General features: G+C 46.8%; 2 protein-coding genes across 3 annotated transcripts in view; one reads left to right on the top strand and one right to left on the bottom strand.

Annotated features, from left to right (window-relative positions):
• The first annotated feature begins 104516 nt into the window (after window positions 1-104516).
• Window positions 104517-266856, top strand: LOC119372216 (sodium- and chloride-dependent glycine transporter 2). Of its 2 annotated transcripts, none has more exons than XM_037642695.2 (13): window positions 104517-104569; window positions 236100-236373; window positions 245345-245476; window positions 246629-246798; window positions 248124-248176; window positions 249807-250178; window positions 251963-252090; window positions 252692-252804; window positions 253230-253358; window positions 255974-256073; window positions 262868-262968; window positions 264002-264175; window positions 266044-266856. In XM_037642695.2, exons 1-13 carry the CDS (start codon window positions 104561-104563, stop codon window positions 266242-266244), a joined length of 1956 nt encoding a protein of 651 aa, XP_037498623.2. In that variant the 5' UTR covers window positions 104517-104560; the 3' UTR covers window positions 266245-266856. The 2 variants fall into 2 exon arrangements, with proteins under 2 accessions (XP_037498623.2, XP_037498624.1); XM_037642696.2 differs by lacking the exon at window positions 104517-104569 and adding an exon at window positions 166636-166760.
• Window positions 266857-277221: 10365 nt separating this feature from the next.
• The window catches only part of LOC119406584 (2-Hydroxyacid oxidase 1-like), a 26856-nt gene continuing 15719 nt past the window's right edge, over window positions 277222-288358 (bottom strand). The window contains exons 5-7 of the mRNA XM_037673320.1: window positions 287597-287755; window positions 285003-285072; window positions 277222-277513 (exon numbers count right to left, since the gene is read on the bottom strand). Coding sequence (XP_037529248.1) covers window positions 277425-277513; window positions 285003-285072; window positions 287597-287755 — 318 coding nt within the window. The 3' untranslated portion in view covers window positions 277222-277424. The remainder of the gene's footprint in view (window positions 277514-285002; window positions 285073-287596; window positions 287756-288358) is intronic.

Below are 288358 nucleotides of genomic sequence, written 5' to 3'. Positions count from 1 at the left end.
TTAAAGTTTATTATTATTAGCAAAGTAGCGATGCATAAAATAAAGGAGACGTCTTACAGACTGGGCTCCCATAGTCCAAAGACTATAGGGGTACCCAAGATGAAGGAAGCATGTAAAAGAATATGCAAAGGCAAATGGCAAGACAATGTAGTCTCAATAGAACAATGTTATACAACAGCTATAGCAAAACAACGAACCGATAGAACAGAGTAATAAATTACAACTAAAACAATACAATCACTGCATTGCAATTCTAAAAGGACAACATAGAATGATTTATGACGATAGGAGGTATAATTTAGAAGTTTATTTGAACGTGTACTGGTTAGCTAAAGACTTCATATTCCGAGGAACAGAGTTCCATAATGAAATGGCTTTGAATGATAACGATTTTATGTCGTAGCTAGTGCGAACTCGGTCTTGTAATAAACTTCCTTCTAATGCGAAATGAGTGCGGTTAGTGTTTTTTAGTAAGTCACAGTTGATGAGATCGAATGGTAGACGACGGTTTAATATATTAAAAACGAACAAGTACAATGAAGTTCAAGTAACTTACTAATAGATAGGATATTATATTGTCTAAACAATGAAACAGCGTTAGGACGACCAGGGCTGAAAGTGATAACGCGGATGGCTTTGTTCTGTATGAGCTGCACAGGTAAGATGTACGAATGATATATGTTCGACCACGTAGTTATGCCATTAATAAAATGACTATGAATAAATGAGAAGTATAGCGATAACAAAGCATTAGTGAAGAAATATGGCCTAGCTTTAAATAATGCGCGAATACCAAAAGCCGTCTTTTTCTTTATGTCCATCCAATGTTGGCCAAAATAAGAGTTATGTGTACATGTACTCCAAGTAAAGAAGCAGAATTAGAAGCATTAGGACCACTTGTTAGAGGAGCACAAGTTAATGTTTTTGGAGATCTGAAAATCAGAAAGAGAGTTTTAGAGGGGTTTATAGTTAGGTCATCGTAGTTACACTATAAAACGAAATTTCTGAGTACAGAGCTTAGTTTTGATATTAAAGAACCCCTGACAGCAAAACTTTTGTTTGTGAATTTTTTACTGCAATTTGTAGCTTTATGTCTGGTAATCCCAAAGTTGAATCGTAACTAATTCTAGCGTATGTTATTTGTGACCATTTCAGCGTCACTTCAAAACGCCCGCCTAAAAAGCATAAGAAACTAGCGCCCCATGAGGGGGAGTGCCAAAGATCACGTGCACACAAGTTGTGGTGACGTTAAAGCGAAGTTTTCAAATCGGGCCCCCGCGCGGCGGTAGAGATTGAAAGTATGTGGGTGCCTCGGTATGGGTTAAACCTGCTAAGCGCGTGTCCCCTCAGGAAAACTACCTATAAAGCAGCCCGACTACAGAGCGAGAGGGGTGAGGAACAATAGGCCTCGCCGGGTACCAGTCATGGTATTGTGTGCGCCCCGAAAACCTTCTGTGACGTCCACAATACTTGCTCTACTCGTGGAACGTCACGCAGGGCCTCGACCTACGTCATACCCGGATGTCGCGAGGTGCAGCCAACTCAAATGAGCACTCATGCTTAATTTAAAACCAAATTAAGATATCTTAAAGGCAACTATCGCCACTAATAATCGCTCAGAAGTGCCCCCGTGTACAGGAAAGTCAAACAACACAAACATCTCGAGGTTTCAATTTTGGTGTCACGGGTCATTTAAAGATAGAACAGTTTTGGCCTTACATGATGCTGTGGTGTCGTCAGTATAGAACAGGCAATGTGCAGAACATATGACATCAGGGAGATCATTTATATAAATAATGAATAGGATGGGACCAAGAATGAACCCCTGCGGAACACCTTGCTTAGTAATCCTAATGCTAGAGTAAGAGCCACCAGTAAAGGCCACGTTTTGTCGACTAAATAGTTAACTCTTCAGAAAGTTTAAAGGCGGTTCGGTGATACCATAATAACCTAGCTTATTGAAAAGAATGGAGTGATTGAGCCAGTCGAAGGCTTTAGTGAAATAAAAAAATACGGAAACCGAGAAGTTACCACTATCAATGGAATGTTTGGAAACATTGGAATGTTGGACATTGGAACATTGGAATGTTTGGAAACATTGGAATGTTTGGAAACAATGGAAAGAAAGCAGAGCATGGTTAGTGGAGCTTCCATCATGAAAACCCAACCGGGAAGGCTTTATAACAATAAATTTCGAAAAGAAAGCATTAAGACGCTTTACAAACAGATTTTCAATTAGTTTACCTAATGATGAAAGAATAGATATAGGCCTATAATTTTTAATAGCATCTTTATCTCCTTTCTTAAAAATTGGTATGATTTTTGCACGTTTTAATGAGTCAGCAAAAGAACCTTTAGAAAAAATGAGATTGATTTTAGGGGTAATGGCTGAGAAATAAATGAGCAACCATCTTTAAATGATGTGCACAAATGTTATCCAGACAGGGAGAAGTAGTTTTAAGTATACGAACAGCTGATACTATTTCTGCTGATGTGATTTTTGTACAATACGCTGCCATTTCACCACGTGACTCTATTCATAAGGCCTTTGTCTTCAGAAAATTTGTTTTGTAGCATATTTCTATTTCTTCGTGCAATTCGTCTTCCGTGGCAGAAGAAAGCAGCGATAGTTTTCTCATTGAGTTGGTATACTAATGCTTAGCACTGAAAAACATTCGACAATTTCGTCGGTATGCATATGAACGCACACCGCATGGACAAAAACCTATTAACGTTGCACTTGAGATGACTACGTACCGAGGTGGTCGAAAATTTTCGAGCTACACTGCCATAGCATTGCATGGGATAGCAGCCTGCGAACTCCCCCCCCCCCCTCTACATTATTAAGGTAACCTGCCTGCGTTTAGATCAAAAAAGTCACAGTTTCGCCGCAAGGACGAAGCAATGAATGCGATAGCAAGAGATTGGAACGCAACACGAAGAACGAGGAGAAGCTCGATACTTGCAGCGCCTGTCACAGTTGTTAAGTCTTTGTGCTTGAGCAACGCGCTGCAAGTGTCGCCAATGGAAAATCAGACGCTCTTAGATATTTCTTTTTCTTTTAAACTGCGGCGCGTGGAGTGATCCCCTGCGTTTCTTGCCACGCAGAGGCGTCTGATGCAAGGTGGGCCTAAGGTGTGCCCGGCGTTCTTTGTTTTTTTCTTCCACATCACGAGTGTGTACAGAACAGGGCCATTTTGCGGTGCGCGTCTCAAGGGCAGTTTTCAAAGTGAAAGAAAATTAGGAGCGTTGCGTGATAGAAAGCACGCTCAAGCTGCTCTGAGATTTGCTTTCCATCAGCGGTAAATGGGGTATATAAATAGCGCGCCGTTATTTCGCCGGCGCATCCATGGGGCATGGTTGAGTTCTAATGCAGCGGGCTGGGAAGCGAGGGGTCGATGGTTCGAATCCCCGGTCGGTTGCTTCTGAATTTTAGATGCGAAGCAGCTTTTGCACTGGGCTGTGTCTGTAGTTCCATTGGCGACCACCCCACCTAGCATAGCCATTTGAGCGCGCGCTCGCGCCACGGAGAAGTGTTCTTCCTCTTGTTCTTCGACCGCCTTGATGATACGCGCTGTGCACTTTAAGGGCCCGGGCTGCCGTATGCTGTCCTAGCATGGCGTAACGCAGACAAAACAATGTGTGCTGGCACGCGCTAGCACGTTCGGGCCTGCGTAAGGGGCTGGGTAAAACGCTGTGGCTTGTCCCCCTTACACTCTCCCAGCAATCATGTGATGGCCTCGGGGAACGAGATGCTGCAGAGGCGCGATGAACGAACGCGTTGTATCCTAGTCAGGAAGCGCTGGCATGCGCTAGCGCGTTCGCGCCTGTGTAATAGGCTGGGTAAGACGCTGGGTAAGACGCGGTCGCCTCTCCGCCTTACACTCTCTCAACATTCACGTGATGGCGTCGGGGAACGAGATTCTGCAGACGCGCGATGAACCCGCGTGGCGTGCTCCAACAAGAGTTCGGGATGAGTAACAGCAACAGAAACTACAGTGAATCGATGGTGTGCTCCACTTTCAATGACGCATTAACATCGGGCTAGGTGCCCGTGATGAACGGAACTTTAGGCCGACCCATGCGCTGCTTCGCGTCCCCACATGGTTCCCTTTAATGGAAGAGAGAGAGAGAGAAATAAACATTTATGGAGATGTAATTTTTAGGGCCACTTTGTCGTGCGCGTCCCGCGGGCAGTTTTCAATTTAAAAGATCATTAGGAGCGTTGCGTCTCCAAGTGTCGACAATGGAGAATCGGACGCTCTTAGATATTTCTTGTATATATGCTTCATCAATGTGTATATAGTTCATTAAAATTATAAATTATTAAAACCTTTTCTATATATGTATATAACAACGTGTGTGACGTAGTGATGCAGAACTATCGGCAAATTGACTATCGATAGTATCGATAGTTTCTTTGAAACTATCGATAGTGCAATCGGTAGTACCATCGTTATTATTACTATAGCGATATTACTGCCACGCGTGTTCATTGCTTTGTTTTGAAGTATTCGGGTTTCACCCACAAAGACTGTTAGCAACGTTTGACGCAGACCGCGCCGTAATCTTTGAGAAGCTTCACAATTGCTTGAGATCATTCTGTTGAGATTACGCGCCGGACGCGAATAGTCAAGTTTATTCGAGAGCTTACGCGAGCACCAGCGATAACGCTGGAAGGTTTGATGACTGATGTATAAAGGACAACGCGTTCCATCGATGATCAGATTACTCAACAGCTGACGACTGCTCCCGCCGCTATCCGTGCGCAGCATGTATCGCTTGTATTTTGACTTTTGATTTTATGGGCACAAGTTCGCCCAAATAAAGATTTGCTTATTTCCCAGTCTTGCTGCAGCATTTTTCGCCGTCACAACCAGGTGGCAATACTATCGATGATGGTGCGAATAATGATGCGGTTGCTGGCCGGCTATATTGCCAAAATAGTTGCGATAGCCTACTACTAGCTTCGCCTAATTTATGAGCATTTTGTGGCAGAGAAATTAATTATTTCTGCAGTGAAAATGGCGGAAAATATCCAGCAATAAATTCGTATCCAAAAGCAACTAGTTACACCTTACAATTAACTTCCTGATTCTTTTCTTATGTTGAAATCTTAAAATGCAATATCAATTTGAAGCGGCGCAGTCCCACCAAATGTAACGTCTTCCTATCCGCTACAGCTGAACAGTTTGACTTTATGATCATTAGTCCGCAAAGCACTCTGGTTAAGAACACAAGCATGTCAACTTTCTTGCCCTTCAGCCTGCTCCTCCGGCTCCACTATGTACCACGCGCGCGGGGAACCAAGTTCATTCTGCAGTGAGTCCGCGCTGTTGATTTTATACTATCGATAGTACCATCGAATTTTGTACTGTCGATAGCGCTATCGATAGTATTTTTCACAATCGATAGTTCGATAGTGAGTCAGCTATCGATAGTATCGATAGTGTCATCGATAGTTCTGCATCGCTAGTGTGACGTCTTCATATGATAGTAGAGGACTTGTACGGAAGATTCACGGCTTTTCTCGATCTCCTCCTCGTCGATATGGCGTGATTTTTATATTTCTCTATGGGAGTACTGCGTGCTTTCATGTATTGTAATATGGATAGCGCTGAGACATCCTGTAAAGGCTCCTTCGATGGGAGCACTGCGTCAAGGTAACTGCATGATCACGTACTATTCGCATGGAACCAACGTCTCGTAGGCAATCTCCATAGTAAGAACGTTAGAGCCACCAGAGAAGGCCTGGCAATTAGCATTGTTTAATGAATGCTTTCATGCACGATTATGGAAGCACTGTTGCTGAAGCAGCGTGGAACAGCGCACTCTCAGCGAGGCACATACTTTCTATTCAAGCATGTCCAATGCAAAGGCAATTTATTACATATCTTTAAATTTGCCAGCCATACTGTGTAGCCCTGCCGTTATAGAACCGTATCCTGAAGGCTGGCTGAGCGTGATAATAATTGTCAGTGACAACAAGTGATGCCAATATAAGTCGACGTTTTATTCCCAGATTGAGCCCCCCAAAACCCCTAGATTACACGAGAAATCCCTAGATTTTATTTTTAAAGTGTTTGATGCCGGGGTCCACCAAGACTTCAGTGACGTATTTCCGTCACGGAAATGACGTCGCAAAAATTTACACGATCTGATCGCAAAGAAAAAAAGTTCCGTCAACGGCCATCGAACCCACGACCGCTCGGTCCGCAACGACAGATGCCGGGCACGCTATCCACTGCGCCACGGTCACAGACTCTAGAGTCTTTGCAAACGCGCCTTTTATATCTGCCATTCTCCTGGTCGGCGGGGTGGTGTTGCCCTCTGGCAGCGGTAAAGTAATTTGTCATTACTGTGGCCTCCACGATTACCATCTGCAACGCGATACACGTCCGCCCATTCGGCGTGTTTTCAATAGAAGTTCAATTTTGTCAATGCCTCAACACACCGCGAGGTGGCGGTCTTAGCGCTAGCGTCGTAAAAGCGCCGGCCTCGCTTACAGCATCACGCTAATCCAAACCAAAAATAGCTCTGCGACGCGCGCCTGCCTCACCTGACTGTAACACCGTGTTCCCCGCTCACGCGCTCGCCCCGAGAAAAATCGCGGCCGGGGGGGCGGCACGACGCGCTTTGCGTTTCCCTCTAGTCCGGCCGTTGTGTTCAATCACATTTTAACAGGCCGCGGGATGGAGACCAAGTCCTGCGTCCAATATGCAACGCTCTTCTGGCTATCACACCTCGTTCTCTGATTACGCTTCACCGTTAACTACTACAGCTACCACAAGGTTTTGTTTAATCATTTAACATGGACGTTAGTCGTCGGGATGGAGATGTTCCACCAATCATTAAAGTGGGTGCATCCACGTTAAACTGTGCTATAGCTGCCAGACATCAATATACATTGTGCAAACTTTCTTATATCAGTGTACAGTAAACATTCAGTTACTTCTGTAAGGGCACGCTTTACTTTCGTGTTATTCCGATTCCTATGACGGAGGGATGAACCATCTTTTTTATAAAATTCCCCTTTACCAAAGTCTAAACGCACTTGTCTCTTTCATCCATTTGTTCTAAATCTTGTTGATGGTAAAAAGAGCTGATTATCAGCAAGTGAAACTCACTGTTTAACATTTTCTGCGGAGCAATTGAGGCCGCTGTGGTGGTCTAGTAGCAATGGTGCTCGACCTAGTGATGCAGATATATCGATGGTACTATCGATACTATCGATAGCCGAGTCACTATCGAACTATCGATGGTAAGCGATACTATTGATAGCGCTATCGATAGTAAGTACTATCGATAGTTTAAAATCAACCACGCGAACTCATTGCAGAATGAACTTGGTTCCCTGCGCGCTTGGTACATAGCGGAGCCGGCGGAGCAGGCTGAAGGCTAAGAAAGTTGACATGCTTGTGTTTTTTACCAGAGTGCTTCGCTGACACATGATGATAAAGTCAAACTATTCAGCTGCGGTGGAAAGGAAGCCGTTACATGGGGTGTAACTGCGCGCCTTCAGTTTAATATTGCATTTTATGATTTCAAAAAAAAATATTATGAAGAACTATGTTTGTTAATTCTAAGATGTAACTAGTTGCTCTTAAATAGGAATTTATTGATGGACATATTCCGCCATTTTCATTGCGCAAATAATTTGACTCGCCAAAAATTCGCTCATAAATTAAGCGAAGCTCAGGTAGGCTATCGCGAATATTTTCGCAATTTGGACAGCCAGCAACAGCATCGTTATTCTCACCACTATGGATAGTTTGTCACGTGGTTGTGACGGTGAAGAATGCTGCAGCAAGGCTGGGAAATATGAAGCTCTTTATTGGGTCGAACTTCTGCCCAGAAAATCAAAACGCTGAATACAAGAGAGACACGCTGCGTACTGATAGCGGCGAGAATAGTCGCCGGCCGTCGAGTAATCTGATAATCGGTGGAACCCTTCGTCTTTTATACATCAGTCATCAAACCTTCCAGCGTTATTGATGTTGCTCGCGTAAGCTCTCAAATAAACTTGAATATTCGCGTCTGGTGCGCAATATTAAAATGTCAAACAATCGCGAAGCTTCTGAAACATTGCGGCGCGGTCTGCGTCCAACGCTGCTAACAGCTTGTGGGTGAAACCCAAATAAATCAAAACAAAGCAATAAACACGCGAGGCAGTAATATCTCTAGTAATATTAGCGATGCTACTACCGATTCGACTATCGAAAGTTTCTCGATAGTAGTACTATCGATAGTTCGTTTACACTGTCGATAGTGTCTAAGAAATTATCGATGCTATTGATAGTCAATTTACCGATAGTTCTGCATCACTAGCTTGAAGGCTGATCCCAATGTCACGGGATCGAATTCCGGTCATGCCGGAGGCGTTTCAATGGAGGCAGAATGCTGGTTCGTTTCCTTACGGCACGGTAGAGGCATCCGCTGAGAACCGAAGCCAGGCTAGCAAGTGAAAAGGCGATAAGCACGGGCCCAATTACGCCATCGCATTCTACTCTTACAGGCGGAGCTCCAGCGTCCTCCAAGCTTTTGTGAAGCAATTGCCCATAAATAGTCAACAGATGACGTCAGTTACTAGAGAGGTAGGGTCAGTGACGTAACCTAATGTAATATTCTATCGACATTGCGGTCAAGGGCCGCAGAGTCAATTGCATGGCCGCGCAGCCGGTCAAGTGTGTTTTGCGCGGAAACACTGCGCTACTTAACACTGCCTTCAGGCTGCTGTAGAGAGGGCAGGCGGTCGCATCGCTGACTCGTATTAATTAAGCAGCCAAACGCATTCACTACACTGCCAGTAATTTTCATAGCTCGGGCGACGAGGGACAAGTGATTAGCCGCTCCCGTGCCAGTTGATTGATCTAAACGAAGATTGAAAATCTGTTCGCATGAAATTTAACAGATCTCTGGCGACTGCTCACCAAGAACATCATTTGCAGTGGTTGTACGTTTTGTGCGGCACTAGCTTTGCTGTGTGCGAATCATTGCGTGATGCTAATGACATCAAGAAATGCCCCATTGCTACAGTGATTTAGAAGAGCCGTAGTGGGCTCACTGGCGTCGAATGCGTGACGCCACCGATGGCTCCTCCCGAGCAAGCGTTGTTCACAGACGCTAAGTTGACCTCGACGGTCGTGTCACTTGTTGCGCAGCAATTTCAGCAGCCTTCGTTCTTTCGCATCCCGTGTCCCCTCTATCGCTGCCGCGCACAAGGTGTAGCGACGGTCGTGATCAATCGTCACTGACCACGGCTAACATCAGCGGCTGCACCTCCTTCATTGATGCTGCCGCGCAGACAGCCCACTGCCCCTCTTTGGTACAACTGTGCCTGCCATTGCATCAAATCGCAAAGGTTATGCTTTGAGATGAAGAAAGCAAATCCGAAGTTCGCCCCTTCGACAGATTTGTCTAACTGACTTTGCCTTCATTGAAGTCATAGATGTCAGGGTAGAGGCCGGAAGCAAGCTTGCAACGCTTTTCTTGTGCTTGGACATTGCTGAGTGTTATTAAATTCGAAGCATTTCTTAGCGAACCCTAGGCACTTTGAGCGTTTCTATCTATGTATCTATTCATATATCTAACTGTCTAGCCGCCTACGTCTGCGTGCCCTCGTTATCGCCTCCCTAACTTGGTGTAGAGAAACATTGGCATGAGAGGGTAAGAGGATTGGGCGAATATGACTGCGGTGTCTTGACATGAATAACGTGACAATTCTGTCGCGTACGTCGTCAAACTCTTTCCTCCAGGCACGTGTGGCACATACCCGTTTACCATGCGCCGTGGTGTACGGACATGCACCACCACACCGCAGGTGATTGACTGTTTATATCTACCCAGTCGCGGCGGGAACGACATTGGTAATTTAAATACGAGAGCGTTAAGAAAAACCGACATCAGCAGCGTCGACCCGACGAATGCAAAGAATAAAAATGAGGTACCCAGCAGGAATCGAACCTACGCATTCTGCGTGGCAGTCAGCTATACTACCACACAGCCACGCTAGCTCTAGAAACTGCTTTAGAAAAGCAGCCTATGCAGGCGTAATGCCAGTGCAGGATCAATTGTGGTTGTGGTCCTGGCTAACTTTATAACAAAGCAATAAACACTGCATATGTACTCCTACAATACGGACGTCATATCAGGATAACGTCTGTGGTTTACAGCAACTTTTACAGCAGTTTAATCAACATTAAATTTGTATTCCTATGATTCAGAAAGGTATATTGAAGCCTTGCTCGACCCCGGAGGAATATATTAACAAAGGTCACGTGTGCTATCCACATCAATGCAACGTAAAGTGCATTTCATTTCGATAACACAGACGTCTGTGCTCTAACATGAGTGCTGACATGAGTGCTGACACACAATACAACATGAGTGCCGACACACAATAACAGCTTGGTAGCGCCAGTGGTTATCTCACGGTGTTGCCAGTCTTTGTAGATTTGTAGAATTTTTTAGACACATTGCGCATCATTTTACGAGGAACACGAAATCTGAAATAAGTACAAAGTCCTCGAGAATATTTTTCCCGTTATTTCTTCCTTGTCCGGTCATGAATGTACGAGTTATGTGTGGAAAAATTGCTTCGTGAAAAATACCTTGCCCGTCTACAGCCATTGCAAGTGAGCAACGAAGCGCGGCACTGTGATAGTGGTAGCTGGAACATGATAGACTCCTGAAAAAGCGGCTGTCGCAACACTTGTTTGAATTGCGCTTGGTAGCTTGGGCGCCACTTTGGTTCGAGCAGATGCTTACCGAAGCACCTGCTACCAAAACACCTGCTTGAAGGAATGAGCAGGGGTCATTTGCAGGTTTAAGCAAAAGATATTGCTGACCCCGTTCTACACCTGAAAAAGCAAACCAACCACCAATGTATCGGAGTGCAGAGCAGTATTATAAGGAAGTTATTTTTAACACCGTTAGTGGAAAAAAATTCGGCAGATCCCACGCGCTGTGGGAATCGCTTTCATGCGAAGCAGTCAGCGAGTGCTCTTGTGCTGTATCTAATGGCTTTGAGCCAAGCGTTACGAGGTGGATTGTCGTCTTTTGGTAAGTATAACAGCTGTGTGCACATCTTGGGATTACCAGGCACGTCGAAAACACTGGCGTTTAAAGGGTAACTTATGGTGCGACGTAACGCGATCCCTCACGTTAGAGTACATACGTCCGTATTATCGAAACTAAGTGCACTTTGCGGTTCAATCATGTGAATATCGTACGTAACTTTCGTTCATGTATTCGTGCAGGGTCGAGCAATGTTTTAATATAGCATGCTGAATCATAGGAATACAAATGTAATGTTTATTAGGTGCTATAAAAGCGGAGCCAACACTGGAACCACGGACGTTAATCTGATATGATGCCTGCATCGTAGAAATACATATGTAGTGTTTATTGTTTTCCTGTAAAATTAGATAGACAGCGCTACAACCACAATTGACGTTGCACCGGACATTACGCCAGCATAGGGTGTTTTTCCAAACCAATTTATAGACCTGGCTTGGTTCTGTAGTAGAATACCTGTCTGCCGCGCAGAATGATTGGGTTGGATTCCTGCTGGCATCCTAATTTTTATTCTTTCCATTCGTCGGGTCAACGCTGCCGATGTCGGTTTTTCATAATGCTCTTGCATTTAAATTAAAATGTCTGTTTTCCCCGTTCCTGGGCAGATATAAACTCTCAATCACCTATGGCGCATACCCGTACACCGCGGCTCGTGGTAAACGAGTTTGTGCCACACGTTTTTGGAAAAAAGGGTTTGACGACGTACGCGACAGGATTTTCACGTTATTTATATCATGACCAGACCGTCATATCCGTCAAATCTGCTTACCTTCACATGCCAATTTTGGTTTACACCAAGTTAAGGAGGCGATCGTGAGAGCACCTATACTTAGTCGGTAGATAAATTGATTGAAGATGCGTAGATAGAAACGCGGAAATTGCCAAAGGTTCCCTAAGAAATGCTTCGTATTTATTAACATGGCGGAAACCTTTACCTTTTGCAGAAGTTCTAACCTAACCCATTTCTCATTCGTTTTTGCTGCATAAGACTTCGTCTTGCTAATAAATGACTTATAGATTGGGAACATTCCCAATTAAATTAGCAAGCATTTTCAGCTATTGTATAAATATTGCTGAGATTTTGAGAAAAAACTTGCAGACGCATCATGAACAAAGTGTGAATCAAATTAACTTTGTGCTGGTGTTGCGATGAGACTTCACATTATTACATGCACACATGCGCATTCTTTGCATTGGGTATACATGCAGGAGCTCTAATTTTGTTCAACTGCACAGAAACACACTGTCATTGAAAACCTCTAAAGACAGAGCACAGCTATAACCATCCCACAATGGGCGGTGATTCTTTATTGTATTTGTTTTATGTAAAAAAAGCGTTACAATACTTCGACGATGCGTAAACGTCAAGTCGCAGTGATGTTATAATTACATAGAAATATCTATCCAATAAAAAAAAACATTCCTTCGGAAAAAAACTGTCATATTCGGGGGACGTCCATAAATGTTTATATCCCGCGCCATTTCAATGCTATTGACACAAATTGTCTAATAAGCTTTTGCTTGAATTTTGCTGTGATACATATCGCGACTGACCAATTTTAACAGGGAAGCTTATGAGCCATATCCACTTGGAAGGGGAATATGAGGGCTGCGTATTTTGAGATATGAGCCAGCGAACTTCTGGTAATCTAGAACGCCCATGTATTAACGCGGTAGCGGTAAACAGCTTGTTCCGCAGAAATTCCGGTGTCGGCGTCGTTGTCGGCGTCGTCGGTTGCGAGCGAAAACCATCGTATTGTCCATGGCCGAAAAAACACCAATGATTAAAAAAAAATAATCTTAGGTCAGAGTGAGAAACGAACCCAGGCCGTCTGCGAGGCAAGTATGTGTTCTACAACAGAGCCACTCCATTGCTTGGAACTGCACTGAAATTAACTTTATGCTTCACAAACACACGCGTCCTGTGTACAGGTGTCACATTACAAGATGTAATATCGCAGTGAAACGGGGTACAAGCGTATATTGCCATCGGGCGTCACACTATGTGAATTGCATAATTAGTTGGTGCTTTAAAGCCGGCCACTTTTTACAAAAGGCACACACATCACTGAGCGTATTCCTTTACAAACATGTAGTGGATGCATCGCAACTTCAAAAAAGTATTACACTCGTAATTGGTGCTGGATTACAGCATGCCACCCATTACAAAGGGCATTCACTTTAGTGCACGCATCCTCTTAGACACACGTAGTGGGTACACGGTTGTACACTCTTAATCTAGTTCCAGATAAGTTCCAGCTGGTAAGCGGAACCTTTTTGCGAAAACGTTCAGCTTACGTAGGCGCAGCTAGTATTCCAGATAAAGCTGAGCTATGCGGAACAGTGTTCGGTTGCTTGCACTGGGCCCTACACGCTCCGGCGTCCCATTTACTAGCTGGATCATAGTTCCAGCAGTTAGGCCTGTTTTAATAGCACTATTCCACTCTTTGTAGAACGTACATATATATATATATATATATATATATATATATATATATATATATATATATATATATACACTTTCTATAAAGAGTCGGGAATAGTGCTAACCGTTGTCTATACAAGACCCGCCAATAAGTTACTCATATATTCACTGTGCTTAAAAAGGGCAACATTTTTACGTGCATCTGCAAATAATCATGCTATCAGTGAGTGGTCAACAGCACCAATGAAAGCATTTGTAATGTATTGAGAAATGTTCCAGTGTCATGGTCACGATTCTGCGTAGATGCTACATTGTGCCATAATAAAACAAATCGCAATGTTACACAATCTATGTGAGGCTAAAATTGTGATAGCTTTCGCCCATGCTTCACGCGGGTATGATTCGAAAGGTGAAGCCTATTGCTGAAGGCACTCAACCCTATGAAATACTACTCGCAGAATAACAGTACTACTAACAAGGCCTGCTATTCCGGCTCGCAGTACATCAGTAAGATGGATGGAAAACACTTTTGACTCCTTTATTTTGCAGAAACCTTTCTGCAGCATGGTGAGATGCAAACAAGTATAGCACATACAGGCAATGCAAGGCCAGACTAGAAACTCATGACTAAACCATAGTACACAAGTCGGTGCAATGAACATCGGCACACTTGGAATGAACACGAAACTCGATAAAATAAAAAGTATGAAAAGGATTGGAATGGAGTACTCCCATATATCAGTGACTAGTTGAGCACAATAGAGTAGTGGTCGACCTTCAATGCAGATGAAGAATGTGCACTGGCTACTCCTATTATCCAAGCAAAATAGATAAGGTTGGAAACTTGCGATCTTTGACGGCGCATTATGAATGTGACAACAGCGCAACAAACAAGGTCTGACGAAGAAAACACACTTTCAGAATGATTTTCAACATTGTTTATTAGCGAAGTGAAACACGTGTGTCTGGATTTAAGGCACGCGTCGGTGAGGGTGCAGTTATCAACCGTGTCGATGACTTTACAGTAACAAATCTCTTGTCACGTGTTGATTGTGCCCGAGCAGAGTACACATTTTTATATTGACCGAGATACGCAATCTCTTTTTCCCGTTACGCAACCGATGGGGAGCTTACACACACCAGCCGTCAAACTTTCTGATCTGATACATTTTAAGGATCTCTCGCATTAACTGCGAGCGGTGCTTACCTAACAGCTTGGAACACTCAAAGAGGGGCACGCAGCCGCAGTCACCTTGGAATTCACTGCTGCGACTGCGGCTGCACACCCCTCGGAGCGTTTCAAGCTGTTAGGTAAGCACCGCTCGCAGTTGATGCGAGAGATCCTTAAAATGTATCGCATCAGAAAGTTTGACAGCTGGTGTGTGTAAGCTCCCCATCAGTTGCGCTACTGCAAAAAGAGATTGCATATCTTGATTTTTAAATTGTGTCTCTCCTCAAGCACAATCAACACGTTACAATAGATTTGTTACTGTAAAGTCATCGACACGGTTGATAACAGCACCCTCTCCAATGCGTGCCTTCATTCCATATATGTACATATATATATATATATATATATATATATATATATATATATATATATATATATATGCACTTCGCTTCGCCATTAAACGTTGTTGACTCAGCGCTGTGCGTGTTATATATGTCAGTTCTTGTCTCTTGTGCTGTTCTTGCATTCAGAAAAGAAAAAAGAGTTTGTTTGAGGCTTCATAAAAAAGCAGTCAGTTAGCTGCATATTCAGTTTTCAGCCCGGTCAGCCTTGTGGCTTGTCCTCGTGGGGCAGCTATTCAGCTGCTTCAACGAAGCTTTCAGCGGATGTGACATAAAACATTGCTCAAATGTGTTGTTCTTTAGTAGGATGGTTTCCAACAACCCTAAGGTCTGTCCAAACGCATGCGGATACGAGAGATCAACTATGAAATAAATAGTCAAACACAGAATCAGTCCACGTTCAACAGAGCATCCAGGCATAAGGCGCACAGTCTGTTTCTTGTATACAATTCTTTCTGATCCAGGTTCCATGATAACACACGGCCCTGCAAGAAGCTTGCTGGTATCATGCTGGTCCTAAAAAAGTTTATTGCATCCCAATGTAAAGCCTTATCATATAGCAGTTTTATAACATTTCCACCATAATATAAACAAGCGCACTCTTTTGAGCCACTCTCAAAGGTTGCAGATAAACATTAACCTCCTTAAATAATAAAATATATTCAGTAGCATGTGAATATCTACACTAAAAAACAACAAAACATGTGCAAAAGAAAGCTTATTAGCGGGTTACGTTTTTATTTATTGTTATTCAGGCCAACTTTATACATTTATGACAGCGCACATACATCATAAACCTAATGGACTGCAAATGACCATTTACTTTAAGGTGTTTTGAAGTATATTTAAGCTGTTCTGAATGTCAAACTTATCGGTAGCAAAGCCCCTTTGGTGTGCTCACTGGCATTATATTTTTATTAACCATTGTTCCTAGGAAGGGTTAAGCACCTCAGTGCAATGAAATAATGTCACCTTATTTACGTTTCATCCCAGGTACGCACCATAAATATTAAAGCAAATTCGACTTTTTTAGGACGTAGATAGCTGTCAATATCAACAAAGCTGCTCAGGCTGACCTTTTCCAGCATTCTATGAAGTTCACTTTCCATAGCGTGTAATGATGCCCCAAACCTAATCTCAGCCTCCATTCCAAGCTGAAAAGACAGTACACATGGCACTCAAATGTCACATTCTTTAATCACATAGCTTTTTATAAAATTAATGTTTAAGATACACTCAGTGTATAAGTTTTTGAGTTAAGGTGGTTTGTTCATGGGCACACTGGAAACATACATAAGCTCTTTTTAAATTGGTGAAGCTTCTATGCTTTGTAACAGAAGCCCCATTTTTCAAGAATCTATATGTCGCGAAAAACGGTTACATTCAATCTATGGTTTTTTACTCTTTTGCTTACAGCATAACTGTACCAATCACTGGAATTCAGCCTGCTCTGGTGATGTTTCCTGCCTTTTGCTTTTCATGCACGGTGCTTGCAAAAGTACTATACTAACCATGTATACTCAGTAGCCTGTCCATTGAAAAAAGCATGCTGACAAAGGTGTGAACGCTGCTGTTTTTCTGTAGTGAAATGAAACTTTATTGGAAGAATATTTCGTTCAGCAGCATCTTAAAGGGACACTAAAGAGAAATAATTTATCGGTTTAGATCGGTGAATTGTGCTCTGAGAACTCTAACGTCGTTAATTTCGCCTTCATAGGTTTATTAACAGAGGACAAAATCAAGTTCAAAGTTTCATGTTTAAATTTTGCGCCGTAAACTCCCCGCATGACGTCACGGATTTCAAAGTTTATTTATCGTATTTTGGCGCCATTGGCTCAACAAAATTATCCAAAACTTGGTATGTTAAGTCTATGGCCCCCACTGAGGACAATGTACTTCATTTTTACCGATTAGGAACTACGTAGTCCTTAGTAGGCACTGTCAAAACATGTGACATCACGGCGAACGGTGCGGAAACTTCAAGGTGGCGTCGCCACCCACATTTTGTTTTTGCGTGTTTTCTCGCTTACTAAGCGTCTTCTCGCAGCAAGAATGGTGTTTTTGGTATCGTGAAAGAGTACTTTACTAATATGAGAAAAATCATTTTGCTCTTTAGCGCCCCTTTAAGAAAAAGGCAATCTACAAATGTGAAGGCATACATGCATAATGCTACATGTTTATGCAGATATGCTTACCACAGCTGCATTCAAAAAGTATACAGGGAGCTCCTCAACTGGATTTTGCTGCCGTATTTGAATGGTTGCACGCAGCAACATGTCCATTCTTAAAAGATCAATTCGACCTGGGTCTGTGACAGTTTCTGAAATTGCCTGTGAATCAGTAAGAAATATTGCGTAAGTGCTATGCCACAAATACCCGTGGATTAGGTCACAATATTTATTCAAACAATGGCATCCAAGATGCCTGCCATTATGCATGTGCAGAAACAATGGCATACGTGCAGTGCTGACTTAATATGAAACGAAAAACTTTTTGTGAAAGCAAAAGAAAATGACCGGCAAGACTGGCTTAAAAATTGTGGCCCTCACCCTTAGCTCACGCTGTGCTTCGACGCACGCGATATCAGTTGATTGTTTAGAAGTGTTAGAGCTAAGTGGAAAACGTGGTTTCATTCGCAGTTTCCGAGTCTTTCTTGTGCTGCTGACTGAACGCATGAACTCAATCTGCAAAAGAACATATTAAATACTAACATAAAAAACCCGCTATTTTGTGACAACTTTTTGGAAATGCCATGAAACCAATTATTATCTCATGGTTACATGGCAGAATAGCACTTTCAATATATTCGGTGTTCACTACAGCAAAAGTACTGATACTGTGGCCAACTTATGGCAGCAGAGCACCATGTTGAACAAGATAGAGCTGCAACATTAAATTGACTTTTCACTGTGCTTCATGACAGCTGTTGTGATCACACAGCCACTTCATTTAAAAAACAAAGCAACTAACGCTTCTTGATAACAACGGCCAGGAATTCTTCAACCAAGCTCACCCATCCAAGCTGCAGAACTGCTGAAGTTCCTTTTCTTTCCCATACCATTCGTGGATAGGCTTCATGTACAGCTTCTGCAAACGCACAGTAGTTCCACCTTCTGGCAGCTGGGTTAGAGCTTTCAATCAAGTTGTTCTCACTGAAACAGAATTTGTGTAATGCTCAAAAAGGGCATTTACTATGACTACGCCTCCCAGGACAAGCTATGCAATTTTTACTCACTCAAGAAATTTAATGACTTCATCTCTGAGCTGTGCTGTCATGCGGCGGCGTGCCATAGTAAGCATGTCTTGGCCATGAAGCAGTGGATATAAGTATGTAGAGAAAGAGGGAAGGAAGTTTTTATCCCACTTTCGACAAGGGTCCCTGGTGGTTTCCTGTGCTTGGAATAATACACACAATAAGTGACACAAAATATAACTAATAGTTCATTTTATTTGTTAAATTATATTCATTTTGTTTTAATAGTCAAATAATAGTCAAATATTTAAATAATGGTCATTTTATTTTAAAACAAGACATTTGACAAATAATAACAGTAACGTTTGTCAACAGAAGTATTTTCACAAGCAATAATATATGGATGAATACTACAGGGACAGCTTTTCACTGATCAAGTTTTACTTAGGCTCCAAATGTTTCACTTAAATTAAGAAAGATAAACACAGCAAAGAGTATGATGAAACACTTTCTAAAATTATCAATAACCAAACACACTTTTTGTGCACAGGACTTACATAAATCCACTCAACAATTAAAATAATGAATACTTGCAAGCTGTAGCCGTTAATGAAAGAGCCTAACAATAGCCAAGTGCAATGTTGGTTAAGGATCTGCTGGACAATTGTTACGGCAAGGAAGCATAACACCGAGACAAACAATAAAAAATGCAGTCATGCTTGTACACATACACAGGTCAAGGCAGTAAAACCATTTTTTTAGATGTGACTTTTTCATGGCTTGTCTCCCTCAAAACAAAACAGTTCAAATTTGAGTAAAAAAATTCCATGACCATAACATGGCAAACAAAGAATACCTGCTTCAAAAACTCAACAATATTGATTATTTTCAAAAACCCGGCATCTCCAGAAGCTGCCTCAGTCATCATGATGTCGTTCACTTTAAGAACAACATTGTCGCACATTATTTTTTGCACTGATCGGCCAACGAAACCTTGTGAATAAACTGGCAAGCCTGCGTGAACAAAGGAAGGCGACAAACGGTAAGGTACGCCACTTTGGTCTTCATTTGTGCCATCAAGAAAGCCAATTTTCGGATCACCGTTTCCGTGCCACATTGAATGAGACAAATTAATCTGAAAAAAACTCGCTCACTGAAAACGGAACATTTTTGAAGTTGAAGAGTTTTTCGGACATAGGCAGCGCATTTTTTCCTTCATGTCTCATAGTCCAATGATGGTGACCTGGTCCAAATTTTTTTATCTGGTCCACGATATGAAGCGACATGTGTAGCTTTGGTGTGAAGGCTCGCTCCCCATAACATTTGAGGAACAATTTTTGGTGGTTGACAATCAGTGACTCAAGTGTACCCAATGCATCAATGCTCAAAACTGGTGAAAGTATGAGATGAGTAATCTGACAAACAAGAATCAAGCATTCGTATGTCTGCCCCACGACATCAACAGAAACAATGCTGTTTGAAATAAGTGGGAGGTGCACTAGAAGAATGGCTGTTGCACTTGCTGATGACACAAGCTGTAATGAAGCATCAAACAGGCGTGGGTAATCACTGGTATTGACTGAATGGTGGAATTTGAATGCCTTTAAGGTATCATTTAATTGTCTTCTATTGAATTTATGAAGAGTATGTATTTGGTGACGCAGAAACAAAGAAATTTCTTTTGGCACTATCCCTTCTAGCAGAATGTGCATAGGGTCAAAGAGCACATCCTGTGTCAAAGAGAATCCTCTAACTAGTCCCATCACAGATGGTCCTTTCATACCTGAAGAAGCTGACATCTCCTTCCTCTCAGCCATGTTTTCTGTGCTGAGCAACTGCTGCACCTTGGCTTCAATTTCCCTGTCTGTCCTCAATGGACAATCTGAGTGTAAAAACAACTTCGGGAAATCGCAAGTTCGCGTGTTACAGCGCCGGCACGCATAGCGTACGTTTGGTGAAAAAGATTCCTTAAAGCCCGCTATAGCATTGCTTGCGAGACTGTCACCAAGAAATGCGACCAGGCCCCCTTGTGCCCGTATCTCTTTTTTCCCTCAGTTGAATCAAAATTCCTGTGCATACCAGCTCATTCATGACTTCGACAAAATCCTGAAGCAGTTCAGTTTTGGCGGCTGATGTCTTTAGGTCTGTCGAGTTAGCAACAGCAAGAAGGAAGATAGAGTTCAACTGAGACCTTTTGGAAACTGGAAAGTTTGTGAAGGTAACATAAAACAGTGTAAGTTTTCCACGCGTCCCCCTCTTCATTCCCAAAAGGTTAGCAATTTCTACATCATCAGAGTAAAGCATGACCCCTAACGCATTTTCCTGCTTCAGCTCAGCACGACTCTTAAGCCTCAAGCCATCACAAATATCTCTGAGAAAACCGTCCTCAGAAAAGGAAACTGATCGCTGTAGGTAAGCTGCTGCTTCAGGATGACGGAATAAATTTTTCAAAAGGGCCTTAAATGGTGCATAGTACGCACGACCACCATTCGAAAGAACTGTCTCATTGGGCTTCACGTATATGTCATTCTCTTCGTAGAAACGTTTTCGTGCTTTGTCACTGTTCAAATTGATAACATCAAAGTGAAGCCCTTTTGTATTAAACAATTCTGAAACACATTTTGCAACAGTATTCACTACTGTTTTTGAACACCTGTGTTTGCCCTCAAGCAACCTGCACAAGTCGGACATCCTGTGCTCATCACTAAGTGTACAAATATCTGGTTCTAATGAAGTGTCTTCATTTAAGCTCTCTGCATAACTTTCTCCAGATTCTAACGCGGGTAACTCAGTCAGAACATGAACTTCCTCTGAAACTTGTGTAGGTTCATGGCATTCGTCGTAGTGAGACTTGTAGCGGCTAAGCGCAGAAAAAGTTGCCTTGCAAATGGCACAGCTGTACTTCCTAACACCCGGATGATATTATTTTACATGCTTAGCAAAACGACTGAAGTAGTACGATGAAAAGTTGCAGTGTTTACACAGGTGAGCTACCTGAGCTGTGGAGCTCACATTAGTCGCAGTTCGTTCTGGTGCCGGAGCATCGCTCGTGCGCTCGTCTACTGCTTGACCAACCGAGGAGCCGCTACCACAGTGTGTTGACGCTGGGAGGCTTGTTTCCATGGGATACATGTGATATGGAAATGGTTCCCAGCACTCTGCGTGTTCAAGAAATATAAAAAGAAAATGTTCTAACAATTCATCAAAGCCAAAACGACATTAATTTTCAGTAATAAAATTTATTTTTAAATTAAGCTTACTGACAGAAGCTTGTTAAGCAGTAGATCAAAAACAATGCAATACCTTTCTCGTAGTTGTGATGTCCTCCGTGCTCCATCCGACTGGAATCTAACAGAAGAGTTTATATATATATATATATATATATATATATATATATATATATATATATATGTATATATACATATATATATATATATATGTATATATACATATATATATATATATATATATATATATATATATATATATATATATATATATATATATATATATACATTTTCATTAAAACATCACAACACACACCAAATACATGCCCATCAATACATGAGATGTGACATACGTTATACAATCACAAAGTTCCATTACTACTGTACGCAAATCTACAACCTGTACTCTGTTAGATTTTTGTTGCTGGTGCATACTAAAAAAATTAATACAGATGTTGCAGCGCGCATCTATTTTGATCTCATTAAAAGCAGTAACCTAATCTAAACTGCACCCATAAGGATCAGTTGTATACGACATTTTTAAGTAAGGTAAGCACCTCAAGAAGAATAAAAATTTAACGCCAGTTCCCCGACTGAACAACCTGAGTAAACAGCGGAGCTTGCAAGCGAGAGCCACCACCTGGCAATTGCAGATTGAGTTATTTCTGCAGAAGAACTTAGCAGCCCAAGTTATTTCTTCTTTCATCTTTTTTTTTAAATCTCTTTCAATGGTGCCCTCCCTCTTTCCCTATGCCTAACTTAACTTTCCTATAACTCCTCGTCAGCCTCACTTCGTTTTCCGACGCCTCGCTATGCTATACCGAACATGGTTATGCGATCAGGAGTGGAAGCGGGCTTCAGTCTTTTCTAGCAGGTCAGGGAAAAGTGATAAAGTTGTTTTGGAACAGCTTCAAAAGGTGCGTTTTGGAGCAATGCATGTCAGTTTTGGTCAATTTCTAAGGTCAAACATCATTCCTAATAGAAATCTTTTACTTCGTGAAAACACAAAACATTTCAGTGGTGTTACTTGACATGCAATACTGATTAACCGACCACACTTATCACAAATGGATAATATATGTTCCCGTGATTAAAACATTGCAGCTTACGGAGCAATAGCGAAGTGAAAACAAGAGATAAGCGATGCTACTCGTTAATACCGTCAAATTCCGAGTATGCACTCCCTTTGATTTATGTGCTAATTTCACATTTTCACGTGGTTCTGGGAGCACGCATCCTCCTCTCCTCCCCCCCACCCCATCCTTTCTCCGTACCCGCATCATGTACGCGTCCATGCAACATGGCCTGCTTGAGTCCCGTCCAATCTTGTATTTAGCAGCCCAACCTCTAAGCGCCTGCGGGTGAAATTCGATGCGAAAATTTGATTCTCGGTTCTCCCGCATAATGATCGCACCCTGAACTTAGCTCAAGACACCCATGATAATTTTCAAGGTTCCGTGAGCAAAAGCATTGCCTTCGAGATATGTATTCCAAGATGGTACCTATGACGACGTAGTCACCTAAAGTAAGGCCTCCGAGATCGGCGTTTGTTGCTTAGCTTTTGCGATGGCAAATTATCGGAGGTGCTGCCGTGTCACGCTTCGCGCGGTTTGATCACGTTGCCATCGCGCTTGTTGTGGTTTTGAGCCGTTCTCGCAATGCGCCGTGCCATGACGGTGAGCGAGAAGAGTTATGAGAAAGTCCACAAGGTCTCGTTTTATTTTTTAAAATTTTTTACGGCGCAATATTTGCCGTCATCATCTTGAATTTTCCTGCCGTTCAGGGAAAGCGTCCTCCTCCTACTTCCACTTTGCCGGTAATTTCGACTTGTTAGGGGAGGGGAGGGGTTCTTACTCTCAATTTTACGGTACACCTCAGACGAATGAAGAAAGTGCGTGTTAATAAGACGCCGCAGCTGACATGAGCAACAGAAGACCATATTACCGCAATAATGCGTTTTTATTGAGCAATTAGCGCAATAATGCGTTTTGGAGCGGGATAGCGCAGCAGAAGCTGATTGGCGCAGCACTTCCACTCCTGTGCGGTGATTTACCCTCTCACTTCCTCAAGCAACATCAGTTCTGCTCAAACTTACTTCCCTTTTTCATCACCTTGCTAAACTGTACTACACAGTCACCTTTTTCCTTTTTAACCCTCAATTCCCTTTCCCACCTATACTATGCACGGCTATGCTTTGCCTGGAGGTGCTTGGCACATACTCATTTTCTGTGGCTCATACCCACTTTACCCACTCCCTCATCGTTTCCATCCTCCTCACCATCACTTTCCTTTCCCATCACCTTGATGTATACTATACTATAGATGGCTATGCTATGCATAGAGCTGTCTTGCACATACCCACTTTTTGTGGCGCATACCCGACGAGTTTTCTGCGGACATCAACGGCGTTACCTATAAAACAGCTTTGCTGTAACAAAATATGGCACACATGCAGGGAGACAATGCCGAAGAAGGCACTGAACTAGGTTTAGATTAGATAAAGGCCCATTAAAGAGAACAGTCAAAATTGATGCATACTGCACAGTTAGTTGAAGTTGAATGCACTTTATAGGTTTGCAGCTTTTAATTTTGATAAGATTGCATCAAGTGCAATACGCCTATTTTTAAGAGCGAAGTTCTTTATGCTACGGGAATCCCCGTTAAGGTAATTCATATGCCGCGATTGCAGCGACAAAAATCGCTCCGTTCGCTGTATTCGCTCTGTTCGCAACCGCCGCTAATGGCGGTTTCATTTCATATGGGCTGCGAATGGTTTGTGATTTTCGCTCCGCCAGTGGCGCGGCGAGCAGCGTTGCTTGCTGCCGTCTTTGTGGCACAAACTGCACAATTTTTCAAACGTAATGTAACAATCTGTGCATTATGATATTAAATTTTCACGAACGGTAACGAAGAGCATGTGTGTTGTCATTTGAGAACACTTTCCAATCTAAACTAATTTTAAAGTGCGCAACAACGGCCATCACTAAAAGAAGCACGTCGACACAATTTTCACGGCTCGGCCCGAGTCCTGACCGGCGCTATTTCGACGGGTCCAGACTGAAAACCGCTCCGCCGCTGCAAGCAGAGTGAAAAATTTTGAACATGTTGGTCGTTCACCGTTGACCGCAGCGGCGAGAGCGAACAGCCCGTTTTTTTCGCTGCAAGCGAATTCGCCGCCTGAAAATCGCTGCATTTTGTGTCATGTCAAACGACCTTTTGTCGGAAAGGAAAACTACGATCATCGTGAACCAGCACGTACTCGCTTCGTCCTCTTCTATCTGCTTTGATCCCAGAACACGTGCGCCGATTTTACCGGTGTGGGAAGCAACAACTATCACGTAACCCTAGTCACGTGACGTAGACGTAAGATCTCGTACACTAGTCACGTGACATGTTCCCGCAAAAATCACCTCACAATAAGCACGTGAGATTAATCGCGTAGCACTGGTCACGCGACGGGTTCCCGCCAAAATCACGTAACACTAGTCTAGTGACATGTCCCGCCAAACTTGTCGTTATTGGGAGGGCAGCTTTTTACTCGGCAGTCCAAACGCAAGCTCCGCTGTTGGTTCCAGCCTAGCACCACTAGTTCAAGCTGCGCACGTATTTCTTACAATGTTGTTCTTTAAATGGTTGCACGGCTTTTGCACTGGGGGAACCATACAAAAAAATACTACAAATAGACTTGCTACTTTATTAAAAAGGCGCTGACAAGTGAAAACCACCCTTAGCCTTACTCTCATTCACACCCTTCTTGAACGTGGTTAACTCTCCATGCGCAGCTGGCGAGTGGCCGCAGAGGATGCACCATCCCGGCGGCAGTCTGTCGTAGCTGAGTAGTTCAGCTGTGCGTCGAAATCCTGCACAATCGCAGTCCGAGCATCGCCCTTTTGCGACCCCTGCAATGTCTTCCGACGTCGTCGAGCAGGCCATGGCCTGCAAACATGCAGGGAATGTGCGCGGCAAATACGCTCGTATTAAGTGCTACAAGGACAATATAAAGCAAATTAATTCATCTATATAAGGTAGCTTCGTTAGGAAACCTCTGAAGAGGAACTTAATCTCGTGTTCACGCATGAAGTCGTTTTTAAGTTGTTATGATAGTCTACCATCCTGAGAGCTTTAATAAGCCTTTTCTCCTTTGTCGCAGCCATTAAAAACTTTCTCGGACAAAGGCAGCACAGTAAACCAAATACAGGAGAAATATTTTTCAAGTTACCTGTAAGATAATTAATACATGGAACAGAATTATTGCGGAGTTACATGCGTGCTCTCTTTACACAAACAGGCTCACATTCCTAATCATTCAGGCGAAAGCAAATTCTGCAAGTTTCCGCAACCAATCTTTCTTATGTAACCCTCACTGCCAATGGTATTACTATAGCGAAGGCACGAAATATATTTAAAAAATCACGAAATTTTGAAAGATGAACCAAATACCGCATATCACGCTATGAACTCACAAAATTTTGAAAGATGAACCAAGTACCGCATACCACGCTATGAACTCCGTGATGCGACGCAATAGAAAATTTCAAAAGCAGAATATGCAATCTGGGCCATATTTATGAGTCCCAAAAATACACTCACGGGGCTTGCTTAACATGCGGCTATAGGCGCAGCGCGCGACAACGCATAGTTTTAGCAAAATCGCGTGGTGTGCTACTGTCGTGGCGTCCAATAAAAAGCGCGTTGTCCATCTCGGGAGGCTGCGGCGGGAAACGATTGAAAGGGTCGGCAATCTGCGGCCCGCAGGTCGTAGGCGGGACAGTATGATGCGGCCCCCGGTACGACGCGACGCGAAGACCCCCCCCCCTTCCTCTCCTCCCTTTTCACTTCTTATATGAAAGTCGACATGGTAGTGTTGGCCTCAAATGAGGTTTATGCTGCTAGCGTATGTTTGTAAATTGCAACCTCGTGACATGCGTGCTGAAAATAAACATGATTTTTACTTCAGTTTTGTACATTATTGTAAATTCACCATTTTTCAGGCACGCCCCTCCTTTCTACCTCCCTGCCTTCGACATGCCCCGCCGTGTCGGCTTCGTGCAACTCGGCCCTTCGCCTCAAAAGGTTGCCGACCCCTGCTGTAGTCGGTACCACCACAGTAAGTTCATTATTGCGTTAGCTTTAGTGGGCCATTACATGTTCACGGAAAAAAAAAACTGAATGCTTTAAACACGTATCTAACTTGAGCGGGAAGTAGCGCTACAAAAAATGATTTTCGGTGATTATTCTCAGATGAGTTCGTGGTAGGCTCGAGCGCTTTTTGAAGAGATTGCAGCAGCAGTTGCACCAAACGACACCGCGCCAAACAAAAAACCCGAACCACGCGTCAAACGCTACGCCGAGCACTACGTTGCCGCAGACATTAAAAGAAAACATGTAGTCATGAAGTCTCTGAGCGCGATGCGTACCAGTTCGCTGGAAAGACTGCCCAGGTCAGCCAGGAATGCAAAAAAGGCCAGCGCGCATTCTTCTAGCTCGCTTACGAGCGCTATCCATGGAAGCAACCGATGTCATTCATTGAAACTTCCCTACAAGAACTGTTTAATACAGCAAACCTCTGAGTGAACCGAGTTCACAGCTGCGCACATCTAGCCGGGACATTGTCCCTGCCGGCAATGGCATTCTAAAGTTCGCAATTGCTCACCTGATTTTGCACATGAAAAAACTACATTGAGCTACAAATACGCTATTTACAACTGTCTCTGTGTTCACGCAGCCTGCTACAGCACGCATAAACTTCTTTCATCATGCGGCGGTCGTTGAAAAGTTCAATCCACACAAAAAAATAAGGGCTGAAAGCCAGCGGGCATAATGGCGGGAAGCATGCCGGAGATCCCCATTTATTCTCCGACTCGTCACTAATTTAGAAGCATAATAAACGCTCACCACTCACCTGAAGTGACCGCTGAATGAAACGCCAGGAGCGTAAACAGAAAAACTTGCGAACGATGGTCCAAGAATATCCGGAACAATGTACACAAGCGTGATCATATCTACGACAAAGCACGCACGTTCACCGGCACACAAAACTACAGAAGACGGCGGGGCGGCGGGCTTCTATAGTTCTGCGTCACAGTAAGTGGAACAAGCGAAGCATTTGCGACCGTAGCTCCGTATCCTCCACAACGCTCCGCTAGTAAACGCTTGTCGGCTATAGCGCGCTCTTTTCTCACAAAATGCGCTGGAGAGAGACGCGGCGGCGCTGCAGTCGTTTCTTTTCCAGCGTCAGTCCAGCTCTTGGTGTGCTTTGTTTCGTTGCAGCACTATAGTGGTTTCGTAATCGGATAAAGGGTCCTTGGCATGTTCTTGGGCATCTGAACAAATGCAGAGGAGGTCAGTGAGTGAACAAAGGAAGTGAGAAGGAACAGCAAGGTCTTGTGTCTTGTTTCCGTCTCTCTTGGCGGAGCCGGCACTTCGCGAGTTGCAGTGAATGAGGTGGTGAGCGTTAACTCAAGTTCGCCCTATAACGCTCGCTGCCTGGTGGGGAACCGGAAGAGCCAGAGTAAGGGCCATTTGGTTGTTCATAGTGTGCACTTTATCGCGCTGACAATAGACGAAAGCTACATAGAAGGAACGACACTTGTGTTGTCCCGTGTTGTTCCTTCTACGTAGCTTTCGTCTATTGTCAGCGCGATAAAGTGTACACGGTGAACAGGACGACTTCCAGGCGAGGCAGTTGAGCGGAAACGCTGTAGCCCGCCGCGTTATTCCGCTAGACGCGAAGGCTGTGACCAGCGGTTTCGGGCGCTGCTTCAGTGCTTATACTACACAATTTTGCGAAAAATGTTGTCGCCTGTTTCCCCTGAATATTTTTTATATAACGCTGTCATTCATCTCTTCTCCAAAGGTGGCAGCACGTGATCCGCAGCATGGAGGCACCTACCTTACGCTTGCGCTTGCGCTGAATGTAGTTTAATCTTCGTACGGACGCGCACGTTGCATTTTGTAGCGTTAGGTACACTGGCCGAGCTCGAGCAGTTTCGCTTGCCCGTCCGAGAGCCGTGCTGCGCATGCGCGAGGAGAAGTGGCGTCACACGGCGCACAGCTGGCGCACTAGAGCCGCCGCCGCCGCGCGCGCCTCGCCGATCTGCGCATTCCAGAGGAGTGACGTCATATGCGTGGCAGACATACTGGCGCCGACGTTGGGACCGGGCACGAGACGCTGCCGTCTCTATGGCGCTAACGCCGGCGCTGGGCCGGGCGTTGGGGCCATAGAGACGGCAGCGTGTTACTACACTGACAACCGAGCAGTCTTTGTGGCAGTAGAGAAATAGCGTTGAGCAAAAAATAAATATACATGTGTCACATAATGCGTGCGCCATGTGTGTGTCATTGAAACAATAGTAAGCATGATAACCAAGCTAACCCTAACAACCAGAAGTGCTAAAAATGATCAGCTGAACCTTAGCTCACGCTACGTATATGCTGGCATAGCCTAGCTAAGCCACTACAATTTTTTTGTAGAAGGCACGCCTGCGAAAGGCAGGTTACCTATCAAGGGTTAATTCAGTTTTTTATTTTTATTCGCTTGCATTGCCAGGCGGCAAAACATTCAAAATGACTATAAACACATGCACGAAGGACCGATTCAGGCAGATACGACATAAGCCATTTATCAAAAGTGTAGTTCATGACCCCATTAACTTGGAAACAGTGTCAACTATGTGTCTTGTTGGCTTTTGTATTTAAAGCTTCTGTCTTCTATATAGTGTGAAGGAAAGAGAAAAAAGAACGAGAACTTGTATAACAGTTTACTTAGGTCGGCAGAAATGAGCAGAAATCCATGGTGTTTTGTAGCGTTAGCTACACTTGCCTAGCCAGAGCAGGTTTCGCGGGGGTCATCATGAGCCGTGCTGCGCATGCGCGCGCGACTCGCCGCTGCTGCTCTGCGCATTCGAGAGGGGTGACGTCGTAGCCATGGCGCGCGCAGCTATTAGATGCGAAGTATCTTAAGGCGGAGCTCAATCCGGTGGTGGTGGTGTGCGGCGTGACCACCCTTAATGCGCATGCGCATACCCTCTCCACACACCTCCTCTCCACTCCCCCTCACCATTCCCCCTGTCATCTACCCTCTCCCATTACCGCTCTCCACTCACATTCTCCCCTCCCCCTCTCCGCTCACCCTCTCCACTTTCCCTCTCCACTCCCCTCTCCCATTACCCTCTCCACTACTCCTCTCCCCTCCCCCTTTCCACTCTTCCTCTGAACGCGGGCGAGACATGCCGAAATTTTCTGCGCAACGCCGCGATGAGCTCGGGCGCATGCGCGTTCCCTCCCCTTCTCTCTCCTCTCCTACGCTGCCCCCTCTCGCCCGCCTGTCGACCGCCTTCCCCGCTCGCCATGTGAGAATTAACGGCCAGGCTAGATGGAAGATACGACGCGCGTAGCGTCACTCGTCGCGTTCCACGACGCGAGCTCGGTAGCATGCCCAACGAACGCCAACGAAACGCGATCGTGCAAGCGCTCCGGCTTCGCATCTACTCATGGTCCCCTTTGCGGGAGATGGTATATTCGCCTTCGCTGTGCAGATGCCGTCTGACAGTGCGCTGGTGCCGCTTGATAGCGCCTCTGACTGGCGTTGGCTGGTGGGTAACGCCATGGAGAAGGAGAGCGCAAATGCTGCTCAATGGCGCAGAAGAGCCGAGAAGCTTATGTCATTGGATCCCGATGTAGTTGCCTGGAAATTAGCGCTTCAGCGTAAGAAGAATGAACAGAGGAACGCTAAACGTGCTGCGGAAAGCTAAACGTGCTGCGGAAATCTGGAAAGCTCAGAATAATCAGCTGAACCTTTGCTAACTCTACGTATATCCTGGCATAGCCGAGCTAAGCCACTGCAATTTTTTTTAATTTTTTTGCACACTATTTTCTGTGTACAAGTCGTCGAGCTTAAAAAGGCGAAAGGCGTAGATGTCTCATCCAACGCGAAAATCGACCGGCGTCTGGCGTTGGCGTCCCGTGGCATCGGCGCGAACACAAGTGATGCAAAAAGTCATCACGTGATGACGTCACCATATGACATCACAGATACCCGAAATTCGTGGCTTCATCATGACGTTACTATGACGTCACATGTGATCTGACAGGCTGACGTCATCACATGACATCGTCGCTTGGTCAAAGGTGGGCCGATCATGGAGGCAGTGCAAAACCAGGAAAGGTGCAGAGAGCTTGCGACGCCTACGACCCTGAAGGGAGCGCAGAACCACGCTAGGTGCAGTAAGCCTGCGGTAGGTGGTGGGACTGGTATAATACATTGACTGAGAAGGAAAAAAAAATAGCTGTCGTTTTTCGAGTTGTCTTAGGTCAATGCATAAGGAACCCTGTGATTTTTTCACCGTTGTGCTCAGCAGCAGTTCCCCTGTGTTGGCGTAGAAACTTAAAGCGTTTAAAATGCATCGTTTAAGCTCACATATTACAACATACTGTCCCACGAAGTCATGGCTAACGTTGGATTCTTTAGCAAAAAACCAAAACAGCAGTGCATTTTGCAGCGTTCCGCCGATCGCATAGCACTGCTTGTGCGTCAAAACTCATTTTGTTGAGCCGAAAATGGTTCGGCTGAACCAAGCGACTTCTGGCCGTCAGGAAAGGTGGCTCCAACAGTGCTGCTTGGAAGCATGTGCCAAATCAGTAAAAGTAAGCAAGGGCTCACGCCGTATGAAACGACAAATGACAGTTCACTTGTAATAGAACTTCTACATTTCATAACCCTTTGAACTTATGATTGCATAATCTCGAAGAAAAAAAAATAGAGCGTGAGCGCACATTATTGCTCAATTCTAGAGAACGGTAAAATAATCTTAATGAAGTAAAATATGATCAGCATTACCAGCTGAATAGACAGCATGAAATTGTCAAAACTTAAATAGGTCATCCCGTCGGCAAGAGAGCGAGGTGGCATGCGTTGACCTAGATGTTCGCTCCGGCATGCATTCGCAATGCAGTAACGTCTCCGCGTGTTGCTATTCTTATTAGCCTCCATGAAATGGAAAATTCAGCACTCAGAAATATAGGCTGCGCGGCTATGCATGGGAGATGCTGCCAAGCGCTCAAATTATTAGGCCTATTCATTTGATTTTTCCCTTAAATTTATGAGTTTTGCTGCGAAGTTGAATTTGGCTAGGTGAAACCAAAAGTAGTCCTTCCTGTGGATATATGTACGCAAGAACTGCTAACGTTTATGTGCCACAGAAAGTGGGCAAGCTATAGTCACCACTGGTCCACTGAATATTAGAAAGGGAACACACGGGCGTCAAAGGCCAATTAACATTTCTGGACATACGTAACTAATAATGAAGAAAGGCTTTAACGAGTTGACGGGATTAACGCCGTAATAAACATCGGGGCCGCACGTTTAAGGTTCGCTGGTTAACCATCTCTGCTGAGTACTTGGGTGTGGATCTGCACCACACATATACGTATTCGTAATATATCTTATTATACCCGAAGTATACGTAGGAGTAACATGCGGAATTGCGCATGCGATCTCGGGGCACACCACACTGGCCGACTCGTCACGTGCTCGATTAAAGTCTACACGTATGCGCATTAGGTATATGAATGGAACACAAGATCCAGATACGACGTTGCCTCAGCGTAATAAGTGGAACAAGTGGCAAAGAACGTCATTCGGTAACTGGAACGAATCGTTGCTTTAGGTTAAACATGACTTGTTCCATTTAACTAAGCAAAAACTAAAAGAAGAAAACAGCTAATGTTCCGGATAAAGCGCGTGAATCAACCCAGTTCCACATAAGACCCATGTCTGTTGCGGTTAACTCACCTCGAACACTGTTTTAAGTGGAACCTATGTGGAACAAGATTAAGAGTGTAATAAAAGTGCTGTTGAAGAGGACGGAAACCTTTACCTTTAGTGTAGGTACGTCGCGTGCGTGTGTGAGATCGGGCGACTGAACATAATGACAAGCCAAACAGAGCGCGATGAGCATGGCGCCAGATACCGCGGTCGCGTTTAAATCTTAAAGGCGAAGCTTAAAGGGACACTAAAGAGAATCAATGTATCAGTTTCGAACCATAAATTGTGCGCTGTGAACTCTAATGTCGTTAATTTGACCATCGTACTTTCATTAATACAGGAGAAAATGAAGTTCAAAGCTTCATTTTTAAATTTCGCACCGAAATCTCCCAGCGTGACGTTACGGATTTCAGAGTGTACTAATCATATTTTGGCGCCATTTGCTCAACAAAATTGCCCCAAACTTGGTATGTTAAGTTAATGGCCCCCTCAGAGGACAATGTACTTCATTTTCACCGATTAGGAACTGCGCAGTCCGTATATAGTAGGCGTCGTCAAAACATATGACGTCACGGCGAATGGTGTGGAAACTTCAAGGTGGCGTTGCCACTCACATTTTGTTTTTGCGCGTTTTCTCGCTTAGTAAGTGTCTTGTGGCAGCAAGCGTGGACTTTTTGGTATCGTGAAAGAGTACTTTACTAATATTACAAAAATCATTTTGCTCTTTAGTGTCCCTTTAAGCGTCCCCCAATTTTTTTTTCTTGTAGCACTATTTGGGAACCGATATATCTAAATTGGTCCAGCCCTAAAATTCATTCAAAGTAGACACGCCATGCAAACCCAGCGGCTAAAATTCTTGAAGGGAAATATGCGCCGCAACCCAAGTAATTAAAATGTTAATTATACAACTTCATTTCTGCCGTGGAAACTCGTGACCAGGGGCGGGCTCTCTTACGCTAATGCCGACGGAAAGTTTATAGCGGCTGAGCCAGCTCTACGCAGATTGGTTCGTACAACCATAGGCGTGCGCACGAGGAGGGCGGCCGCCACCTATGCACCATACCTTACTCAGTCGAACATGTTCCTTCACTTCTTAAAGTTCAGTGATATGGCCATGAAGGTTTAGGATGATAATGTCGGCCGAATACCACTGACGTGCATTCGAAAAGCTGTTACTTCCCATTTTACCCCTGGAATGCCGAGTACCAATGGCAGACCGTTAGGGAAGCATGTCATTACTTCATTTTTAAATTTTGTGCCCACTCCAGAGCTTGTTTCCTTTCGCACTCATCCAACAGGGAGGGCGGGGGGTCACTGCAATGACACTGCTCGCCCCCTAAACGGAACCCGGCGCACGCCTATGCATACAGCATTGATAGCACAGTATGGGAGTCTGCTAAATTTTTGTAGGAATGTACCCCGGTGAGCGAAAGTACACGGACCACGGAAGGGCTAGCCGAAATCGCTTTCTACGCCGTCTAGCCGCAAGTAGTCTGCTGTCGAAAGCATTGCATTGACGGAATCGCTGTCGAGAACATTACCCTACGGAATTAGCAATTCTTTGACAGCAGACGGCTCGCCACTAGACGGCGCAGACGGCAAAGGTATACGGACGACAATGGCCCGTATACGTTTGCTCGCATGTGTACACTTCTCATGTCTGTATGCATTTATGCTGTACTCAGCTATTCACGCCTATGTTTTTGCACACCCGCATACTCTTCACTCGCTGGGGCCAGGCTTTGCGCAAACTATGCCGCCGCCACTGAAATGTGCAGTTCATAGAAGCTTCGCTCGAAAAAAGACATTTTACTATTTCTGGTGAGTCCTGACGTGCGACATATAGAACTCCATGGGGAGACATGTTTGCAAACAAAAAAGCGAACTAGATTGGGTACGGTCTCCTCTGCTATGGGACAGCTGCATGCCGCGGCCATAAAACATTGCACAGATCGCTAATTAGTGCGTTTAGAAAATTCTCACTGTCCCTTGTGCATTCGCCGAAGACGACTCGAAGGCGAAAGCCATTTTTTTTTCTTCCCAGATGATTTTATAGATGGCCACCCTCGTCTCTTCGAGAGCAGCTTCCTGCTTTGTTGTGCACTGGCTCCGAAATCGGATGCATTGCAGGTTTTCTGCACATGGTTTTGTAATGCCTCCGAAATCGGCCTGCCTTTGACCAAGCTACGCTCCCATGCGATGACATTATCATGTGATCTCACGTGATGTGATATTATAATGGCATCAGTTTTGATGGTATTTGACGTTATGATAACGCCATGTGGTAACGTCATGAATTGATGAAGTTTTCTGTGCCTCATGTTGATGCCGCCGACTGTCTCTATTCGCTTTTGATGAGGTATCTATGCCTTTCGCGATAAAGCAGTTGGCGATTTAGGGTGCAAACGTACTCTACTACAGCGAAACTTTACTTGAACGAACTTAAAGGGATCCCAGGAGAAAGTTCGTTAGAGGGATAGTATGCTGAACTGAAAGAGCTATGTTGCAACTTGTTATCAGGAGCTAAAGAAAACAACATCTATTGAAATGAAATTTGAAAACGTTTTATTTGCAATGCTGGATATATGATTGTGTATTTCTGCTTATTTATGTAGTAGAACATATTTGTTAGAATGTAGTTAGAATGTCGTAATTTCTTGCTGCACTTGAGCGCTTGGTTCTGCAATGGTCATGAATGGAGTCACTGTGTTCAAGCTCTCGTAAACCTTCTCAGGCACAACACTCTGCTGGGCAGCGATGGACGTCATTTTTTCCAAGGGCATCAGTGCTTTTTAGTTGAAATTTTCGGTGCTTTCTCTACAATGGTTACTTCTTCCCCCTCATCTTCTTCTTCCTGAGGTAGTACCTTCGGTACAATCACTTCTGTTTACGGAGTGGCGCATTCTGAACCCCAGGGTCACAGGTGGCATATTCCTTAAAACACAAAGCGCTCTCTGTACCCAGTACTTCAGAGAAATCATAATAAAAATGAAGGAGAGGCATTGGCTGGCGTCATAAAATATGTTCGCAGAACTTAAAAGCGCTCTGCACTAATTTCGTTTAAGGGAAATGCGTTAGCATTGAGCCCATAGGTCTTCGGCGGGAAATTTAAAAAAGATGGTTGATCCCTCCGTCATAGGAATCGGAATAACACGAAAGTAAAGCGTGCCCTTACAGAAGTAACTGAATATTTACTGTACATTGATATGAGAGAGTTTGCACAATGTATATAGATGTATGGCAGCTGTAGCACCGTTTAACGTGGATGCACCCACTTTGATGATTGGTGGTACATCGCCATCCCGACGACTAACGTCTATGTTAAATGATTAAACAAACCCTTGTGGTAGCTATAGTAGTTAACAGTGAAAGCGTAATCAGAGAACGAGAGTGCCAGAAGAGCGTCGCATATTGGACGCAGAACTTGGTCGCCATCCCGCGGCATGTTAAAATGTGTTTGAACACCACGGCCGCACTAGAGGGAAACGCAAAGCGCGTCGCGCCGCCCCGGTAGCCCGGCCGCGATTTTTCTCGGGGCGAGCGCGTGAGTGGGAAACGCAGTGTTACAGCCATGGTGAGGCAGGCGCGCGTTGCAGAGCTATGTTTGGTGTGGATTGCGTGTTGCTATGAGCGACGCCGACGCTGACGCTGTTCCGACGCTTGGGCAAAGGTCGCCACCTCGCGGTGTGTTAAGGCATTGACAAAATTCAACTTCTATTGAAAACACGCCGAATGGGACGGACGCGTAAACGCGTTGCAGGTGCTAGTCGCGGAGGCCACAACAATGACGAATTACTTTACCTTACCACTCCCAGAGGTCAACACCACCCCGCCGACCGGGAGAGTGGTAGATATAAAAGGCGCGTTGGTGAAGCCTCCAGAGTCTGTGACCGTGGCGCAGTGGATAGCGTGCCCGGCATCTGTTGTTGCGGACCGAGCGGTCGTGGGTTCGATGCCCGTTGACGGTAGGTTTTTTTCTTTGCCATCTGATTGTGTATATTTTTTCGACGTCATTTCCGTGACGGAAATACGTCACTGAAGTCTTGGTGGACCCCGGCATAAAACACTTTCGTGTTAAAAAAAGTTCCTACTACTGAATAGTTCGGTTAAATGACATTCGATGTAGTGGTATTTTACTGTATCCGAAATACTGTAAGCCGTCCTTAATCGAGCAGAAGAGGTGACGCAGTGTGCATGGAGCCGAGCTATCCTTGGAAATCGCGTGAAGTAGGGACATTCCGGGCATATCAGAAGTTCCGGTGATCGGCAGTGTTTAGTTAACTTTTCCATGTAAGATTTGTAAAGCGCTGCTTCCGAAATAGTGTGCCTCAGAACACTTTGAGCGATGCACATTCCTGCTATTCAAGCTTACGTGTATTACATAAGTACCTTTTACCATGAATGTCGTAACTTGCGATTCGTATCGTATAAACCTGGCCTCGTAGAACCGTTGCTAGAAGACAAACCAGTCTCGGCGACGATCTCAGTCTGCGGTAGCCCGGATCAATGCCTCCTCTGAATACAGTAAAACCAGAGTCCTTCAATACATTTACTGGTAATGAAGTTGTGCCGTAACTCTTGGGGGAGCTTTGTGCGCTGCAAGCGGGGGCCGCAGCGCGCCGCTGCGCCCAGTCTGTTGGCATCGGGCAGACGGCGGCGAAGGCGGCTACTGGTGTCCGTTCAAAATATCTTGGCGAGTCAGCGCGCAGTTTTCACCTTATGCCCTGTATTGTGCCAAGTGTGTTGTGCCTGAGGGTCGGTAAGGATGCGACGTACTTGCTGCGTACGCTGGATTCGATTTGGATACAAGGGAAATCATAGGCGTGCGCACAGGGGGGCAGGGGGGGCGGCCCCCCCCCTAATACCTAAGAGGGGGGGCGCAAAATCTGCCCCATATTGTTACGTAAAATGACACGAGGCGTGACTATTTACAAGTGTATTTACACTGATGTGCACAGCATCGATCAAGATGGAGGACAGCACCCACAGCAGACAGACAGGCCAGTCCTCTTTGTCGTCTTCTGTACGCAGAATGTCTGGCTCTTGATGGGTTAGCTGCGTAGCATTACCCCCGGCGGTAAAAGCGCCGTCTCGGTGCGCTTTAACCATGCTCTTCAGAAGGAGGGTGGTATTGTTTTAGCCGACTGACATGCACTACGTCAGTGGGCGTGTTTGCAGGCGGGTTAGTCTCGGAGACGGGAACGATCTCGTAGGTGACGTCCGTTACCTGGCGGACGATACGGTATGGACCCAGGTAGCGGGTTAACAACTTCTCGGATAGGCCAACACGACGAACCGGGCACCACAGGAGAACTAGGGAACCAGGCGATAAACGAACGTCGACATGCCTGCTGTCGTAGAGGGTCTTCTGGGCTGCTTGTGAAGCCGACAGCCTTGAGCGGGCGATCTGACGCGCGTGGTCGGCACTAGCGATAGCATCCCGTGCGTATTCGCTCGGCGGAGATGTAGTAGCCGGAAGTAGGGTGTCCAGTGGTAACGTCGGATCACGGCCATAGAGCATATAAAAAGGTGAGTAACCGGCGGTATCATGACGCGATGAATTGTAAGCGAAGGTCACGTGAGGGAGCGCCAGGTCCCAGTCATGGTGGTCAGATGAGACATACATGGAGAGCATGTCCGTGAGAGTACGATTTAGGCGCTCGGTGAGGCCATTTGTTTGGGGATGGTAGGAAGTGGTCAACTTGCGCTGCGTTGAGGAAGAGCGTAAAAGATCGTCAATGACTCGTGACAAAAATGCGCGGCCACGATCGGTGAGCAGTTGACGAGGAGCGCCATGGTGTAGAATGACGTCGTGGAGCAGAAAGTCGGCAACGTCAGTAGCGGTGCTGGTGGGGAGCGCTCGAGTGATGGCGTACCTGGTCGCATGGTCTATAGCAACGGCGACCCACTTGTTGCCAGAGCTGGACTCAGGAAAAGGGCCGAGAAGGTCTACACCAACACGGAAGAAAGGTTCGGTAGGGATGGAGATCGGGTGAAGGAGTCCAGCAGGGGGTGCGGCATGTCGCTTCCGACGTTGGCAATATATTGACCCCCATAGTCACCTAAGAGGTTGAGGGGGCGCAAAATCTGTCTTGTCCATTGACTTACAAGCGTGGGGGGGGGCGCTGCTATAAACCTTCACCCCCCCCCCCTGATGGAGAACCCTGCGCACGCCTATGAGGCAAATGACGAAAAGGTTTCGGTGTTCTGGCTGCCCGGAGACAACAAACGGTGGGAAATGAGGAAGCGCGCCATACCACGACGAGGAACCGGTGGTTTCACATGTGACTACCCACATGTGCGTGTCTGCGAAAAGCACTTCGATGAGATTTACATTGTTCGGGTGCACCAATGTCTATTCGGAGTTGGTGTTGTGACGTCGCAGCGCGATGTTCCGAAACTTTTGTCGCACGCTGTGACGAGGATTTTCGACGGCCTCCCGGCGTATTTGTCTAATGCAAACACGTCTAAATCTCGCCCGCCCACACACAAAAAAGTAAAAGATAGACACAAGGTATGTGATGTGCATGTGTAACAGAGCAAACATCTGAACTAAATAAAAAAATATTTGCTTGCGTGTGCTGGTAGCATAGGGTTTGAATTCGGTGAAGCAACAAGCAATTCCAAAATGTCGTGCAAAACAAGCCTGGTTCTGACACGCTAAATGTAGATGTAATCGAAACGCAATGAAGACCAAGACGCCTACGAATGCGGGAAAAAAATAATTTAGTGGAAGCAGCAACTGAAGAGCGGAATAAACTCACAGGGTCCCTTAAGCATTCGCCTTAGTCTAATCGAATGGTTAAAGCCATCATCTTTTTTACAGCGAAAGCTGTTATGAGATCATTAAAGCGGCCGTTTTTGGCGGCGTAGTTGTCCGCCGCCGGTGTCCGTAACCACTATCGCTCTAAATAAGCAAAAAAAAAACGAAATGAGAAAAAATTCGAGGATGGAACGAGGTTCGAACCTGGGCCCTCCGCGTGGGAGCCCAATATTCAACCTCTGAGCCATGCAGGTGCTTGAAAGTTCTTTGCAAAAAGGTCCTATACTGGCTTCATCTCGGGAAGGAACCACATTGGCATATGCAATATAGCCTAGTAGAAGAGTAAAAGCAAGCACCAAGCGTCGCACAACGCGAATTCTGTTACCAGGCATCACACAATGCGAATTGCGCAAGGAGTAGGTTGTTAAATGCTCCCAACTCATTACAAAGGGCTCCGCCATATTTCTTCATCGTCATCATGCACAGCATCAACAAAGTACAACATAATGCCTTACAGTCGTTTAGCGGGTACCACGGTTCTCCGCAGAATGACGAAAAATTGCATATTGGCTGCTTCCCTAATTCACAAAAATTATGATGATTTATAGCGTAGTGGGTTCCTCGCAAGTGCACTTGTATTGGTTGCCAAGGAAGCCCATAAGCGCATGATCTATTTCCTCGGGGTCTCAGTAATGTTCTTCACCCCCCCCTCTCTCTCTCTCCCCCACATCAACATATGTTATACAGCATGGCGGGAGAGGGAAATAGCGACCGCGCGTCACCCAATGCAAAGTTCATAAATGGTGGGCCTTTTAAAACTTCCGACCCATAACAAAGGGCTGCGCCATAATTCTTCATCGTCATCAGTCGTCGCGTCAACAAAGTGCACATAATGTCTTACAGGCGTGTAGCTGGTGCCTCGCTTCTCCGCAGAATGTCGAATAATATCTTAGTAGGTGCTTCCGAACTTCACAAAAAACATGGCTGATCCCTCTGTCATAGGAATCGGTATAACACGAAAGTGAAAAGTGTCTTTACTGACGTAGTTGAGCGTTTCTTGTGCATTCTTTCGCCCCAAGGGCGAAGGAATGAATGCTACAGCAACAAATTGTAATGTCACGCGAAGAACGGCAAGCAGCTCGAAACTTGCAACGCGCTGCTCAAGCAGACAGGACGCACGGAACGAACATACACAGGATCAGAGCGAACTGTCACATTTGTAACTTATTTCTGCGTGAGCACCGCGCTCCTTTCGCAAAAGCGGCCCCTGCAGTGGGCCAAGTGACCTTTGTGCTCTCAACGGGATAAGCGCACGCACGAGCGACCACGCCCTCTAGAGGCGAGGGGTCGTGAGTTCGATTCCCGGTGACGGAACTTATTCTTCTCGTTTTTTTCTTTGTCCACTGTTAGCCTTTATATTTTACCAACGTCATATCCGTGTTGGAAATACGTCAGTGGAGCCGTGGTGGACCCCGGCATAAAACACTTTCGTGTTAAAATTGTGATTTATGGCGTAGTGGGTACCTTGCTAGTGTACTTGTATTAGTGGCCCCAAGACAGGTTACAACGGGCTCTAGAAACGCCGCTCTTCCAGCTTTCGCTGTGACTGTGCTGCGGTTTCAGCGCAGGCCTGGCGTTTTTTTCTTCAGTCGATGTATTGATCCTCCCCGCCACCCTCCGAAAGCTGTCTGCACCTAAGGTGGTTTTACACTGCCTCCAGGATAGGAGGCATTGCAAGGTTTCTGCACTTCGTCTGTTTTTTCACTGCCTCCGTGATCTGTCCAATGATAACGGAGGCAATACAAAGCAACGTGATGTCATCATCACGTTGCTTTGTTTGTGATGTCATCATGACGCCACGTTACGTGACGTCTTGATGACGTCACAAATTTTGGCGATGTGTGACGTCACGGTGACGTCATCACGTGATGATGATTTTTTTGCACTACTGGTATTGACCCCGCCGAAGCGACACGCCACCGCCGCCGACCGTCAATTTTTGCGCTCGTTGAGGCATCTAAGGCTTCCGCCTTAAAAACAGTAAAAAGCACTGCGAAATCCACACGGTGCTGCATGAGCGACCGAACTTTAAACGTGAGACGGCGCCATAGTGATAAACCAATGCAAAAGAAAACACAAAAGCGGGAAATAGTTGTATAAAGCATTCCTTGGTACACGTCAATTGCTAAATTCAAAGCACTGATTCCTTCAAACTGACTGTAGGTTCGATATATACGAGACTATTTTAAGATATTTTCGTATACAAACCACAGGTGTATCGACTGAAAGATTTGATATCTGCGTTAAAGAGTTGCAGCCACTGCAATTCAGCGAGGCAATAAGATCCGCCAGAGCCCTTGAAGGACTCTGGATAATCCACAGATTTCCACTAGATGCTTCAACAAAACGGAAGAAACATGCTTTTATAGCATGTACTATATTGCACAGTGGGTACTATATTGCACAGTGGAGGCACCATGCGTTTGTTGTAGACAAATTTCGTGCTCCAAGGCCTCATTCGACGCTAAATACACTGTATTAGAGCTTCCCCGAATGTACCTGAAGAAAAAAATTGGCCGCGTATCTGCGTGCTTTGCTGCAAATGTCGTGTAAAGACGATAGAAGAGGCGCTGTGTGAGATATGGACGCCATCTGGCAATACGTCGGGAAACACGAGTGCTGTGTTGCGTGCTGGTAGTCCCGGCGCAGCAGCAGGCGAAGACCGGCGGTGACCAACGCGACCGGCGGGGACGCCAGCCAGCCCGAAAACGCGGATTGGCGCGAAGCGCTGAAGCAGAGAAACGTCCGCACTCAACGAGTACTCTCCACACACTCTTTTATTTACACGTCGCCTGGGTAAAACAGGAACGCCAGAGCGGCGCCCACAACCGGCAGCCTGAAGGCCGCCCACAACGCTGCTTTTTCATTTTTTAAATATTTTTTTTCACCTTCTTGGCCTTCTCAAAACTAAAGTTTTTCAACACCAACCCATGGCATTCGTACAGTGCAATACAGAACCGAAACCGAAACACAACAATGAGCTCGTGCGAAGGGCACGGAGGAAGGCAAATTTCAGCGCAGTCGCATTTTCAGCTTTGTTGAAACAGCGCTCACTAGACGACGACGAAGTAAAAGAAGGCACAGGCAGCGCCTGTCCTGTGCCTTCTTTTACTTCGTCGTCGTCTAGTGAGCGCTGTTTCAACAAAGATGAACGCATACCAACTCGCCCAAGCTTCCATTCTTATGCATTTTCAGCGCAGCTTAAGAAACTAGGGTCCTTAAAATTACGTATGTATGCATTTTCTATTAAAGGAACACGCCATCTAATACTTACCTAGTGATGTTGCACCTCAGATATGCATGATATTTAATTTTTGATCGACAACGTTCACAAGTATGAACAGCCGTACCAGTTCAAGACGGCTGGCCCTTGGGCAAGTGTTTCAACTTTGGCCGAGTGGCTGAATCGAGGGACGTGCCGACAAACAGAAAGACAGACAGACAGAAAGACAGACCAAAATTTCTGCGTTTAAGTTCCCCAAGAAAGACTATCGTCTTTAATAATGCTCTGAAGTTATAATCAACGTTCACGGGTACATTTAATCACGCTTTTCAGTTCCGATGCGTGCCGTAGAACTGCAGCGCCGGCTCCAATCCGATGTCCCCACACGGGTGAGGGCGTACCTAGCGGCTGCTCCTGTCCCTATATCAAACTTTCGCGGAAGCTTCATGACCAAAAAAAGTATTGAAGCACTCTGGTAAGACCTCGATGATACGATTACGGCTCCTACGAATTTGGGGGTGATACGAATTTGTCTGTGGTCCCAACCAAGGCCAGTGATGTAATGGAGTACGGTTCTTGCGAACCAGTTTTCCCCTCGCGAAGTTTGATACGAAAGTACGCTACCACGCAGGTACGAACAGGTGCTGCCCGCGCTGTCGCGGAAGACGCGACAAAAACGCACGGGCGCGGGGACCCATCGCGGGCATGCGCACCGCGCCGCCAGACTATTAAAATAGGCCATCAGCGGCGCTTCGTAGCCTCCGAGATTGTGCGCACAAATCTTGGAGGTCTTAATGCGCCTTCGCGTTTAGGTTACAGATGGCGCCGCTGGCATCGCGCTTTTTTTCACTCCATTGCGTCTACGTGTGCGCCTGTGCTTAAGGCAGCATCGTTTTGCTGAGTATGCACGCGCCTGCTACGTCGATGCAAGCCATGTCCTCGCAATAAGACGTCCTATGAAATTTGGACGAGGACCTGATGGAGGAAGCGGACAGTCTTGGTGAAGGAGCTAGGCCTCGCGACGTGAACATGCACGAATGTTGTGGACGCGCACGCCTGCCAACTCAGATTTGCACGGGAGACAGTGACAGTGAAAAGAACTTTATTTAATAGTCCTGAGGAGAATGATGAAGGCAGGCCTAGGGCTCCCGATCAAGTACCCCGAAATTTTTAGCAAACCTCCCGATTGTGAGGGCACGGCCGTAAATCTCCCGAAAAATGTCCCCAACATGACCGCAGTAAGACAGCGGATCTCAAATTTTCTGGCATTCATCTATCGCTTGCAAAGTGCTCCTTAAAGGGGCTCTGCAACACCTTTCTTAGTTATATTGGAATAGTCTCATTATTGACGTATGGCTCTTCACGAGTTATTGCCGAAAAAATTTTTCGAATCCGTCAGGTCTAAGTGGTGTTACCAAATTATAGAGATCACGTTCCGCAGCTTTCTCCCTCTACTCAACGCCGCGAGCGCTCGGAAAGCTGCGCGGAGCGTGAAGGGAGCGAGGACGGAGGTGCGAGGAGGCGCCGAAGAGTTACGTCAGCGCCGGCGGCATTTTTTTTCTTCATTTTTGTCTCTCTGGCGTCTCGGCGCAACCACGTGGTCTGTGGCGCCACTTCCGGTCGGCTTGCGTGGTCGTCGTCGAGCGGAGCCGATCCCGCCGTGTATCGCGCGTGCTCGAAAACTGCGAGTCGGATAAGTAATGTTGGGTGTGCACCTCGAACTGCCGTAGTGTTTTGATCGCTCTGCCAACCATGGACGCAAACCTGCGTGCGCGTTTGGAACGAATGACAGCTGAGATGGGTTTCGACCCACACTCCGATACACCGCCTCGTCGCACTGCTCGCGCTTGAATCGTATTCAACACGGCAAACCTGCGTGCACCCTTCTCCCAGTGGCGGTACTTCGATGCTGTTTGCTCTTCGAATGCGGGCGCACTGCGAGTGCGGGCAGACAACAAAGAAGTAAAGACTAGAAGAAAGGATCGTGGGGCATCGGGCCGGCGCGGACCCATCCCCCCGCTGTCTGCAGCTACCGTGAAAATGCGAGTCTGCTTGGTTGCTGTGTCGCGGTTTCTCGGGCACTGAGACTACGGGGAGGATACGCCGAGGTACGGCTCGATGACACATTGAACAGACAGCGAACGGGACTCTCGCCATACAGCGAACACAGGTATCCTAAACTAGCCGGCGCCAGCATTGTTATCGGAGAAATGCTGCACCGCTGCTTCGGTCGGTCGTGAGAATGTGCCGACGATGCGGTTTCCAGCTGACGAGGCAACACTCGAACGGCTGCCACTCTCAACGGCAACCGGCGATGGTCAAAAGCACAGAAATATTCACGATTTCGGCACTGCGCATGGTGAAAAAAACGCAACGACGCAACTACGAGCAGACGAGCTGTCGGTGAGACCGGAAGTGTTAATATTAATGTTTGTTCGGTGTTTTAACGGCATAACACAATATAAACATACATATTATCTACTTATTGAACTCAAAATTAACAACGAAGGTAATAATGAGGGTGTTATCGTGATTATAACATCAGCCAATGGTGGAACTGCCGACAATCGCGTCATATATTGCGGACTAATACATCATTTGTCGAGAGAAGAGGGAGCGATTTTCAGCTGACTTTGAGAATTCATTGTAAATTCCAGGCCGCTCGCTTCGCTATAATATTTGGATCGCGTGTTCTTGGAAGCCTCGACTACCGATTGGCAGTGCTTTTTGACCCTGCTCAAAAATGTTGCAGGGCCCCTTTAAGTGACATTCACCGCAGAACTCAAGTGTCATGCGGCGTGCCCTTTTGCTCTACCGTGCGCGACACGAGCCTTTTGACGCGTAGGACGATGCGTGGCAGTGGTTGTGCCTTAAGAAAATACGGCCGCTCCGGGGAGCGAAGTGGTTTTCATGCTGTCTGTCATGTCAACGCGCAGTAAACGGTTAGATACAGCAGCACGGCACGTAAAAAGAGCCGACTAGTGATCCTTGCCGAGATAAAACGCGCGACCACCCCCTTGTGATACAAGTTCGCAGTGGCTGCCCGAGCGACGCAGCCCCACTGGAATGCCTTTATGCTCCATCATCCGAAGAAAGACCAACGGGGCGTTTTCTCTCTGCTTGAGAATCCATCGAAGGCCGTCTACGGACGCGTGGCGACGCTATCCCGTGCGCCCTTCGTGCGACAGAGATGGCCGGCTGGTTTCAACTCTGCTTCAGCCGCGATTGTCGGCAGCGCTCGCGCGCTTTTACAAGCATGTGAAACATACGACGTTCCATGTAAGACTTACTCGCATGTGAAACATTTCAATCCGGCAAGGGCACAGTTTTACGTGAGAGAAAACTGTTGAGGTTATATGTTCAGGTTATCGTATTACGCTGGTGAACGTAGACACCCAAGCGTACAATTTTCTTTCATGCTGCTGTTGTTGTTCGCAAGTGCTCCACACTCGTGCTGCTCTGCTCCATTATCGAATGCGCCAAAATGGAGCTTGCTTGTTGGCAGGAGTGTTGACATTCACACACGATGAGTCCTCAGTTGTTCATTGCTTTTTTTTTGAGGCTCTAGTAGTCAAATGCTAGCGAACACCTATTGTGACATTTGGCGAGATTATGACTTATAGGTTCCTAATTCAATAACTTCGAATGCATTTATCTTCCCGAGTATCACCATTGAAGTTTAAATTTTAGTTGTAGCAATAGGCGAGCAATAAAATTTTCAAAGTATACTGTCGCATATCCGGATGTGTTTTCAACAGTAAGGCTAACGGGCCTCCAAGATGTACAGTGAACTCTCAGAATTAGTTGTTAAATGCGTAAAATTTAAACATGGCAATAAATTCAAAAGCTTTTGGCACTGTTATAAGAACAAATGGTATCATTTGAGAATATCAGACCAATTATGCTTCAGAAATTAAGATCCAATCAGGAATCATTGGTGAAGGGCACATTATGGAAATAACACCGTTATGGAGGCCATCCTGGAAAGGAACCACGGCGTCAACGGGAACGTAGCAAGTTGCTGGCAGAGTTATGGCGATTTCCCAATGCAAGATGAATGCAGGCAAAACAGTTTGGCGTTATCGCCTTGGACAGTGTTAAAATTTGTCCACGTGATCGTAATTTTTCAACGCACTTTATTGACAAATGTTTAAGTGCTTAGCGCTTTAGGGGCCCGGCTTGTCATCGAACCACTGTATTATGACGCATGGTCACGCAGTGGTCAATACAAGCCTACTAGACAAGGCTAACAATACCCAAACTCGCGCGAAATCAGCACCAAGGTCTAAAATAACATAAACTACTGATATAACCAATAATTATTTGAAATAATTTATTTAAAATTTTGATAAACAGACCGGAAACATATGCCTGAGACCCAAGCCTCGGCAAGGGCGCGATTGCCAAGGAAATGTCTGGGTTGCCCGCGCTACTCACTTCCTCAGATTTCACTGTAGAGGAGCTGTATTAGGCGCAGGACTTAGCACTTGACCAACACCTACATAAGAACGACATTGATTTACAACTACACAAGACATACACAAAAACGGTATTAGCGCTACACAAACCGAGAAATTAGCGCTGGGTTAGAGGAGAATTCACACTACATTACGTGCTTGGTTTAGAGTACTCCTGTCGTGCGCGCAATCGTTTTGTACGAGGTAAAAGTCACACGCGTGAAGCTTTAAGGCATCACCTTTATAGGCATCACGCTGCAAGATGCGACAAATATTGTTCATAAGAATACAAACGAGCACAATTTCGAACAGTTTTGCAAGTTGTCTAACACAGCTAACTGAAAATCCTGATATTGTGGCCATGCTCATGTGAATGGACAATGTAGTGGAGGGCATATACGAAATATTGAACGGAAATGAAATAGCCCTAGCGTTTTATAGAAGAGTTTCGTTTCGAAACCGCCAGATAATCATTTGAGCTCGAATAAATATGAGGGAGGAGATAAATACCTGGAAATTTCTAAACGATCGGTTAGGTGTCTGTGGTTGCAGATGCGGCACTGTATTTGTTTCTCCGAAACAATGAGCAGTGTTGTGATATTGCGCATTCATTCATTCTGTACATACGTGTGGTGACAAGTTGTTCATTCTTTCCACTGTTTACCTCAAACTGCAGCAGAGATAGGTAGGTAAAAAAATTTATTGATTCGTAAAAGGCTAATGTGAAGGGGTGTGGGGGGTGGGTGGATGCAGGACGATGAGCGGCCCTCGGGCGGCTCTAGATGGCCTGACACTTCTGTGCTTAGGCGACCTCTCTGTCCGAGCCCCTGTCCGAAGCTGTAGCTCCGGTTACGAGCTGCGCAGAGCAGGCTTCGATCGCTCCTGGTTTTCTGACTATTGCCATGGAAGCTTGCGTTTGTTCGAGCAATTCATAAGGACGTGATTAAAGTCGGCTCTGGTGCAAGGACACAAGTTGCTGTGGGGCGAGGATTCGTCATTTGTTATAAGGGAGAAAGGGAAAGGAGTCGTGACTGCGGCCGTTTAATGTCTTCGCCACAAAACCTGGTCGCTTCTGGAAACAGATTTGTGTGGTGGGGGATAAGTTAGGCGGGAATTTCTGTAAAACTTTGTTACATCGCGGTAGCTGAGGAGTCCACCCCTAGCACTGCGAAGCGAAGACAGGTTGCATTGGGCCCGCTTGACGAGTGCTCGCGCTTGGGTGTCAGCGGCCGTTTTGCCTAGGTGTCCGCTGTCTGCAGGGACCCAAAGGAGGGTGATGAGGCGATTAATCGGAGGCGATCACTCAAGAATTCTAGCTGCACTTTGAGATTGGTGCAATTCAAATTATGGTCTTAAATTCAGAGCAAATATACTCAGCGGAGGAGCGAACAGTTGCTAAGGTAATTGCTCCCTCCACTGTTTCGAGGGATTCTGTCAACTTTTAAACATGACGCGCTAATGATCAGGTTTTGGAATCCGTTTACAACAGCTATGCTGGACGATCTGCATATTCCGCCGCGTGTACCTCAACTGCCGGAGTACGAGGAGGAAAGCGCTTGTGAAGAGCCATGACACTAGCTTCCCGTCACGCTAATTATGCTCTGGGCGGGCGTTTTTGGGTAGGGGAAGGATGCATAGGTTACTGCTAACAGCAATAGGCGGTGAATGCTGGTATGACCGGGAACATTGATTCCGAGTCGGCGCATGACTACTTAAGCAGTTTCTGTAAGCGACAGCCTTTTATATTGACTTAAGAGGTGCGCTTCTACGAGCTCTCCCAGAGTGTTGTGCACACCTACTGGAAGTAATTTTTCCGTGGCTGTTGATTTAGGGAGATGGAGAGCAGTATTAGAGGTAGTGCGGTTGAGTCTGTTGAGTTGATCGGTCTCCGTGCGTTTGAGCTATCGCTAAAAGATGGAATAGGTGATTCTGCATTGGCAAAAGTCCTGAATAAAGAGACACGTGCCTGCTACCCTCATGCCGCGATGACGATAGCAAATGCGCTTAATTAGGGGAGCTGCATTATGATCCGCAGTGCTTGCTAACGTAATGATCTCAGCGTTGGATCCATTGTCGGAAATATTAAGACCTAAAATTTCGATCTTATTAACCTTTCGAATGGGGGTGCGATCTAGTGTAACTTCAATGTTAATGGTGACCCGTTTTTGTAAGTGGATAACTAGGAGTTTCGGTTTGTCCGCCGAACAGGTGAGGCCAATACTAATGGTGGCAGGAGCCAACTGCAGTTTTGATCCGATTTCGCCATTGTTGCCGGCATTGACGCAGACGGCGATGTCATCTGCGTACAACAAGTGATTGAGGGAACGAAATGTGGCAAGTTCCCGCGCAAATGTGATGAGAGTAACGTTGAAAAGAAACGGGGACAAAACTTCTCCCTGGGACGTTCCCCTGCTAGTGTGAACGAATCGGTTTTGAATGTGCCTATTGTAGGTAGATGGGCCTGTTGGTGCGAAAGGCAGCGACATACCTGTGCGCGCGAGAGCCTGCCTTTAGGTCACTGAGACTGTAAAATCTAGAAGTGACATAGATTATCAAAAACCTTGTTCAGGTCCAACGCGAGGATGACTTTGAGGATGTGTGGGGAGACGAGATTGAGCACATCCTCCTTCAGCTGTAACATGACATCCTGAGCTGAGAGCCCCACACGAAAGCCACACATGGGGGAGGAAAGAGATTTTCTTTCTTCATGTAGTGGTTACAAGAGGTGCTTCCCACCTACAGTCTATTTATAATTAGATGTACAGCTGTAAACAAAACACGTGGTACACTTGCGTAAATTGAAAAAGAAAACCGATGTAAAAACACCATATTTTTGCATCATCCCTACTTTATGCGTACTGCCAGTCGCTGTCATGAACAGGTTGGCGTTTGTCAGACCAGGTAACTTGCAAAACAAGGTATTTACAGACGGGTCCACTGTTAAAGGGAACACTTGCGTGCAGAGCATGTTTGGATTTCGCCCTCTTGCAAAAACATAGTGGCTTAAATTTGTATAAAACTACTGGTGGTTGACAGTTTTGCCTCTCTTTGACAGACTCGTGCAGTGCATGAACAATGTTTGCCTGTCCACTTGTTAGAGGGCCAGCAAAATAAAAGATGCTCATTGTGGTGTTCTCTTTAACTGTGAACCGTACTGTACATTGGGCATGCCCCAATGTGTATTTGCACGGCCGAGATAGAGACAGAGAAAGAGAGAGAGAAACTTTTACTCGTACAAGCATAGGAAATCTTCACGGCAGAGAACCAGAACAAGACGCAAAATGTGATACTGCAGGCAACAAATCAGCACTTATTGATGCATGTAACTTTTTTTTCGATCACTGCACTCGCGCACGTTCGAGCTCCTATTTCACAAATGAATGTGAATGCCACTGAGATCACTGACAGTTAAGTGTTTGGGCGTCTCTGAAAGCCAGCACGTATTCACGTCCCACTTCTATGAACAAGTTCACCCTTGTTGCTAGCTTGACACCGCACGCAAACGATTTGCCCCGAAGTCAACCAGTGCTTCGGCGTCGTAAACAGCACACATCCACTCATGTACTTTGTTGCATTAACAAAATCTGCTGGCGAATTCGAGGTACACCGAGCAGCTAGTGACTAAGCGGTATGGTGGCGAGCGCTCTCCCACGGCGCCTGGTCACGACACATGGCAACACGCATGACCTCCGAGATTGTGCGCCGGTGGGAGCCTCTCTAAAAAAAAACCGATGTTTCATGCACATACAGTAACACCTCTGTGATAGGAATCTCCCGGGGTTACTAAAAAATATTCGTATCATCCGACATTCTTATCGCCAGAAAACATGAAAAATAAGTATGCGACCGAACATAACTGCCGTGCGCTTTCACCTACTGTTTATCGGGGCCGCAGTAACGCCATGAACTGCTCTGAATGATTGTCAGTGAACTTTTTGGACGTCAGCGATTATGCTTGTGTTCGTAAACATATGGTGCGCGCGCATGTGTAATGAACCAGCTGTGTTGTGACCCGTGACAGCTAGTAGCCCCTTCCTATTCTTAATACGCTTTTCCACATAAGAGCAAAGTGCTACGGTGAATGTAACTTAAGGAGCACTTTGGACTGAATAGATGAAGGCCAGAAAATTTTACATCCGCTGTCCTTCTCTTTTATTATTTTCTTCTTGCGGTTCCTTTCGGGACATTTTCCGGGAGACTCTCGGCCGTGCCCGCACAATCGGAAGGTTTGCTGAAAAGTTCGGGGGATTTGATGGGGAGCCGTAGGCTGCCTTCATCATTTTCCTCAGGACTATTAAATGAAGTTCTTTTTACTGTCACTGTCTCCCGTGGAAATCTGAGTTGGCAGGCGTGCGCGTCCACAATAATCGTGCATGTTCACGTTGCGAGGCCTAGCTCCTTCGCCAAGACGGTCCGCTTCCTCCTTGAGGACCTCGTCCACCTTTCATTGGACGTCTTATTGCGAGGACATGGCTTGCATCGACGTAGCAGGCGCGTGCGAACTCATTACAACAATGCTGCCTCAACCACAACAACACGCGTAGACGCATTGGAAAGAAAAAATACGCGATGCTAGCGTCATGTGTAATCTAAACTCGAAGGCGCATTAAGACCTACGAGATTCCCGTGCACAATCTCGGAGGCTGCGACGCGCCACTGATGGCCTATTCTAATAATCTGTCGGCTTGGCGCGCATGCCCGCTCTGTTGCGTCCTCCCGGACAGCACGGATGGCATCTGCGCGTACCTGCGCGGTAGCGTACCTTCGTGTGAAACGTCACGGGGTGACAATTGGTTCGTAACATTCCTACTCTATTACATTACAGGCTTTGGCCGGAACCACAAAAGAAAATCAGTTTCGCCGCAAAGGCAAAGCAATGAAAGCGATAGCAACAATTACAAAGCCACAAGAAGAACACCAAGCAGCTCGATACTTACACCGCGTCCATCTAGCGCAAAGGACCCACGAAAAGAACACGCACAGGATGACCACGAACAAAGGTAACAGCTCAGCACTGGCAGCGCGCTTCGCCGCTCGAACACAACAAAGGACGCTCGAAAACACAGGACGAGCGCGAACTAACAACTGTCCCAGTTGTTCGTGTTTTAGCGACCTGCTACAAGCCAACGCTCATGGATATTCTCGTTTTCTTGAAAACTGCGGCGCGTGAAGTGGCCCTTCCGCGCCTCCTGCCGCGCGGTGGCGTTCGACGCATTGGTTAACAGGCGCTACACATCGCGTGTGGGTAGAGACATGGGGCACTTTTAGTGCGCGTCTCAAGGGCAGTTTTCAAAGAGAAGGGAAATCTAAGATCACTGCTTTAAAGCTCGCCATGCGGGCAATCTCGCGGGGGATACTGCACACGCGGAAGCACCTCCGAGATCTGCATACCGCCAGCGTTAAATGGTGCATATAAATAGCTCGCCGTTAGTATTATATACAACCAGTTGGCGCGTGGCCGAGTTGTTTAAAGCGGCGCGCTGAGGAGTGGTCGCGTACCCGCTGGCGCACTTCGGAAATTTTTTCTTCTGATTTACTTTTCTTTTTTGGTTTTATTTATATATACACACATATACATATCAGGAATATAACGGCGACGGCGACGGCAAAAACCAGCCGAGAGTGTCTATATAATTGCTATCGCAATAAAATTTGTATCACTTGAAAATTCGTATGAGCCGTCATTGTATGACCAATGTTAGGCATTGATCCGGGGCACTGCAGAGTGAGCTCGTCGCTGCAATTGGTTTGTCCTCTAGCGACGGCTCTACAAGGCCAGGTTTATACGATACGAACTCCAAGTTACGACATTCATGGTAAAATGTACATACGTAATACACACAAGCTTGAATAGCAGGAATGTGCATCGCTCAAAGTGCTCTGTGGCACACTGCTTGAGAAACAGTGCTCTCCTAATCTTACATGGAAGAGTGAACTAAACACTGCGGATTACCAAAACTTCTGATATGGCCGGAATGTTCCTACTTCATGCGATTTCCACAGAGAGGTTGGCTCCATGCACAGTCATTCGCATGGACATTCTCGAAGTATCCCAATGACGACGCGGACGAAGAAAATCGAAGGACAAACCACAGCGCTGACTCGCAACTGAACGTTTATTAAAAGCATATCAAAGAAGGAAGAAAAAAATCGCAGCATATCAACGGAGTGAATGATGATGAGTGGGCGAAGCTGCGGAGGTTCATCGGTAAACCGTGAATCTTCCATGAATTCTGCCCAGTACATCATCACCGACGTGAGATCGGGCGCGTTTATACTAAAGGTTCGATGAGTTATGACGACTTGCAGCTCACTTTAATTTTACGTGTACGCTGTGAATTTTCATTGTTTAGAAAACCATTGCTTTAGAAAACATCTGGCGTCTTTCGTTAAGCAGCTGGCGTCTTTTCGTTTTGCTTTAGAAACATCTGGCGTTCTTTCGTTTTGCTTTTACAAAACATGTGGCGTCTTTCGTTGGTTTGTTTCATCAATCAACGGCGTTTCGAACAAAAGTTTTATTGTTTAATCACGCACAGGAGAAATCTCACCAGGCACTACCTTGGAGGTGAACAATGGCTGCTAATGGGAATGAGAGACAGAAGAAGTCGGCTTTTAGCTAACACTTACACTTCTACTTCAACTAATGTTTCCTACTGGAACATGCCAATGGCTGCTAATGGGGAATGAGAGACAGAAGAATTCGGCTTTTAGTTAACGCGCACGCTGCGAATTTTTTATTGTTCAACAACGCACAGGCATCTTGACCTCCGGCACCACCTTGGAGGTCAAGATCTGGTACTAGCGTTACGACTGGTTACGCACTACGACTACGAGGGACGAATGGGTGCCGCTTTAATTTAAGGAGCTTCGCCCCTAAATGACTACGCACGCCTCACACCCATGCGACCTTATTTGAGCAAACAAAAGCCGGAAAAGACAGAGCAAGCCAGCATTGCCTCTTGAAACGGAAAAAAAGAAGCCTGAAACAAACCACGTGTACTATCCAAGATAAGGAATTTTAAGATACTGTACTATCTGGGAAAATAAACTCGCTATCAAGCATAGCCATAGAAGGTGCACTAATGCATTGCTCACCTCTTTTCCTGATATTGAGATATTGAGAAATAAAGATATTTCTCTTTATCTCTTTTTATTTCTTCCTCTCTCCTTATTCTATTTCTTTCTCTTTCTTGCGTTTTCTATTTTTCTTCCTATTTTTTCCCATTCATTATGTCTGTTTCTATTTCTCGCTTCCTTAATCTTTTTATATTGGTTTTTATACTTGGTGTTGCCTGGGTTACGCCAAGCGACGACAGCATACGACAGCTCGGGGTCGTAAACGCTGTGCACTTATCATCATCAACGCGATCGAAGAATAAGAGGAAGAAGACTTCTCCTTGGCGCGAGCACGCAGTATGCTATTCGTGGTTTTGCCTGCGTTACTCCACGGTACGACAGCATACGATGACAGCATACGATACCCCGGGCTCGTAAAGTGCTCCGCACTTAATATGAAGAAGCTCGCACTGGCCATTCAAGATTTAAAACAACTGATCGATCCAGTGGCGTTTCTTGGCTGGTGCTAGGTTTGAACTTGGCTGATGCTAGACTCGAACTTGGCTATTGCTATTGCCAGGCTGGAGCTTTGCTTGGTGTGAATTCGTCTGATGCTTGTTTTGAGCTTGGTTTATGCTGGGCTTTTTATTAGCTTATTATGGTCATTGGATCGAGCGGCTTCGCTGTTTCAAGTGTGGTCCGGCCAGTGCAAGCTTCCTCATTTTATTAAATTTTACTCCCGCCCTATACACAGTCACTAAACACTATTGACGTTTACCAATCGTCTCGATCACCTTCATCGTCGTCTTGCCGGAACATCTCTTCGTCACTCCAACCAAACGTAAACCCGCCTCTTGCAAACTATGCCAGACTTGTACACGGGCTTGGTGAGCACTGGGTGAGCATGTCTCCGCTTGAACTGCACGTCCACCGCGGCACCATCCAGAACGCTGCGCTGCAGCAACTGTAGCTTCTTGCACGTCGATGGGCACGTTGAGGACCTGTCCTAGTATCCCAAACTGCCCGCAGCCGTGGGTGAGCCGTCGGATGTTCATGAACGGCATCGTCGGCAACACCATTCGCTCTTCCACCTCGTTGAGTCGCGCCAGCGATGCGAGTATTTTTACTTCAACTAACCCCCACTTTGGCTCTTCTAACTATCAAATCATTCCTTTCACAAACGCGGCCGCTGCAGCGAGCAATGCCACCTTCGTGTGGTCTATAGCTTCAGCGCAAACATTGCGGCGAAAGCGCACGACATACAAACTCCCCCTCATGAGATATTCGCACGAGGATGGTCGACCACGCCCTGTATATCAAAGTACTTGTCGAAGGCGCACATCCCTACTCCGGCGAAACACAGTTTTAGAGTTGGGAACCCAAGAAATTTGCGAACCTCCAGGACGCATGCGCAGAACGCAATCCACTCTCGGATTCTTGCGCTCGCGTTGTCCCAAGACCCTGCAGCGCCTTCCTTTGGGCGGCAAACAAAACCGCAGAGCGCATGACCTCAAGAGAAGAAAATAAAGACGGCGCTTGGCAGTGACACCTGAAGCCACGGCTCGCGTTCCCTGCGGGCGTCGATTCTGGTCACTAAGATAAATCTTCATTTGGCTCTAATCCGTACATATTCTTGAAGCCAAAATTATAGCGCAAAGGCACTTCTTTGTCCTTCTTACTTCGTCCTTACTTCTTTGTCCCTGCACGCATCTGAATATAATTTGATGTCTCCGTGTACGTCATACACTATCATCCTTGTTATACATTTTGGTCTAGAGCTATTGTTATGTGCGCATGTGCGGTATGCTTGCCTTGGCCTATATATGCGTTGGTTATGAAAGTATAAAGCAGTTGCTGGTCAGCGCTTGTGTTGTGCGTTTCTTTTCTTCGTGGGTGTCTTTTGCGTTTGCGCAGCCTGAGGATTCTGGTCGCGGTGTAACATACATACTGTGATTCTGGTTCAGCCGTTTCGTTTCTTCCCTCCTGTGGCATAAGCCTACAAGAGCCAAAGCGTTCCCACTAGCTCGCGCCACCAAGAGCCACGGGACGCTTGTCTTTTTCCCTGGCCGACTGGCCACGAGTGGCGTGGCTCTACAACCCCGAAATGGAAAACTAGCGTGGGTCGCCAGCGATACGAGGCAAGCACAGCGCGGGCAACGATGCTGCATGGCCGGCGTCTCGCATAATTTTAGTTATCCACGTGTGGTGTCCCGTGCGTTCCACCCGACGCCGCATGCATTTGTACTCTGCCGTTAGTATCCTGGATAACCGAATAAGGCATGGTGTAATTGTAGAAGGCAGCCAGCTGCGGAGCGATGGGTGGCACGTTCGAAACCCCGGTCGAGCGCTTCGGAGTTTTGTAGCGTTAACTACACTTGCCTAGCCGAAGCCGATTTCGAGTGGAGGGTCATGAGCCGTGCTGCACATGCGCGAGGATCAGTGATGTCACACAGCTGGGTCACCGGAGCTGGCATCTCACGCGCTCTCCGACACTGCCGCGCGTGGCTCGCCGCTGCTGGTCTGCGCGTTCGGGAGGAGTGGCGACGTAGGCGCGGCAGACACGCTGGTGCCGGCGCGCGCGCAGACCCCGCCACCGCCGCGCGCGGCTCGCCGCTGCTGCTCTGCGCCGCATTCGAGAGGATTCACGTCGTAGCCATAGACACAGTGGCACCGGCGCGAGCGCAGGTATTCGCCTTCGCTGTGCAGTCGCAGTCTGACACTGCGCTGGGGCCGCTTGATACCGCATCTGACTGGCGTTTGCAGGTGGGTAACGCCATGGAGAAGGAGAGCGCAAATGCTGCTCGACGGCGAAGAAGAGCCTAAAAATAATCAGCTGAACCTTTGCTAACGCTACTTGTATCCCAGAAGCCACTGCAAAATTTTTTGTTCTGAATTATTTTTATTTGTGGCTTACACACACACACACACACACACACACACACACACACACACACATATATATATATATATATATATATATATATATATATATATATATATATATATATATATATATATATATATATATATATATATATATATTGTAGCGAGTGAGAGAGAGGTCCGGCGGCCGACGTGGCCGTGCCGTTCCCGCTACTTTCTTCGAAGGCCCTAGTACAAGCAGAGCGGTAGCGGCTGCCGGCGTCCAGCTTCCAGGAGCGTGAGCACGTTCTTAACTGCTCGCGCATCGAGCGCTGAGCATGAACTGCGCGAGAGACGAGGCGCGGTGGTTGGAAAAATGACGATGATGTTGAATGGCGATGATGATGACGCTACAATATATATATATATATATATATATATATATATATATATATATATATATATATATATCCGGGGCATGAAGGCGACGGCAAAACACAGCCTAGAGTGTCCATATAATTGCTATCGAAATAAAAAACGCCACTCAAATACGCAGGGCAGTTGAAAAACTCACTTTAATTATTTTGTGCAGCAAAAATACACGCAGCTATGAATGAATGCAGATATTTACTTTTGAAATTGCGTCCGGGGTAGTCTCCATTCGGTTGAATGCACGTTTGCCAGTGCATGATTAACGTCACTTGTTGATTCCACTAACGGATGTTGAGCGTCATTCAACTACAGAAAATCATCGACAAACGGGTTATTAGTGAAACACAAAAGCACTATTGGTGAACTTGATGCTCACTAAAATAAATATATCTGCTGGAAAATGCAAATAAGTCCAAAAAAACGGCGGAACTTCTCCGGAAGTGTTTGCTGCGCAATCAAATGGGAGCCAAATGGTGAAAGAATAAGCCTCTGTTTTTCGTGTTGTCAGTAATGTCGCCATGATATGGTGCTACTTGACCACTTAGTCTTGATTTTGCTTCATTCGAATCCAGTCAATTATCGATAGTGATCTGAAACGGTTGCCTGCACTACGCTGAGCGAGTTACCAAACAAATCAATCCGAATTTACGGACCGTATAGCAGAGTTAATCTTTGATAGCATTCAGGAATTCCAGGGGTTTCTCCCCCCCCCCCCCCCCCCGTCTCCTAGGCATTCACGCCATTACAAGTTTCCGCAGATGGTACGCGCAAAGAAGGCACCAATGTGCAACTTGTCCAGCACAAATAAAACTTCGCAGACCTTTACTGAATATAGCGTTTATTACTCAGATACCTTTATGATCCCAGCGTAGAAAGCGGCGCAGTTTTGAAACGCCGCGCACTAAAAACTAGTCAAATATCCTCGCGAACTGCGCAATGAACAGTGGCCGAACGTAAGCAACATTACCGCGTTGCATTTCTAACAAATGCATGTTATATGATCACAACCTTACCGCAAATAAGTAGTAAGAAAAAGCCAGCGGCCACCCTACTGCACGAAACAAACGTTGCCCTGACTGCTCGCATGTTATATGATCACAACCTTACCGCAAATAAGTAGTAAGAAAAAGCCTGCGGCCACCCTACTGCACGAAACAAACGTTGCCCTGACTGCTCGCATGTTATATGATCACAACCTTACCGCAAATAAGTAGTAAGAAAAAGCCAGCAACCACCCTACTGCACGAAACAAACGTTGCCCTGACTGCTCGCATGTTATATGACGACAACCTTACCGCAAATAAGTAGTAAGAAAAAGCCAGCGGCCACCCTACTGCACGAAACAAACGTTGCCCTGACTGCTCGCATGTTATATGATCACAACCTTACCGCAAATAAGTAGTAAGAAAAAGCCTGCGGCCACCCTACTGCACGAAACAAACGTTGCCCTGACTGCTCGCATGTTATATGATCACAACCTTACCGCAAATAAGTAGTAAGAAAAAGCCAGCAACCACCCTACTGCACGAAACAAACGTTGCCCTGACTGCTCGCATGTTATATGACGACAACCTTACCGCAAATAAGTAGTAAGAAAAAGCCAGCGGCCACCCTACTGCACGAAACAAACGTTGCCCTGACTGCTCGCATGTTATATGATCACAACCTTACCGCAAATAAGTAGTAAGAAAAAGCCAGCGGCCACCCTACTGCACGAAACAAACGTTGCCCTGACTGCTCGCATGTTATATGATCACAACCTTACCGCAAATAAGTAGTAAGAAAAAGCCTGCGGCCACCCTACTGCACGAAACAAACGTTGCCCTGACTGCTCGCATGTTATATGATCACAACCTTACCGCAAATAAGTAGTAAGAAAAAGCCAGCGGCCACCCTACTGCACGAAACAAACGTTGCCCTGACTGCTCGCATGTTATATGATCACAACCTTACCGCAAATAAGTAGTAAGAAAAAGCCTGCGGCCACCCTACTGCACGAAACAAACGTTGCCCTGACTGCTGGCATGTTATATGATCACAACCTTACCGCAAATAAGTAGTAAGAAAAAGCCAGCAACCACCCTACTGCACGAAACAAACGTTGCCCTGACTGCTCGCATGTTATATGACGACAACCTTACCGCAAATAAGTAGTAAGAAAAAGCCTGCGGCCACCCTACTGCACGAAACAAACGTTGCCCTGACTGCTCGCATGTTATATGATCACAACCTTACCGCAAATAAGTAGTAAGAAAAAGCCAGCAACCACCCTACTGCACGAAACAAACGTTGCCCTGACTGCTCGCATGTTATATGATCACAACCTTACCGCAAATAAGTAGTAAGAAAAAGCCTGCGGCCACCCTACTGCACGAAACAAACGTTGCCCTGACTGCTCGCATGTTATATGATCACAACCTTACCGCAAATAAGTAGTAAGAAAAGCCAGCAACCACCCTACTGCACGAAACAAACGTTGCCCTGACTGCTCGCATGTTATATGACGACAACCTTACCGCAAATACGTAGTAAGAAAAAGCCAGCGGCCACCCTACTGCACGAAACAAACGTTGCCCTGACTGCTCGCATGTTATATGATCACAACCTTACCGCAAATAAGTAGTAAGAAAAAGCCAGCGGCCACCCTACTGCACGAAACAAACGTTGCCCTGACTGCTCGCATGTTATATGCTCACAACCTTACCGCAAATAAGTAGTAATAAAAAGCCAGCGGCCACCCTACTGCACGAAAGAAACGTTGCCCTGACTGCTCGCATGTTATATGACGACAGCCTTACCGCAAATAAGTAGTAAGAAACGCCAGCGGCCACCCTACTGCACCAAACAAACGTTGCCCTGACTGCTCGCATGTTATATGATCACAACCTTACCGCAAATAAGTAGAAAGAAAAAGCCAGCGGCCACCCTACTGCACGAAACAAACGTTACCCTGACTGCTCGCATGTTATATGACGACAACCTTACCGCAAATAAGTAGTAAGAAACGCCAGCGGCCACCCTACTGCACCAAACAAACGTTGCCCTGACTGCTCGCATGTTATATGCTCACAACCTTACCGCAAATAAGTAGTAATAAAAAGCCAGCGGCCACCCTACTGCACGAAAGAAACGTTGCCCTGACTGCTCGCATGTTATATGACGACAACCTTACCGCAAATAAGTAGTAAGAAACGCCAGCGGCCACCCTACTGCACCAAACAAACGTTGCCCTGACTGCTCGCATGTTATATGATCACAACCTTACCGCAAATAAGTAGTAAGAAACGCCAGCGGCCACCCTACTGCACCAAACAAACGTTGCCCTGACTGCTCGCATGTTATATGCTCACAACCTTACCGCAAATAAGTAGTAATAAAAAGCCAGCGGCCACCCTACTGCACGAAAGAAACGTTGCCCTGACTGCTCGCATGTTATATGACGACAACCTTACCGCAAATAAGTAGTAAGAAACGCCAGCGGCCACCCTACTGCACCAAACAAACGTTGCCCTGACTGCTCGCATGTTATATGATCACAACCTTACCGCAAATAAGTAGTAATAAAAAGCCAGCGGCCACCCTACTGCACGAAAGAAACGTTGCCCTGACTGCTCGCATGTTATATGACGACAACCTTACCGCAAATAAGTAGTAAGAAACGCCAGCGGCCACCCTACTGCACCAAACAAACGTTGCCCTGACTGGTCGCATGTTATATGATCACAACCTTACCGCAAATAAGTAGTAAGAAAAAGCCAGCGGCCACCCTACTGCACGAAACAAACGTTACCCTGACTGCTCGCATGTTATATGACGACAACCTTACCGCAAATACGTAGTAAGAAAAAGCCAGCGGCCACCCTACTGCACCAAACAAACGTTGCCCTGACTGCTCGCATGTTATATGATCACAACCGTGCCGCAAATAAGTAGCAAGAAAAAGCCAGCGGCCACCCTACTGCACGAAACAAACGTTGCCCTGACTGCTCCCATGTTATATGATCACAACCTTACCGCAAATAAGTAGTAAGAAAAAGCCAGCGGCCACCCTACTGCACCAAACAAACGTTGCCCTGACTGCTCGCATGTTATATGATCACAACCTTACCGCAAATAAGTAGTAAGAAAAAGCCAGCGGCCACCCTACTGCACGAAACAAACGTTGCCCTGACTGCTCCCATGTTATATGATCACAACCTTACCGCAAATAAGTAGTAAGAAAAAGCCAGCGGCCACCCTACTGCACCAAACAAACGTTGCCCTGACTGCTGGCATGTTATATGACGACAATCTTACCGCAAATGCGTAGTAAGAAAAAGCCAGCGGCCACCCTACTGCACAAAACAAACGTTGCCCTGACTGCTTGCTCGTTACCGTCGTCGCTGCGCCCACTCGCGTCAGACGCAAAAGCCCCTTCACTACCCTGTACCCAGGATAAGAAGATGACTGAAAATGGTTGATGCTCCACACTCAATAAAAAGAAGGAAAGTTTATTACCTTGCGCACTTCTTTGTCCGCAGCGACGGCAGGCTCACGTAGGACTCCGTGGCGAACTTGTAGCTTCGTTGTCGTTGTCGTTGCGATGCAGTTTTTCAAGCGTAATACCTGTCGACCATGTCGCTTGGTAGGGCCGGTAATGCGGACAGATCCTTAGACCACTCGTCCGGCATTTTTTCATGCGGCGATTGATAGCGATCGAAGCACGTAGTCACACGGTTACAATATCGACAGCGGCACGACATAGAAACATGCCTTTAACATGGCGCCGCGTCGGTAGTTTCGTGAAGCCGCCGACAGATGGCAGCAATTTTGCATAGGGCTTAGAGGGGTGGAGGCGAGCGGCTAGTGTTACTGTTGCCCTGACGACGTAAGCAACGTAATCGCTACGTCATCACCCCCCTGAGCTTAGCGGCCTTCTGCAAGGGGCGTAACTCAATAGCGCTCTCGGCGCTGTCGGCGCTTGTGTCGGCGGAGCGTTTGAATTCCGCGTCCTATGGGAGGTATACAAGGAAACCGACCCTTGATCAAACGCCCAGCAATGCCTGGAAACATCTGGAAGAGAAGGGTGACGCATCGCGGATGACGCCGCCGCGATTCGAACCTACTAGAAAGCTCTCGCCCTCTCCCCAGGCTTAGCTGTACTACGCGCCGGAGAACACTCCCGACCCTTCTAGAAACCGGGGGAGAAGGGATAAAAGCGTGCGACGGTCGAGCAGTCGGGAGGTCAGTCGAGAAATCAATGAAGGAGTGAAGAAGTGAAGGAGTGGACGAGTCAGTCGGCCCGGTGATGGTGAAGTTATGCTAAGTGTGGCTCCGTTAGCCAAAGAAGACGTGTTTATGATGGTGTGCGGTCAGTCGATCGTCGATCGGGAAGAATCGGATGACGACGCCGTGTGAGCCGTGACAAGTCACGACGACGGTTGAGCTACGGCGATCAACGCTGGAGCTGGCGTGAGTGTTTCCTTGAAGAGAAGCATTCGATTACCGTCCAAGTACTGTGGACTGGATACGCCATTATATATTCATGGACTTTAACTGTCCTTGAATAGTTCTAATGCATGCGATTGCATTTGTAGCGTGTGATCTGTTTGTTTAACTCCCGTTGTGTAAACACCATCTGAATTATACTGTGAAGTTGTAACTGGTACCAGCCGAGTGTGCACGTGTTTGTGATACTTGCATTGCCTTAACCGAGAATATATTTCGTTTTCGTTTGTGTTATCGACTCTGGGTTCTGACTCGGTCTTTGGACCACAACCGGCGTTCGCTGGCGCACCAAAGGACCAACTCTAAATTGTCCGCGCTTTCGTGGTGCGTTTTCGGAGGGCCGTGACGCCAGCCCTTAGAATCCGCCCGGCGATTGCCAACCCGATTAACGGGATCAGTGACAGGCGCTCATAGCGTCCGTCCACTTACCCAAGAACGTTGTGAGAGAAAAGTGTGAAAGATAAAAGGCGCGTTCATGTAGCAGCCGTTATGTGTTTGTCGGTAGCTCAGTGGGCTAAACGCCCGCCAGCCGTCGTCGCTTCCCGAGAGGTCATGGGTTGGACTCCTATCAACGGAACGTTTTTATATACGCTTAACACGAAAGTGTTTTATGCCGGAGCCCAGCAAGACTTTAGTGACGTATTTCCGTCACGGAAATGACGTCGAAAAATCTACGCGATGAGATGGCAAAGAAAAACTTAAAGGAAAAGAAGTTCCATCAACGGGCGTCGAACCCACGACCTCTCAGTCCGCGACAACAGTTGGCGAGCACGCTATCCACTGCGCCACGGTGACAAACTCTGAAGGCATTACAAATGCGCTTTTTATATTTACCACTCTCCTCTCGCAGTGCTCGGTCGGCGGGGTGGTGTCGCCGTCTCGTAGCGGTAAAATGAAGTGCTATACATTATCACCGCAGCTTCGGCGATTAGCTCCTGCAATGCGTCGTTGTTACGCGTCCGTCCCTTTCGGCCATCTGCTTTCCGCACGTTTCCAATAGAAGTGCGATTTTGTCAACGCCTTTACACACTGTGAGGTGGCGTCTTTAGCCCTAGCCTCGGCCTCGCTTATAGCATTCATCCATATTAAATATAGCTCTGCGACCAAGGAGGTTAAAAAAATTGCTGGAGTGGCGATTATTGCGCAATAGTGAAGCCGTGCCCACCTAAAGATGGCGGCTGCGCCCGCCATCTTACTAGGGGCACGATAAACCATCGGCATTTGGCGAACGAAACCGAGCGTCATCGACGCACGCCAGAGAAGTTTAATACGCCCTTTTTTACGCGACAAATATTGCTGCAAGTGTGTCTTTGTGTTACTAGTTTTCATAAGTAAGCCTCAAAGTCATGGCAAATTTTATTGGGCATCAATCGTCAATACTCCTTTTGATGGGTTACTTTTGTCGGCTACAACGATCTTTTATTTTGTAATGAACGTAGCATTTACACAAACAGATGAATGCCATTTGATCTCTAAGTAGGCACCACCAGAAAAGAGCGTGTTTCCAAGCTCTTTGGTGTGCAAAAGCTGGCTTCACTTTCGCTGGCAAGGCGTTTCGAGAGCTTCCACTCCAGAATTTTTAGGGGCGAAGCTCCTTATAGCGGCACCCGTTCGTCCCCGTCGTAGTTGTGTGTAACCAGTCTTAAAAACTGAGGGGGCGTGCACACATGAAGGCTCCCTAAACACAATGCGCTGCGACAGTACGTGACATGTATCGCCCTCTCCTCTCCTATGGTCCCCCCCCCTCATCTTGCCTCGCGGCGCAGCGGCGCCGACGCAGGCATCGTCGCGAGGCAGCGTCTTGATCGAAAAAACCGACCGCTCGCGCTGCACAACCGTTCACTGACCAACCCGTATATATAGGCACTGGATTTTGACCTCCAAGGTAGTGCGTGTGTGCGATTTCTCCTGTGCGTGATTAAACAATGAAAATTCACAGCTACATGTAAAATTAAAGTGAGCTGCAAGTCGTCATAACTCTCATCGAACCTTTAGTATAAACGCGCCCGATCTCACGTCGGTGATGATGTATTGGGCAGAATTCACGGAAGATTCACGGTTTACCGATGAACCTCCTCAGCTTCGCCCATTCATCATCATTCACTCCGTGGATATGCTGTGATTTTTAGGGGCGAATCTCCTTAAAGCGGCACCCGTTCGTCCCCGTCGTAGTGCGTAACCAGTCTTAACGCTAGTACCAGATCTTGACCTCCAAGGTGGTGCCGGTGGGAGATTTCTCCTGTGCGTTGTTGAACAACAAAAAATTCGCAGCGTGCGCGTTAACTAAAAGCCGAATTCTTCTGTCTCTCATTCCCCATTAGCAGCCATTTGCATGTTCCATTAGGAAACGTTAGTAGAAGTAGAAGTGTAAGTGTTAGCTAAAAGCCGACTTCTTCTTTCTCTCATTCCCATTAGCAGCCGTTGTTTACCTCCAAGGTAGTGCCTGGTGAGATTTCTCCTGTGCGTGATTAAACAATAAAAATTTTGTTCAAAACGCCGTTGATTGATGAAATAAACCAATGAAAGACGCCAGATGTTTTCTAAAAGCAAAACGAAAAGGCGCCAGATGTTTCCAAAGCAAAACGAAAAGACGCCATCTGCTTAACGAAAGACGCCAGATCTTTTCTAAAGCGATGGTTTTCTAAACAATGAAAATTCACAGCGTACATGTAAAATAAAGTGAGCTGCAAGTCGTCATAACTCTCATCGAGCCTTTAGTATAAACGCGCCCGATATCACGTCGGTAATGATGTACTGGGCAGAATTCACGGAAGATTCACGGTTTACCGATGAACCTCCGCACCTTCGCCCACTCATCATCATTCACTCCGTGGATATGCTGTGATTTTTAGGGGTGAAGCTCCTTAAGGCGGCACCCGTTCGTCCCTCGTAGTCGTAGTAGTCATAGTGCGTAACCAGTCGTAACGCTAGTACCAGATCTTGACCTCCAAGGTGGTGCCGGTGGGAGATTTTTCCTGTGCGTTGTTGAACAATAAAAAATTCGCAGCGTGCGCGTTAACTAAAAGCCGTATTCTTCTGTCTCTCATTCCCATTAGCAGCCATTGTTTACCTCCAAGGTAGTGCCTGGTGAGATTTCTCCTGTGCGTGATTAAACAATAAAAATTTTGTTCAAAACGCCGTTGATTGATGAAATAAACCAACGAAAGACGCCAGATGTTTTCTAAAAGCAAAACGAAAGAACGCCAGATGTTTCTAAAGCAAAACGAAAAGACGCCAGCTGCTTAACGAAAGACGCCAGATGTTTTCTAAAGCAATGGTTTTTTAAACAATGAAAATTCACAGCGTACATGTAAAATTAAAGTGAGCTGCAAGTCGTCATAACTCTCATCAAACCTTTAGTATAAATGCACCCGATCTCACGTCGGTGATCATGTACTGGGCAGAATTCACGGAAGATTCACGGTTTACCGATGAACCTCCGCAGTTTCGCCCACTCATCATCATTCACTCCGTGGATATGCTGTGATTTTTTGAAACCTCCTTGCCTGCGACGCGCGCCTGCTTCGCCTTGCTGTAAAACAGCATTCCCCGCTTACGCTCGCTCCGAGAAAAGACGGGGCCGCGCTAGAGGGTAGGCACGACGCGCGTTGCGTTTTCCTCTAGTTCCGCCGTGGTGTTCAATAACTATTGATTATGCGGCGGGATGGCGGCATTAGCTTAAGTTCTGCGTAAATCCGCGAAGCCCTCCTGGCTGTCACACCGCTTTCTCTGATGACGCTCTCACCGTTAACTACTATACCTACCACAAAGTATTGTTTAATCATTGATAATGGGCGTAATTCGTCGGGATGGAATATGCCACCAAGCGTCAACGTCGGTGCATCCACGTTAAACAGTGCTATAGCTGTCAAGCACCAATATTATTCGTGGAAGCTCTCTTATATCAATGTGCAGTAAACCTACTTCTGTAAAACACGTTTTACTTTTGTCTTATACCGATTCCTATGACGGAGGGATCAACCATGTTTTTTTTTCTTTGCCGTCTGATGACGTATTTCCGCGACGGAAATACGTCATGAAATGTTGGTGGACCCCGACAAAAGACACTTTCGTGTTAAATGTCAGTTTCGCCTCAAGAACGAAGCAATGAATGCGATAGCAAGAGATTGGAATGTCACACGGAGAACGAGGATAAGCTCGATACTTGCAGCGCCTGTCACAGTTGTTACGTCTTTGTGCTTGAGTAGCGCGCTTCAAGTGTCGACAATGGAAAATCAGGTGCTGTTAGATATTTCTTTTTCTTTTAAGCTGCGGCGCGTGGAGTGACCTCCAGCGCTTCTTGCAACACGGGGGCGTCTGGTGCAAGGTGTGGTGTTTTTTTTTTTCTTCTTCGACATCACAAGTGGCTACAGAAAAGGGCAACTTTGTCGTGCGCGTCTCAAGGGTAGTTTTGAAGCTGAAAGAAAATTAGGAGCTTTGCGTCATAGAAAACACGCTTACGCTCCTCCGAGATTTGCTTACCACCAGTTGTAAATGGTGGATATAAATAGCTCGCCGTTATTTCGCCGGTGCATGCATGGGGCATGGTTGAGTTGTCTAATGCAGCGGGCTGGGGGGCGACGGGTCGATGGTTCGAATCCCCGGTCGGTTTATTCATTTATTTATTTATACCCTTAGGGCGTGCACGAAGCAATATAGAGTGGAGGGACTAAGGTACATCGGCACGTGCAAAAATATGTATAATACAACGAAATATAAAGCAAAAAACAATATTATAACGGAAGGAAAACATAACAGTGTAGGTAAGCGAGCACAAATAGCAACAAAGAAAAATATATTTACACATTTGATAACGAAAATACGACGCAAGATTAAAAAAAACAGTGATAAACAGAAAATGGCAGTGGATATTAAAACACAAGAATTGAATTATGTACTTCGGTGCATAAATATAGATACAAAAAACAATGATACAGGAGCAGGGACGAAAACATACCGGATTACAAGAATGACAAAAAAATGAATACAAAGTAACAAAGCTAAACACAATTCAATATTGACTAACAACAAAAAAAAGACGTAGTATCAAAAGTAAGTGGCAATCAAACAATAAATCGCAAATACAATATTGAAGCGGCTTGGCGCAGGCTTATAAAGCGTTTGTTAGTGCTTTACGGAAACGATCTGTGTCTCTGATAGCGACAAGTGTCGCGGACAGGAGATTCCACTCGTGACATGTTTTCGGCAAGAATTAGGGGTGTGCGAATATTCGAGTTTCGAATTCCAATCGAATAGTTCCTAATCGAATAATTCGATTCGACTTCCGAATACCTAGTATTCGAAGTTTCGAATAATTCGACAGGACGAATATCTAAAACGCTACAAAGGCCAATGGTGCAACTTGGTTACGGTGTAGGGCGGCTAAAACTAACGCTAACCGTCGCCGTTTTTTCAACTTTCACTGATATCTTGGTTCAAAAGCGAGGGCATGTTGATCTTAAAGGAGATTATGTCATTTCCACACATATAAAAACGCATGAGAAAACTGTCAAGTCCTTCACAACTTCGCTCCCAAAACGAATTAAGGCACGGACTTTTTGCGTAGTTCGGTCACATATGCCGCAAGCGCCGTAAAGCGACCTGACTTAGGCCTGCGAAACTCTCGGTGATTGGCTTTACATGTAAAAATTTGTTCACGCTGGGCAGTCGCCACTGACGCACCGCACCACTAGTTCAGAAACTCCCATCGTTCCAGCGCGCAGTTTAAGCTGCTGTGAACGGGCGCCCGAAGACATTTCGGCCCGGAGCAGCCATGGCGATGAAGCACAACGTGACCGTTGTCAGATGAGCCACGTTACGCGACCATAGGGGAAAAGAAAGACTAGTTACCGTACACCACTCTGTTAGGAGGTTAGGAGTGGTGCTGATGACTGGAATGGCGGGTCTTCTATCAACATGCCTGCGCGCCCATAAAAGCTGAAACAAAAAACACTCCCGAACAAGTGCGTAATTAGGCTGTCCGCACGCCGTAGCTACCCTGATTTTTCCTTTGTCTTGCCGCAACTGGCGGTACACATTTCGTGTAAATATACTATTCGATATTCGATTCGATATTTGATATTTTTGGCCACTATTCGGCACTACTCGATTCTAATTCGATTCGAGATTAAATTTCACTATTCGCACACCCCTAGCAAGAATGAATATGAGTGGGTGAGTGTGCGCTGTGAAGGTACATGAACTTTGCAAGGATGATCGACACGTGGGGAGATATAAGATGCTGGTGTAATGTATCGGGATTTCAGCTCATGGCTATCATAGCAGATTTGTGAAAGAGGGAAAGACGAGCTAACTTCCTACGAGAAGAAAGGAGAGGAAGGCCAAGTGTTAGTTTCATATTAGTGACGCTAGGAGATCTATGGTAATTGTTAAGGATGAAACGAGCCGCTCGACTTGGCACATTTTCGATTGGTTTTTCTTCGGAATTTTTTCTTTTGCTTTATTTTTTTGTGCCTTATATGTATATATATATATATATATATATATATATATATATATATATATATATATATATATATATAGTTTTCGAAAGAATGTTCCTGGCTATTGGTTTAATTATATGAAAGAAAACTAGTCACAGTGAAAAACATAACAACATTTATTCTGAGCTTTCGGCGGGGGACCAGCCTTTATCAAATAATGCATTCGTACATGACGTGCGGGTTTAAGTACAGATTTTGTCAATACATAGATATAGACACACCATCGTGATTCGTTGGACCATGACATGGGAGGGGCCAGAACAACAACAGCAAACAAATCCCAGGGAGAGAGCGACACGCATACAAGGTGACACACACAGCATTGTACTCTGTGAAGAGTAGAGTATGGGCGGGGTCAGAACATACACAAAATAAATAACAAACAGCGAAACGAACCTACGTGTGTGGTTCGGAACGAGAGGCGGAGGGGAAAACAAATGACGAAGATGCGAACGCACTTACCACGCTAAATGGGGAGACCCATCAACTACGGGACGAAAGGAGAATGCGCTCACGGACGCCGGATGTAAACGTGCGGCACGCGTTTCCTTGTTGAGAGTGCTACCTTCAAAAAGCGCGTCAAAAGCAGTTAAGTGTTTGCCCATCCATGCGCCCTTTAGAGAAGGGGGTTCGGTACGGCTTTCGAAGTCGACCGGTCTCTGCGGACATGTTGCAGGTGCTCGCGGCAATGACCATATCCCTCCCTCAAAAAGAAGGATACGAATCGCCGGTGGACAAGATTGAGGACAGCTGCTGTTAGGCGCAATGTGTGGGCACATGACATATTTATTTCAATCAAGAGACACGATAAACATATACATATACATATCCATACATGCACACACACATATAGATACATACGGATATACATACACATGCACATACGCACTCATATGAACCAACAACCGATGTTCAAGCGTAAAAAAAAAGGGGGGGGGTACCGCATTCGTACTTGCAGGAAGGGGGGAACGAGCACGCACGTAATACCCGTAATCACAGTACCAAACTTAATGACATATGTATTTATTAAGAAATGGGTCCAGGCTCGAATAGCACAATGCGCGACGTGTGTAATCATATGTGTACATGCATGCACATCAGGGTAAACGGATGCTTCAAATTCTGCATCCCGAGTACAAGAGTTTCTTGGGAATCGGTCACCTAGTTGCCGGCAGAGTCAAATTTTTCGGGTTCGTTACAGGTCAAGCATGATAGTCGGCCTTTGCTTTCATTTGTGCCACCAGAGACACTGTTAAATTTGTGGATCAGGTATGATTCACGAGCCTCCCGGTCATAATGGGTTTTGAAATTGGATTGGAGTACCGCCGCGGAAAATGTATGGAAGGGGTGGCCAAGGTTATTAATATGTTTAGATAGAGGAAGGTGCGGTAGAGGCTTTACGTGTGCTCTGTGATTATTGATTCTCATCCTGAACGCAGTCTCAGTTTGACCAATGTACTGTGCATGGCATAAGGTGCACTCGAGAAGGTAGATTATGTTCGCGCTGTCACAGTTGACGTTGCCTCTTATCTGATAAGAAAACGAAGACGCGGTACTTGTGACGGTGGACACTTTGTTCATCATTGGACAGAGTTTGCACCTAGGCTTGTTGTAGGGGCCGCTGCCTGTGAATTCAGGTGTGTTGACTTTAGAGGACGTTACAATATCTCTGATGTTCTTCGCCCGTCTGTAGACAACGCGCGGAGGTTCCGGGAAAACACATCGTAACTTGCTTTCAAGTAGAATGTTGTGGTGCCTTCTGAGGATGCGGTTTATGTTAGGCGGGGAAGCTGAATATGTTAGAATGAGATTGGGAGTAGTATTTGCGGGTTCGGATTCTGTCTTCTTTATCAGGTGGCGGCGGTCCTTCTTTTCAGATTTCCTAATAGCATCGTTGATGACAGACTGTGGGTATTGTTGCCGTGTGAGGTCAGTGCTTAGTTGTTGACAGTTGGAGGCGAAGTCGTCCTGGTCAGAACAAATACGCCTAAACCGAAGAGACTGGCTGTATGGTATGCCGAGTTTACAGTGCTTGACGGGGTTGCTGCTAAAATGAAGGTATTGGTGTCGGTCGGTTGGCTTCCTATACACTGAGGTCACGAGCTTATGGTCTGATATTTTCACTGAAACGTCAAGGAAGTTAATGGTAGAGGCCGAATATGAATGGGAGAATTAAATGTTCTCGTGGGCATTGTTGAAAGAACTTATGGAATTCCTGAGTTTCTCTTCCCCGTGGCACCAAATGAGAAAGATGTCATTGATGAACCTTCGATAAAAAAGGGGTCGGAATGGGGTGCTGCTTAAAACCTCAGACGCAAGTTTGCCCATAAAAATATTGGCATAGTTGGGGCCTATCTTTGTTCCCATCGAGGTTCCGTTAGTTTGGACATAGTGCGTGTTATTAAACTCGAAGTTGTTCATCTCCAGAACGAGCTTCAGAAGTGTACTGAGAGTTTCGCCGTCAATTGAACTGTTCTGGGGTGAATCTTCCTACGCCTGAACAACAGAGATTGAATGCCATCCGAATGAAGAGTGTTCGTGTACAGAGATGAGACGTCAAGTGTAAGCAGCAGACTGTCCTTAGGTATAACCAGATCAATAATGTCAGCCAGAAAATGGTTGGTGTCTTTGACATAGGAAGGTAATGTTGGAGGAATGTCTTTGATTAGGCTATCGATGAAAATGGATATTGGTTCAGTTACTGTTCCTATGCCGGAAATAATGGGTCTGCCTGGATTGCCTGCTTTGTGTATTTTGGGAAGCATGTAGAATCTTCCAGGAACTGGACTTAAAGCTTGAAGTGACGCTGCAGATTTTTCGGTAATCTTTTTGTTTTTCACAAGTGTCGCCAATGTCTGGCGCACTTCGCTTTTGAAGTGAGTCGTCTGATCGGTATCAGTTAAACTATAGAAGGAAGTGTCGCTTAGCTGTTTGCGGGCCTCACTAATGTAGTCCAGTTGGTTCATGATAACAATAGCACCACCTTTGTCAGCGGGCTTGATTATTATGTCCGAACGTTCGCTTAGACCCTGTAGTGACTTCTCCTCACTCTTAGAGAGATTTTTTTGGTATGGCGATTGGTTCCTGTATTCGGATAGAATGTCACGCTGGACTGCTTTGATGTAGATGTCTAAGCATTTATCCCGTTGGGAAGGAGGCGTACAATGGCGTAGTGATGACGTAGTTTCATATATATATATATCTATATATATATATATATAATATATGAAAGAAAAATAGTCACAGTGAAAAACATAACACCATTTATTCTGAGCTTTCGGCTGGGGACCGGCCTTTATCAAGGGCGGTCCCCGGCCGAAAGCTGAGAATAAATGTTGTTTTTCACTGTGACTAGTTTTCTTTGATATAATTAAACCAATAGCCAGGAACATTCTTTCGAAACCCTATATATATATATATATATATATATATATATATATATATATATATATATATATATATATATATATATATATATATATATATATATATATATATATATATATATATGTATATATATATATATATAGATACATATACATATCCGGGGCATGACGGCGACGGCAAAAATCAGCCGAGAGAGGGTGTTTGTATAATAGCTATCGCAAAGAAAGGTGAACGATAGGGAGTAATGTCTAATGTGTGTTCAGAAAAACTTACAGTCTCCCTTACACATAAGACGACTTCGAGGCGAAAGCCATGTTCTTCTTCTTTTCCTCCTCCTTCTTCTTATGTGAGTCAGCCCAATGTATTTATGCTCAATCCCACAACGAAAGCTTCCTGCACCTAACGTGTCCTTGCAGTGCATCTAGGATTGGAGGCATCGCGGCTTTCTGCAGTACACCTGGTTCTCTATCCCTGCCTCTGAGATCGAACTACGTTTCACCATGCGACTATGTCGTGGGGTCGCGTCATCGTGTGATTGCATGTTTTGCGATATAGTGACGTCATGACGACGGCACAACGGCGTCGCAAATTTTGACAATCTGTGGCGTCATCCTCTCGTCACATGATGACGTCATCAAGCTGTATTCTCTAAACACGTGACTTTTGCATCGTTCTTGTTAACGCCCACGCAGCCGACACTCACGTCTCATGGGGAATCGAAGGTGTTCGCGTCAAAAATCATTGATGGTTTACAGTACTGTGTATTCTAATATGACATAGCGGTAAGCCATACTGTAAAGGCTGCTTTGATGGGAGTACCATTTTTAGGAGCTGGCTCGCCAAGTTCGTTGGCTGGGGCGAAATCCCATGCCGTAACCTGCATCTATCCATTCAAAGCGTCGTGGAACGCGAAGAGGAACGCTACGCGCGTCGTGTCTTCCCTCTAGCCTGGCCGTTAATTCTGACAGGCCGAGCGGGGAACGCGGTCGACAGCTAGGCGAGTGACGGACAGCTATTTTTAGGGCCACTTTGTCGTGCGCGTCTCGAGGGCAGTTTTCAAATTAAAGGAAAATTAGGAGCGTTGCGTCTGCAAGTGTCGACAATGGAGAATCAAACGCTCTTAGATATTTCTTGTATATATGCTTCATCAATGTGTATATAAGTGTACGTTGTGTATATAGTTCATCAAAAATGTAAATTAATAAAGCATCGTGTATATATTTAGATATAACAACGTGTGTCACGTCTTCTTATAATGGTAGAGGACTTGTACGGAAGATTCACGGGTTTTCCTGATCTCCTCCGAGCCAGCTCCTGAATCATCATGCACTTCGTGGATATGGCGTGATTTTTCGATTTCTCAATAGGAATACTGCGTGCTTTCATGTATTCTAATATGGGATACTGGTGAGACATCCTGTAATGGCCCCTTCGATGGGAGCACTGTGTTTTCATGCCCAGGCACTTGGGACACCTACGAAGGTCTCACTGTGTGGATCGTACGCATGGAGCCAACGTCTCATAGGCAGTCACAATAGTCAGGACATTAGAGCCACCGGAGAAGGCCTGGCAAGAACTATTGTTTAGTGAATGCTTTTATGCACGATTATGGAAGCACTGTTCCTGAAGCAGCGTGGAACAGTGCACTCTCAGCGAGGCATATACTTTCTATTCAAGCATGTAAAATGCAAAGACAGTTTATTACACACCTTTACATTTTTCAGCCATACTGTGTAAACATGCCGTTATAGAACCGTATCTTGAAGGCTGGCCTAGCGTGATGATAATTATCAGTGACAGACAGCATACTCTACTTTGTATCCTTTCAATGTAGCCATGGCCCCATTGGCCAAAGAACTCGCAGATATTCCTAAATTACAGCACGCATTTTATGCTGATGATATGGCCCTGTGGCTGTGCCATGGCTCCATTGGGGAGGCACAAGACATCCTACAAACCGCTATCAAGGTCATCGAGCGGCATATTAACACAATGGGTCTCCACTGTTCGCCAGAAAAGTCGGAGTTACTTACAATTAAAGCCCACGCGCGCGACCCAAGCATTGACATATTCGTACATTGTCAACGTGTGCCAAGAGTACATAGGATCATGATCTTGGGTCTACACATCCAATCAAACTTAGTTGCAAACTTCACCTTAAACCTTCTGGATAAGCAGATAAAGCAAATTTCAGGATTGATTCGCCGGATTGCGTCGCGCAATCATGGTCTATCTGAGAAGGACACAATGCAAATTATTGAAGGTTCGGTGGTAAGTCGCCTCGCTTATCATCTTCCCTATCACCACCTCACTCAAAAGCAAATAGAACAGGCGAACATCCTAATCAGGAGGGCGGTTAAGACCGCACTTAGGCTGCCGACGCGCACTAGCAATACTCACCTCCTACAGACCGGTCTGTATAATACAGTCCAGGAAATTATAGAGGCACAGAGGAGCAACCAACTCTTGCGCCTCTCTCGGACACCCACAGGGCGGAACCTGCTGCGAATCCTGAGGATAGAGCCAAGTGGCACGATGTGTAACAAAGAAGCATGGTCCCCTATTCCGATAAAGGTCGCGGCTCACATGCAACTCAAACACCTACCTCGCAACATGAATCCCCAACGCCACCCGGGTTGACGCAAGGCACGCGCTGATTATTACATACGGTGTTACAGAAATCGTGATGACGTCCTTTATGTCGACGCTGCGGTAGGCCCACTTGAAGGAACGGCCAGAGCTGCTGCTATTATGGAGGACGGACGCATTAACATCTCCGCGTCGATTAAAACGGTTCGCCCCGACGTGGCTGAGGGAGTCGCACTAGCCCTAGCAGTGGCGCATGCGGCCGCAGATTCTACCATTACAGAAACCTCTACCGATTCCCCAAGCGCATATCGATACTTCCGTCAAGGCATAGCACCAAGCATGGTTTCACGCATTTTGCGAAACATTCCTTCGCTTCCCCTTCCGGTGATTATCACGTGGGTGCCTGGGCATGAGTGTATTGCCGGTGTAAGGACCGAGTGGTAGTTCCTCACGTTTGCGAGTGCGTGGCTCAACGGAACAGGCGACAAGAGAATACGCACGAATCAGTTTCAATAAACATTTAGGGGGCCAAGGGATTCTAGGGAAGACGACGGAGAACAAGCACAGAGATAAACACACATCAATTAAGGTGAAAGTCCTAACCGCGGACTGTCCGATCAAGGTTACAAAAGAAACCTCTCACGACTTGTAGATGTCGTCTTGCGGAGGGTCAGTCCACGTGCGGCGGCGAGTCTCGTCTAAGGCGAGCCCAAGCACGCAGGTGACACGTCCCGTGTGCCTTACAGCAGAGAGACAAGGTCTTCGGAAGGCCTCTCGTTTGATCACGGCCTTGCGCCGTCCCAGGTGGCGACGGTGTTCAGGACCTCGTGACGCCTGCCCGCCGACACAGCAGGAGCCGCGCCCGGTACCGATAGCCCCCAGGCAGGTACCTCGGCTCCCCAGGTCTCACCGAGAACAGGCAGGAGGAGCTCCCCGGACAGCGCCCTGGTCCGGCACGTCCTCGCCGGAGCCACCGCCAACGCCCGAAACACCAGGCAAGCACCAGTCCTCGCTGAGCACGGCCACGACAAACTTCTCGGACAGCGCCCTGGTCCGGCGTGTCCTTCGGCTTGCTTCGCTCAGCCCTCTGCGCGTTCCACACGCGCCTTTCTTCTTTCTCGTCTTCTTTTCTTGTGCCGCTGCCGCGCGTGCCACTTGCCCCTGGCTCGCCTTCATGTCGCCGTCGTCTTCACTCTCATAAGTCCGCACAAACATCTCAAAATTCCACCAAAAGTTCACAAACATACAAATTCCCTCTACAAATTTCCTTCATTCACTACAACCGGGAATGAGCGTGTTAATGCGCATGTTCGAGGTCTTTCCATCCGGACCCTGGAGGACCACTCACCCAAACCCGTGACAAAACCAGAAGAGGGAATCTGCACCTATCATCAGATTACGTCCTATTACAGGAACGGCAGGCGAGCTTTACCTGCCCCTCACTACTCCCTTACCCCTAATCAGAGCTCGGTCTCGCGCCAGCTCCAGACGAAAGCCCCTGGTGGTAGATCCTATTCCCAATCCTTCCCTTTCCTCGTGGGAGGCCGCTCTTCGGGCCACTGGCTCGGACGATCAGCTGAGGCTGGTGAACCGGGCCTGCCTAGAGATGTCGGCCAGGGGGCTCCCGGACATCTAGGAGCCCAACCACACTCAGTTCGATTATTTCAAATAACGTTTTATCAATCCATCCTTGTATCCTTCCCTAGAACGCTGTTTTCGAGGCTATCGAATATAAATAGTATCTTTAAGGACCGGGCAGCAAACTACATTCCTTTATTTCCACGACATGAAGACCTTATGCATGCTTCAGATTGTTGATTTCACAGCGCACCCATATATTACAGTAATATGTTTTATACTGGACACCTGGATGTGATAGGAAATTTATTCGGACATTCTTACACCAAAATCCAGGCAACTATGTCGTCTCACGATCAAATTTCGATACAGGTCTGTCTGTCGCTCCCTCTATTACGGAAGACGACCATCGCCTTTAAGAGGTAAAGTAATCAAACGAAATAATTTTTACCTCCGGTAATGCTGTCTAACGCCACGCTACAAAGGCGAGGGTCTTCGCCACTGGGCGGCATAAGCATGCTAGCAGAATATGAATATACCTGAACCAGGGCTGGGCAGAGATACTCAAAAAAGTATTCCGGAATACAGATATCGAAATACATGAACTGGAAGCCTGAACTGAGAAGCCTGAACTGAGATACATTTGCTTTTAACTTAACGGGATATTTCGGAGATACTTTTGCAATAAGACGAAAAAAGTATTCCGGAATACAGTTACAGTGATACAGATACTGGAATACTTCTTTTAGATGCGAAGTATCTTATAGCGGAGTTCAATCCGGTGGTGGTGGTGGTGGTGGTGGCGGTGGTGGTGTGCGGCGTGACCGCCCTTACTGCGCATGCGCATCCCTCACCCCTCCCCCTCTCCACTTTCCCTCTTCCATCCCCCTTCCCCCTCTCCCCTCCCCCTCCCCTCTCCCCCCTCTCCCTCCCCCCTCTCCACTTCCCCTCTCCCCTCCCCCTTTCCACTTCCTCTCAAACGCGCGGGCTAGACATGCCGAAATTCTCTTCTGCGCAACGCCGCGATGAGCACCAGCGCATGCGCGTCCCCTCCCCCTCTCTCTCCTCTCCTACGCTGCCCCCCTCTCGCACGCCTGCCGACTGCGTTCCCCGCTCGCCCTGTGAGAATTAATGGCCACGCTAAGGGAAGACAAGACGCACGTAGCGTTCCTCTTCGCGTTCCACGACGCGAGGTCGGTAGCATGCCCAAAGAACGCCAACGGAACGCGATCGTGCAAGTGCTCCGGCTTCGCATCGCCTCATGGTCCCCTTTAGCGGGAAATGGTGTAATTTTTTATTTGAAGGATGCTCCTACTACGCGAAGACACTTATTAGTGCAGCGTAATGTTGTAATTAAAGTTACAGCGCATTGAAACGTTCAGTTCATTTATTTAATAAATGCGAAGCATTTCTTAGCGAAGCTCTGGCACTTTCAGCGTTTCTATCTACGTATCTATCTATCTATCTATCTAGCCGCCTACGTCTGGGTGCTCTCATGATGGCCTCCTTAACTTGGTGTAGACCAAAATTTGCATGGGAGGGTAAGAGGATTTGACGAATATGACTGCCGGGTCGTGACATGAATAACGTTAAAATGTTGTCGCGTACGTCGTCAAACCCTTTCCACTAGACACGTATGGCACATACCCGTTTACCACGGGCCGCGGTGTACGGGTATGCGCCACAGGTGATTGACAGTTTATATCTACCCAGGAACGGCGAGAACAGACATTGGTAACTTAAATGCTAGAGCGCTAAGGAAAACCAACATCGGCAGCGTTGACTCAACGAATGGAAAGAATGAAAATTAGGATCCCAGCAGGAATCGAACCCAAGCATTCTGCATGGCAATCAGGTATTCTACCACTGAGCCACGCCAGGTCTATAAACTGGTTTGGAAAAACAGCCTACGCACGCGTAATATCGGTGCAGCGTCAATTGTGGTTGTGGTGCTGGCTATGTAATTTTACAAGAAAGCAATAAACACTACATGATACTGCTACGATGTGTACTCCTACGATACAGGAGTCATATGAGATTAACGTCTGTAGTTCCAGTGTTGGCTCCGCTTTTCTAGCAGTCTAATATAACATTCGTTTGTATTCCTATGATTCAGCAGGCTATATTGAAGCATCGCTCGACCCCGGAGAAATACAATAACGAAAGTTAAGTTACATATGATATCCACATCACCGCACCGTAAACTGCACTTCGTCCGCCAGAACGACGCAGTGTCCTCTTCATTTCTTACGAGGCTGAGCGATGGCGTCATGCTGACCGAGAATGGTGCCAGATTGATTGACAGCCGCTTTGTAGACTAGGCTACGTAGGCTACATACGCCCAGGTAGTCTACGAATACGACAAACACCATCCACTGATATTGGTCTATGTAGCACTATCCAGGTGTACCAGCCTCGACGGCCTATAACTCACCAACGCGAAGGGTGACTTCAGATTCCGACATCTCGCCGGCTCTGTCGACAGACAATTTGTCGACGAAATGACGGAGGCATCCACGAATTCCAACAGCTCTACTATACGATACACTTCACCACACATGGACCCCTCGTCACCACGATCACGACCGGATCCTATAAGAAGTCATGACCAGCTGCTGGTGCTCACTGATCACGGTGATGGTGCCCTTGTTCAAGAACTGTCAAGAACTTCTTGCACACATGCACACGGGTTTGTGAAACGTGCATGCGTTCTCGGGACACGTATAACCACTACATATCAACTTACCGCTTCGGGTGTTGGCAATACCCATGTTGCCATTGCCAGCGCTACCCAACCGTAAACAGCTGGTTATGTAACACATATGCAGCTCTTCAACATATATATGTGTGCGTATAAAACTTATACAAAACTTTAGCGTCATTTTGTAACGTGTCGCTCAGTAAAAAATTGGCCGCGTATCTGCGTGCTTCGCTGCAAATGTCGTCTAAAGACAATAGAAGAGGCGCTGCGTGAGATATGCACGCCATCTGGCAATACGTCGGGAACATGAGTGCTGTGTTGCGGACTGGTAGTCCTGGCGCAGCAGCAGGCGAATACCGGCGGTGACCAACACGACCGGCGGGGACGCCAGCCAGCCCGAACACGTGGTTTGGCGCGAAGCGCTGAAGCAGAAGAAACGTCCGCACTCAACGAGTACTCTCCACACACTCTTTTATTTACACGTCGCCTGGCTAAAACAGGAATGCCAGAGCGGCGCCCCATGGCATTCGTACAGTGCAATACAGAACCGAAACCGAAACACAACAGTGAGCTCGTTCAGCGGGCACGGAGGAAGTCAAGTTTAACGCGCAGTCGCATTTTCAGCGCAGCTTAAGAAACTAGGGTCTTTAGAATTACGTATGTATGCATTTTCTATTAAAGGAACACACCACCTAATGCTTACCTAGTGATGGTGTGCCTCAGATATGCGTAATGTTTGCTTTTTGATCGACAATGTACACAAGTATGAACCTAGTGAGCCGTTCAAGATGCCTGGCCCTTGGGCAAGTGGTTCAACTTTGGCCGAGCGGCTGAATCGAGTGACGTGCCGACGAACAGAAAGACAGACAGACAGAAAGACAGACCAAAATTTCTCCGTTTAAGTATCCCAAGAAAGACTATCGTCTTTAAAAAAAGTTACGGCACAGTCACCTACCCGCCGCATGCTTCGCATAACATCGACTCCCGCGGTACGTGGGATCTGCCGAATTTTTTATTACAGTACCCTCAGCGCCATTAAGACATTGCAGGGGAGGGGGTGGAAAAAGTAGATAATTAGCAATACTGACATAAAACAAGTATCAATTGCAATAAAAATACACTATTTCACAACAACAGTGAGAAGGATTGGACACCGAAATCGACATACTTGGCGAACAAACTAAGCTATGCTAGAAATAGCAGACTTTAAGCAAATCACTCGAATCACTAATGAACACCAGTGAATTGAGAAAAAGTGTGCATTTACTTTGCACATAAGATCTGCTTTGCTGAGAAGGTTGCTGCGTGAGCATCTCCAATAGGCTGTCTTCTAGACAGCGTCGGTTTGGCCTCAGAGCAAGACTCGCGAAAGAAAAAAAGTCTGTCTACCGCTGAATGCGAGCACAAATTCGTGTTATAGTGAATAAATATCGCCTTCATAGCCGAATTGCCCTGCAGCGTGGCGATTTCTCTTCTCGGGTCATCTAGATACCGAAACGCTTCCGCCCTCACTTGGGTTGTTCTGACTGTTCAGAATCCGAAGTCTGTCCCCATCTTCGGAACCCTAAGCCCTCTGACCCTGTCGGCTTCAATGAAGCTGTCGCCACCACCGACGCTACCAGCACCCATTTCGGAAAGCCGCAACAGGCGAAGTGGGCTCCGGCGGTGGGCGAGCCTGCTACAACAAAAGACCGTTTCGCGCATGTAATAGGATTGCACCCTGACATTGGAGAGGTGGCTGAAAGCACGTCAAAGCTAGCCATCTTCTAGTCCCTTCCGCCGCGACTACGGGAACTGCTTTTGGAAGTGCTGCCGCTTTGAAAACTGAATGCACGCGAAGCATTGCAAAGCCTGTTCCAAGGCGGTATCCACGCGGGGGGTCGCGAAGTGATAGCTTGCCACCCGAAAAAAATTGCGTGCTGCACTATCCTCGAGAGACAGCGACTTTAGTGGGCAGAGGCCGACAACACTGCCCCCGCGATTCTGCCGTCAGCGGCGTCGTGCGCTTTACCACATGAACCATTCTTTGCTTGAGCGGAAACCATCGCCGCCCTACCTGTCGGCGACCGGTGGCGCGCCTTTGCTTGTGTTGGCACAAAAAAGAAAATAAAACGCCATTCCCCCATTGAAAACACGCCTCAACTCATTTCCGACAGAAAAAAAAACAATGTAACGAGATACCCTTGTCCAGCATAGTATCGCGATACAGGCGATACATCGTAAATGTATTTCACTGCTGAGATACAAATAGGTGTTTCAAATGTATCTCGATACAGAAATACAGATACTCAAAAGTATCTCTGAAATACTATCGCGATATTCTTGTATCGCGATACTGCCCAGCCCTGATCTGAACCATGTGAACGCCTTGTGCACGCGATGCTATACAGCTGTACAAAGAGAGCACTTTCTGAGTATGCTCCGTTCAATTTTGGGTGAGAGGATAAAGGCCCTCGGCATCACAATATGTAAAGCCTTCAAGGGGGCTGTACACGACAGAAAAAGCAAAATTTGCGGGAATTCGATGTTCAAACACGCGTTTTGATGCTTGCGGGGTGCGCGTCCATGCGGCCGTCACAGACGCTGATGAGGGCTAGAGAGAAGATGAATGTACAGAGTGGTGCTTGAGGCCTAGTAAGGCGACTCATACTCTCCTTTAGTCACCTACACCGCGACAATCATGTATTGTCAAACAAATAAATAAATGAAAATGAAAAAATGAAAGAAGCCATGCCAATGGCGCTCGAAAACAGCGTTATAGGGAAGCATGCAACGTACCATGAAACTTTACGCTTACTCATAAATTCGAAAACTCCCAAAGGAGATTCTGTGCTGATTTTGTTTTGCGACTCCATCGAGTGACACAAGAGCTACCGTTCATACAATGCATCTGCATTAGAAACCTTTAAAATATTCGAAATCAATGAATAAATAAATAAAGCGTGTTCAAAGGCTTGTTGACACTGTCCACTTCCACTTTTCGCATGATTCCCTGCAGAACGAAAATACTTTACCGCAATACTTAAGGCAAGTTTTGTCATTTAACGACTCTGTAGTGCGGCGAAAATTTAATAACGGTAGCAATATGTAACGCGTACAACACCCCCGCACTAAAATTCATTTACGCGCTTTGTCTTAGCCTTCATCGTTTCTATGTTTTGGTTGCATGTGTGCGGCATGAAAGCGTAAATAATCGTTAGCAAAGTGCGGAAGTACCGCACAAAAGGCGTTGGGCGAGAAGGCCATGCTTACAGAGCAGCTTTTCTGTTCCCTCTCTTTTTCTCCCGAACATTTACACCCTCGTAAGTTTAGCTTATTCTGCTAAAGTCTTTTTTGTGTGTTATACGCTGTAACGGCACCTCCAACTCAATACTCAATGATCCGGATTGGTTACAGGACATCCTGCGGCAATGGAAAGCCGCTCTCTATTGTGGTAGCTGCATTGTGACCATTGATTTAATTTTGTTATTATTTTTGACAGGTCCCCAAACACTGAATATGAATGAATATATATCACAGTGACATAAACAGTGTCTATTTATTCATTCAATACTTCAAAAAAATACAAAAGCATTGCCCGCGGTCAGGACAAAAGGAGGTGCTTAGCCCCCTGACGTGGTCCTGCTGAATAAATCTGAAGAGCGGCCTTAGCAGAGTATAATGCAGAAGAGAATTTCTTTATTGGCTGCTAAACTTCACTATAAAGCCCTCACTGCTGCATAAAGGCAATTGCACGGCTGTATAATTTGTGGATTCTTTTCTGGGTGCCCCCTAGTTCGACAATGTTGATTTCCTTCCTCGCATTCCTTGGCATGTCAGAAATCCAGTCAAAATGATCCCACCTATGCTGCCGATTGTCTCTTCGTGGCAGTACCGTACGCAGGGAAGGGTGATTCATCACCAATTGTAATTTGCTGAAACCACTGTGGGTCATTTTCGTCCAGATGGACCCACTCCTGGAACGACGAAACACATTCTTATTTTGCTTTGCTTTCAGACGGTGCGACACCAAATCTGGGAAAAAATTTACCCCCTTGGTAAATTTTGTTCCACGATCTTCCGAACAGTCGTTACCAATGTGCAAGCCTACCGCAAGAAATCTGAAGGAATGATAACAATTTTCCCAGCTTTTTCCGCCCTTTTTTAACATTTTTGTCGTGTCGAACGGTTACAGGACGGTCAGGACTAAAGTATCCCGCGACCATCTCCCGACCCTCACGAAACGACGATGCCATGCAAAAAATGTTCGTTTGAGTCATGTGCATAGTCATCGTGGCTGTCCTCGACTAACACACAAAACACAGTACAATCAAATCACTGTGACTCACAAAATTCGGAACATGAATTAGTGCGTTCTTCACAAACTGCACAACGCATTCGCTACTAAAAGCTACACACAATAAGAACTTGCTGGCCCCAGCGATTACCTCACGGTGTCGCCAGTCTTGAAATTTAGTAGACACATTGTGCATTAATGTACGACCAATACGAAATCTGAAATAAGTACAGAATCCTCGAGAATCGTTTTTCTCTTTATTTCTTCCTTTTACAGTCATATACGTAGTAGTTCAGTGTGAAAAAAATCTCGTCGTGGAAATATATTGCCGCCCCACAGCCCTTGCAATTGAGCACCAAAGCCAGCGACTGCGATACTGTGTACCTAGAACATGGTCGACTCCTGAAAAAATTAACATTCGCAACATTTGTTTGAATTGCGCTTGGTAGCTTGGGTGCCACTTTGGTTCGAGCAGGTACTTACCGAAAAGCTGTTTGAAGCAATGAGCAGAGGTTATTTACAGGTGTAAGCAAACGGTATTGCTGACGCCGTTGTAAAGCTTGGAAAATCAAAGCTACCACCAAGGTAGCGAAAAAGTAGTGTAGTAATATAAGCAATTTATTTTTCACATCCTTAGTGGCAATAACATGGAAGATAGTGTTTCACCTTCACAGAAGTTTTAACATAACCCATTTCCCTTTTGCTTTTTCTGTGTAATACTTAGCCTTGCTAATACATTAGCTATAGATTGGGAACATTCCCAGTTAAATCAGCAAGCATATTCAGCTGCTATGGCGTAAATGTTGCGAAGATTTTGAGCAAAACTTGCTGAACAAAGTGCAAATCGAATTAGCTTTCTGCTAGTGTTGCGATAAGACTTCACGTCATTACATGCGTTTTCTTTTGCACTGGGTATACATGCAGCAGTCCTAATTGTGTTCAACTGCACAAAAACACACTGTCATTTAAAAGCTCTAAAGACACAGCACAGCTATAACCATACCAAAATGGGCGGTGATGCTTTATTGACTTTATTTTAGGTAAACAAGTGGCATGATACTACGACAATACGTAAACTTTAAGTCGCGGTGATGTTAAAAATTACATAGAAATAGGTATCAAATCAAAAAAGCGAATTCTTTCGGAAGAAAACTGTGATGTTCGGGGGATGTCCTTAAATGTTGATATATAGGCGCCATTTCAGTGCTATCGACACAGATTGCCTGATAAGCTTTTGCTTGAATTACGCTATGTAACATATTGCGACTGAGCAATTTTACCATGGAAGCTTATGAGCCATATTCACTTGAAAGGGAATATGAGGGCGGCGTAATTTGTGATATGAGCCGACGAACTTCCGGTAATCTAAAACGCACAAGTATTTCATTGCGCATTTTGGGAACCAACATAACCAAATTGGTGCAGCCATCAAATTCGTTCAAGGTAGACACGCCACACGAACTCACCGGCTAAAATTATTCAAGGGAAATATGCGCCGCAACGCAAGTAATTAAAATTTAATTATTGAACTTCATTTCGACAACTGCTAATTCACGTGATTTCGGCTTCGGTGGACTCCCGCAGCTTAACATTTGAAGGAATCTTCTTCTTAGAGCGCAGCACTTAGGAGCCCGTTCCTGCGTTGAGTGTCGTTGTGCCTCGTCCGTCGTCTCAACCGAGAGAACGAACACAATGAAAGAGGGAAGCGAACGCGGACAGTGGAGAGGATAGCGATAGTGTGAGGAGTAAAGTAGCGTGGCTCACAAGACTGCGAAGTCATCATCATCAGCCTGACTGCGCCTAGTGCTGGGCGTACGCCTCTCCATTATTTCGCCAACTCTTGCTTGCTGCGTCCAAGCAATACCCGCAAACTTATTAATCTGACCTGTCCACCTAATATTCTGCCTCCCCCTACAGCGCTTTCCTTCTCTGGCAATCCATTCTGTTACTCTTAATGACCAGCGGTTATCATGCCTTCGCGATGCATGCCCTGTCCATGCCCATTTCTTCTTGATTTCGACTAAGATGTCATGAACACCCATTTGTTCCCGGACCCACTCTGCTCTCTTCTTGTCCCTTAAGGACAACCCTATCATTTTTCTTTTCCTTCCTCGCTGCGCCATCCTCAATTTAAGTTCAACCCTCTTCGTACGCCTCCCGGTATACGCTCCGTAGGCAAGTACCGGTATGATGCAACGCTTATATACTTTTCTATTGAGGTGGCGCCATAGTATTTCCAACTTGCGCCGACGAAGCTGAAGTTCATCGCCACCACCGCCAGGAGCTCTCTGCCGTTCGCGATGCCGAATCAGAAGCCAAGCGCTGCCTCCAAAAAGATTCTGGCGTTCGCACCGTTGAGGCCAAAGTTATTCACCGCCGCCGTCGCCAAAAGACCCTCAAAACGAAAACATGCGTACAGCTGCGCTCAAATTTCCCATTAGGGAGTATTGTAATCCTCGGTATGTGTTTTTCTCTGAAAATTACGATATTACGTGAAGCATTTGTTGAAACATGTGTTATAGCCGCGTCTTATTTATTTGGCGCTGAAGAGTTGCGGTATGATTGAGCGAAAAGTAAATTTCAAGTTCTCGAAACGAATAGCGATTTGGTCGAACAATTTTGACTCGAATACTTCGAATAGCATATATGCCTATGTTTTTTTTTTAAAAAATAGCATTTTTCATTACCCAACTTGCACAAAATCTTCAAGAAGTAGGCTTGGAAGAATGACACATTGTTTTGGCTCGAAGCGATGTGGATGCAGGGTGTGCATGTAGTAAGGCGTGAGTTAGAAGCCGTAAAATACCTTAAGTTTTATATTCTGCCATATTTTGCAAACGCCCGCATAACACGCTTTTAAACGTAAGAAAGAGAAAAACTATAATCAAGGTACAGCTAATATGTGCACTTATTTTAAAGTGTGGCTTCGCGGCAGTGCGTATTTCTGCTGGAGAGGCGGTTTCACGGTAGAGCAACTGCACGCTGCAATGAAACCACAGTTTCAGGGAGTTACATGCAGTAAATTAGAACGTCTACTCGTTAGTTTCCAATACTTCGAAATTTCAGAAATTTGAAATTCGCGTCCAAGCTGATTCGAATATTGCAATATTAGTTCGAATATTCCGAGCGTTCGAATATTCGACCATGCCGAGTTCCAGGCCCTCGAAGACAAGCTTCGCCCGCCACCTTGAGGTGACGTGGAATTCTTTAGTGGTGCTGTCATCTTCAGACAATGGCACTGCATCTCTGTCCAGATGCCATTTGTACCCGAGGATGAGGGGCGCTATGGCGTCCGGCACATCATATATTGAGCACAGAAATCCGTGTAGCATTGAGTAGAGTTTGTGCGTCAGTGTTCGTACGTTTCACCAGATTCTCTCCGTACTCGTTGGCAGGAAGCAATGAGGGACTGGTTTGGCTCTGCAGCTTTCTGAGTGTCCTGTCTTCTTTCTTGTCGAGCTTTGAGCGACTTGTCGAGCTTTGAGCGAAGGGGGGGGGGGGCAGAGGCGCACCGTGTTTGTGCCTGTAGCGTTGAAGTTTTGGTGAATTGTTGATGGGACAGGGTATCACCCCCGCGGACGCAGGCCGGACGTATTGAGAGTAGTTGGGGTGGCATGGCTGCCGTGATCACAGGCGGCGGTGGTATGCACCACTTCATATCCCCTGCAGCCGCTCGTGTGCCGGGAAACCATGTTGCTCAGGTGTGTGGGATCCAAGTGCTTCAACGCTTGAATAGAGCCAAGGAGTAAGCGAAGTACAGAGGGTTCATCTTGGAAAGCGTGTAGCGCTCACCAAACGAGGGACAAGAGAACATAAAGAACCGGGACTAATGCGTCACTACTGGTCGTTCCTGCTCTCTAGTCTCTGTTTTCAGCATGAAATAAATTTAGCTACCCTACTCGGTGGTCTTCAAGAAACCTTGAGCCAAATGCCAGCGCCGTCATCCGGGCACTCACACCAGACCATACGCGCACTTGGAACGAGACATCCGGGAATCAAACGAGAACATACGGGCACCCAGACTAGATCATCCGCGTGTCGTTGCGAGAATTAAAGGAGGTATCAAGTCAATCAGTAACAGAAGTTTAAAAAGCTCAATCCTTGGCAGTCAACACATCGTAAAGGACTCGGCGCTTGAGTTAAAGAAATCGGGGCTTGTGTTATTGGAGCGAAGCAGAAGGTGAAGACGACAGCGACGATGGAGAAGAGGGAGAAGGAAGCGGGTTTAAAAAAAAACGTTAAAATCTAACAAATCTATTCGAAGTATTCTGATCAGGTAAAACGGCAGTCTGGTCTACCAGCGCAATCGCACTGTTATTACAGTACTTATTTCATACGGTGTCTACTATTCCATTTTTCGTTGTAGTTATTTTTTAGATGCGAAGCAGCTTTTGCGCTGGGCTTTGTCTGTAGTTCCATTGGCTACCGTCCGCTTTCTAAAACCTACCATAGCCATCTGTAACATGTTGAGCGCGCGCTCGCACCAAGGAGAAGTCTTCTTCGCCTTGTTCTTCGACCGCCTTGATGATGATACGTGCAGCGCACCTCAGGGGCCTGGGCTACCGTATGCTTTCCTAGCTTGGCGTAACGCAAACAAAAGCACGTGTGCTGGCACGCACTAGCGCGTTCGAGCCTGTGTAAGGGGCTGGGTAAGACGCTGTGGCCTCTCCCCCTACACGCTCTCAGCAATCACGTGACGGCGTCGGGGAAGGAGATTCTGCAGACGCGCGATGAACCCGCGTGGCGTGCCCCAAGAAGAGTTCGGGACGAGTAACAGCAACAGCAACTAAAGTGAATTCATGGTGTGCTCCACACGCAAGGACGCGTTAACATCGGGCAAGGTGCCCGTGATGAACGGAACTTTAAGTCGACTCATGCGCTCCTTCGCATCCCCACATGGTTCCCTTTAGTGGGAGATGGTAAATATTTTATTCTTCATTTTTAAAAGTATTTTCCAAATTTTATACAACGAATTCTTGCGCAATCCAGCAGAGTGGGTATGTGCCACGGTGTAGAAGGACAAACAAACATCACGAACCGAAACAAAGTTTCGATTCGTGATGCTGTTTTTCTGGTGACGCCGCACAAAGTGCGTGAGGTGCAACAGTTTGACTGTTTAAAAACAAAAGAACACTTTCAACACCAATTAAAGCATACCTTTCCAGCCCGTGTGGAAAGCACTATTGTATTGCAGTGAAGGCAACCCGCAGGAGTGACTAGCGAACTAACTGTTCAATATGAGCATTTAGGTAAATGACAAAACAGAGAACCCACTTTTCACGTGAACGGCATTAGCAATGTTATAATTACTACGAAAAATAACGGTGAGGAAAATGTTGAGACGAAATGTCGTTTCTAGGCAGGCAGCGTAATTTTGTTGCTCGAGACTCCTGGACGTGAACCTAAGCTTGTGAAAGCATTCTGCTAGTGCTGTCATTGACGAAACAGCCTGAAGCATTGATCGTGACACCGTAATCTGGGCTAATCCCCATCTTCTGCAGACATTCGTTCGCTGGCAGAATTTGCTTTATCAACGAAAATGCGGAAACAACTCACGTGGCGTGTACGGCTCACTATGGCTTAGGAGCATGGGTCGGCAAACTCACTCAAGTCGATTCACTCAGACTCACTCAGACTCACACCTAGCCGTGAGTCTAAGTCCCAGTGAGTCCGATTGAGGAAAATATTGGTGAGTCTGGGCCAAGTGAGCCCCAACCGCAAAACATACTTGTTCAGCGAGTATGAGTGAGCTCCACCTTTTATTTCCGACCTATCGTCCTATCTATTGGCCATCAGCATTCAGCCTTATATGGCTTACGTTTATACTCAAGTCTATTCACACATATCTCAACGCACTAGCGTTCATGCGCCACCTCAATGTTTATTGACCAGAGGCGTGAGTTAAGGCTGGGGGATGGGGGTGCAATCACCTCCCCTACGCACTCTTTCACGTGAAGTTCTTGATAAAAATATCTCGCGTGTGTTGCGTATTTCATAAAAATATCCTTACTGAATTGAAACCACTGATAACTCGTATATGAAGGTACAAGATTAAAAGGCATATCGTAGAGCACCGATTATGTGGGAAATTGGTGTTAAAAGGCGGTGACCCCATGATCGAACAAGCTAATTTGACGCTAACGGACTCATGAGTCGACGCACTCAGACTCACTCAGACTCAGATCGAGCCATGAGTCTGAGTCTGAGTCCGGCTGAGTAATATTTCGGTGAGTCTGAGTCCGAGTGAATTCGGTTGAGGAAAATTTTGGTGAGTCTGAGTCTGAATGAGCCCTAAGCGGAAAGTACATTATTTGAATGAGTCTGAGTGAGCTCCGCTTCTTTTCCCGACCTGTGATTAGGAGGGACTAGAAGTGCTATCCTGACAGCCGAGTAGTATCCTGTTCAATGAGTTTCATGTTCTTTGACTTTCAACTGCACGAAATTATCAGTAGGACTGCTTCCTACAGAAGATACTGAACACCTATTCTCCTTTTCATAATACATTATATACGTTCCCAGATAGGCGCACTAGGCAAGCAACTAATGGTAATCACAATACCGCCAATGGTAACAATCTGTATGGCGAAGCATTGCAGCAGTTTTGGGTGCTTTAACCTGTACGGAATTGCTCATTGAAGTAAAAGATGCGAGGAAGTTTGCTCAAGGCGCTTTGTTGGGCTAGTTGGTTATGATCCATGAGACTGTTTGGCGTAGCGCACACCCACAAGGACAAAGAAGGACACACACACACACACGGCGCTAACTTTCAACTAATGGTTTCATTTCTGATCACACGTGTCCTTTTTATACAGCAACAGGCGACCGATAAAACCAAGAAAAAACATGTAATAGTACAGCATTGACCGCGCGCACATCATCACTGATCACATCTGCACCTACCTTCTTCAAAGTGACAATTCAAGATACCTCTTTTCTTTATCGGACAAACCTAATGAAGGCGCACTCACGCATTTTTCTTTCGCTTTTTCAATTTCAAATGCCTCGATTATTTCCCGGGTTGTTTTGTCTCGAGCCCTATATAGAATACGAGTGCTCTCAAACTCTGGAACGCAACCACACCTTTGGCAGTGAATGCCCAAGTGGCCAGACACAGCTTTGTTGACATTATACGAGTGTTCTCTGAGTCTCTGGTTTACACACCTTCCGGTTTGGCCAATATAGACGCGTTCACACGTGAGAGGAATAGAATACACTATACTCTTTCACTGCAATTTACAAACTTTTCGCGGTGCTTGATTGTGCACTCGCGCTTCTCTTTACTGTCCGCATTAACCTTTCTGCATATCCTTTGCAGACGTTCGGGAGCGGAAAAAAGCTAGTCCGCACCGGACTTTCTCGCTATCCTGCGCAAATTATGCGATATGGCGTGCATGTAGGGCACCACCGCAACCTTGGTTGCCTTAGTGGCGGCGGTCTGATTACTGGTGTTCGCTCTTCCTTTTTTTCTGATATTTTCGGCGACGGCGGTTAACAGGCGCAGGGGATAGCCAGAATCAATTAAACGTTTAGCCTGGGCCCACAAGCTCGCTTCAAGCTTGTGCCGGCACGATTTCATCAGTGAACTCTGAAAACATGAACTTATAACAGCACGCTTTACCAACTAGGGATGGTAAAATCGATGAACGATTAATCGATTAATCTATTAAAGGTCCTCAATTAATCGATTAATCGTCATCGATTTCCGCCTTTCGATTAATCGAATTAATCGATTAAAACTATTCGATTAATCGATTACGGCACCCCCCACTCCCGCTTCCAACCTCGCCCCTTGGCCGGAGCGTGAGCTTCAAGGCGCGCTATCCTGCAGACGCAGATGCCGTGCACATCGCCTCTATTTCACTGCTTTCACTACAGTGCATATTTCTGCGCTAGCTTAACGAACCCGGAGGTGGCGGCGGCCATACCCCATAGTGAAAGATATGAACTCGCCCTGAACTCCGTCCAACTCCAAGCACTCCCCATTGCTTCAAGCCCGGGCAAGAAGGCGGCTCCACCCCATCGAGGCAGAAATGAACTTGCTCGCTTCTCTGCGGCTCACAGACTACAGCTGCTACTGCCTTCACCCCCTCTCCCTTAAGCTGGTTGAGCGTCGACTGAGTATTAGTGATGCAGAACTATCGGTAAACTGACTATCTATAGCATCGATAGTTTTCTTTAAACTATCGATAGTGTAAACAAACTATCGATAGTACTACTATCGACAAACTATCGATTGTGCAATCGGTAGTTTACCATCGTTAATATTACTAGTGCTATTTCTGCCACGCGTGTTTATTGCTTTGTTTTGACGTATTCGGGTTTCACCCACAAAGATTGTTGCAACGTTTGACCGCGCCGTAATGTTTGAGAAGCTTCACGATTGTTTGACATCATTCTGTTAAGATTACGCGCCGAACACGAATAGTTAAGTTTATTCGAGAGCTTACGCGAGCACCAGCCGTAACGCTGGAAGGGATGATGACTGATGTATAAAAGACGACGCGTTCCGCCGATGATCAGATTACTTGACGGCCAACGACTGTTCTCGCCACTTACAGTATGCAGAGTGTATCGCTAGTATATTGAGTTTTGATTTTCTGGTCACAAGTTCGCCCAAAGAAAGAGCTGAGTGTTTTCCAGTCTTGCTGCAGCATTATTCACCGTCACAACCAAGTGACAATACCATGGATAGTAGTGTGAATAACGATGCTGTTGCTAGCCGGCCATATTGCCAAAACTTTGGGATAGCTACTATCAGCTTCGCCTAGTTTATGAGCAATTTTCGGCGAGAAAAATAAATTATTTCTGCAGTGAAAACGGTGGAATATATCCATCAATAAATTCATATTCAAAAGCAACCAGTTACAACTTACAATTAACAAACTTAGTTCTTGATATATTTTTTATTTTGAAATCATAAAATACAATAGAATTTCGTGCCGCGATGTTCCACCATATATGTAACGGCTTCCTTTCCGCTACAGCTGAACTGTTTGACTTTACGATCATGTGTCAGCAAAGCACTCTCATGAAGAACACACGCATGTCAACTTTCTTGCCCTTCAGCCTGCTCCTCCGGCTCCACTATGTACCACGGGCGCGGGTAACCAAGTTTATTCTGCAATTAGTTCGCGCTGTTGATTTTACACTATAGATAGTACCATCAAATTTGTTACTATCGATAGCACTATCGGTAGTAATTTTACCATCGATAGTTCGATAGTGACTCAGCTATCGATAGTATCGATAGTACAATCGATAGTTCTGTATCACTACTGAGTATACGTCGGGCTTGCGTTGCTTGCGTGTTATGTTGTGTATTTATTACACATTGGTGGTTATACCGGTTATACCGCTACCTTTGGGATGTCATAATGCCGGGCAATCGGAAGAGGAGCGCAGTGTGGTCGTTGTTCGCTGAAGATGAGAAAACGAAGACTGCAAGGTGTAATAAATGTGGCAAGCACTTCTCGAAGCCAGCGACGGAGACTATGATATCACCTGCTGCACGCCCACTCTATTCACGTGCCAAAGACCCATCTCCCAAAGAAAGGTGGTAACGACGACGGTGACGATGTTGAAGAACCCTATCCTGACGACACCAATCCGCCTCTTCAGTTATCAGTATCTCGCTATTTAGCCAACAGCCATCTCCCGACGACGGGCCCCTTGTGTCCAGTGTGCGAAAGTGGGCATTTTCGCACACTGGACACAAGGGGCCCGTCGTCGACACTTTCAAAAGTGGGAATTTTCGATCGTCAGCAAGTCTGTTAAAAAGATGCGGGTCCATATGAAACTCGAACGATGCCTCTCAAACAAAGAGGTATCGGTTTTAAAGCACCCATAAAAAATGTCGTTTAATCGATTAATTGATTAAAACATTCCACTGAAAGCAATTAATCGATTAAAAGCTAAACCTATTAGCGATGAACGATTAATCGATTAAAAATTTTAATCGACCATCCCTATTACCAACTTTGAGTGCGCAGATGTGAACGAAAGTACAGGCTTATTTCCTCGCGGTTCATAAGTTTTAAGTCACAAGTTTCATAAGTTCACAAGTCACAAGTTTTCCGTATCGGGGACAGTGAAGTACTTGAAGGACAACTCGCTTGCATTGTTACCGGCCGATAAAGACGGCGGTTTCGCGGTGATGCCTAAATCTATGTATCAGGAGAAAGCGTCGGATGCCATTGGTTCTGTTTTTGATATTCACAGTGATGTTTCTTTGGAAAAAGTGCATTCGGCCGCTAAAAAGCTACGCAAGAGTTTTAGTCTTGATGGCATTGCCAAGTTGATGGAGAAGAAGAAAAAAACGGAACTAGAAATCTTCTTCAGTGCCAAAACGCATAAACTTGCTTGCCCATACCGAGTGATCATCTCCGAGAATGAATCCTGGCAGAAGTGCTTAGCAGTGTTTTTACAAAAGCACTTGAAGTTGATACCCCTTAACGACCCATTTTTGGTAAAAAAAATCGGAACAAGTGTTAGATTTTTTCAAAGACAAGCAGAGCGCAAACCTTTTGGCATTTTCCATCGACGTTAAGGATCTTTATTACAGCCTTCCGCAGACCGATTTGGTGGCGTGTGTGTCCGAGGGTGTCGACAGACTAGGAGCTATTCAATTCCAAAATGCTGCCGGGGTGTCGTGTGAACAGTTTTTAGAACTTCTTTCCTTTTATCTAAACTCGACATATGCGACGTGGAATGGAAACATTGTGAAACAAAGAAATGGCATTTGTATAGGTTCCTGCATCGCTCCATACTTGAGTGATATGTTTTTAGCAAAGCGTGACCAAGTTCTCGACGTACGTGTAAAGCATACGGATGTTGTTGCTGTTTTTAGATATGTAGATGACTGCCTAATCGTTTGTAATAATGAACCTAACAGTTTTGACGAAGTCGTTTCAGGAACGCTAAACATGTTCACGACTGAATTATCTCCTCTGGCCTTGACGCATGAAGTACCAAAAGACAACTTCATAAGATTTTTAGACCTCGGGTTGTATTTTTCGTCAACAGGTGTGTGTTGGGGTTATGAACCGCGAGGAAATAAGCCTGTACTTCCGTTCACATCTGCGCACTCAAAGTTGGTAAAGCGTGCTGTTATAAGTTCATGTTTTCAGAGTTCACTGATGAAATCGTGCCGGCACAAGCTTGAAGCGATCTTGTGGGCCCAGGCTAAACGTTTAATTGATTCTGGCTATCCCCTGCGCCTGTTAACCGCCGTCGCCGAAAATATCAGAAAAAAAGGAAGAGCGAACACCAGTAATCAGACCGCCGCCACTAAGGCAACCAAGGTTGCGGTGGTGCCCTACATGCACGCCATATCGCATAATTTGCGCAGGATAGCGAGAAAGTCCGGTGCGGACTAGGTTTTTTCCGCTCCCGAACGTCTGCAAAGGATATGCAGAAAGGTTAATGCGGACAGTAAAGAGAAGCGCGAGTGCACAATCAAGCACCGCGAAAAGTTTGTAAATTGCAGTGAAAGAGTATAGTGTATTCTATTCCTCTCACGTGTGAACGCGTCTATATTGGCCAAACCGGAAGGTGTGTAAACCAGAGACTCAGAGAACACTCGTATAATGTCAACAAAGCTGTGTCTGGCCACTTGGGCATTCACTGCCAAAGGTGTGGTTGCGTTCCAGAGTTTGAGAGCACTCGTATTCTATATAGGGCTCGAGACAAAACAACCCGGGAAATAATCGAGGCATTTGAAATTGAAAAAGCGAAAGAAAAATGCGTGAGTGCGCCTTCTTTAGGTTTGTCCGATAAAGAAAAGAGGTATCTTGAATTGTCACTTTGAAGAAGGTAGGTGCAGATGTGATCAGTGATGATGTGCGCGCGGTCAGTGCTGTGCTATACATGTTTTTTCTTGGTTTTATCGGTCGCCTGTTGCTGTATAAAAAGGACACGTGTGATCAGAAATAAAACCATTAGTTGAAAGTTAGCGCTCTGTGTGTTTGTGTCCTTCTTTGTCCTTGTGGGTGCGCGCTACGCCAAACAGTCTCATGGAGGAAGTTTAATTTTGAATATAAACACATTTACCTTTTTTGATGAAGTATCCTGATTACCTTGTTTACGCTGTTGTTTGCAGATGTGTCATTCTTTGTTCGGGTTGATTTCTGTTTCCTGTGTATATTTAAGCGACGTGTGGCTGACCTGCTGTGCTCTTTTCGAATTGTACCAGGTACTAACCAGGAAGGCTATTTGTTTAAATTGTTTTTATGCATTTCCTTTTGGACATCGCGCAATAAAATATTGATTCGGTGATTGAATAATTGATAATTCATGTCTTGTAAACAGCCAAGCTGTATGAGCTTGCAAAAAGAAAACCGGGATCATCCCTGCAAAACTAGGCGAATATGTGCCAAGCAGCTCATAACGTAGCATAGCTATGCATAACCATGCATAGTATTGGCCACGAAATCGAGCGGAGTCGCCGTCTGGCGGCTACTTGCTGAAGCGCGCGTAGTCATGGTGGATTGCTTCCTGCGTCATCTGTTAGCCACGTCGTGTTTCCATGTGCGCGTACGTCGTGCAAGTCCCCAAAGGGCGCTTTGTTCCGTTATGTGAGCGCAAGTTTAACTGCTTGTATGTATGCCTAACGCGATGTAGAGAGGCATTTGGCTTTGCTCGGCTGTATATGCATTGTAATAAGAACAGTGAGTGCCCTTGTCGAGACTGCTGTGTACTGTGTTCCTACCCATCGTTTCAGTCGGTTATGCGACGAGCTTTAGTTGTGCTTAAGATGTCCTTTCATTGTACGGTTGTGGTGCCACTACAGAGAAATATTTCTATTAAGTAAAGTCTTACACTTCGGTACTTAAATTGTCCCCTAAAAAAAGCAAAAAACTCAATGACACTGAAGGATAAAACGGAGTTGCCATGCGCAATTTGAACTTGGGGTAGAATTTATGCAGAGACACTTGTGTGCTCAGATTTAGGTACGTTTCAAAGAACCCAGATTGACAAAGTTAATCCAGACGGCGTGCCTTACATTTATGTCGTTTTTTTTGAAGCAGAACCTCACCTTTTTCTTTTTCATTATATTGAACATTTGTGTGGCGTTGTTATGAATTGACGAAGGCAACAAATATTATTTGCTTAAAAAAACTACTTATCCCATAAAATAACCGGACTTTTCTTGCATAACTGTCATGCACGTAATCAATCGATGAAAACTGTGCTGAACTGCTACCTTTTTATGCGGTTACTGGAGCAAGAAGAAGTGCGTGTGTGGTAAACGTCTCCTTAGCGCTAAAGTTCTGTCGATCACGTGGCTTTCCTGACTAAACTTATCAACTGCATCCTAAATTTCATGGAGAACGGAATAATGAAAAAAAGGCCTATGCGTATTCATGCTCACATTCACCTTCAGTTCAATTCAGCTCATCAATTCAACTCATCGCACAGGAATAGGGGCTTCCTTTTTTTTCAATTTTTTTTTCATATGGGCAATAAGTAAATACTTCAGTAGTTCACTCGCGCTAGAGCACTGCGCAGTAAGCGGAACACAAGCTAAACACGTACAAATAAAAGAATAAAAAATGTCAGATAGTGCGAAAATGCAGATTGTCGCCGAGGGCGAGCATCCATTCCATTGGCAGATTGCGCTTCTCTCACTAGTAGTAGTAATGTTGGATGAGCTTCGTGCATCGATTCGGCAATAAAGAGCGTACATATTACCAGTAAGCTGCCGTCCACGCAACTTACGTCTCGGGAATCAGACCAAATCGCTCACGACGAAGCCACGCAGGGGGAATTTGTATACGCTTAGCCGACCGCCTATCCACACTACCGCGGTAATGGTGCTGCCACCTATAGCCCGATCTCGGGGCGAATAGCAAAGGTGTGGGAAAGGAAAGAGAGGGTGAGGAAGAGGGATGTGGAGGTGAAGAGGAAGAAAAGAAGGAGGGGAGACGGTAAAGCGTTACATAGCCTTGTATAGTAGAATTTAGCAAAGGGATGGAAAAGGAAAGAGAGGGTGAGCAGGGCCATGGTTCCTCAATACTAAGGCATGACCATGGCAGGACTGATGATAGGGTGCAGAGGAGGGAAAGGAGGAAGAAAAGGAGGAGGCGAGTGGGTAAACGATAGCATAAATATGACGGTATAGCATAGCAAGGGATGGGAAGAGAGAGAGAGAAATAGATGAAAAGGAAACGCAGGGAGCTTAACCTGGCGCGAGTGACCGGTTTGCTACCCTGCACAGGGGTGGGGAAATAGGGGTAAGGAAGAGGACAGAGAGAGAGATATAAAATGAAAACGAAAAAAAAAGACACGCACACATGCACACACACGCAAGACGCTCCAGTCAGAACCGTTCTGAGAGACCGGTTGAACGCAGAAAGCGCAGTAGCGCTTGCACAGGCTTTTTCTGTGACGTTTGGTCCGGTCGATGGCGCAGGATTCTTTCTTCCGACAGAGGGAGGTCGTCAAACTTATCGAGCGCGTTGCAAAGTGACTGTCTCTGTGAACAGTACGGTGGGCAGTCGCACAGAATATGTTGAATTGTTTCATCACTGCCGCAGTGGTCACTTGATGCGGCGTCGTCCATTCCTATGCGGCACACGTACGTGCGCGTAAATGCGACACCCAACCATAACCTGCACAGGAGGGTAGCGTCACCTCGGCGAAGGCCTGGAGGAATTTGAAGGCTGAGAGTTGGGTCCAGGGAATATAGTCGCGCATGCTTGAAGTGCGGCTCGTTCCACTGCGACGTGGTGCATTGACGAGCAATCACGCGGAGCTTCCGTGCAGCGTCAGTCCTAGTGAGCGGTATTATTATTTGACTGCTTTCTGTATGGGCTGAACGGGCAGCTTGATCGTCCCGTTCATTGCCGATAATCCCACAGTGACTTGGAAGCTATCGAAAAGTTTTTTCATGGCCTTTCTCAATTAAATGGTGAGTCTCTTCTGCAATCTGAAAGACCAGTTGCTCGTGCGGGCCGCGGCGTAAAGGTGACAGAAGGGATTGCATTGCCGCCTTTGAGTCACTGAAGATCGTCCATCTGGCACCCGTAAAAAGGGATGGGAAAGATAACTATGTGCCAAGCAGCTCCCAGCATAGCGTAGACATGCATAATATAGTACAGCAAGGGGGTAGGAATGCACAATTATTATGAGGAGGGTTGATTTGAGGGGTGAGGAGGAGGCTAGAGGGTAAAGTGTAGCATAAATTTGTATCAAATAGTATTCTATAATATAGTATAGTAGAGCGATAACATGACAACAAAACCAAACGCGAAAATGTATTTGAAGATTACTTGTCACGCGTAACGTTTATCTTCGAAATGAAAACTTCTGGTGACAGAAGTTATTGCATACGACGTCCTAATATCAAGTGCTAAGCGTGATACGGCAAAACGAAACAAAACTACGAATACGTTGAGAAATTACCTTGGGAAGTCTGGCTCGCTTTATCTAAAGCGCCTTAATATATACTAAGAAAGTTCAGCCTGCGAGCTGTCTCAACGCACAGTATAAATGAAGCTTAGAACGACAGAGAGTTGAGCTAGCTAGTAAGAATTCTTGATAAAAAAATCCGGCAGATCCCACGCACTGTGGGGATCGATGTAATGCGAAGCAGCCAGCAAAGAGCTGCATATATCGCCTCATTTGTCTTTGAGCCAAATGAAATCATTCATGCCATGGCACCTAGTTCACCATATAGCGCACGTTTGCCATGCACGCATGCATACACAATCTGGTATATACCATGCCAATGAAACGTATATTCTTGTATATACAAAACATGACCTGTCATTTATGTTCACCACGCACTCGTGTGATGCCATACCAACTTGGTTAACAAAACGGCCGGAAGTGCGCCGTGACAGTGTCACGTAAATCATACCGTACATGACATGCATAACACGATTCGCATGTTAAGACCTGACATTTATTTTCGTAATACATTCAAATCGCGCAATACCACTTTTGGTGTATATCAAACTAGCGAAATGGCCGCGAGTGCACCATGAGTATGGCATGTAAATCATGCCATAAAAGACATGCATATCATGGTCTTCATGTTACCACCTGTCACTTATGTTCGTCACACAGTCACATCGCGCAATACCAATCTTGGTGTACATCAAGAGAGCGAAACGGCCGCGAATGCACCATGAGCGGGGCATGTAAATCATGACATACATGACATCCATGTCATGGTTTTCATGTTACCACCTGTTATTTATGTTCGTCATACAGTCGCGTCGCGCAATACCAATTGTGGTGTATATCAAGCCAGCAAAACGGCTGCGAATGCACCATGAGCGTGGCATGTAAATCATGTCGTATATGACTTGCATGTCATGATCTTCACGTTACCACCTGTTATTCATATTCGTCATACAGTCGCGTCACGCAATACCAATTTTGTTATATACCAATCTAGCGAAACGGCCGCGAATGCATCATGAGCGCGGCATCTCAATCATGGCGTACATGACTTGCATGTCATGACTTTCATGTTACCACCTCTCATTTACGTTCGTCACACAGTCGCGTCGCGCAATACCAATTGTGGTGTATGTCAAGCAAGCGAAACGGCCACGAATGCACCATGAGCGTGGCATGTAAATCATGTCGTGTATGACTTGCATGGAATGATTTTCATGTCACCACCTCTCATTATGTTCGTCATACAGTCGCGTTGCGCTATACCAGTTTTGGTGTATATCGAGCTAGCGAAACGGCCGCGAATGCACCATGACCGTGGCATGTAAATCATGACATACATGACGTGCACGTCATGGTTTTCATGTTACCAACTGTTATTCATGTTCTTCATAGAGTCAGATCGCCCAATACCAATTTTGGTGTATATCAATCTAGCGAAACTGCCGCGAGTGCGCCATGAGCATGGCATGTAAATCATGTCGCACATGACATGCATGTCATGATTTTCATGTTACCACGTGTCAGTTATGTTCGTCATACAGACATGTCTCGTCACACCAGTTTTCGTATATACCCATTCATTTAAATGGCCGCGAGCGCGCCGAGACCATGTCATGTAAATCATGCCGCACATGACATGCCTTTCATGATTTGCACGTTAGGATCTGTCATTATGTTCGTGATGAACTCTTGTCACGCCATACCAATTTTGGTATATATATAATTAACGGAACGGCCGCAAGAGCCCCAAGGCCACGGAATGTAAATCATGGTGTTCATGACACGCACGTGATGATTTTCATGGTATGACCTGTCATTTATGTTCGTAATAAGGTCATGTTATGCCACATCAATTTTGGTACACATCCAATTAACGAAACTGCCAGGAGAGCACAAAGTCGTAGGCGGCTAGATAGATAGATAGATAGATAGATAGATAGATAGATAGATAGATAGATAGATAGATAGATAGATAGATAGATAGATAGATAGATAGATAGATAGATAGATAGATAGATAGATAGATAGATAGATAGATAGATAGATAGATAGATACGCTCAAAGTCGCAGAAGTTCGCTAAGAAATGCTTCGCATTTAATGAGGTAGGCGTGGACACGGACACAGAACAGATCGTGACGACACGACATGATATCTTCTCCTCAGTCAATGTCCGCACGCCTGCCTTCTTCTATCATGAATGTCAGATGTCATTGTTCGTACCAAAGAAGGAAAATTTAAGAGGTCTTTTTTTTTTGTTAGAGACAACATTAATGATAACAGACAATCAAGCCAAGGAAAGTATAGGAGATGTTATTAGTAGCAAATATGATATAAATGTGAAAAAATTTGAGTGGACAAAAAAACAATTTCTCGCCGGCAGGTACCGAACCTGCAACCTTCAAATAACGTGTCTGATAATCTACCAATTGAGCTAGGGCGGCGGTCGTTCCTCCGTCCACTTTATCGAGTATAACGAGCGGGGCTGACTAACACTCCCAGGTTTAACTGCACCGATATACCCGATAAAGTGGACGAAAGGACCAGCGCCGCCGTAGTTCAATTGGTAGAGCTTCGGACGTGTTATCCGAAGATTGCAGGTTCTTTCCCTGCCGGCAGAAAGTTTTCTTTTCATGCACTTTAAATTCTTCTAATTTATATGACAATTACTACAAATACCATTGCCTATACTTTCCTTGGCTTGATTGTCTGCTAGTTCTCACTGTTGGTACCGGTGTTATTATCTCCTGACGAGATTACTCACTTTCTTGGCTCTTGCACCGTGTCATTTGACGTGATAACGTTCTCAGAAACTTGGATTCATGGAAATGAAGTGCCTTACCTATTTGTGTACCATACTGAGCATCTGTGCCGCAGCATTAAGATTGGAGGGGTCCTCGCTATATACTTCTAAGGACAAGCTGGCTTATGAACAGCTGCCTCACCTTTCTGTCATGAATGATGACGTTTAATGTTTTAGGCTACGCGTTGGCAAGATGCGCGCAGCATAGTTATGTGTAGGCCAGCACGTGAAAGAACAAAATTTTCATAATTTCCATGACACACTATTGTGTGACAATCCATCCAGTTTCGGTTAATTTGTCATTATGGGTGACCTTGTGGGTGGTATATACAGTCGAACCCATCAATAACGAAATTGCCGGGGAAGCAAGCTTTGTTCGTTATCGTGAGATTTTCGTTTTCGTGAAAATTGGTGCGCGTGAGAATACGCACACCAGTTACTTCGCACAACCAAATATACATGAAGAAATCGCTTATCTGGCTCTCTTTCACGTTGCTTTGAAGGAGCTTGATGATGATGATGACCTCTTCCAGATGGCGCTCACCCAGGAAGGGGGATGGGCCAAGCACCGGGCGGCAGGATGCTTAAGGTATGAAGCTTAACCTATGAAGCTAAACGAAGATGGAAATTTATATTAAAAATGAAACATCGAATAAATTGTGAATGAAATTGCTTAACGAGCAACCGGTCAGACTATCGTTTGGGCTTTCTAAGAGAGATAATCACAGATTTCAAATCAAGATTACGAACAGAGAAAAACAGACTAACACGGTAATCTTTTTCTTTAATTTATGTAACCAAACACAGCAGAGCAGACATCGCTGTGGCCTGTAACTTAACGAAGTGCCGCTAAATGATAAAATTACAGGAACATTTATTGCTAATCTTAACTTCTTAAATGGAGCTACAACGTATCTTTCTCTGATTACAATAGCGGCGATAAAATAAAAAGAAATGCTCTGTTGTTTCGATTTTGTTGCAAAACGTGCATAACGAGGACACCTTGAGGCCAGCTTTATGTAACTAATAATTCAATTGCGGAATTCTACATTGTAATCTGATGTAAGAAACTTCTAACTGGCGAGATAAACACCACTGTTTATTCCAGCAATATCTTGACGGCTTGAGCCTCACAGTTTAATAAGCTTTGCATAGCTTTGTCATCGCTGTGGGCGCCGAGGAAAGAGCGAATGATTTCAAAAGCATGAAGAACTTCGCGCGAGCTTATTTGCCTTTCTTACGTTTTGTTTCTTTCCTCACTCTCGTCGTCACTCTCATATTCTTCGCGCACACCTTTGGTGATAGCGTCGTCGCTGAACTCTTCGTGCACGATCTGGTCGGCGTCAGCACGCAAAACGTCGTGCAGTTCAACAGCGTCTCGTTGAACTTGTGGCTATCATCATCATCCTCATCAGTCTCATTGTTATCATCATCATCCGACCGAATGTAAACAGCAATGGTCGCACTTATGCTTGTTAGCGGAAACGCATGTGCCCGATTTGTTGTATGAGCGGTGCTGCAATTTTCAAACTTCGGCGTTCCCAAATAGCTCCTGGTTTGAAAAAAATGTTCCGGATTGCTACCCGAAACTTTCATTATTGCGGGGGTGCTTTTTAAAATATCTTCGCTGACGAGAGGGCGCAAATACATTGATCTCTGTATGGACGTACACCGGGCATGCCAGATTTCTTCGTTGTCACGAGAGTGTCGTTCTTGAGGGCCTTCATTATTGAGGGGTTCAACTAGCTTCAGTTATACGAACACCTGGATTCTGGTTGAAGCACCAGCACGCTATCAAATTCTCGAACACCGCCAAAGTCCTCTGAAGACTGGGTCGCGGGCCACATGCGCCCCGCGGGCCATATGTCGAGCAGTCGTTCTTTAAATTGTATCTGTCTTCTTCATGCGCTGCATCCGGAGCGGGATATGTCGAGCAAGAGTAGGGGTGTCATGGCGCTGGGCCATTACACCTTCCCCCTGTAACACACCGCGAGCGACAGTTGGCATTGCGTGCGACGAGGCAAAGCAAGCCGTATTGTTTCTCCTCGGTTATTTCGCACCTGTCAAAGCCTAAACGGGCATTCTTGGGAGTGTAAGTAATGGTTGTGAGGTCGGCTCAACCACCGCAGCGTTATGGACAAGCACGAAAGTGACAAAACGGAAGACGGAAAAGAAGGGAACGCAGCGAAACAACGCGATCACGTGCCCATTCTTTGTTTCTTTCTCGGAGACCCGACACAGCGAAAAGGTAGGGAGCGAACGTGAAACAAAAATACAGACGGCGTCAAAACAAGGAGAGTAGACGACCTCACGAAACAAAAGCGACAACACAAGAAGTGTGCAGCGAAAGAAACAACGACACGGCACGCGCGCGTGCTCGCACAGGTATGGAGGACAAGTAAGAAGACGACGAAATAAGAGAACGCAGAAAAATATATATAAGAAAGGAAACAGAAACAAGGCAAACACACACGGGATGCGAGATCAAGGTGCTGGGGGTATGCGCGACGCATCAGGAACGAAGCGAGAGAGTGAGAGAGAAAGAGTGGGAGAGAACGCACGTTACAGGAGGAGGGCGAGAAGGTAATGACACCTCCTCCTCTCCTCTCCTCCTCTCTCAACCCTTCCCCGTCGAATGGGGACGAAAATTGAAAGGAGTTTTGCGCTTTGTTCGTCGACAGCCGCCGAGGAATACAGGCAGCTCGCCGGCGAAGCCACCATGCCTACGGTAAGTCCGAAACGTCGGCGCGTCGCGCGCGCGCATCTGTTTCTTTAGCGACGCCGCGCGAGGATATCTTTTTTTTATCCGAAAGCGTGCACAGCTTCTGATTCAAGAGTAGCGTGCTGCGATACGTTGCGTTGGTATTTCAGGTAGCGCCACATGTGCATACCAATGTGTACACCTTTTTTTTTTTCAATGTTTAGAGTGCGTACACACTTCATCTGTGTTTACAGATGGCATGAGTTCATTTTTTCCAGTGCGACAATATTTACAGAATGAAAACGCCTGGATTTTCCGTTGAGTGTAATTAGTGAAAATTTAACGCAGAGCTTGCGAAACACTGGATCCATTGAAAATACCTGCCGCAGATATTTTTTAACAGTTAGACAACTTGCACCGCCGATAAATAAAAAAGATTGAAAAAAAGAAGAGGCATCCATATATATTGTTTTAATTCAGCAACTCCTAGTTAATTTCTCCCATTTGCAACATAAGCCTTCTGACAAGGAACTCATGCTTTTTAACTAACTTGTTAGTAACATTTAACTGTTAATCGTCATTTGCTTTATCCGCTTCATTATGGGTCGGTCTCCCTCAGTAGCTACGACGATGAGGGCATCGTCAAACTCCCATCAGTTTGTTTCAACTGGAAACGCGGCAGTTAGTTCTCCGATCGAAATATTGGCACGAGCCAGTGCCATAGATAAGGAACGTGCCAGTGCGTGCCTCGGAAGGCGGTGACGATAATAAAATAAAAACTGATTGTTTACATATTTTATTTTTATTACCCTATTCTGCCGACCCCTCCGGAGTTGGTGTGAGCGAATCACTTTAAAGGAACTTTACAGACATCGCATGCGGGTGGCGATTAACTAGTCTTGGTGGTTTTAAGCGCTACAGACCTCGTATGTGTTATGGGTGATTAGTGACACTCGTACTGGAGCGTTGTGGGGTGATATGGGGGACCGGCACAGCACCGTACGCAGGATAACACATGGGCCAACGGCATGTGCATCCAGGGGCGTAGCCAGAAATTTTTTTCGGGGGGGTCCAACCATACTTTGTGTATGTTCGTGCGTGCGTTTGTATGTGTGCGCGTATATACACGCAAGCAAACCAAAAATTTCGGGGGGGGGGGGGGTTGAACCCCCCCAACCCCCCCTTGGCTACGCCCCTGTGTGCATCGTTGCGTCGCGCTGAGCGTTCCTTCTTGGTAGTCTGTCCACCCCTCCCTTAACAAAAATGGTCATTTCTTTAACATGACCTGAAAGTAGGAAACAGGATGGGGCATTTGCCTGCATATCTCTCAAGGCTAGATCGGCCTGCAACGTAGAACATACTCCTCCTTCAAGCCATTACACTGGCTGTGTATCCTTAGCCAGTTGAGGCACAACAGGAATAAGCCACCGCGGCGTATCTCCTTGCAAACATAGTTGGATACAGAGTTCCGTCTGCGTGTTCCACGTAACGATATCGAAACCTGTAACGGTGCGGGTTCGCTCGGAGACATCGTTTACCTAGAGTAGAGTGGTCATTGTAACTAAAGATCCACGTTTTCGGGTGTTTTGTGTCTTGCGCGTCACATCACATTCGTGTTAGAGAAACAAAGCGCAGTGTTCCGTTTTGTTTTTTCTCTGTCTCGATGCCGTCTAGCTCTACGAGCCGTTCGCGCGGCGATGTTGTCCGCACCTGTTGTGCTCGCGTCCCGCGTCGTGGGTTCGCGTCGTGTTCCATATAGTGGCGACGTTCTCTGTAACAAAACCTACGCGCAGCTGTTGTGCACCTCTCCCGCGCAAACTCATTTCTCGCTTTTTTTTGTCTTCTTGTTATTCCTAGTCGCCGTATACAGCGAGCGGAATAGGCAGGCATCAGGAAGTGCACGGCGCGAGATCGAATTGAGGTCGCCTTTTTTGTCTTTCATTTTATTTCATCTCGGCCTTACCTGCGGAGACCGGCCTCGGCGTGGTGACTGTGTCTCCTGCCTCCGGCATTTTCCGGCGATAGAGGAGCGAGAGAATTTGCGATATCGAGCTAGCCATCGTTTCGCTTTGCAAGTGCTGTGCTTGAAGGATGCATCGCAGATCCGGCTGATACGGGTTGCATGCACGGCGTTGTTGCGTTCGCACTTTCTATAATACCGCTCTCGTTAACTTCCTTCTTTTCACGTCATCTCCTTGAGAACCTCGAAAGCAACGGCGGTCGATGTACAGTCAGCTTCGAAAGATTACGGACTATGAGACGCAAGCAAAAGCTGAATATTCCGGCTACTTCGGCGGGCAGCACTGAATTTTAATTCCGGGACTGTTCTAAAACGTGTTAACAATATATGCTGTGCACTGTGACCGAGTAGTTAAAAATTGCTGGGAAATTCAATTTTCTCAAACCTATTGGCCTCTAAACTTTTGACGCCGACTGTACGGTTCACAATGTCGCACGGAAACGTCGCTATTATACAGCATTCGCACTGCGTTTTTTAACTACTGCGTTTTGTTGTGTTCTTTTTTCTTGTTTTTGTCTTTTTTTGTGGGGGGGATTTATTAATCAATTTTCACGTCGAGATGAGCTTGAATGTCGTACCTAGCGGCTCTCGGCGAATGTGTTTCTCAAAACAAAGTTTGAACCGTAAGACTTTTATGAGAAAATTTAATTTTTCGCCGCGCCAGATTTTTCCAGTGCCGAGGGATAGGCGTCTCCGCACGGAAAAAAACTACCTGAACGAGATGTATGCTGACCAAGCGCACAGATTTTTCTTCGTGAAACGTTTCGTGGCTTTCGCTGTATCTAACTCTGTCCGGGCTGCTGACAACCGACAATGCTTTCATAATTTTCTTTTTCTACGACTTCAATGACATCTATACGTGTTGATTGTTAAGGCGCACACGATTGAAATTTATCGTATTACCCAGTGAGTCTTGATTTATTGCCGTTTCGCAATACCTCATTCAAGTCTTCACATAGTCTTACTCGGGGTGCACTTAACAACTATTCAAACGTTTCGCCCCAAGTAAATCATGGAGCTCATCGATGATCTGGATTTTTATTATCAACAACCGCGAGTTTGTCAATAACTACTACGCGCTCGTGAAATAGTTACATGCTCTACGCATCAATAAAGTTCGCGATGTCACAGCCAAAATTTTTCGATCATTAGTTATGAGTATCTCGCTGCATAAATTACAATCGCTGTTACACCTGCGAAAAAATTATAAGAAAAGAAACGTATCAATGAAATGTGTGAAATGAAAAGCGTGAAAGAAGAAGGTGCCTCAGTATATATCGGGAACTGCGCGAGCTCTTCTGAAATTTCTTCGTTCACACGTGACCTCACTTCCTTGAGTCTACCAGGTTGGCAGCATATGTAGAGGAGATGCTCTCTGTGAGTTCTAGCGGAAGAACAACCTTCCTTATTTATTTATTTATTTATTTATTTATTTATTTATTTATTTATTTATTTATTTATTTATTTATTTGGGGCCAGGTGGTTGCTGACTAACCTAAATAATTGATGATCCAAAGGGGTCACTGGGACTGAGAGGGTTATTTATCTTATGTTTAACGAAAGTTGTGAAGTGTGGGCATTAAATGCGGACGCGTTTCCGTGTTCGTCATCTTTAGGACTTATCCTGTCCATGCGTGCGCGCGTGTTTGCTTACGCGCATTGCGATCTGCTTCGCATCACAATTTTAAGTGGAGCCACTTTTCATGCTCCCTTGAAACAGGTTTATTATAACGTGGTTGGCAAGAGGCGCGGTTTGAGGACTCGTGTAATTGCCGCATTGCTGCGTAAGTAGATCACGTGGGGGAGAGTCGTGCTCTTCGCAGTGTGAGAAAAAAAAAACGAGACGGGAGAGTGCTTTGAACCCAGTGGTGAGCGCTATCTCCGACGGACGTCCGATTGAGGTACGCACGCCCGAAGCCCAGGAAGAGCAGACTTCCTGCCGACTTACATTAAATGTCCTCAGGTGACTTTCGTAGAACGATGTCCTCGGGACGTCCGCGATGATGCCGTCACTGACGCTGTTTATAGACCGGCTTCGAACTTCTCAAGCCCGTTTCTGCGTGACCAAATTAGCGAATCATTACGCAGATATTTTTGGTTTACCACTACTGTTTGTTCATTGGGCTAACTGATAGACCCTGCGCCAACGTCTGAAGCCAGCCAGCATGAATTATAGACAACGACAACAACAACAACAACAACAATAATAATAATAATAATAATAATAATAATAATAATAATAATAATAATAATAATAATAATAATAATAATAATAATAATAATAATAATAATAATCATCATCAGTAAAATTAAGGCTTGATGGAAGGTGTGATACTTAAAGCGAGGAACGCTTGACTAAGGTCTCAAACCTTTTACAGCAGGCACCAGTTTGGAACATCATATAAATTGCAATTGTATTGACAAGAAAATTAAACAAGGAAAAAAGGCAGACCTATTCAGAACTAGAACAATGAAAGAAATGCATTTGCACGCGTTTTATTTTGCGGCATATTTCCTAATAATAACAATGATAATAATCATAATAATAATAAGAAGAAGAACAAGAGGAAATTGGCGTACCTTGCACTTCGCTGCGCAAGTCTTGAAAGAGCGCAACTGGACGATTCTGAAGACTAATCTGGTTACTCTTAGGTTGTTTGTAGGCCTAGCTAGGTGATGAGGAATGCTTCCAGGTTGCTTCTAGGTCGTTGGTAGGCTTTAGCTAGGTGATGCTAGGTTGTCTCTATACGTTGATTCTCATCGCTGAGAGGTTCGAGTTAAACCACAGTCAGTCACAGACACGACACGGGACTCCAAACTCTAGAGACAGAAACTGGCGCTGAAACCAAGCGTTCGCAGCTTTCAAACATCTACGGGCAGGTAGTCGTTGGCGTAGGCCTTCCATCGCTTCGGGGTCTTCTCGCAGCCGTCGTTGCCTTTCCTGATCCCCAGTGTTGGGCTAACTGTTGCCTTCTTCCTTTTTAGTGGACCAGTGGTGAGTAGCGGGATTTACCCACTTTCTGTGGCCCATACCAGCTTATGATGATGATAGTGTTCTGACAGGCAGCACAAATTTGTGTGGCACATACCCGTTTGTAGGGCTAACAGTAGTCTTCTCCATATTTACTGAACCGCTGGTGAGTAGTGGGATTTACCCAATTTCTATGGCACATACCTGATAGGCCACATGGGGCAGGCCACACAAATTACGGCTTAGTTAAACTGCCTAGCTGTTAATAATATCAATTAATTGCTGTCTCAAGACATACAAGTACAGGGCAGCCGCAGGAAAAGCTATTATAAACAAAGCTTGGCTGCGCCGCAGCTCCTAAATGCAAGGTAACAGCGACAGGCAATTCGAAAACAATTCATCAGACACGTAGAGCTTCAATTAAAAAGACAATCGCACACTACTTAGCAAAGCAATTTCATGCTGAATCCTTTTATTATGACATCAGAATGATCGCGGTGCCACCCTTACTTACATTTGTTCCTTTTTGCTACTCTAGCTTCATCTTTGTGTGCCCTGGTGTGTTTTACATATGTGAAAGAGTGTAGGTGCAGGTTAATCGATAAACAATGCCTGACTGGCTGACTGAACAAAGTGCATCGTCATGTCCGCAGCGGTGGTGCAGTGATTACGGTGTTCGGCTGCTCACCAGAAAGACGCGGGCTCGATCCCGGCCGCCGCGGCCGCATTTTGACGGACGCGAAATTCCAGAAGCCCGTATACATAGATTGAGGTGCGCGTTAGAAAACCCCGGGTAGTCGAAAATCCCGGAACCCTCGATTACGGCGTGCCTCATAACGATATAGTGGTTTCGGCTCCTAAAGCCCTAGATATTATGACTATGTTATTACTGATGCTGCAGTCGTCATGCGCCTCGTGAGGCTAGTATTATTGTTCGTTGACGAAATGTCGTGGTTGAGAGAGTGTAGTTGGGTCATTACACGTTTGTTTTAATACACTATTATAGCTCACTCGCTGCTATGACAGCACAAATGTAGCATTTTCGCGTTCATTTTATTGTGTTTGTCAGCGGTTGTCTGAGGAACAATGACTCTTGTTTCGTCAATCGGACGTTCGCGCATTCCGAACGGAAAAAAAGTGATGACGGAAGTGGCTGAGCAATAAAAAAACAAAGGAAAAAATAGAGGCGCACACAGGAAAAAAACACACAACAGAGACATTGTTTGCGTATTTGCATACCAAAGCGGTGATAAACTTTTGTTTGACTGAACCGTTGAGGCACATGCAGATGTTTTCCTGCCTGAGCGTCGAACTAGAGAATGAGACGAGGGAAAGAGAGAAAAGAACAAACAGAGAGAGAGAGAAGAACAAAGAGAACGCTTCTCAGACATGCAGTTACTTTGACTCATCTTGAAAGTTTTCAGAGCGACGCCAAGAAATTTCGTAAGGACGTGAAACGCAAGAGTAGACCATATCTTGTTTCTGCTTAGGAGGTCTTTTTGTATTTGTTTTAACTTTCTTTACTAAAAGTTGCTTCACTCTTTGCGCAACCCAAAGGAGCTTCAACGCGAAATGTATGTCGCATTACACAATTATCCGACGCATTGTATTGAAAGAGTAGTCTTTAAATTTGTTTGGCATGGAGTGTTTAAAGAGGGGTGTAGAGTGTTTTGCTGCTGCAAGAGAACCACAAGATCACCTTTTTTTTCGAAGAATTAATCCTCACAATCTAGCGTACTACTGCTGTTCGTTGTTTCACTGAATCAATATTCCTCCGAAACTCAAGCGTCTGTATTTCAGTGTCAGTTGAATAATTTTGTTATCTCTACTTGCGTATTTCGGCCTCATTTGTTCAACAAAATTCGCGCTAAACTTGCTGCATTGCGCTTAGAATTCCTTAGGACACAGTACGATTCATGTTGTACAGTGAATAATTCGGCAGGTCTATGTAGACGCCGTAAGGGTTTATGACGTCACGACTAGGTGGTGGGAATCCTCAAGAGTGCGCTAATATATTTTTTGTCGCGTGCTTTCAGTCTTACTAATGGCCTCGTCGACGCAAATAGAGAAAAAATGAGATAAACGTAATGCGCAAAGGCAGGAATGGTAAGCGGGAAATAAACGCCCGGGTTGCTACCCTGCACTGGGTAAGGGGTAAGGAGAGACAGAAAGTTAAGGAAGATAATAATGAGGGAGGTAGGTAAGTAGAAACACACACACACAAATAAACAAACGCGCGCGCACACGCACACACGCGCGCGCAGAGAAAGAGAGAGAGCAGTGTCATAATTGTTCAACGAGGCGGGTCGCTCGCCGAAACTTCAACAGCGCCTTCGTCGCATTCTGGCGTGAAGCTCGATCTTTCCGGCATTCCAAGACTGACTGCTCAGAAAGCGGCTGGTCGTCGAGGCGCGGTCTCTGGGAGCTGTACTCTGGGCAATGACACAAGATATGTTCAATGTTTTCGTCACTGCAGCAATGCTCACATGCAGGACTGTCTGCCACTCCGATGTTGCAAGGAAAGACGTTCGGAAGTGACACCCGAAGCCACATGCGACAGAGAACGGATGTCTCGGATCGGGGTAGATGTTTTGCTGTTGGCATGGTGATTATCGTGAAAGGATAATTTACTAATACGAAAGCATTCGCTTTCCTTTCCAGCCTCCTTGAAATAATGCACCGCTTATGATGATCTCCAACTACATGTATTTTGGCGTATAGACTTCAGGAAACATAACGCAGCAACGTTAAACACGTCCCAGCGAGGATTTTTAACTCGGCATTTTGTCAAACGTAACTTCTTATGAACCTCTCAAAACTATTAACATGTCATCGCATGTGCTACCGTGGTGCGCATAATCCTGGAAGAAGACTGCCTTTGCTAGGATCCCTATATTACATAATGAACTGTCGCACTATAGAGCGAGTTGAAAATCACGCCGCTCATTTTCTGAAAACCAAATGTGAGCGAGTGGGTCAATCTTGATGTCTGCCAATGAGCATGCTCTGTTCGACGGAGATCCCGATCAACGCGATTGCCAAATCACTGAAGCTGCTCAGATAGTGCATGGAGTCTCGCCAAGTACTATCAATAAGCTATCTGTGTGTCTATCACAGTACTGTCGTTTCTAGGGGAGTACGTGTAGTGTTGGCTGAAGCAAAAAAAAAAAAAAGTGCTGACCAGTACAAGGAAAATATATCCAAGCGCTCCTTTCAGCTGCGGAAATTTACGCGAATAATGGGTATGGAGCAACCCGAAAAAAATGGTAGAAAAAAACAGTTGAGCTTACTGTACATGACAGCGCGATAACAGTAAGCATTCTTATTATAATTAATTCGCTAAATATACATCTGGCACTTTCTGATAGATGAATTTTCACAGGATATCTAACACGCAGTAAACAAGAAGGCAGCATGAATTTTTTTTTATCATGAACTAATAAACTATAGAATGTGTTGATATAATATGCATCGTTATACGTGAATATATATGTTTACTTCGTGGCACAGTTCGGTTATTATGAATCCATACCAACAAGGCCAATTATCTGTCGTACTAAAGTTATCGAAAGCCATGTTCAAATATTTGATAATCTAGTTAGTGGGGTGAACACAATCATAAAGAATTTTCGGCAAATTGGGCTCCATGAATTGTAAGTGATATTCTTGTGCGAAAGCGTGGTACAAACCATATATCAGTGTGACATTATCCGAGGTAGTCAACTTCACTTTACATCACGTTCGGGATAAAGTAGACAACGGAAAGATGTGCTACTGAAGTGCGTGAAAAAGCCAAACCACGTGAGTGACGTGCTTCTTTCAACATCGTCCGCGCGAGGTCTTGCAAAACCAGACCCGCGGAAAAGCGCGAAAAGCATAGTTGGCAACTAACGCAAGCGCCTGTGTTGCATTAACGTGAAGAAGACGTCAATATATTCAGTGTTTCGAGGAACCGGCCTATAGTGCTTGCTAAAGCCAATTCAGTGCACGTGGAGCACAGACAATCTAAAAAAAAAAGTACCCTTTTAAGGGTGTTCTGTTGTCCCATAGATAACGCCCCTATCTTTGGGGATTTCAGAAAATTTTATCGCACTCGACAACGAGCCTAACTATACAGACGATGAGAAAACGCCGGCTTAAAAACCTCCAGGAGACTGTGGCAGCCAGGTTTGCACAGAAATATCTGACACGAGAATTTCGCGGCGAGAGCTGCGACAGTTTATTAATAATAATTGTTCATGCTTAACGTCCCGAAACCATGATATGATTGTGAGAGACGCCGCAGCGGAGGGCACCAGAAATTTTGACCACCTGCCCATTGTTCTTTATTGTGCACCTAATTCTAAGTACGCGGGACTCTAGCATTTTCGCCTGCGTCGAAAGTGTGGCTGCCATATCCGGGATTCGATCCCGCGACCTGCACATCAGCAGGTCGCAGGATAGCGGAAGTAAATAAATTGCGGAACGTCGCGGAAGTAAATAAATAAGTATGTACTGTGTCTTTAGGCTATAATATATTAATAATAGTGCCTGACAAAAGCTTGTTGAGAAATAGAAGGTCCATGCTCTTTTGCCGTTGTCGACCATTTCGCAATTCTTATTCCTACAAGCGGCCAAAAACAATAAAGGTAGTACAGCCGACCAGTCATCATCAACTCCCTTTCCGTCTTCACTGCACCCATTTGTTCAAATTATGCCACCCACCCATACGACTACGCTCATCGATCACCTTATCTATAGTTCTTCAAGTGGTTTAGGCGTACGACGATGGATGTTAGGGCGCATAGATAGCTTATCGCCGAAATATTTTTTGCTACCGGTATTAGGCTACTTACGTAGCCTAATCGGGTAGCTTATTCCAGAGCTTCATTGTAGTGGATGAAGATATTACGGGTTCAATGTCCATGAATGACGTGCGATGCACGCTATTGCACGGCCAAGCGGTTGATGCTCTCATATACTCCATAGATTGCTTTCTAGAAGGACAGTTAAAAGAAAAACGACATCTTCGTACATTAGCAAACTACCCTTTCGCGATGCCAAGTGCGCAACTCATCGCGTGAGATGACTCTTCGTAAGCGAGACATTTTGCGAATAGAAGATACAGGTGGCGGCGCCGTCTTGAATTTTTTAAGTGAAAGCTGTGAATTTTTTAAGTGCAAGTCAAAGTTATCGGTATAATCTCAACTGCTTATCAGTAAAACGGAGTTACACAATGTGCTATGGTAACCAGAGACTTAACATAGCACGTTCAGAAAATTTTATTCAGACCATTCGATCAAAATACGAAATAACGGGTTTGAAATCCCTGACGTCACATTGAAATTCAGATCCCTATTTGCAAATACTGCAGCGCGAAATAGTAAGAATAATATTAACGCACGGACAGACCAGGTCAAGATGGTTCTTTCAATCAATCAATCAATCAATCAATCAATCAATCAATCAATCAATCAATCAATCAATCAGTCAGTAAGTCAGTCAGTCAGTCAGTCAGTCAGTCATTGGAACTTTATTTTCATGAATAAAAGATTCGATATATAAGTATTGTTTGGACCGAAAGCCTGAAGTGGCTAGTGGCCGGTCCAATACAGTATGCGACAAAATTTTCGCAGTATTTGCAGCTTTTGCAATTATGTACAAACGCGCCCAACTTACGACTTAAACGTAGTGTTTTGGGTGTGCACATGGACATGAATATGACTGACACACACAGCGCCTGTTTGCGTCACTTCTGGTTCATTCCATGCCAACTGTCGCAGTCAGGGCGCTCGACAAAAATGAATTTCTCTGAAAAAATCTGAGAAAATTACACACGTATAGACATTAGATCTGCAGTATTTTCCCAAACTATTTTGAGCGGCAAAACTTTTTTGGGCACGTGAGCGCCATTTGAACTTCTCGATATGGTGGAAAACCAGGTACGAAAGAAAAATTCGCTATAAATGGACCGTATTACGCATTCATTTGAAACTAGCTTTTTTGTGTTTTTAGAGCATCGCGCTTTCATTATAGGACAGTTGCTTAGGGTAGCTTTATGTTTTTCACTCCTTGGCGCGTAGGTAAAATTGGGTAAATTCCAGCGTTTTCGGCAATTTTTCTACAAAAGACGACTGTAGATCAAATGCATCAATTATTTTTATAGAACTCTCCATAAAGCGTACTATTGCCTAAAATTTGTGTTTTGCCTGTGTGAGGCGCGCAGGTTCTGAAATAAAATCCTGAACTTGGAAAAAACGCTACATTGGCCTATGTTCAGACGTCTGTAGCACCCTAAGGTGGTCAAAGAAAAAATAAGCAGAAAAGTGCATACGATTGAGAATCATAACATCTTCGTCCACAGAATGTTTCATCGAAGTAGCTTTTGTTTTAGTGAAGAAAACATTTTTTCAAGTTTAGTCCCACCATTGCATCATTTTGCTACGGGGGCAGTAAAAACCGACTGAATTTACTGGATAAAAAAAAAGAGGTAATGTATTCACAGAATTTTCAGCTCCTTTTGTTAGTACTTCATGATGTATATTACATATCAAGGAGACGATAAACACAGGTAAAAATATAACAATACGATTGGCTTAGGTGCCGAATTTCCCCAATAATGAATCGCGTTACTTATTGCATGCGGCTCTGAGAATCATTTGGCGTCAAAATAAGTTAAGTCTCAAAATTCATGTAAATCGGAGAAAGTAGGCGTGAGCGTGGTAATTTATAGCGGATCCAAACGGAGTTCATCTGAGTATTCCGCAACGAACGGCACATGATGTGACAACGCGCCGCGTATTCACGCATTCCGTCCGTCGACCGCGACACTACAGACGGGATATGCCAAGCTATTTTTCACATCCTTATTTGGATGGTTGCAGGCAGCAGATTTTGGTTAAAGTAAAATTTGTCAGTCTAGTAACATGTACTGTTTTACAGCTGTTATGAGATCACAACAGCCTATTTATGTGGCGTAGTTGTCCGGTGCCAATTCCTCCGCCTCCGGTGTGCGTAAACAATGCAACAAGTAACGCGATTCATTATTGGGGGAATTTCGGCACCTAAGCCAATCGTATTGTTATATTTTTACCTCTGTTTATCATCTCCTTGATATGTATTATACATCATAAAGTACTAACATAAGGAGCTGAAAACCATGTCTTACGAATACATTACCTCTTTTTTTTATGCAGTAAATTCAGTCGGTTTGCACTGCCCCCGTTACAAAATAATGCAATGGTGGGACTAAACTTGAAAAAATTTTTTCTTCACTAAAACAAAACTACTTCGATTAAACTTTCTGTGGACTAAGTTGTTATGATTCTCAATCGTATGCACTTTTCTGCTTATTTTTTCTTGGACCACCTTAGGGTGCTACAGACGTCTGAAATTAGGCCAATGTAGCGTTTTTTCCAAGTTCAGGATTTTATTTTAAAGCCTGTACGCCGCACACAGACAAAACAAAAACTTTAGGCGATAGTACGTTTTATGGAGAGTTCTATAAAAAATAATAGATGCATTTGATCTACAGTCGTCTTTTGTAAAAAAATTCCCGAAAACGCTGCAATTTACCCAATTTTACCTACACGCCAAGGAGTGAAAAACATAAAGCTACCCTAAGCAACTGTCCTATAATGAAAGCGCGATGCTCTAAAAACACAAAAAAGCTAGTTTCAAATGAACGCGTAAAACGGTCCATTTATAGCGAATTTTTCTTTCGCACCTGGTTTTCCACCATATCGAGAAGTTCAAATGGCGCTCACGTGCGCAAAAAATTTTTACCGCTCAAAATATTTTGGAAAAATACTGCAGAACTAATGTCTATACGTGTGTAATTTTCTCAGATTTTTTCAGAGAAATTGATTTTTGTCGAGCGCCCCGGCTGGGACAGTTGGCGTGGAATGACCCTTCTATCTTTGTCCGTGTGTTGTCTTGAGCTTTGAGCCTCGTTCGCGACTTTACATCAGTTCAGCTTGAGTTCTGCCGCGAAATTCAAGGAGAAATTCTCGACTGTTCCTCAATAATGGGATTACGATGACGAAAGACGGCCATGGTCTTTCGTGGTTTTCTAAACTCGTCCTTTTGCCGTGCATTTTCGTTAAGGTGTATGACTGTCTTACGGATGGGTTTCGGCACCGCCATATTGGGCTGTTAACTTTGCCGCCTTGTATATTTAAGAACTAAACTAACCGTGCTACGGTAGACGCACAGGCATCAAAACGGCTGGGATGGTCCATTCGACGTCTCACGACATGCTAAAATAAGAATTCAATTTTTTTTAAATAAAGAAGACATTCGTTTACCAGCCGAAGGAGGCGGCACCTATTTGTCGAAAGTAAAATCGCTTATACATACCAACTCGCCCAGCTGTCAAATCTGGTGTAGAAGCCTCCATGTCCACGCGCACCCTGAGCAGGTGTCCTCTACACCGCACATATATCTTGATGAAACGTACCCCACGTGTGCGCACGAAGTTACACTCGTCCAGCCGTAATCACATGCATCCACTGTTTTGCAGGGCCACTTTCCCGTACGCGCTCACTTCGCACGAAAGACGTAAACAAAGTTTGTACTACGAGCTCGGCTCACGCTAGGTAACGTTTAGGTCGACGTCATCCGCAACCTCTGCCCTGGCACACGCTGGAAACTGGCGGTACCCTGGACGGTTTCCAAGACGCCCTTTTACCCTCTCATGGGACGCCCTGTGCACCAACACACACACACACACACACACACACACACACACACACAAACATATATATATATATATATACTATATATATATATATATATATATATATATATATATATATATATATATATATATATATATATATATATATATATATATATATATATATATATATATAGAAGTGTTGCGGTTGCCGCGGCGCTCTTCCTCTACGCGACATGCGCTTTCGATGAAGGTTTATTCAATTCAGTCGTTGATAAATCTGTATACCGCGATCACCGTGTCATATTGCGCGTTATAGATGCAAGTGCGAGGGGCTATTCCCTTCGTTGTCATTTAATGACTAATGATGCGTGCGGCAGAGTGCCAAGTTACGCTGCGTGAGAAAGAAAAAAAAAACGAAGAAAAGACATGGAAAACTACTGACAGAGACCGGCTATCGTCATGTAGCTCATTGTGTCCAGGCTTATGCCGCTAACGGAGGACAGGTTGTTACATGGAGCGTGAACTACAATATTCGTTTGTCGTTCAAGCGGGGGAAGGCCCTTTCTTTCTTTCTTTCTTTCTTTCTTTCTTTCTTTCTTTCTTTCTTTCTTTCTTTCTTTCTTTCTTTCATGTAAGATGAGAATACGTGATTCAGAGCGAAGTTTCCTATTTAGCCGCACCATCACATCCGCCTTGTCGAACGCTTCGAATTTGAGGGTCACAGAGTGGCACGGTTCCTTCCTTATGCGCATTCGCCAAAGACGACTCCTAGGCGTAAGCCATGTTGTTTTGTTTTTCTTTTTTTCTCTCAGTCGATGTATTGCATTTTGTCAGGTGTCTGCCTTGTTATGTCCAAACCTTTGTACCTGGGCCCGTTTCTGCAAAAATCTCTTACGCTAAAATTTTTCGTAATTTAACTCTTCCGCCAATCACGATGTGGGACATATCTTTAGCCAAGCCGGCTGGCCGCTGCGAAAACGCACTCACGAAAGAGAACTTTCGTGCATTCGCACCTTGGTTTGTGGACGCAACAGTGAAGCGCTTCAGAATCCGCTGATATAGGAGGTCCAACCTAACGCAGCCATCGCTGCGTGCTGCCAAGCGTATTCCCGCAACGTTAGCCTTGCTTGAACCGCACTCTATATAATTCGTCGTTCCTAAATGGTCGCTCGTAAGCTATAGGCATGAGGCTCACAGGGCTGCACTGTAAGTCCTATCAACAAACCACTCGACTAAACTTGCATCTGTAACTGCTCGTACACTTTGTGCGACGTGATGTGGTCTGCCTCAGTGCCCTTTCTTCATGGAAAACGGTCTTAGGTGCCGGATCAGAAGCTGACCTTGAAAAACGCGTCGTGCGGCACAAAATCTCACGTGACCTCATAAAAATCATGTAAAACTTAGGGTTTTAGCCTCAAACGGACCCAGGTATACAGCATGGCAGTCAGGTGTTCTGTCACACAGTGACGCCAGTGCTTGAAACTGCTTCGGAAAAAGGACAGCCGTCACGTCGTGGGAGTCATGTTAAAAGATGTAATACCGCGTGGCAGAGGTGTATAACCGCAGCTGGCGTCACAACATGTGAATTGCGTAACGAATGTGTGGTTGGGCTACAATTCATCGTCATCGTCATCAGCTGATCACCAACAAAGTGGGCAACTACTCACAGGGATCTCTCAAGCTGCGATGATGATGATAAAATAGCAACACACAGGGTTTTCACCTTCGAGTGGTCTCAGGTGACTGCACGAGGGAACCCTGTGATTTTTTTCATTGTTTCGTTTTCTTATTTCTTTTCCGTCTCCCTCAATTCGTCGGTAGTACTGTAGCTGTTACGGGCGGGGGCAATTGCTCGCCCGTTTCTTTCTCCTTCTACGAGGTTTCTTATATGTTTACGTGAACAACAACAACAACAACCGCAACAACGCAACCAAAATAATTACCCTAAACAATAGCGCGTATAACTGGCAGGAGCTTGCCAGCTCTTGCTTGCCACATCGCGAATTTTGCAACTTATCCAACGTCAACGCCGACAGCTGCGACAACGCGAGAGGCTAGCGTGGTGATTCCGGAGCGCGTGAGATACAATAGGGCGCAGGCTTTCACGATGCAATGTAGGTCAAGGTGTGCAGGCCGTACACGCTCCAATATGCAGAAGGCTCGTGCCCAACGGAAACGCGCGATAACCGTTATCCTACCTGTCGCGCGAATTCCTTCCGGATAACTTTCCGGCTGTATCTACCCGAGACGTATGACGGCGGTGTGACGTCTGCTGTGAACTGTGAGAGGTAAATGCAAAGAGGTTAACGTTCACATTAGCGGGACAGAAGCACTTTTGTCTCTGATCGGACATCACACGAGAAGGCCATGTTTCTTTTTTTTTTTGGAGTAAACTCCAGGCAAATCATGGCTTCACGTCTGCTGCTGAAACTTTGCGAAAGCTTCCGCTCCAAAATTTCACTTTAAGCCCTCTGGGGTAAAAGAAGCCGTCAAAAACTGTGCGAGAAAAGCGTAAGCAAAAGAGCGCGTTCAAGCCAAGTACTCCTTGGTTCGAAGAAGTCGTGACGGGGAAATACCGAGCCAAAAAAAAAAAAAGGCAGGATCGTGCGCTGATTGCACAGTTTTAAACTCACATAGCTGCAGATAGAAGTTCATTAGGTGTTTTAAAAGCATACGCAAATTACCTTCATAGAGTGAAAATTAGAGCCCACAAAGAGGTGGTTACTGCTCCCATGCATGGCTAAACCTTTGTTGCCAACGAATTTATTTATTTATTTATTTATTTATTTATTTATTTATTTATTTATTTATTTATTTATTTATTTTGTAACATGGTAGGGCGCAGACAAGAACGCCAGCGAAAGAAGAAGACGAAGACGGTTGTTGTTGGTGCTCGCGCTTGCTCGGCTTGGACCGCTGATCGCTTCAGCTGCTGCAATCTTCTAATAAACACCTTACTGCCTCAACGTTAAACGCATACCATCAATTTATTTATTTATTGGGTGTGACAGTGAAGCTACGTTTGTACAGTGGTTAGGACAGAAGGTGCAATTGCAAACTGCAATACTTCGGACTACAAGACTCGACAACGAAATATCTCAGACAACAATATTTGATAGGAAATCTCGCTTTATAAACTTTTATTGCCCATTGAAGAGAAATACCTTGCAGTAAAACTGATAGCTTATTATTATTTTTTTTTTGCTCATGCGCTTTTCAAGATTAAAACAGCGCAGAAAGGGACGCCAGACAAAGGAGAGAGCACACACAGACCGCAGGCACTGCGGCGTATGCGTTCAAAAATTATCCCAGTGATAAGCCCTTTACTGTAATCCCATACGTCCGTTACTGCAAGCTGCGAATCAGTTTCAATCATGCATGACAGGCGTTTCTTGGCTGTTGCGCATCCGTAACGCTTAGTATAGAATCAAGGTCTCCTCATCGCTGTTGCTGCTTTTGTTAGACGTCATCAAGTGACAACTCATGCTCACAAACATCACGAGTACGTGAAAGCCAGCGAAACCTACTTCTAGGGACACTAAAGAGTCAGGCCATTTTTCTCGTATCAGTGGGTAACCCTTTCACAACACGAAAATCAGAACTTTTGCCTCGAGAGGACGCTTGGTAAGCGAACAAACGCGCAGAAAAAAAATGCAGGTGGCGGCACCACCACGAATTTCCCGCACTAATCAGCATGATGTCATAGATTTCGACGGCGCCTACTTGGGCCTGACATTGTTCTTAATCAGTAAATAAGAAGTGCATTGTCCTCTGAGGGGGCCCGGCAATAGACATACCAGGCTCCAGAAAATTTCGTTGAACCAATTCGGCCAAAATGCCAAAAATCCGTGACATACACGCGTGCAGGTTTAAGCGCGAAATTTAAAAATAAAACTTCGACCTACATTTCCTCTCCCACTTACTAATAAAGCTGTGGTGGTGAAACTACCGATAATAGGGTTTTCAAAGTGGGATTTATCAGTGCCAACTGATTCATTGCTTCACTTTACGGTTTCCCAGTGGTTGTGGCACTCGGCGGTTGACACGAAAGCCGCGGCTTCGATCGCAGCCGCGGCGGTCGCATTTCGATGGAGGCGAAATACTAGAGGTCCATGTGCTTAGATTTAGGTGCACTTGAGAAAGGACCACTGGTGGTCGAAATTTCCGGAGACCTCCACTATGGCGTGCCTCATAATAATATCGGTGTTTTGGCACGTAAAACCCCAGATAATATTATTAAACTTTCGTGTCTCTTTAATAGAAGTTCTCTAAGATCAGCTACACGCTCCCGGTGGCCTGAAGAATCCAATCTCGTGTTACTGTCGTCAGCCAACGGCGAAACAGCAAACGCTAGTTCGCCTGGTGTTTGTTGAAGAACTGAGCAGTGTTGATTCTATCACAAGGTTCGCTCCTGTCTTGCAACGACCGCTTCGGGTTGTCCCTTTCTGTGTCCCGGGTGTCCTTGCGGTTACCTCTCCTGACCTTGAAATGAGCTCATAGAAATGTCCGGTACGAATGAATGAATTTATAGACCACTTACTTAAAGAGTTTAGTCGATAGTCGAAATAGGAAAATGAGCCGAGGAATGTAAAAGAAATTATAAATGAATTTCCACTTTTGCGAATCATTTGGGAGTGTATACCAACAGGATGGCGCATGTGTATCTGCTGAAATGGTAGTGCGGAAAGCACTCAATACGCTTTAAAGGGAATTCCAGGATATGCACCCAGCAAGCAGGACACGTATAAGTCACGTCCGCCTTTCTCAGAAAGCTGTGGGACTGAAATGGAATTGGTATAGTTAAGATAATCAAGAGGCGGTTAGAGTTTTGGTGGCAATAAACCAGGGAAGAGACACGGGAAACCGGAGTGTATACAGGCGCAGTCAGCGGTGAATTAGTGGACTAGACCTCTGCAATAAGAAAAAGGCCCTGCAATTTATAGCCACAACGCCGGAGCAATATAAGAAATAACTCCCAACTGTAACAAGCAGGATAAGTGGCTCCTTGTAGCCGTCCAGTTTCATAGGGTGATGTGATTTCCAAAAAGAGAAAGAGCATCATATGTTGGGGCCCAAGAGAAGAACTAGAAATCGACGACATGTATTGGTACACAATGAAATATAGGATCTCTTTAGTATGACGTTTGCAGTCTGCTCCGTGTGTGGACTGGCCGTGGGGGGTGTTACACAGAGCGGTGTTTCCATACTGTACAGACCTAAGTCGGCAAACTCACTCATGAGTCAACTCACTCAGACTCAAATCGAGCCGTGAGCATGAGTGAGTCCGTGTCAGTAATATTCTGGTGAGCTTGAGTCCGAGTGAGTCCGTTTCTCGAAAACTTTTGTCAGCTTGAGTCTGAGTGAGAAAGCTTGAGGAAACTTTTGTTAAGTGTGAGTCCGAGAGAGCCCTAAGCGTAAGATTACTTCGTGAGTGAGTCTGAGTGAGCTCCACTTCTTTTGCCGAGTTATGCCGGTGTCACTGCAAGAGGGGGCGCGGGGGAGGGGGGGCAGTGACCTACGCAGCGCCGCGTCGCGGTTCTCGCTATCTGTTCAGCATCAGTATTGTCAGAACCAGGGTTGACAGCGACTTGCCTCTCTACCAGTGACGTCATATTTCACGTTTCTGCTCAGGTCACGTGACTCTGCCGCATGTCACGGCAACACTGCAGTTTTTAGCATGTCGAAGCCCGCAGCAATGTATCCCACTTCTTATTCATTTCGCGAACACCTGTGCCACACACGATACCTCCTATAAAACGGCCACCACCCATTTACTTGAGCACCCCCCCGCTTGCCCTCCACTGCTCAGTCGTATAGATGAACCGGGCCCTTTGAAATATATATATAGTTATATATAGATTATATATATATATATATATAGATAATTATCTAGACAGGCATGGTGGTGGAGGGCCGTACGTTGCAATTAGTCAGTAATCCTCCGTAGAATTGACAAACGTTGTTTTATTTCGACGTTTCAGCCAGATTCTGGCCCTTCATCAGGAATGAGGCTACCAGTTTGTTGGTGCTCAGCTTTATCCAATCTTAAAGGGAGAGGATATAAATATTATATAAGCTGAGCACCACAATCTGTACCTCAATTCCTGATTAAGTCGGACTATATATATATATATATATAAGCCTCTGAGAACGGTAGCTCTTATTAATTGTGTTTAATAGTATGCTTAGCCTCATTTATTACCTTGTAACACAGCTAGCAAGCCATGGTTGCAAGCCCATGATCTGACTATAACGGGCTCCCACCCGGCTACTCATAGTCGTATAACAGTCAGTCAAATGCCAGTCGAGGAAAAGCACGGCAACGCTGAAATGGCGAGGCGAAATAGAACCGACGCAAAGGAACTAACAACGAAATACAAAATGAAAGCTCTCAAAACACTTGGGAAACGGGTCCTCAGAGGCAGAAGTGCCGTGCTCTTCTATGCGCGCGACGAAGAGCCAAGAATACAGTCTGGCTTTTTTACGACGTGTCGTTGAGAGCGGCGTTCGACTGGTTAAGGAGAGACGCCCCTCTTAACATGCGGAGTGGTTGAGTGCCACCCTCCTTCAACTAATGCGCCGTTTGCTTCTCACACACCGTCCAGGTCGGGGTCATTTTCCGGGGCAGATCGTTCTAATCGGACCCTTTTCGTATTACGAGGGCATGCACCGACTCCCCGAAGCGGCCGATAAGTGCAAATTACTCGAAGCCGGCTCTGCGCAGATATCGGGGAAGACGGTCACTTCATTCTGAAACCCGATCCTCACGTCGTTTTCCCTCCCTCTCCTCCTCCAATTTCTTCTTCTTGTTTCTCTATATTTATCCGTTTTGTATACGCGAAGGACAGCGCACATGATGCTAGAAAAAAAAACGTAAAGAGGGCAACCAGATCGGCTCGCCTACCCCTGTAAGTTGATCGCACGGCCGATGTTGCCGACGGCACGTTTCGTCGACCGCGACGACCACGACGATGCCGGCCCATAAATTCATTCGAACCTTTCTTTTTATTTATTTATTATTTATTTATTTATTTATTTACATTTTTTGCTAATACGCAGCTCTGTATAAGAAACAAATAAACTAAGATAATAATTATTCGGGTTTTACGTCTCAAAATCACGATATGATTGTGAGAGACGCCGTACGTGCAGGGCTCCGGAAATTTCCACTACCTGGGGATCTTTGACGCCCATCTCTGACACGCAAACCTAAGCACATGGGCCTCTGGCATTTTGCCGTCATAGGAATGCAGCCGCCGCGACGGAATTCGATACCGCGACCTTCGGGTCAGCAAGCAGTCAAGCACCATACCAGCTCATATACTTAGGCGCGTGAGCGGTAATCTAGGCGATCGTTATCACTTGCTCCACTTTCCGCTGTCAAGTTCACTCTGTCTGCCAACGCACAATCGTACGAACTGCCCCGATCGCATTGTTTGTCTCGCAGGTATCAGCTATACTGGGCGAAACAAACATCCGCGACATCCGGTTGGCGGCCAACCTTATCGCTGTGAAATGACCGCATTACACACAAGTGATGTACGGTGTTATCAACGCTACGAGAAAGCGAAAGGCTTGTCCTGATAAGCATCTAAGACACGCGGGCAGGGTTACGCAGGCCTGCGCCGCGCATGCAAGTTACCCCGATGGTTTCATTTTCACGAGGCTTAGCGAAACCCACCGAACAATGCTGGCCACAGTGGCAAAGGCGCCGGGGTGCCGTTGACGATGTCCTGCCTGACAGGTATATAAAAGCACGGATTTAATGAATCTGCTGAAAGCAGGCAAAGATATTTCTCTAGAATATACTGAACATTTAAAAACTTCGCGTGAAATACAGTTGAACTACTTTATAGTGAACACTGATATAGCGAATTATCGGTTATAGCGAACTAAGTTCCATCTTTGGTTGGTGTCGCTCCATTTCAGTGGCATCTATTCTCTTTATAACGAAACCGAAGACGCGAGAGCCGCTGCGGTACCGGCTGTATTGAATAAATATTTGGTTGGCGCAAGGATCGAAACCCAAGAGGTAGCATAAAGAGCAACTATTGAAAAAGAATTCAGAACCACACTCTTTTTATTCGTTTCAAAGTGTTGCGGAAATTTTGTTCATCCGGCGCGAAAAAAGCGCGTTTTACTGGCTGTGCCACCATATGAACAAAACGAGATAATTTCAGAAGCTCACGTGACAACGAAGGGTGACGCTACTCGTGATGCCGATATGTGATATTCAATAGGGCTATGACCAGGTTTGGCCAAAGATCGCCATGACGGGTAACTTGATAATAAGAGGTGACCTATCATTTACGACGGTAGGGTCTAATGCGGCTGTACAATGAGTGCCACTCGTCCAGCGTTTAAGAAAGGCAAGTACAGCAACACGGCGGTTTCGGTGGTTGTTGTCTGGTAGCGTCCGAAGCGGGTTTGAAGCATAGAATTATGAGTTTTTTGTTTGTTTTTGTTTCTGTCTAGGATTCTTGCGCGAGCCAGAGCGCCGATTTCCTAGAGCCGATCTTTATGTTTACCGTTAGAACGAATATCGGATATAACAAACTAACTTTTGGTCACCGCGTGGTCGTTGGGGTGCGAATGCAGAAGACGTCTAGGTCGTTCCGGTTTGTCCTGGACAGTCGTGGATCAAAGGATGCGCAAGGACAAAGCGCGTATTTCTCGGTTACATCTATATAATAACTGTAGGAGTTTTGTGCCCCACACCCCGACATGATTATGGGAGCCGCCTTAGTGGAGGGCTCCGGAAATTTCGAACCCCTGGGGTTCTTAAACGTGCACCTGAATCTAAGCACACGGGTCTCTAGCAATTTGCCTCCATCGAAATGCGGCCGCTGCGGCCGGGATTCGATCCGGCGACCTTCGGATCAGCAGTCGAAAACCATAACCACTAGACCGCTGCGGCGGGTTAGGTTACAGCTAAGTAAGGGTCCTACTAGCGGCGCCATGACAAGAGCCATTGTGGTATACAGAGCAGTTTGGAGCCGCCCCGCAGCACTGAAATCAGAACTTAGATCGAACGAAACACAGGGCATGCCCTGCACCACTGTCATCACCATTACTTCAAACTACTAACGTGTTTATGATTGTTTGAACAACGGAGTATGGTTATCGAAGGCAATAAAACATATAATTTAGGACGAGCACAGGTCGCGCACATTCGGCCTACGAGAAGACGCAATAAACGGCATACTTCGAAGCGTTAACAACAGCAGACGACAAGGAAAAAATAAGAACTGGAACAAAAAACAAAGGTGGACAGAATTATTGGAAAAAAATTCACTACGGTAATTCTCGGAACCCTGTGTTGTGCTTCACTCGCACTGACCCCCATTTCTTTCCCCAGACCTTTTGTTACACTACTGCCATTTAAAATCTCGGTGTGGGCTTTTAAAAGCTGCGAATGCGCGCAGAACGCATCGCGTCGCCACAGAAGAGCGACCCATTCACGTCCTCCGCCACAATGCACTCGCGAACTAATAACACAAAAAAAGGTCATTCAGTCCTGGGTGTTGTAAAAGCGGCCCGTCACGCCTACAATGCGCGAGCGTGTGCGAGCACACACACATGCACACGAATGCGAGGGGCGGCGGTGGCAGAAGCAACGTCGCGCGCGTTGCACAATGGACTGCATAGGCGCGACGTCGCCGACGCAGCCGGCAGCAGCTACTGACTGCCGCGCGGCGGTATTGTGATTGCGTAAAAGGGGACAGGTGGAGAGCTCCTTCTTTAAACGCCTTTCCTCGACGGTAGGTATGTAGTACGCGCGCGACGCGAGGATGAGGTACGCCAAGCTCGCGAGCTACGGCTGTGCAATTCTGGACGCCAACCGGAAGCCGAGCGAGAGCGATGGAAAACGCCTGGTTGCACCGTAGATCATGGGACGGCGACGGTGTGCTGCTTTCAAGATGCGCTTTGTTTGTGCGTGTGTGCGTGCATGCGTGTGTGCGTGTGCGCGCACATGCTCCTGTATCGCTCTGTGTGTGTGTGTATGTTCGTAGTTGTTGCTGTGTCTGACAACGCTTTGGTGTGCTTGTATACGTCAATCAGTCTGTCTCTGAATCTTTGTTTGCGCAACGACCGTGCTTGGCCGTCTGTTTATGTCAGTATATATCTAGGTTCCTGTGCGTTTCTGTGTGTGCGTGCGTGTGTGTGTGTGTGTGTGTTTGTGTGTGTGTGTGTGTGTGTGTGTGTGTGTGTGTGTGTGTGGTGTTGTGTGTGTGTGTGTGTGGTGTGTGTGTGTGTGTTGTGTGTGTGTGTGTGTGTGTGTGTGTGTGTGTGTGTTCATAATGTGCGCGCGTTTGCACATGTATATGTATGTCTGCCTGTCTGTGTACCGTTCTGGACATCAAGTGCCATCGTATTGCCATATTCCGCAACGGTGCCGTGTTCAGACAATGAGAGAGGCCGTAGTAACAGCCCTCTCGACCAATCAGGGTTGGCAAGATGGCATTTGGGCAATATGGCGGAATTCACCGTTGCCCTGAATGGTGTGCCCTCCGTGTGGCAGTGTGGTGTCTGTCTGCCTGCCTGTGGGCGTGCGTGTGCTCATACCCCTGTGTGTCCTTGTGTGTTTTGTGCCTGTGTATGTCTCTTTGTGTAATTGAGCATGCGCGCGCGCGCGCGCGCGTGTGTGTGTGTGTGTGTGTGTGTGTGTGTGTGTGTGTGTGTGTCTGTGTGTGTGTGTGTGTGTGTGTGTGTGTGTGTGTAACATCGACTGCGCACCTGTAGGTTGTTCACGTGACACCTTTTAAAAGAAAGTATGCGAAGGGCGGAGACCACGCATCATCTCGCAGCGATGGGCAATTTGGCGGGAAACGCCCATGCATATAAACCGCCCACAGAACATTATCGCTTCTGATGGTTCAGCAAGCGACTCAGAAGTAAAATGCACATGTATAAAAGCATGCGTCACGCTCGCTAACTGCCCCCAGATTGCAGCGGTGACGAAATGGGCTTCTAAGTGAGCCGAAAGTGTCTTCTTACGAGTGCAAGTGCACGATGGTTGCGAAACGTGCGACCATATATAGTGGGGCTGTGAAAAAGCCACGAAGAGGCAATGTGGCGTGAAATGAGGCACAGGTGCTGAACAGTGGCGATGCTTGTAAACGCTCGATTGTATCAGACTCGCATGGTGCCGTAGTCTGCTGCGTAGCTGTACACTATTCGTTGCTCCCTTGTTTCGTGCTTGCGCTGTTGTGAAAACGAACAGCGCATGGAAGTGTTTATTATTATTATTATTATTATTATTATTATTATTATTATTATTATTATTATTATTATTATTATTATTATTATTATTGATACGATGTGAGGAGGTGATGGCGCAAAAATAGGGCGCCGACTAATCCTTAGCTCTTGAATGAATCGAGCACACAACGCAGAAATAAACACACAAACAGTAGAACATGTTAAAAACAAAACCGCGCAAACACACATGGGTGAACCAACGTTTTCACAGTAACCACTGGCTCTGTGTTCAGAAAAAGAACGGGTAAGAAGAAAGTTTTTCATTTTTCTTACCAACGCCTCACGCGTTCGAAGACTTCGAGCGGGTACGTTCTGCTACGCCGCCTCGCCGACGTCAAACACTCGTAATGGGACGCGGGAACGTGGCGGCGCATGGCTGGTAGTGCGTGGCCTGGCAACTCCCTGTTGCTTGACGGGGGGCGTGCTCCACAGGTGTGCGCTTTGGCGCAACCCAGTTGTGTCATTTAAACGGGCATTTGTGGTGGTTGGCTACGGATCGTTATGACTTAAGACATCAGGGAGTTTCCGAATACGGGCTCCAAAAGTTTGCGGCCCCAAAGCGCTTTGTGAATGCTGGCTCTGGGTTACGCTGGAGGTACGAGTTTTCGAGCAGTGTCTTACGCTCACTGTTCGCGCCTTGCGCTAGCAGCGCTACGACGGCCATGGAGGAAAACAACGATGAACGCTAATTAAAAAAAGAGGATACAAGTATTCGCCTTCCATACACGTATTCATTCAAATTTTTGTTTGCAAGGTCTAGTTGTAATAAATTCGCTGGTAATGACCAGCGATTCCGTGAGTCCCCATTACTCGTCGTCACCAGCCAAGACAATCCAACTTTAAGTCAGTCACGGCGTTAAGCCTAAGAGCTCTCAAGTCGGTAGGTAATCTTTAAAAAAACTTGGAGCATTTTTCGGCCAATGTTGAGTTGAATCCTAACCGCGGCGGCCGCATTTTGATGGAGGTGAAATGCTCGAAACCCATGTACCTGGAATTAGGTGCACGTTAAAGAACACAAGATAGTCACAATTTTAGGAGCCCTCCACTACGGCGTCCCTAATTATCATATAGTGGTTTTGGAACGTTAAACCCCAAGAAATATTATTAACGAACGATGTCGGCGTCTCTTTTCGACTTATTCTTCCTGGTGAGCTTTTTTTCGTCTTTCCGTATTGACCCTGGACGCGCGGTAATGTTGTCCTCTGGCTTGATTTCGCACCTACTATTATTGTCACTGTATATGTACTTATAAACCGTGTTCTGACGAAGCTATTATTATTCGCAGCAAGAATTTTTATTGTTTTCCAGTACCTTCTTCAAGCTCTTTTTCGTGATTCACTTAATCGTCATCAAGCAGCTTGACGACGAGTTGCCGCGCTTCATTAATCCGCTCGTTGTCTCTCACGCCCAGTTCAGCACATTCAGTGACTAATAGTGTATTTTAGCAAGACAGCAGTCAAAATTACTCACTCACTCACTCACTCACTCACTCACTCACTCACTCACTCACTCACTCACTCACTCACTCACTCACTCACTCACTCACTCACTCACTCACTCACTCACTCACTCACTCACTCACTCACTCACTCACTCACTGGATCAATGAATGAATGAATGAACGGACGAGCGAACGAACGAACGATGAATGAATGACTCAATCAATCAATCAATCAACGAATGTGGAAGTGTGCACATCAGTGAACCTTATTCGCTTAAACGGCTTCGTGATATTCCAGGTAGTCGCGGAGGTAGACTCTGTCGCGCTATCAGTTTTACTGCGTGCCAGCTTAGCTTCCTGCTGCTTGAATTTTGAGGGGTCACATATTCTGATGGCGTCATCAATCCTGTCATGCTCGGTGACCTGCGATGGCAAGCTGTTGCAACAAGCGATAATCGAACAATACTCGCGCTTCGTTAGCCATCCCAGTGACTGCTGGGTAGCGGTGACTAATTACTGATCTTTCGATAAAGAAACGTCTTGCACAGTTGAAGCCGCTATAGACCACTGCAGCCTTTAAGTCCTCATTACTCGACGTCATTAATTAGGCGGGATGGCGAACGCGTTTAGCTGAATGAATGCGCGGGAGTGAGCGGAGAAAAGGGAAGGACGTTAAAAAAAATTGCAAGCAGTTGTCTTACCCCACACTTGAAGCGGAGGAATCTACGCCTATAGATGTGCGAAGGAAAGGATGACAGCGGGCGTAGCGCACGATATATAGACAACTGAGCAAGTGAGTACAACAAATTAGGAGATGCAAAGTTTGATGTACTTGCTTTTAGGAGCACCGCGGACGCATTTTATGTACTGCCGGGGACAAATTAAACGCGAAGAAGAAATCGCAAAGCTGAACAATTTTCACAAGAGGTAACTCGAGAGCATTAGAGTATTATAGTCTGTCCGGTATTCCGGTAACGCGAAGGCGTAGCGTAATACAGGATAGCGTGTGCCGTAGCTGCCGCCACGTCAAGTGCCGCCAGCTATGGAGGATAAAAACAACTAACCGACACCTAATGTATGTCCTCCGAGATTCCGGGATTGTCACTCGCTAAGCTACGCTAAGTTTACACATTGATTATTTGAGTATGGCTCTCGAAAACGGTGCCGAATCGGCACGAATACTTTGCTGTCGAAGCTTAAGGACGTGAATATAAAGCAAATGAAAGCATCAGTTTGGAAATAACGAGCGACAGAGCGCGCGACGGCCCCTTGATAGATTCGAAGTGGACGGCAATCTCTTTCGGCAGCGCGGCCATGTTTACCGGGTGTGCGCATGCGCAGTTCACGCCCGGTATTCCGGTACACGCAAAGCATTTTGCGTGTAGCGGTGTGCCGGACAGACTAAAATCCTTTAACATCTCGGTGCTACAATTATGTGGCCGGCAAAGATGATTCAGGCATCAAATTAAGCGCGCAAGCAGCTATTATGCTGTCGTTAAGCGTACTGGCGATAAGAAAAACGAAAGTACGCGTTTTAGTTCACTCGTATTTCGTTTGTGCGGGGATTCTTGCGTAGAGTGGAAGGCAGCATCAGGCGGATCGCCTGGCTGGAGGCATGACCGGCCGAGCAGCTATACATACCGCTCGAACGGACGCCTCTCCGACACCCAGCGGACCACCAAGAGACATACTCGAGGCACAGAGACTGGGAAATCGAAGAAGATCCCCACCTCATCCCAAACTGAACTGAACAGGCGACATGCGAGGGACTGGCGCCGAATACAGACAAACAACTACCAACATTCCACAGACTTCACAAGATATTTCCCGAAAAACACGGCGACAAATGCCCGTGGTGCGACGGCACCCGTAAATTCGAACACCTAGCTTACCAGTGCGCAAAGCGTCCGGCAGACGCCGTCCTGTCGCTGATTAAAGGGACACTAAGGAGGAAAACGATTTTTCTTGTATCAGTAAATTACTCTTCCACAATAATAAGAACGCCACGCTTGCTGCGAGATGACGCTTGACAATCGAGAAAACGCGCAAAACTTGACGTTCCCGCGCCAGTCGCCGTGACGTCATAGATTTTACGGCGTCTACAAGGGCCTACGTAATTCCTAATCGGTAAAAATGAAGCACAATGTTTTCTGAGGGAGCCAAAGACTTGACGTGCCAAGTTTCAGGAAAATTCGCTAAGCCAACGAGGCCAAAATACGAAAACGCTTCTTGAAATCTATGACGTCACCATCGAAAATTTCGGCGGGAAATTTAAAAGTGAAACTACTGGCACTTATTCTCTCATGTATTAATAAACCTATGATGATGAAATAAATGTCGCTAGAGTTCTCAGAGTATGATTTATCAGTGTACACTAATTTATTATTTCACTTTTGTGTCCCTCTAAGGGTAGGCTCGTAAAGCGATCGCGGGAGGCGCGACTCTCCAAACTGGACTTGGGAAGCCGATTGGCGACCCTTCACAACAGGGGCGTAGCCAGAAATTTTTTTTTGGGGGGGGGGGGCTTCAAACATACTTTATGTATGTTTGTGCGTGCGTTTGTATGTGTGCGTGTATATATACGCACGCAAAATTGAAAAATTTCGGGGTGGGGGGAGGGGTTGAACCCCCCAACCCCCACCCCCCCCCCCTGGCTACGCCCCTCCTTCACCAAGCACGGAGAGCCGCACTTGCTAGTGGGGCCCTGGACGAGGCGCTCCACCCACAGTAACCACGGAGCCTTATTTTTGTTTAAATTGTTACTTTCTCTCCCTCTCTTGCATAGTAATAAAGACAGAAGCCGAGACACTGTGGTTTATATGCTAGCACAGACAGTTGGCGCGCATCGATAATAGCGTCTCTATATACAACCGGAATGACTCAATAATAATAATCGAAGGCAACTGGTTCAGTCTGACACAGTAAAGTGGTCTCGTACCATGACAGTCTAGCGAGGCTGCTGGAGTCGCAGCGCTATACAGTATGTGCATGCTAAGTGAGTCAAAATGCGGCAGTGCGTTAAAAGTCGGGCGCGCTGTCGATCCTCGCAATGTGTTACGATTAACGAAGCAAGCAAAGTCGTCGACCGAGCGTCCGTCCTTGATAAGGCTACAGACGTAGGAATAGTAAATCAGAGACGGTGCGCTGCAAGGGACGCGGCCTTGACCCTCGGCATGGTATCCTCATGAGATGATTGGGCCAAGTGCAGCCCCTTCTTGTGCACATCGGCCCCGGTGTGCACAGTCCATGGGCATTGTGGCCAGGTGTTGTGGAAATGGCCAACCATGTCGAACGTCTCTTTCTGCGTTGATCGCCATGGGAGTTCATCCTTGTTTTCTTTGTCGGCGTTAAACGAATCTTAAAAAAAAGTCACGCGGTCTCATATGTAGTTGCCTAAGACTACTCAAAGGCGAAAGCCATCTTCTGCTTTTCTTCCCAGTTAACCATTTTGATTACTCCCCGTGCCCCCCCCCCCCCCCCAAAAAAAAAAGAAAAGAAACATATTCGTGTACTCAACGTGGTATCGCATTGCATCCGCGATTGGAGGATCGGAAGCATTGGAAGCTTGCTTCACCTCACATCGTTTTGCAGTGCCTCCGGCATCGGTCCACCTTTCGCTAAGCGACGATGTTGAGCATAATAGCATAATTCCACATGATGGAGATATCACACTTTTTGCGGTTTTACATCCCAAAACTAAGAGGTTATTATGAGGGACGCTGTAGGAGAGGGCTTCGGAAATTTTGACCATCTCGTGTTCTTTAACATGCGCCTAAACCTAAGCACACCGGCCTGTAGCATTTCGCTTACACTGAAATGCGGATGCTGCGGTCGGGATTCGATCCCGCGACCTTCGGGATATATGAGGATCAACGACCGGCTTAGGGAGCTTACGCTAATCGCTAGTAAAATGGATTACAAATGAGCACCTGCCTACCCATATCACCGCTTGTAGTTCCAAGGCATGCTTTTGCGAGACCAGACGGCTCGGGTGGCCTTTTAAGCATTATTCCTCCAGAAAAGCCCACTTGTAAGTACCAGTAAAGTTTTTATTATTTTGCACAGTGCAGAACTAGAAGACATTTTGAGCTCTAAAACGAAACTAGCTTTGGGCCCTGGCCTCACCATCTCGACGACGCATATTGTAAGCTTCTGTATTCACAGCACACTCTACGAATTGATTCGAGTGTATCGCACTGCCCAAGAACAACGTCGTCGAGTCATCCACACCGGCTCAGGATCCTCGATCGCATCGGCCCCAGTGCGTCGTCCTCGGATCAGGACCCGATTTTCGAACCCCGTCCGGCACGAAAACGCTCCGTAGTCAAACGACTACCGAAAAACATAACGAGTACACACCACCGAATACGCACTTGGCTACTATAAATTCAGGAGCTCTTGCCCTACCAGGAAAGTGGCCGCAAGCGAAGCTCGGCGTGTGCGTGCGTGACTTTCTTTCTTTCTTTCTTTGTCTCTTTTTTTCTTTATTTGATCGTTTTACCGCATTGCGCAATGCTCTCTCCTAACCGTTTCCTTCCCTCACGCAGGAATTTGGGCATTCATAAACATGCTTAGCACCGCAAAGCTTCAGTTGCTACAGGCAACAACGACGGTCATGCGTTCCTATCCACGCAACAATTAAATGCGGCAACAGGAAATGAAAAGTCAGCTCGATAAAAGATTAGACTGCCATATCAGAAACGAACGCCGACAAGCTCACAATCGAGAATGCATCAATTATAGGGAAACGGCGCGCATAAATACGAGTGTGAACGGCGCACGCTCCGGGGCCGCGTTTCTCTACTCTCTCCACCGCCGAGATTTTCGCGTACGCCGCCGCCACTGAACTCTGTAAGTTATAGAAGCTTCGCTTAAAAATCCCTACGATTACCCATTACTTTGACAACTCCCAAATTTGATTCGGCGTGAAATTTTCTTATGTTGTAAGCGACTAGAGATGAGTTAGGCATGGAAAGACCTCGAGAACTTAACAAATTTTTAACACGAAAGTGTTTTATGCTGGGGTCCACCGAGATTTTCATTACGTATTTCCGTCACGGAAATACTTCATCAAAATGAACGCCATGAAATGGCAAAGAAAAAAAACTGTAAGAAAAATTTCTGTTGACAGGAGTCGAACGCATGACCTCCCGGTCCACCACGATCGCTGGCGGATGTTTAACGCACTGAGCTACCGCCAAACGCATAACGGAGGCTACATGAAAGCGCCTCTTCTACTTTCCTCTCACAGTGCTCTTGCATGGATGGATGGATGGATGCTATGAGCGTCCCCGTTATAACGGGGTGGTGACATGTGTGCCACCGGAATCGAAAAAAAGAAACGCGCCGTTGCTGCGACCGTCTCATTCGGCGCGTTTCCAATAGAAGTGTAATTTCGTTTAACACACCGCGAGGTAGTGGCTGTAGCCAAAGCCTCGCTCATAGCATCTATCCACATCGAAAAAAAATCACAACATATCCACGGAGTGAATGATGATGAGTGGGCGAAGCTGCGGAGGTTCATCGGTAAACCGTGAATCTTCCGTGAATTCTGCCCAGTACATCATCACCGACGTGAGATCGGGCGCGTTTATACTAAAGGTTCGATGAGTTATGACGACTTGCAGCTCACTTTAATTTTACATGTACGCTGTGAATTTTCATTGTTTAGAAAACCAGTGCTTTTAGAAAACATCTGGCGTCTTTCGTTAAACAGCTGGCGTATTTTCGTTTTGCTTTAGAAACATCTGGCGTTCTTTCGTTTTTCTTTTACAAAACATCTGGCGTCTTTCGTTTGTTTATTTCATCAATCAACGGCGTTTTGAACAAAATTTTTATTGTTTAATCACGCACAGGAGAAATCTCACCAGGCACTACCTTGGAGGTAAAGAATGGATGCTAATGGGAATGAGAGACAGAAGAAGTCGGCTTTTAGCTAACGCTGCGAATTTTTTATTGTTCAACAACGCACAGGAAAAATCTCCCACCGGCACAACCTTGGAGGTCAAAGCGTAAGACTGGTTACGCACTACGACTACGACTACGAGGGACGAACGGGTGCCGCCTTAAGGAGCTTCGCCCCTAAAATACCTCTCCAACGCTCGCTTGGCTGTCGCATCGCGTTCCGTGCTCGCCCTGTGAGAATTAACTGCCAGGCTAGAGGGAAGACATGACGCACGCAGCGTTTCTCTCCGCGTTTCACGAGGCTTTGAAGCAGTGCATATCGAATACCAGTGTTCATTATGTGCTTGTTGATGCCATATTTGCGCGGTATTCACCATATGCTGTGTCCACGTATATGTTAAGGACTTCAGCTACCGCAAGGGTTAAATCATGATCATGGGCGTTAGTCGTCGGTACGGAGACGTGCCACTAGGCGTCAACGTGAGTGCGTCCACATCAGGCGGTGCCACATCTGCCAAACAACAAGAGACATTGTACAAGGTCTGGTATACCAATGCACTAAAGCAATCAACCACTTCTATGACGACACGTTTCACTTTCGTGTTATACCGATTCCTATGACAGAGGGATCAACCATCTTGTTGCACTAAGGGGGGCTCGCTTACCTGTAGCAATTCTTAACAAATACTTATGTGCTTCATGGAAAAGTACTCTTGTGGCTTGCATAAAATAAGTATGTTCGCTGTTTAAATGGCTAGATCTAAAAGAAGTTGCAGAGAAACCTTGCTACACTTCTGTGTGCGAAACTAAAGAGCCCTTCCAAGGATGCTGCGTTTACTTGGTTCCAATGACGGTTTGGTCTTCTCAAGCGTTAGTTTACTGCGAAATGTATAGGCAGTCGCTTTCTCGTGGTTATTTTATGTAGAGACGGCTTATCGCTTTAGTACAGCACACGTGGCACTGTAAATCGCTCACATTTTGTTCCAAACATCGCGTGTCATTCTTGCGAAACGAAGGCTCGTCATGTTAAGCGAAGACTCTATGAGTCACAGGTTTTAGTGACGGCGGTGGCGGCTTAGTTCGCGAAAAACCCAGCGCCGCGGTGTGCGTACAGAAATGCGGGTGTACTCAAGTAGGCACTCGAAGGTGCGCCGGTAACACGCGCATTTGTACGGGCCGTTTTCCAATGATTGGTGCTCTCTCGCTCGCGGGCTTGCCGGCGATCACCCGTCTCTGATCTGGCAGTGGGCTCTTAAATCGAAGTCACAGGTAATTTGACGTTCCCACATTTTGTTGTTGCTTTTCATTGCTTCAGCAATGGTCGTCATTGTTTCCTGTAGCAACAGGGAGTGTTGCGCTGCTAAGTACGTGGGTGAAGATGCAATTCCGGGAACGGAGGAAGGGAAACGTTTAGAGCGAGCATTGCGCGATGCCACAGAAACAAAGAAAGTAGTGCGTCTGGCACACACACGCGAAGATTCGCTTGCCCCCACTTTCTCGATAGGGAAAGGGCTCCGAATTATTATTTAAATGCGTAAAATTTTCTGTGGCTACCAACGAGCAAACCTGCCTGTCAGTTTGTCCGCCCTGCTCCCACGTAAGACCAATGGCTACAGAGAAATTCATGAATAAAATGAAATAAATCCCGAAGGAAACACTTTAGCTGCGGCCCCATGCTCAGAAGCTGTCTTACCCACTGGCCAACGCTTGCTGAAGGTGTCTCAACCACATGAATGCGTTTTACCGGCGGAGTGACAGCGAGGCGCTGACGACAGCAAGAGAGAAGAGGAGATATGACATGCCGATGCCACCCGTCATCGATGTTGCAGGCATAGATAAAAAAAAACCTAGGAGAAAGCCTCATGTGACAATCTTGAAGTCCAGCCACAAAAAAAAAAATGAAAGAGGAGCATGCTGAAAATTTCGCCGTGAGCGTGAAACTCGAGGAGAGAGCGGCGTCGGTGGAGGTTAGCTTGTACGCGAGGCGCGCGCACTCGTAACTTTTTTTTAGGGGCGAAGCTCCTTAAGACGGCACCCGTTCGTCCCTCGTAGTCGTAGTCGTAGTAGTCGTAGTGCGTAACCAGTCTTACGCTTTGACCTCCAAGGTGGTGCCGGTGGGAGATTTTTCCTGTGCGTTGTTGAACAATAAAAAATTCGCAGCGTGCGCGTTAACTAAAAGCCGAATTCTTCTGTCTCTCATTCCCCATTAGCAGCCATTGGCATGTTCCAGTAGGAAACGTTAGTAGAAGTAGAAGTGTAAGTGTTAGCTAAAAGCCGACTTCTTCTGTCCCTCATTCCCATTAGCAGCCATTGTTTACCTCCAAGGTAGTGCCTGGTGAGATTTCTCCTGTGCGTGATTAAACAATAAAAATTTTGTTCAAAACGCCGTTGATTGATGAACTAAACCAACGAAAGACATCAGATGTTTTGTAAAGGCAAAACGAAAGAACGCCAGATGTTTCTAAAGCAAACCGAAAAGACGCCAGCTGATTAACGAAAGACGCCAGATGTTTTCTAAAGCAATGGTTTTCTAAACAATGAAAATTCACAGCGTACATGTAAAATTAAAGTGAGCTGCAAGTCGCCATAACTCATCGAACCTTTAGTATAAACGCGCCCGATCTCACGTCGGTGATGATGCACTGGGCAGAATTCACGGAAGATTCACGGTTTACCGATGAACCTCCGCAGCTTCGCCCACTCATCATCATTTACTCCGTGGATATGCTGTGATTTTTTACTTTTTAGATGCGAAGCAGCTTATGAACGAGGCTTGTGCCCCCGGCGTGACCAGTTCCCCGCGTTCAACTAGATGTATGGAAGAAAGACGAGAACGAAGTGCTGGCACGAGAGGAGAGCTCGCGCATGATGTGCAGAAAGGAATGTTTGCCTGAGAAAATGGTGCCACTAGATATATGGAAGAAAGAAGAGAACGAAGTTTTCGCACCAGCGGAGAGCTCGCGCATGATGTGCAGAAAGAAATGTTTGCCGTACATATGGACGTGCGGTAGAGCGCTCGCTCCACTGCGGCGCGTGCTCTAGTATAAATGATGCAAGGTACCCACTACGCCATAAATCATGCAAGGGACCCACTTCGCCATAAATCATCGTCATTCATGCAATGTGCCAACTACGCCATATATCATTCAAGGTACCCTAGATGCGAAGCAGCTTATGAACGAGGCCTGTCTCCCCGGCGTCGCGTCGACGTAGCCAGTGCCCCAGCCGATCCGGAGCGGCCGGCTCGCGAAGCCGAAGCGAAACGGGCGCGTTGACATCGCATTTTCAAACTTCATGCTGCAACCTTTGCAGCAAGAGCCAATAACTTTATACTTTACGGACCACAAGTTCGTTATACTCAAGGAAAAACGTTCCCCTGAGCTTAAGGTCATATAAGACGAGTAACAACAACAGGAGAGCCTCGAATAGAAGGACCATGAACAGTGATGAAGAAAATAAAACATTTACAGAAATCTAAGTCGACTCATGGCTGCTTCGCATACTACTCAGCGTTCCCTTTACGGGGAGATGGCGGGATTTTTCTGCCATGAGCCCAGCAAAAAAGAGAATGAAACAGGAACATGATGGGAATTGTGCCATGAACACGATGAGGAAGCGGCTTCAGAGGAGGTTGGCTTGTGGACGCTAGGCGTGCTTCTTCCTATTTATTTTTTCTCCACGATTCCAGAGAAGGCTGCAACGTCGAAACCGTGGCCTCCGTGATCAGCTCCTGCGTTCCGGAGCTAGGTAATCACAGAGGTCACGGTTCAAAAAACAAACGCTGGAAATACAAGCGCATCGTACTCGTTTAATGTGAACATCGTATCGCACCATAGTGAACATCGCACATGGAGCATTAACCACCACTTCTTCGTCACGTTACACTGGTCTTACTCAACATTTCAGTTTGACGACCGTGCTTCTCCGTTTAACAATTCTTTCGCGGTGTTTTGTCTTAATCGCAGTAAGTACACTGAACTCCGAGGAGATTCTGCGCCAATTCGTTCTTGATTTCAGATATTTTTTGCCATTTTGTATTTATTATCTTTTTTTACCATCGCCTGCGGAATTGCCTTGTTAAATGTACACTGTCGTCCATATTTAGGGTGAACACCGGATTAATATTCAAGGCCTCATGGAAGTTCGTGTTTAACACATAATGCGAAAAAAACAATATTGTGTTTCTATACACCATGATTTGGCACCACATTATCGACACCATGATTAGATATAACGGGCATTTCCCTCGTAAAGTAGAACAAAATGTTCTACTTTACCGGCTTGAATACTAATGAGGTGTTCACCTGAGCTGTGATCGACCCTGTATTTGAATCCCTTGATATATATGCCAGGGCATGACGAGTGAAGTGAACGTTTGGTAGGCAGCACTCACCCTCTTCTATCGCGCTTACTTCTCGTCTCCGCGTTAGTTTTCTTTCGCGCTGACGAAAACGTAGAGCTAGTTCGGCAACAAACTCCCCTCCCGCCCGCACGTCCCTCGGTGGAAAATGGGAAACCTATGCCTCTGGCATAGTTCTGCAGTTCAATTTGCATTAGAATTACTGTATATGACTCCTTTAAGAGCCATGTACCTCTACTCCAGTGCGAACTGAACTGAGGACCATATACAGTAACCCTAGTACTGGAGTCACTCTATATGTTTCCTTTGGGAGACGTGTACAGTAAGCCTTTTGCGAAGTTAGAGAACATATACAGCAACCAGGGGCGTAGCCAGGGGGGGGGGGGGTTGGGGGGTTCAACCCCCTCCCCCCCGAAATTTTTTGATTTTGCTTGCCTATATATACACGCACACATACAAACACACGCACAAACATACATAAAGTATGGTTGAACCCCCCCCCCCCCGAAAAAAATTTCTGGCTGCGCCACTGACAGCAACTCTGGCACTAGAGTTACTCCATACGGCTGCTTTAGGAGCCGCATCAAGTAGCCTTGTGCGAACTGAACTGGGTACCATATACAGCAATTCTATAGTACTAGAGTTGCTTTATATGGCTCATTTAGCAGCCGTATACAGTAACTTTAGTGCGAACCGAACAGGGGACCATATACAGTAACTCTAGTTGGCACGCAACACGCACTCTCTCCTATTCTGTACGCATGGAGAACGAATGAACGAATCGCTTATGTAGTTACACCTTCGCCCTGTCGCTGTACTTGGGGTTCGCGTCGCCCCGTTGGCGGTCCCGCTTTCCAAGAGAGCCGCTCATGCGTGGGAGCCGGATTACAGGCAACTGTTGCATATACAGTGGCGGGATCGGTTTCGTTTTTCACGCGCCTGTTTCTTATATCACGAAGACCTTTGTGGCTGGGGCGATCAGCAGCGGCAGTTGTCGGCACTGCACGCCATCACGTTCTGCGACGAGGGTCCTTGACACCGTTGCGACTACACAGAAGTAGCACGTACACCCAATGAAAGCAGGCGCTGAGCGTTACGTTTGCTTCCAAAGTTGTCGCTGCAAACACTGCATGCGGCAGCACTCTGTTGGACTATTACCGCCAGTATTGATAGCGATGTAACTTGCGTGAGTCTAAGCTTTCCCCGGTTGCTAACATATCTTTATAAGAAAAACACACAAGGTCCTTTATACATTCCCCTAAGACGACTCGAAGGTGAAAGCAATCTTCTTTTTTTTTTTTCAGTCGATGCATTGGTGCTCTCCCGGCCCCCTCCGAAAGCATTCTGCACCTAACGTGTTTCTGCACTCCTCTAGGATCAGAGGCATCGCAAGCTTTCTGCAGCTCACCTTGTTTTGCACTGCCTCCGGGATCTGCCCACCATTGGCCAAGCGACGATGCCATGTGATGACGTCATCGTGTGACGTCACGATGACGTCACAAATTCTGGCAATCTGTGACGTCATGTGGTGACGTCATCACGTGATGATGGCTTTTTGCATCACTCGTGTTGGCGCCGCCGACGCCGACGACCAATTCTCGCGTTTGATGATGCATCTGAGGCATTCGTCCTAATATAAAAGTGGCTTAGATCAATTACACTTAGCTTGTTTCGTTTTTCTTTGCCAGTGGCGCATACTAATGGCTGAGGACCGGCCAAGATTCGCGTGTTATGTATAGGTAAACGTATTTCTTTCTGTGCTGACTATGTGCCTCCGTCGAAATGCGTCGATCACATACACAAAACAAGAACGCGAACCTGCAGGATTGGGCAACAGGACGCCATTTGTGTAGAAGAAAAAATCATTTTCTATATTATACCATGGCGTCCACATAGCGCTTGAGGATGTTCTAGCAAATATAGTTTTTCCTCTCGGCAGTCTCCATACGTACTAGTCTAGCAAGCATTCGACGCGCGCAACCAGCGGTGTCGCGGCGCTTTGAACCCGAGATTTATCACCGTTCAGACACCGGAGATGCCAGATATTTTATTTATTTATTTATTTATTTGTTTATTTATTTATTTATTTATTTATTTAGACAAACAATGTCTGGAGTTGAATGACTATTGAGCGGATAATTCTGCCAGACTAAGGTCCATCCACCAATACATAAGCTCAGAAGTATATAGTGACAGAACAGTAGCAAAGGTAGCAAGGACAATAGTAAGCAACAGCAAAAATAACGCAACAACTAGCAAAAGCACTAGCAAAACAATAGCAGAAACTCTCCAAAAACAGAGAGCATATCGTCAGTAGGCGTCTTAAGATATGCCAGTGAAGCACATATCAATGAAGCAGCAATAATCCGTAACGAGAAAACACCACAAAAGGGAAAAAAAAGAAGAAAGAGATTACGTTTCTTTTTTTTTTTTTAAACTCCGTTAACTGGCGTGAAAGTAGAGGGTAGTGCAGGTACTATACCTGCATTGCGCATATAACGTCTCATGCCGAGTCACCGTGCTTGAATTAGAGATGTTTCCTGATAATTTCAGATCGGCAATACCTTTTTTTCTTTCTTTAAGGCGAAAGCCTTAGATGCCCTATCCAGCGCGAAAAGTGACCGTCGGTGTCAACACGCGTTATGCAAAAAATCACATGTCATGACGTCACCGTATAGCGACATCATAACGACATTAGACGGCACATGACGTGACGCCACATGATGGTGTGATCACATGATTTCGTTAGCTGGTAAAAGGGGAGCCGATCCCGCAGGCACTGCAAAATCACGTTAGGTGCAGACAGCTTAAAGTGGGGGGTTGGGGGGGGAGTGTACTATCGATTGAGAAGTTTGCTTTCTCCTTCGAGTCGTGTTAGCCAAATGCATAATGGACCCTGTGAGTTTCTTTTTTTTTTTTTACTTCGGGCTTCAAACCTGCTTTTGAAACACTGGTTTATTTGCTGTGAGAAGCTTCCTGTAAAATAAGGAACAATTACTGACTCTCGCAGCGGCATGCATGTTAAAATAGTCTTGTAACACGTTCCGGGGATGCATCTCGCGTCTGTTTCGCAATTAAGCGCTCAATGTAGGTCAATACCACGTGCCCCGATACTGGCATTCTGAAGTGTCTTTGACCATTCCGGTCGCCTCAAGAGTCCCCCTTTGTTCAGACATGTTGTAATTGCCGATTAACGATATAGCAACGACTCGCGTTTCCGATACAGTGACATACTGATCCGTTCTCTTAGCTTGCGTGACATGCACGAGAACGTTTGCTTATCGAGCCAGCGGGAGCTCGCTGAATGCGGTAATCGCTTGCAGTACACACCCTTGGAAAGAGACAAAAAAGAGGTTCGGAAACTGTTGATTACGATAGCATTTAGGTTAAAAACGCCAATAATTTGTGTTTTTATATGCGTATATATTGCCACACTAAGCCCTTTTAGAGAAACGATATTTTCATCTGAGGCTTAATAACATCTGTATACACTCGCAACATTATCTGTGGTAGCCTTCGGAGAACACATTTCTCACTCCGTGTTTAGAAATGTTTATTATAACGTAGCCTTCCCAAGGTTGGAGTTTTACGTACAAGGCCTTCCGCACGTGCGGTAAACAACTCATTACTATTCAGAGCCATCGCATCCGCATTAATATCTTATTTTGCATTGTGAAAAAAAGAAAAAAAAAAGCTGCGTCCCGCAAGACACCTTGCCTGGGCGGACGTTATTTCAACTCCAAACGGTGACGTCCTTTGACCTTTCACAAGACCACTTTTACTTCTTGGAATGATTAAAGCTATATGGATTTTTCCTTGCTGCAGGTTTTCCTACCCCTTTTTCCTTTTCTTTGTATCTCTCTTGTTTTATGGTTGTTTGTTTGTTTGTGTACGTTTCTGGCGTGTATCTTAGATAAGTCTTCGTTTTCCATATTGTTCGTTTGAAAAATTTCAGCCGTTTTACGCAGATTAGCCAATTGACTGTAAAACAGTAGCCGGCATAGTTCTATAAAGCATCATTAGCTCATTGAACAAAGATGGCAGCGATCAATCGGCCTACATTTTATTACGCAGAAATTAGGCTTCTGCGAGTGTTTTCTTTTTCTTTCTTTTTATATCCCTGATTAGACAGTTCTCTACGTCGAGTTCGCTTCATGTACGCTCGTGCACACAATGCTCACGAGTGCCATGCACGTGCCGGCCAGCGCTGACTGACCTCGCTCAGAAACCTTCAACCTCCGACTGCGGACGATGTCTATAGACCGCAATGCTATGCGTTGCGGACAGGTCGCGCAGATATGCTGGCGAGCCTGACTTGTTTTTCAACGAGAGCCTTAAGATAAAAAAAAGAACAAACTCAACGTGTCTACAGCCCGTCACGTGAAGCTGTGTATACAGTACGGCGATTGCCGGTAACTTGCCTAACAACCGGCAATACTTCCTTCCATGCATGAAGAGGCACATCACGGTTTGTCACGAGCTGTTTTGGTTGGTTGGTTGCACGTGTAGTAAGCGAAAAATGCAAGATCTCATCTGCTCGCTGCTTCCTTCGTAACGCACATAAACCCATCCTATCCTTAACAAGTGTCAACGGACCTTGAACAATATAGTGTACCGACGCCACCATATAGCCGCCATGTTTGGATACTATAGCTCAATGAGAAGCCGCTTGCGTGATCACGTGCAGTGCATCTGCAGTTTGTACACATTCCGGAGGTGCAAATTAAACTGTACGGTTTTTTGCGCCAAATCCACGATCTGGTTAGCAAGCGTACAGCTCTGGGGATTGATTTAGACCCTCCTCGATGCCTCAACTAAGGTTCATTATACACAGTACATCTTCTTCTGGGTGAGTGCGCGAAATATAACTCAGCAGAAAACGTATCACGAGCACATTTGTTGCTTTTCAATAGAAAGTCATCAGAAAAGAGCGCTTGTCACCTTAAAGAAGTTTCTTGAAAAGCACATATTTAATAGAAATCTTAAGGTACACATTAAATTGAAGGCAAACTGCGTGACAATAATTTTCTTGTGAGTTCAGATGTGCATTATGTTCGATTGTGAGTTTTACATTCTGTCTTATTATTTGTATTTTGTGTCTTACCCTATGTAATTCAAGTCGTACAGAACCCCTAACTTTGTACGTGTATGTGTGAATTTTTTGTACTTATCCAAAACCGAATATTTGAGGCTCATATGCTGTTGGATTCTGTTCTTCTCTGAGTCATATTTCCTGCCCTTTTTATTTATTTTTTCTAGTAGCGTATATTTCGTTTCCTAAGCAAAAAGGAGCATGGGGTGCCGCCGTAAAGGCACCAACCCCTGCTATTGATTATTTCGATTTAAAAAAATAAAACATTACAGCGTTTTTCTTTTTTATTTTTGCATTTTGCCGCCGTCAATATGCGCCCGCCGTTGCAGAGAATCGCGCCCGAACCCTTCTACTTAACAGCGCAACACCTTAGCTGAAGTCGCTAAGAAACACGAAAACCACAGCGTGTGGATCGGTTAGGTTTCGCGCTGGAAATAACCCAAAAGACGACACAGGCGACGACACCGGTGCGCGTCCGCTCACTCAGGCGTGCCTCTTTCCAGTAAAAAGGGGGCGAGTGGGTTCCGACGCGTGCTTAGAAGAAAGATGTCCACAAACAAGTTGCCCGTAACGACGAAGGAGGGAGAGGGAGCGGCGGAGGAAATTGTATAATATCAAGCGCACGTGGCCCGCCGCCCGCGTGTGTCGCGAACTGGTTGAGCGACCTCGCAATCCACGGCCACAGATAGTTGAGCTCGGGGGATGATAACAGGAGAGGACTCGCGAGGGCTCGTCCATATTCTGCGTGCTTATGTAACGAGGGTAATTGAGGCGGCCCTGCAGTGTCACGGCTGTGTAGTAGCTATGCGAAGTATGAAGTCTCGGTTCATGTCGCCGCGGTGGGACGGAGCGGTGCTGTGCTGTTCAGGCGGTAGCGGAAGAAAAAGGAACTCGTTCTCTTAGTTTATATGAGTCTCCTTGTAGAATTTTAATTTTCGAGTACTTTAAACGCACAAATTCACATCCATTCATTCTTTATCGGCCCTTAGCTCTTTGCGCTCAACATCTACAGGGTGTGTTCAGATAAGAACGTCGGTGCATGTCCGCGGACCACTTTAATTTCGCTGAAAAAAATGTTTTGCTGTTAATGTCCCCAGGACCACGGAAGGAATCATAGTTATGCGAAAAAAAATTTTGCCTTAGTCAGAAAACTTCGAATGTCTCAACTCAGCCGAACCGCTTTTTTCGAATTGCGCGCAAATGTGATTTTGACAAGATCCTACAAAACGACCGTTGCAGCTGTAAGCCCCAAAATTTTTCTTGGCATACTATGAGTAATGTGCGTTTACGAAATGTTGTTACCTTGGAGTTCTGTTACTCATATTTTATTTTTTAAAAAATCGCAATTACGGCACATTGCTAAATAATGCTCTGGTTTAAGGTTTTTTTTCTCCGCGCATATGTTACTCAGAATTACAAAAATTTCCAAGAGTGTTGCCACACATGAGTTTAACAATTAGGTTAAATATGATTGCCGAGAATAATTTCAACCACGAACCAAAAATGCATAAGTGAAGGCATGTCTCTAAAAATTCAATATTTTAAAATGCGATTAAAAAAAACACCATCTTCGATTTTCTTTGTACTCCCAGAAATAAAGCCAGGGGGCGTGGTCTGTAAAAACGTGCTGCAATACTTTTGTGAGATCGTAGTTGCGAAGCCACCAAAGTGTACAAATTCACGTTCACGTCCAAGCACTGAAATGAGCGAGCATGTAGCTATAGTTGCCACTGTCATGATTTTCAGGTCATAAGTATGTTCTCGTGTTCACTAAACATTAAACTGACGGAAAAAAAAGACGAACAGTTGCTTTAAAGCGCAAATTCGTACATATGCGTGTTTGTACTCTTCGTTTCTGGTGAAAGCAATTATCTGAAAAAGTTCGTCTAAATGCAGACTCGAGTCCGGTTTTCGCATGCAACAGTTTCTTCAGCCCTAATGCACACAGGACGTGCGATGGGCGTTGAAGGAATACTGGGTCCACGCAGAAGGCGCCCTGGAGACGGCATTCATGATGTCCGCCTTCTTGCGCCTGGCGTAGGACGTCCGACAATGACGTTTCCCCTTCCCCTCTATCCATAAGCGTGCGCAGGGTTCCCCTTCAGAGGGGGGCGAAGGTTCGTGGCAGCGCCCCCCTCCCTATTATGTCAATGTATGCGACTGCCTTTGCGCCCCTCTTCTCGCCCCCCCCTACAATGTATAGGGCTGACTTTGCGCCCCCCCTTCTCGCCCCCTTGCCCCCCCCCCCCTGCGCAAGCCTATGCCTCTATCTTCAGAGGAGAAATATCTGTTGAGTAAACGACTAAGTGTAAATCGTCAGCAGCATTTTGCTCAGGAACAAATTTTGACAGACGCAGACGTGTCTGTACATTTTATGCCGATCTGTTTGAAGAAGCTGAAGCAGTTTCCAAGACGGAAAGGGTTTGTTTTGGGGTAAAGCTCATAAACAAGGCGTTATCTGAATTTTTTATACTCCGAAAGTTCCGCTTATAGCTAATCTTTTTCTTATGCTAGTCCAGATAGCGCTAAACACTCGCTTTGAGCTGTGTAAGTGAGCCATAAATCTTAGGGGAGTACAAATGCGCACGAATACTCGCATACGCTGTTCAGTAGAGGACTGCCGGGCAGTCAACGACACGACTGACGAACGTGAAAGCTGATGCGCTGTTGTGATTTAAACCTTTCCGAAGTGTACATCTAGACGAACTTTTTCCGATAATTGCTTTCTCCAGGAACAATACTACGACGAGTACAAATATGCGTATGCTCAAATTTGCACTTTAAAGCATCTCTTCGTCTTTTCTTCTTTTAATTTCATGTTTCGTGAACACGAGAGAGCATTCTTAAGCCCTAGAAATTACGACAATGTCAACTATAGCTGCATGCTTGCTCATTTAACTAGTTGCACGTGAACGTCAATTTGCACACTTTGGTGGCTTTGTAACTCCGATCTCACAAAAATAATGCAGCACGTTTTTCCAGACTACGCGCTTGGCTTTAATTCTGGGGCGGTTACAGAACATCGAAGATGACGTTTTTTTAATCGCATTTCAAAGTATTGCATTTTTAGAGATAAGCATTCTTTTACACATTTTTTGTTTGCGCTCAAAATTATTTTCGGCAATAATATTTGGCACGATTGTTAAACTAATGCTTGGAAATTTCAGGAATTTTGAGTAATATATACGGGGAGGAAAAAAAACCGAATTTAGAGCATTATTGAGCAATGTGCCCTAATTGCGATTTTTATAGGAAACAAAACTCCAAGGTGACAACATTTTTAAACGCACGTTCCTCATAGTATGCCAAGAGAATTGTTCGACTCACAGCTGCAACTGCTGTTTTGTAGGATCTTGTTAAACTTCCATTTTCGCGCAATTCGTAAAAAGCTCTTCGGCTGAGTGGAGACTTCAGAATTTTGCTAAGGCAAATTTTTTTTTTCAGGAGGATAAGCTTGTTTTCGTGGCCTTGGGGACTCGAACAGCGATATATATATTTAATTTTTTCGGCGAAATTAAAGGGGTCATCGGACATGCACCAACGTTCTTATCTGAACACACCCTACAGCACAGCGCGTATAGTTCTGTTCCTTCTATAGTTCTGTTCGGATACGTTTCGTCTTTCTCTCCCCGTTCACTGTCATTCTCTTTTTATTACCGCAACTCCTCCCCCTTTGAAGGGTCAGAAACCGGAACTGCTTTGGTTAACTTCACTGTTTTATTTATGCATTCTCTATCTACTGTCTCTGTTCCCATTCGGTCTTATTCTATTTTTGTACTGCTGCCTGAAAAAAAGGAAAAAAAAAGACATTGTAGCTCGGTCAGGATGCCTAGCCGTCTCAACGGTGCATTTGGCAAGGTGATTTTGATAATGACGTACGTGATCGGGCACAATCAAAATTAAAACCTGCAGTAAGTGTACTTACTCATTACAAAATGCCGGCGCATGAAAACAGACGAATACATACGATATGCATAATCAGGGCGACTACAAAAAAGAAAAGAAATAGAAGACGCGTGAATAAGTGATGAACATACTAGGCGTATGAAATAAGTTCACGTAACCCAGTGCATTAAATAAAATAAGCCAATTACGCACCATTTTCAGCGTATTTTATCTCCACTGCAGAAAGGAGTGCTCGCGAAGTGATGTCTAATTTACCTATATATTGTGCGACCTTGTTTCATGTGTGGAAGTAGAATGCTGGCGTTTAAGCGCACTTGAGTTAGATTAGGTTATGTAGTAACGTAATCTAACACTACTTATTCTAGCCTTCCGTTCGGTTAGGTTAGGTAGTGTTAGCTTACGTTCGTAGTGCTTTGACCTCCAGCCATATCCGTAATGCATGCGTAGTCAGGGTCTTTCGTGGGTTTCTTCCGTACAGCCCGAATAGTGGACGCGCCTCCCATAGATTACGGAAGACAGCAAGGCTTCCAGGCACGGATACAATAAAATAGGGCCAAACAGTACAGCACTTTGGCGTTTGTATTAAGTCATCCTCTTCTCCCATGTCCGTCCCGGCGAATGCTTTTTCTGGCCTTTCAAAAACGAATCCTTGCCAACTAGCTGTCGTCCTAACTTCCTGTTGTCCTAAGGAGTTTCTATGCTCGACAACCTTCTTTGGTTGGGCAGAGCAGGCAACCGAATGAGCCTGAGCGACTGCCAAAATATCGTGATATGATAGCCGGGTAGGCCCGGGGCCCTCTCTCCCACGTCTGTAACGGATCTCAATAAAGTTGCTTTCTCTCTCAACCACATGGTTGAGACATGACGCGGCCACCATGTGACAAAAAAAATCTTACACGTCTCCTCATGCATTCTCCTAAGACGACTCGAAGGCAGAGGTCAACTTGTTCTTCTTCGTCTTCTTTTTTTCATTTCAGTCGAATGTATTAATCCAGCCCCCACTCCTGCCCCAATAAAGGTTTCTCCATTTTATGTGGTGTTGCATTGTCTCCAAAAATTGTCTATCCTGGAGCAAGCGACGATGTGACATGTATGTCACGATGACGTCGCAGATATTCGCGTTTTGTGACGACATTAATGACGTCATGCCATATTGAGATCATCTGACTTTTGGTGCGCTGATGAACAGACTTTCATTCACTTGAGCATCACATGATATTTAACCGGCTTTTATTATAATTTTTTTTTCCAGATCACTTGTGTTGACGTCGACAAGGTCTCGCAAAATCTCGCAAGGCCTCTTTACTCATGAGATATGCGAGGCTCTCTTTCCCCTTAAAGAAATGGAACTTCTATGTAGAAAGCTATTTTTAGGAAGCTCGTATGTCCACCAATATCAGCTGGTAAAGAATAATCCACAGTCCCCCAGTATCGGTATCGGTAGTCCCCCGGTATGTTGTAACAAGGTTTCGGTCCGTAAAACCGCATCAATTACCATTACCTTTACGTATTCTGTGAATGTTCGATTGGGGCATAAGATTCTTGTTTGGAGAGCTCATGGTCACGGTCCTCAAGAGCGGATTAAGTGTTTCATGACTTCACTTACGCTGCACGCAGGGCACAGTGGCGACCTTATTCGCTTGAGTTTTAACAGGCTCACTTGTGGATGCCCTTGTCTTAATGCGGACTTGATCGGGTTAATAGTGACATCAGTGGATAATTATCCCATAGGCCTGAGATCAGGCCACACACATGTCAACTTCCAAGGGCACACTTGAAGAGGGTACTTCCGCTCCGTGGGCGCGTGCCTCCGCGTAGCTCCTCGTATCCGTTCTGAGGGCCGGCGCCCTTGGCAGTGCGCAGCCGAGTGGCCGAAGGGAACAGGTTTGACCGTAAACGGCGCTGCAGCAGATGCGTGCATGCAACGCGCAGTCGTCCGGGGAATTGGTCGTCATCGTCATCCCCTGGCAGATGTCCAGCCTCACCCTCACCGCCTAGGAGAAGTACCCACATATACTCTCTTCAGCCTGCATGCATGCTGTGTCTTCGAGCAAAGCCAACGGAGGTCAAGCGCTACGCTTGACTGCGAGGCCTTTCTAGATATCACGTCGTAGCCATACACTCGCTCACTCTCTCTCTCGTCATTATTACCCAGGGTAGGATTAGCCAGCGGCTGCTGCCTCTTCAGGCCAACTTGTTGCAGATACGCTGCCGTATATGCACATGTGTGTGTGTGTGTGTGTGTGTGTGTGCGTGTGTGTGTGTGTGTGCGTGTGCGTGCGTGTGTGTGTGTGTGTGCGTGTGTGTGTGTGTGTGTGTGTGTGTGTGTGTGTGTGTGTGTGTGTGTGTGTGTGTGTGTGTGTGTGTGTGTGTGTGTGTGTGTGTGTGTGTGTGTGTGTGTGTGTGTGTGTGTGTGCGTGCGTGTGTGTTTGCTACAGAGTCCACTTTCGGGGTCGTAATTAGACAGGGTCGTGCCCGCAACTTCTCCTTTCGCGGCTCTGACCTTGCCGCCGGCCACTGAAGAAGGCTGGGACCGCAAGGACTACCACTCTTTTGGTGCCTCTAAATACGTTCAGTATTGTCGGAGCTGCGGCGCTTATCCGGGTGTTCCCCAGCGCGGGAAATAGTGCTTACGCAGTCATACGGATCAGCACATTAGCCACTGCACACGTCCACATAAACGCTAGAAGCGTTACACCGTGCGTCTCATACGCTGCCGTATGACGCACCGTCCCACATGGAGCCTGCCGCTTGAGGCAGTATACGACGCTTCAGTTATGGTCACTATGCTGCAAGATCACAGCTTAAACGGACACTAAAGGCAGATAACATAGCACGTCAGAGTGAAAAATCAATGTTTGAAAACGCCTAACACGCGAATGTTACATCAGCGCTTTAGTGATCGATAAATTAAGGTAAATGTAGAACACAGTTTGCGCCAGCAGTGGCGCATTCTGAAACACAATACCGATGACGTAGTAGGCACTCCGTACAATTAATCACAAGTACTCAGACTACCCATGAGAGAAAAGAACATTTTTCAGTGCGTTACACTACTAAATGCAATGCAGCTGGTGTATTTAAGTGTGATTCGTGCGAAAAAGAGCTTCCACGGCCACACCTCTGGCTACGCCTAGGCCGTTAATAGTGTCAATGCGCTTTTGAATCGCAGCGCTTCGAGATCCGCACAACTTCTGTTGGTCTTGTCAGGTGATCGTTTCGTTACAGTGCGTTGAGCGGTTTACAGAGCCGTTGCAGCCGATAGATATGTCCCATCCTGTCGCGAACTTTTGCTGCGATGTGTCTTTGTCCTCAAGCAGCCATTCTGCAGCCTCAAATAGCCATAAGAAAAAGAAGAAACTTTGTTTTTATAAAGAAAGTTGGCGTGGTTCTATCTTGGGTGGAACCCCCCGGTAGGTTTCCACTGGCTGCGGCGGCTCGCCCAGCCTATTCTAGGGTTGCCAGTCCACATCAGAGCGTCGCACCTCCTAAGACCAAGCTGTGACTGTTTGTTTTGTGAGTGCCGGTGAGACCACTTTGTCTGGGCGGTCGGTGCATTATTGTGTTATGTGAGCAAGTGTCGCTGTTTGTTCGTTACGCCAGGGACAAATCCTGGTCGCCTATGTGTCTGGAAAGATGGCGTGCATGTAAGCGGGATAGATGAGGGTACGCGCGCTTCCCTTTCGGCATCGCGGTGGAGGCGCCGCACCGTTGTACGAATCCGCACTAATTTTACTGGCTAGAGTGAATCGAGCAGGAATTTGCGATGCTGCACCGTTTTACGTGTAACGGTTCTTATACAGTGCCCGACGCCCTCTGCAGAGACTCATTCAGCGTGCGGTACGGGTGCGGTAAGCCACGATATACGTGCTCGCAGCGAAGGCCCCAGGCAAGGACAATCGTGATGCACGTTTCCTCCATCGTCTAAGACTATACTCCTACGATAAGCCAAAGGGAAGTAGTGTTGAAGGTAGCAGGCGTGTATGCGTAGTTGATGGAAATTGGTGGCTTTATTCTATAACAGCGCTGTGTTTACAGAAGCGAACAAATGACAGCCAGGCTTAAACAAATCACTGTGGATGCGCCATCGCATCAACTAGATGCGTTCGCCTAGGGCAATGCAGGACGCCGCATTTGATCGCCGCCAAGTTTTTTTAAGCGAAGCTTTTATAACTCATGCATTTCGGCGGCGTCGTACGCCAAAACCCCGCGCAAGAAAGTGTACAGAAATGCGGCCCTCCAAGGTGCGCCGGTCACATAGGCGTTAGAATGCGCCGTTTACCAATAACTGCTGCTCTTTTATCAAGGTCTTCGTCATTTCTCGTTGCCACACTTCATTGTTGCCTGAATGTGAACGCATGGCCATCATTGTCGTCTGTAGCAACTGAACTGCTGCGCTGCTAAGAACATGGATGAAGGTCCAATTCCCAGCATGAAGGAAGGAAACTAAGGATCGAGCATTGCGTAATGCGATGACAAGAAAGAAAGAAGGAAAGAAAGAAGGAAAGAAAGAAGGAAAGAAAGAAAGAAAGAAAGAAAGAAAGAAAGAAAGAAAGAAAGAAAGAAAGAAAGAAAAGCAGTACGTCACGCACGCAGACGTGAAACTTCGCTTGCACCCCTTTTTTCGTTAAGACAAGTGCTCCTGAATTGTCTGTTTCTTTTTGTTAGTTTTTTTAAGATTTTGTAGTGCAACTGGGAGCTCTATGTAACGTGATAAGCATGCTTCACTCTCCTCTCACAAAGATAGATCGTTCATGTGCGCACAGTCGTCAGCAAGCTTAACACGAACGCTCCGCAGCGAGTCCTGAAACGGTTTGATTGACGCCAACGCCGTGTAGCTTTGGTTTCTGTTGCCGAGATGTCACCAGTGCAGGCCGAGACAATATCCAAGCATACTAAGGCGCTCCAAGCGCTTTGCGGTTGGAATCAATCAAACCAGTCCAGACAACGCTGCGGAGCGTTTGAGTTATGCTTGCTGACGATTGTACACCTCCCGAGGGAATGTGGGGTAATCATTACTGGAGTAATAGATGGGAAACAATTGTTGGCCTTTCATTGATGAATTTTCATTTTTGATTCTAGAGCATTCTTGGGCTTTGTGGCCGTTTTCGCCACGCCCGTCTCGCTTATCGAGTCTATTTTTATCTGCTCTTGATTGGACGCAACGTGCCGTAGCAGCGCGTGTCCGTAGACGCGTGTGTCTAACCACGGCCGGGCTAGCGAGGTTAGACCGGCCACGGCCGGCCGGTCTAACCTCGCTATTTCCTATAAACACCACAAGATGGTGCTACACTTCGTGCGTATTCTAGGCACTATAGGTAGAAGTTCAAGAGTTCTAATAATGAAGTCGCGTACACTAACTGCGAATTACTTCTGGTGTGTGTGTGTGTGTGTGCGTGTGTGTGTGTGTGTGTGTGTGTGTGTGTGTGTGTGTGTGTGTGTGTGTGTGTGTGTGTGTGTGTGTGTGTGTGTGTGTGTGTGTGCGCGCGCTCGCGCGCCCGTCTGTGACGCGTATTTTTCGTTCTTGTCCTACCGCTTCTTTGGCTAGGACACATTGGATTTTCCTGCGGATACAAAGGGCTCAGCCTCAGATCAGATCATTATCTCCACCGCTACAATACGGAAGCTATAGAAAAAAAATTCTGAAGAAGACGATTCGTGCTTCTGCTTGGGAAGGGGTGCAGGAACCGTGGGGCATAGCAAAATTCGTTGTTGGGTAGTTGGTCCATATTCTTAAATACTGGATAGCGCGTACTCAACACAGGACATGGAAAGAACACTGACGCACACGACAAGCGTTACTGGCAAGTTGGCAACTAATATTTATGATGAAAAACTTCCCTACATATATGCACAACCGGGTTACCACGCGCAGGCGCGCTGCCAGTTATCAGTGTGACTCAGCCATCATCAAACACATCATAGAAGAGGCGTTTTTCCACATACGCCCACCCCTCATGTAAAACCCCTTCCTTCCGGGCTCTTTGGGATACTAGAAATAAATAAAGAAATAAATAGCCACACAGCAACCATCAAGACGGGAATATCGAGACAAATACAGGTTTTAACCATGTCTGTAGGAACTCTTTTTCTTTGATGGGAAGCACAACACACGTGTCTCTGATACAGTTGATCTCTCTCCTTCTACTGTGGTAAGTTTCCATGTGCTCTCTGGCAAGTGCATTCCCACGTCTGCCAGAGAGCTCATGGGAGCTTATCATATTAGAAAGAAAGAGGGCAGCTGTGTCAGTGACACGTGTGTTGTGCTTCGCCGCAAAGAAAAGCAGTTCTTAGAGAGATGGTTATAATCGGTATTTGTCTCTATATTCCAATCTTGACGATTGTGGTGTGAATGTAACGGGCAGTGCACCTGCACGTGGTCACGCAGCTGCGTATATATGTGGGAAAGCTTTCCGTAACAAGGATTAGTTGCGAGTAACGCTCAGAATAAGAGAGAGCTGAGCTAGCTGGTAAGTATTCATTCTAAAAAGACAGAGCGTGAAAGACGGACACAGAACTTGGTGGACGCTCGAGCTCCGCCTTCAAGAGTAGAACGCGATAGCGTAATCGGGCCCCGTGTGCATCACCTTCTAAATTGCTAGCCTCGCTTGGGTTCTCGGTACATGCCTCAACCGTAACGTAAGGAAACAAACGACTGCGCCCGTAACATTCGTGTTTTCAAACTATCCTAGAATGCCTACTGCAAGTACAGTCGTTAAGTGTCCACTACGCCCTAATTTTTCCTTTTGCGAATCAGCGAAGGGCCCACTACCCGTCCGTAAGGCAACACGCGAACCTACGCAGCTGCTCACTTTGTTGATGCTTTTGCAGCTGATGATGATTTAATATGTCTGAGCGCTTTGTAATGCATGGGCCTTTAAAACATCCACTCGTTGCGCAATTCACGTTTTGACGCCTGGCGCGATTCTACGCTTCTACCGCGCCTTATTAGTTGTGTTAAGGAGACTTCTTCCAATACATGACACTCATGTGTTTTCTTGCGAAGCAGTTCCACGCAATAGCGTCGGTCTGTGTTAGAACGCCTGCTTGCCACGCTGACGGACTGGGTTCGATTCTCACTCCAACAGAAGATTTTTTAATTTATTTTACTTGCATATTTCTCGATTTTTCAGTCACGGACAAGATGATTTTTCTCTCACAACCAAAGATGGCGACCCAAGAACTTCTGCGAAACGAGCTCTTTAACGCTATCACTTCAATATCTCATTCGTTTAAACGTATCGGCTTAGCATAGGCTCTAGGCTTCCTGTGGAAGCTGAGAACCTCTAGAAGTACCTATATAAGAGCGGCACTTCAATGGCGGAAGCACTTTAGCCCACGAAAGAAAAGCTCCTATCGGGCAAGATTTTCCGAGGGCGCTTTGTGCTCAGAACGGACCTTTCATTTTTCGTTGCATAGTACAATGTATCTCCCTCTTTCTCTCTCTCTTCTCCTTGCTATTTTCTGCGCTGCTAGAAAAAGAAAGCTCATCTTGAAGGTAACGGTTATCGCACCCTTCTTCGAGAGCAGTGCGATAACGGTGACTTGGCGTGCAAGTGCATCGACGGCAGCATTTATTACTCGTGTTGGATTTAGTTGCGCATTTAGTTGTCGCTTGCTTATTGGGGACCTCAAGGTTGTCTTATATGGCGCAATTGATCGCGCGCAATAAATACATACATAAATAAATAAAGAAATACGGCGACAGTTGCATTCTATTGTACATTACAAGAATTTCACTGGGCCTACCAGCAGGGGCGTAGCCAGAAATTTTTTTCGGGGGGGGTTCAACCATACTTTATGTATGTTCGTGCGTGCGTTTGTATGTGTGCGTGTATATATACGCAAGCAAAATTGAAAAATTTCGGGGGGGGGTTTGAACCCCCCAACCCCCCCCTTGGCTACGCCCCTGCCTACCAGCAACCATTCAACAGCAAGGAACGACAAAAAATCTAAATAAGTAAATAAATAAATAAATAAATAAATAAATATTTAAATAAATAAATGAATAAATGAATGAATAAATAAATAAATAAATAAATAAATAAATAAAACCGATAAAGGTGTGCTTCTTTTGTACATTACGAGAATGCCACAGGGCTGATCACCTACAATTTAACAAGAATAACAAAGAAAATCTCCCCGTGTCCCCTATGCATTCGCCTAAGACAACTCGAAAACGAAAGCCTTCATCACCATCGCCAGCGTCATCATCGGAGCTTGAGAGGCCGCGTGATTTTGTACCGAACGGCGCTTTTTCATGGCCAGAGTCTCTGTTGGCGCAGGGGATGATGGCGGTGGTGAAGAATCAGCCCTTTTTCAAGGCTCAGCCCTTTGCAGTGGCTTGGAAGCTTACAACTACCCTCTCGTTACGCAGCTAATATGGTGTGACGATTGGTGCGATTCAACGCCGCTGCCATTCAGTATCACATGTGCTTATGTGACTTGCCCGACAAGACGACTCTTTTTCCGCAGCGGTTTCAAGCCCTGGCGTGGCTCTGTAGCGCAATACTTCACTGCCGTGCTGAACACCTGCGTTCAATTCTGGCTCGACGCCTTAGTGCTATAGTGTATGAGTTTATGTACCGCAAGCCGCGTTTTTCAAGGACAGCGTCTGATGAGGCACCCGAGGTTTACACCTTCAAAAAGAAAAGGAGGAGTGCTGTTTTTATTTGAGCACTAAAGATGTAGCGTGCCACTAGGAAACGTTCGCAGCCAAGTGGTACTTAATATTCGCGTTAATAGCATAATAATGACATAATTTGAACATCTAGAACGCTAGATTAATCGACTTACTCGCGCACCCTCATAACACCGTTATCAAGGCGAGAGCTTTAGAAGCCTCGTCTAACGCGAAAATCCACCGCCGACCGTCGGCGTCAACACAAGTAATGCAAAAAAAAAAAAGATCATTACGTGATGACGTCACCATGACGTCACGTAATGTTACGTCACATGAGCACGTCATCACATGAAAGACAGCAAAACTTTATTAGAGTCCGGTGCAGCCGCGGAGCTCGCCTCGCGCCATCCAGCTACTCCCACCTGGGGACCGGCAGGTATAGCCTAACGGCCCTGTCGCGGTCGCTTGGTGAAATGTGGGCCGATTCCAAGACAAGAAGCAGGCAAGGGGAATAAATTCGCCGAATTGGCAATAAAGCACAAGATTGAAATAAATGTCATGTTTATTTTCTGCACGCGCATGTCACAAGGTTGCAATTTACAAACATAAGTTGTAAGCGAAAACCCTATTTGAGGTCATAAAACTCCATGTCGGTCTTCAGATAGGAAGTGACAAGGGAAGGGGAGGGGTGCAGTTCTCATATCGTGCCGGGGGCCGCATGAAACTGCTCCGCGGGCCGCGGGCCGCAGGTTGCCGACTCCTACTGTAAATAAATGGAAATTACACATCAACGCATGTCTAGGGGCGACAGCTCTTCTTGTGTCTTGTTTCGTTAAACACGTTGCTAACGACCGCAAAAACATTTATCTGCGAAGTTCATGACCGCAGGCTTCCGTACGAAAAGGAGGAGATGGGATAGTCTATTTCGTGAAGTCGGATCAGTTCACCGAATGCCCACAGAGGCTCTACGCAGTATTGCGGAGTGCGCGAGTTTCTGGCGGCCAACATACAAGGGTTGTAAGAGTACGCTTCCCGACAAGATCGTGTGTCAACGGCAGGAGCGTCGTGTTCTGCCGCCGCGTACTTCTTGTGTAGTCTTGCTACAGACACCATCACGCGGCGCGCGCAGGTACGATTGCCGCAGTAAAGAGAAACCGGATGTCTTTCGACCGTGCGCGTATTCGTTGTATCGTTGATTCATCCTGTGCGCTACCGACAAGGTGGCCTTTCGCCGAAAACTAGGCTCGCGTTTGTAAGTAAAACCACGAACCGATAGCCGTAGTCGACTGCACAAAGCTCTTTTACCCACACGTAAGGGAAGCCATTATATGTTACCAGTGCTGGCGTATGGGGCGGAGACCTGGGGCTTCACATCGAAACTCGAAAAGTTGACAACCAAGGGGCATGCGATAGAGCGAGAAATAGAAAGCGCTTCCTGGTGTCTATTTGTCGGTCCATATCAAAAAGCGCATGTCTTTTCGCCCAATTTTATTTCCTTACATTTGTATCAAAATTACTACGCTATAGTTAAAGGACTACAATAAGGCTCCCATAGCTTCCTTAGATTCATAGTCTGTTGGTTTTCATAAGATTGTGTCTAACAAAGAAAACGACGTCGTGATTCGTTCCCCTGCCCTCCTTCATTCTGAGCAAGTGTCTCGTTCCAATGGACTTTATGCTATCAGTTGCGAGCTAGGCAAAAAGAAGTGTCCCACATTCGCCGTCATGGTTACGAGCGGCACTGGCAAATAATCCCAGATTTTCACTCACAGATATGCCAAATAATATGGAAGAGGACGACCGCCGTCGTGGCTGAATTGGTAGAGGATCGGACGCGCTACCCGAAGGTTGTGGCAAGTCGCATTTTATTGCACTTTAATTTATTTACATTACATGTAGTATCCCCTATGCGTTCCTTGGATTCATTGTCTCTTGATGTTGTGTGCGTAGCACTCGAGCGCTGGCAGTTTCTGTGGCAATATGTAACGAATGTTGCATTGCTAAAACTGTGGAGAGCCAAAACTTCAAGCACAGTTGGCGTTGTACCAATATGAAGGTGCGATCAGAATTTGCATTAGAGAGTATCGTAGTCGTCGGTGAATTTTTTTTGTCCACTTTAACGAACTCTAACTTACGTCATAATTACGACACTGCGTAAAAAACATGTAATCCCCCTATGCTTTCCTTGGCTTCATTGTCTTCTCAATTCGAACTGTGTAAGAGAATCGTGCGAGGTTGTAGTACAAGAAGTATACTTTGCCTATTAATATAAACAAGCAAAATGCATATTTACAGTTAACAGTTCGTCGTTCCTACCCAAACTATTATGTTTGATTTAGTAGCGATGTCAGAATCCACGATAAAATTTTCCAGAACGTTTAAGTTTCTTTCTTAAAACCTGCGCCATGAACGTGTATCTATATGGGCTATACAGCAAATGTCCGAATATGTGTCGTCGCAGCTAGCAATCAATTGGGCTGATGCTCACGTGGTGGTGTGCTTTGGAGTCCAGTTCTAGACAGTTGTGTAAAGCGCTTCCATAGTACACTGCAGAATGCTGTGAATCGTGTGGATGGATGGAAAGTCCTTTATTTAGAAATAGGGAGGCGCAGGTCCTCTGTGGGGTAGGCGGGATTTCGCGCCATTTCGTTTAAAGGGACACTAAAGGCAAATTACAGCTCGCTATGAACTTTTGAAATACGTTTTCAGACACCTTGTAGCGCTTGTTTCGTGCCAACGAAATGGTTCGTTTTAAAGAAAATCACGCTTTATAGGCCCTCATACTGTTGGCGAAATTCAAACCTACCTCCTCTCAGGGACTCGTGACGTAAGCACTCGCCAAAGCCGCTTTTTGCGGGCTCTATACGTCAGCACCTTCGATGATCTAGCAACATTGCGCCTCCACCAAAAACACGCGCAAGAATACTTGCTGCAGCTATGCTTGTTTTCGTATACTTTGCCGGCCGCTGCTGCTTCCATTGTAATGCGATCTTTCACGCGGATGAAATAATTACAACGAAGCGCTTGATACTCGGGCACTGTCGCGTTGCGTCGGGAAGCTGCATCAGTGCCGCAGTACGGCAGCCCACGTGCGTGTGTGTGTATGTGCTGGCGCCCATTCGGTGAGCCTAGGTTAGCGCCGCTGGTGCGTCGTGCCGCTGAAATACGTCGCGATCACCCCATGTATGTAGCGAAAATATGTGAGCGCAGCCTTCACCTGTGTGATTCACGTCGGACGAATGGTCATTGTCTTCTAGGAGTCTTGTTGAAGGCGCCTGACGACTCAGTTGGCTTGAGGCGCGCGGAATGACGGTTCACGGAAAGAGCCGCGACAAGGAAGCACTTCCTATTATTACAGTTTTACTTTTTTGAAAACTTTAAACCATTTCTTCATCTTCCATTTCCCTTACATGAGCATGCAGCATCCTGACAAAACCGACAGAGCAGCGCTGCGGGGAAGCATTACTTTAAAGGGCGGGTCACACGATTTGCTTACATTCCAGATGGTTTCGTAATCCTCTGCAGGAAAGTGCAGGGAACACTCAAGTAAATTTTTTGCATCCCAGCTGTATAACCTTTACCCCGAATGGCTTCGTCTCCGTGGGCAGAAAAACGTATGGGCAAAAAATTCCTGAAGTACTAAACCACCAACAGATGCTCGCGCTCGCGCGCTCCTTGCGTCTTCACCTCGGACGCTGAGGAAGGGCATTCGGAGAGGTGGACAGACGAGCCGACGAATGCGTTCGCTGTACACTCGTGCGCAACTGCAACGCCACAATTAAATTTCGACCTCTGGGTGGTTTAGTGGCCCTTTAATAATTGAAGGCAAACGGCATATGCTTCTTTGCATTCAGGTATACAGCATATAGCTCAGCATTCGTTTCAATAAAGAAAACTACAAAACGAGCATCAAAACCGCATGCTGCATGTCAAGGCGCCTGTGAACAATGTCAAAACGCTCCCGCGCATTCCCGGTAAATATTAGGTTGCGCCTGCTTTGCACTGCACAGGAGGGCTTCCAGTGACGTAAAATGGCCCTTCCGTCTCCTCGCGTGTGTTTCCCACTTTCATATATAAAAGGGACATCCGTCTAGCAACTCATTCAGTCCATTCTGAGACTGCCACGGGTAGATCACGAAAATTATACACCAGAAGAACAGTGTGAATACAATGCTTCACGAAAAGAACAAATTGGTCTAGCTGAAAATGGTCGCGGAGCCAATCACGGCCTGCCACAGCGACCACAAAGCGATTATCACTACAATTACCCTAAAGTAATAATTAAACATACACCCCCATCAGCATGTGTAATGTTTGATACAGCGTCGCCAGATATTCACGTTCGCAGCGTGACATGGCGGCCAATTTTTTTTTTCTTTTCATCCCACTGTCGCAGAAGTGCAGCACTTAGACCCATCGAGTGTAGTAGCCGTTGATGTCGTTGCTGAACCCGCTCTTATTGAAATGGCGTACAGAATTCAGCCATCACATGGACGCTGCATTTTCTCTAAGTTGAATTTAGAGCGAGTATCGAGAGTCAGCAAAGCCCGTGCAGGAATATGCGATCATGAAACTACTTTTGAGATGTGACTCAAAAGTTTGGACCATCTGCGCTTCCGTGAATCAACCAGAAACTGCGCAAGTAGCAAGTTATTACGTGTTGTAATGCACGGAAGGTAATTTTTTTATTATAAGTACTTGGAGTACTAGTGATTGCACTAGATGTACTAGTTTGGGTACTCCGGACTTCACGTCATCGGGTTCATTCCATGTCCCACTGGTGGCGCATGTCGTGTGCAACAGTTAATTCAATCTCTCGAATGGTAGCGAACTGCTACTGATAACACCGATGTTTTAGACGTTCTGAAGCACTGACCTTACACTGTGACATAAAATGTCATTTGCCTTTAGTGTTCCTTTAAGCACATTTGTCCTGTCAATATCGCTATGATCCCGTGGCAATCGCCGCCCATGTCCCGTAGTAGAGTACACATTACTCAGTTTTGTTTGCCTCGGTTTTTAAACAGAGTTTACCCTTCATTTTCTGCAGCGTAATGCCTCTCTGCATTTCACTTTTTTCTGGCTCTTTCTCTCGTGGCTTTCGAGTTCGTATCGGTAAATGTCCGCCCACGCGACCTCCGAGTCCTTGCAACTTGCACGCGAATGGCAGCTCTGGAGCATCTGCCAGATGCTCTTTAACCTTATGTCTGTGCTGGCACAGCCGAATAAATTGCATGAAGTGGAAGGGAAAGTACAAAATATGAATAAGGTGAAGGAGGTTAGGAAAAGGGAAGATAACTTCGCCGCTGTGGGGGTATTTGCGCATGTGCGGCGGAGAGGTTAAGTATTGTGTACAGATGTCATGGTAATCCATGAGCCCGTACAAATCTATAAAGAGTATAAATCATGTGGGGGGGTGCCCTCACACCTCCACGCCCCCTTCCTTCCTTCTTCTTCAAGCAAATGATTAAAAAAAAAAAGTCATACGGACTCTTGTGCCTAACACGACGCTCAGGCGAAAGCCTTCTTTTTCTTCTCAGTCAATAGTATTTTCTTTCATTCCGTGGCACACACAACACGCACATTGCCCTGACTACGCTCTGTGAGCGTTGGTCCGGCATTCATTCCACGTCTCGGTGGGCTTAAATACCTCGTGTTACATTGATCTCTTTTTCGCTTTGTGTTCAGAGAAGAAGCGCAACGGTATGGTAAACTCTCTACTACGGGGGATCGGTAAGCTGTCGCCAGGAGTGTGTATGTTGTGAAGGGCTCACTGGTGTTCATACATTCAGGGTGCCAGGAGCAGTTAGCGACTCCATGCTATGCATAACCATTCTATCAAGCTTATTAAGTGTATGCCTTGTTTAGGTACACCGTACTGATCAGCTTCACCGTGTTCTTTTTTTTTTCTCTCTCTCTTCTCGTTCATGTCCAGACACTCTATGGTGTATGTCGCACACTTCACGCTCTAATTCGGTGATCAGGCCATTCGCAAGCGAAAGCGCTTCTCATGTACTGACTGCACGCATGCATTACCGGTTTATACGAGGACACGCGGTTCCCGGTGCGCCGAGCGCATAGCGTCCGCAGCTCCTCGCTGGCCCGTACGCCCGCGGTCTTCCTCCTGGAAACGCCAACGAGTATATCCTGTTCACTTCCTGCTACGCGAGGAAGTCGATGCGGGATACGATATCAAAATCACGATCGCGGGGCGGCCGCGTCGTCACGAGAGAAAGTGCTACGGAGAGAGGGCGTGTATAGTCGGGCCAGCGTGGCTTTATAAAGCTATGTAGTGGGAAGAGTGCGCGCGAGAGTGGAGTAGTTTAGACGGCGGAGCTATAGCGGCTCGTATCGTACACCTTCCGTCGTCGTTAATTCCCGATCATGAAAATGAGTCGAGAGAGGTTTTCCGCGTAGGCGCACTTGAACACACGGCAGTTGGCGGTCACGTTTCATCTCGAGGAAGCGTGCTCTGTCGGCGAATCGGGGCGGAAAAGACGTAAGCCGTGTAGGCAACCGGCACGCCGCATCCGTCACCTTGGCATTCAGCTACGGTGCGCCTCGATTCGCGAACGCTTTGAAGCGAGAGAAAAAGCAAGAAGCTAGAAAAGAAAAGAAAGGGAAGCGAGGAAAGGCGGGTGCGCTACGCTAAACAGATTCAAGTCAGGTTCGCAACCCTGCACTGGCTTAAAAGGATTAAGGGGTGAAAAGAAAGATATGGTAAAGGAACAGAGATGGCGATAATCCCTTAACTGCACACATGTCATGTTATTACTGTCATGACCTGTGAATCATGTTCATCATACACCCATGCCCTCCTATGCTAATTTTGGTATGTACGAATTTAAGGAGTCTGAACCGAGAGCGCCCACAAGTAGATAGATAGATAGATAGATAGATAGATAGATAGATAGATAGATAGATAGATAGATAGATAGATAGATAGATAGATAGATAGATAGATAGATAGATAGATAGATAGATAGATAGATAGATAGATAGATAGATAGATAGATAGATAGATAGATAGATAGATAGAAACGCTCAAAGTGCCTTTGGTTCGGTAACAAATGCTTATTTGGTTCAATATGGAGCGTGGCACAGTCCAAGGACGAAGAATTGGACGCCACCAGCGCTGACTTACAGCTGAAAGTTTATTGCGTGCACAATAAAAATGTTTCGCATTAAAAAAAAAAAGCTTCGTAATGTGCAGAGACCGAGCCATTATACAAGGCATAAAAGTTGTGAAGAAGGTAAGATGTAGAAATCGCAGGTTGATGAGGGCTAAAATGGACCTCAACCGCACGAAACTTACCGACTGTGACTGCGTGCGCGCTCCTTGCATCCTTCTCACCCGTTACACCTTTAAATTTCAAACTGCCCCATCCCTTTCCCCAGTGCAGCGTAGCGTACCGATTATTTACTTAGCCTCCCAGCCTTTCCCCTATCACCTGTTTCCTTTCTTGCTATCTAGATATCTTTTTCCCCCATTCTTCGGCTTGTCCTGTTTTCGCTATCGCAACCCCGCGCGAGGTCGTTATCAGGTCGACAGCGCGTGCAATATGTCGGATTCCTCGCGTCGTTATTATCGATTCGGTCGCCTATGACCTCAGGTATCCGATCGGCTCGCAAGCCGGGCGGAGTGCTTCCGTCCCGTGCGATAACCGCGACGGTATCTTGACGAGCCCGCTACTAACGTCACGATAACAAAGACGTATGTATGGACGGCCGTTGTGGACGAAAGAGCAGGAGGAGGAGATCCGAGGATTATCTGCTGAACACAGACGGCGCTTACGTACCCGCGGTCTTCCTGCCTCTTTTATTTTCTGGGAAAAAAAGAGATGCACTCAGTAAGTACCTGACCGGCGATCGGCGCGGACGCATCCAGTTACACGAACACGTCGCGCGGACGCGCACAACGCGAATCTCATCTCCTTAGACGGCTTCCTGGAAAGTGGGTCTGTCAGCGCAATGAAGCAGGTACGTGTTTGTATACATCCATATGCAGGGTGTTTCGGCTACATTGGCGCCAAGTATACTGTCTAATTTCACGCATTATAAAAAATTACACCATCTCCCACTAACGGGAAGCATGTGGGGATGCGAAGCAGCGCATGGGTCGACTTGAAAGTTCCGTTCATCACGGGCACCTTGCCCGATGTTAACGCGTCCTTGCAAGAGGAGCACACCGTGAATTCACTGTAGTTGCTGTTGCTGTCACTCGTCCCGAACTCTTGTTGGAGAGCGCAACGCGGGTTCATCGCGCGTCTGCAGAATTTCGTTCCCCGACGCCGTCACATGATTGCTGAGAGAGTGCAAGGGGGAGAGGCCACAGCGTCTTACCCAGCCCCTTCTACAGGCCCGAACGCGCTAGCGCGTGCCAGCACACATTGTTTTGTCTGCGTTACGCCAAGCTAGGACAGCATACGGCAGCCCGGGCCCCTAAAGTGCTCTGCACGTATCATCACCAAGGCGGTCGAAGAACAAGAGGAAGAAGACTTCTCCTTGGCGCGAGCGGGCGCTCAGATGGCTATGCTAGGTGGTAGAAAGCGGACGGTCGCCAATGGAACTACAAACACAGCCCAGCGCAAAAGCTGCTTCGCATCTAAAAAAGTACTGAAACCCGCAGTGGTGGTGTAGTGGTTCGGTACTCGAGTGGTGAATCGAATGTCGCGCGATCGAATCCTGGTTGCGGAGTCCGCATTTTCGTGGAGGCAAAATGCTGGATTGCCCGTGTGCTTAGTTTTAGGCGCCGTTAAAAAAACCCTAGTGGTCGAAATCTCCGGAGCCCTCCACTACGGCGTCTCTCACTGTCATATAGTAGGAGGAAAAAAACAGGGCACTTATCGTAGTATAGATGAAATAATCCGACGTTACTGAGCAAGCCTTGCAACTTTCTGACTAATTCGCGTTACATTTACTATATTAAAGGTTGAATAAGCAATATTTGTTAATTATCCAGCTTGGAGAATTGAAGTTATCTTAATATATGTCAAATATTCCGACGTTTCAGAACAAATGCTACAACTTTTTCACTGAGGATTTTTCGCCACTGTTAATAGCTCAGAAATTAATTAAGCAATAAAATTTAATTAGCCACCTTGGCGGATTGGGAAATAACATCATCACGTGCTGCATATGGCTCAGAACAATTTTTTTATTTCTAGGCGCGAGTTAGCTGAAACATCTTTATACCAACTTTGTCACGTCTTACGTCAAGACCTTCGCTCGTCTCGCTATTTCGTACTTGCACCAAAATAGTTGTACAAAGATCAACCTTCTTTTTTACATACCCAGTAAAACCGTCCGTCTGTCGGTCTGTTCGTCACATAACGCCTTTCCCATAAGCATACATTCGCGAGGGCACTTAAAATGGACACCGATCACGAAAGTTCTGTGAATTTCCAGGCGTTGTCCATAGAGCATCCGGCGCGCAGACCGTGGTCGATGTTACGTCGGCGAAAGAAGCAACTTTCAGCGAAGACTCAAACAGGACAGTGCATGATCTAAGAACGAAGAATGTTTCATCGAACACACTGGCCGAACAGGCAGACGCAACTCGACACGAAATAGACTGCGATAAGAAAAAGATAACGGAAAGAGAAAAGAGCAGGACTTCTAGGCTTTATCTCAAATCGTCAGCAATCTAGACAACGGCGCACGCGCGTAATCGCAATGTCGGCAACTGCCCGCATGTGTACGCGCATTGCGTACGTCATGCATTTTAATGCATACATAACCCGACTGCTTGCGCATTCATTTTTTATCGTGAACAAGGCTCTCGTGTGGGAGCCGAAACGTCTTGCTTTTATGTGAACTTTCGCGGTCGGTGTCCATTTTAATTGTCTTCGTGTCTTTTCAAGGCAAAACGGGTTTCCGTACGGCATGAGGCTTCAAGCATGCATTCGGCTCCGTAGGAAATACAAGGCGAGGAGGCATATAGTAAATGACTGGAGCTGAACAAGTGTGTCTGGTTTGAATCATCGACTTTCTCCGCATGTACGGTATCTAACACTTGACCTCCGAAGCGTACATTGCACTCAAACCTCGAACCTTCTAAGTGAGCGGGGTATGGAACCCTCGACCTCCGAAGTATGTAGAGATTCAAACCTCCAACCTTGTAAGCGTGTACGGCGTCAAAGACGACGGTGGCGAGCAAGTGTCACGACGCTTACGCACACTTAGACATCTCCAGTGAAGTTTATGAACCAATTTTTTCTGTACTCGGTTTGACGGTTATCGAATCCGATTTAAACACAGAAAAGCCAACGCAACGCCAACAGTTTCACCTCTGCGCCCCCCTCCCCCCTCACCCCCCTCCTGTTTTTTGAGTCCGAAAGAAAACGAGCTTCACAGTGAATGCAAAAATGGAAATGAAGCGACGACGTTCTTCTCACAAAGGCCAGCCATTGGTCTACGGCTTTCCGGTGTGGAAAGTAAACAGATCTTTGAATACTACAACGACGGTCCATGGTCTCCTTTACCGTCAAAAACATGCATAGCTAAAAACTTGCGCCTTAAATAAATGACAGTGAAAGGTCTGATTGAGTATGGGGCAGAATTGGCGCCCCCCTTGAGATAACTGGGGGGGGGGGGGGGCTCGTACGCATGCCTATGGCCGTAAGCCCGAACCCAGTTGAGCAACATACAAAGTGAGGGCGAAGCCGAAGCCAACGACTTCCCGCAGACATCGCGCTCATATGTTTCGCCTTCCGCGGTCGTGGAAGCGGCTGGCAGGTTTCTTTGCTCCCCTCCCTTCCTCCTCCCCTTCCTCGTGCGCCCCTCAGATCTGGAACATCCATCACGAGCGCTGTCAAAACCGTCAGCGCACGGAAGGTGTCACCGTTGTCAGGTTGCACGTGTCTCGACCTTTCAGCGAGGAGAGATTGCCATCACTCCTTCGCACGTGCCCGCTTTCGGGGAGGAGTGCCCCGGCCGAAAGTGGCCTCTCCTTAATGCAAGAATGCCGAGTGGAGTTCCTCATCTTTCGGCTGGCCGCGTACGCGCTGAACGGAAATCTCGTTAGATCGCCGTTAAAAAGACAACGCTCAGCGGAAGTTCTGCTTAGGAGGCCTCCGGCAGGAGCGGCCCGTACACCGGCTCTCATCTCAACCTGGAACTGGTCGCGTTTACCAGTTGATAATACGTGTGCATACTGCAGGTGTATACAGACAGATGCATATATTTAAAGTGGACATGTCCATGTTTACAATCAGAACGCCCCCGTCCCCTACACTCTTAATCATGTCCTGCTTAAAGTGGCAGTCTATAGCCCGGAAACGAGACGAAAAATCTAACGCCTATAGACTGTTTAGCCGGCACAACCTGTAGGCGGTGCCACCCGTAGCCGTCCCTCGGCGTAGTAGCTTTCTTAGCGGCTCATCTCATAGGCGGGACTCAATATAGGCCGGAGATTTTTCGTCTCGAATCCCGGCTAGTTTAAGGCCGGCTATAGACATCTCCTCGTTCCACGTGACCAGCTGTCCTGGCTACGGAGAGTCCTACCCACGGTGCGTCCCAGCTGCGGCGCGTCCTAGCTATAGGCGGTGTACGAAGCGGCGAAAAAAAAGTTAGGTCAACTTTTAAGCTATATTTAGGATTTGGAGGCTTAGACACACATTTTATGACATACTTAATCCATATACGCATATTACATTCAGAAGTAAACCACAGAAAAATTCACAGTAAACACGCGGATTCCAACTCGCGAACACTCGATCACCAAGCGCGTACGCTAACCACTACACCACATCATGCCGCGGCCACAGTGATAAAAGTACGGGGGTTTATATGCACCAATGTGTCGCTACACGCTCTGGCGTATTAGTGCAGTGGAGGTCGTTATTATGCATGTAGCGTTCACTGATACGTAAGGAGACATTTTTTAAATGACATTCGTGAAACTATATACGGCGTCACTCAAGTTATTGCTGGGAGCATGCTTCAAGCGAATTTGCGTGCTCGGTAAAGAAGATAAAACTGTTCCGCATACATTTGGCACTGGCGCCTCAGTGACACTTAAAGAATTTTGGCGTGCATAATACCCTAGTACTATTGATGTTAGCCGTCAGCCTGTCGCCTTTCGTGGATTGAACGAGTTTTCAACGTCAAGATTCGCTTGCCGTGGAACGTGTGCTCGGAATCCATCCGCGCCAACCGCACAGCGGCGTAGCCGATTACCGACGGAGAATCGCCGCGTTCTCAGTAACGTCGCTGGCCGCTTCACCGCCGACGGTTACCGGGCCGGTAGCCGATATCGTCACTAAGCCTATTCAGTTTATTTCGAAGCCGTAGTCGACCGTGCTTCAGAACAAACCGCTCAGGCTCATATGCCAGGATGTTTTACCTGTTACCGTCGTTGGCTCGACCCTCTCCCCGTAATAATTACACACTGAGATGAACATGCGCTGATAATCGTGGTATTGTCAGCCGTATATACAATATGCGAACACGCCCGAGCAGGTGCGGTACGCCGTGCACGCACTGCGGATGAACTTCACTTGTAAAGGAACTCATCTTCGCTCTAAACGTTGGATAGTGCACGTCGCTACCCCTCAAATGAATGACACTGTTCCAATAGACGTTATTTTAGCTTCAATAAAAAATGTGGGTGACGTTTGCGTCGAGCATGGAAGCGAGGAGCTGGCGCTGATTGCATGCAGCTTCGCAGTCGCTCGGCGGACTGCGCCCCGGAGGAAATGCCGTTTATGTTGGACGCCACTCGCGCGACATACGTGACTCGTGAATTGGGCTGTGCACGCTGGAGACGCGGCTCGCGGTTCACCGTTCTCAGGCACGCAGTGCGGAGGCAGGAATTTGATGCTAACATGGACTGGATCTTATATCCGGCAGCACTTATCGCAGAAATATTTGTGGCGTTCTGTTAGGACTCCATCAGTGGCCATATTTTTGAGAACGTCTGGATTCACGCTGGTATAGCGGTCCCGCCGCGCTATTTAAATCACTTCACACTCATCTCAAAGCTGCTATATTTTTCACATAAGTTTACTGAAACATTTTCTGGAAGCGCGAGTCCATGCAATGTACTAAGTATAGTATCGCTGCGAAAGGCACTTTCATGGGCATGCAGTGTCTTGTACAAGTTTCACCTTTTGATAAATGTTTGACAAATCTCGCCGTGATTAATACGGCGGAACACGCAAACATTTACGAGCTACATCCACACAGCTGCATTTGCATGCGCACGCGACTGGGCAATGTTTGTTGTGCTAGACTGCATGGGATAGCCTTCTGGAGTTTTTTATGTATACACGCACCTAATTTTTTATGCGCTGATTACTGAGACGCGTTGCGTACAGCAGAAATCCAGAACGTAGTATAGTGATGCATTAACAGAAAATTAATTTGCCACCATCGAGTAATAGGTTCTAGTGTTGCAAAGCTATGCGCAGATGCTAAAAGACAAGGTATGGTCTACGAAGGACGCAACTTTTGGTGCAAGCTGGATTTTTTTTTTATTGCGCACATGCAAAGCGGTTGCGCCTCAGTGTGGCAGTCGTCAGGAGGAACTTCAACTGCTAAATTATGACATATCGCAAGAAAGTTAACGTAGACTAGCCATTTGTCGAACATGAAGTGTTTAACGATTTCTGAACTTTTTAAGCCAATGCAGCAAAGTTATACGAGGTACACCCACCGGCGTGCGCGGTTCGCGCTGGCACATATGTACGTTCCAGAGGACGGTCATTTAATTATGCAAATATTGTTTGCCCGACTTAGGCATTGCTTACCGCGTATTTAGGAGAAAATGGTGAACGGTTTTGCGAAATCTAGAACACCTCGTGGAAGCTCTACTGCCTGCACTTGATTTCGACAGCATGCCGTTAATAATAGTGGAGCGTTAAATTAGATATGCACATTTCACGGCAAACGATTCGGGCATTTGTCCAAGGAAGCATTTTGTTTTTTATCACTACCAACCTATCTTATGTCCACTTGAGGACGAAGGTCTCTTCAATAATCCCCCATTGATCCTATCCAGCGTCTTCATTACTATTTTTGTGTGTTTGTGGCATGCACAAGAACGAAGAAAGCAGCCAGGTTGCGGTATCCCTAATGCGGACTCCCTTGACGTCAAGTGGCACGCCGTGTAGTGGTTGATTGTTGGCTAACAGAGTTTTAGAATTATGTACGCACACGTTGCGTTGGCTGGGCACGTACGCTATATTGTATTCGGAAAGTAACGTGCGTAACCAGTGTTTAGTCTTTGGCAGATGCGCAGTGGCAACAAACACAAGAAATTGTGCACACGAAGCTCTGGTTACCGTATGCTAATACTACCTCATTTTAACCACGTGGGATTTTTTTAACGTGAACCGATTACATCACATAGGAGCGTTTTCACGCTCAGTTCTCCCTTGATGGGTACCTAGATTAACCATTAACAGTGAGCTTGTAAACTATAAGCATGTAGTGTGTTTAGACATGCGTATAAAAATTCGCATCCTTTTTTTAGTAGCGGCGTTTAAAGCATGGACGCACCACGTTCCCCATAAATGTACCGTTCAGCGGAATCATTTCGGTTGAGAATGACTTCACGGACCATACCAACTTCATAGTTCAAGAGTACCCGCTGTGTCTAGCGTGTATAAGCATGCGAGAAACAGGTACTGCTCAGGTGTAAAAATAATTATTTATTGTAAAAAAATACAAACAGCGCTCTGCACAAGACGAAGTATTGAGCATACCCAATTGGGTATGTGAGTTCCTTAATATAGTACATCGTCAAGCACCAAATAAGGGCTTTCTCTATAAGTGTGCCAACCGAAGGTTTCACTTTCTCTTGCACTTGATCGCAGTAGAACGCCTTGTTGTCGTACTCCCTCCAAATTCAGCGGTCAGGTGATGGGCGGGCTGCTGGCATGTCATCCTGACGGAAAAAAAAAAGAAAAACAGAGGACACATGTGACGTTATGTTCTTAGATCACCTGGTGTTTTCGCCCATCACACAAAAACTTCTACCTGGTAAACGGACGTTTCCAATCTGTTATGCACCTTGTCGAATTTTGTGTAGACGACGTCACAAAAGTTACAAATATGAAAGTGTTTTCAGAAGTTGCTAATGAAGCTTTCTAATAGCGTTTTAACCATAAACTTACTACAGTTATGAGAGAAAGCGTAGCATGATTTCCTCAGATATACTGATCGATCTCCACGAAATACATGCGGGCATTGCACATCTGACCGAGTATTGCTTTGACCTTGTCGAACTTCTCCATGAAACTTCCAGTTTTCTTAAATGTGAAGCTCTGTTTCTAATGTCGGCTGCAAGTCAAAACCACAGCACAGCCGCAATTTGATGAGAATCACGTACAAGGAAAGCAGTTTAACAATAGACTCACGATTCATTCGTTAAGTAAATAAAGTGGCAGGTAAACTTGGCTTGAAATTTGGTTGCCCACTATTGCACAATATTGCAAACGAATTTTCTTAATACCAGGGGAATACCAGTAACGGCGAATATTTGAATGGTAGGAGCCAATGCATGATTAAAAATTAATTCGCTGCGGCGGGTCAATGCTCGGCTGCGATATTTAGATGGGAGTGAAATACGCACACACAAAAAAACAATAAAAAACACAAAGAAAGATCGTATATGCTCAGTTACGGCATTGTAAACAACACCACGGCCGGTGTTGCTGCTGCTGCTGGAGACCCTGCAAGGTGTGAGCTCCTGGCCAGTTGCTCGATAAAATTGCGCCTGGCTCTTGTGTCAGAAGGTTTTGTCACCTGGAAACGTATTCAAATTCTGTGTATACTAACACGACGATGAACGAGAATTATATCCCTTATTACGACTGCTGTACGCACTTCACTTCTCTGTAATAACATTGAGAATGAGCAATCCAACATAAATAATAAGCTGCCAACGAGAACAACAGTACTTTTATACAAACACGGTTATATATGGCTGTTGCATCGCATGAAATGATAGATGAGAGAACAAAAATGCCATCAATTAGCTAACGCCTAAATTACATATGACGCATTACTTTACCTTCATGGAGATCTGCAGTTTGCACAGGCACCACAGCCGGTGCATGATGCACTGATGTACTTGCCCACACTTGACCTGGCACTGCGTAAGACCAATGGGCAAATGTGATCGAAAATCAAAGAAATAAGTGAAGGGGCACAGTAAATGCACATGTATTCACGAACATGAATGAGGCTGGCTTTAAAACATGTTAGAAATTAGGCAGCAAAACGCGTTTTAAAGACTGACGCTATTCAGAAAGTCAAATTGCTGATTTTTCCTGCTAAAAACAAGAGATGCCACTAGTCGTATTTGTGAGCTCCTGATCCAATGAAACGGTACTAACGTATTCGGCACTCGTAAGTGCAGTTTTATTTTTGATTGTGGAAAAGTTTTTCCGCTTCCCAAATGTAAAAAAGAAATATAAATGCGAAGTATAACCACCTACCATGAAAGCAGATCCTAACATCATTCAACTGCTAGCAAAAATATGCTTGCTTTTAATGCCGCGTTGTATCATTGACTATAAATGCAGAGAACAGTTGCTAGCCGAGGGATAAGAAGCCACGCGAGAGCTAAAATTACACAGCTTGTCAAGCAACACTAAGTGATTATCTCAGTGACACCTGTCAAGAGCGACGAAAGCCTCTGAACTGTATGAGAGTTCACAATAAATGCGACCAGCACGACAACACGTGCGCGACTATAGAGACGGATGACGATCACAACAAAGATAAGTACTCGTATACTCGTATAGTTACTCGTACGCATACTCGTATAGTTATTTCAAAAGCCGACAAAAAAATATTCTGGCAGCTCAATACCGTCATTCATATATATCAGCGCAAGCATGCAACAGTGTGAACGCTAACAGCACGAACATGTATGTGAAGAAAGAACAGCACTCACCCAGGCAGGTACGATGCGCCGGGCTGTGTCCGCAGTGTGCGCACCAGCTATACAGAAATGGCGCGAAAGCGTCGTGTATTCCTGCGTCAACAGCTTGCGTGCAGCCATTGCACGCGCAAGGGGATATCGCTATGTCCTCGAAACACCCCCTTAATATTGAGATAAGAGAACTTTTCCATGGCGGCCGAGTACCGGCTCACGCGGCACACTCAACAAACCACACCAACCTATCAAACATCCGCCGCTGTCGTGGAATGCGCTAGAACCAACGCAACCCCCTTCCCGTCGCACAATGTCTTCGAACTCTCGTTTTTGCCTCCTTCCTTTTTTTTCTCTGCGCAAAAACAGCAGAAGCGGAGTGCAACGGAGAGCGTAGCAGCCCCTATTCTCTCTCAAGCACGCAAGAGAGAGCGCGTATAGTTAGCTCCATGCGTATACCTCCTCGCAGCATAGCTCGCCTTTGTGGCTGACGCTGTCGGCGCATGCGTATACACCGACGCTTGCGCCGACAAGTTATAACACGCGGGAGCATACGCTGAGCTGTAGCCAGGATTCTCACTTACGCGGCCCACACCGACGCGCCACTAATACTGCAGGCCGTCTATAAGGCGGCGGTGAAGGGTGCACGTTTTTTATATACACTTGTCACGGCTAACTCCTTTTCGAAGGCCTACTATAGCCGGGATTTTTCCTGAGTTTTGAAGCGTCCCGCCTACAGGGCATGCGTTAGCCAGGATTTGATTAAGAGTGCAAGCCGGCCTCCGCTACAGTGCCGCGACCAGCTGTGACCGCTTGATACACGATAACGAATTCCACAAAACACAGCTTCAATTCTTATAGAGCACGGGATCACAGCACACGCATAATACACATATACACACATACAGCATTATGCCTTAAGAGCAAGTATATCATAATTGAAAGAGAGAGAGAGAGAGAGAGCCCGTCCTGCTAGCCCTATATGGGAGATCGTTGGCTTTTTCAACATCCATGAATATGAAGCATTGTATGGGTCATCTCAGGTGGTGCGTCGTGTTTATCGCATCGTTTCAGAAATCTTCAATAAACCCGCGATTTTAGGCGTCCACGGGTGTGGCTGTGACCGCACTTCCGACTAGCACTACATCCAGGAGCGTAGCCAAATAGACAGCAATTTTTTTAGATATTCCCGGAGATCTTAGCCCGGTTTATCGTCTGGCTTGCTACTCCAGGTGTTAGGTGATGACCATGACATATAGAACGATCACATATACACGCAAATAATACGCACAGTCCCAAACACACATATATACACAAAAGAGTAACGAAACTTAAAGGGACCGACAACTGCCCAGAACATGAAATGAGATGACTGCACTGATGGAAAGATTGTCCGTCGCATTGACTCAAACCAACCCTGTTTATATCGTGAGAGGCGGGTTGATATTTTTATTTCTTCATTGAAAGTCACGAAAAATGACCGTTGGCGCCTCTGGCGGCAAAATCATACACGGTCCGATGAAGCCGGTCACGTGACCATTGATTGGTGTATGCTGTCGATGACTTTTCTGTTAGTACTGAAATATTGTTCATTTCTTTATATTAAAAGATATTACTCCATAAAAATGTACATATAGGCCTGCGTTAATTGTATGCAACAAAGTGGCCCTGCCTTCGCTTGGCGTAATGATCCCATGCCGCGAAAAGCCATCCATGACACAGGCGCAGGCAACCTGGTCGCAGGCGCGCTCAACGCTGTACAAATACCGAGAAGGTGTATAAAGCCACGTCATCTCATTGTAACAGCTTGCTATTTTCAAAAATGGTTGGAAAGCTCAAAATAAAGGTGGTTAAGCATAGCTACAGTAACTCCTGCGAAAGCAGAACAACGACAGCTTTCACAAGGGCTAGCGGCATTGCTATCAATTCTCAGCGTTGCTGGAGCAAGCCTTAATGCGTGTTTGGAGCCTTTCAGATCGAAAAATACTGCTTATAAAATAACTACGTGCTCTTAGGATAAACCACTGCAGCTACAAACGCTACGAAGGGTAAGCTTCCTGTCGCGCCGTAAAAAACTGGGTCGAGAAAAATCAGTTGTCGGTCCCTTTAACGCAGCCAGAAATCTGCTGTAGGCTCCGCATTTGAAATTCACGTCTTGGGAAGAGTTGGTGCTCGCTACGTGCATATGACAGGCCGGAAAACAAATTCTGTGACGTCACCTATGAATAAAGCGTTCTTCCGAACATAACCGCTCACCTCCAGTGAAGGGGAGTGATAAATATACGTAGTTAGCAGCGCTCAGTGGCGTTCAAGTGAACAGCCATCTTGATGCTTCAATTATGTAAGCGTTTACTCGGTCGTACTGTTGAGGTTGCTTGTTCGTGCAAGCAAGTGCATTTCAATGTGAACAGTATGACATAGTGAATGTGCTTGGTGAGTTCGACACTTCATTTACTTATCATGAATACACCAAGCCTTAGTTCTTTATGGGAAAAGAGCAGAATTCAGAACGAACTTGCAGCTTCAACATTTAGAAACGCAAAATTCAAAAGAGAATCTCTGAAACCATGCATATAGTCACAGAAACCTTTCATATGTATAACGACATTTCCAGCGCACTTAAATGACAGCATGTGAAAGCATGTGTCTACCGTAACAGCCTTTTTCTTTGTTTCCGCCTGTGCTCACAAGGAATTGCATAATTATACATTGGACCTTCCATTTCGAGCTTCTCTGTTCTGGCACGCTGGTTTAAAGGTACGTTGCTGTTTTTTCTCCCTCAAGCACATGCACATGCGTGCTACAGAAAAACGTTAAGGGAAAGAATACGAATAAATAATAACAAACAAAAATGAGACAGAGCTCGAAGAACTCGGGATTCGTGGTTGCACTACACGCGTCTACAAAGAAAACGACAACCACGAAACAGGAACCACCGCGACCGCGAATGCGCCCAGGAGGGGCTTGTTGACATGTGAATGGTCTCAGTTATGATAAACAAGCCGCCTGCGCCACCCGGCACCCTTTCCACATTTCACTCAATCTCTCCTGCTTTTCTCTCTCTCACCGGTGTCGCGCTTACACTCTGTGCACAAGGACGTAGTGGCGAAGGGTCCGGACTGAGGGCTTTTGCCCTATACACAGAATTCTTCGTTTCTTCAGTTGCAGCCGCTTTCATCTGGGCGCAATGGCCTCTTATGTTAGCCCTCACCCTCTCTCAACCACAACGAGAGAGAAAGAACTCGTTCGCTGAACGGTACTTCGGCGCGCGCCTGACGTTCCCAACAGTTCGGCCTTGCCTCGTATACGCCATACTTGGGCATCATCTTTTTGTCTCCCTTTTCTTTCCCTGCACGGATGATGGTATGCACGCGATCTCGGCGACGATTTGTCAACACTCTCCCCGCTGTGCACTCCTGTCTCACTCCTACAACCTCGTTCTTCATCTCGTGCTCAGCGGCCGCCTCGTCGCGACCTTCCCACCGCATACTCCGAGTCCCTGAGTGATGAATTGAAGGACGTCTGTTGACACAGATTGAAACACAAAGAGAAAAAAAAAGGGCGTCTGTCTACCTGGAAAGGTCGCGGGCGCGTTGTTCTTGTTTCGTTTTGGCTTTCGCGTTTTTTTTTTCTTCTTTGCTTCGTATCTCTTGAGTTATGCGCCCGCGTGCCTTTTATGTACTCGCGTGAGTTGGCCATTTGTTGCGTCTCGCGTGCCTGTCGTCTTCGTCGACGGTTCTCGAGAAACAAGGAATGCGCGATGATGGGCGGCTTGTTTCCTTATTTCGGTGGCACGTATTTGTACATTACTGTTGACTTTTCCTGCTTGTTTTGCGCGACCATTTTTTTTTCTTTTTTTTTTCGCTTCTCGCGTTGATATCCGAGAAATGTTGCTTCAAAGGGGCACGAGAAATTCGCGAACTCGAAGAATTTGGGGCAAACCGAGGGAGGCGTCTTGTCTCCGCTTGAAGAGTGTGGCGGCCTGAGTGGGAGGTGGGTGGAAAGGGGGCGATGAGTGCTATCTTCATTCGAGGCTATTTTAAGCGAAGCTTTTATAACTGAGAGATTTCGGCGTACGCGAAATACCCGGCGCCCACTAGCGTACAGAAATGCGTCCCTCGAAGGTTCGCGGGTGTCGTGCGTGGTTGTGTGAGCCGTTTTCCAATGATTGACGCTCTCTCGACCGTGGGCTCGGGGCGATCGGCCGTTTTTGACAAGCCAATCTGATCTTTTATCGAGGTGGCTTGTCATTTAACGTTGGCACATTTCATTGTTGCCTGCATATGAACGCATGACTGTCGTTGTTGCTTGTAGCAAGGGAAGTGTTGGGCTGCTAAGCACGAGGATGCTGGTCCAGTTCCCGGCATGGAGGAAGGAAAAGGTTAGGAGGGAGCACTGTGCGCAATGCCACAGAAAGAAAGAAAGAAAGAAAGAAAGAAAGAAAGAAAGAAAAGAAAGAAAGAAAGAAAGAAAGAAAGAAAGAAAGAAAGAAAGAAAGAACGTCGGGCTCGTACACGCCAAGCTTAGCTTGCCCTCATTTTCTCAACAGGGAAGGGCTCCGCAATTTTTTATAAGTGCGCAGTCATTTGGTTTACCTTTCGGACACTCCTGATCGTGCAACGTCGTTTCGTTGCGCGTTTTTTCGCGGAATTCGACTTCGTGTGCGAGTTTTTACACATACAACGGGAGAAGCTGCGAATATTATACGCAGCTCATTAACCGTTGGGAATTAAAACCACGTTAGCTAATGCGGTTTGCGTACATTTCAATGCCCCCCCCCCCCCTCCCTTTCCCACGCGGCAACTTAGCGGCTAAGGCGTTGCGCTGCTAAGCACGGATGCGTGGGCTCGGTTCTCGTCCACGCCTGCCGCATTGTTGCTCCGTGCTCTGTCGCAACAGTGCTTTGTCGCTCCGTGCGCTGTCGCATCCGTGCTGCTAAGCACAGATGCGTGGGCTCGGTTCTCGTCCACGCCTGCCGCATTGTTGCTCCGTGCTCTGTCGCAACAGTGCTTTGTCGCTCCGTGCATTTTCGCATCCGTGCTGCTAAGCACAGATGCGTGGGCTTGGTTCTCGTCCACGCCTGCCGCATTGTCGCTGGTGGACGAAATGCTAAAACGAACGCCGTTGTAGTTACATTTAAGCGCACGTGAGAGAAACGCGGGTGGCTCGAAGTCTTCGGGAGTCCCTATCTCTATAAAACGCTCCTCATAAACATCGTATGGTTTTGGCTAGTGAAAGCATCGAATTTAATCTATAAGGTAGTTGTACAATGTGTTACGGGAAACTGGTTGTCCGAACTCTGGTGCTGGCGTCTGTACAGGAATTGGAAGCGTGGCAATTACCTGAGCTCCTCTGTATGACGTCATTGTTAGTCGTCGTCATGAGTTCACTACGGGGTGGAAGCCACTCCCTGTGATCTTAAACTAAACCTGTAGTTACCCTTGCTACGTAGTTGCTATGTACACTCTAAGAAAAAAAAAGAATGTGTTTCACTTTTTGGTGAGTCCTGGCTTGCCACGTGTATGACTCTCTTTAAAGAGACACGTTAACTCCGTTTTGAATCTCACGACCCTCTGATGAGAGTGTAATGATCCCCTGAGAGAGTTCACGTGACTCCTTAAGCAGAGTCATGTGTGCAGAATGTGCAGAGTCAAGGGAATCCTTTTTTGTTTTGTTTTCTTTGAGTGTAGTTCCATAGTTGTCTTGAGCCACCCGGCGCTGTTCCTCTACGAGGCATTAATTCTATTTCTAGAACTGTTTAATGCACACCCCTGCAACGCAACGCAGTTGAAATTGTGCCGCTACGACCCGTTTTTTATTCATCTTTTTTACTTTGTTTTTCTGGTTAATGCCACTGCCGTAAAGGCTGCATCGGCGTGCGTCGTCCTTTCCCCGCGGCAAACCCTTTTGTTTCCACGCAGAGTGCGCCGACCGGGCGCAGCGAATTAATCGGTCCATTGAGCAAACGCGAAGGCAGTGACCCCAATACCACCCTTTCGACCGCGGGCTCCCCGTTAGCGCGGCCTCGACTAATTCTGTGCAGCACTGCCAACGCCGTGCAGGTCATTCACTGGGCCCGAACACGTAAAGGAAGCGACGGATTTCGGCTTGCTGAAGCTTGCTTTGGGATAGCCTGCTGAAACTTTGCGCACTGGTTGGGTGATAATTGAACACGCATCGCTTGTTCGCTACTCTGGGCCCGTAAGCACACTAACGTCTTATGCTAAACGTTTTTGTAACATAATATTTTAGCCAATCAAGGTGCGGGACATATCATTAGTGAAGCCGGTTGACCAATTGGAAAACGGACTTAAGAAAGAGAACTTTTGTGAACTCCGCCCTGGCATTCACGGGAACACCCGCAGTCGAATTACATATGTTCTGTTAGCCTGCGCTCTCAGTTTCACTAAGAAACACGGTTCATAGCCCAGTATAGTTACACAACTACACTGTGCTGTAGCTTTCTGCCGGACGTTGTGCGTATGTGCTGAGTCACATGTAAGTGCAGAACGAAAAATATGTAGGGCCTTTCTCGACGCTTTGCATATTCAAAGTTAATACACTAAATCAAATAATTGTTGTTGAAAATGGAGTATCTTAGCAAAGGGGGACATCAGAGAGAGATAACTATCGCACGGTATGGGTTTGGTTTCGCACTGATGGATTCATAGAAAAACGTTAGACTATAAAACATAACAAAAGTAGTGTCTCTATAACAAAGGGTAACAAGGAAAGAAATGCACACAAATACTGTAATGACAAAAGCGACAATATACATGCTCTACATGTATACAGCATATCAGTTTCGCTGAAGCCCCCGCGGTGGAGGATCGCAAGAAAAGCAAGCTTTGTTATCCGTCCTTTCATAGACGGAAGCTTCAGCTGTACACACACACACACACACACACACACACACACACACACACACACACACACACACACACACACACACACACACACACACACACACACACACACACACACACACACACACACACACACACACACACACACACACACACACACACACACACATATATATATGTGTGTGTGTGTGTGTGTGTTCTTAATTAAAAACAATTACAAACAATCTCTGAAGGGACCTGGTCCGTGGATCAAACCAGGGCTAATTTCCCAACAACAAGCTTTTCTTGGTGAGATGCCCGTCCTTGCTCAAGAGTGAGGCTACGTAAAGCATCCATCGTTTCGTAGCTTCATGTCACGAGCAGATGGATAAAAGTTGTCTCTAGTCTTAAACCTCATTTCGCCAGTTTAATGATCCGCCAATGGGGCCCACACTGCACATAACTGAATGTGCACGCGAAATGTGAATCGAGAGCGCGCTCAGCGTTTCCATACAGGCGGGTCGCCGCACTTGGCAGGCACGCAGTGTTTGCATGCCCTCGTCCTGGCCAAAAGAATAACAAAAGATAAAGAAAAGCGAGCCTCAAAGGCCGGTCAGCAAGCGAGCGAGACAGTGAAGTCATCGGTCGGGAACTCTTATCGCCCATTTCTCTATCGCGTTCCGCGGTTCCACGCCGCCGCTTCGGGCAAGTAAACACTCGATCCATGCAACGGGCACGCGGAGCCCTTATGTATATATTTTTATGTGGGCCAGGTCTCATTTGTAAGACCTCTTTCATGACTGTCAATGCCGTTTTCCCATATGCGCGTACTGGAGTTCTTTCTCTTCACAATGTCCACAACAAGGCCTCAACTTTTGCACTAGGTGCACCTGGAGTTGTAGACCAGCGCGCATTCGGCGTTATTTCAGCAAGCTAAACTGAGTGGTGTGGGTAGTGGTGAATCTTGAAAACGAGAAAGACTACTGACTGATGAGTATAGAAGCGAAAGGCCCGAGGGTTCACTGACAGGGAATGCAGGGCTCTAGAAAACGAGGCGGTCCCCGGCGAATGTCAAAGCGAAAGTGAGGAGAGAGAGAGTAAAAGAAACGTTTTTTTTCCGTGACAACGATGCCTTGCAAGCGATGCAAGTTTCAAGGGGCAAAAAAAAAAAAGAAAAAAAAAAGAAATGCAAACGAAGGGATCGCCGTGTTTTTCCAGGAATGCGCGATATCCCGTCTACTGTTCTCTCCACTGAGACTGCGTGCTAAACAGCCGCATGCCAGGAAGACGAGGAAAGCGGTGTCAACGTCATAAATGCCATAATCAGCTTCAACGTTCCCCTATTGTTCGAGCTCCAAAAACAACCGCCGTTGAGCTGCATCGACGGAAATATGGGCAACAACGATTAGCCTTTCCTATCAGGGACAGTGGTTTATTCCAGTGTCTTCTGTTAAATAGAACACAATTCGTTTCGTTTCTGCTTTCTATTATAACTCAAGCATGGTACAAGCACTCGAAAACAAACTCTATATGGGCATAAGTTTGCCTTCACGTATTGGGGGCTTTGTAAAGGGCCCCTCACCAGGTTTGACAATTTTGAGCTGACGAGCGCAATGCATGCACTAGGCGTTCACGATTACGTCTGCCAAAATTTGCAACGCTACGCGCCGCGTAAATGGGTCAAATTTCAAGCTGAACGCTGCTTGCCCTTCTTCTCGCATCCACGCGCCCAGAGAATGAGGGGATGACGTACATGAGAGAATGGCCCTACGTAGATAGTAGTGCTGTGACGTCGCTTCTCCAAGTAGACGACTGTGCTCTGACGTCGCCATCAGTAGCACGTGACACTGCGATAATTATTTGACTCGACGCGTAGTTTTTGTAATTTGTTGCTTGAATCGATGAATAAAACTTGAGAGCAATAATAAAACACACAAACGGAATGTGTGCATTTTCATTTTTAAATTTTACTGCGAATCGCAGCGAGATTCGAGACTAATCTACCTCCATTACGCACGCGTTCGTGTTCTCGCGCTTTGCGCATCGTGCAGACGCCACCCTTTACAACGAAACTAATTTTCTACCGCGTTCCAGCGCTCATTAGGCTCATTTATCCTCCCGCGTCTAACTAGATGTTCATACGGCACACCGCTATTCTCGCGTCTGTACAAATGTTGCAGCTTTCGTGCTCAGTAATAGGTTGAAAGCCAAGTGATCGGCGAGGGCGCATTCGGCATAACTTAGATGAAGCGCAAAAAACGCCGCCACAACACCGCTCGCGTCTCGGGGGGCTCGGGCTGGTTCGGGCGCGTCATGCGCTCGTGACATTTTGTGCGCATGACGTGTTCATGCGTATTCATTATGTGATCCTTTCGCTCGCTTGCCGAAGAGGGCAGGGAAGGGATTTGGCTTGCGAAGGCTACGCGGGGCGAGCGGCGAGGGTTTGCAGCTCGCCTCCTCGCATCGTGGTTTCGCGCCGCTACAAATTATTGTTTTTCTCAGCTTCTAACCGACCGATTAGAAAAATTCTTGCGGCATAATGCTCTTTATTGGGCTCGCAACAACTTGCAATGTGCAACTAAAATTCGTTAGGTCGCCTAGTGAGGGGCCGTTTAATGAGAGTGGTAATTTTTAAATTATGTTTATTTTATTAACAGCTGTCTTTTCACTTTAACGGTGGTCCGCACTGCACTTTCAGGATGGATACAAGTATCGATATTCGGGCGAGTTTGGAAGATTCAGGGATTCTTTGATAAGGAAAAGAACAGCAGGGGAACCATAGTGGTGATTTGGGGGTTAAACCTCCCAGCGAAATTTGTACATTTTCTGTATGTACACGCACCAACAACAAAACACACGCATAATCATAATAATATCTGGGGTTTAACGTCTTAAAACCACGATATGATTATAAGGGACGCCATAGTGGAGGGCTCCGGAAATTTCGACCCCCTGGGGTTCGTTAACGTGCACTTAAACCTAAGTACACGGGCCTCAAACATTTTCGCTGCCATCGAAAATGCAGCCGCCGCGGCCGGTATTCGGTCCCGCGACCTTCGGGTCAGCAATCGAGTGCCATAACCACTAGACGACCGTGGTGGTGCCACGCATAATCCTACCTGAATGCATATCAGATTACAATGTTGCCGCGATCACAACTCGGTTGTGAACTCGGTCTCCTAACCAGGCTGACAAAAATCTTAGAAAACAGTGCGACCAATCCGGCCTTTCAATTCCTCCGTTTAAATTCCACACATTTTTGCATTTTTTTCGCCACGAACACACAATCACGGCTCACTCGTGTGCCGAATACACAGACAATCGCTTAAATGTCTGAGCGGCAGTGCTTTGCTAGCGAATAGCAATATGGATCTTTTGGTGATAACTGAATTAATTTTTTGCCGGCCTCGTTTCAACTGTCTAATGAACGTTCAGAAATGACATGGTGCTTCTATCTGCAGTCCGCCTAGATTATCTGACCTTTTGATTATTCACTGCGGGAACAAGTTACATGCCGTTGTGTCGCTGAAACAGAAGTTGTGGTTTCGACTTTACGGATATTACAGCCACTTTTATGGATTTCAGGGTGGTCGTTCACCCCCAGCATTCCAACCAGAATAGAACCGACTGGTGGGCTAGTGGGTACTGCATATTTTATGTTTTAGTGTAATTGTGCTTGGACCATGTGCGATGAACCATCATTTGTTAGTAGCGCCATGTCATCCTCGCGTCTTCTATTACGCCCTCGTGTTTCACTGCGCTGAAGCACAATAAATGCATTTGAGTCCCTCATAACCAACTGGGCAGTTTCGAGAGACACTCATTTTTTCCAACTCGACTAAATGTCGTGCTGTTTTTTCTAAATCTCTTCTCCTATTGCATTAACGTGCTGGGAACCTTGAGCTATTGTTTGCTCCAATTCATCCTCCCGCTTTCCACGAACAAGGCACAATCCATTGGAGCTTTTATGTCACGCACTTGTGGTCTGTGGTGCTTCAGTCTGCCTTTCTACGATCACTCCGTTATCTCGCTATCATGTGCGTAGTTCCCGTATTGCGCCGATGGCCACTCCTCGATTATTGGTCAATCAAGCGTTCCTCACCAAAGGCAGCTCTTGTGCAAGCTCTTTGGAGTGGCCAGCTTACATACAATGGCACTTGTGAGATGAGCCGCGTCGATAGGATCGCAATCGATCGTGACGACAGGTGTAGAGCTTGTGTGCACTCTCTGTGCAAGGAACGTGTTGACGGTCCGATGCGTCGGCTCACTCAGCGCCCAACCTTCGGTTTCGTAGAATTCACTTCGCTTTCGTAAGAATTACAATGAATTGGCGGCTGATAAGCAATCCAGCAATGAATGAAAACGCGAAGCCATTTTCGAGCATACGATACATGGTAGATTTGTGACTGTCCAGCTGTTCATGTTCCCGATACAAATGTAAAATTCAGACAGTTCGTCCAACCGAATATCAAGGAAATCCAATATATTGTAAGTGACGGGTCAATAAGTGTGGACCGCGAAGTTAAAAGAACCAAAACTACTAGGCTTTACATTGCAAACCCATGGACGCCCAGAATATACATAAATGAGTGAATTCCCATATGTAAAAAAAAGAGGGGGGTGGGGGAGGGGTAGTGCGTGGCATGTGGTTCCTGCATAAAGAGTCCAAGGTTTGCATGTAGTTCACACAGAATTTAGCTAGGTGTAGGTGTCTTTCAACTGAGTCACTTTCATTGATTTAACAAATCCACGATTGCGTCACTCCGGGTTTACACGTAAATCTTACTCAACACCGCTCTCTTTAAAATCTACGCGCCACCGTTATTGCGCGCATCTTTTCCATACTTTAAGTAATAAAATCAAGAGTTCGACTAATGCTCGTGTGGTCTGGAATGCTCATGGTCAAAAGACAGACGCTCACCGAATACGAGAAGAATGCTTTAAAAAAAACTAATGTTTTGGACGTATGGGGGCACTGTTCACCAAAGCTCTTGTTGCTGACTCGAAGTCCACAGGATCTAATCCCGGCCGCGGCGGCCGCCTTTCTATGGAGGCAGCATGTTAGAGTCCCGCGTGCTTACATACATTTAGGGGCACGTTAAAAAAACCCAACCTGGTCGAAACTTCCTGACCTCTCCAGTAGGACGTCTCTCATACTCATATCGTGGTTTTGGGACGTAAAACCTCAACAATTATTATTATAATATTATTTGTAAAATTGTTCTCGTATTTGGCCGGCGTCATTTTTTAGCTTTAACCACGTTTATGTTATATTGTCACGTGGTCGTGACGTCGACGAAGACAGCAGTCAGCACGTCCGAGATGAAACTGTTTATTTGGCCGAACTTGTGGCCGGGAAACTGAAAGTCAAACTACAGCAATACACTGACAGCGGCGAACAGAGCGTCGACCGTCGATCAACTGCTCGTGGCTGGGATGCGCCGTCTTTTATACATCACGCATCGAACTTTCCAATCTTATCACAGGTTGTCGCGCAAGCACTGGGATAATCTTGACTATTCGCGTCCTGCGTGCAATCTTAAAAAAAAAAAAAACGATCTACTACACTCGCGAAGCTTCTCGAACACTGCGGGGCGGTCAGCGTCGAGCGTTGATAATCGCCCTTGCTGGTCAAACCCGAGTACATCAAAATAAAAGAAGAAGCGGGCGTGGCAATATTTAGCGTTTTGCTGCTGTCTCTAACACCAAGTCATCGTGGAGAGTCGGAATACTTTTGTCTGCGTCACGACAATAACGCTCCCATTTCTAACAAATTGGTGCAACTGTCTGAGCTGTGCGTTTGCATGTGTGACACAGGCTGACGGCGTGACCAGCATATGCTGCAGCGGCGCATCAGTGAATTATAGTCAGAGGGTGAGAAGACTGCATAGTAGAGGCGTGTGTGCAAGCTACCCACGGACGACCGGCATTCTTTAGGGTCATAAAAGCGGCGCGACCACCAGGCAACTCTAATTGCCTATAAAAAAAAGTCGGCGCGTAAATATATCATCGCGCAATTCGTGCCGCGGAAACACGCCGCCTCCGCCGATATTCGCCTGTAATTTAGTCGGTCGCCAGAGAAGCGGCAGCAGCGACGTCCCCGATGTGTGCCTGCGGGGTTGTAGAATTTACGATAAAAATTACTAGGGTGACATTTGGCGCTAGCGTCTACGGGTGCTCCAAGCATATCTTGTAGGCTGCATCCGAATGGCCCGTCAAATTGTCTTTCTATTTCTTTCTAGCGCCTGTGTTTTAACGCGATGGCGTCAAAGATCCCGTGTCGCCGGAAATGCGGTGTCGGTTTCGGTGGCGTTGCCTGTGAGCGAAAGATTCCGATGAGTGCAAAGAATAGAAATCGTGGTTCAAGCCTGAATCGAAGCCAGCTGTCCTGCGTGGCAGTCAAGTATTCTACCACAGAGCCACACCAGCTTTCAATACTGCTTCGGAGAAACACCCTATACCGTCGTCATGCCGGGCAAGGAGTCGCATAAACAAATGTAATATTGGGTGGCAGAAGCGTAGAATCGCACGCGCCACACTATGTGAAGTGAGCAACGAACGGGTGGTTTGAAATGCCCACCCATTACAAAGGTCTCAGCCATAATTCACCATCATCGACAGTCACATCGTCAACAGAGCTTGCAGCTGCATGGGATCGCGTATCGCCTTACGGACACGTGTGATGGACACATTGCTGCTTTAAAATTGACGAGGTATGGCGTAGTGGGCACTTCGTTGCGGTACAAGCAGTAGGCACCCTATGATACTTCACACCGACCAGTGTTACGCCCCCAGGCGTTTCTTTCCTCGCCTCACGGTTGAGGTGCCCACTTAGAAGCGAAGCCTCCGCAAGTGTATGAGAAGACGATCCCAACGAGGTTCGATTACGCTTTCGCCTTCCAGTCTTGAAGATGGAGCTCAAGCGTCCTCCAAGTTTTAACGCGATAGCGTTAAACAGTTCATTTCTTAGAAATTCCGGTGTCGGCGTCGTTGGTTTTGAGCCAAAAATCAGGGCTGTATGTGAGCGATAATTCGGGTTATATGCACATAAATCAATAAATAATGAAAATATCCGGTTCGAGTGGGAATCGAACCCAGGATTTCTTTGTGGCAAGCAGGTGTTCTGCCACAGATCCACGCCCGCGCTTGAAGCTGTTTCGTAACTAAATATTAGAAAGTCATGTATTGTGAGGAGTCACCTTAATGCATATGACATTGCGTGGCAGAAGCGTAAAAACGCACCAGGTGTCAAAGCGTCTGAAATGCGCAACGAGCGGTTGTTTTAAAGGCCCACTAATTGCAAAGCGCACAGGCATAAATAATCATAATTATCAGCAACCGCATCAAGAAATTGTGTAGCTGCGCGATTGGGCGTGTTGCCTTACGGACGTGTAGTGGGTACTTCGCAATTCGCAGAAGGAAGAATTATGCCGTTGTGGGCACTTCGGATCTGTACTTGCCGTAGGCATTCTAGGATAGTTTGAAACGGCCAATCTTACACTCACAGATGTAGAGGGAGTACTGCGAGGGTAGAGCGACTGTGTTACTCTCGCCAGAGTTCTTTAACGCCGTGGGGGAGTAGTGGAGAGCTAGCCGCAGAACTTGCTCTTTCCTTGAAGGCAGAGTAAAAGAGACCGCGAACTCTCTGCTACTCAGATAGAGTTCCCAATCCACGGAACTCCCTCCCCGACGTAGCGTGAACAGGGTCGGGAACTCCCTCCTAAGCAGACGGAGTACACACTAGCGCTAGCTTCTGGCCGACGCCGCACAGCGATATATAACTGTCTCTTACCCATAATCCTCCGAGCGTAGACGCCACAGATGTCACTTTATTGTGCAAGTTAATAGGATAGCTTTCAGTAATAACAAAAGAAAGTGTTCGTGATCGTAAACCTTTGGTTTCTGAAACGCCAACAGAGGCATGCTTCGAAGCCTCGAACATCGGCAAATTCTAACGCATCGCCAACTTAGTTTACGACACAAACTAATTGCCACTGGAATAAGGTAGACACTAAAGCATTATTGCAATAAAAGAAGAGTCGTGAGAAAAAAAAAAAAAAAAACGTCCGGCAGGAGGAATCGAACCTGCCACCATATAGATTCTCAAGCCAAGGTCTCTACCACTACGCCACGCCCCCCCCCCCTTTTTTTTTTCTTTCATGGTATTTATTCAACATAGGATATCACTTGAAAGCAATTGAATACAGACAAAGAACTAATATGTTGATTATGCTCTTATCGCAACACAATGACGAACAGAAGGCACTACAGAATTCGCAATCACCTCTATAGCGGATACATCACATAACTGATTTTTCAATTGTGTGCTAGAACAGCGGTAAGGATAAGCACCTCACCAATGCCGTATACCATTCTGGTTGATATTCCATTTGCTCGTAGACATCTCTTAGCTGAGTGACCAACCTAACGAAGTGGGCTGTTGAGGAAACTATCGGCTCTGTGTTTCTCTGCAACATGCGCGTCTTCCACAGGCTATGCATTCCAATGAGGAGAAACATGTCGAATGGTACGTCATTACAACTCGCTGGCAAGAGATATCGCACGGAATGGGAATTTAGCACAAAGTCTTTTTGAAGAGTTCGTTGGAGCACATCCCAAAATAAGATTGCATCTCTGCAGTCTATAAAACAATGTTCAATTGTTTCTGGCACATCACACAGAGGACAATCAACGGACGACACAAAAATGTCTCTTGAACGAAGCCAAGTCTTCACAGGCAAAGTCTCTGAATGTAATTTAAAAAAGAACGTTTTTGTCGATGGTGTCAGCGGCATTTTACGTATTCGATCTAAGACATCATGTCCTGGCAGTCCCAAGTATTTTGCACGATAAAGTGGTGGCGGAAACAGCATCGCTATTAAATCTCTGTAAAGATTTTTGCGTGATACACAGTACAAATATTCATTTGAAAACCTAACTGTTAAAAAACGAACAGAGAAATAAACTTCTCGCATAAATCCCCATAAACATGGTCGTGGAGAAGAATCGGATGAAACTACTAGATCAGGTAGCACATTAACCAGGTTTACCTGCAAGAATGCTCGAATAATAGGGTGAGAAGCGTCGCGGAAAAAGAAGTAGCGAGATACAATTTGCCACACGTACAGATGTACTAGACCTAGCCCACCTGCACTAACTGGTCTGAATAGATTGTCTCGTCTCATGGATTCATATGTTGATGACCATATAAATGTTGCAAATTTACGATGAAAGCTCTGAATATGCGCTCTAGCACAATGCAGCACTTGTAGTACATAGAAAAGTTTTGTAGCCAAAAACTTGTTGCACGTTTCCGCTTTACCGAAAATTGAAAGGTTATGTGGTATAAAAGATTTAGCATAACGCTCAAGGCCTGCCACCCTATCTTTCCAGTACTGTGCGCTTGACTTGTGTGCACTTAGTGGAACACCAAGATATTTTGGTGGCACTACAGACCACTCAATACCGGCAAACTGATCAGGTGTAGATCCCCATGACCCAAACCACAAACCTGAACTCTTAGAATAGTTTACCTGTGCGCCTGAGACGCTACCAAATTGCTCTACTGCATCAACAATCCTTTCAATACTGGGTTTGTCAGTACAAAAAAAGGCAATGTCATCTGCATATGCTAAAACTTTAACTTCATTCTCTAGCAGTCTGAAGCCATGAATATTGTGAGACTGAATAATATGCAAGCACATCGGTTCTAAGTATAGAGAAAAAAGGAGCGGCGACATAGGACATCCCTGCTTAACAGAAGAGCTGATAGATATAGGCTGCGAGAGATGACCGTTCACTATTAGGCGGGTAGAGCAATTATTATAACAAAGTTTCACTCCTTTTAACAATGTTGAGCCCACATTAGCTTGCTTTAAAAGGGAAAACAGAAACGAGTGAGAAACACGATCAAATGCCTTTGCGAGGTCAACTTGCAGTAATGCAAGTTGGTCAAAAGAATTTGAGCAAAAATCTGGAATAGCACGAGCGATGTGGATGTTAGTCTGTATAGAACGGCCTTTCAGTCCACATGTTTGATGGGGTCCAACAACAATCGACATTACAAACTGCAACCGATTAGCTAAAATCTTGGCAAAAATCTTATAGTCTACGTTACATAACGTTATGGGCCTGTAACCATCAGCATGACGTAATTTTTCTTTATCAGCACTCTTTGGAATCAAAATTGTGTGACTTTTTGTGAAAGACTGTGGAAAAGCCTCGATCTCTAACGCCTCTGAGAAAATTCTCATTAGAATGGGACATAGACGTCCCTTAAAAGCCTTATAAAATTCACCTGATATTCCATCAGGGCCTGGTGTTTTCGATAAAGGCAATTGATCGATGGCAAGTTCTAGCTCTTTCTGAGTAACAGGACCGCTTACAAGTGAACAGTCTTCATCTGTTAATGGTTTAATGAGGGACACGAATTGATCGAGAAGTTGAACATTCTGAGCAGAAGTACTAGCACTAAACAATGTTCGGTAGTTGTTCTCAAATTCTGCCATGATATCATCTGGATTGGTCACCAAAGTACCATTAGAGTATACTTCTCATATCATTTTTGACATTGCGTTTCGATGCTCGTCAAGCAGAGCCTGACGAGTTGGTTTCTCGGAATTTAGTGCTCGATTATTGCGCGAGCGAATACGCGCACCTCTGTAGCGTTCTGCATTAAAATGTTGAATTTCACATTTGATACTAGCAATTTCTTCAACACATGAACCAGGTGCTTCACACTCTATCTCATAAAGGCTTCTGAGGCTATTCTCTAACATCTTTTCTTCGTTTTTCTTATAGAACGATTTTACAGAACTTTGTTCTATAGCGAGTGCGCGCACCTCTTGCTTGAACAACTCCCATGCAGCAAATAAAGGTAAATCAGCGTTAAAACAAGTGGTCATAGTTTTACACACCTCAGTAGTAAATGCTTTATCGCTTAAAAGGGTGGAATTAAATTTCCAAAGAGCCCAACGAGGACGAAACTTTACATTGGAATTTTTTCCTAGTTGAGCAATGACGATGCAATGGTCTGAAAACGATACCGGTTCAGTAACACATGACCACCCACGCGAAAGAATGGTTGAAGAGATGTAAATTCTATCGAGACGTGCATGAGAAAGTCCTTGAATGTGCGTGTACGAACAACTCCCTCTGTGTGAGGCTCCAATATCCACAAGTCCCGCAATTTCAGTAATCTCAGCCAACACCTCACCGCTCTTGTCCCTGCGAGAACTGGGCCCTACACGGTCATTATCATCACAAACACAGTTAAAGTCGCCCATAAGCACTGTCTCTCTACCACAATCTAGCAGGGGGGCCATACTTTCAAAGAAAGCAACGCGTCTACCTATGTCATTCGAGGCGTAAATATTCACCAAACGCCATGCAACACCATGGAGCACAAAATCACAACGTATAAACCGTCCTTCAGTGTCAACCTCATAGCTGAAGGCGGAATAAGGGAGATTATTCTTAAGTAACAAAAGACAACCTGCCGACAAACCCACAGAATGTGACACACATATGTTATAATCATGCTGAAAGAGCCTTAGGGCCCTTTCAGTCTCGTCATCACTCTCAAGCTTTGTCTCCTGAACTGCGACAAAGTCGAAACGCTTGCCTGTAAGCAGCCGACGGAGTTGCATTTGTTTCTGCCGAGACCTAAGCCCTCGTAGATTTAAGGTCGCGAAGGTGAGCTGCATGGACGCCATGGTGACTACACACTGCTTTTCTATTCCAAGCTGTCAGGCGTGGAGGGTGAGGGAGAACCCTCCCTTGCACTGCCACCAGGCCGTCTGGACCTTGATCGTCGATGCTTTTCTTTGTGTTGAGACAGTCGCCTTCCACGTGATTGCTTTGGCACGCTGATGTCATTTTCCTCAGAGGACACAGATGCGTAGGAGGCGCGGCGTTTGGGAACTGCTGTGTCCATTTTAGTGGACACCTCAAGAGCAGGTACGGGAGCATTACCTTGGCTATGTCGCTGGTCAGGAGCACTGCTCGTAGCGACGACAGCATCTGCCGTGATGTCCTTGTTGTTGGCTGACTTGACGTTCAGAGACGCCTCATCAGCACATAGTGGCTGCTTCTCACTCCGACACGCAGTTGCCTCGCATCTCTCGGACACGGAGGTGCTCTCGGATAACGTAACACTGGTTGTTGACGCGTCTGCTGGTACCGACGTATTCATTGTGCTTATGTCCATAGCGTTAACTGTTGGAAGGTCACCTTTCGCATCAATGACCTCCGTAGCATCCATTATGTGCTCTTTAACGGCATCCTCTTGAGGCCGGGTTCGGTGCCTTAGCTTATCGGCATAAGACACCACACACTCATCCGCAGAATGTCCAAAACGGCGACAGTTTTCACAACGAGGCGTCCGGCAATGCCGACGTATGTGACCAACTCTGTTGCAACGGAGGCACAGAGGTGGCCTCCCAGGAATCAATAGAAGACTCTGTACGCCGCAGACAGTAAGCACATGTGGAATTTCCGCAGCAGTGACTCCATCGGCTAACGAGAGCACAACGTCACGGTTAAGGGTCTTCATGTCCTCCATGTCCGCTACACGCCAACTTTCTCTGCTTACTGAAGTCACTTTTCCAAAAGGTTGAAGTGCTTCACGTATATAGATGTCCTCCAATCGTTCTGGAAGCCACAAGAGCTTCATCTTGACCTCTGCCGGCTCCGGGTCTATGACGATGCAGCGGCAGTTTTTAACCATCACTTCACTGAGTGCAACGAGTTTGGCCTTTGCTAACGCCGACTTGCAGGTAACCATCCAGACATGCGACATCTGGAGCTGTCCAATTGAACTTATCTCCTTCAGGTCGATAGCATTCCGTAGGGCATCTCTGAAGTCTTGAACTCGATAGGGGCGGCCGGCTAGGTCAGCGTGAAGAAATACAGAGTCGGTGACGAGCTTACCGGTTGGCAGACGTGGAAGTACGGTGCGGTATTCATTACTACTGGCAGCAGCCTGAGCAGTACCTCGGCTAGAAGCCGATGATTCCATTGGTGCGGAGAACATCAAAAACACGACCGCTCGACTTCATCTTTACGGGTCGCATACTGAAGATAGACGCGATCTTCCTTTTCCAATAAAATTCGCGTCTTCATAACACACGAAACAGCTGACGACCACGAATGACATTCAATAACCTGTATTTTCTCGCGCTATCGACGATACACCCGCACAGCGCCCGTGTCAATGTACTGATTTGCATCTGAATCGATAGGTGCAACTACATACATAACCGTTCGCCAAACACCAAATTGACCGTGCAAGAAAGTATGCCATCATGTTAGTTCAACAAGGCGTACTAATTGACAAGTCTGTGTCTGCGAAGTGCCGGCGAGTGCGCCCGGCGGCTTTCGATGGCTGCCGGGGTGCGTTTGCTGAAAGCGGCGTCGTAACGACGCCCATCGCTTCTTGTACGAACACCGTACGCAAGAAAAAATGGTTCATTCAGGTTAACCGATACTAAAGTTCTACTGTACACTCATTTTTACACGTCGGAATTGCGTATCCTTAAACCCAGATCCGCCGACAGCATGTACACACGGACTCGGCAGGTGCGCTAGGCCTACCTTCGCTGGGAGTCGTACGGGTCATATTAAGTGCGACCGATCTCGGCGCAAGTGGCTGACGAAGGTTGAAGAATGCGCATTTTATCGTCGAAAGCTTTGAATGCATTAAAATGCAACTGAGGTTGAGCGAAAGTGCGAAATCGCCAGAGATGCGCTTGCATTGTGGTGATGTTGACCGTCGTTGATTTTCTGGCGTATGTACGTGCCGCGCCTGCCGCGGCACCGCATGTCCGAACGGACGCCAGATCGTAACGTCGTAAAGTATTCATCAGCCAGCCCTGGTAAAAGATCGCCGCAAGTGTATTTGTAAGCGCGTGACTACAACTCTCAGATTTGGGCATGAGCGGCTGTACGGCATTGAGCCGATATCATAGAGTCCCAGCTGATATTTGGAATTTGCGAATGAGAACAGTGTTGAATATTATGCTGTTTTATAGTAAAAGATCAATGTGCCAACAGTATCACAATAGATCATTCAATATTTACACGTGTTCCATGTATATTTGCTGTGTAAATACGCACAGCAGACAGAGCTGTTGCCACTGGCACTGGAAGGGGGGCCAGACATCATGGATATATATACCGGTTACCGGGTGTATGGTTGTGTGCAGCGCCAGTAGTGCATATGTTCAGTGTTGCTGTGTTGTGTATGAATGAGTGTGCGGATGTGAGTTCTGTGTATGTGTGAGGTAAGCTTGAGGCATTTCAGCCAGGTTCACTGTTATATTGTAGAAAACGTACGAAAGATTTCTTTTTTTCCCCTTTTTTTTTAAACGTTAGTCCTAGCAGCAAGAGTGATTCTACTCTTGGAGGGAGTTCATGCACTCTAGCCCAACCAGCATTGTAAAACTCTGCGAGGGAGTAGCGCAGTTCCAGCCGAGAGTCTATGTACTCCATTTCAAAAGCGTGACTTTGCTCTGGCGAGGGAGCTTGTTCACTCTGGTTCAGCCAGAGTACCAGAACTCTGTCGAGAGAGCATGCCTACTCTGTGCAGCAGAGGGTTCCCAGCACTCCTGAAAAGGGAGTGAAATATGGGACAAGCGTTTACTCTCGCAAAGAGAGTTGCTAGCACTCTCTTGCCGCTGTGAGTGTACACGCACAGTCGTTCGTTTCCTACGGCATGGTTGAAGCATGCACCGAGAGCCGAAGCTAGGCTTGCATTTGAGAAGGCGATGCGCACGGGGCCCGATTACGCTATCGCGTTCTACTCTTGAAGGCCAAGATGAGGCTTTCTCCCAGTGTTTTATTTCCTCCTGCATGCGGTTGCTTTCATTTTAACATGAAACCTTTCCTTTCTACAGCATGTAATCTATAAAAGTCCTTAAAACTGAATCGTCATTCTAAATCACAGATCAATCAGAAATCAGAGATTTGATATATTTGTATTCTGAATATTGTGCTCTATATGATTTTCTTGTCTTTTGTGAAACTGTGCTATCGCTGCCTGCATTGTAGAGGTGGCTGTGGGCCTCTGTAAAGTTGCTTGTGTTTCAAGCAACTTTTACCCGCAGTATCTTCCATCGTTGATGGAAATAAGGAAGTTATTATTATTATTATTATTATTATTATTATTATTATTATTATTATTATTATTATTATTATTATTATTATTATTATTATTATTATTATTATTATTATTTGCTGGGCTGCTTCTAAGAAGTGAATGATGTGCGGCACATGTTCGATCAACAAGAGCAGCCGCAGCAACAACAAGGATACTTTCTCAACAAAGGCCGCTAGCGACAAGCGCATGGAAAGACCACCAGAACGCATATGCCTAATCCGTTCACCCACCTGAATGCACCATCGCTCAACCTACAATTCTGACTGTCCCGATCTCCAGTTTTTACTCGACCACGTCTTTCGAGGGCTCGGAAGGCAACTAAAACGCTACTGAAATACCTAAAATCAACAGATCTCAGTGACAGCTTGTAGACTGGATGTGCTCCCCCAAGTGTGCTTGTGATTCTGTCCATCCCTCTTCTCTTCTTCTGTCTCTTTTCTCGCCCTTTTATCCCTTCCCCAAGTGCAGGGTAGCAAATCGGACGTGCGTATCGTTCACTTCACTGCTTTTAAAAGCGAAAAGAAAGAAAAGTGCAGAGTGCATGGATCATCGCGTCCGTACTGTGGCCCACGGATCGGCTCGGGAATTAACCCTCGCCCCGTGGAACGTCGGTGACAGCTCGACGATGCCGGCGAGATGTGCCCTCAGCAGCAGCGGGGGCCCTTCCGCGGCCACGGTATACGCGATGGTGGCCGCGTTGCTGGCATCGCCGCATAATGATGTTACGTCGACGTCGTCGCCAAACCGGATCCCGACAGCGCCGCCGCTGGGCGATGCCAAGGACGCCTCGAGGCCGGACGAACCCCCACCCCCTCCCCCCTTTCCCTGCTACTAAACTCTCGCCCTCTATTATCTCTCGCTTGGAAATGGACCTGCGGTAAATGCAAATGACTGACAAAATGCGTGCAGCACAGCGCAGGGTTACGACGCGGTGGTTACTTAAATAACAGAGTTGAGGAGACAACTCTGGGCTCGGAGTGCTCAGTTATTACCAAGCACGGGAATGTACACAGTCCACGCGAATATGTCCGCTGCAGCTTTAGTTAGCGCCCTTTATGCATGTCTTTAATGACATCAATTTTGAAGCAATAATTCTGTTCTGTGTATATTGTATTCCGTATCATTTCATACTGTATTCTCTGCAGAAGTCAGAGAAACAAACAGGGAACTCAACGGCAGGGAAGTTATGGAAGAGCGGGTTCTAACTGACAGTTCCTAAGGTTTTACGTCCCAAAAACCACGATGTGATTATGAGAGACGCCTTAGTGTAGGGCTCCGGAAAATTTCGACCACCTGGGGTTCTCTTCGCGGGCACCTATATATAAGCGCACGGGCATCTAGCATTTTGACTTCATTGAAATGACCGGGGTTGAAACCGCCACCTTGGGTTCAGCAGCCGAGCACCGTAACCACTGTACGACCGCGGCGGCAAAGAACGGGCCCTGTCGCCTATCCAACACTCGACGAGGGGAACGGAAAAAGAACAGATATAATAGATAACAAAAAATTGGAAAATTAAGAAAATAACGGAGACGCAGTTAATGCGAACACACGTAGATATTTTTTGCGAGCGTTAGTGAAGTCCAGTCGAAATACGAAGCATGACGCATATGCAGGCTGTGAATTGTCCGACTTTGTCGGAACTCTTTTTGTTGGCGGCTGCTGGATGTGGCAGTCGTGATGAAGATGTATTTTGTTCGTTCGGTTGCGTCTTCGACGTTTGATTGAAATGTTCCTTTACATTTTAACTGTTTTTCTCCTTATTTTCGTTTTTACTTTCGGTCTACCATAACCCCTTCCAGAGTGCAGGGTTGCAAACCGGATATCTTCTAATCAACCTCCTTGCCTTTCACTAAACCTTTATATTTCTATCTTTCTGACACGCTCTCTTTCGAGCCGCGCCTTGAGAGCCTCTCTAATACATGCGTATGACAGCCCTACATATCGATAGCTTTGCTGATCGCTTCGGCGCGGTGTAGCCTGTTTTTCTTGGCAACTCTTGGTAATTTATCCCATGACTACATTTTCTGATTTAGACTGGACTGGCGGGCGTTCGTCGTGCTTTTATAAGCAAGCTAACAAGGCTCCAACGGGGGATAGGTGGTACGAAGTCATCTCGTAGTGCGCTGCCAGATATGACACGAACCGAAGAAAACGAAAGAAAACACAGAGTGACGCGCAAACTAAAAACGTACTTTACTTCAATAATAATATCTACAGTTTAACGTCCCAAAACCACGATATGATTATGAGAGACGCAGTAGTGAGGGCTCCGAAAATTTCGACCACCTGGGGTTCTTTAACGTGCACCTAAATCTAAGTACACGGTCCTCAGACATTTTCGCCTCCATCGAAATGCAGCCGCCGCGGCCGGGATTCGATCCCGCGACCTTCGGGTCAGCAGTCAAGCGCCATAACCACTAGACCACCGCGGCGGGGCAACGTACTTTACTTCGAACACGGAATGACTGAAGAACAAGCTCGAAAAAGAAAGGTCCTTTCATCCTTTCTCGTGTTCCTCCTTTCTTTTTCGAGCCTGCATATGAGTCATTCCGTGCTCGAAATAAAGTGAGTCCTTAGTTTGCACATCACGCTGGGTTGTCTTTCGTTTTCCTTCTGTCCTTGTCATTCCTGGCAGCGCACAACAAGGTGAAGATGGACTTTCATGAACGCTGCACGGAATTGGCTGGCAACAATCCCACAGTGGTGAGAGGGTGAGGGAGGGACGAGATTTAGCGTCTGCGACGGCGAGACACGTGACGCAAACGTGGGACACGGCAGCCGGCCACCAGCGTATTGGGGCCAGCGTCACGAACCGTAGCGGCCAGGTGGCGAAAGCGAAGCCATCCGCAGGGTGTGCGTCATTGAAGTCGTGCGTGCCCACGACCGTGAGATTATTCCGGTTCGACGACAATTTTTTTCACAACGAGAGCAATATATGCAGGAGCTGAAAACGTTGCGCGCCCCATGTGAACCGGTAGCGTGTTTACGTTTACCCGTGGACGCTGGGCATCGTCCTACAAGATAGATGCGACGAATGCACTATAAGCAAAGAGAATAGATCAAGGCCTCGTTCTTTTGTTAGACACAACGTATCGAAACCAACATAAAATCAAGCCAAATAAAATATAGAGGTCATTATGTGTATCTGGTAGCGCTGGTAAAAACGCCTTTTCGTTCACTTTAATTCTTTTCCATTTATGACACAGTTGCTACACTACAGTTAAACACTACGCATAATGTTCCCTATGGCTTTCTTGGCTTAATTGTCTCTTGGTTTCATTACGGTCTCTCCATAAGCTTAGACTGTCACAGTGTGCGAAGTACTTACTACATGAATGAGGTACAGTCGTACGTATGGGCTGTCTTATTACACTGCTATAAGAATGGGCAGCCAAGGCTGCCAACATTAAACAATAGTAAGCTAACACTACACAACAACTAGTCAGCCAACATTAGCGAGTGCAGTCATATCGCGAGTATATACAATAAGTTTCGCACAGTGGCCACAACAACGTTCTGCTTCGATGATCCGCTGTAGTCTTTTTTTTTGCGTTTTAGCCTAGTATCTGCCGTGGTGAAGGATACGAGGGATGATAGTGAATGAAAATGCACAGAAAAACTACTTTTCTGGTATTTCTTCCTGTGTTCTTGGGGTAAAAGGCCTCAAATGGTGCAAGAATATGTTAATGAATGGAACGGCTATCACCAGAGTTGATCAGTCCGTGCGACGCGGTTTCTCGCTCGACCTGTTTCGCTGCGCAGTTTCTCCACAAGCTGCTTGAATGAGTCAGGTGAATTCAGGCAAAGGTCTTTTTGAGAGCCGACGACCGATTATCAACCATAACATAAATTAAAATCAGCTATCTTAAATTCTAAGGCTGTCACGCCCCCAAAACAAGGATCGCGTTATGAGGAGCTCTATAGTGTGGGGGATACGGATTAATTTTTCACCATCTGGAATAACACTAACGTAAGTCTACTACTAAACAAGCGGTTCATGCATTTCGCCTTTACCTAACTGCGGCCGCACCGCCGCCGGAATCGAGCCCACAACCTCCAGCTCAGTACTACGAGGCCAAAGTTTTGCGGGGTTTGTTCTCGAATGTGCGTGTGTGAATGTACGCACGAATGAGGGAATAGCACTTTGGCGCCAAGTTCCCTCAATATGACTACAACCCCACACACGCTGACCTATGCATCTCAGCGGGTAAAGCACAAACTATAAAAAAATTCAGAAGCCCTTACCCTACCGAAAAAAATAGGGAGGGGGGGCAAGCGAAGCTTGCCGTGTGCCTGCCTGACATTCTTTCTTTCCTTCTTTGTATTTTTTTCTTTCTTTCTTTGAAATTGCTCCCTTCTAAGTGTTTCCTTCCACCATGCCTGGAATCGGACCTTTATCCACGTGCTCAGCAGCGCCGCACATCAGTTGCTACGGGCAACAACGACCGTCATGTGTTCATATCCAGGCAACAATGTGGCAATTTGTAATGACAAGTGACCTCGATAAACTATCAGATTGCCATACCAGAATCTGTTGATAGCCCACAAGTCCATGATCGAGAGAGCATCGGTTTCTGGAAAACGCTGCTTACAAACGCACCTGTGACTGGCACATATTCGAGGGCCGCATTTCTGTACTCTCGTCGGTGCCGGGTTTTTACATGGCTTCAGAACGGCGCAACAAGGAAGACGAAAATACGAAAGATCACACGAACACAAGCGCCTGTGTTCGTGTGATCTTTCGTATTTTCGTCTTCCTTGTTGCGCCGTTCTGAAGCCATGCATCTGTACCAACTCGCCCAATTGTCAGTGCTACTCAACCGGGTTTTTACGCTTATGACGCCCCGTCGGAAATCCGTGAGCTGTAAAAGCTTCACTTAATGTTTGCAAAGGACGAAAGTGGGCCCCTTCTACATGATCCGCTCGTTTCCAAGCACCAATATACTAAACAGCGAGAGCACAGGACAGAGAAAAGAAGCACAGGAGACGGAGCATTGAGCTCACGTTTGTTATATGCGAAGAAAAAGCAAGCGCTTACTAGCACGAACACTCATTCAACTGACGAGCACGCGATTCATATCGGCTACATGACTCACTAAGCTGTATGTTAGGCTACGAAGTCTTATCATGGCCGCCACAAGCAGCTGCTCGCATTCGTGACTTCGTACCATTGAGCTTTGAAATGTACATCGCTGTCGCGCTGCATATTTTTGGGGCTTTGTGTTCTCGGAAAAACCGCCGTAACACTCTCCATAGTTCCACGGAAACATCGGTGTATGGGAGGTCGCGGTAACTACTGTATTGGACGCCACAAAGAAAAAACGTACGATACACTCGTAATATATTCCAGCAGGAGTGGGTCGGTCATTCCGTAACCAGCGCACGCGTACTTTCCCGTGAATAACGAGCGTGGCGACACAAAGAGTCCCGGTGGCGTTGGCTCAGCATTCAACCATGTGCGTTCTGTTCTAAAAACGAAGAGGGAATGAAAACATCGACGACTCAAAGGGCCGGTCAGCAGGTGTTTCAGCGTCTGCCCCTCCGCCTCGGTCGAAGGCCAGATGTGCGCATTGCGTGATGAAGAATAGGGCGCCCGGGCCACAGCGACCTGCGAGGAGCGTGTCGACACTCGGGCACGTCCGGCCCAGTTGCACCCGCTGTCCCTCCAGCGACTCCTCCTTCCACTAGCCTTTCCTGTTGTCGAGTCTCGAATGTTTGCTTATGTAATGACGTCGGCGGTGGCACGCCGCAGTCGCCATCGCAGAGATGCACTCTATAATAGTATAAAACGATAAAACGCTTAGACAAAAATGTCATCTTGAATAAATGGGCTGTGTTTGGAGCAGAATGGAAAAAAGAAAGAAAAGATCTTGATGTTTTGAATCACTGGTGATGTCATGATTCATAGTAGCTTTTCTCAGCAGTGACGTGGTGTGTTGTCACGGGGCGCGAACTTCTCTCCTCCTGAAGATGGTGGTGGGCTGGGCCAGTTGGGGCAACATGTTGTAAAAGTATGAAATTCAAAACAGCAGGAATGGAAAGGAAATGAAAAAAAAAACAGATGTTCGTAGCGTCTCTACGGGCATTTCCCTGCCTGCTGCCTTCGCGTTCATACTTTTAAAATATGTCTTCTTGGCCATTGCGGGGTAGCCAACTGTGCGCAGTCTAGTTAGCCTGCCTGCATTTGCCTCCTCGCTCGCTCTCACAAGTGACGGAAGGTGGTATTTAGGTTGCCTAATTCCGCCACCCTGTCAACTTTTATTGGCGTTACACACAGTATTTTATTCGTAACGGAGTTTGACAGCGTCGCGCTGCAAGCTGGTGGACGCGGAAGTTTAACTACTGGATACTGCAGCCGCATCTCGATGCGGGGCGAAATGCGAGAACGCCCGTTAAAGAACACCAGATGCACCTGATAGCACCAGATGCATCACATGTTAAAGAACACCATATGGCCAAAATTTTCCGAAGGCATCCACCACAGCGTGCTTCAAAATTACGTCGCGGTTGTGGCACGTGAAATCCCGCATATGAGTTCAATAGTCCCTTGTGTATGTACGTGGCGTAGCGCCATGATCACGATATGTTATACTGTGAAAGGTACATGGGCTACCCACCGTCTTTATTTTAACAGCAAAGCTGTTTAGCAAATCGTTCCTTGTGAGTCGATCCAGAAAACTATCATCCTCATAAAAGGTGTATGCCACAGAAATTGGTTAAATCCCACTACTCACCACTGGTGCACTAAAAAATAAGAAGGCAACAGTTAGACCAACAAATGGCTGCGAAGCGATGGCGGCGAGCCGAAGACCCCGAGCACGTAGAACGAGAGAATACTAGCGAACGGGAAAGGCAACGGCGGCTGCGAGAACACCCCGAAGCGATGGAAGTCCTATGCCATCGACGACGTGCCCGTAGATGTATGAGATGTGCGAACGCTTGATTTCAGCGCGAGTTTCGGTCTCTGTAGTTTGGATAACCGTGTCGTGGCTGTGAATGTCTGTCAATTAAGTCGAACCTCTCTGCGCTGAGAATCAACGTAGAAACAACCTTGCATCACCTAGCTAAAGCCTAGCAACAACCTAGAAACAACCTGCATAACCTAGCTAAGGCCCAGAATCATCCTAGAAGCAACCAGATTAGTCTTTAGAATCGTCCAGTCTCGCTCTTTCAAGCCTTGCGCGAATTAGTGCAACCTTCGCCAAACTTCTTTTTAATTTCACAATAAAATTTAGTGCGAGTACGCGCTATGTGCGTCTGCGCTGCTGTCCACCGTGTCTTCGTCGCGCTGCGCCAAATATAGTGAATGTTCAGGAAGCAGGACAATGTACAAATTTGCGAGGAATATCTTTAACTTCAGGCCAAGGTGCTCTCGACGGCACGCATGGTCTCAATTTACTCGCCGGCAAGAAAGGAGATGGGCTGCTGTAAAACATAGGAGAGGGAGTGGGGGAATGGGGGTCTTAGACTGGTTGGCAACAAGGACTATTACAGAGATGTCATTCCTTCTTGTCGTGAGTGACGTGTCCTGATCCCGTGTCAAGCAGCAGGACGGTGACAAGGCTGCGATTTGATCGCGGCACGTGTCAGTTAGTTCTCCTGCGCGTCGCTCAATTTTAGAAAAAAAAAGACAATACGGACAACGCTGATACCTTCGACAGCGCGCTCGTTATTCGATACGGGATAGGTCTTTGAAACGGAGGATCACGGAAATTCGAAGCGACAGCGAAGTGTGAGCAACGCTGAACGTTACCAAAAGGAAAAAAAAAGAAAATAGAGTTCGTATTGCGGCTATAAGTACTCCTGGGCCACGTTCCAGGAGACGATTGTTTTTCTTATTGGCCGGGTGTCTGTTATATCGACGGCTGTATTATGTGACGTTGGCATTTGACACCGACGGCAGCGACAGCTTACTATCAGTTCTTCCCAACTGGGCTGACGCCCGCACGGGAAACCGGTTTATGGGTGAGCTCGAGCCCTCTATTAAAGATATGTTTCAACATTGCAGTCAGCCGCGTCATTGCAAAGACAGATTTCATGGCCGGCACTCTGACACTAACTAGTTTACAGAAGGTAAATGGAGCAGCACATTTTTTTATTAAAAGAATCACGCACGCAATGAACATTCACACTTTGTCACTGTTACTGGGATGGTTAATCCGCTGTTGAAGTACATATTGCCACGCCCACTTCTTGTCTTGTTTTGATGTACTCGGGTTTGACCGGCAGGGACGGTTGTCAACGCTCGACGCTGTCGGTGAAGTAGTGTTCTAGAAGCGTCGCGATTGTAGTAGATCGGTTTGTTAAGATTGCGCCCCGCACGCGAATGTTCCAGCTTTGTCTAGAGATTACGCCGCCACCAGCGATATCGCTGGAAAGTTCGATAGCGCCTGTATAAAAGCCGACGCGCTTGACTGCTTGTCAGTTGATCGACGGACGACGCCCTGTTCGCCGCTATCATTGTACAGCGTGTATTGCTGTAATTCCAGTTCTAATTTTGCCGGCCGCAAGTTCGGCCAAATAAACAGTTTCATTCTGTAAACGCCGACTGCTGTCTTCGTCGACGTCACGACCACGTGAAATCTGGTGGAGGTGCTGCTTCATGATCCGGACACCACCGCGGAGCGCTGACCCAAGCCCAAGCCGCGAAGAAGACGACTCTAAGGACAACCCGAATCCTCGAACCAGCCGCCGGCAGAAGGGACTACAGCCAGAGTACGGGCTCCTTCCCGAAAACGCCAGGCAGCCGAAGACCGTCACATCGACCGCCGAGACGATGACTGACGCAGTGCCCCCTACGGCGATCGTGATGCAGCCACCCAGGGAGCCGCCGACGTTCCGTGATTCGCCATGTGAAGACCCCGAGACTTGGCTCGAGACCTTTGAAAGGGTCTGAACATTTAATAACTGGAACTGCGAGGACAAGCTGCGCCACGTATACTTCTACCTAGAAGACGCCGCGAGGACGTGGTTCGAGAACCGAGAATCCGCCCTACAAACATGGGATCTCTTTCGGACGACGTTCCTAAGCACGTTCACGAGCGTGGTCCGCAAGGAACGGGCCGCGGCTATGCTGGAGACCCGTGTGCAGCTGCCCAACGAAAATATTGCCATCTACACGGAAGAGATGAATCGCCTGTTTCGACACGCCGACCCAAGTATGCCCGAAGAGAAGAAAGTGAGGTTCCTCATGCGGGGTGTCAAACAGGAACTCTTCGCTGGATTGATAAGGAACCCGCCGAAGACGGTCGCTGAATTTGCATCGGAGGCTTCCACGATCGAGAAAACGCTTGAGATGCGAACGCGGCAATACAACCACAGCTTCTCGGCTACAAGCTACGCCGACGTTCAAGCCCTAGGACCCGCCGACCTGCGTGAAACGATTCGAGCAATCGTGCAAGAGGAGTTGCGAAAAATTCTACCTCCGTCGCAACCTCAAGTAGAGTCCATCGCCGACGTCGTGCGCCAGGAGATCCAGCATTCACTCGGCGCGCCTCAGCTAGCAGAGCCGCAGCCGCCAGCTATTAGCTATGCTGCTGCAGCCCGCCGTCATGCTCCTCCTCCACGCCCCCGCCAAGACGCCACACCGCCGCAGTACCGTCGCCAGACGCCGCCGCCGCCACCGACGCCCTACCGACCACCTGTCGGCTAGCGCAACACCCCGAGGAAGACCGATGTCTGGCGTGCCCCCGACAACCGCCCGCTCTGCTACCACTGCGGAGAGGCCGGCCACACGTACCGCCGCTGCCAGTACCGACAGATGGGACTACGCGGATTCGCTATCAACGCGCCGCGCCCGCAGCCAGGCGAACGGCCGCGCGACATCAACGACTACCTCACCGGAACACAGTGGCAAGAACGACGACCTTCCCGCTCGCCGTCGCCCGGCCGCTACATGTCACCGCACCGCCGACCGTACACTGGCCCAAACCGGGGCCGGTCGCCAAGCCCGTATTCGGAAAACTAAGGGCAGCAACCGATGGAGGTGCGGTTGCTGTACGACGAACTACCGAAGATCCTCCGCCGCCGACGACGACGCCGCGACGAAACCTTCAGAACACGACGCGAACCAGACAGACCCCTGACGACGAGATCTCGCGGACTGAAGAAGACCCGGCGACGCAAAATGGAAGCAGCGGAACCCACCGACGCAGCCGTGACCCCACGCCACGACCTAACTGCAACGCGAGACGACGAACTAGCGACCTCGACGTTCTTATCGACGGCCACAGCGTCACATCTCTCGTCGACACCGGAGCCGACTATTCTGTCTTCAGTGGACCGTTCGCCACCAAGCTGAAGAAAGTAAAGACCGCTTGTAGTGGACCCGAAATCCGGACAGCTGGAGGCCACCTGATAACGCCGATTGGTGTCTGCACGGCGAGAGTCACCATCAATAACCGGACTTAGCCTGCGAGCTTTGTAATCCTACAAAATTGCTCTAGGGATGTGATACTTGGAATGGACTTCCTAAGTGACCACGGCGCCGTCATCGACCTGAGGTCTGAGTCGATAACGCTAACCTCAGACAAAGCGCTCCCGCCCCACGCGACGCCAGGGAACCATGCATTGAACGTGATAGAAGAGCAGGTGACCGTTCCACCGCGCTCCAGCGTCATTATTTCCGTCGGCACCGAAAAACCTGCGAACCTTGAAGGCGTCATCGAGGGCGATCAACAACTACTCTTGAACCGTCAAATTTGCGTCGCACGAGATATAGCCGAGCTGCGCGACGGTAAAGCAAAAGTAGTGCTGACAAACTTCAGCCACGAATATAGGCACGTCAACTTTGGTACGACGGTTGCCTACATCGACGAATGTGTAGCCGCCAGCGATGCTTTCGCCCTCTTCGATGCTGCCGAACCTGCTTCAACGAATCGAGGTCCCGAACCAGATTTCGACGTGAACCGGAGCCTTCCGAAGGTCAAGCAAGACCAGCTGAAAACCCTGCTCCTGCAATACAAGGACTGTTTCTCGTCGTCATCGCGGGTCCGACAAACGCCCCCTGCTAAGCACCGCATTATAACAGAAGAAAATTCTCGACCACTACGACAGAGCCCCTACAGAGTTTCGACGCGAGAACGTGAGGCCATAAAGAAACAAGTCGACGAAATGCTACGCGACGACATCATCCAGCCTTCAAAGAGTCCGTGGGCGTCACCCGTGGTGTTAGTGAAGAAGAAGGACGGGACACTGCGCTTCTGCGTTGATTATCGGCGCCTGAACAAAATCACGAAGAAGGACGTGTACCCCCTCCCACGGATAGACGACACCCTGGATCGACTACACAACGCGACGTACTTTTCGACGGTGGACCTCAAGACCGGCTATTGGCAGATCGAAGTAGACGAAAGAGACCGAGAAAAGACCGCTTTTATAACACCCGACGGCCTCTTTGAGTTCAAGGTCATGCCTTTCGGTCTTTGCTCGGCACCTGCGACGTTCCAGCGTGTCATGGACACCGTGCTGGCTGGCTTGAAGTGGCAGACTTGCCTTGTTTACTTGGACGACGTCGTTGTGTATTCCTCGAACTTCGACGAACACCTCCAGCGACTTCAATCCGCACTTCAAGCAGTAAAGAACTCCGGGCTCACCCTGAAGCCAGAAAAGTGCCGCTTCGCGTACGAGGAGCTCTTGTTTATGGGTCACGTGATCAGCAAGACTGGAGTGCTCCCAGACCCGCAGAAAAGAGCTGCCATCGCCGCTTTCCCGCTACCCACCGACAACAAGGCCGTGCGCCGATTTCTCGGCTTGTGCGCCTATTACAGACGTTTTGTCAAAGACTTTTCACGGATCGCCGAACCACTAACGCAACTCATGAAGACCGACGTCGAATTCAGGTGGCAAACAGCGCAAGTCGAAGCATTTCATGAACTGAAACGACGCCTGCAGACGCCTCCGATACTTGCGCATTTCGACGAATACGCCGAGACAGAGATTCACACCGATGCAAGCAGCATAGGACTCGGCGCCGTCCTTGTGCAGCGGACGGGCGGACTGGAAAGGGTTATCAGTTATGCTAGCCGGTCGCTGTGTAAAGCAGAGGTCAACTATTCCACAACAGAAAAGGAGTGCCTCGCCATCATCTGGGCTACGTCAAAGTTTCGCCCCTACCTCTACGGCAGGCCCTTCAAAGTTGTGAGCGACCATCACGCCTTGTGTTGGCTAGCTAACTTGAAGGACCCTTCAGGTCGCCTCGCACGGTGGAGCTTAAGACTTCAAGAATTTGACATTACTGTCGTGTACAAGTCCGGAAGGAAACATTCCGACGCCGACTGCTTGTCTCGTGCCCCCGTCGACCCACCACCGCCCGACGACCGGGATGATGACAGCTTCTTGGGAGCCATAAGTGCCGAAGACTTCGCCGAACGACAGCGAGCCGACCCGGAACTGAAGGGTCTAGTGGATTACCTGGAGGGCAGGACCATCGCTGTCCCAAAAGTATTCAGGCGAGGATTGGCATCATTTTCCCTGAAAAACAACGTCCCCGAAAAGAAGAACTTCTCTCCGGCCCGAGCCAGCTACCTTATCGTTGTACCTTCGGGACTGCGACCAGAAATTCTGCATGCCCTGCACGACTACCCGACGGCTGGACACCTCGGACTTTCCCGAACGCTCGCACGAGTACAGGAAAAGTACTACTTGCCGCGCCTTGCAGCCGACGTCACTCGCTACGTAAGGACGTGCCGAGAATGTCAGCGACGGAAGACACCGCCCACAAGACCAGCAGGCTTCCTTCAGCCGATCGAGCCTCCTCGGCGACCATTCCAGCAGATCGGGATGGACTTCCTGGGGCCGTTCCCAACGTCGACTTGCGGAAATAAATGGATCGTCGTGGCTACCGACTACCTCACGCGCTACACCGAAACAAAAGCCCTACCCAAAGGCAGTGCCGCTGAGGTAGCAAAGTTCTTCGTTGAGAGCATCGTCCTTCGACACGGCGCCCCGGAGGTTCTCATCACCGACAGAGGTACGGCGTTTACGGCTGACCTAACTCAGGCGATCCTGGAATACAGCCACACAAGCTACCGCCGCACCACCGCGTACCACCCACAGACCAACGGCCTCACCGAGCGTCTAAATAAGACCATCGCCGACATGCTGGTCATGTACGTCGACGTCGAACACAAGACGTGGGACGCCATTCTTCCGTACGTGACCTTCGCGTACAACACGGCCGTACAGGAAACGACGCAGATGACGCCGTACAAGTTGGTCTACGGACGGAGCCCATCAACGACGCTCGACGCCATGCTACCAAACGTGACCGACGAGGAAAACATCGACGTGACCACCTACCTACAGCGCGCCGAAGGAGCACGACAGCTCGCCCGCCCACGGATCAAGAACCAGCAGACGACTGACAGCCGCCGCTACAACCTTCGACGACGCCACATGGAATACCAACCCGGTGACCGTGTGTGGGTATGGACGCCAATACGCCGACGAGGACTTAGTGAGAAGCTTCTTCGACGATACTTCGGACCGTACAGGGTACTTCGACGCCTCGGCGCACTCGACTATGAGGTTGTCCCTGACGGCATTACGAACTCTCAGCGGCGCCGTGCGCGACCTGAAGTCGTCCATGTCGTGCGCCTTAAGCCGTATTTTGCGCGTTAGCGAGCCTGGGGACTCTAATTTTTTTTCCTTTGTTATTGTAATTTATTTGTGTATGCACTTGTTTTTTTTTCTCTTCTCTTCTATGTTCTTTCACAAGCATCGGGACGATGATTTTTCAGAGGGGGGCAATGCCACGCCCACTTCTTGTCTTGTTTTGATGTATTCGGGTTTGACCGGCAGGGACGGTTATCAACGCTCGACGCTGTCGGTGAAGTAGTGTTCTAGAAGCGTCGCGATTGTAGTAGATCGGTTTGTTAAGATTGCGCCCCGCACGCGAATGTTCCAGCTTTGTCTAGAGATTACGCCGCCACCAGCGATATCGCTGGAAAGTTCGATAGCGCCTGTATAAAAGCCGACGCGCTTGACTGCTTGTCAGTTGATCGACGGACGACGCCCTGTTCGCCGCTATCATTGTACAGCGTGTATTGCTGTAATTCCAGTTCTCATTTTCCCGGCCGCAAGTTCGGCCAAATAAACAGTTTCATTCTGCAAACGCCGACTGCTGTCTTCGTCGACGTCACGACCACGTGACAATATACCATTCCCCAAAGATGTCTGCTTCGATGGGTACTAAGCGTTCTCCTGTAATATTTTATAACTGGAATTCTTTCCCGAAGACCTTATTTGCTTCTAGTATAAACTAAATTCCATCTTCTAATTACGTTCACATTTGATTCAGAATGCAGACTCCCCTCTATGCACCGGCGTATACGGGAGGGAGGATGGGTTGTTTGAAGCTCACTCCAAAAATTTTCAAATTTGCATCCACGCACACATACATAAACACGCACGAACATACATAAAGGGTAATTGAACGTCCCCACCACCCCTCCTCTTTGCCGAAAAAAATTTTTTCGCGACGCCCCTGCCTCTGCGTCTTCGATAGAATTAACGATCGACTTTTCTGCAAAACGAAAAAACGGGGGGCATGACGTCAGAGTGCACGAGCCTGAAACATATACGAATTCTTCTGTACTACTCAAAGGCGACGTATTTAGGTAACCGATCGCAAATACTCTGCACCCTGCTTGCGAGTCGTCTAAACTCGCGCCCACGCCTCCTCTCTCTTTCTCGGTTACAGCCCCATTTCCTTCCTCTGCAGCAGGGCAGTGAAGTTCAGCAAGTCTACTTAACCACCCTGGCTTTCCTTCATTCAGTCGCACTATCTCTGTCTTTGGACAACCCTTATAATGACCATGCACCATCTGCGCAAGCAAAAGAAATTTAAACAGCAGGAAGTAAAATGCTGGACGTCATATATATCTCCTAAGCGATATCTTAGCGTTAACTTTCCAACTAGCCACAGCGGTGGTACAGTGGTTACGGTGCTCGGCTACTGACCCGAAAGACGCGGCTCTGATCCCGGCCTCGGCGGTCGAATTTCGATGGAGACGAAATGTTGGAGGCTGGTGTACCTAGATTTAATGATATCTGGGATCCTACGTACCAAAAGCACAACATGATTACAAGGCACAGCGTAGGGGCACGTTCCGAAAATTTCTACCATCCAGTGTTGTTTAACGTGCAGTGAAACCGCACAGTACAAGTACCGCTAGCGTTTCGCCTCCACCGAAATGCTACGGCCGCGGCTGGGATCGAACCGGCGACTTTCGGGTCAGCAGCCGAGCACCGTAACCGCCGATCCTCCGCGACGACAACTTAGATTCAGTTGCACCCTGAAGAACCCCTGGTGGTCGACATTAGGGTATGGCGTGCTTCGTAATAACATCGCCGTTTCGGCGCGCAAAATACTAAGAAATATTATTATTAAAGAGCCTTCAAGCCGAGAAACACTACACCTCACAACAGGGCCGCTTCAGGTGATTCAAGCATCTTGTTATGTGCTCTCGGTACGTCGACCCCATCAGTCCTATGACGACGGCGTAAACATCGCGGAAGCCACACGAAAACGAAGTACCGTTGAGGACTGGCGCTGTCTTCCAACTTCTTCCAACCTTGAAGAAGACAAGTCCACTTGTCTAAACGTCAGCTTGAGCACCGACCCCCTGTTTACGGATTTTTTTTCGTTCCAGAGAGGGAAAAAAGATATCGCACGCTTGATCACACCAGGAGCCTGTGCGTGAAGTGAAGGACAGAGAGGAACCAAGAAAACAGCAAACAATTGGGCGGAATTATGCGGAAGAAGCCAGGTGATCAATTTCTTTGTCGGTCAAATCACTGGAGATCTTGTCCATGACTTCCCGCACAGGGTCGCGGTGTGTACACGTGCGCAATATCATCTTCTCTTCTGTTCATATTTCTGGCACTAAAAGCGAGTTGGAAGTCAGCGCCAGTCCTCGTTCGTCCTTTGTTACTGTGTCCCTTCCGCGCTGTTTGTGGTGTCATGGAATATACCAAATGGCCCGGTCATACGCCTCGCCTCCTGTTCCACGTGCGTTCCAACTGCGCGATTAGGACCTCCACGTGTGCCTTTTTTTTTTTTTTTTGCTGTTCGCACTCGCGTCACACTGAAGTTCTGCCTAATCTATAGACCGAGTGCTGGGGCGAGATTGCGTGTGGTTGCAGAAAATGTTCCGCATTGTTTGCACGGCAGAGCGACATTGGCGGGAAACGACCGCTGTTGAAGTATCACGCACGTGTTTGCTTGGCGAGCGTGTTCACGTACACGGCGCTAGAAACCGGCGCTTCATGAAACCCAGAAGGAACAATAGATTGTTTGCACGAGTCGTCACGGGAGCAGTTTCTGGACGTAGTGGCGCTCCACGATGGCGGGCTTGTTGACAAACAAGCTGCGTTTAACCTGCTTCAATGTGATGACGACGTGGCGGGAATGCCTGTCTTTGTGAATAATGAAATAACCTTCGTATGATGTTTTGACAACATTAATGTGACATCGCAAACGTCGCGTGCCCCATAGGCGTGCGGAGGGTTCCCCATCAGGGGTGGCGAAGGTTCATCACAGCGCCCCCCTCCCTGCTAAGTCAATATATGGGGCCGTTTTAGACCCCCCCCCCCGCTTCCCTTTTATGTGACCAGGGGGGAGGGTGGCTAAATCGGCCCCCCATACATTGACTTAGCAGGGAGGGGGGGTGGCCAGACTGCATAATAATTAGATATGTATTTACGTTGCAAGTACAGGCAATTGCTGCAAAATGCACCATAATTTATTATAAGGTTTCCACTTACTTTAAATTTGGTCTCCAGAACATTGGCATCAAATTATGTAAATTTCGCCCATTTATAAGCGCCGGTCATAACACGTCTCGAGAAGGTGTACGAATACACAAGATAAATAACTGAAAGAACCTGATGACGTTCATTTTTGGCCATAGGGAATGCCGTCGACCAGAAGTATATTTCGGATACAGCTGAACAATTTGAGTATATAGCAAATTGTTACTATTGAGTACTATACACTAATAATATTACCGTTGCAGTTATGTACTTGTAATTGGTTTCTTCACTAAAGTACTGCGCTTTAAAGGAGTCCTGACACAAAAATTTTCGCCCCGCGTTTTTTTGCTGCAATGTGTTGTTGGGGGCCTGTTAGTCATAACACGGCACATCGTTTGCTGCAGCGCGCTACAGATAATTAATTACAAGTTCCTCATTACCGACACAGCCTCAGTTTCGGTTTGACAGAGCTCCAAAAACGACAAGCAGCCGGGTGCAACTATCACCACCTAGCGAGTGATACGCTCGGTCACGTGAGCACACAGAACAGTGACGCATTTCCGCGCGGTATGTCGTCGCCGGGCTCATCGTCGTCTGATGGCGACGATTTTCTTGCGGCGGGGATGGAAGAAATTTCCGACGTGGCGAATCACTTCAGGTTTCACCCGCTGGCGAGGAGCGATTCGTCGGGAAGCGTGTCAAAACAGAAATGGCGGCTACGACGTCATCATAACTTGTACCGGCTGCAACGGTTACGTAGGGGAAGTAGGGGGGTCACCTCGGGTCACCTCCGAGGGTGTCAATGCATCAGGTGCGGCCTATAATGCTGGATCGCGCTCGCGAACTTCAATATTCATATAAAATACCTTCCAAGCTTTATTCGCTGTCGATATTTTGCAGATTGTACACGCACGTACACGGGAATCGATCCAGCATGCTATCTCGGCCGCGAAATTTTGTGTCAGTGCCCCTTTAAGCAAGAAAATCAAAATTATATTATGAAGCACGCCGAAATTGTGACCTAATGGAGTTCTTTTAGGTACGCCTAAACCAAAGTTCATGAGCACCCTGCGAACTCGTAAATGCAAAACAGCTCGTTTCAGTTATCTGCTGCACTGTGACAATGACAGCATTGAAGCAAGAGCAGCGCGCTACCAGATAAGCGCTTAGTGTTGTGCCCGACTAAGGAGACAAGCTGCTACAGGGAGACTAAGGAGATAAGCGTGATACCTACAAAACGGGTGAAGCTGGTAGACTACAAGAATGTGACAAGTGAAGCATTAGCAATCAATTCATTTTTTTAAAGACGATAGTCTTTCTTAGGGAACTTAAACGCAGAAATTTCGGTCTGTCTTTCTGTCTGTATGTCTGTCTGTCAGACGATTCAGCCACCCGGCAAAAGTTTAAGCACTTACTGAACGCCTGGCCATGTTGAACTGGTAGCTGCGTTCATACTTGTGAACATTGCCGATCAAAAAGCAAATATTACGCATATCTGAGGCGCAACACCAACACGTAAATATTAGGTGGTGTGTTCCTTTAGTAGAAAGTAAATACATAATTCTAAAGACCGTAGTGCTTCTTAGGCTGCGCCGGAAATGCTAGCGTTTCCTAGGCTGTGCTTAAACGGCGCAGAAACGGCCGGTAGAAAAAAAAGCGCCGGCAGAAGACTATCGTCTTTCGACGACATTTGCAGCGAAGCACGCAGATACGCGGCCATTTTTTTTTGTGATTGCGCACAGAGCAAGCACGTAAATTTGCGTAGAGGGAAAGAAGAAGACAGAGATAAGGTTAAGAACGATTTTGCCAAGCTTGCACTAAGTCGCGAAAGGCTTCAAACAGCGAATCTGGACGATTCTGAAGTCTAATCTGGTTGTTTCTAGGTTGTTGCTAGGCTTTAGCAACGTTAGTCACGACAACAACGTCCAAGCTCGAGAATCGAGCGTTCGCAGCTCTCGTAGATCTACGGGCACGTCGTCGTTGGCCTAGGGCTTCCATTGCTTCGGGCTCTTCTCGCAGCCGCCGCTGCCTTTCCCGTTCCTTAGTATGACAGCTTCGCACTAGCCGTGCTCAAGCCTTTCTTTCTTTTTATGTATTTATTCCCTTTATTTCTCTCTATTTTTTCTCTCACTCTTTCTTTCTATCCTTCTCTCTCTCTCTTAGTGATGCAGTGAGATTTCTTCCTCCTCACCATCACGTCTCTCCTCCTCATCCTCACTTCCCTTTCCCACCACCTTGCTTCATTATACTAGACAAGGCTATGCTATGCTCTACTAGCGTGCTTGGATAGACGAGTGGTTAGGCCCCTCGAATTCGGATCGCGGGTGCGCGGATTCGAATCCCACCCAGTGAAGATTTTTTTTCGGCAAGAATTTTTCTCATTCTTTATATCTTTCTTTCCGTCTCTGCGTTTCTTTCTTTCTTTCTTTCTTTCTTTCTTTCTTTCTTTCTTTCTTTCTTTCTTTCTTTCTTTCTTTCTTTCTTTCTTTCTTTCTTTCTTTCTTTCTCTCTTTCTTTCTTTCTTTCTTTCTTTCTTTCTTTCTTCCTTTCTTTCTTTCTTTCTTTCTTTCTTTCTTTATTTCTTTCTCTCTCTCGCTCTCTCTTTACTCGTTCTCAGGCTTAATACAGGCCACGCCGTAACGGTGGGTAGTGGGATCTGCCGAAATTGTGACACATACCCGTTCATGATAATGATAGTTTTCTGATAGGCGGCACACAAAAAATACGGGTAGCTTAAACAGTTTCGGTGTTCACTTTCTTTTTGTGCCATCTTTTTTTTTTTGTCGCGCCGGCTTCTCGCCCTCTAATTTCCACGCTGCAATCATGGCTCAACGACAACGTGAATTTTGTCTCTGTTCTTGCTCCGCTCTCAAGAGGGGTCATCATGTTAAACGCATTCCATCAGAGAGCGCAACGCCAGATCGCGTGGGACCCGTTTCGCTGCGCGTAGCACTCTGCGATGTGCGACAGCTTGACACTCGGCGTGCGTGTACATCTTATCACCACGCTTCATTGTTGATAACGTAAAGTCGGAGGTGTGTCGGTGATACATAGAAGAGTGCGTATCTCGACTTTACGCACTATGCTTGCGTCAAACGGACTTTTTCAGCGGAAAAAAAAATATCCGACCTGATGTAATCGATTTCCTGCGCAAGGCGCAGGAAATCGATTACATCAGGTTACATTGCGAGGAACCTCATACTTCTGAGGAACCTCAGAAGTATGAATTTCCTCCGCATCGGTAAAATATGCTTGAGCAGAAACGCTGAATGCGCACCGAGTGCATCAGTCCGCACAAGCATGTACAATGAGAGTGTAAAGCACTAAACAAATAAATAGGTGTGCTGTGATCACTTTTATGCGTGGCAATGTACCCTGCTACACTCTAACAACTGTGACTCTCTTTTTACGCATCTAGGAGTGTTATGTATAGCACTCCCTTTAGAGAGGCACGTTGACCCTCTTTAGGAGAGTCGTGGAACGCACGATTTTCCAAAAGACAGTCAATGCACTACTCTCCTAAAGAGCGTCAATTTGCCTCTCTGAATGGAGTGCTACACAAGTGACTCTTACACGTGTAAAAAGAGAGTCAAAGGACACCATTTTTTTAGAGTGAAGAATACTGGTAAGTATAGGGCCGCAAGTGTGCGTTTAACTTTCCGGCGCGCTATCTTTTCTGTCCTCTTGGCTTATCCGGCAAACGGTTGCAACTTTTATCGTCGGATGCCTATGTAGCGAACGTAAACACGCTCACTGTCGCCACGCTAAGCCTTGACCGGTTGAGTCCAACCTTTTGTTCCCGGGTTCAATTAGGCCACCCGAAGCGTCCAACCGGTGTCGCGATCTTGCTCCGCTTTTCGCCTGCCACTGATTGCGTCGTAATTGAGGTCTTACGCAGGTCGGCGTAGATAACATTGTTCTTCGCCACTGAGTGCGTGTCTCCGATCCAAGCCAACCACTTACCGTGAAAAGAAAAGATAAAGAAAGAGCAAACGAAAAAGCAATATCAATGGAAGATGGAACGAAAGGCGGTGCAGTTTTGTTTTCAACCGACAAAAATTACCGTGTAGCCGCGGAGAATAGCATTCGCGGAGAATAGTACGCCGGACAGTGTAATGTCCATGTGAATGTGCGCTAACCGTGACTAAATCTGGGGATTTATTCTGATTTCCAATGACTAGCCGTTCAGTGTGAGAGGAAACGACGATGTTTTTTTTCTTTTAAAGTCGAAAACCTCGGACGCCTTATGAAACGCGATAAGTGTTCGTCAGCTCAACACGAGTGATGCGAAAAATCGTCACGTGATGACATCACCCTATGACGTCGTAGCTTGTTCAAAGGTGGGCCGATCGCGGAGGCAGTGAAAAACCACGTTGGGTGTAGAAAACTTGCGGGAAAGGAGGGGAGAGGTATTAATACAGCCTTCTTAGAAGAAAAAGAACATGGCTTTCACCTTCGAGTCTTCTTAGGCAAATGCATGACGTAGCATGTGATTTTTCCGTTGATGGCGATGTGGACATCTTCTTTGTCAAGCTTGCTCGAAGGACTAGTTGTTCGCCTTGTTGCTACTCTTACTACTGACTTGACGGCTGAATGGTAAGCCAGAGATGCCTCCGCAACGGTCAAAACTTATGTAAGTAACGCACACAGCGAATCTTTCAAAAGAGAAGACAGAACGTCACACCCTTTCTAATCTTTCGTCTTTCTTGTTATTCTCGTGCACTATTCAGAAACTTTACTTACAACGGTATACCACCAGTGACGTTCTGAAACGGAGCAAATCTACGTTTAATTAACGATGCCCAACGTAATGAGGTAACGTTCGGCGTGAGTATAAACCCAAGACAAGCCTACCGGCTAACGTAAAAGAATAACCTCAACACTGTTAGGGCAAGGAACGGCCTAGAATTATTGGCGTGCCACGCGTCAAGCATATTCTGCTGCATTCTGCGGCGCAAACTTCTTCGAGAACCTATGCGGCATGAAGAACTACCAGTGGGTTCACTAGGGTGTTTTAGAAGCGCCGGTAATACCGTACCTTTGACGCTGCGGCACTATCATTCCTTGTTAGCGTACCAAGATCGGAAAACGTCTTAGCCATACGAGCTAATAATAACAAGAACAACTCAAATTTTACGTGCCAAAGCCACGACATGATTATGAGGCACGCCGTAGTGTACGGCTCAGGAAATTTCGACCATCTGGTGTTCTTTAACGGGCATTGACATCGCACAATACACGGGCCTCTAGCATTTCGCCTCCATCTAAATGCGACCGCCGCGGCCGGGATCGAACACGCGACCTTCGGGTTAGCAGCCAAGCACCAAAACCGCTGCACCGCCGCGGCGGACATGAAACTGATTTGTGTTGCTCATACACCGAAGGAACTTTAGTGAAGAAAGGCGATACAAATACAGGAAGACATCCGAAGCTGAGACGGTGCACGGTTGCGTATCTTGCGTTTCGCGCCCTTAAGAACTTTCTTGGCATCACTCTGAAAACCTTCTGGATGAGTCAAACTGCACCTCATGTTCTCGAAGCATTCTCTTTCTTCGTCTCTCTCTCTCTCGTCTGATTCTCTGGTTTGACGCCCAGGGCCGGAAAACATCTGCATATGCCTCAACGGTGCAGCCGAACGAGACTTTCTCACCGCACTGGCACGCAAATACGCAGTGTCTCTTATGTGTTTCTTTTTATTTTGTGCCTATATGTTTTGTTTTGTCATTGTTCAGGCACTTCCATGAATGACCAGCGGTAATACGGCACATTGTGAAGTATTGTTCGAGGCAAAAGTGATGCCGTGATTCTCTTACAGCAACAAAACACTCTACATCTCTCTTTAAAGAGGTCATGAAGCAGCCCTTGGGCTTGTTGAAAAAACACAACCTGCGGAAAGCTGACACGGCTATGAACTACTCTGCAAAATATTACAGTCGTGCGCGCCGCGTAAAGGCCACAAGCGGAGCGCGAAGTTGCCGTTTCCTCAGGCGCCCTCTTTTCAAACAGAGGCCGGTTCTCACTCTCGTCGGTGGGCGGGGCGTCTTCACGTTGACGTCGCGGAGACATAGCATACTTATTGGCCGATAGCTGGATGAGATGCGCGTCTTGCCACGGGGCGCCGCCACTTGCCCGCGCCGCACTCCTCAGTCTGCTAACTTTACACGGTAGCCGCACTCGCGCATGCGAATCACAGCGGGAGAGCGATCGCGTTTCATGACGCGCGCTGACCTAACTTCTTACCCCCGTGCCATCCCTCCCTGTCTAGCTTCCAGTGCGCTCGTCGGCACGAGAAAAGAGAAAGCGCTGAGAGCGTGCGCCAAACCCCTGTAATTCCGCTGATTCTTGACGGATTCGAGAAATTTTTGCGGCAATCGATTCGGAAGGCAGTAAACTCCGATACTAAGGTCATTAGATCATTACTTGGAAAAGTGGTTAATGACCCCTTTAAACACCCTTCAGGCCGAACATATTGTAAAGACTGCTTCATCTAATATGTCTGATCTTCATGCAATGTGGCATAGATTTCACGCTGAAACTCCCTTAAGGTAATAATAATATCTGGGGTTTTACGCGTGAAGGCCACGATATGATTGAGACACGCGGTAGTGGAGGGCTGCCGAAATTTTGACCATCTGGTGTTCTTTAACATGCACTGATATCCCAGAGCACACGGTCCTTTAGCATTTCACCTCCATCGAAATGCGACCGCAGAGGCCGGGGTCGAACCCGCGACCTTTGGGTCAACAGCCGAGTACTCTAACCACTGTAATACCTGGGTGTACAACCGCACGAGTAGCTCGATGCCCTCAGTAACGTGGTGGCATGATTACAATGGTTAATACATGTCTTGCAGACTAACATAGCTACGTGACGACCACAATGGTTAGGCATCGCCGTAGTTTTTCGTACGCTAAACCAGCAATGCTAAAACAACCTTCTGATATGCTGAGTTTTTGCGCTCTTCCGATTCTTTTCCAGCCCAAAAAATATATATATAAGCAAACAGGCACCTCCGTCTTTAGCACTTTAGGCAAGTCCTGACCTCCCTTGCGGCAACAGAACTGCTCCATATTGTCGGCTATGTCACAAGCCACGGCACTTCACAAGAAAATATTATCGCAGAATACCCTGAATAACTCAGGCGCGGGTTTACCTGAACGCTCTATTGTGCACCTGCGACATATGTACCTCCTCACAGTGAGCAAACTACTTAATGAACAATGGTCGCGGGCTGATCACGCGAAGCGTCACATTATCGTCCCTTGTGTTTATTCAGCGGACATCAGCCTCGTGTACCTTCATATGAATGACATTATCCGATTAGTATGCGCTGCGCTGTTTTTAGCAGCGAAGCTGCTTAGGAAATCATTCCTTGTGAGTCGATCGCAGAAAACAATTATCTGAACAGGTATGTGCAATTGTGCGCCTACCTGAAAACGGGTAAAGAGAGAGAAAGAGAGATAGAAAGAAATGAAGAGAGAAACAGACAGAGGGATGGAAAGAAAGATATAAAAAAGGACAACGAGTAAAATTCTTGCCGAGAAAGATTCCTTCACGAGGCGAGATCCGAACTCGCGTACCTTCGATCGCAAGGCGAGCGTCCTAGCCACTCGGCTATCCAGGCACGCTAGTAAAGCAGAGCATGGACTTAAAGAGTATGGCGTAACAAGGGATTGGGAAAGGGAAGTGAGCGTGCACGAAATAAATTTTTGAGTTTAGAGTCAGCGCTCGTGTCGTCCGTATCTCGTCCTTTGTCCGTGCCGCGCTGCACGTATACCCGAAGATGGGAGAAGCCTAGGCCCTGCAGTGGGCGTAGTCAGGCGGACGATGACGATGACCCGCTGCAGCCTTGCAGTGTGTCAATTTCAGAGTTGTACGTAACGCGTTACACGTAATCGATTACTTGTAATCAATCACATTTTCTTGTAAGTTTGTAATATGATCGATTACTTCATCGACAATGTAACGTTCTGCGTAATTCAATTGCATGTTCTTGTAATCGATTACCGGTAATCAATTCCTTGTTTTTCCAAAATCTAGTTGTAACCAGGTGTTCTACGGCCGTACTCGTCCCGAAAAATAAGAGACCGCTCTGTAGGGACTCCCCGACCTGTCAGGCGGAGGGTCCCTACAGAACGATCGCAAACCGAAGTCGTCGCATGCCGGTCACCACCGACGATTTTTTCACATTGTCCTTGGTCCTACTTGCAACGCTTTACCAGAGCGCCAGCAAAAGCGAAGCGCGACGTTCCATAGAGGACATGAACACTAGCGTATAAGCGCTGTGCGACTACGAGCTGGTGCGCAAGGTGTTTCTACGTTATAATACCGCCCTTTCCTCCAGCGTGTTCAGTGTAGCAGCTGAGCTCTTAAGGAGGAAACATTCAAGAACCAGCGACGACAACTTTGCAGTCAAACTCCTCTTGAATGTTAACATGTAACACTACATCACAGATGCCACAGTAAGCCTCCCAGCGTTCACGCAATCCTCCAGCTTTCCCTCTACCGTGCAAGCCACAGTAGTTCGTTGTAGTTTGAGTAAGCGTTTCTTATTGTGTTACGGCAATAAATTTTTGAAGGAAAGTAACGCAAATGTAATCGATTACATTTCTCTGTAGAAGGGTACGCATTCAGGCTGGTTGGTTCATGATTACTGGTGAAAAACAGCGCTAAAAAAGACGGGAGAAGAAAGGACACGAGACCACGGCGCTGTGGTCTCGTGTCCTTTCTTGTCCCGTCTTTTTTAGCGCTGTTTTTCACCCGTACATTTCTCTAATTGTTACTTTTCTGGGGCTGTAACTGACCACTGTAATGAAATACATTTTAAAGGAAGCAATTGTAGTTGTAATCGTTTACTTATTTTCTGTAACGTGTGCAAGTCTGGTCGATTTGCGAACGTACAGTGTTCACATGCTCTCCTTATTTCATTTCATCTCATTTAATTTCATTTTTACTGCCCTAAAGACCCTTGTCGGGGTGATACATAAGGGATGCTCAATACGAAAGTTGTGCACGATATTATTTTACAGAAACCTCGTTATTTCTTCCGTGAAGGTAGCTGATGCGGTGACAGCAGCGGTGTGGTGGGGAAGGCCGTTCAAATCTTAAGCTGTACGATGCAAAAATGATGACGAGAGGCCGACAAGCACTGTTAACCGTTAACCACATCTTTTAACTAATAGGCTGTCGACCTATTTTTGTTGACTCGGTTCAGGGTAGTAAACCCTGAATCCGTCTGGTCGATTACTCTGTCTTTGCTCTCCCCGTTGCCTGCTTTCTCTCCCTCTCTCATTACAGTCTCATCATCATCTTCTTCTGATGCGAACCCTCTTTTGCATAAGGACATTTGCAGCCACTCAATTCGTCACATGTCGACAGCAATTTGCGTCAATCATCTCTTCGACTTGTGGCTTGACAGCTGCTCTTCCCATCTCGACACCATTCAGTAATGTCGAGCACTTAGCCATACAATAGACACTCGAGGCAATGAGGAATGCTGAATAGATACGGCAGCATCGCACGTACAGTGCCGTTCTTCTTAATCTGCTATTCGGGCCTATCTTTTATGGCAGGGCTGCGCACGGCACGCAGGACCCTTTGAAGGGTGCGTGTGTTACCCTCCATATTTCTCCTTGCACATGAAATCGTTGCTCTTTATTGCTGGAGCACTTCCGAGTGTAAGTTTCCGTCGCTCCTGTTTGTCCTTTTAAAAGTTGAGTGGGTATGAATTGAACGTTCCGCTTCTAACTTGACAAGCGTGTCCCATTGTAAAACCTTCATGGCACTTTCTCTCCCTTCCGTTAGTAAAATCCACCGCAGGACATGATAGTGTATGAATTCAGTGCACGCAACCCTACTTGATGCAGGTACCGCCGCAAACGATTACCGATGTTTTATCTAGCAACTCATTGGGAACATTTAGTTTTAGTTTGATTTAACATATAATTTTCAAATACAATGAAATGAAAGCAAACTTTATTTTCCTTGAAAGAGGCGTGCCGAATGCTGAACGTGATGAAAGACTTAAACGCCGTGAGTATGGCTTGGTCGAGGTCCCTGCCCCCTTGTATCGGACATCTTCAGCACAAGGGCACAGCCATGTACACAAAATATAAAACTGCCAAGCTCCTATAACACGCGTTATAAGGTGGTCACCTGCTTAAGGCTGTCACCGGTTGCCCACCGTCCCAACGTTTGTTGCCCAAATGCTAAACTAGTGTGCGCGAGCAGCGACTATTCTGAGCGTCAGCGCCATATGACGGTCCTTAAAGCCTCGCCGATGGTGGGCCCAGCCGAGCACGGCATGCGCCTGCATTCATCCATTTTGCAACTTTATCCATCGTACGGCGCTGACGCACAGAAAAGTCGCCACTCGCGCATGCTAGTTAAAGATTTGGGCGGCTGTAAGTGGGAGCAGATGTTAGAACAACGAAATTTTCGGCTGTATGCATGAACCATTGTTTTGCGGACTGTGGTGCTGTTAGCAGCTTTCCGTGTTCCTTCTATGAAGTTTTGGCGCAGTATTGTGTGTGAACGCAGTAACATATCCAGGACATCATCAGCGTTGGTACAACGTACACTGATTTGACGCATACAGTGTCTCTGAGATGTCTACGTTTATGTCTGTTTGTATTAAACTGATGTGCACAAGCGTGTAGGCCTCGTCAACATATCCAGTCTGCCTTTAAAAAAATAATTTTCGTAACGTCTTCTCGAAGAATGAACCTCAGTTTAGATTCTGGTGTTTTACGCTACAGAAACACGACATGATTATGAGGCTATACATGATTGTGAGTGGAGGGTTGCTGGTTAATTTGGACCACCTGCGGTTATTTAACGTGCGCTTAAATGAAGTGCACAGTGTTTTCTTTTATTTTGGCGCCAGTTAAAGACGGTCGCCGTGTCCGGAACTAAAACCAATGTTGTTCGTGTTAGTCTTAGAGGCGTTTCACTTTACCGGCTGATCGCGAAGCCATTCAATAACGTCGATCACTTAGACATACAATAGACGCTCGAAACAATGAGAGATGCAGACTAGATACAGCACTATCGCACGTGCAGTGCTGTTCCTTTTTTTTATTTTGTTATTCGGGGTACTCTGGGTCGAACCGAGATTTAATCGCTCAGCTGATTAGGTCAATGACCCTCATTTTGGCATCCAGTGGCCGTGCACTGAAGATCCGAGATTTAGTACCGTGGCGAAGTACCAGCAATTGTACCACTGTTGTGGAATCAAGGTTGTGAAACAATCTGTGTGCAGCTGAGACACCTTTTTTTTTAAACATACCGGACGGACATTTTAGTTCGTGTGAAGGCATTTGGAATATGTCTTCGAGTGTTAATTCATTCCATACTCGCAGAATCACGGGAAGTGCACCTTTTACTGAATATTGTCTCTTTCTCTGCCGCGAAATACCGCCTATATATGCACAGGGTGTGACCTAAAGCTGCATCACTAGGTGTTGCCACTGGTGTCGTTTGTCCAGGACAGATGCTAAGTCAAACCGTTATAAAAATAACGCTGCATGTATCCGCTACATGATACTCCTTCCTGTAGATCACAGGCCGTGGAGGTTCAGCACTGAAAAGTACGTATTAGGTTTCCTAGCGTGCGCACTCACGTTTTCAGTTGTGCATGCCATAATCTTCGTTAAAACAATGGTGACATTGTAGCGCACAGGGCCCGAGTGTTGTATTCGTCTTGGGATCGAACCAGTTATTGTTCAAGCATGCCGATAAGCGGCGTGGGTAAATATTATTAGCTGATAAGGTGAACACTTTCCGTCAGCGGCCATGACCAGGTGACAGTCGCGTAAAGAAAGCGAACTAGGCGATTGAAGCACGGAGGCGTTGTTTGCTTCGTTCTCCGTTTGCACAGTAACCTTATTTTCCCATCGCATGCCAAGTCGAATCTCCTACGCGAAATAGTGATATCCGGTTGCTAATATTAGCACTTCATTGTAGTGACCGAAATTTTAGGCATTTGCGGCAAGGCTTAATTTGTTTGTGCCTTGCCTGGGCTTTGCTGTTCCTAGAAGTTTTCTCGGCAGATATACATCCCCCATAGCTGAGTAGCAACCAGACTGCTGACCTGCTCAAACACTCCGCTTTCCGCCTTTTTCTATCTATCTATCTATCTATCTATCTATCTATCTATCTATCTATCTATCTATCTATCTATCTATCTATCTATCTATCTATCTATCTATCTATCTATCTATCTATCTATCTATCTATCTATCTATCTATCTATCTATCTATCTATCTATCTATCTATCTATCTATCTATCTATCTATCTATCTATCTATCTATCTATCTATCTATCTATCTATCTATCTTGTAGCGAAGCGTTCGAAGCCTCTAATGGGTCGCCCTCTCGAGTGCTTACTAGTGGGTCGTCCTCTTCCGCTCTTCTGGGACAGCACGCTCCTCGCGCTCAGAGTCGGCACCCCGCCTTGACTGTCGCAGTCGTTTATCGTCGCCGAGTGCCCGCTAATAAACGTCTTTATAATTTGGTGGAGGGTGCTGGGCTTTCACAACAACTTCGGCCCTCATTCGATGCCCCTAGCTCTTCGATCCCGTACCCTGCCGCCTACGATGCCTCAAGACGCCTCCCAGCAAACGGCCCCGCCTACACCGACCTCCTGTCCAGGTGTGCCTCGTATCCGCGACCCTCCGGTCTTCACTGGCGCAGATGGCACCGACGTGGAGGACTGGCTCGCGATTTACGAGCGCGTGAGTGTCCCCAATAAATGGGACGAGGCAGGAAAGCTGACTAACCTCGTTTTCTACGTCGCGGGTGTGGCGGGCTTGTGGTACAACAACCACGCATCAGATTTTACAACGTGGTCCGACTTCAAGACCGCCATTATCAATGTGTTTGGCCGCCCTGCCGTTCGTAAGCTGCAGGCCGAACAGCGCTTACGTGAACGCGCTCAGCAGGCCGGTGAATCATTCACCAGTTACATTGAAGACGTCCTCGATTTCTGTAAGAAAGCCGACGCCACCATGTCCGAATCAGACAAGATCCGGCACATCATGAAAGGCATCGACGACGACGCCTTCACCATGCTGCTCGCCAAGAACCCCAGCACAGTGGCTGAGGTCATAACGCTCTGCCAAAGCTATGAGGAGCTGCGCCGGCAGCGATCGATGACCCGTCGCTCTCCATCACGCGACGCCGAGCTCGCTGGCTTGTCGACCATATCCGACCACTCCGCGTTGCTCGCAGAGATGAAGACATTCGTGCGCGAGGAAATCGCGCGCCAATTCTCTCTGCTGGACTTTGCTCGCCCGCAGTACGTCCAACAGCCGTCGACCACCCTTCCGCCGCCGCTCCGTCGAGCAATTGAGCAAGAAATCGCAGAGGTCATGCCCGAGTACCACCAGCACCATACGGCTCCTGCACCCTTGAGTTACGCCCAAGTGGTCGCAAGAACGCCCCCAGCAATCCCTACGGCTGCCCCACACATTTACGCCGAAGCCTCCGCTCGACCTCATTCTTTCGAAGCGGATGTGCCGGTAACCTGCGCCGACGTCACGCACAGGCCACGACTGCAGCCCACCGTCCAGTCCTATCACTTGCCGCCCCGTCAATCCCGTCCTGCACCATGGGCGGGCCCTGCCCCAGCGAACCGATGGCGCACACCTGACAACCGCCCCATATGCTTCGCATGCGGTTACGCCGGCCACGTGGCGCGGTATTGCAATCGCGTGCAGCCGCCTAGAGTCGCGTCGCCTGCCACCAGCCCGGCGAACCGCCCATATTACGACCCACCTACGCCACTGTCGCCGACGTCTCGCCCCGCTCCATCTACCCGCCGTTCCCCGTCACCACGACGCCGCTCGCTGTCACCGATGCGGCCACGTCTGGTCCCACGAGACCAGGAAAACTAGTCGTCGCAGTCCACGAGGCAAGGGCTGCGATGCTGTCGAACTGCGAAAGCCCTCAGCGAAGCCCATCGAACGTGATAGACGTGTTTGTGGACGGTGTTCGTGCATCTGCCCTTATCGACACTGGAGCCGCCGTATCCGTTATGGACGCAAAGCTCAGCCGAATACTGCGAAAAGTGACGACGCCACTTTCCGGGCTCTCCCTCCGTACAGCCAGCGCCCAAAGCATTCACCCTACAGCGGTATGCACAGCCCGCGTCATGATTAAGGACGCTATGTACGCCGTCGAATTGATCATAATTCCTGCATGCTCTCACGACGTCATCCTCGGATGGGATTTTCTCTCCCGCCACGACGCCGTAATTCATTGCGCACCCGCCGAAATAGAGCTCTCACCATTCTCTAATTTGACGCCGGCAGACAGTCCATCGGCTGCGAGCAAGATACTCGTCAACGACGACATAAAAGTGCCTGCAAACTCGTCAACGGCGGTGTCAGTCTACTGCGCCAGCCTATCCGACACCGTTGCACTCCTCTCGCCATATGACCGTGTTTGCACGAGGAAAGGCTTGCTGGTGCCTTTCGCGACCGTTCAAGTCACCCAGGGCAGCACCTCTATTTATGTAATCAACCCCTCCCCGTACAGTGTTACGTTGGTGCGAGGGGAATGTCTGGGCAGCGTAGAACCCCTCGAAGACGCACAAGTTATGGACGAGCCCGATGATTCGCACGGCCGAAGTTCGAGCACGCTCAGTGCTGTTTCGACGTCTGGTTCATCACACGCTGACGTATTTGGTTCCTCCATAGCTGACAACCTTACGCAGGTCCAGCGTTCCCAGCTTTTGGACCTGTTAGAAGAATTTCGCCCTTCTTTCGATGTCGCTCAAACTTCTCTCGGCCGCACGTCGGCCGTTACGCATGGCATCGACACTGGCGACCACCTGCCACTGCGGCAACGTCCATATCGCGTATCTCCTGCCGAACGCCGTGTAATCACCGAGCAAGTCGACGACATGCTTCGACGTGATGTCATTCGACCCTCTAACAGTCCGTGGGCGTCTCCTGTCGTTCTTGTTGCGAAGAAGGACGGTTCTGTGCGGTTCTGTGTGGACTACAGACGACTCAACAAGATCACTCGTAAGGACGTGTATCCACTGCCGCGAATAGACGACGCGATTGACAGCTTGCAAGGCGCCGAATTCTTTTCATCTCTCGATTTGCGCTCAGGGTACTGGCAAGTACCTATGGCTGATGACGCTCGACCGAAGACCGCCTTTGTCACGCCCGACGGCCTGTACGAATTTAACGTCATGCCGTTTGGGCTGTGTAATGCGCCCGCCACCTTCGAGCGCATGATGGATACCGTTCTGCGCAACCTGAAATGGCACACGTGCTTGTGCTACCTCGACGACGTCGTCGTGTTTGCTCCGGACTTCTCCACGCATCTTCAACGCCTACGGCATGTTTTGACGCGTTTGAGAGACGCCGGTCTGCAACTGAATCTAAAGAAGTGCCGGTTTGCAGCACGGCAGCTGACAATCCTCGGCTACGTCGTGTCCAAGGACGGAATTCTTCCTGATCCCGCCAAGCTTCGGGCCGTGACTGAGTTCCCCAAACCTACGTCCGTCAAAGAACTGCGCAGTTTCGTAGGACTGTGTTCCTACTTTCGGCGCTTCATTCGAAATTTCGCGACTATCATATCGCCACTGACGAAGCTTCTTGGAAGTAACGGGCCCCTCCATTCGTGGTCGTCGGAGTGCGACGACGCTTTCGCAAAGCTCCGTCGTTTGTTGACGTCGCCTCCCATACTACGCCACTACGACCCTGCGGCCCCTACAGAGGTACACACAGACGCTAGCGGTGTTGGCCTTGGCGCTGTCCTTGCGCAGCGCAAACCAGGGTTCCCTGAATATGTCGTGGCATATGCAAGTCGTACGCTTACTAAAGCCGAGACCAATTACACCGTCACCGAAAAGGAATGCCTGGCGATCATCTGGGCCCTTACGAAATTCCGACCTTATTTGTATGGTCGCCCATTTGATGTCATCACCGACCATCATGCACTATGCTGGTTGTCGTCATTGAAGGATCCCTCAGGCCGCCTCGCCCGCTGGGCACTTCGCCTACAGGACTACGATATCCGCGTGCTGTACCGCAACGGACGCCAGCATGCTGACGCCGACGCACTCTCGCGCTCCCCCTTGCCTGACGACAATACTTCCAGCTCAGTGTCTCACAATGCCGTTTCGTCTATCGACATTCAAACCATCGCCACTGAACAGCGCAAGGATCACTGGATTGCCTCACTGATAGCCTTGCTGAGTGATCCATCGGCGACACCATCCACTCGCGCATTGCGTCGTCAAGCGCACCATTTCGCCGTTCGCGACGACCTACTCCACCGACGCAATTACGGCGACGGCCGCCAGTGGCTACTCGTAATACCCCGCAGTCTGCGTTCTGACATATGCGAGTCGTTCCACTCTGACCCGCAGTGTGCACACTCTGGGGTATCGAAAACCTACCACCGCATTCGCCAACGGTACTTTTGGCGAGGGATGTACCGCTACGTGCAGAAGTTCGTTCGCTCCTGCATCGATTGTCAGCGCCGCAAAACTTCAACGCACCTGTCGCCGGCAGGTCTGCAACCTCTACCTTGCCCTGACCGGCCGTTTGGGCGCGTTGGCATCGATTTGTATGGACCACTTCCTCTAACGTCGGCTGGTAACCGCTGGGCCATCGTCGCTGTTGACCACCTTACGCGATACGCCGAAACTGCCGCCCTCCCAGCGGCTACAGCGCGCGATGTTGCCTCCTTCCTGCTGCACCGATTCATGCTGCGCCACGGTCCACCCCAGGAGCTGCTCAGCGATCGAGGTCGTGTCTTCTTGTCCGAAGTCGTCGAAGCCATTCTCAAAGAGTGCAACGTTGTTCACCGGAAAACTACTGCTTACCACCCGCAGACGAATGGCCTCACCGAACGCTCGGCGACATGCTCTCGATGTACGTCGCCGCCGATCACACAAATTGGGATGCCATTCTGCCTTTTGTCACCTACGCCTATAATACCGCCCCGCAGAGCACTACTGGTTTCTCGCCCTTTTTCTTATTGTACGGCAGGCACCCGTCGCACACGATCGACACAATCCTTCCCTACAAGCCGGACCCGTCTGAGTGTGCGCCTATTTCTGCCACAGCAAGACTCGCTGAGGAGTGTCGGGAGCTTGCCAAGACATTTACTACGAATGACCAAGAGCGGCAGAAGAGCATTCGCGGTGACACCACCACTTCTGCGCCCACGTTCCTCCCTGGAGCACTCGTATGGCTCTCGGTCCCTACCACTGCACCTGGCCTCTCTTCAAAACTACTGCCGAAATACGACGGCCCCTACCGTGTCGTCGAACGCACGTCCCCGGTCAACTACGTGATCGAACCCCTTGAACCATCTTCGGACATGCGCCGTCGAGGGCGCGACATTGTCAACGTGGAGCGCCTGAAACCCTACCATGACCCGCTCATAGTGACAAGCAGTTAGGTCGCCAGGCGGCTCCCTTTTCGTACCCGGGGTAATTGTAGCGAAGCGTTCGAAGCCTCTAATGGGTCGCCCTCTCGAGTGCTTACTAGTGGGTCGTCCTCTTCCGCTCTTCTGGGACAGCACGCTCCTCGCGCTCAGAGTCGGCACCCCGCCTTGACTGTCGCAGTCGTTTATCGTCGCCGAGTGCCCGCTAATAAACGTCTTTATAATCTATCTATCTATCTATCTATCTATCTATCTATCTATCTATCTATCTATCTATCTATCTATCTATCTATCTATCTATCTATCTATCTATCTATCTATCTATCTATCTATCTATCTGTCTGTCTGTCTGTCTGTCTGTCTGTCTGTCTGTCTGTCTGTCTGTCTGTCTGTCTGTCTGTCTGTCTGTCTGTCTGTCTGTCTGTCTGTCTGTCTGTCTGTCCAAGCAATCAGCAATGGCTACGCACTACTCGCTATGCGAAACCAGCGTGTGCCCAATTACTGCCGAGCGCGCAGAAAGGATGCTTCGCTACGAGAAAATTGGTGCATTGCGTTAAGTGCGATGGGTCATCATATTTCCGTGCCATGCACGTCCCACCAGTAGTCTTCCACTGTAAAACTGATATTGCGCATCGCGTTTATCCTTGCAAGCGAGGTAGCGAGCATCTACTTGTTACTAGGCTATGCTTCTGCCATCCACATATGCCGATACCTAGTCCACAAATAGAAACCTTTTTTATCACTGTACTCGATCTTCGTGTTTTTAACGCAACAGCGTTAAAGAGCTCGTTTCGCAGAAACGCTGGCGTTGGCGGTCTGGTTGTGAGCGAAAAAATCTGCGTTGTCAGTGGGAGAAAATTCGAGGCAGATTCAAATAAAGAAATAATGGTAAATCTTTGGATCGAGTGGGTTCGGGAATTCTAACCTGCGACCCCTCGCTCCGTGATGCGATGTGTTTAGCGGCTCGGTCACCACGCATACATCATCTAGCATATTAACGGCGAGCTATGTATATATACTATTCGACGTTGGTGGTACGCACATGTCGGAGGTTCTTCAGGACGGCAGAGGCTTGACTCTCACCCGCGAGATGGCGCAAAAGGCGTACGGGCACGCCTTAAACCGGAGTTCTTCAATCATACCAGCTGCGAAACTCCCCCATAGGCCCAGTGTATCAAAATCGGAACTCGACATTGGCCGAAATCGCAGGCGTCTGCTGATTGTAGCGTCATCTGTTTAGCAAAAAATAAACTAATGAACGCTATATCAATGGTTATGCAACCGTGGGTGCCGCCACATACCGCCAAACAACATGGCAGCACATAGAGCAGCGGCGTGTTTGCGTTTTGTATAGCTGCGCCCAGATGGCGCGACTATCTCGAAGCCCCAGTGGAATCTGCCATTAGCATGTCCGGGTTGCGGAACGCAGTTACGCACCTGGTATAATTGAAGAGCTCTGCTTTAAACGACATCGCGGCGCCGTGTATCGTCGCGCCGCATGCATGGATATAAGAGCGGGAGGGCGTCAGCACTTTGGCTTTTTTGTGGCACGGTTGAGGCGTCCGCTGAGAAGCGAAGCGAGGCTAGTGATTGGGAAAGCGATACGAACACGGTCCGATTACGCTATCGCGGTCTACTTTTGAAAGCGAAGCTCAAGCGTCCTCCAAGTTTTTTGGCGAGGTTGTTTATTCACTTCCTGCATCGTCGATACAGTCGGATTCGCGGACCATTCTGGAGAGTTATCGACGCAGTCCGTGTAGCACATGAATACCGCAAAAGATCTTACTCCGCTAGGGAAGTCCTCATCGCAATAGAAGATACTGTTCAACCGGATATATCTCTTTAGAACGCTTCAGTAACGGAGGTCCATTAGCGTCGTCGTTGTTTAACGTTAAACGGCATCCCGGCACTTTGAAATACAATAAGTCATTAACTTACGTTTAGAAACCAAATGCGATCGACTCTACTTTGAATTCATCGACGACTTTAGCACTTTGTAGATAACGAGTTCGAAGCAGGGTTGTCAGCAGCCCTGATAGGTGAAACAGCTTTGCGCATTTTGACGAATGAAGCATGTTACCAACGTCGCTTCGTTCCGCGCAAGAGTTGGCGAGCTCCCGTGGTGCTGTGTTTTCGTTTATCACGGCGTATATTAATTTCCATCTTCCTATGAACATCTTTCCTCCTGTCGCAACGTGTTGCAACGCTTCTGCGGAAACGTAGGCATCAGAAATGCTACGCGGACTTGGCATTCATAATCGACTACGTCGTTCGACGAACAGGATCTGCACATCTTGGCCAACAGGACAATTAAAATGTACACCGACTGCAAATGTTCGCATAAAAGCAAGACTTTCACATAGAAGCAAATTGCGCGGAAGGATGGTACACAGCAAAATAAATGAAAAAAATAACAAAATGAGTTCATTTCATTTCAGTTTGTTTCATTTAAATCTGCGCTTGTTTGTCTCATCTCTTTTGTTGTGTGCCGTCCTGCCGCGCATTTTGATCAAAGATGAACGCATACTAACTCCTCCATCTTTCAACGACTCTTACTCACAGGATATACACAGTGCCGTGTGGCTCAGCCTAACAAACGTGGTGCCTCGTTCAACTAACACAGAGGAAAGCTGGTCAGTTTCGCTCGCGATACTTTAACTCAAAAATTGAACTAGCGCTGCAATGCATGAAACTTTTCGGTTGTCAAGTTCTTTCACGCTGACCAGAGGGCTTCGATAATAATATCTCCGATACAGCAATTCCATTGTGTCCGTTCTCATTAATAGTTTCGGTGTATGAACATTCTTGTGAAGATGGGCGTAGGTGCTGAGGCGCCTGAGAACGAATCAGATGTGTCTGTGCCTGTGTTTTCATGACTGTATTGACTACAGTTTCATATGCAGCCACTTCCCACCTTGTCTAGCTTCGCTGTCAGCTTGCTCTTCCCTCACCTTCAAAAATGGAGTGACGAAAGCAGGCGAGAGAGAAAGAGAGAGAGAGAAATAAAAAGATGCGAATTCTGTATAGGTGCTTGTTTCGTCTGAGACCATTCAAAATGTTAAGACAGAGGCACAGGAGAAAATTCTCCACTGCAGCTATCTTCATACTCATATAGCCAATGCCCATAATGACTGCTGTGTATTTAGAAATGCCGACATCGGTCTTAACGTTAGCGTATGAGCACTTCATCTGAGAAATCTAGTCAATGGTATGTGCAATACTTAGGCATGAAATGGGACAAGAGGGGCAAAGGGACAAGACACACATCCAAAAAAAGTCACAGCATATCCACGGAGTGAATGATGATGAGTGGGCGAAGCTGCGGAGGTTCATCGGTAAACCGTGAATCGTCCGTGAATTCTACCCAGTACATCATCACCGACGTGAGATCGGGCGCGTTTATACTAAAGTTTCGATGAGAGTTATGACGACTTGCAGCTCACTTTAATTTTACATGTACGCTGTGAATTTTCATTGTTTAGAAAACCATTGCTTTAGAAAACATCTGCCGTCTTTCGTTAAGCAGCTGGCGTCTTTTCGTTTTGCTTTAGAAACATCTGGCGTTCTTTCGTTTTGCTTTTAGAAAACATCTGGCGTCTTTCGTTGGTTTGTTTCATCAATCAACGGCGTTTTGAACAAAATTTTTATTGTTTAATCACGCACAGGAGAAATCTCACCAGGCACTACCTTGGAGGTAAACAATGGCTGCTAATGGGAATGAGAGACAGAAGAAGTCGGCTTTTAGCTAACACCTACACTTCTACTTCTACTAACGTTTCCTACTGGAACATGCCAATGGCTGCTAATGGGGAATGAGAGACAGAAGAATTCGGCTTTTAGTTAACGCGCACCCTGCGAATTTTTTATTGTTCAACAACGCACAGGAAAAATCTCCCACCGGCACCACCTTGGAGGTCAAGATCTGGTACTAGCGTTACGACTGGTTACGCACTACGACTACGAGGGACGAACGGGTGCCGCTTTAAGGAGCTTCGCCCCTAAAAAGAAATCAAGCCAAGTCTGCAGTAGATTTTTCACCTACTTCATGGAACTTGAGAATTACGACGCCGCGCTCTGGGTTACTTGGATTAAGTCCAGATCTTTAACAGTCCTGACTTCATGAAGAGAAGTTCCGCGAGCAAGGGCACTAACCCAAATGTGTTCTTAGCAGCTTATGCACTCAATGTTGTTTCTTTGCACTTCTTTGTTTTATTTCTTTGTACTTTTATATTCTTAATCGTCTCCCTTGCCTTCATGCAGAGTTCGGGATCTCTGACGCTTACTCCGGTGCACCTCAATGGCTACGACGCAGCGGCCCCCCCTCACCAGCCACCTACGGTGACGGCGAACAAAGTTCAAGACGACGACGACGACCCGTTCGCGCCTCCCCCTCCTCACAGGGAGCGCTCGGAGTCGGTGACGTCACGCGGCAACTGGGGCAGCCGCTGGGAGTTTCTCCTCTCGTGCGTGGGTCTATCTGTGGGCATCGGCAACGTCTGGCGCTTTCCTTACCTCGCCTATCAGAATGGAGGAGGTGGGTGCCGACAGTGATGAACGATGATTTGAGGTAGCGAATTACTGAGCTGTATTTTAGAAGAACATGTTCGGCGTGTTGGCGCACGTCCGTGATGGGAATCGTTGCGCATGCAGTCGGACGAACACGGGAAGAAACGATGTGGACAGAAATAGCTTATCTTTGTTTGGGATGTGTGAACAATGCATATATATGCAGCGACAGAATGAACAAAACCAGTTCATAGTTCGCGCTCTTTTTGTGCCCATCGTTCTTCCCTGTGTTCGTCCGACTGTATGCGCAATCATTTCATTCATAGAAATGTTAACGAAGACGCAAACACACACGGAACGCGTGACATTTCTTACGTCATTTTCAGGTGTCTGACCTATTCACTGATAAGTTTATCGTCAAATCAGGTGTCAGACTCTGCTTGAAAGAACAGCTAGAAACTACAAGGACAGTAGAATAAGACACTACGGGCAGGCTCCAAACTGTTGAGAGATGTTTTTTTTTTCAGTGAGAAATCGCGTATCAGTGCCTGTAAAAAATACACGTGACAGAAAATAAATAATATAATAAATTCCTAAATACACGTGGCAAAGCAATTAACTGCGCTATCCTTTGAACAGACTCGACGGAAGACGACTAACACTTAGCAAAGTGCTTGCGCCGTGGTCACACCCTGACAATCAAGGATGCGCGCATTTCAATGGGCACAAGTTTAACGATCTGTTAGCAATTGACATTATTGCTTTTATTCATCATATTGTGTTGTTAGCGAACATATCTCATAATCATATGAGGTATGCTATGAAGTACATCAAAACTATTCTTACGGCTCTATCCGCGCTGATGTGTGTGATCACCCTTTATGTTTTGGACTCTGCCCTTAAAGGAGTACTGGCACCTTTTTTCGAAGGCGAGTTTACCATACAAATCATCTGTACGCAGAGACGGCTCCGAGCAAGTGTGAAGCTCAGCAAAGGCTGATATTTTATTTTGATATTAAAGTAATTTTTTTCATGGCGCCCCTACCGACATCGGCACTACCTTGACGTCAGGCTACAGTACTAATTATGGTGGCTTCACGCAGCAGTCTGGCTAGTTGTGGTGGCGTCAGGTACCAAAACTTCCAATATGGCCGCTTGTGCGTCACCAACGGAGCCACGGCGCGGAGCGGCCATGAAGACGTCACTATATAATGTGCGAGCACCTGACCAGAAGCTCATACGGTGTTGTGACGTCAGGGTACAGTAGGAGTCGAAACTAACTTTTATAAACATGGTGTAATTACTTTTTCAGGGTGTACTCGTGCTTAGCACGCATTTTCTAAGCTCTTGAGGGCCTGGCCTTTCATTTGACGCAAAAAGACGACGGCTGGAAATTTTCGTGTCAGTACCCCTTTAGGGGTATTCTTTACACGCCAGAGATAGTATGTGCACATAGTACTCTTGATTATATTTTTCCTTTCCTTATTTTTCATTATTTTTTGTTTTGTTTTTTAACACAGATATCATGATGATGGATTAGCCGGCTCTAACGTAGCCTACCTTCTCATGCGCTTCAGGTATAAATAAAAAAAGTAAACAATTTTCTATCTTTGGAGCAAGACATACAGTATGGTTTACCTGCACACCGAGCGTACCTTTCGGTTAAATGAGACCTCACAGACGGACACTTGCAAAGTGTTGCCCGCACATGTGCAGTGTCAATAACGTGGCGCCATTGTTCGCTTTTTTGTACTTCACAAATTGTGTGCAGTCGGATATTCCAGATGTCACAGAAAAATGAAACCCTGATTTTGTTAGACCTATGATAACATTGCACTTTTTTTGCTCAGGCTTTAATATAAGAAGAGAAAGAATGGAGATCACAAATGCAAATCTAGCGTGCACGTTTAAGTTTACGCATTTTTTTATGTTTGCGCATTGCGCATTACACCACAGGCAAGTTTAAACGCACACAGCTGCTTAATCAGGCGGGTGCATTATGTGAGACGTCTGCTCAATGATGTATCACTCACATTCCCAGGATTTGGGGACATCTCTACGCAGCGCCATCTCTCAGCGGCAGCAACGGTGACCTGCCATACCTGAATGGGAAATAGGCGAAAAAAATCATATATCTTGAAAAATGGTAGTTATCAAAAATGACTGCGGGTTCTGTACAGCAGAGACCTACTGGAGCATTTTGGCAAAATTGCAGTATCGAATTACAAAGCGCGTGGCTTCCCAGAACAATTGAACACAGCCCATTAGAAACACATGGGGCCCCATTGTTAAATATTAAACACTCTGGGAAGCCACGCTGTTTGTTGTGCGATACTGTAATTTTACAAAAATATTCAAATAAATCTCTGCTGTATAGAACCTAGAGTCGTTTTTGATAACTAGCTTCTTTCGTCAGATATGATTTTTTTCGCCTATTGCCCATTCAGTTACGGCAGGCCACCGCTGTCATCGACCAGAGATGGCGCTACGTGCACGTTTCCCCAAAGCCTGGTCATGAGATGGCGATATAGGACTATCGTTCAGAGAAGAATGTATGTGACGGGTGCATTCGCGATTAAAATCAGTTAAGCAGTTGCCTGTATTTCAGTTCGCGTGTTGTCGCTCAACAGTTAACACACGCTTTCTTTCTTTCTTTCTTTCTTTTCTTTTAAGTTTTGAACAAGCCGTCGTCATTCTGCGTTATCGTTGTCTTCCATCTCGACTACGGCTTGTGGTACATTTCTCTCTACGCCCCTGCTCTTATGAAATTGCAGTGTTTTACGTGCCAAAGCCAAGGTAGGATTACAGGAGACGCCGCATTGGCAAAACTACGCATTAAAGTTTACCACATTGTGCATTTCAACGTGCACATAAATCTAAAAACACGGACGTTTGCGCAATTCGTTCCTTCGACGTGTGGCCGTCGTGGCCTTACATCGAGCCCGCCCCGTCTCACTTAACAGCGCAGTGCCAAGAATCTCATAGTCGCTAAGCCAGTGCGGCAGGTTCCCCTAATCTTTAAGTTGTCCTTATGCCTCTAAGAGAAGTATGGCCGGAATGCACATCTTTCAGCGGGGTGTGGTCTAAGGCGTACGGTCGCCCCAGGGGTAGAGGGGTGAACACAATGCTGGTTACCTGCGTGCCCAGGCGTGGGCGGCCACGGGATTTCCCCGCTTGCGCGGAGTTCCTGCATATTCACCCTTGCGTCGCGTCGAGTGTCGCAGGTTGAATAACGAAGCGATAACGCATGCGCATATTTCACTATCCGGTCTGCCTGTCCGTGTAAGAATAACGTTAGTTTTCGGCCCGCACTACTTATACAGGCCTACAGAAAACTTCACCTATAATTCGCTGTTTCTTTTTAAGCGATGGTTGTTATTACTCACAGATTTCAGTGGCGGCATCGTACGCGACGAAGCCGGCGAGCGTACAGAAAGGCGGCACTCGAAGGTGCGCTGGTGTACACGCGTATTTGTATGCGCCGTTTTCCAATGCTTGATGCTCTCTCGATCGTGGCAATCTGATCTTTCACCTAGCTGACTTGTCATTTCACGTTGTCAGATTTCATTGTTGCCTGGATATGAACGTACACGGCCGTCGCTGTTGCACGGAGCAACAGATCTTTCTTTTGTCGATACAAACAGCCAGATGTAACGCAAATCAACACAAGTGTTGCGCTGCTATGCATGTAGATGAAGGTTCCATTTCCGGCGGAGAAGGAAACAGTTTGAAGGGAGCACAGCACAAAAGAAAGTTAGCCGAGAGTCCGGGGCGGCGCACCAGAAGCGGGCACGGGGGTCGGGGGGGGGGGGGGGGGGGGGTAGGGTGCTCACGTCTCTCCCCCCGCCAATTTCTCACCTGCATTTCTTTGCCCCCGCAAGAGCGACCATAGTCAAACACAACGCATAATCAACTACTTCTTGCGCAAGATTTCTTGCACAAAGGACGGAACAGGCACGGACAGGCGCAAACTTCCACCTGAATTTATTATCAAAATGACACACATATATATAAGTATGACAAAACTAAAAGACCAATGGCACAGGTGCGCAGTGTGACAGCGCGCATCAGCTATCATGGAGCTAACATGGAGCTATCAGCTATCATGAAGTGCGCATCATGGAGTACCAACTAGCTCGAACCCGCACCTTCTTACACAACGCGTAAGTTCCCCACATGCATTCCTTCCCCCCCCCACCCCCCTCGCTCCCCGATGGGACTCTCGTGTCGTGGTTGCCCCCAGTAAAGAAAGGTTGTGCACAGCTTGCACTTGTGGCGCAAGGCTGGAACCAACAGCGGAGCTAGTGTTCGACATAGTTTTTTCTTAGTTTTTGCTTGTAGTGCCAAGCTTTTGCTGGAATGAATGAATGAATAAACGTTAATTAAAACTGGTTGGGCAGTTTTCCTTAAGGGTTTTTTTCATTCCACGCCGGTCAAATTGGCGCACGTGTTGTGGGAGCGAAGCAAAGATGAAGAAGAGAACGAAGTGAGTGCATGCCGGTTCATACCTAAAAGCCTAAACATCTCCGCTGTTAAATATCCTGGCACCGCTTCTGAAAAAAATAAACAACAATACGATAATGAATAGATAGAGCACTATGAAACGCATACGACAAAATGGCAAAATACTACTGAAGGAGCTAAGATCATTCATAAAATGTGCCAATGCTCCTAAAAACACACAGCGCAGTTCGTCGCCAGCATTTAGTCGTAGCGGAAGCTGCATCCTGCGTTCTCGCCGCATTCACACATAATTGTGAGGAGGCATTGTCTATCGCACCTATACAGGAAAACAGCAGGGATCTCGTGCGAACGCTGCGTTACGCATACGTTTCTCAGTGATTACACGGCGCGCAGCTCTCAACCCTTCCTCGCTCGCCGACGCAATGCAGATCCAAGCGGGCGACGGGGTTCAGTCACCCGCGGGCGGTTTGCTTTCCCGCGGGTCGCCGAAGTGGGTCGGCGAAAGTGGCGCGGCCTGGCTCGCGTGGTTCGTAGTGCACGATCACCGCGGGAAATCCCGACGATGTCGCCCCCTCGCCATCCCTCTCTCGTGTTGACTTTCACCGCCGGAGAACGCGCTTTGCATTCGGCATTCCAGCGTCGGCTAGATATGCCGATTCAAATCGGTGCAGCACTGCGTACGGCGTTGAGCCCAAGCAGGAGCCCAATTCTACACGCTTTTCATTGTTTGGTTGGTTGGTTTGTTGGTAAGGCTTAACGTCTTAAGAGGAAAGACTTTTGGGCTAGTTGGTTAGGTACACGAAATAAAGCCATAGCGCTAAAAACACAGGGATCAAGGCAGAGGACATGACGTGCGCACGTTGTGTCCTCTTGACAGAGCATAGGTTTGGGCGTGTTGGTAATCCATTTTGCTATTTTAGCGCAGCTAACAAAGCAGAGGACACAGGAGCGACACGGACACAGTGCTAGCTTCCAGCATTTTCCTTGTTGAAAAACAAGATTTTCCTGTCCTCTTCCTTGGTCCCTGTGGTTTCAGCGCCATAGCTTCATTGAATTAACGTCCTAAAGCTGCGAGCTGTGAAGAACGCCATAGAAGAAGGATCCGGATAATTCGACCATCTGGGGTCCTTTCACGTCCACTGAAATCGCACAGTGCACGAGCCTCTAGCATTTCGCCTCCATCGAAATGCGACCGCCATGGCCGCGATCGAAGCCGCGTCTTTTTGGTCAGCCGCCCAGCACCATAACCACAGGGCCATCGCGTAAGTTAGCAGGATTTTCTTCGACAGCGAAATAAACAGCCTAAAAGAGAGCGTTTCTCAGTGCATGTCTTTTCTTTACTTGGAAAGCCGGCAGGCTTAATAAATGGTTAGAGATTTAGAAACCGATCCACTTAAAAGGTGTTTAGAGCGCGCACATGACACAACGGGATTGGCAGAGACTAAGAGCGCTGACTTCGAGTTGGTTCTATTTCCATGAAGAAATGAAGATTTCACCAATTCGCCAGAGCATCAAAAGCACTGCACGGTAAACGAACGAATTCGTTTCTTGTAGACAGTCGAACACAGACAGGTACTGAGAGCCATGCAGCCTCAGCGTTCTGTGCCGGTAGGGCGTCCTTGGCGAAGGCTTGCCGCGCGAATGTCGTGAAGTCGGGCTTGTTGAATAGCGGGGCAATTCCGCAGCAAGTGCCGTGACGCTCGCATCTTCAGGGGTGGTGCCTCAAGATGGACTTGAAAGCTTACTGCAAGACGGGTTAAATATAGATGGTTTTGAGGAAATTTGGTGCCATAAGTAAGACTCATGGTGAAGCGAAGACAATGTACAGGGCGACCACTGATTCGACCGAAGCATACCTCCGGGACTTGAGGTGAATTATTAGGTCCCCAAGCTGTCGTGACTGTCCGCCACGTTGGTCTGAAAGTGTGGTATTAGTACCGGTAATGCTAACAGGATGGAGATGTGCGGGGAAAGTGATTCAGCCTGTGAGACAGATGACGAAATAGATTTACACGTTTAAAATGCATTCAAGTGGCGCTGGAAGATCACGGAAGGAGTGGACTATCATCGCTAGATAATGAACCACAAGTTACGCTCAAATAGAGGGTCTTGTGAGTATTGGCTTGCCTATAACTGCTCAATAGGGCAGTTCATTCCCACAGTTACGGGATGAATACCAAGTTACAATTGACACTCGAGTTTAACTGCTAAATCTTCGTTGCTTTATGACAATAGTACGACCGTTGCTGGCGCCCCTCGTGCTACAGTTGGGAGCATATTATGGCGAGAGAAAGGTGTGCCATTTTATGTGAAGAGGGAGTAGACTGTATTTCCATTGAAATTAGGAGGAGAAAAATGGTGTTGAGCTCATGAGTGGCATCACATAACGAAAACGACATAGCAATGTAAGCACGCAATTTGCGTGTATACTAGTGGATTCACACATCAAGGTATGAGATTAACAAGTAACGAGCAGGACGTCTTGACAAAGCACTTAATGTTGAATGAGTAATTCAATCTTGCTGCTGGTATTAACCACAGCTATCGTTAATAAACGATGGCATGGTCCAGGAAGGCCGAGCATTCTATTGGTGATATTAGACTAGAACACTTGAACGCATAAGATATAATCGACTGATTCAGGGCAGGGGTCACTGAAGATTGTTGATGAAAGCGTTCGTCCTGCCGTACACATTAAAGGTCGTGAAGGGGCTCGTGGTAGAAATATTGACAACAATACTGAAATCTCACACCCAGTGCTCATTAGTTCAACAAAAGGCACGGGCCACACTCTCTTGCACCAAGAGAGCGTGGCCCCCGTGCATTTTGTTGAATTAATGAAGCCTTTCAGCTTCCGGAAGGCTGCACCTAATTAGCGATGGTAAAGAGTGCGCTGTCGACTGCTGAGCTTGTTCCGCAAGAAGCACAGGGCAGGAAAGGCGTAAGCTGTGATTAGAACAAGATTCCGCGACAGTGTAGCGACGGCGCGATGAGCGCTCTGCACGCGAATCTGTATGCAGGAATGTCTCTGCGGCACGCGAAGAATTCGGCAACATATTAGCATAAAAGGCAGCCACTTTAGGCACTCGTTCGGTCCTCTCTGTACCCTCAAGCGTTTACCACGGCACATGCAGTGGCTTGAGCCGTCTCTTCTACTCATCGTTTGTAGTTGTAGTAGTAGCAGTTGTTGTTGTTGCTGCTGTTTTTGTTGTGTACTGCCCAGTCGCTGCCGTATACTGGTGACACAGGGTAAGCGCCAGTGAGGTCTGCTTAACGCGCACATTTCTGAAGCTTCTCCAGTTGCATTCGTCTAGTTTGAAGAATCTAACCTAACCATTTTGTGTACTGATGATACCGCTTTCTTGGTCCTTGTCCTTTGACTAACGTTAATTTACGGTAGAGTCGAAACATCTTAAGGGTTATAAAAAAGCAGCTAGATCGATGCACTTTTTAACTTTCAACTTGCATTTAAGCACGAGAAGTATTTCCAGTAATGAAATATCTGGTTGCTAAGTGCTTAAGATTACTTATTTAGGTTGACTGTAGTCTGAGAACTAGGCAGGTGGTTGTTCTAATTAATACCTAATTATTAATTTACCTGTCTCTGACTTCATGTCTGTTCGCGCTTTCATGACGGATGCATAACGCGTATATGAATGAAATGTCAGACAAGTTGGCAGAACGAAGCCTGATGATAAGGTTGAAGAATGTGAGGGCATTTCAACAGAACGTATTGGAATGTGCGTGTATGCTTGATCCAAGAGAGCTGAATACTGTGTGTCCGTGCACGTCACGTAGTTTGGCTGTTGTTTGCGAACAGTGATACAATTTCCGCAACTCTACTTGAAAAAGCTTAGGTGATAAAGTATAAAAGCAGGCTCGAAAATTAACACACTGAAGACAAATGTAACGTTGAATAGCCTTGCAAAAGAGCGCGAATACATTATTGCCGGTCATCCTTTGGAATCTCTGCGAGAACACGTTTAGCCAGACCAAATACTGACTAGAGTCGAGTTCGACAGAAAACTCAGCAGTGTATGCAAAAATGAAAATCAAGCAATGACGTGTTTCTTACAAAGGCCTGCCATTGGTCCCTGATTTTCTGGGGCTAAAGGTGGAAAGGAAACGTTATTTGAAAGCAACATCAGGGGTCCTTTGTCAAGATTATCGTTAAAAAAACATGCATAGTCATAACCCTGCCCATTAAAAATGTCGTGAAATGTGCGACTGAGTAGAGGCATGGGGCAGCATTGACGGCAGCCTCTAGATGATTGGGGAGGGAGGGCGCAATTGTTCTACAGGGTCATTTAAGATAGGATGCTTTACACGACCTCTAGTAACCTGCCACAGTGGCATTGCAAGATACAGAATGGATCTGCAATCCTACCAGTACCAGGTTAATTAGTTTCGGCACGCTCAGATCGACGAAGATTATTATCGCCGCAGTGGATTAGGTCTGGTGAAACTGGAGTGTTTGTCAGTATCGGTTGACATAGTTCAATGCTTATGACGTTCTCCTCTGGGCTTGTTCGCAGGCGCCTTCCTCATCCCGTACCTCATCATGCTTGCGTTGGCCGGCAAGCCCATGTATTTCCTCGAACTCGCCTTCGGACAGTTCGCCGGTCAGGGTCCACTCACGATATGGGCCTGCGCGCCCATCTGCAAAGGTAAGTCACCTGGGTGATCTATCCACACAGACAACCACGTGGTGGCCCGAGACGATTTAGAAGCGACAGGGACAATCACTTTCAGAGTGCTCAGCAGGTCTTCAGCTTCACTTTTAAGTAAAAAATATGATTACCTGTTTTCTCTGTTTGGTGAGCGCTCATTTGCCACGTATATAACATTCTTCAAAGATACACGTTAACGCTTATTTGGAGATCATTACACTAACTTCGAAGAGTCGTGGGAGCAGCGACTCTCGAAAAGATAATTAACGTGCACCTTCAAAGAGAGTTTACACGAGGCAAGTGAGGACTTGGCAAAAAGAGTAATCAATAATCTTTTTTTTTTCTTAGGGTGCCGAAAGTGGACGCTTTCGACGGGTTCAACAAGTTGCTTTTGCGTTTTGAATTTGTTCTTTGCTTAAGGTCTAATTTGCCCACAGGGTCCGCTTTTCCCTGGGCCGACTAGACCAACTTCACCGTTTAGTATTCCTGAAAAAAAAAGAATGGGCCCCATTTTCTTTTTTTTTGCATTTTGGTATTCTACCCACTGAAATGCCCTGACACGTACGGGTTGCAAACAAGTGCAGCCTTTCACTCACTAGCGCAACTTGATTCCCGTCGCTATGGAAGTTTTCCCAACGTGCATCTTACAGAACCCACCTGTTATGTCTCCTACCATCAATTCACCGGCTGAGGTCACGCCTTACAAATCTAGAAAATGCATACTAAACCGTAGAACCGTTCGTGTTATAGCAGTCTGTAGAATGCTCATTACAGCATTTTTTTTTATTAGCGACTAACTATACCCGTTGGCGAAACATATAGCGCAACACTAAGGACGTAGGACTCGGTGAGAGACGAGCACGAGAGCTCGTCCTTGTCCATCTCTCAGTCCGTCGTCCTTGAGAAGGCGCTACAGCCGTCGCCGTCAAGTACGATTTACCAGCTATCCCAGTCTACCACTCTGAATTTAGTGCTCGTCAGTGTGTGCATTTGTGAGCGTGTACGTGAGTGCGTGTCCGTGCTTAAACCAAAATACTGACCATAAGCCAGGCATTCTTTTCACTTCCATTCATTGATGCAACACATGCTGCGGTTAAAGATGTACGTTGACATGTGGCGACACCGCTAACGCTCTTTCCATGTGCGCAGGCGTGGGCTACGCCATGGTGTGCGTGTCCATGGTCGTGGCGGTGTACTACAACGTGATCATGGCCTACACCATCTACTACACCGCCTCGACGTTCCAGTCGCAGGTGCCGTGGGCGCGCTGCGATCCGCAGTGGGCCAACGACACGCCCTGCTTCGTGCGCTCCGAAAACGTGAGAATCTTTGTCGGCTACGTTGTATCTATTTGGCCGTCTACGTTTTCCTCTGTGACAGAAGAATAGCGCCATGTCGCGATGCGCACTCTCTTACGGCAACACCTGTTATTGGGAGTGTCGAGACGTTCACGCGGCGTCGCATGGAGTAGGTCATTGCGGCATTACCTCCATAGAAATAACCGTCATTAGGTCGTCAGGCTGAAGGCAAAATACAGGGTACAGCTGCGAATGTTCGGCAAAGTGAGTTATTGACCGCGGGAGTCTTGAATTGTAGATAAGCTCATGTCTCATTGTGTTGTGTCTTTGTCTTCCGAGTCGTGCTCAGTCGTTGCTAAATGTAGACCTAAAGCGCCCCTAAACAACCTCTGAACATACGAACAACGAGTGCGTTATTCTGTCTCCTGGCGTTTCCTGCATTTTCGGCACAATATGTTACGTCAGCAGTCTGTTCGCGGGACGTCATGTGGCAAGAAGCTCTCGATTGGTTCATATACGAAGAATATCAGTTGTGTATGTATCCCACCCTGCTTTGCCATGCAGTCGCACGCCAGATCTGCCTTGTCTGGCATGACTATCATGCGCGATCAACTGATTTTACTTGGTTTTGTGCGTTTTCGACTGCGCAAGCGGAGATAACAGCTTGAAGCGTAAAAGTGCGAAATCCTGATAGGCCCAACGCTTAGTGCTGATATTGGCCACGTCTTTTATGAGAAAATAAGTGGCAAGGAGGAGATAGCGTCTGTAGGAAGGGTAGTGAAGGCGAGAAAGAAACCACTCTCTCGTCTTTGAACTCGGAATGGTTTAGGGGCCTTTTAAAAAGAGGCTCCATCCGAGGATCTGCTATCCAAATACATGCAATACATGCGAGCTTAAATGCTTTTCATCAGCATACACCGAGCCCTATTCAATTATGTCTCTTGTATTTAAAATGAAATGGCGATGTCTGGGGAATGCAGGAAGCACTATTTTGTGTAGGGCATAAATTTTTCACGTTAGTTCTTTGAAATAAAAAAAGTGGAAAAGAAAAGTGCATACTGCCCAGTATTCGCATCTTTCTTTTGCTCGCTTCAAGGCCACACGTCGAACACTAGTGCTGATTACATTATTAATATCTGGCGGATATCTTGATAACGTTGCTGCGGGCGTGCACTAAACGCTAAAGCGTTCAATTCTGCCGCTTAACACGCCAAAATTATGATCTTTGCAAGCGTAGCGATGAACGGCCACATATAAGTAGGTTGAATTGCTACTGAGAGTGGCGCCAGCAGCATTAGTTTTCTCGTTCATCTAAACTCCTGCTTTTTGTGTAATTTTTCTTGCAGACTTCGGGTATAGATCTCAATGAGACGAAGCCGTCGAGCCAAGTCTACTGGGAGTAAGTAGAACACCAATGTAATTATTGCTACGGTTTACGTGCCACAATTAAGATATGATTATGAGCCACGCCGTAGTGAAGTGCTCTGTAAATTTCGACCACCTGAAGTATTCTAACGCGCACTGTAATTTAAGTACATGGTCCTCTAGCATTTTCGCCTCCACCGAAAATGTGACCGCCACAGCTGGGACCAAACTCTTCACCTTGGAGTCAGCAGCGGAGTACCGTAACCACTGTACCGCCGGGGAGGCATCGTAAGCCGCATTGTAAAAAAAAATATTTTCCCATAGCGAAAGTGGATGTTAATAAACTGAGATTTTGAAACTTGTAATTTTGTGGAATGGACATAATTACGCATACAAGAACGTAATTAAGTCATGCATCTAGAGAATTTAAGGCGTGGATGGATCGTATTTATACACAAGGGCTCTTTGTTGGCTTTCAAAGTTCACGTTACCCCGCTTAAGTAAACATGAAACGCTCTCGCCGATAGACAATAGTTATTTTTGCACGCAGTGCCTCTTTGCACGGATCCTGCACCCATTTGACAGTGGGTCCCTCAATTATAATCAAAGCACAAAGACAAACACTGGTGACACCGCCAGATACTGACGCTAACGAGAACATGGCTTGCCAACTTGTATCAGCGCGACAATCCACCGAATAAACACACGTTACGGGAGTTACCTCGACCAGAAATACAGTCCATTCAGTATTACCGCCGAACAAGTGTCTCAGCAGCTGGGCTGGGCAGATTTCTCGTTCGTGAATGTAAGATAAGAATATTCCCGCTTCTGCTGCCTGCGTCAAGAACGCGCAAATACAGGACACCTGTATTCGGTTCGTGTGTGACTAATAAATGTAATTTCTTTCAAACTATCTCTTCTCTCTCTTTTCCTCCGTCTGCAGGCTGCTTCTGTGAGCAATAGTTAACGTATTTCCTTATCAGTGGTGATCCCCTAACCCGCTATTTCAACCGACCATCGCGATTCAAACAAGCTATCTATTCGTGTATCAATTTCGAGCACACGAGTCAATCCGTCAACCGATCAATAAACATGGGCGTTCATATCTCTGCCTTTCAGCCGTGGGTTAGTCAGTCAGTATTTCGTTAAAGTGAAGCTGCCTTAGTCGACTCTGTGCCGTTGTCGTCGTCGGCGTCGTTATCGTAGCAGCAGCAGCTGTAGTAGCAGTAGTAGTAGTAGTAGTAGTAGTAGTAGTAGTAGTAGTAGTAGTAGTAGTAGTAGTAGTAGTAGTAGTTGCAGTAGCAGTAGCAGTGTGGTAGCAGTAGTACTATAGTAGTAGTAGTAGCTATTGCACAGGTCACATGACCATAGGGGAGAGTCAATAAAGAAATAAATGAAACGAAATGACGATGATGATGATGACTTTCGGTAAGGTGTATAGGGATACCGGGATGATCGCAAGGCTTCCTAACGAAACGCCATTGCCCGAGTCCACAAGTCACGTCATATCGCTTTGCCCAATCAAGTGTAAGCACGCGTATTTCCGACGACTCGTGATCTCGCTAGCTAATCACACACACTCGCGCGCTTACAGCTTGACTGCTCGATGGTTTTGACGACGTGGAACTGGCTGAATATTTCTTTCCTTTACTCCACCGCCACAGGCGTTACGTCCTGGAGATAAGCGATGGCCTCGAAGACCTCGGCGGTGTCAAGTGGGACCTGGCGCTGTGCCTTCTGCTCAGCTGGATCATCGTGGTCGCCTGCCTGGTGAAGGGCATCAAGACCTCGGGCAAGGTGGTCTACTTCGCGGCCACCTTTCCCTACGTCATCCTCATCACGCTCATGATAACCGGCCTGTGCCAACCGGGCGCCATCAACGGCGTGCTCTACTTCATCACTCCTTCTTGGGACCGGCTGCTGGACATCAAGGTATGGCAGGCCGCAGCGGGACAGATGTTCTTCTCGCTCAGCCTGTCCATGGGTGGTCTCATCATGTACAGCAGCTACAACAAGTTCTCCAACAACGTCTTCAGGTTGGTCAGATGACTTTTGTGCCTGTCACACTCCTTTAAAGCGCGTGGTTTCATAAGACACTTTCTCAGGCGTTGCCCTTCCGACAGCATCGGGGTACATAAATGACCTGCCTTTCACGGATTTTAGGGCTATAGCCTCGTGTGCTTGAAATGTGCTACGCTGCAAATACATTGCTGCGTATCTTGATGTGCACCGCACTTTGGACTTTTAGGGGCGAAGCTCCTAAAGCCGTGGGTCTGTCCTTCGTCTGTGACCGGTTTGTAACCACCTAGTTGGGGCCACCTCTAGCTCGTGAGAAGCGCGCGTTCTGGTATGCAGTAGAAGAAGGAGACGATGTTGACGAGTGAGACTCTGGAGCATGTTCGCCTGTGTGGCATTCTTTCTTCTTTACTGCGCGCGTTCTGGTATGCAGTAGAAGAAGAAGACGACGTTTCAGAAGTAACGCGCCATGAGGCTCCCTCTTGGCACGCTTTCTCTTTAGCTCGGAGTCGCCAGATGGAATACAAGGCTGCGGAACAGAGGGCGCGGAAGGCGGCGGCAGCACGCGCAACCAGTACAAGAACCGCTCTCACTTCATTTCACGGACCATAAAGCCGTCATAATGAAGGGACCTCGCAATCCATCCAACAATGAAGAAATGAAAGAACAAACGAAGAAACGAAAGAACAAACGAACAAAATAAAAGAACAAAATAAAAGTTGATTTGTATATACGGACACAGTCTCACGTCTTTCTTAATGATGTAATGGGCGAACTTTCACGGGAGGGTTACGGTTTTACCGATGATTTCCCCCTCTCGAGCTTCGCCCACTTATCATCTTTCATTCCGTGGATATAGCGCGATTTTTTTTGTGCGAGTGTCTGTGCAAACTGTGTTCCCTCCTCCTCATCCTTCAGACCCTTTCCACATCCCAGCGCAGTGTAGCCAGCCAGACTCAGGCGGGTTAACCTACCTGCCATTCCTCATGAGTAATGTCTCTGTGTCCCCCTGACTTCGCAGCACTTTGGCTACTGTGACTTGATGACACTTTTGCAAAATTCCTTTCCCATTCGCATCGCGATAAAATAGTGCTGCTTGCGATCAGTGTGGCAGCGAGCATACCATCGAGCATGTACTGATGCACTGTCCTCAATACAACACACTAGGGCAGTCGCTTGGGACAAGGTTGATAGGACTGAACTACCGGTCGGACCAGGCAGGTCACACAAGAAGTCAGTCTGGCGACTATAAACGCTTTTACGTTTGCGCGGCCCATTAGAAACACTGCAATTCTCGCGCTCCTATCTCTTGCATATCTTTTGCGAATTGCATTTTCTTTATTAGTGTGCAATAGCCAAGGAGAAACTTCTCTTATGGTAACTTTCCCCACCTTTCGTAATTTCCGTGCGGGAGGGCATTTTTTCAGTGTCGCGTCAGTGGATTGAAGCTGGTTAATAGGCCCTAGGAATAAAAATTCCCGCCATTATTTGTCAACGTAAACCAAAACCAAACCAATAAAGTCTGAAAGTGTCTAGGGTGCCATGACGGTATTTCATAATTGTCGAGCTCTTTACTTCCGTTGATTGCTACAGCTTTTAGTTTGCAGTTCAGAAGCACCTGATCGTCTATTTCCAGGCAACGCAATCGATGTCTTACTCATAATGCGCGGATGACTTATTATGCACTCATAGTTGATCCCGTTATTCCAACATTCCCTCACGGTAAATTACTAACTGACGTTTAAGTTGAGGTCGCTGCATTACTGATTGGTCCTAAAAAAATGTCACTACACCCGCTTCACAGGGATGCCATGGTTGTCAGCGTGCTCGACACTTTCACCAGCATCATATCGGGAATGGTCATCTTCTCGGTCCTCGGTGCCATGGCCCACGACCTGGGAAACGTCGATGTGAAGGATGTGGCGCAAGGAGGTACGCATACGTTCTTCGTCGCGTTATTTTGGCCAGTAAACCAGCAACGTTCCAACGGAAACTTTCTGTTATGACTTTCGAATCCGTCGCGAGCGTGGCTGCAGTTGTCCCAAGGCGTAGCGTATGAGTGCTCCTGCGTAATCCACGAATGTATATGGTCTTCAAGAATTTATAATAGCTGTATCCCGTGTGCGTTGAGCTTTCTGCATACTGCTTCTTTTTTATTACTTATGCATTAAACATTTCCATTGTTTATTGTTCTGCACTTAACCTGTAGCTTTAGCGCGGTGCGTTATGACCCTATGTATGTGTTATCTTGATTGCCGCACTCAAAACATCACGCACTCTTTGTGTGCTCGAGTGGTAATTTTTGGTTTTAATCTATGCGAAATAACGATAAAAAATGTATATCACCCCGGTTGAGCGTCAGGAATCTACGTCGCCATCTACATGCGCTGCATTTATAGTCGCCGAAAATATTTGAATAAACAAATTACGAGAATAAAGCTGTAACGAGCACTTCAAGAGCAGGTATTACTCCGCTATTCCCCAGCAAACCTGGAGATATGGATCGTGACGTGGCTTCGAACACAATTCGCAGGTCCAGGCTTGGCTTTCGTTGCGTATCCTGAAGCACTCACGCGGTTACCCGTACCGCAACTCTGGTCCGTTCTCTTCTTCCTCATGCTCTTCATCCTTGGTCTCGACTCGGAGGTAAGCGAGTACATCTTACGCCGAAAAGCTGCCTTATCGTGCGAGATCAGTCGCAGAACTAATTTATTTCTCGCAAGAAAACAGTCTTGACAGGTGGTGTGAGTACAGAAGAAACGTATAAGCGTTGAGCTCAGCATCGTCTTTCTGTTTCGTAAACTTCGTTATCCATAGGCGTAGTCAACAGGTTCAAACACATCCCATAGCGTGCAACTGTTTTGAGCTTACTTTTTTCTCCTGGTTAATCGCCCTGCCTTTCCTCTCACGCCCCTTCCCCCCTCCTACCCTCTCTGTCTGGTCGTTAGTCAGCCAGTGGTAGAGAGTCTGCTTGTGTTGCTTGTACAATTCCGGTGTAGCTACGGTGACCGTAACCATTGTGCTGTATTCGGTAGGACTTGTGCGATACCCCAGATGCTTTTGTTGCGCAGTTTGCCATCCTGGAAACGTTCGTGACCAGCTTGTGTGACCAGATTCCGTTCTTGCGAAAGCACAAGTGGCAGTTCACCATGTGCATGGGCGTCGTCTGCTTCCTCCTTGGCCTTCCTATGGTCACTAGGGTAAGCGAGTCCATCCTTTATTCCGTATATGATGGAAGCTTCCATCTGTAACAAGCATTCATAGACACATTGTAATGACCTGTTCTTCGGATTCTGTATGCTATGGTAAAAAATATAAAACGGCGCTTTCTTAAACACAAGACGAAGGAAGAAGAGACACACACGGCGCTGAACTTGCAACTGGTTTTTTTATTAAACCAGTTGCAAGTTCAGCGCCGTTTGTGTCTCTTGTTCCTTCGCCTTATGTTTAAGAAAGCGCTGTTTTATATTTTTTACCATGGAACCTCACCAACTCGCCCAATTTGCGTGTCTTCTACTGTATGCTGTTGATTGTGTGCGTATTTGCAGTAGTAGTAGTAGTCGTCGTCGTTGCAGTGGTAGGAGTAGTACTAGTTGTGGCAGTATAGTATAGTGGCAGTAGTAGTGGCGGTAGTAGTAGTAGAAGCAGTAGTAGTAGCAGTACTGTTTATTTCCAAAGTACTAAACACAGAATTACAGACACTTGCCGGACCTGGAGCCAAATCCGACAAATGTATCGCAATGCTTCCCATCGCAATGGACACAACTTGAGGGTTCATTGCGCTGAGCAATGACTGTGGATTTTTCACAAGAGATGTGCTTTTGTATTACATCGATTTATTTGTGGATTTACTAACTTGTTATATTACTCTGACTATTACTATCTATTATATACCTATATCTTGACATCCTGCCCTGTATCTTTTCTTAAGTTCCGCTTTCAAATACCTGTATTTTGTTGCGATTTTTCTGATTGCTTAATATCCAGCATTCATCCTCTCGAATTTCCTACGTAATACCATTTTGTGAAGGCCTCTAGGATTGTTCTGAATTAATAAATAAATAAATAGTGCCCTACCCTGTCTTAAAGATCGATGGATGGATGTGGGGAGCTCTCCCTTTAAATCGGTAAATGGCTAGCTCCATCAGGCTCTTTGTTAGTCCACTCTGTGCTCTGTAGTTTCTCATGAAAACGAATAGCAGCGGCACCTCTCGACAGCAGTTGTCCCTAGGTCGGATTGACACACCGCGGAAAATATATGGAAGCGAAGCGTCTTCTTCAGTCACGCGGCAGCGTTGCACTCAACTTGGCCGAGTTGGAGAGCAGTTTCAATTTTAGCCTTGTCTCAGTACGCGCAGGATAACTCTGAATCATTCAGTACTCTAATAGCATCTTCGAGCTAAACTTGTATTCACTGACCTCTTAATCTGTTGGCGGTGGTGTTCCAAAAAGCACACCGCCGCGGAAAAAAAAAAAACACGTGATACGGTCACGCAAGAACCCCCCTCACCCACAAAGGGCGCGCACCAAAGAAATAATAAAAAATAAAATGAAATAAATTCTCTCTCCGGAGCTGGAGTTTGAACCGGGATCCCCCTGGTCTGAAAGCAAGTGCATTAAACGCTAGACCACGCGCCCAAGCCTCCAAAGGTGAATTGAACTGAAGCGTACAAATGCGTTATATCGACGACGCAAAAAACAAAAAAAAAAGAACTGTAGTAACAGTTGGGAAGCAGTACACTTGCTATGGGCGCTTCGTTGAAATAGTTGGCGTTGGACTATGGTCCCTGGTATAAGGTCGATATCAGGAATTGCATATTTGAGGAATATTCTTACTTCGAGAAAACTGAATTCCTAGCCCACGTCTCCGTGATCGTGTAATGGTCCTTTCGTTGGACCGTTATAGAGGCTGACGAGCGCTCGAAAGAGCATGAAAGACGTCATGCGACCCAGTCCCAAGAGGGAGCACTGGAATGCTAAAGAAGCAAAGAAAGAAAGAAAGAAAGAAAGAAAGAAAGAAGAAAGAAAGGAAGAAATAAAGAAAAAGAAAGGAAAACAGCCGGTCGGGCACGCCCACGCCAAGGTTCGATTGCCGCCATTTCTCCGATTGGGGGAAGAGCTCCTTAACGAACTTCGCATGCTCCTTTTACGCGTTTAAGAAATAAGATTTCGTGCTTAGTTCCCCAAAACGGGACACAGAAACTTTCCCCGACCGAACACCGTATTCAGCATCCCACGCGCAAACACCAGGCCAGCAATTAGCCTTAAATTAAATCTTCCTTCTTGTAACAATGCGTGCGGAGAACGATTATTAGATTTCTTCAGTGCTGTAACATCGCACAATGTGCCCCGGCGAACAGTCGGAACAAGTAACCTTGAGCATGCATGTAAACGCTTATTCCTCTCCAGTGAAATGTAATGTCTGTTCCTTCGTGGAAAAAAATGTTGAATAATGAATTAAAACTGGCTCATTCACATGTACAGTAGTTTCGCACTCCATGACCGATTGTGTCTTTCGCTAAAGTTTATATAACTTATATGGTCGACGAGATACTAGCCACGCCGGCTATTCGTCAAAATATTTTCTACGCATTTTTGTGCTTCTATGAATAAACCTAATTTTGATTTGATTTGATAGAAGAATGGTGGTTTCTCAACCTTTTTTGTTTTAGCGAACACTATTTCGTCATGGCGCTAAACCCACGTGGACCATCGTACCATCATTAACCATTTTCTTAGCAGACTGACTCATCTTGATTCATTACAGTGCGCTTAGCAAATTAAAAATGTGGCTTGTATTTTGTGCTGTGTACAGGGTGGCCAGTACATATTTGAGATTGTGGACAGGTTCGGAGGCAGCACGACGCTAACTTTCATCGGTCTTGTTGAAGTCATCTCACTCGCCTACATATATGGTAAGTGGCGCCCACGGTGTTTTTCTACACTTCATATACTTGACGCAGGATTCCTCCCAGTGGTGGACATTTTGAGAGTGGGGGAGGGGGGACGAAATATTCAGCTTAAGAATTTCAACTTTTCAAACTTCCCGTTTTCGATACGCATCGACACATATTATGGCAAACAAATTCTGCGGAATTGCGGAAGGTGGCGGAAGGATTGGAAAATGGACATTGACAGCCACCTGTTTGTAGCACGAAGCCACAAGAAATCCGTGTTAATTTCCCGTTCGCAATCCTTCCGCCACCTCGCGCGATTCCGCAGAACTTGTTTGCAATAATATGTGTCGATGTGCTTCGAGTTGTCGATGAATTCGCCCTCGCGCTGTCAATGGCTAGCTTCCCGGTTAGCTCAGTTGGTTAAGCGACTGTCTCGGAAAGGCTTTGGTTCCAGGTGGGACCTCCGCATCAGGACGAATTTTTCGGCAACTAAGAATTTTTCTTTCCGAGAAAACCATACGGATTTCCTTGTGCCTTCGTGCTACGAACGGGCGGTTGTCAATTTCCGTTTCCACATCCACGTACAATGCGTGGTCGCACAAATCTGACATCTATGACTCACATAGAAAACGGAAGCAAGGGCGCCTGTGTTCTAGCTGGCACTGGAGTTGACGATCTTTTAAAGGGACGCTAAAGCGAAACAATGAATCGGTTTAGAATGATACGGTTTACTCTGGTAAATCTAATGGTAATTTCACCATCGTACCTTTATATTAGAGGAGAAAATGAAGGTTGAAGTTTAATTTTTAAATTTCGCGCCGAAAGCTCTTTGCGCGTGACGTCACGGACATATCACGTATTTTGGTGACATTCGCTCAAAGACATTTCCTGAAACTTGGTATATTAAGTCTCTGGTCACTTCAGAGGACTGTGAACTTGATGTTTACGGATTAGGAACCACGTACGCTCTAGTAAACGCCGTTAAAATCAGTGACGTCCTGGTGATTGGTGCGGGAATTTCAAGGTGGCGTCGCCTCCCGTATTTTCTTTTAACACCAAAGTGTTTTATGCCGGGGTTCATTATGGCTCCACTGACGTATTTCCGTCACAGATATGACGTTGTAAAATATACACTAACAGATGGCAAAGAAAAAAAAACTAGAAGAAAAAGATTCGTCGCTGGGAGTCGAACTGACGACCCCTCGTTCCGGAGTGCTCGGCGCGAAACCACATGGCTAGATAGCGTACGTTCCTCAGCTTCCTAAAGGCGAGGTATTTATATACACCATTTACCATTGGCGGGACTCAGAGCTCGGTGGCTTCAGCGTGTTCTTGTTATCACTAGCGAGGTGGCGCGACGGGCGTGGAGGACGCGCTTTATAGGTCGTCGCCCCGCGCATTTGGTATGAGAGCGGGCCACTACAGGGGGTGTCTGTCGTGCGCGCGCTTATCTCGTGATCGGGGGCGGTTTGTACGACTTGTGCTTTCACCGCAAGTTTCCGCTGACGTTACAGACAGCACGAAGATCACTCCGCTTGCTGCAGCGGCCGCGTTTCTGAAAGGAGCGCGCTGCTCACTCACAAAGAAGTAGCAATTGTGACAGTTGTTAGTTCGCGCTCGTCCCGTGTACGTTCCTTTCGTGCATCCTTTCTGCATTAGAGTGTGCTGCAAGTTTCGAGCTGCTTGCGGGTCTTCGCGTGACGTTACACTTTGTTGCAAAAGCATTCATTCCTTCGTCCTTTTAGCTAAAAATGCACAATAAACGCTCAACTACCCCTGTGAAGACACGTTTCACTTTCGTGTTACACCGATTCCTATGAAAGGGGGATCAGCCATGTTTTTTTACGCATTTTCTCGCTTACCATGCGTCTTCTCGGGGCAAGCGTGGTGATTTTGGTATTGTGAAAGAGTAATTTACTTATACGAGAAAAATCAGTTTTCTCTTTCTTTAAACAAGAACACTTGTTCAGACTTCTTTTTAGACAACCAGGTAACGGGAGGCATGGAGAGCAGGTAGTTGCAGTGTATTGGTTCCTGAAGCGCGCACTCCGAAGAGGTCAGTCGTAGCGGTGAGCGGTCTATGGAAAGCGGTGGGTGGTGAACCAGAGCGGTGGGCAGTGAAGCGCCGTGGTGGGCTGCATTTCCACCGCCGCCCACCATGGAGAGAACCCTGACTGGACGCTTCCACGTTAGCGACAAGCGACCGCGCTGCTTAGGCTACGCGAGCCCTTGCCGGTGCCGCCGCTTCTGGAGTAGCGGTAGCTAAGTGCACTCACGGCCGGGCTAGACCGCACGCGCGCTTCTTTTCTTACGGCCTTCTCACCCGCCGCGAAAGCAATGGGAGAGTTTCTCAGTATGTTTCGCCGCCCGTCGGCGGTAGGGGCGCTGCGACCCTGACCGTGCATCTCCTGCGCCGCGCACTCGGCGCAAGAGCGTTGCTCGATGTGAAACCGCGGAATAGGGGTTCTCGACGGAGAGGGGGGAGGGGGATTATTCAGGAAGTCGGGGGTAGAGGGAGGATCGTCTCTTTAAAAAAAAACTAATGTTATCAGACGGCTCGCCGCATAATGTAGGTATGCATGTGCCCGTGGAGAATACAAGCTTAAACTCAGTAAAACTGCGGAAGAATCGGCTAACGAGGCATAATGCAAGAGGGTAGCGAATTGGGCGAGTTGGAAAATGCTCATGATGGTTAGCGCAAACGCAACACGGACGAAAAGAAGAAAAAACGACGACACAAGCGCTATCTAACAACTGAATGTTTACTGGAAAAATCACAAATATATATATATATATATATATATATATATATATATATATATATATATATATATATATATATGTAAAAGAAAGAGAAAAAACAACAAACCCACACATGCGCCAAAGATAATTGACAGATAAAAACGTGTATGCTAACAAAACTGCCCTTTCCAGGAAAGACACTTCCTCATCAATCAAAGCGATAGAAAGGCAGCTCACGCAGTTCTCTTTCTTAGACATGTATATTTGTGATTTTTCCAATAAATATTCGGTTGTTAGATAGCGCTTGTGCCGTCATTTTTTCTTCTTTACGTCCGTGTTGCGTTTGCGCTAACCATCATGAGGCATAACGCAGGAGGCATGAAGCACTGGCAACGATCAGAGAGAGATATAAACAACGGTGCACCTGTTCTGCAAGCAGAGAGCATCAAATACCTTTGGCCCTTGGTCTCGTTGGACCACGAGGCCGCAATTAAGAGAGGTCGCTTACATAAATGACGAGCACGCCTTCCCCTTGCTAGCTATTTTCTATTTCTTTATTTTTCCAAATATATTTGGAGTGGTTTTCAGGGCTAAAAGCTGCAGTCTGCAGCTTGACAGCTCTTTGAAACACGTACGTGAGTTGTATCTCTAAGGGTTGAAAATAACTGCGTATAGGGAGAAAGTAAAAAAAAAAGAGAGGACTAGAGAGAGAGAAGGTGTTAACACCACCTGGAAACATTAATTGCGGGGACCCCGAGCTCTTTCGCGTTCCTTTTGTTAGCGTCAGGATGGCTGGGCCGTAAAATAAGACGCAATAGAAAACGCACACCACGACACACAGTTAAAAGGGAAAAAGAAGTTTACATTTAATTCTCAACAACTTGGTTACAACGGAAAACTCATAACACAAAGTCGCATACGCACAACCGCTCTCGCACCGCTCAAACGCACAACCGCTCAAATCGCTCGCACTTTTCACTCTCCTCGTCGCTTAAGACCTCGGATGTGACTCTTGCGCTGCGCTGCTGACGACCAACAACAGGCAGCATCAGCTGTACAAGCTACTGCGAGCACAAGACAGGAACGAACTACACTACCCGAGGCCTGAGTTTCTGGCTCTTTTGGTCAAGATAGTGGTCTTTTTTCGATAAGGCCTCTGAACACCTGCCACGCAGGAATGTGCTAGAAGTTTTGGAAACAGCAGTCCAGCCCTACTTGCAACGCGCTCCCATCTTAAGCTGCCCTGAAGGCATTGACGACAGCCACTGCCGACGATCCGCAGATCTCATAGCCGAAAAATTCTTAAGATTTTTCCTCGTCAATCACTTAAACCAACTGACTGACGCAAACGACAAGCCTTCTACCTACGCACACAAGCCGACTAGGTAGCATTTTAGGTTGTGAACGAGACATTTGCGAAGTCCGGAAAAGTTTTCACTCGAAAGGGTTCAACTATTTGCGAGTGCTTACGAGCAATAAATATTTATTTCTAAACCTCAGAATGTCTACACGTTTGATGGCGGAGAGCTGTACTCCCGGCTCTTGCAATTATACGTTCTTGGATAAGCTTAAGCTCGATGCACGTTGCGCATATAAGAAGTCAAAATAAACCATTTGTGCGTCTTCAACGATTAGGCAACTTGTTTTTCAACGCGCGGTGAGTGAAGAAGCGCGCCCGAGCTCATGTTCCGGCGTTGCGCGCGCTGCACGGAGCGGCGGAGGAGGGTCAGGGTCGCAGCGCCCCCCTCAAAGCAGCGGCGAGAGGCATGTACTACACCCGATGCGCAGGCCGTAAGAAGCGAGCGCGCGCGTGCAGTCTAGCCCGGCCGTGGTGCACTGAGGGAGCTCCCGCGGCGAAGGGAAATGAAGCGGGCCGAGAGCAAGCGCTGTTTATGGGCGAGGCCCTCTAGCGGTCACCTATCTAACGAGAGCACGCGCCGAGTGTGCAGCGGAGTGTGCGGCGCCGCCTGAGCGGCGGCGCGCCATCTAGTGAGCGCGCTTGAATCACCGGAGATAGCACAGCTGTGCCTCTAGCGGGAGCTATGAGTATTAGCGCATACGGCGCGATGGACAAGGCGCGAGCATAGGAAGCTTGGCGATCAAGCTCCTAAAAAGTGAAACGTTGCGTGAAGCAAACAAAACTTGCGTACCTTCTATTGAGTTATCCGAACTATGTACATGTTAAAATTGTAAAACATGCTCTTCGCAGAGGTTACAATGCGCGTTCGTTGCATATCAGTGATTATAGCTATCTTTCTGGGCAACGGAATGACCCGTGCGAGGTCTATAGCATGAGCTGTTATTAACAGTTGATAGTCCTGATGGGCCATTATGCGTCCGTTGTTATCCTATTTTTAGTTTATTCATGCCCGTGTAGTGTTTGCACATACAGGGCAACGTTTTATTATGCTGAAAGCCTTATGTGGCTTTGCTGGCACTCTCCTTCGCGATAAATTCGCGAACCTCGCCTAAAAACCCACGTGACGTTCTCCGAGTGAGCGATGCCGTCGAATCATGACGTCGCATGGTGACGTCACAATTTACATGTTGATTGCTCAAAGGTGGAGCGATCATGAAGGCAGTGGAAATGCTCAGGTGCAGAATGATTCAGTGAATGGTGAGAGGAACATTGGAATCGACTGAGAACGTCGAGGTAGTTTATTGCGCGTCTGGATTCCCTGAATTTTTCTCTTACGACCAGTTGTAGCCTCTATGTTTTAAGTGCGTAGCACTTTAGGAGCCCGGCTTGTAGTCCACCCATAGATTTCATATGGCGTGATTACACTCAAAAGGAAGCGGTCAACAGAAGCTCAAAACAAGGCTAGCAATGCTCAAAAGCGGGTTGAAATAAACAAACCAGGCCTAAAATAATATAATTAACAGAAATAACCAATAAGCAATTGCAATAATTAACTTAAAATCGCTAAAGACGCTTCGGTAACAAGCAGCTGAAACCCGCGCCGTGCAACATAGGGCGCCACCGCCTCACCCAGCGCGCGATTGCTCCCCCCACCGGCGCTTCTCCGGCACCGGTGTTACGAACTCCTGCGAGATATCATTCATAGACAGAGACTAACAGTGCAATGGGAATCGCTGGGTGTCTATGCTACGCACTTCATGAGGTTGCGCGGTAGTGGAGGTACATTTTGCGCAGAATTTAGAACTACATCAATCGCTACACAATAACGACATTAGCGCTGGATTTGAACTAAGCTTTCTTTAATGTCGGGGCTCACACAGCGGCCCATTACGCCTCGCACGAAGTGTGGTCCTTTATTGTGCAACTTAATGCATTACCAAGTGTGCAGTTGCACACTTAGCTTTCGCCTTCAAATGTTACAGACAGTGTAACATGCTGCCAGTTTCTTATTTGGGAGTCGGCGCAATGCTGAATGCTTTCGGTTCTGTTGAACTGTACAGTTGCTAACGTGTATGCTTTCTTTTGTCGCCTGTCTCCCTCACATTAAGAGCAACTTGATATTCTGGCAAACACAATTCCAAGTCTCAGTTCACAGGGCTTTCAGCTCGTACCTGTTTCTTGTCATTGGTTGGCCGCCGTTGCTGTATTGATAGGTGTAACGTCAGGAACGGCTGAAGTTTTCTACTCAGACTACTTGTAGCCATCGAATTTTTTTTTCACACAGGTGCTCTTTCTTCGTTAACAGAATTTAATTTCCTAATTGCTTTACTTCACATGACCTTTTATAATTGGCGGAAGATGCACGGAGGGGACTGAGCTTTTATTTCCCTGGAAACATGCGATTTACCTTGGTCGTACTTTGCCGAAATGAAACTCCATCTAGTTACCCTGACACCGACAAGACATGCCTAATAGGACAACGACAATATGTAATTACTTAAGCAGAACATACAATGGCACTGCCATTTTTTCCGTCATGTAGAGAAATGAAAACCAGTACTCGACGATCTATCCAATGTTTCGTTAACGACATCATTACCACACTGCAGCAGATGTAAAAAATTCGAAGGATTTGTCTACGTAAAACATTCCAGCTTCCAGCTCTGGGATTAATTGGCACTTTAAACACTCGCCTTATGTTATTTTGCAGGATATTCCAGGTTCTCGGATGACGTATACTTCATGCTGAACAGACGCCTGGGATGGTATTGGAAGATCACGTGGACTGTCACTTCCCCACTTGTTCTCCTGGTAAGACGCGATCGCTAACTGCGATTCCACTGTCATTGTTATTACTGGAAGGCTCAACTACCAACTGTCTCATTAAATCGTGTTCGTTTGTCGGAAACTCTTGGTAGATAAAGAGTAAAGGGGTACTGACACCATCTTTCGGAGGTGAGCTTACTCTACCATACAGATCGACCATATACAGAGACGGCTCTGAGCAAGTCTGAGGCTCAGGAAATAGTGATACTTTATTTTTATATTCAAGTCAATTTTTCCATGACGCATCTACGGACAGCGACACTAGCTTGACGTCAGGCTACAGTACTAATTCTGCTGACTTCCCGCAGCAGTCTGGCTAGTTGTGATGGCGTCAGGTACCAAAACTTCCCGAATGGCCGCTTGTGCGTCATCAAAACATTCAAAATGGCAGCTTGTGCGTCACCAATAGAGCCACGGTGCGGAGCCCCCGTGGCAACGTCGCGATATCTCGCCACGCTTCCAATTAGTTTTTCAGGTTGCACGCATGCTTAGCAGTACATTTTGTAGGCTCTTGAGGGCTTTGCCTTTCATTTGTCGCAAAAAACGTCAACTAAAGAAATTTTATGTCAGTACCCCTTTAATGCAGGGGCGTCGAAACTTTTACACGAACATATACTCGCTGTCTGGGCTTCGCAGCGATTGATCGAATTCATAGTGAAATAAGTGAAAATTAGTTTTTTTCCGCAGAAATGGTGGACACATCGTAAACGTTCACAAGCACGCCTTTTATGCACATTAGGCAGGAAAATGCCTTTTTGAATAGATCCTCACAGTAGCAGCGCTGAATGCCTAGCAGGGCAGCTTCAAACATGAAGTTTAAAGGTATGGAATTGCAAATAAAGAAATAAAAACTGAATTGATGAACAAGTTGATCGATATAAAGCACGCCTCATCGTGTTATTAAAGTTTGAATAAAGGCTCTGCTTATGAACTTTGGTGCGAAAGCTCTGTCTTCTACAGGGCGAGAAAAACGATTAAGGGGACATGAGTGCGTTGTCCTTTGTTCTCATTCGCGCAGGTGATCTTCATCTTCTCGATGTTGGACCAGAACGAACCCGTAAAGTACGGAGACTACGAGTACCCTCCCTGGGCCATCGGCATCGGCTGGACCATCACGCTGTTCGTCATGTTGCAAATACCTTTCTGGGCCATCGTTGCCGTCCACAGGGCGCCTGGCAACACACTGATGCAGGTAAACTTAATGGCGATCTGATCTCTTCCCCATGCGCCCCAACAGACTAACCTGGCCTCCATTTCAAATTACGAGATTTTCGAAACACAAGGTCACATTACACTCATTACGCAGTACATGCTTATTAGGGCGAATGACTTAGACGCTCCATCAAATGAGAAAATTGACTGTTGGCGTGGTCGGCGACGTTAACACCAGTGATGAAAAAATCTTGATCATGTGATGACGTCACTGTATGACGTCATCTTGATGTCACAGATTGCCAAAATTTGGGACGTCACTATGCTGTCACATAACGTGACGTCGCATGATGACGTCATCAAATGACACCTTTGCTTGCTAAAATGACACCTTTGCTTGGGATCTCGGGGGCACTGCATAACCACGCGAGGAAAAAATCTAGTTTTTTTGTGGGGGGAGGAGGAGGACGAGCAATACAATCGATTCAGAAGAAAAAGAAGATGGCTTTCGCCTTCGAGTTGCCTTAAGCGAATGCGTAAGAGTCCGTCTGACTTTTTCTGATTTTCATACAGCCCTACATTTACGTGCATAACGACTTGTTACCTTAATAGTGTAGTCTTCTGAAAAGTTTCGAGATCGTAGCAGCTATTGTGTGCATAAGGTACGGCAGCACAATTCTCCTGCCTTGCAGGTTGCTGCCCTCCTGGGCACATTACCCACCTTCACGCCTGTGTGTCTCCTGCAGCCCACACGAAGAGTTTGAATACCTTATTTATCGGTGTCTTAACAAGTGATGTAATTGTGCTCTAAAGGTGCTTACACGACATTTACGGCTTTCTATTTCTTTCATTTTTCTTTCTTCAAGCCAAGCTCCTTGGACATCAATATCATAAAACATGATTTCGTGCCTCGCAGCGCGTTTACTGAAGTAAGACGTCGGACCTGGGCTAGTTCATATTCCATAATGAAATGTACAACGTGAAAGCGGACAAACGAAAAGCATGACGTTGTCAAGCATTGTTTCCCCCATTCCGTGCTCTTCCGTCCTTTGTCCGTTTTCTGACAGTGCTCACCGCCATTACCCTGTTTTGTAATAGTTCTCAACAAACAAGGGTTTTTGTTTCATTTCCTAGGAGTTATATCATGACGTAAAGGATGTCCCTCGATGGAGCAAGTGATTGCGACACTGTCAATCACTTCGTTTTTTTACGGCACTCTCAGGGCCGAAAGCATTATAAAGGAGAGTGGAAAGAGCAATATAAACAACCTGTCTACGAAAGATACAACAATGCAAGATGTTCTATAATACATCAGTTTAATTCAAGTACAAAACCTTTAGATCGCTACTCTTATGCCGTTCCTTCACGTGCCCCTGCGTAGAGTATTTGAGAGCAGAGCCTACGTACTCATACAAGACGAACAAAAGGAGGCTCTTACGTTAATTTTCGTTGCAGATAATTCTGGCTAGAGTCGTGATGCCGCGCACGTTATTCGCAAAAGCTGCACCTGGTTCACGACACAAATCACCTGCATAGGAGAAAAATTCGCGAACACGACGTGTCGCTGGAGCTGACATTTCGACAAGCGGACATGTCTTCTCCAAGGCTGCAACTGGAGCCTTGAAGAGAAGTCCGCTTGTCGAAGCATCGGCTCCAGCGACAGCCCGTGTTAACGAATTTTTCATATCTTCAAACTTCCATCCTCCCCTGAACTGCTGCCTTTTTTGGATTACATACGAGAAGTATTAGAACCTGGGCGCCCAAGATTTATTACTTTTCTCACACTCACGTTCAGAGTAAGAGTACGTATTCTCAACTTCAGGTCGGAAATCACAGTGCTCCTTTTTATTTGTGGTATCTGGTTGTTTGCCAAAATATCTGTTTCATATTTTCACATTTTACTCGCAGAAAATGCGCTTCGCCTGCAGACCATCCAAGCACTGGGGCCCGTCCGACACGTCCCGGAAAGACCAATGGAAGGCCGCTACGGGACAGGCACAGCCGGACGTCAAGGTTGAGCTCAAGAAGTTCTCTCAGGGCGACGCCTCCTACAGCGTCAACGGCGTCGAGAATAAGGCCTATGTCGTCACAGAACGGGACACTCGCTGACCAAGCCTCGGTGGCAGCTGTGCAGCGTGACGCCTGCCCTGACTGCCTTGCCTCTTCCGGGTGATACGCCGATGTCCATAGTGTGTGTGTGACATGTACGTGTGTGTGCGTACTTGTGCGTGAGTTGTGGACTCGGAGGTGACAGCCGATTCCTTAAACCTACCCCCGCAAGTGACCATTTCGCCGTATCATCGCTGCCATAAGTGCCTTGTGCGTGTACATTTCTTTGTATGTGAGCCGTGAGCCAGAGCTTCGTGTCGCCATGGGATCCTTTAACCGGTGATCAACAAGTGCTGCGGTGGAATCGTGGAGTCTTCCGGCGGCCGTGTTAAATTTAGTTCTGTAAAAAGCGCGTGGCATGCAGACAGACCAAGATATATCCGCTAACAACTGGGGTTTTGAAGAAAACACTACAGACACGGCGCCATCTCTATCAATCTTCCAATGCCATTCGAGCACTGGTTGTCAGTCGTGAATTAGCTATCCCAACTCAACTCATCTTTCCTCATATCAAGATAATAAGAATTGTCAGCGAGTGCTTTAGCGAAGTGGAGTGCTTCGTCCACCACAGTTGACAGAGAAAAATAGTTGCAGTTTTATGTATATTGGTTTTGCCTTAAGCCGCAAGAAATATTTTAAAAAACCTACATTATGCGAGGAATGTGGATAAACACTAAGTGAACAAAAATGCGTGCTGAGCGCGTGTGAACGTGTGAAAAGGCTTGGTTTCTTTTTTGTTTTTTTTTTTGTTTTGCAATCGAGCAATGCGATATGTCAAGCACAACTTGGGAAACGCAAGGTTTACAGGAAACTGCCGTGTGTATTCATATGGTTGAGGGCGCTAGGCGCTGACGCATTGATGATCTGCAATTGTACATTGCCATTTATAGTGGAAGATGTGGTGAAGGGTGGTATGCGTTAAATCGCACGTCTCTGAAGAGCTTCTAAATAAGTGTGACCGGTGAACGGACGTGAAAGAATGACATTTTAGCTCTTTCTTCAACTTTATCCTGTTATAATTCAACCGCTTAGACCCTAGAAACATGTCGCTACTGATACATCAGTATTTATATCCCCTGTGAAATGGAAGGTTCTAAGAGTTTTGAAGAAAGCTCTTTGAGACAGGCGACGTGGTGTCTCGAGTAGCGGCGTTTTGGAGTTGCCCGAAATTATATCAGTTAGACGACAGCATCGGTCCTCTGCTCAATGCCTATCGATTGGGATTAGTTGCAAGATGGATAGTAGTCCGAAGTTAGCATTGACGTAAAATCATTGCCTCGGGTGTAATGAAGAGAACATTGCAAAATATTTGGCATTTAAGGCACGCCTACCCTTAAGAATGAATAGCTTTACATTTAAATTGTAGTTCAAAAATCTACTCTTTTTTTGTTATTTCGATGTGAGAGTCATGAAAGATTCGTTGTGCGTAGCTTGGGTACAACACGCACGGCGCTCCATGATTACATAAGTTGAAAGTGTTTTGTTGCAATAATTGAAAAACAGAGAAAACTGAAGTGTTCAAGAGTTTGGGACATATACATCAACACAGGGGTCGAGGATTTTGCTCACTGGTAGTTTATGCCAGTGGCTGGTTACATTGATCAGCTAAGCTGACAGCTAAGGTAAAAGACTTTTGTGAGCAAAGGCCCAGGAGAGCGGAATGTGTGTTGGTGTCACCTATAGAGATACGTTTGCTAGTGTTCTCAGTTGACAGAAGTACGTGCAGTTAATCCGTGAGCGCTGTCAACTGAAATATGCAAATCGTGGCTGACGAGTGACAGCACCATTGCCCATTCTCACAAATTGAATTCGCAAACCTTTCTTCCACAAAAAGTTTCCTCATGCGTCAAATTCACAATGCCTTTACTTATGAATATTTCTGTTTTTTTTATTTTGTTCGAACATTTTCAGTAGCACTATATAAGGCATAACAATTCACTGCCGCAAGCTCCTGCAAATATTTCAAGACTAAGAAATACGTACTGTTTTTGTTTTTTTTGCGGACATACATACATACATACATACATACATACATACATACATACATACATACATACATACATACATACATACATACATACATACATACATACACTACTTCAGCTTATGCTTCGGCTTTAAGAAGTTATAACTGAGCTGGTTTATTATAACGAATATGTCTTGTACTGCAGTCTCGCTTAGCCTTGTTAATGACATTAAAATGTAGATGTTTCTTGAAAAACATGGCAAAAGTGCGTAGTTATTTCGCTTCCCAAACTCGCAATTTTTGTTTTTATCGGATAAGGGAGCCGCAGTTCAGCATCACGTCGCCTATCCCGTCTCAGAGTTATCCTCGTGAATCACGCATGCCGCCCACTTTCTGCCGTCGTATGTATATTTCGAACATGCAATGACCACATGCAGCGTTTTCTTCAATGCTATTGCTTGTCGCGCTATTAGAGTCTTTCTGCCTCGCATCAGCTCTCGTATGCACGCAACCTTCGTCGATTCGCCTTTAATGCTTAGTGTTTCTCTAAAGGCAATGACTCGGCGTATTATTGTTTGCAGTGAATTGTGGCTTGAGGAAGTTGTCATTCACGGCCCGAAGCTTCTTTCAATTAATGTGCATAATGGAGATAATCGCCACTTAGTTTAGTGCAAGAGCGCACATGCTGTATCACCGGCGGATTGCACATTTGACTATATAAAGCTATTCAAAAAAGTTTTTCGTATGTGGTATGCTAGGGATGTGCGAATATTGGAAGTTTTTTTTAGGCGTCGTCAATTCATACACAACTGGAGAACGTCGAGACGACTGCGTGGCTCGGTATATTCTATTCGATATGATAAAATATATATCAACATAGGGCCATGCGTGTGTACAAAAATGTTTAGTGCGGCCATTTTATTTCACCCCTTGATGACAGACTTTCCATGCACTCGGTGTATATGACGATGCGGGTGTCTTATCTTAAGCACCAAGCAGCAGCTTTCACAATCGTCGTTTCATGTTTTGCTCAATTTCGAGCTGCCATAACGACCACGATGTAGGGCTGCATGTATGGGAAGGAAAAACAACTTGAGTTAATCATGAGATACAGTGTTTGAGTTGTTCGTGTGTGCTTCTGCGTAATAAATCGTCTGCAGCCACCAACGGCCAGACAGACGTAACCATCTCTAGTTCTTTAATTAACAGTTCCTTATTCTACTTTATTAGACAAACAAATATTTTTGATACGACCAGATATTCCCTTGCCACTTCTGATCATTTTCGTCTCGTTCAAAAACTTCCTAAACTAGCACATCCTTAGCACAAGTTTATGGTGAATCAAGTTAAGGTTGCGTGCATCTGAGATATCGCGACGAATGAGCGGTAGGTTGAATTTTTATACTAGTAGCTATGAAACCTGGTTGATTGATATCTTTTTGTATTATTCAATTGTGTGGTTATAGAACGTGGTATATGTCAGTTTAGTTTGGTGCATGTTGCATGGTGTGGTGAGTGAAAGTATTGATAAGATGGACCTCTTTGACTGTAATGAAATGGAGTGCGCTTTTTTGTTTATTTTTGGAACACTTAGGCACGAAGAGCTTGTGAAAAAGCGAGTCAGCACGAGTGAAAAAATGAGTGAAATGCCGAAACAGGGTCAGGTTAGTACAAACATGAAGGTGTCAGTGCTGAACGTGAAAGCTAATTAAAGACGCTCTAAAAGCATATAACGGATTAGAACAGTTTCGTGAAGTCAGCTGCTCGATATTTTATTGCCCTTATTGGAAGTCGTAGTTAATAAAGTGTTCGATGTTAGTCGAATAGGAGACAGCAAGTTTGATTTTCAATTTCTTTCCTAACCATTTCCATCTATACCACTTAGCCGTTTTAGAAATTTTAGCCGTTTTTAGAAAGAAGTGGGCGGAATACGCCGTATTCTTATCTTTATTTAAGATCCAATATGACGCCACTCTTTTCTTTAAATTTGAAAGACTTCATCAGTTACCACAACAGTGCACTGAAATTTATGATCTGTCAAGTAGGTCTTCCGGAAATGTAATGTCGGCGTCACATTCCGCCTATTGGTGTTGAAGTCCTTCTGTAATATTAGCCTCCAAAAATAAAAGATAAAGGCTGGCCTAATGTATATTGTTAAACATTAGTGCCTCTTTGATACGCGACGTTACAGCTCCTACATCACCTCTTGTTCAAAACATTATGAAACATGTTAATCACATTTTTTATACCGTAGCCTATACATAAATGTGAACACCGAAATGCAATGTGCTGATATTCTGATAAGTGTGACCCTGGGGGCAATTCGTAAGCGCACCTTGTGAGAGCTTGCTAAAGCAAATTCAGAACGGCCTCAGTCCAAACTTCCTTCTCAAGCAGTAGCGCGTCTTATCCGTATGCTTAATGTTCTTCAGTGTGCAATCATCGTCGGTTGATAAGCAGCAGTTCATATGTAATCTTTATTTTTTTAGCGCTTGCACTATATAATCGAGGTGGCGAAGTCCTCAGCGTGAAATGTATTTTTCTTGTAACAGTGGCCGCTTGCTGCGTATGTTCCAGAGGGAAGCTTGGAGTGCCGCCGTTCCTTTAAGAAACCGCGTGACTGAAGTTCACCTGTGATATCTTGTACAGAAGTATTGGCAGACAGGTGCATACGTTATACGACGTGAAAAATGTTTTCTTTAGCAGTGGCCTTGACGTTTTAATTAGCTAGAGTCCATGACAGATAACAAAAACTCAGATTTAATATGATGAGATAAATTGTTTAATCAGAGTGAATACGGTTAGAAGAAGCCAATTTTTCGTTTATCATCCATAGATTCGTCACTATAAATGCACCTTGTACTGCATGCAGTTGTACACCACACTGACAGTGAAGCAGTTTGTGACGTATGCAGCTGTCGCACATGTACTTACGCGGAGATTAACATCATTGTTTATAGATGCCATTTTATTTTGTGCCACCTAAATGCACACTTGCTTTTCTTGCAAGTAAAAGGAAATAAAGATGTTCAAACCAAGTCGACGGCACGATGTGGTGTGTTTGGTGCGTTGCATCTGTTGGAATCTGAGATGATGAGAGGTTTTATTTGGCACAAGGGCCACTTTGGGCGAAAGAGTGCCTGTCACAAGGTTGGATTTGTTGAAATCAAGACCTTGCCATTGTGAGAGTGCTTTTATTTAGCTTCTGCCACAGCTGTCATGTCAGTGCGTCATTGTGACAGTAGAATACAATACAATAGTTCCCACACTATGCAATATAGTTCACGTATGCAATATAGTACTCACTATACTACAGTTGTTCGCATACTATCACGCCATTATTGGGAACATGCATGCGCGTGCAGTGTGTACACGTTTGTCTAAAGTTTTCGATGTGATGCGCAGGCGCTGCAACATTAAAGCAAAGCAAGATATGTATTGTAATCCCCAGAAAATTTGCGAACATATATTTACCAGTCACTTCCAATTATTGCCTGTAAGAAACCATTCGTAATAGCAGAACCTGTGAGGCAGTATTTAATAAGGCATGCTTACGGTTGGCATGGGCAGTGGCTTGCAGGACTTTAAAAAAACAATTTAAAAAAAATGGCAGATCGTGCGCCTTGTGGGAATCGGTTTCATGCGAAGCAGTCAGTGAGTAGTTCTATGCCGCATTTTTTGGCTTTGAGCCAAGCGTTACGAGGCAGATCGACATGTTTTTGGAAGTGTAGTAGTGTGCACATTATGGGCTTACCATGCAAATCGACAACACTGGCGTTTAAAGGGTAACCTCTGGTCTGACGTAATGTCAGCACTCACGTTACAACACATGCATCAGTAATATCGAAGCTAAGTTCACTTTACGGCGCGATGGTGTGAATATCATACGCAACTTTCGTTAGCGTATTCATCCGCGTTCGAGCGACGCCTGAATATAGCCTGCTGAATCACAGGAATGCAAGTGTAATGCTTATTAGACTGCTTTAAAAGCGCAGCCGACACTAGAACCACAAACGTTAACCTGACATGACGCCTATATTGCTTTGTTATAAAGTTAGAAGGACGTTGTACCGATATTACGCCTGCATGGAGTGTTTTTCCAAAGCACTTTCTGTAGGGGTGTGCGAATAGTGAAATTTCACCTCGAATCGAATAGTGCCGAATAGTGGCCAAAAATATCGAATATCAAGTCGAATATCGAATACAAAAGATATTATTAATAAATGAAAGAAAGAACGAAGAAATGAAATCTGCTCATGTCCTCGAGCACATAACGCGGTGTGTTACTGCTACCGAAAGACTACAAACTGTCGTGCGGAAACACAAATTGCTCCACAAGACCTGGCTTCAGGCTCTCTCGCCTTGATGTTACGGTGTTTCCTGCAGTTGAAAACATGCGCTCACTGGGCACCCCAGTAGCAGGTATGGGAAAGCATCGCAAAGCAATTTTGGCGATTCCTGAATAAAATGCAGCTCCGTGTTCTTTCTAGTATTTAAAAAGACCATCCTTTCTTTGGATTAGAGGCTCATTGAAGTATTTTTGTACCTGTTGACTAGAGGTCTGTGCTCAGTGTGCTGGTTATTTTTTTACGCTAGCAGTTCGACAGCCTCCCTTGCCTTCTTTACTGGAGGCCTGACCTGCGGAAATGACATAATCTTTAAAATACACATGCTCTCGCTTTTGAACCAGGATATCGAGAAAAGTTTGAATGCAGAGCGCACTGTAACGACGTTAGCGTTAGTTTTAGCCACCCCTCTCTAACCAAGTTGCACCATTAGCCTTGATCGCGGTTTAGGTATTTATCCTGTCGAAGTATTCGACATTTCGAATACCAGCTATTCGGCATTCTAACCGAATTATTCGATTAGGCAATATTCGATTTGAAATCGAAACTCCAATATTCGCACACCCCTAGTTTGTAGACCTAGCATGGCGCTGTGGTAGAATACCTGACTGCCGCGCAAGACGCTTGGGTTCGATTCCTGCTGGGATCCTAATTTTTATTCTTTTCATTCGTCGGGTCAACGCTGCCGATGTCGGTTTTTTCTTAACGCTCTCGCATTTAAATTACCAATGTCTGTACCCGCCATTCCAGGGTAGATACAAACTGTCAATCACCTGTGGCGCATAGCCTTACAAACACCGAGGCCCGCGGTAAATGAGTATGTGCCACACGTGCCTGAAGGGTACGCGACAGGATTTTCATGTAATTCACGACTTGACCAGACAGTCATATTCGTCAAATCTTCTTACCCCCTCCCCCCCCCCCCCCCGTGACAATTTTGGTCTACACCAAATTAAGGAGGCGATCCCGAGAGCATCCAGACGTAGGCGGTTAGGTAGATAGATAGGTAGATAGAAACGCTCAAAATGCCTTGGGTTCGCTAAGAAATGCTTCGCATTAAAAAAACAAAACTTACGCGTTCTCCAAGTTCGACGAGAGAAGCATCGCTCCTAAAGAGATACCGACATCAATTTCCGAAGCTGCGTTTACTTTACCACAGAAATTTCAATACAGAGATGGCTCTGAGCAAGTGTGAAGCCAGTAAATGCTGATAAAATATTTTATTTTAACATTCAGATCGATTTCCGCATGGTGCATCGACACTATTGTGACGTCAGGCTACAGTATCAGTTCCGGTGACATTACGCACTAGTATGGCTAGTTGTCTTGACGTTAGGTACCAGAACAGTCAAGGTGATCGCTTATGCGTCACTAAAAATGTCAGTTTCACCGCAAGGGCAAAGCAATGAATGCGATAGCAACAAATTGTAATGTTATACGAAGTAAGGCTGGGCAGCTTACTGTTTTGTATCCGATCTCGCGTAACTACAAAACGCTGGTGTAAGAGAATACGGCCGCTCCAGGGAGAGATGCTATGCGCAAAGTCACTTCACGTTGAGAGCGCAACACGCAGAAGGGTATTGGACTCGAGGAGTTACGGAGTCGCCCTCTATCGGACGCGCCTCGATTGCGTGCTAGGCAGGATACCGCCGTCGCGCTCCCTATAGGTTTTGCTGTCGGCGCTCTACAAAAACACCTCGCGGAAGCCCTCCAGGGCATTTGTGTAAGTACTTTCGAAATGAACTGTGTTCTTTACTGTCAAAATGATCATTTTCGACGAACTGAAAGCACAAGATAGTCTACAGTCGCTGTCTCTTAGCGTGAAGCGGGTGCTCGGTTTTCTGCAGTTACCGCGTTGGAGACCACTGAACCGGCTTCTTGCGTGAAAGGTAGTCACTCGCTGAGTGCAAACTATGTGAAATACCTCGTTAGAGTAGACTGCCTGTATAACCAAACGGAGCATAACAGAAAGAAGCCTCAAGCCAGCGATCGCACGGGTTCGCGACGACTGACGTTGCCTCTGTATGTATGTTCGCACTGATGGTTTCGCTTTTGCTACGAGCACGTTTTGGCACCGCGCTGTGAACCTTAGGCCGCAAAATATGAGAATTTGTGAGTAAACAAACAACTACTGTTGCGCGGACGCTATCAGAGCAGTTCAAAAACAATTTCCTTACAACTACGGCTTCGGTGCGCATGGCAACTTTCGGATCTGCCGTCCCGACGATTGAGTGTTTTTTTTTTCTTTTTCGGTCTAAATTCGGGTACGTTTCAATGTCATTTGACAAGTTGGTTGTCTCGCACTGCGTATTGATCGGTCTTCTCAGCAGGCAAATGCCGCTGCTTCTGTTTCTTTATTCAGCGCACTCGTTTCGTTTGGTGCTCACACAAAACGTGAGCAAATGCGACGCCTTTTTTTAATGCTCCTTAATTATCGTTCCGTTTGCATTCCAGTGAACTTGCCGCTCTCTGTCATCAACATATTCATAGACCAAAGCTTCACCAATTCGAGATTGCTGGTGGAAGGAGAACCAGTCTACGAGACCGAGCATGTAGTAGCATGCGACGCCTAGGAAAAAAAGAAAATACAGTAACGTTTGCCGGACTTGTTCTGCAAACGTCGGCTGTGAACTAGGACCCACATGAACTTGAAATAGCGATGAATAAAATAGAAGGTATTGCAGCAACCAGCAGCCGCAGAGCAGGATAGTAATTATTTGGCGAGTACCCCAGCAATTTTGGCAGCAGTGTCGTGTCTAACGCCAACAGGGTGGCATCTTTCCCAATGAGGTTCCAAGAAAATACATGGGGTTGGCCGGTGGGCCGATCACGGAGGCAATGCAAAATTTATGTAGCTTATGAAACAATGCATGCCTCATCAAATGGGAAGGTTGCCCGTCGGCGGCGTCAACACGAGTGATGCAAAAAATAATCTTCACGTGAGGGTGTCACCATATGACGTCATCATGACGTCACATAATGTGACGTCACATGATGACGTCTTCACACGTCATGGTCGCTTTGCATTGCCTCCGTGATCGGTAACGGAGGCCGTGCAAAACCGCGTTAGGTGCAGAACGCTTTTGGAGGGGGGCGCGGGAGAATCAGTACATCGACTGACAAGAAGAAGATGGCTTTCGCCTTCTAGTCATCTTTAACGAATGCATAAGGGACCCTGTGCGTTTTTTAATTCAACGTGTCTAAACAATGACTTGCGCATCTGCAGCCGATTTTGTGGACGCTGAGCACGGGGACGACGATCAAGAGGTCGCATTGGAGGGTTCTGAGATGGCATCGCACGTGGTAAAAGGTAGCGCTTTTACCATCCTGTGGCAGATAAGCATCATTTGCCGGCGGGAAGCGCGCGCGAGCCATCGTATCAGTGCGCGCTGTCTGCTACTCACCGAACTTCGCAGGCCCGACGCAGTAACTAAAGTCGTCGTCGCGGAAGTGCTTGTTGCACACAAGACTCGTAGCGGATGGCTACTTGCCGGTTCTTAGCTTTACAACCCATGCTTCACTCTGTTTCTTGTCCCGCGGTTACCGGTGCAGGCTGACACGGGGCTCCGTTGCGTAAGCGCGGCACTGCGGCACCGAGCGGTAGAGCCCCATGTTCGTCGCCTTCGGAGGCAGCCACTCTATTACAATCGTTTCAATTGAGTAGAAAATGAGAGAAAACTTCCGAATTTGAACAGACCGCAGCGCATGTGGTACTTGAAACTCGTTTTCAAAGCACGCGGCAGTGCGCCACAAGCAGCCGACGCGGCCGCTGAGACCACGTGATCCTGCCAAGCACGTCACGCCGACGGTGGCGCCGGCGTTTCCAGTGGTGGGCCTCGAGGCCAATACGAGCCGCCCGCTGTGATGGCTGTTGAAACAGCGCACGCGCCAGCGATCGCGACCGCGCCCTTGGATTCTAAGTTCAATGTTGCTCCTCGCACGACACTCCCGCTCCCCCCATCGCGTCTTTTCATGGTCGTTAAAGACGGGCGGGGCGTTTCCTGCCTGCTCTGACGGCAGGCCTCCCAAGCGGGGTGATGTTATCGCATGCACCCTTCGAGCGACGGAAATGGGCCGGCTCGTTTGATCTCTGCTTCGGCCGCGTTCGTCGCCCCAGCTCGAGCGCTTTTACCCACAGTATGACACACGATGCGCGGGGGATCTTATCAATTTCGACTTCATACGGGAGAGACATGACGGAGACAACGATGACAAAAACCCGTCGAGACTGTCCATATATAATTGCTATCGCAATAAAACTTTCATACTTGCCACTTGTGTGCCGTTAACGGAACCACGGGGTGGAGCGGCAAACGTCAGAATATCTTGCACGAGCACGTGACGAGAAGCTCTTACCTAAGTGACGTCAGGGTACAGCAGGAACCGAAAGTTGCTTTTAAAAACGTATTGTAATTAATTTTTGAGGGAGCTTACGCTTACAAATCCATTTTCTAGGCTCTTGAGGACTTGGCCTTTCACTTAACGCAAAAAATGACAGATGAAAATTTACGTGTGCGTAGGCCTTTAAATTCGTCAGGTGCTGACGCTTGAAAAGGCAGGATGAAACTGTTAGGTCTACTCTCGGTGGTCTACTCCAATAAGCTCTTCCTTTGCAGGCGGATACACAAAGAATGCTAACATAGGAGAAGGAGATTGATCTGGGCGAGTTGGTGTAGCATACCGGAAAGCTTAACGCTGTGCAAAACACACGAGGACTAGAAAGGAACACTTAAGCAGACAAGTGCAAACTAACATAAACAAATTGTTGATCGAGATGGCCAATAACCAAAATAGAAGAGAAATTCTAGTGTTGCCGCTGCCTTTAATATCTACCGCGTACACAGCCAGCTTACTGTACGTCGATATCTTCATTGCTTACATGACGCATCGCAATGCCCCAAACAGTGGTTCTTCATCACGACAAAGTCTTCGCACAGGTCCCTGATGTCGGAACAACCTAGAACGCATATAGAAAAACGGGAAAGGTAACGTATTCTGTGGTATTCAGCGAAGAAATTTTGCAGTGATGATATGTAGATTTTAATGGCGTATGAGCCAGGTGTGACCAAAGAGCTCCATGACTGATAATGAGGTGCTAACGGTGAGAAACGATTTGCGACGATGGGATGTAGTAGGCTGTTAAGCGGGCTAAAAACACGAACTATATCGAAGCGCAATATATATATATATATATATATATATATATATATATATATATATATATATATATATATATATATATATATATATATATATATATATATATATATATTGCCACGCCCAGTTCTTGTCTTGTTTTGCTGTATTCGGGTTTGACCGGCAGGGACGGTTATCAACGCTCGACGCTGTCGGCGAAGTAGTGTTCCAGAAGCGTCGCGATTGTAGTAGATCGGTTTGTTAAGATTGCGCCTCGCACGCGAACGTTCCAGCTTTGTCTAGAGATTACGCCGCCACCAGCGATATCGCTGGAAAGTTCGATAGCGCCTGTATAAAAGCCGACGCGCTTGACTGCTTGTCAGTTGATCGACGGACGACGCCCTGTTCGCCGCTATCATTGTACAGCGTGTATTGCTGTAGTTCTAGTTCTCATTTTCCGGCCACAAGTTCGGCCAAATAAACAGTTTCATCCTGCAAACGCCGACTGCTGTCTTCGTCGACGTCACGACCACGTGACATCTGGTGGAGGTGCTGCTTCATGATCTGGACGCCACCGCGGAGCGCTGACCCAAGCCCAAGCCGCGAAGAAGACGACTCTAAGGACAACCCGGATCCTCGAACCAGGCGCCGGCAGAAGGGACTACAACCAGAGTACGGACTCCTTCCCGAAAACGCCAGGCAGCCGAAGACCGTCACATCGACCGCCGAGACGATGACAGACCCCCTGCCACCTACAACGGTCGTGATGCAGCCACCCAGGGAGCCGCCGACGTTCCGTGGTTCGCCATGTGAAGACCCCGAGACCTGGCTCGAGACCTTCGAAAGGGTCTCAACATTTAATAACTGGAACTGCGAGGACAAGCTGCGCCACGTATACTTCTACCTAGAAGACGCCGCGAGGACGTGGTTCGAGAACCGAGAATCCGCCCTACAAACATGGGATCTATTTCGGACGACGTTCCTAAGCACGTTCACGAGCGTGGTCCGCAAGGAACGGGCCGCGGCTATGCTGGAGACCCATGTGCAGCTGCCCAACGAAAATATTGCCATCTACACGGAAGAGATGAATCGCCTGTTTCGACACGCCGACCCAAGTATGCCCGAAGAGAAGAAAGTGAGGTTCCTCATGCGGGGTGTCAAACAGGAACTCTTCGCTGGATTGATAAGGAACCCGCCGAAGACGGTCACTGAATTTGCATAGGAGGCTTTCACGATCGAGAAAACGCTTGAGATGCGAACGCGGCAATACAACCGCAGCTTCTCGGCTACAAGCTACGCCGACGTTCAAGCCCTAGGACCCGCCGACCTGCGTGAGACGATTCGGGCAATCGTGCAAGAAGAGTTGCGGAAAATTCTACCTTCGTTGCAACCTCAAGTAGAGTCCATCGCCGACGTCGTGCGCCAGGAGATCCAGCATTCACTCGGCGCGCCTCAGCTAGCAGAGCCGCAGCCGCAAGCTATGAGCTATGCTGCTGCAGCCCGCCGTCATGCTCCTCCTCCACGCCCCCGCCAAGACACCACACCGCCGCAGTACCGTCGCCAGACGCCGCCGCCGCCACCGACGCCCTACCGACCACCTGTCGGCCAGCGCAACACCCCGAGGAAGACCGATGTCTGGCGTGCCCCCGACAACCGCCCGCTCTGCTACCACTGCGGGGAGGCCGGCCACACGTACCGCCGCTGCCAGTACCGTCAGATGGGGCTACGCGGATTCGCCGTCAACGCGCCGCGCCCGCAGCCAGGCGAACGGACGCGCGACATTGACGACTACCTCACCGGAACACAGTGGCAAGAACGACGACCTTCCCGCTCGCCGTCGCCCGGCCGCTACATGTCACCGCACCGCCGACCGTACACTGGCCCAAACCGGGGCCGGTCGCCTAGCCCGTATCCGGAAAACTAAGGGCAGCAACCGATGGAGGTGCGGTTGCTGTACGACGAACTGCCGAAGATCCTCCACCGCCGACGACGACGCCGCGACGAAACCTTCAGAACACGACGCGAACCAGACAGACCCCTGACGACGAAATCTCGCGGACTGAAGAAGACCCGGCGACGCAAAATGGAAGCAGCGGAACACACCGACGCAGCCGTGACCCCAAGCCACGACCTAACTGCAACGCGAGACGACGAACTAGCGACCTCGACGTTCTTATCGACGGCCACAATGTCACATCTCTCGTCGACACCGGAGCCGACTATTCTGTCTTCAGTAGACCGTTCGCCACCAAGCTGAAGAAAGTAAAGACCGCTTGGAGTGGACCCGAAATCCGAACAGCTGGAGGCCACCTGATAACGCCGATTGGTGTCTGCACGGCGAGAGTCACCATCAATAACCGGACTTATCCTGCGAGCTTTGTAATCCTACAGAATTGCTCTAGGGATGTGATACTTGGAATGGACTTCCTAAGTGACCACGGCGCCGTCATCGACCTGAGGTCTGAGTCGATAACGCTAACCTCAGACAAAGCGCTCCCGCCCCACGCGACGCCAGGGAACCATGCATTGAACGTTATAGAAGAGCAGGTGACCGTTCCACCGCGCTCCAGCGTCATTATTTCCGTCGGCACCGAAAAACCTGCGAACCTTGAAGGCGTCATCGAGGGCGATCAACAACTACTCTTGAACCGTCAAATTTGCGTCGCACGAGGTATAGCCGAGCTGCGCGACGGTAAAGCAAAGGTAGTGCTGACAAACTTCAGCCACGAATATAGGCACGTCAACTTTGGTACGACGGTTGCCTACATCGACGAATGTGTAGCCGCCAGCGATGCTTTCGCCCTCTTCGATGCTGCCGAACCTGCTTCAACGAATCGAGGTCCCAAACCAGATTTCGACGTCAACCGGAGCCTTCCGAAGGTCAAGCAAGACCAGCTGAAAACCCTGCTCCTGCAATACAAGGACTGTTTCTCGTCGTCATCGCGGGTCCGACAAACGCCCCTTGCTAAGCACCGCATTATAACAGAAGAAAATTCTCGACCACTCCGACAGAGCCCCTACAGAGGTTCGACGCGAGAACGTGAGGCCATAAAGAAACAAGTCGACGAAATGCTACGCGACGACATCATCCAGCCTTCAAAGAGTCCGTGGGCGTCACCCGCGGTGTTAGTGAAGAAGAAGGACGGGACACTGCGCTTCTGCGTTGATTATCGGCGCCTGAACAAAATCACGAAGAAGGACGTGTACCCCCTCCCACGGATAGACGACACCCTGGATCAACTACATAACGCGACGTACTTTTCGTCGATGGACCTCAAGACCGGCTATTGGCAGATCGAAGTAGACGAAAGAGACCGAGAAAAGACCGCTTTTATAACACCCGACGGCCTCTTTGAGTTCAAGGTCATGCCTTTCGGTCTTTGCTCGGCACCTGCGACGTTCCAGCGCGTCATGGACACCGTGCTGGCTGGCTTGAAGTGGCAGACTTGCCTTGTTTACTTGGACGACGTCGTTGTGTATTCCTCGAACTTCGACGAACACCTCCAGCGACTTCAATCCGTACTTCAAGCAATAAAGAACTCCGGGCTCACCCTGAAGCCAGAAAAGTGCCGCTTCGCGTACGAGGAGCTCTTGTTTTTGGGTCACGTGATCAGCAAGACTGGAGTGCTCCCAGACCCGCAGAAAACAGCTGCCATCGCCGCTTTCCCACTACCCACCGACAAGAAGGCCGTGCGCCGATTTCTCGGCTTGTGCGCCTATTGCAGACGTTTTGTCAAAGACTTTTCACGGATCGCCGAACCACTAACGCAACTCACGAAGACCGACGTCGAATTCAGGTGGCAAACAGCGCAAGTCGAAGCATTTCATGAACTGAAACGACGCCTGCAGACGCCTCCGATACTTGCGCATTTCGACGAATACGCCGATACAGAGATTCACACCGATGCAAGCAGCATAGGACTCGGCGCCGTCCTTGTGCAGCGGACGGGCGGACTGGAAAGGGTTATCAGTTATGCAAGCCGGTCGCTGTCTAAAGCAGAGGTCAACTATTCCACAACAGAAAAGGAGCGCCTCGCCATCATCTGGGCTACGTCAAAGTTTCGCCCCTACCTCTGCGGCAGGCCCTTCAAAGTTGTGAGCGACCATCACGCCTTGTGTTGGCTAGCTAACTTGAAGGACCCTTCAGGTCGCCTCGCACGGTGGAGCTTAAGACTTCAAGAATTTGACATTACTGTCGTGTACAAGTCCGGAAGGAAACACTCCGACGCCGACTGCTTGTCTCGTGCCCCCGTCGACCCACCACCGCCCGACCACCAGGATGATGACAGCTTCTTGGGAGCCATGAGTGCCGAAGACTTCGCCGAACGACAGCGAGCTGACCCGGAACTGAAGGGTCTAGTGGATTACCTGGAGGGCAGGACCATCGCTGTCCCAAAAGTATTCAGGCGAGGATTGGCATCATTTTCCCTGAAAAACAACGTCCTCGTAAAGAAGAACTTCTCTCCGGCCCGAGCCAGCTACCTTATCGTTGTACCTTCGGGACTGAGACCAGAAATTCTGCATGCCCTGCACGACGACCCGACGGCTGGACACCTCGGACTTTCCCGAACGCTCGCACGAGTACAGGAAAAGTACTACTGGCCGCGCCTTGCAGCCGACGTCACTCGCTACGTAAGGACGTGCCGAGACTGTCAGCGACGGAAGACACCGCCCACAAGACCAGCAGGCTTCCTTCAGCCGATCGAGCCTCCTCGGCGACCATTCCAGCAGATCGGGATGGACCTCCTGGGGCCGTTCCCAACGTCGACTTGCGGAAATAAATGGATCGTCGTGGCTACCGACTACCTCACCCGCTACGCCGAAACAAAAGCCCTGCCCAAAGGCAGTGCCGCTGAGGTAGCAAAGTTCTTCGTTGAGAGCATCGTCCTTCGACACGGCGCCTCGGAGGTTCTCATCACCGACAGAGGTACGGCGTTTACGGCTGACCTAACTCAGGCGATCCTGGAATACAGCCACACAAGCCACCGCCGCACCACCGCGTACCACCCACAGACCAACGGCCTCACCGAGCGTCTAAATAAGACCATCGCCGACATGCTGGCCATGTACGTCGACGTCGGACACAAGGCGTGGGACGCCATCCTTCCGTACGTGACCTTCGCGTACAACACGGCCGTACAGGAAACGACGCAGATGACGCCGTACAAGTTGGTCTACGGACGGAGCCCGGCAACGACGCTCGACGCCATGCTACCAAACGTGACCGACGAGGAAAACATCGACGTGACCACCTACCTACAGCGCGCCGAAGAAGCACGACAGCTCGCCCGCCTACGGATCAAGAACCAGCAGACGACTGACAGCCGCCGCTACAACCTTCGAAGACGCCACATGGAATACCAACCCGGTGACCGTGTATGGGTATGGACGCCAATACGCCGACGAGGACTTAGTGAGAAGCTTCTTCGACGATACATCGGACCATACAGGGTACTTCGATGCCTCGGCGCACTCGACTATGAGGTTGTCCCTGACGGCATTACGAACTCTCAGCGGCGCCGTGCGCGACCTGAAGTCGTGCATGTCGTGCGCCTTAAGCCGTATTTTGCGCGTTAGCGAGCCTGGGCACTCTATTTTTTTTCCTTTGTTATTGTAATTTATTTGTGTATGCACTTGTTTTTTTTCTCTCTTCTATGTTCTTTCACAAGCATCGGGACGATGCTTTTTCAGAGGGGGGCAATGCCACGCCCACTTCTTGTCTTGTTTTGCTGTATTCGGGTTTGACCGGCAGGGACGGTTATCAACGCTCGACGCTGTCGGCGAAGTAGTGCTCTAGAAGCGTCGCGATTGTAGTAGATCAGTTTGTTAAGATTGCGCCTCGCACGCGAACGTTCCAGCTTTGTCTAGAGATTACGCCGCCACCAGCGATATCGCTGGAAAGTTCGATAGCGCCTGTATAAAAGCCGACGCGCTTGACTGCTTGTCAGTTGATCGACGGACGACGCCCTGTTCGCCGCTATCATTGTACAGCGTGTATTGCTGTAGTTCTAGTTCTCATTTTCCGGCCACAAGTTCGGCCAAATAAACAGTTTCATCCTGCAAACGCCGACTGCTGTCTTCGTCGACGTCACGACCACGTGACAATTTATATATACATATATATATATATATATATATATATATATATATATATATATATATATATATATATATATATATATATAAAATAACGGCAGTGAAACATGTACGAATCTATGAGTGTTTAATGAAGGACGGGTGGTCATAGAAATATTACAGTGTTACGTCCTCTACGGAATAACGCGCCAGTGCAGTTTCTCTTTCCATTGGTGCGTCGTGAAGGACAGTAGGATATTGTAACAGGGGTGGAAGCCGACTCTAGTGTTTCGGAGCAGGGCTGGAAGCCGCCAAATGACTGCCTTGGGGCTACAAATAGCTGTTTTGGAGCAGCTTTGTAGCACGAATTACTATTTTGGAGCCCCATCGGAGCAACAAATTTGTAATGTTGTAGCAGAGAAAGTGGGTTTTGGAGCGGTCGCCATCTTAATAACACCTAAATGAGAAAACTGTCGGTTTCAAGCAACACAAATACTAGGGCAGAAAAGTTTATGTACCAAAGGAAAATTTCTGCCGAAAATTGAACGTTCTTCTTCCCTAGCGACTAAAAGAAGAAATCTGATCAATCTTATCTGTAGGGAACTGTAACGACAGTAGAAGTTCTAGCAACGACCGGGGCGAAAGCACAGCGCAATAGCAATAGAGATAAATGAACTGAGAATAAGAGGTGTGAAATACGTAGCAAAAACAGTATATCGCAGTACAGGTTAAATTGAACACTCTAAATTAGCGCAAACAATAGTGACAAATTGAAACTTCACTTCTTCATTGAATGAAGAAGCAAATGGATTGGTTTGATTTGGTCTAGCACACCTGCATACCTGCCAACTCTGGCGATTTGTCCGGGAAACAGCGGTATACATATGTCCAATGTTGCCTGAGCAGAAACTACGATTGGCCACATTTCTGGAATAACTTCACTTAAACGTCGTTTGGTGAGGAAAAGTATAGAGGCACTCGCTCGCTGGTGCAATCACTACCATCAAAGCGCGATGAAAGACAATGAATGATTGGTCGGTGTAACCAGTGACATAATCGGGCCGGGGCGAAGTGGAGGCCGCAACATACACCAGGAGGGGAACGACGCGAAACACTCAATCGACCAAAGTGGTGGAATAGATGCGAAGGCTTCAGTTATACATTTGATTTCTTAAACGCTATAATTCTATCAAAGTCTTTCCTCACTACAATGTGAAAAAGTGGAAGCAGCTTACCGAGGAGTTGCATGGTGCGCTCCAATTCCTCCCTAAGTATCTGCAGCACTCGGTCGACACCTTGCTTTCCCTGCAAAATCAAAGTGGTGTTGGGGAGTAAACACGTCAGAAAAACATCCACGCAGCATTTCACTTGGGAGTTGTACAGATGATGCGTAAACGTATAGCTTGATTGTGCGTTGCGGCAGTCCCTAGAACGCTGTTTTCGGCCTGAACCAATACGGCGTCAGTGAAGTTCGGGTGCCCCTTTCTCCGGTGTGAACCGAGAAAGCCGGATGACAGGAGACTTAGACTGGGTAAAATGCAGTTCATTTATTCAGGATGCGCACTTGGCACGTTCCAAAATCCGTCTCTCCCCAGATCCTCCCCTAGCGTCTGTTAAAAACACTGCTGCACGGAGTCTTCGCAAGTTCATGCACGGTGCTCTCGAGTGAAGGTAACGTTCACGCGGTTCGTGCACGGTGCTCGGATGCCTCCAGCCATTGAGATCTGCAACACCATAGTCGTCGGGTCATTTAGCTCAGCAGAGTCGCCGTCCGTGGCGAGCACTTGAAGTCCTAAATCGGAGCTCCGTACTCGTTGAGTACACGCTCGCTGCCGTCTCTGTCCGAGTCCCCCGCAATGGCTTGCGCCCGCCGCACGGTTGAACGAGGCGCTGACAGAGATGTTCCGGCCAACACGACTATGCGTTTCCTAAGGCGCGCTTCCAGGAAAACACCGCTGACGCAAGGTGATATACCTGCCAACCCCCAGCATTCGCCCGCACCTCGGTTTTGTTTACACGAGTCGCAGGCGCTGCATTGCTCCGCCCGACAGCGTCTTTCACCTTCTTTCCAGGATTCGAGAGCATCTGGAACGGCCCCCTCCCAAGGCGCATCCAAAGACAAATGAAACACGCGTTTAGCATCTAATTTTCCGCAAACACTAAACATTGCCTATGGGTAAAGTACTCCATAGAGGTTTTACCTCTCGTCTTTTAGAGGGCTTTCCACGAAATTTAATTAAACCTTCATAGAAACTAGCTCTCGTTTTACATTTGCTTTGTGCCGCTGGTTCAAGGCATTATTATAGCTGAGATATATTCATATCCTGCAAGCGTGATTGAGTAGCCCAGAAGTTAAGACACCTGCCTCGCCCCGTGGGGACCCGGGTTCCAATTAAGATCCCCCAAGAGACGTTATTCTGTTTTATTTATTTATTCCTTTACGGCAATGCTCAGGCTTACGTGGCAGAGGCACATACCGTACTCTCGTTGAGTTGACATAGAAATACTTGCGCATTTAAAATTCAGTACCTATACTTAACGGTGAATAAGCGAGAGATATCTTAGCATCACGTCGTGCGATGAGGCTGAGCAAGAGATTTATACAAGAGTGACCAACAGCGCCGCCGGTAGTGGTGTAGGTCCGTACATCCACGGTTTATGCATGAGGTGCGTGAGAGTGGCGCTCAGTGTTGCGCAAAAATCATCACGCGTGTGAACGCGGTTCCTTGCACGTGCGACATTCTTAAAGAGCCCCCAAAAGCACTAAGTTCAGAGACGAGTTAGTGATTCCTTCAGTATACCCTTCCTGTAGACGCTATCTTCTCCTCAGGTACAGAAGACTGAGGCGCGAAATACATTTCTTGAAAAAAGGGAGAAGCAGAAGAGAAGACAGAGAAGCGCCAACTACCAACTGTTTAATGACAGACTACGAAAGGTACAGTAAAAAAAAGGAAACATTTCCGCGCATGCGTGAACAGGGGACATCAGACGTGCAGCGACATGGTCAAACCAACATGGTATCTAGGAAGCGCATTTCTGTCGAATACAAAGATATCGAAGTGTCACTGTCACAATCAGAGCCTTTCTTTTTTATATAGAAAGCTTCCAGCATGTATTTGTATTTCGCGCCTCAGTCTTCTGTACCTAAGTAATACTTGCACCAACTAGCCCAGAAGCATGTCCTTTTGGAATATCTTCTCCTCGCCCACTTACTTTTTCATAAAACATATGGACAATGTCGGCACTAAGCTTCGAGCCTATCAGGATTTCGCGCTTTTCCACGACGCGCTGTTATCTCAGCTTGCGCAGTCAAAAACGAACAAATTGAAGTGATATCAGTTGATCAAACACGACAGTCATGCGAGACAAGGAAGAATAGGCGTGCAACTACACGGCAAAGCAGAGTAGGAAACAATTCACAATAGATAACCTATGGACCAATCGAGGGTTTATTTCCTCATGACGTCACGTGAACAGATTACAGGCGTCACGAGTTGTGCCTAAAGGACAAGAAACGCAAGCAGAGAATAACGCGCTTCTTTTTGAAGAGATGAAAAATTCACGAACACTGGGTGTCGCCGCAGCCGACGTTTAGACAAGCGGATAAGTCCGCTTGTCGAGCGGACTTGTTAGCTCCGGCAACGCGCCGTTTCTAGCAACACGCTGAAGTGCTGACAAACCTCTGTCGCTGCCGGCGGCAAGTTATCATTTTTGACCACTTTACTTTCTTCACATTAGTTTCCCAATTATTACAAATAACATCCTCTATACTTTCCTTGGCATTATTGTCTGCTAGTTCTCAATACTAAAGGAAAAAAAGACAACTTACGTCATAGGCGAGTCCCCAGAGCACCGGCCGTCCCACGAAGACCGCCCGTGCTCCGAGCGCGAGCGCCTTGACGACGTCGCCACCCGTGCGTACTCCGCTGTCTAGGTACACCTCCATCTTGTCGCCCACGGCGGCCACTACCTCGGGAAGGATATCAATCTGCAACGGGTATTTCAGTGGGTTTCAAATATCAGAGGAACGTTGAGCATTGATTACATACTCGGATTCCGGCGCGGCAAGGCTACACGCATTTTTATTGCTGGACGCCACCATATTGCGAGCATAACGTATATACACTCCAAGAAATAGATGCATGACCTGTCGTTTATGTTCATCACGCACTCGTGTCACGCCATACTAATTTTGGTGTATATCACGTAAACAAAACGTCCGGAAGCGCACCATGACAGTGGCATGTAAATCATACCGTACATGACATGCATAACATTACCCGCATGTTAAGACCTCTCATTTATGTTCGTCATACAGTCACATCGCGCAATACCAATTTTGGTGTATATCAAAGGAGCGAAATGACCACGAGAGCACCAAGAGTAGAACATGTAAATCATGTCATACATGACATGCATGTCATAGTTTTCATGTTACTACCTGTTATTCATGTTCTTCATACAGTCACATCGCGCAATACCAATTTTGGTGCATATCAATCTAGCGAAACGGCCACGAGTGCGCCATGAGCATGGCATGTAAATCATGTCGTACATTTCATGCATGTCATGATTATCATGTTACCACCTT

This window comes from Rhipicephalus sanguineus, chromosome 10 (assembly GCF_013339695.2).
Source record: "Rhipicephalus sanguineus isolate Rsan-2018 chromosome 10, BIME_Rsan_1.4, whole genome shotgun sequence".
Lineage (NCBI taxonomy): Eukaryota > Metazoa > Arthropoda > Arachnida > Ixodida > Ixodidae > Rhipicephalus > Rhipicephalus sanguineus.
This window is presented reverse-complemented; position numbering and strand designations above follow the sequence as displayed.

Coding starts and splice junctions, on each gene's coding strand:
- LOC119372216 (XM_037642695.2), top strand. Junction 245,477..246,628: donor CTGCGCGCCCATCTGCAAAG/GTAAGTCACCTG, acceptor CCATGTGCGCAG/GCGTGGGCTACGCCATGGTG. Junction 246,799..248,123: donor GCTTCGTGCGCTCCGAAAAC/GTGAGAATCTTT, acceptor TTTTTCTTGCAG/ACTTCGGGTATAGATCTCAA.